Source organism: Oncorhynchus masou, chromosome 10 (genome assembly GCF_036934945.1).
Source record: "Oncorhynchus masou masou isolate Uvic2021 chromosome 10, UVic_Omas_1.1, whole genome shotgun sequence".
NCBI classification, from domain to species: Eukaryota; Metazoa; Chordata; class Actinopteri; order Salmoniformes; family Salmonidae; genus Oncorhynchus; species Oncorhynchus masou.
In genome coordinates, this window is record NC_088221.1 from 21567825 (window position 1) to 21840466 (window position 272642).

Sequence of the window (272642 nt, forward strand, 5' to 3'; positions counted from 1 at the left end):
CTTTGTGTTGTAGGTTATTGTCCTGCTGAATGGTGGATTCTTCTCCCAGTGTAGATTTGGCTTTGTGTTGTAGGTTATTGTCGTGCTGAATGGTGGATTCTTCTCCCAGTGTAGATTTGGCTTTGTGTTGTAGGTTATTGTCCTGCTGAATGGTGGATTCTTCTCCCAGTGTAGATTTGGCTTTGTGTTGTAGGTTACTGTCCTGCAGAATGGTGGATTCTTCTCCCAGTGTAGATTTGGCTTTGTGTTGTAGGTTATTGTCCTGCTGAATGGTGGATTCTTCTCCCAGTGTAGATTTGGCTTTGTGTTGTAGGTTATTGTCCTGCAGAATGGTGGATTCTTCTCCCAGTGTAGATTTGGCTTTGTGTTGTAGGTTACTGTCCTGCAGAATGGTGGATTCTTCTCCCAGTGTAGATTTGGCTTTGTGTTGTAGGTTATTGTCCTGCTGAATGGTGGATTCTTCTCCCAGTGTAAATTTGCTTTGTGTTGTAGGTTATTGTCCTGCTGAAAGATGGATTTCTCTCCCAGTGTCTGGTGTAAAGCAAACCGATTTTGCCTGTGCTTAGCTCATGTTTGTTTTCATCCTGAAAAACTTGTCTTTGCTGTCAAACATACCCATACCATGATGCAGCCACCACCATGCTTCATAATGAGGCAGTTACTCAGTGATGTTGGATTTGCCCCGAGCGTAAGGCTTGTATTTAGGCTAAAGTGTATTCCTTTGCAGTTTTTTTTCTTCAGTATTACTTGAATGCCTTGTTGCATACATATGCATGTTTAAGAATATTTGTATTTTTGCTATGCTAGGGTAAATGTGGAGTCACTACAATGTTGATCCATCCTCAGTTCTCCCATCACAGCCATTGAACTCCAGCCTTTTTAAAATCACCAATGGCTTCCCTAAGCAGTTTCCTTCCTGTCCTGCAGCTCAGTTCAGGGGGGCATCATCCACAGCCCAATTATTAACTTACTGCAACCATGCTTAAAGATATTCAATGTCTGATTTGTTACCCATCTACCAATCACTGCCCTTTGAGGGTTTCAAAAAGCTCCCTGGTCTTTAGTTGAATTTGTGCTTTAAAAGTGAAGGGAGAGGGGATGAATACTTGTGCAACAACTACATTTGTTTTATTTAATAAAAAGTGTAGAATTTGCTTTTCACCTTGACACTGTGTACTGTGTAGATCAATGACAAAATTACAATTAAGGCCATTTCAAGCCCACTTTGTCACAAAATGTGAAAATGTTCCAAGGGGGTGTTGACTTTCTATAGGCACTGTTTGTATTGGCCCTGTAGTCAAGGTCCTTGTCTCCTATTGGTTAGTTCTCAGTAATTGGGAGATGCATAATGTGTTAAATGTAACTAGTGTAGACGAGAACACATGCTATCAATCCTACACATTGGAAATAGTTATCCTCTGATAGACGATGCAATAACTGGCAAACTACATTGTCCATAATGCACACCTGTAATAACTGAACATGAACTTAGTGTATTTGTAATAGTATGCTCCTGTATTAACTATTTGGGGTGGCAGGGTAGCCTAGTGGTTAGAGCATTGCAGGTTCAAACCCCCGAGCTGCCAAGGAAAAAAACTGTCGTTCTGCCCCTGAACAGGCAGTTAAACCCACTGTTCCTAGGCCATCATTGAAAATAAGAATTTGTTCTTAACTGATTTGCCTAGTTAAATAAAGGTAAAAAATAAAAATAAACTATTTGAATTCAATCTTGGCATATTCTGCAGCAGTGTTATTCTTGCACAGATTGCATGGAGGGGGAGTATGCAGGCTCAGATTTCAAAACATGGTTTTGACCCATCTTGGCATTGACTATTGAGGTTTGGATAGTGCAACTTGGCACAAGGGTGGAACAAATGGCCATGCCTCTGAATAAATTACTGGTTTGACATGATCTTTATGTAGTCCCCATTGATTGGTCCACCTTCGTATGCACACTACATTTTTATTCAAGTCACTGAGTGCTTTACAGTAACCCATCTTAGACCCTTAAAGAGTAAGTAGAAGCAGTGGCAAGGGAAAAATCGCTAGGAGGAAGAAACCAGAATCCAAGGGGAGGCACATCTTCTGGTTGTACCAGGTGAAAGATTGGAGTCCTATGACCAACTAACCAGACTGTTGACCACTAGCAAGGAAGGACAGTTCAGGGTGCATGACCAAATCAGGTCAGACAATTGTCAATTACACAAATCCATAAAAGAAAAGCACTGACAAACACCAAACATCTTTGATTAGCAAGAATGTTTATTCACAATCAACAAAGCCAAAAGCTTTAGCGTTTGCCACCAACGCGAGGCGCATTGACCTTCATTTGCTTTGCCACCTTGGGTTTGGGTGCAGCCTTGGCAGGTGCCTACATAGGGAGACAAAGTACAGATTAGACAAAGTACTAATAACCCCTTTAAAACATATTTATTACCTGTAAAAACTATAAGGTAATGCTGATGACCCCCTTTTAAACAGCCCCTTTATCACTTCTTGCAGGTACACCCTTTTATATATAGTGGGTTACTGGCAAATTGGGAGGGGTGGTGTTAAACCATGGGGCTATTTGCACTTCAAATTTATTAAACAATGGAAGTGTTAATGAATTTATCTGAAAAAGCAGAAACATTCAGACCTGATATCTGTATTTTGGTTACAGGTATTATATAGTTGGTTTTGTATTTTAATATTATGTAAGTGTTTATTCTATTTACTTTATTTTGTAGTCTTATGTTTTGCTTTAATGTATAGATGCGGCTTATGCAATAGCTAATGGGGATCCAAATAAACTAAACTATTTTGGTTACAGAAAATGCAGGAATCATTAGGTCTTTAGGTGGCTTTTAATGTACCTTGTTTTTTACTCCCTACTAGAAAACGACATGGGTTTTTAAGTGCTAATGTCGATGTTGGGGGTCAAGGATGCTATTGTATGCTGATAATAAATATAATTACATTTGAACATTTTGATGAGACATTTTCTGATAACCGCTATGTATGCATTAAATCAATTACACAACCATACAATCAATTTGACTTTTAATAAACAGTAACAATTTTGGCATAGACCAACTCGCAATACAGGTGAATTCATATTCAATAGGACATTGTGAATGCACTGAGCAAATTTTTGGCTGATTTCATTAGTTTATGGGACTACAGATGACAAAATATGTTTCCCTTTCATTTGGGACCATGAGACCTACTGATCAACATTTTTATAGAAATAGCCCATTTTCTTTTATAAAAATGTGCACCATCTCTTTAAGAGAGACGACGCCACTTGTGTCAAGTAACCAGGCATTCTGGTAATGGAAAGACAAGTGATTTTGCCAACATTTGGTGACAATCATCTTTGAAATTAGCATATTTTGCATTATTGATTGCATATTAGCTATCACAAATAAAGTTCTAGGGTAGTGACCTGACGTTATTTTCACAGCTAGCTCTATGAATGGTGTTTAGCTAGCAAGCTACCAGTACGTTGCCTTATAAAGCCCTGCAGCCTGTACGGACATTGTTTTGCAGTAACAGTAAATACATTTCTACATTCCGTGTGGCATTATTAATCTGCAACATTTATATGCAGCAAGCAGCTCAGAGGTTCCTCGAGAACAGGCTAACTAATAATGAGTGGCGCCAGCTTGCAGGAGTTTCACACAAGGCAAGTACACTTGCTATTAAGGGAAAAGGCCGACACAAGGGCCGATACACTAGGAAAGGCTAATATCGGCCAAAGATAAATCGACCCGACCGATATCTCTCTACCCCCTATTGCTTTTAGACAAAAAAGCAGATATAAAAATGCAGGTATGGTAAAAAAATAGCAAGATTTCGGGTAATATGAATGGGATACAACTGACACACCTTTGGACTCTCCAATAGGAATCTAATGTAGTTCCTTACCACAGTGCTAGTTTTTTTCTTTACAGCTCTTGATAAACCACTTGGTGCCATTAAAATTCCAAGCATAAATAAACCATGCGAGACATTTCTGCCAGAGGCTGAGGTGACTAAAAGCAGCAATGTAAACTAAAGATATTGCAGAGCGATCCAAGAGGATGCAATTGTGAGTGGCCCCTTCACTCTCCTGCAAAATGATAGCTGAATGACAACTGCTGAGGATACTGCGGAGCATGTTGCTACATGCTTGCTTGCTGAAGTGGGCCCAAAACGGACAATTTTTACTTAGTGAGTCTACCTTCAGTGTGAAAATGTAGAGTCCACATTAAAACCTTGCTGTGTTTTATAAATGCAGGTCATAAAGGTTTTACTTTCTGACCAATCAGATTCACACATGGCTGTATTAATCTTACCTTAGCCCCGGCAGCAGAGGGTTTCTTGGTTGTCTGCTTTGCCTTCTTGGCCTCCTTGGCAGCTCTAGTGACAAAAGAATGATAGAAATTAGACCAATGCCACACATCCAAAAAACAACAAGACAGGTGTCCACAGACTGCAGAAATAACACATCGACTGACTAGAGTAATAAAACGCCATTATTGCATATGCGTTAACAAGGCTAAAAAACCAAGACTGACAATTCACTGTTGAATTTTAAAAATACAATACCTGCAGTACCACAGGAAAGTCAGTGTCACAGTGTGAACAGCTAGCTATTTGTTCTTCACAGAGCCAACTCTGACAACACTAAATTGTTAAACACTATACAATAGTTCACTATAGCAGTAAACAATTCAGTTTCTTTGGCACCAAAATGGCAGCTATTGACATCTAAAGCCAAGTTTCTGGTAAAGCATGGTTTTGGTGAGGTCCTCACCTGATGGCCTGCTCACGCTGGGCCTTGCGGACCTCAGGCTTCTGGTTCCTCTTGGCCATGATCTCTGCCAGGGAGGCGCCGGTGATGGCCCTCTGGAACTTCACGGCACGGCGTGTGCGCTTCTTTGTCACCTCTTCCTGTTGGGACAGGGAACAGCACGGCCACATTCAGGATCAAGTATGGGCAGTTTGGTAGTGTAAGGTTATTAGCAGGTACAACACAGGAGAAAACATAGCATTTTAAGTAGCCCTCATGTAGCTGAACATTACTGCAAACCCCTAACATCTTTCTCACATATAAGGTTTGTAGGAGAGTATGGAGGCTGGCCAGTGGTAAGGAGTCAGAGACGTCACAGAGCCAGTACTATGATCTCCAGTGGCTCTATGGCCGCAGGTATGTGGAGTGAGCACTGCCGTCCAAGCTATAGGACACAGCCTGGCAACAGCACATAACGCAGATGGCAACCACGCACACCTTCCTACCCGCAGCCAAAAACAAAGGCACACCAAAACACACCTTGTCAAAACTTAGGTTGTATAACTGAATCACAAGGTAAACACTCACAGTAGCCACCACTTGTCAGCATTTGAGGGGAAATTATGCACACGAGGTACTTACAGACTGGCCCTTCTTGTGCTTGCGCCTGTACAGCACAGTCCAGTTGATCTGTCTGGGGTTCCTCTTGGCCAGGAAGGCAGACTCACACTTAGCATTCAGGAACTGGAAAACCTGGGTGGGGGCGTAAACTATACATGAGTGAGATATTTGACAGTTATTTGGCATGTTGACATGCCCATGTCTAGTTGTAATATTGTTATAACTGCAGTGGAGAAAGGTTTTGACTAGGTGGTATACAGCTACGACCAGAAGTGATTTTTCGTAGTAAGTTATGAGAATTGCTGTAGAAGGTTATGAGAATTAAGTTAATGTTAGGAAAACGGTAACCTAAAATGCACTCAACCTACTACGAAAAGTCACTTCCGGTCGTAGTTTTACTCCTTGTCACAACAATGAATACATTGCATAGCAGCGTCTGTCCCAAGTGACAGGCCAAGAACCAAGTACACACTCAATGAACAGTTCTACCTTAACAATTTTAATAGAATGTCAGCCATGGCTTATTGCAACCAACCATGATAAAACAAACTTAACTAAGTGGCATTAGAGGAAGGAAAAGAGTAGACCTAGGGTGCAGTACCTTCCCATCTATTCTGGCGTATCGGACACCATGGCCGGGGTATATTTTGTACCCACTGAAACTGCACAGCTCGACCCTGTAGCGGAATAATATAAATCATTACAAGATAAACGTGTCATTCTATATACTAGCGCATTTTTAGCACTAAAACGTTTATTTTAAAGCTTTGATGGCAATAGATCTATTCCGTAAACTCACTTCATGATGGTTGAGGGGGGACACAAAACCGGAAAGAAAGATGTCGGAAACGGAAACGAAGTTACAGGGAGGATTTCTTCCTTATTATCTATTATTATTTTTACCCACTTATTTTTTTCTACACAGAATGTATTTTTTCCCTTACATTTCAGTCAGAAGCATTATTTGGATTTTCAAATATAAATGTTGTTCATGCAAAGTAGTTGACCAATAAGCAACTCGATCGGTTGATTGGCGTTGACACAAGCGGGAAGTGTGGCCTTGATTTTTTTTATTTGCATTATTATTTTTTGTTTGTTTTAGTGAAATCCTATACATTTTGAGGGATACAAATTAAAATGTGTTACAAAAATCTATACATCCTTCTTAAAAATGTTTTACATAAAACGTCACAAACAGATAAACACAAAATGTTACAGGGTTTTACGTTCAAAGAAATGAGAAAGCTTAATTAAGAGTTTCAATTGATTTCAGTAACTTCTTGTTCTTACAGAGCATTCCATTTAATGTGTCAAAGTAATTATTTAAGTCCAACTTAAAAAAAAAATGGAATTGCTATCAGCTGTAAATCTATTGAAGTCTATTTTCCCCCGCGGAATCGACAACAGTGACGCGCTGCGGTAAAGCATGTTTGTAGTCTTTTTGAAATCAAGCATAGTGGTCCTTTATGGCGAACGGATTTTTTTTTTTACTACATATTCTGGTAAATTCTCAATCGTTTTTTCTGTTGTACTGACTGACAAGACAGTTGTGCGCTGGGAACCAGGCTAGCGAATTTTGTGCATTATCGTATATTCATCGCAGAATGGGAATATCAGATGTAACATTTGACACAACTGGTGAGTGCATGACCGCTCCCTTTCTGATGTTCGATTTAGCGAACATAGCTATAACGTTTCTTTCAAACGATTGACTTTATCCTACGTTAGCTAGCTAACTAGCTGGAGCTACTTACTGTCTGTAACTACCTATCCTGTCCTCATTCCAGCTAATGTGGTCTCATCTCATAGTCCATAGTCATGCTTACAGGACTGAAGGACTAATGTAGAGCCAACAGATCACAATGGCCTAATTGATTAGTGTTTTCAGTTGGGCCATGCTGCATTGGATATGTGAAAAAATATTTTCATTGTCTGAACAAGAGTCCCAATATCATGCTCGATTTTCACGACCATCATGTCTCCAATCCCACTGCTTTATCAGCTACTTAATCAACAGAGTGAATATGAATGAATCATCATCCCTCAGACTATAGTAGACACAGTATGAATAAACTGCATAATGGTGATCAACAGAAATTCTCCAAGACTGCTTGCATGTTTCAGTTGGCTCCCTGTCTGTATCATGCTTAAAGATGTGTCCATGTGTATAGTAGATTCATAAGCTTGCCTCCCTAGTTGCTGTTGAGAGGCTGATATTGTTTCTATGCATCGTTCATGTTCATGGTGATACTATCAACATGTGCATAATAGATTATACATTAATCCATCCACTCCCATGTTTATGGTTCTCCCGGTTTCCCCTTCAGGTCCTGTGTTGGACTTGTCATCCCAGGGTCTGCAGAAGCTGGAGCCCAGTTTCACCTGCTCTGATGAAACGCACACGCTCATCCTGGACCGGAACCACATCATGAAACTAGACCATTTGGAGAGGAGCCAAGGCCTCCAACAGGTAGGCTCTCTGTAAGTGAGGTCTTGGTGGACTGTATATTCTTTAGATTAGGTTTTACGTTGTGTTTGCTCCCGTGTACTGGTAAGGACACAGATGACAGACAGGTAGGATTCCAGTTGAGGGGGTTTAATAATGCTGAAGAGGCACAGGCACAGAACAGCACCGCACAGTGTATGTAGTATGGATTGGATAAGGCACTTAGTGGTCTGTTAACTTTATTCAACCAAAGTGTGTGTGGAATATCAACAAGGACACACATGGGTCTTGGCTAACACAATGAAAGCTAACTGGTGGGAAAAAACATGGATGGCTGGAACTTTCTCTCGAGCTGATCTTCTTTGAGCTGAAGATTGCACAGCATGCACTACTCCACTTCACCGGTGGGCGGAGCTACAGCTCTTATATGATGAACTAACATTACTGATATGATTAACTACAAATACATCACAGCCTTTCACACACTCCCTCTTACTGGGTACTGTTACTTGATTGGTTGTGTGACTACATTTGCATTTCCACCAAGGCACATTAGATGGAATATGTTCAACTTAACTGTTGAACATGGTTGAATTCCTTATCTAATTTGTAAAATGGGCATTTACTACTTCTATATGTTGTTGCAAACTTGCAATGTACCACATTGGGTTGGATTAGTTCCATCTTTATTGTTTTGTTGTCTCATCCTGCCTTTCTTTCCTGTTTTCTTTGCTGTGCAGTTATCTGTTGTTGGAAACCGCCTGGTGCGAATGATGGGTGTGTGTCGTCTGACCGAGCTGAGAGTTCTGAACCTGCCCAATAACAGTATTGGCTATATTGAAGGGCTGCGAGACCTGCCACACCTGGAGTGGCTCAACTTGGCAGGCAACAACATCAAGGTGAGGTGAAAAAAGTGGACAAGGTACTCCCTCTATATTTGTGTACATTTTGTCTCCTGATCATGCAATCTGGATGTCCACTTTTCTCTCAGGTCATTGAGCAGCTCAACAACTGTGTGGCTCTCCAACACTTGGACCTGTCTGATAACAACATCTCCAACATTGGTGATGTTACCAAGCTGTTAGCCTTGAAGGTGAGAACAGGTCTTGCCTCTTGGCTTTTCAGAATTATGGGGATTCAGATAGAATTCTGGAGCAGTAAGTAGGAGAGTTTAAACCTGTCTAGGACTGGGGAACCCCTCGCCAACCCAACAGCCAATAAAATTGCAGGGAGCCAAATACAAATCAACAGAAATCTCATAAATCAAATTACAAGTATTAGGCACCATTTTTAAAGATACAATTCTCATTAATCCAGCCACAGTGTCTGATTTCAAAAATGCTTTACAGCGAAAGCTCCACAAACGATTGTTAGGTCACCTCCAACTCACAGAAAAACCCAGCCATTTTTCCAACCAAAGAGAGGAGTCACAACAAGCACAAATAGAGATAAAATTAATCACTAACCTTTGATGATCTTCATCAGATGACACTCATAGGACTTCATGTTACACAATACATGTATGTTTTGTTCGGTAAAGTTCATATTTATATCCAAAAATCGTATTTTACATTGGCATGTTAGATTCAGTAGTTCCAAAACATGCAGTGATATTGCAGAGAGCCATATGAATTCACATAAATACTCATAATAAATGTTGATGAAAATACAGCTATTATACATGAATCTTTAGATGCACTTCTCCTGAATGCAACCGCTGTGTCAGATTTGGAAAACTTTTTACGGAAAAAGCATAATCTGAGAACGGCACTCGGAGCCCAAACCAGCCAGAGAAATATCCGCCATGTTGGGTAGTCAACATTATTCATAAAAAGCATTTTCAAAAATCCCTTACCTTTGATGATCTTCATCAGAATGCACTCCCAGTAATCGCAGTTCCACAATAAATGCTTGTTTTGTTCGATAATGTCCATTTATGTCCAATAGCCTCTTTTGTTAGGGCGTTTGGTAAACAATCCAAAAGCGCGATCTGGTCCATTCGGACGAAACGTTCAAAAAGTTAGTGCCTTGCGAAAGTATTCTGCCCCCTTGAACTTTGCAACCTTTTGCCACATTTCAGGCTTCAAACATAAAGATATAAAACTGTATTTTTTTTGTGAAGAATCAACAAGTGGGACACAATCATGAAGTGGAACGACATTTATTGGATATTTCAAACTTTTTGTAACAAATCAAAAACTGAAAAATTGGGCGTGCAAAATTATTCAGCCCCCTTAAGTTAATACTTTGTAGCGCCACCTTTTGCTGCGATTACAGCTGTAAGTCGCTTGGGGTATGTCTCTCAGTTTTGCACATCGAGAGACTGAAATTTTTTCCCATTCCTCCTTGCAAAACAGCTCAAGCTCAGTGAGGTTGGATGGAGAGCATTTGTGAACAGCAGTTTTCAGTTCTTTCCACAGATTCTCGATTGGATTCAGGTCTGGACTTTGACTTGGCCATTGTAACACCTGGATATGTTTATTTTTGAACCATTCCATTGTAGATTTTGCTTTATGTTTTGGATCATTGTCTTGTTGGAAGACAAATCTCTGTCCCAGTCTCAGGTTATTTGCAGACTCCATCAGGTTTTCTTCCAGAATGGTCCTGTATTTGGCTCCATCCATCTTCCCATCAATTTTAACCATCTTCCCTGTCCCTGCTGAAGAAAAGCAGGCCCAAACCATGATGCTGCCACCACCATGTTTGACAGGGGGGCTGATGTGTTCAGGGTGATGAGCTGTGTTGCTTTTACGCCAAACATAACGTTTTGCATTGTTGCCAAAATGTTTAATTTTGGTTTCATCTGACCAGAGCACCTTCTTCCACATGTTTGGTGTGTCTCCCAGGTGGCTTGTGGCAAACTTTAAACGACACTTTTTATGGATATTTTTAAGAAATGGCTTTCTTCTTGCCACTCTTCCATAAAGGCCAGATTTGTACAATATACGACTGCTTGTTGTCCTATGGACAGAGTCTCCCACCTCAGCTGTAGATCTCTGCAGTTCATCCAGAGTGATCATGGGCCTCTTGGCTGCATTTCTGATCAGTCTTCTCCTTGTATGAGCTGAAAGTTTAGAGGGACGGCCAGGTCTTGGTAGATTTGCAGTGGTCTGATACTCCTTCCATTTCAATATTATTGCTTGCACAGTGCTCCTTGGGATGTTTAAAGCTTGGGAAATCTTTTTGTATCCAAATCCGGCTTTAAACTTCTTCACAACAGTATCTCGGACCTGCCTGGTGTGTTCCTTGTTCTTCATGATGCTCTCTGCGCTTTTAACGGACCTCTGAGACTATCACAGTGCAGGTGCATTTATACGGAGACTTGATTACACACAGGTGGATTGTATTTATCATTAGTCATTTAGGTCAACATTGGATCATTCAGAGATCCTCACTGAACTTCTGGAGAGAGTTTGCTGCACTGAAAGTAAAGGGGCTGAATAATTTTGCACGCCCAATTTTTCAGTTTTTGATTTGTTAAAAAAGTTTGAAATATCCAATAAATGTCGTTCCACTTCATGATTGTGTCCCACTTGTTGTTGATTCTTCACAAAAAAATACAGTTTTATATCTTTGTTTGAAGCCTGAAATGTGGCAAAAGGTCGCAAAGTTCAAGGGGGGCCGAATACTTTCGCAAGGCACTGTATATTACAGGTCAAAGAAACTTCTCAAACTAAGTATAGAATCAATCTTTAGGATGTTTTTATCATTAAAGTTCAATATTGTTCCAACCGGAGAATTCCATTGTCTGTAGAATTGCACTGGAATGAGTGCAACACCTCAAGTGAAAGCGTGTGACTGAGAACGAGGCTGTAGGCAGACCCCTTAGTAAAACATCTCTCATCTGGCTCCCCTTCACATGAGCAGCCTAAAACCACGTTCTAAAGATTGCTGACATCTCGTGGAAGCCTTAGGAAGTGAAAAATAACCCATATCCCACTGTGTATTCGATAGGGGTGAGTTTAAAAACTACAAACCTCAGATTTCCCACTTCCTGTTTGGATTTTTTTCTCAGGTTTTTGCCTGCCATATGAGTTCTGTTTATACTCAGACATCATTCCAACAGTTTTACGCTATTCACGCTATTCATCCAAAAGTGAAAATGCTGCCCCCTATCCCAAACAAGTTAAGTGATTGGTTGTGGTGTTGATTGACTGGCTGCCATTTCTCTTGCAGACCCTTCTCCTCCATGGAAATAGCATTACGACGCTGCAGACCGTTCCCACTCATTTGCCCATCCATCTGTCCATCCTCTCCCTGGCAGAGAATGAAATTCGAGACCTCAATGAGGTAAAGACCCTTCCTTTTTGTTCCTTTTGCACTCTCACCTGCTCAGCTTTTACAACCATCTCTCTCCTAGTTCTCTCTCACCTGCTTGTCTCTTTCTTTCTCTCTCTCTCTGCCTCTGACAGGTCTCCTACCTGGCACCCCTCCATGACCTGGAACAGCTCTCCATTATGACTAACCCCTGCGTCATGGTAACACACTCGTTGCCTGGATACGACTACCGGCCGTACATCATGAGCTGGTGTCTGAATCTCAAGATCCTGGATGGATATGTGGTGTCTCAGAAAGAAGGGTGAGACTAGTTCCAGAACTCTCAAATACCAGCTTGGCATGGGAAGGGGGGTAGGCAGGGATTGAGATTAAGGGTTTCCCTATTGCCCGAGGAAGTGACTTGAGGAGTTGCACAAGTTGAGCCTGCTCTAAGATAATAACCAAAATGCAAAGAATTCCAGTAGTCTGGTCTTTCTGGTTCCTCCTGTTTGTAGGTGAAAATAGCTACTTAACATTTTTGTGCAAGTGATCATAATCTTTGGGCAATCAAAAAATACTCCTGACTTGCCCAGAGGGGCGAGAGCCTTTCAGACCATAATGTCAATCCCTTGGTAGGGAAATGGACTTGTGACTCTGCCATGTCGTATTATCCAGTTATACCATCCAAGTGTTGAGTGATGATCACTCTTATTGCTGGTGATTAATGTCTCTAATGTCTGATCTCAGGTTGAAGGCAGAGTGGCTGTACAGCCAGGGCAAAGGTCGATCATACCGGCCAGGTCAGCACATGCAGCTGGTCCAGTACTTAGCCACCGTGTGCCCTTTGACCTCCACGACAGCCCTGGAGACCGCGGAGGATGCCAAGCTGGAGAAGATCCTCAGCAAGCAGAGGTAGGAGAATGCATTCACAAAAGGACTGTGATGCCAACAAACTATCACACAGGTAGTGGATGTGTTCTCCTCCCTGTGATCACATGGAAAAAGTGCCAAATATAAATCCTACCCATTGTCAGAATCCATTTGACATAAAACTGGATCCATCTGTGGCTTTTCTGCTTAGTTTTTGTCATTTACCTTGCGGTACCTTGAAGTTATCTTTTAACCAGATGAGAAATATGAAGTAGATGAGACAGCTTGCACAATCATTGAAATGACTGTTTAATTACTCTCTCCTTTGTATCACATTAGTTAACCAGGGGGCCTGTGTGTGTATATATACAGGTTCCACCAGAGGCAGCTCCTGCAGCAGACCCAGGGGGGCTTCACCAGCCCTCCCCGCCCCACCCAACTGGATGTGGAGACTCAAAGCCCCCGCCATGTGCCTCTGATAGAGGACGACAGAACCACAACGCCTGTGACTGCTCCATCAGCCAGACAGACAGGTGGAGGACATGAACTCTACCTGTGTTTCTCTCAATTCTGTAACTCGTCAATCAATCCCCATGTGTGTCTGGTGTGTAAATCTAATCTCTTCTTTGTGTGTGTGCATATGTTCAGAGCTAGCGACGGTGCAGGTGAACACCTGGCTAGGCTGCGACCACTCCCAGGCGGCCTCACCTCCTCTCCGTAGCCTCAGGGGTGTGGAGGAGCGCCTCTACCTGGAGGACGTCCAAAGCCAGACAGATGAGGACAAACTCAACGGCAGCCTGCTCTCCTCCGAGTCCACCTTCCTCCTCGTCACCTCTGAACCCCCCTGCTCTGACAGCGAGGATGAGACAGAGACGTTTGAGCATGACTCACTGGTGCCCGAACACCCCATTCATCCCAAAAAGACCCTTGCTGAAAAGACCCTACAGGCACCCTTGGGGAAAGGGAGTGAGAGCCAGAAGGAGAGAGAGATGGAGAGAGAAAGGGTGTCAGGTGACAGCCACCTCACCTGTACCTTAACCTCAACTGCCGGTCTACCTATGATGGGAGATGACCAATCACAGACCAATGACAGCACTCCGCTCCAGGGAGCATACTCAAACTGCAATGCTGTAGAGGTGAGGGCAGGGTCGAAGCAGGAAGATAAAGCATTAGTGAGATGTGATAGGGTGGGTCGCTGTGAGGCGGACAGGGCAGCCGTCAGGATCCAGGCATGGTGGAGGGGAATGTGGACTCGGCGCTGCCACCCGCTGGCCAAAGAGGTGCGGTGTGAGATCCGCCTGCGCAGGATGCAGGAGCACATAGTCTTCCTTTCTGGAGAGTTTGAGAGGTATGGAACAGACCCCAAGAAATCCAAGGGCTGCGTTCCTATTCTCTACTCTTTTCCAGAAGGTTGCTCTCATTCACTCCCCCTCATGCATTAAAAAGCATTGGATTGCTGCGTACATGCCTGATGGGAGTTTCCACCATATTCCTCTCACCAGTCCATTCCTTTCAAATTCATGAGGGGCAGTGTACGAGTGCACACTCAAGGAGAAGGGTAGAGAATTGGAGTTTAGACACTGTTCTCCAGTCCTGGTCCACAAAGTGTGCAGACTTCACCAGTTTCAATCAGTCCACTAGTAATAATGTATTAAATTTGTAAATTGATTTTAATTACAAAACAAATCTTAAAGCTCATAGAATAAAATATAAACTGCTACTAGTTATAAAGCCCTCAATTAGTTGGATCATGTCTGTTGGCACTAAGCTTGAACACAACCAGACAAGTTGTGATTGTGCATGAGGTATTACCAATGTCATATGAGCATGGTTCATTACTATGTCTGGATGGTGATGCCTAAAAGGCATGGTTCATTACTATGTCTGGATGGTGTTGCCTAAAAGGCATGGTTCATTACTATGTCTGGATGGTGTTGCCTAAAAGGCATGGTTCATTACTATGTCTGGATGATGTTGCCTAAAAGGCATGGTTCATTACTATGTCTGGATGGTGTTGCCTAAAAGGCATGGTTCATTACTATGTCTGGATGATGTTGCCTAAAAGGCATGGTTCATTACTATGTCTGGATGGTGTTGCCTAAAAGGCATGGTTCATTACTATGTCTGGATGGTGTTGCCTAAAAGGCATGGTTCATTACTATGTCTGGATGGTGTTGCCTAAAAGGCATGGTTCATTACTATGTCTGGATGGTGTTGCCTAAAAGGCATGGTTCATTACTATGTCTGGATGGTGTTGCCTAAAAGGCATGGTTCATTACTATGTCTGGATGGTGATGCCTAAAAGGCATGGTTCATTACTATGTCTGGATGGTGATGCCTAAAAGGCATGGTTCATTACTATGTCTGGATGGTGATGCCTAAAAGGCATGGTTCATTACTATGTCTGGATGGTGTTGCCTAAAAGGCATGGTTCATTACTATGTCTGGATGGTGTTGCCTAAAAGGCATTTGTTTATAGACTTGCTGGTGAGCTAGATAAGAAACTGGCAAGAATATTTCCATACAAAACTTCAATTCCCATTTAAAAATAGCAGACATTTAGCCTTTTGTAAGGAGTGCACAAAGCGTTGTCTTTGGCCAAGCTCCAGAATATAGCTATAGCCATTGGAATGTTGGAAGCCTTGTTCTCCTGCAACAGAGTGCCATTTTTTATGTACAGTTGAAGTCGGAAGTTTACATGCAAATGTATTTTATATAAGTTTAAATGAAACTTACGACTTCAACTGTATATACAGTGGGGCAAAAAAGTATTTAGTCAGCCACCAATTCTGCAAGTTCTCCCACTTAAAAAGATGAGGCCTGTAATTTTCATCATAGTTGAAGTGTACCTATGACAGACAAAATGAGAAAATAAATCCAGAAAATCACATTGTAGGAATTTTTTAATGAATTTATTTGCAAATCATGGTGGAAAATAAGTATTTGGTCACCTACAAACAAGCAAGATTTCTGGCTCTCACAGACCTGTAACTTCTTTAAGAGGCTCCTCTTTATTTTAAGAATGTGAAATGTCAGAATAATAGTAGAGAATGATTTATCAGCTTTTATTTCTTTCATCTCATTCCCAGTGGGTTAGAAGTTTACATACACTCAATTAGTATTTGGTAGCATTGCCTTTAAATTGTTTAACTTGGGTCTAACATTTCGGGTAGCCTTCCATAAGCTTCCCACAATAAGTTGGGTGCATTTTGTCCCATTTCAGGTTTGTAGGCCTCCTTGCTCGCACATGCTTTTTCAGTTCTGCCCACAAATTTTCTATAGGATTGAGGTCAGGGCTTTGTGATGGCCACTCCAATACCTTGACTTTGTTGTCCTTAAGCCATTTTGCCACAACTTTGGAGGTATGCTTGGTGTCATCGTCCATTTGGAAGACCCATTTGCGACCAAGCTTTAACTTCCTGACTGATGTCTAGAGATGTTGCTTCAATATATCCACATAATTTTCTGTCCTCATGATGCCATCTATTTTGTGAAGTGCACCAGTCCCTCCTGCAGCAAAGCACCCCCACAACATGATGCTGCCACCCCTGTGCTTCACGGCTGGGATAGTGTTCTTCGGCTTGCAAGCTTTCCCCCTTTTTCCTCCAAACATAACAATGGTGATTATGGCCAAACCGTTTTATTTCATCAGACCAGAGGACATTTCTCCAAGAAGTACAATCTTTGTCCCCATGTGCAGTTGCAAACCGTAGTCTGGATTTTTTATGGCGGTTTTGGAGCAGTGGCTTATTCCTTGCTAAGCGGCCTTTCAGGTTATGTCGATATAGGACTTGTTTTACTGTGGATATAGATACTTTTGTACCTGTTTCCTCCAGCATCTTCACAAGGTCCTTTGCTGTTGCTCTGGGATTGATTTGCACTTTTTGCACCAAAGTACGTTCAACTCTAGGAGACAGAACGCGTCTCCTTCCTGAGCGGTATGACGGCTGCGTGGTCCCATGGTGTTTATACTTGCGTACTATTGTTTGTACAATACCTTCAGGCGTTTGGAAATTGCTCCCAAGGATGAACCAGACCACAATTTTTATACTTGTGTACTATTGTTTGTACAGATGAACGTGGTACCGTCAGGCGTTTGGAAATTGCTCCCAAGGATGAACCAGACTTGTGGAGGTCTACAATTGTTTTTCTGAGGTCTTGTCTGATTTCTTTTGATTTTCCCATGATGTCAAGCAGAGAGGCACTAATTTTGAAGGTAGCCCTTGCAATACATCCACAGGTACACCTCCAAAAAAGCTATGACATCCTTTTTGGGAATTTTCCAAACTGTTTAAAGGCACAGTCAACTTAGTGTATGTAAACTTCTGACCCACTGGAATTGTGATACAGTGAATTATAAGTGAAATAATCTGTCTGTAAACAATTGTTGGAAAAATTACTTGTGTCTTCGTGCACATAGTAGATGTCCTAACCGACTTCCCAAAACTATAGTTTTAGTTTGTGTTGAAAAACAAGTTTTAATGACTCCAACCTAAGTGTATGTAAACTTTTGACTTCAACTGTAACTAGCTAGCTCTTTCAACACTTCTGATGGCACACCCAGATAAGTCTGAAGGATGAAGGTATCAAGCTCTTTCTGTTGAAGATCACATATCAGACAAATATGTCAAATTCTTCCAAAGAATACTCTGTTTGTGTTCAGAGTGAGGCAGCAGCATGAAGAGGAGAGATTGAAGAGACTGGTACAGGAGGAGGCTGTGAGGTTTCTATGGAGGCAGGTCAGTGATAAACAAGCTCATGCATCAAATGTAAATGCACATACACACACCCTTTCTCACTCCTTCTCCCCATCTCTCTGCAGCTTCAGTCCATGCAGCAGTGGCAGTGTTCTGTAGAGGGGCAGCTGGCCAGCGTGACTCAGGCCGGGTCATCTCTTGCTCCAGCCCTGACCTCCGGGCTCTGTGACCTCCCAGCTCTTCGACTCCCCCTACCTCTGGCCTCCAGCACTGCAAACCCAGCCTGTACAGTCCTCTCCTTCCCAGACTCGGGGTTCCAGTCAACAGATGAACTGCAGGTGGGGCAGGAAGACACCTTCCTGAGCTGTGGGACGGGCGACTTTCTGGAGACTGTGCGGCCGTTGGTCGTGGGGGGGTTCCTGGCTCCTTGTGGTGGGGGGAACAGTCAGGACTGCAGTCTGCTGGAGCAGTACCTGTCCTCCGTGCAACAGAGAGAGGAGGCAGAGGGGGGTGCCAGCGACAGAACAGGCACACCACAGCCGCCCTCATCTGCCGAAACGGCACAGCCTGACTCCCCCACTCAGAACACAGGAGACAGACTCAGAGCAGCAACACACACACTGGAAAGTCCAATTTGAAGTGCCTGTCCTGCTCCTAGTCTTCTGTGATTGGCTAAGAGACTGCCCATAAACTCAGTCAATCTGTGCTGATGAATGTTATTGATGGCTCTAACAGTGCCTCATAGACCTTACTGACTAACATCCATATAGCGAGTGGCATACGGACTCACAAATGTGTATACATTCATATAGCCTGGATGACTTAAATCTCTTGGACTGCTGCTAGCCTGGAGACCTGACTGTTCCTGCATTCAATAATGCTTTGTTGGTTGCCATGATTTGTCAGTCCAAGGACAATTAGGCTAATGCTTGATTTACATTCGGGCGACGTGGGAACGGTAGTCCCAGCAAACCTAACCTTAATTAATTTCGACCCCTGTGCCTAAGTCTTTTTTTCTGCTGGTTGAATCTACACTTCCTTTAAGTATTAAGTCCATCTACCCTCCAACTTTGGTCATCTGCAACTTCCCTGTTTGTCATGCTCATGCAGTGGTTGAAAAAGTACCCAGTTGTCATACTTGAGTAAAAGTAAAGATTTTTTAATAGAAAATGACTGGAGTGAAAGTCGCCAAGTAAAAGTCTAGAAGTATTTGGTTTTAAATATACTTAAGTATCAAAAGTACAATTATAAATTTCAAATTGCTTATATTAAGAAAACCAGATCACATAATTGTGTTTTCTCTTTACGGATAGCCAGGAGCATGCTCCAACACTTACACATCCTTTACAAACGAAGCATGTGTTTTGGTAGTCTGCCAGATCAGAGGCAGTAGGGATGACCAGGGATGTTCTCTTGAGAAGTGTGAGAATTAGACCACTTTCCTGTCCTGCTAAGTATTCAAAATATAACAAGTACTTTTGCGTGTCAAGGAATATGTATTGAGTAAAACGTACAACTTTCTTTAGGAATGTAGTGAAGTAAAGATGTAAAAATTATAAATAGTAAAGTATAGATAACCAAAAAAAAAGTAGTACTTTCAAGTATTTTTTACTTAAGTACTTAACATAACGTTAGCACAGGGCGTAATCTGTATTTATCCATCACATAATGGTATTTGTTATGTCATTTTCCTTCTTGTTCTCAGTTTCACAGACCACAACCCTCCTAAAGCCCATTCCAAACCCCTTAACCACCAAACCCTAAACCTTCATTACCCATCCTCGCTGCCTTTTCTGTATGAATAAATATCAAAGCGGGACCCTCGCTTTCTGGCGTTCATTATGCATTCTCACCGATAACCCACAGTGGCAATATAACCCAGCAGTCAGTAACGCTATACATCATTTATAGGGCTGTCAGTGTTTATCAGTTAACCTTTAGTCATATAAGTGCACTTTAAAAAAAATAAGTGTGCATTGTTGACCTGACGCATGAAAGAAAGTCATGACTGGGCTGATGGAAACATGAATTGCTCTTAAAATTGTATAAATGCCTACAGACAACTTGTTTGCTTGACATTTTGTGTCTGTAAAATTAATTATGCGAGAAATGGCATCACGAAACTTGGAGTCACGTGATATGTTTTGTGGTCCTCCCACGACAACTCGGGAAAGCTTGCAGTTTATTAGGCTACAAATTAAATAAATTATGAACTTCACAGAGTGGTGAATGTCCGAGGTGATGAGTTTGATACTCCTTTCCAATAAATATTGAGTCTTATTCTGGTGACATGATGATCGATGCTTGGCTGCCATTTAACAAATACAAATAATATCGCATGCGTCCATAATGATCTCAATGTATACTGAACAAAAATATAAACGCAACATGAAAAGAAATGTTCCATTCCCACAAAAACTGTATTTCTCTCAAATTTTGTGCACAAATTTGTTTACATCCGAGTTATTGAGCATTTGTCCTTTGCCAAAATATGCCACACCTGTCAGGTGGATGGATTATCAAGAAGCTGATTAAACAGCATGATCAATACACAGGTGCACCTTGTGCTGGAGACAATAAAATGCCACAGATGTCAAGTTTTGAAGAAGCGTGCAATTGGCATGCCGACTAGAGGAATGTCTACCAAAGCTGTTGCCAGATAATTGAATGTTCATTTCTCTACTATTTGCCGTCTCAAAACATAATTTTAGAGAATTTGGCAGTAAGTCCAACCGGACACACAACTGTAACCACACCAGCCCAGAACCTCCACATCCGGTTTCTTCACTTGCAGGATCGTCTGAGACCAGCCATCCAGACAGCTGATGAACTTGAGGAGTATTTCCATCAATAATAAAACCATTTTGTGGGGCAAACTCATTCTGATTGGCTGGGCCTGGCTCCCCAGTGGGTGGGTCTATGCTCTCCCAGGCCAGTGGGAGGGGGAACCTGAAAACCAGCTGTTGTTGGCAGAGGTTAGCAAATATTTTTGGTCTATTAACCAATTTCCCACAACTCCTGCCCTTGCAAACCTGCTAATTAGAAGGTCCTGTATAGATTATATTTTCAACCAGCAACTATCAGAAATAACATTGCTACATTTTTTCCACACTTTTATAGTGTTCGTTTCATCAGCTATTGTACAATATGACACCAAACAGAAAAAAATGACTTCACTGGGCCTTTAACTCTGCTTTTAGTTTTTGGATAACTGCAGTCCAAGTTCAAGCAGGTGTGTACCTCTTGCTGCTGCTTGTGTAGCTGTTCCAATCATTGCTAAGAAATTAACAATTCAAACCAATCATTGCCGGCGAGTCATTACAATGTCGTCCACGACAACAACACAATGTACAGGTACATATAGTGAATTCAAGCGTGCGCCTGTCATTCATTCATCATGGAATAAAGTAAGGAATATGGGCATGTGTGCTACTGATCTGTTGGGGAAATAATGAGCTAAATATCAACATAACTAATGTCCTCCTCAGTGGTGTTTGAAGCAGAGAGGAACGCTTTCCCAACGCCGTCCTTGCTCTAAAAGAATGGTCAGGACCAACTTATAAATAAGATGCCGTTGGAATAAGAGTGTGTAAGTAAATAGAGGCGAGATGTAACATAAGTGAATACAATTAATAGGTCATTGATGGCCTCTTCAGATGTTGAAAACATTTGGTCACGTGACCGAGGTCAGATATTTGCCTTTAGTTTTCCTTAAGTCCACCAACAGTAGTTAGGGACTGTCAACATAGTGACAAATCAAATTTCAATAGCTCTTTAACCATTACTCCTAAAAAACTTTCAAAACTGGTTCTACCTAATCCGATGGCATAGACACACATTGCACACACTTTTTTTTGTCGGTTTACACTACACACTAAAATTATTATTATTATTTTTTTATTCAATAGCGCCTTGGTCATGTGACCCACACACCTCAAACAAGGTTCATAATGTAAACTCAGTGGGCCTACACACTGGACAACCTTTTGTTGGTCCAATTTTTAAAAGATTCAAATTTCAATAGCTCTTTAGTCTTATGACCTACAAACTACTTTCAGAATATCCACTGATTAGCCTTATATGTAGCACAACCTTTTGTTTGTCCATTTTCATCTCACACGATTTTACATTAATTTGGTCAACTTTCTAATTTCAATAGCTCCTTGGTCATGTGACCTACTGGACTCAAACAAGGTTCAGAAAGTCCACTAACTACCCTTCTATATTGCACACCCTTTAGTTTGTCCATTTTCATCTCATGCGGTTTTACATGAAATTTTAAACGTTTTACATTTCAATAGTTCCCTGGTCATGTGACCTACACGCCTCAAACTACTTTCAGAATATCCACCGATTAGCCTTATACATGGCACACCCGTTTGTATGTCCTTTTTCATCTCACACGATTTTACATTAATTGCCTGCTCTGTTCCCCTGAAGGACAGTGTAACTCACACACCTATTCACTTGGGCCTTCCTGACCTCTAGGCAGGTTCCCATTGACCTGATGATCTCTGACTCCAGGCCTCTAGGCCTACACTCCCTGCCTGCCTGCCTACCCTCTCCCTGGGCCTGAGAGTGTATAGCATACTCCCTGCAACTCCACACCTACTCTCCCTACCCAGTCAACACCCCTCTCACTGCGCATCACCACGTCCTGGCCAGGGCTCAACCATCTCCATAACCTTGCCCACCAAGCGAACCGGGGCAACCACACTAAGACGTCTACATTTCCACTGTCAAGAACCATGTGCACCTGGTAACCCAAAACAGGCTCTGTGCACTTGGTGACCTGCCTGCTTTTTTTAGTCTCTGAGTGGGGCTCTCAGGGTTGCGCATTGGTCCTGATACCTGATTCGAATCCAGGCTGCATCACATCCGGCTGTGATTGGGCGGCGCACAATTGGCCCAGCGCCGTCTGGGTTTGGCCGGGGTAGGCCGTCATTGTAAATAAGAATTTGTTCTTAACTGACTTGCCTAGTTAAAAAGGTTAAATAAAAAAATAATAATTCAAGTCCCAACTCCAACCTCCACGGCCCCCGTGTCCGGCCGCCCCTGCTCGGACTCTTGAGTGCCTCCCGCCTTGATGGAGGCCTCCTCGTGCACCTGGGGACTCTTTGACTTCCACAGTGAGTCCAAACCTGACACAGTCCCACTAGAGGACGACCCGGGTGGTTGGGCAACCACCACCTAGCCCCCTACCTATCTAGAGCCCCATGTCAATGTCTTACGCCTTCTACCCACCTGCCTGGGCTCTGTCACACTCTGTGTCTGGCCTCTGGCCCTTCTGTGTCCACCTGGTAACCCGTAAGTAAAGGAGGAGGATGGTGGAGGAAAACGTCTTCCGTCCCCGACAAAAGCTTGGATCGAGGGTTGACTTTCAATAGATCGCAGCGAGTGAGCTGTTCTCCTACGTAAGAAACCCTGACCCAGAATCAGGTCGTCTATGAGTGATTTATCACCAGGTTCCCCACAAACATGCAGTTTGCATCAGGAGAGGGGCGACAACCCATTACTAACGGCTCTACTCACCTGCCAAAAGAAGCAGGCTATCCCGGGACAACTGAAGATCCGCGGCGCTACGATATCGTTACATTTAGGGGGGGATTCTGACTTAGAGGCGTTCAGTCATAATCCCACAGATAGCCTCGCACCATTGGCTCCTCAGCCAAGCACATAGACCAAATGTGCTTGGGTGATTTGAGTGCGACCGCAACAGGTGGGTATGCTCCTTTTGAATTTCATGAAGTTGACATTCGGTGATCCGTGCCCAGTGGGAACCTAAGGCTTCTTCCGTCCGATTTATGGGTCTGAAGCAAATCAATGGGTGTCGATGGTACTACCCACATCAGATGTAGGCCTCCCTCCCCAGACAAGCTGGAGATACCTCTCCCTACTTTGTAGGGCATGATCCAGATCCTTGCAATGCCCTACCACTCCAGGGCCAATGGGTTTAGTCTCCGCCTCAAGTCTAGGGAGCATAGAGGAGACCTCCCCACCTACAATGTGTGGTGTCCCGCACTCAGGTAAGCCTGAGGCCTGGTAGTGTCAGCTAATGGTAAGGCACATGCCATCTCCACTACATGCTCCAAAGAGAGTGGAGGAGAGCTCCCACAGAATGTCGGACACCACCCCGATGAACCCCCGCACGCAACCCCTTGCGAGACCACGCACGAGAGCCCCCGAGATGGGCCGCACAACGAACTTCCAACGGTGGCGAGAGGAGGGTGACGGAGCGACAGATGAAAATGGACAAACCAAAGGGTGTGCAATATAGAAGGGTAGTCAGTGGACATTCTAAACCATGTTTGATTCCAGTAGGTCACATCCTGTAATAATCTAATGATTGTGTCACGATATTAGGGTCAGCAGAAAATGGTCAAACACATCCTGATCCAGAGACCCATCTTCCAGCTGTCAGAGAGACTGGCCTACTCCCACAGCCTTAAGCAGGCCAAAGCCCTTCCAGCAGGTCTGTCTTTTGATCACACCTACTGTATGCTGTTTGGCCCCACCTCACATATTTCTTTAACTCCCTGCTCTCCTGTGTGGGTGTGTGAGAGTGTTTTACAGAACATACAGTGTACAGGTGTGTGTGTAAACCTAAAAGTAAGAGTCAGTGTCCTATTTGCACAGGTGAGGTTCCGGTGGTCTAACTGAAGTACACGTCCCTATCGTTGGAGAGCCCGTTTGATCACGACCAGGTGGAGGGGTATGTGAGGGAGACACTGCTCCTCTTGCGCCGGGCCATCTACACCCAGCGGTCCATCCTCTTCCTTCCACAACATTGGCCTCCTCTCCTTCCAACACCTATAGTCTAGAAATTATACAGTATAGACATTTGGGATCATTGTTTCTGGTGCTGGATAGCAAAACAAAAGTCTTATGGAAAAAGTAGATGTCCACAATTCTGATATGCACCCAAAACAGTGATTAGTTAATGAGACGCACAAGGCGTGGCACGTTTTGATCCCCATTGGGATCTCGTTGAAGTAGTGTTTGTGGCTACTACACTGCACAGACTAAGTTACTGACGCAGTATAGCTGTCAACAAGACTATAGCAATGGGTTAAGTTTGAAAGTGAAGAGAGATATTGAATTAGTTTGAGGTCCAGAGATCATCTGGAAATGTAACGTCTTTACTTTGTCTCATCACCAGGGTCAGGATGAAGTTCTAAAGGAACTTTGTCACTGCCAGGGTGCTCTGGACTCTCTCCAATGTGTGCAACTTGACTTACTCCTTATAAAGTCCTTTTGTAACTGGTTGGTTGTAACACTACTACACAATTGGTCATGCAACATCAGTAGACGATCCTAGAGAGGTTTGGATATCATAAGAGAGAACATTGGAGATTTTATGTGTTTTTTAATCTTGTAAAAGATTCTGAGATGAGCGCTGTGTGCATACTTCTGTTGCACCTTCAGCGTCTGTATGTGTGGGGGTGGGTGTGTCTATGTTCTGATCTGTGTCAATGTGTGTGTTTGTGGTTCCAGGGGCTGGACATCAGTAAATGTCTGGTGTCTGCCAGCCAGCAGAGAGACAAAGGGACGGGCTGCATTCATCAGGACCATTGAATGGCTTCAAACTGTTGCTGAAGCAATATATTTTTTGCACAATAACTTTGTGGAGGAGAGAGGAGCAGGTAGAGGGACATCAACTCTGAGAGGATCAGTGTCCAACAGATGAGCTAGAAGAGTGTGAGTCATCTGGCACAGCTGTTATCTTTGAAATATGTTACTAATCCTTGGGGAAGCTTGTTACATTACTGCTGTTGTGTGTTCTGTAGGAGTCGTGTTTCCTGTGCAAGCACCATGCTCAGCAGAATGTACCGGTGTACATGGGTGGAAATACTGAGAGAGAAGCAGGAGGAAAACATCCTACTGCACAACGAGCAGGAGAGAGATCAGCTAAACCTGCAGAGGGAACAGGCAAGCTCACATACACACACACACACACATCCTCAGCAATTATAGAAATACAACAATACAAAACCATGATTACTGGAGAATAATTACCCGAAGGGACCACCTCCAGATTTCAGAATAGACAGATGTTTTTCACCCTATTTTTACCTACTGAGTCAAGTAGTGAGGAAGCTGAGGAAGTCACAGAGGGACAGGAACAAGTGATGAACCTACTTTCTCTCTCTCAGGCTGAGCAGCAGCTGATTCGGGAGAACAGAGGGTGGCAGCATTTAACCTGGGTGTGGCTGAGGCAGCGAGGAAAACCTCTGCCTCAAGACCCATCAGGTTCTATGTGAGTCCCTGTGAATACTTCTATTTAATTTGATGTGTTTCTCCACTGAGATCTATAGTAACTTCACGGCCTCCTCCCCAGGGCTCGTTCAACTTCCGGGGCCGCCCGCTGATGACCCCGCGGCTGCCCAAGCAGAGGCAGTACCTGCAGGAGCAGGCTGACAGCAGACGGAGCAGACAGATACAGGCCCACCAAGCACAGGACCTCATACACCGCCTGCGACAGGTTCAGCTAGCAGCCGAGTGAGAGTGTGTGTGTGTGTGTGTGTGTGAGAGAGAGTGCAGTGTGTGAGGGGGAGCAAGTGCACAATTTCAGAGAGAGGTGTAAAGAAATAGAATTCAGCAAGGGTCTATATATCCTCTTTGCTTTGCAGCTGGAGGAGCTCAGCAGGACAGGCAGTCGGCCTCGGAGGGTACCCAGTTTGTCCTGTACGACTGTGCCCCCCAGGCGATAGCGGAGCAGAGGGCCAGGGAGCTGTATCTGCACCAGCTCCACAGCACCAACAAGAGGAAGAGGGGGGCACAGCTCCACCGGGCCGCCAAGCACAGGAGAGAGACGGACATGATCAACAGGACCAACAGAAAGTGAGAGAAAGAGGGAGGGAAGGGAACAGACTTTGGTAGAGGCTTTGAGAGGGAGTGGTACTCATCTGCTACTTCCATTCAACACAGTTTTGAAAATATCAGAACCAAATCGAGTAGATGACAAGCACATGCAAGATCTGGTTCTGGATTTGGAGATGAATGACATAGCAATATACTAAAGAATGGTTATGATTGATGGGGAGCAGCACCAATGATTGTTTCCCTCCCCTAGGATGATAACTCACCGGATCCTTCGCCATGATAGGCAAAGAGGAGACGTGGGAGTGGAGCATGGAAACGAAGAGACTCAGAGAACCGGATATAATGTGTATTATAAACTGGGTGGTACAAGCCCTGAATGCTGATTTGCTGACAGCAGTGGTATACCACAGATATGACAAAACATTTATTTTTACTGCTATAATTACGTTGGTAACCAGTTTATAATAGCAATAAAGCACCTCTGGGTTTTGTGCTATATGGCCAATATTCCACGGCTGAGGGCTGTATCCAGGCACTCTGCGTTGCGCTTAAGAACATCCCTTAGCCACGGTTATTCAAGTGATCCTGGAATAATAAGGCCTATATAAAATGTAAAGAGTTGCCCTTCTAGTTACTCTTCCTGTCTTTCAATGAATAAGGCCAATAAAAAGTGTTGTTCCTCTTGATTCAGGGCTGGCTGTTGCCTGCTGATAGACCAGTGCTCAGGGCTGCAGCGATGTCTGCAGTTTAAGAGATTCTCCAGCTGCAGTGGAGAAACCAACGTGTGGAAGGACACACGCTACATCTGCAGCATGACACAAAATGCGTTAATCAACAAAACACTCAGTAGTTTTGCTAACAATATTCACTTAGTGTCTTTTTATTCCCTTCAAAACATACATTTTTCCTTGAACCCCAAATAGAATTCCTTCTGTGGTGCATCACGCCTAAGCAGAGTATAATATTCTCTGGGGGAAAAGAATATAACATTTACCATGTCTGTCATTACTTTTTGCGAAACACCTAAACAGGCAACGCTTTATACAAAACTACACACAAAAAAGATGCAACCCCTCCATTATTAAAAAAAGCATACCCAAAGAGGCAATCACATATATAATTATTATAGGCGCTACTCTTGCTCTCGAGAACCCAAGGCATTCTCAGCTATAAGCACTGCTTATTGGTGGGAACATGTGAACTATAACTCGACGCTCTGTTTTAATGTTTAGAAATGTCAATCATCGTTGCGATACGGTTTTCGAAACATATGGAACTTATCTTTCATATTAGCGAGTAAGAATCTTACCAAATAAAAGATGAATTTACTGAAGCAGGTTTGCAGACATCCATACAACTGTATGCCTACCGTTGACGAACTACACTTTCTCTCCAGTTATGCTTACACAGGTGCTCGAGCACGATAGATAACTAATAAGCACAGGTGGTCTTCTGTAAACAAGCGCTGCAACATGGAGATATGGCCGTGTGGGAACACCAACCCTATAAAAGGTGTGTAGTAATTTAACCTTTTTGTTTTTATTAAAACATGTTTTTGCCGATATGAAAGCTACTTTCCTTATGTTTCCAAAATCATACCGCAAGCGATTTGTGTTAACGTTCAGAACAAGCGTCGGTGCTCTTAACAAAACTCCCCCGGCCAGAAGTTACCGCCATGAATAGATGCTAAAGGTAGTTAGCGTCTATGCATGGGCTAGTGGTACACTAGTGTTTATTAAAGCTTCCTCTATCATGTACACAAACGTCGGGCACCGCACAAACCTGAAGTCCCTTGCGGCTCAGTTGGTAGAGCCCGGCGCTTGCAACGCCAGGTTCGTGGGTTCAATGCCGACGAGTATGAAGAAAATATAAAATTGCTCTCACTACTGTAAGTGAGATAAGAGTGACTGCTAAATTACTCAAATGTAAAAGTCAGTTCCTAATGGTAATGATGTCGGGGATAAAAATGTAGCTAGTCATCTCGTTAAAACTCTGACACGCATCAACAGGGAAGTCTAGAATAAAAATACAAGATGAACAGGGTGTCCTATTTTAAATTCTGTAGGTTATCAAACTGGTCCTCTTGTAACCCAGGCTTTGGCAGGAGTGTAGCCTAAAGTATTAAGTGACAACAGGGAGCAATAAATTGTCAGTAAATAATATATTGGAGTTGTGCTTTAAAATCAATGATACTGCAGCGTGTACATATTCTTTGCTAATATCTGATAGAATCATCCAACTAAAGACAAGAATCTGCAGGATATTACATGTGAGGTCAGGAGGTCAAACGGAGGCCGGCACTATGAGGGTTTGCGTTTATGTCCGGACAAGAGGTCCAGCTTAACAGTCTAAAACTGGCAGTCTCCTCCTACGCTTGTCTCCTCTCTTTTATCGAGACTAATTTGAAAACAATGGACAGGTAAAGGCAATATGGGATTCACCCATCCACTTTTCCAAAGCAAAGGAAGCAAGGTAAAACTATTGAGATGCACCCTACAATAGATGACAGAGACCTTTTGGGAATATGCCATTTCTTCCTAAATTAGCCTATTAGTTATTAAAGCTAGTCCAAACATGCTCAACGGAGTGTGTTATTAGGGGTTTGGTGACACAGAACAGTCGGTCTTCAGATTCTGTATCAATCACAAATAAATAATCTCAAAATAGAATATATAGAACAGATAGCGTTCCCTCAAGTTACACATGAAACGTCATGGCACTAACCTGGCAATTTGATTATATGGACACAGAAATATGGTAAACAAAGCAATTACAAAAGTCAAGGGGGACATCAAATGAAATGACGGAACCTTCAGAAAAATACCCCTTAAATTATATTTCTGCTGGTTAACCATTTGTAATCTCCTACAGATGTACATCCTATGTATTACATTCTATGGGCACTGGGGAGTGTCTAGAGGCAATGGAGTGTCTCGTCTTGATGACCTATCTGAAGAAGGCTTTGGGCGCGTTTCTCTCCCCAGGCCTTGAGGACACATGCCAGATCTTACAACACCTGGATAGGTATTTTATGTATGAGTTAACCACATATGTTATAGCAATCTGGTGCCGAAAGGCACTGTCGATGCTGTGGAATGCAACCATTGGTTGATGCATGCAACGTCTGAGCAGGGGAACGCGACTGTGATTGGTGAAATTATGCGAAATCTGGAGAGGCGGCAGCGCATGTCTGATATGTGTAGCTCCCTTGTGCTGTACTGAGGGATCAAACGTTGGGGATAGAAAGAGAGGTGGCTGATGGAGTTCACACGTCCTGGACTTTCATGGCATCCTGGGGCCAGTCGTAGGTGTCCTGGACGAAGGAGTCATAGTCGGGGCTGTAGACATGGGAGAGCACAAACGCCTCCTTGTCCTTGGGCTCCGGGTACAGGGAGGCAATTTTGTGTCTGTATGCATAGTCAACCACCTGAGAGATGGGTAGAGAAAAATATAAATTAGTTACACAGAACACTAATGTATTGACATGGAGAAAGTGTCTCTCTGCAGTAACAAATCTGTGTTGATGGGGGAATGTAATGCTGGTATTGATGGTTTTGTGGGGTGGAGTCAGTCTCTAACCTTGACAGCGATCTTAAAGGACACTTCTCTGATGCCATTGAGTGGAGGGTAGAGTCTTCCCTCGGCCAGGTGCTCCTCCGTTACCATGTCAGCTATCGCCTGAGAGAGAAACAGAAAATGAAAAAGAGAAGTAAAGAAATGGGAGGGCTCTATGCTCTACCACTTTTGATTTGAAATACAATTTTAATTTTACCTTTATTTTACTAGGCAAGTCAGTTAAGAACAAATTCTTATTTTCAATGACAGCCTAGGAACAGTGGGTTAACTGCCTGTTCAGGGGCAGAACGACAGATTTGTACCTCGTCAGCTTGGGGATTCGAACTTGCAACCTTTTGGTTACTAGTCCAACGCTCTAACCACTAGGCTACCCTGCCGCACCTTAACCTCAATGACTGAGGTTAAAGTGCAGACTGTTTCTAAACACTTCTACATTAATGTGGATGCTACCATGATTATGGATAATCATGAGTGAGAAATTTTGACACACCTATCATGCCCCCAAGATGCTAACTTCTTTCCATTACAATAACAGGGGAGGTTGTGCTGGCACAAACTGAGCTCACTGGGGCGTGGCTACTGACTGGGCACAAGTTCAGATGAAAAACATTTCTCATTTAGATGGCTAAAATCACAATGCTATCTTCACAAAACTATTCTCATATTTCATTATATAATATTTACAAAATGTAGATGTAAACCTGATACATAAGATGTGTACACTTTGAGTTACCGTTACCTTGATATACCATCCTTAATGACATCACAGAATAAGAAACTTTAACCACATATTTAGAAATCGCCCAGTTTTCCTCACCACACCAATATTTCTACTTTGAATTTTCAAATGACACAAGGTGAATTGGAACAATAATATAAAAATATGTATTTTACAGGGTAGAATTTTTTTATTTTTTTTATTATATTTTACGAGTGGACAGAAAAATGTTGAAATTGAAACTAATATTATATTATTCAACTTGAACAATAGTATTAGATCATTGGATTGATAAGCATTACATACACTCTTTCCCTCTGCTGTTTGGGAATGTTTTTTGTTGAAAATGTCAAATTAAAAGGCAAACAGTTACCTCGGCTGTGGTGAGGAAGATGTCGTCAGAGATTTGGCGCACTCCGCACGCGATGACCCCCAATGCCACGCCAGGGAACACGTAGGCGTTGTTCCCCTGACCGGGGATGAAGGAGCGCCCGTCAGCCAGGGTCACCTTATTAAAGGGGCTGCCACTGGCAAAGATGCTCCGCCCCTGGGACAGAGGAAGAAAATGAGAAAGAGAGCAAGCGAGACAAAGTGAGAGAGAGAGCGCAAAAGAGAGAGCCTTAATTCTATTTCAGATCATTCTATTTCTATGACAGCAAGGATATTTAGTAAGCGTACATTGATTGGCACTCTAACATGGGAACAGTGAGTGAATGTCTATTCTCTAGGTTCGGATCAGAGTTTCAGCACCTCGGTGAGTTGGTAGCACTGCTCGGCGGTGCACTCTGCCTTGCTGGTGGGGTTACTCAGGGCGAAGATGATGGGCCTCTCGTTGAAGGACGCCATGTCCTTGATGATCTTCTCAGTAAACGCCCCTCCGATGGCCGCCACTCCTGCACACAGAAGAAAAAAAAAAAAAAAAAAAAAAAAAAAAAGAGTACAGAGTGTGAGAACAAAACACGCATATCTTCCTGAGATGCTCTGCAATGTTGAGTTTCTGTCCAGTGTCCATTACTGGTCTGTTTCTAAAGAAACATTCTGTACATGACAGATGAGCCTTAGTTACACTGGTGAGACAATATGTGATCATGGCAACTGACCGATGAGGGCGGTGGGCTTGACGGTGTGCACCACCTCCTCCAGGGTCTTGATGTGGGCGTGGTCGTGGGCAAACTCCTCCTTCTCATGGTTCAGGTTTCCTCTGCCCTGTGAGTCACACCATGGTAACATAAGTCAGTCTGACATACAACTGAATCCAGTTCAGGAGGCTGTAACGTTCTGAACGTTGCCCATAGAACTGACTGACATTATTCCCTATTCTACATGACAGTGCAGCATAACTGATCTACATGATCTTTCTATCTGAAAATTCTGTAACATTGCATCCTACTGAACACGACCAATGTCTTGGTGGACAGCTCAGGAGAAGGCTGATTAGATCAGCGTTTTGAATCTATTCAAGTGTATTAGGAGGTTAGCTATGATAACATAGTATTTCTGTTACCTTGACGATGAGGCCCCTGGAGTCGACCATCCAGATCTTCTTTGCGGCTTCCGTGGCCGACACCCCCTCCTTCGCCATGGCCATGATTAGCAAGTGGGCAATGCCCAGTGCAGCCTGGGTAATAAAAAAAAGCAGTGGTAAAGTCCTTAAATGAAAATACTTGAAAGTTCTCCTTATGTCGTTTTGGGGGTATTTATATTTTTGACGGCTTACTTCACTACATTCCTAAAGAAAATAATGTTCTTTTAACTCCATACATTTTCCCTGATACCCAAAAATACTTATTACATTTGTATTACTAAGCAGGACATGAAAATGGTCAAATTCACACATTTATCAAGAGAAATCCCTGGTCAGCTTCTGATCTGGCGGACTCACTAAACACACATGCTTCGTTTGTAAATTATGTCTGAGTGTTAGTGTGCCCCTGGCTATCAGTAAAAAAATATGTTTTTGTAAAAATGATGCCATGTGGTCTGCTTAACATAAGGAATTTGAAATAACATACTTTTGATACTTCCAAAAATATTTTTGCAACTTTTCTATTAAGGTATCTTTACTTTTACTCAAGTGTGACACCATTGTAAAAAAAAGACAGTTCCATGATGAATCCTGCTACTAAGCAATCTACCCAATCACTGCCATGCAACATGATGATTTTCAAGCCATTTCATCTGCATGCTTGTGTTATCTTTCAAGGCTTGATTCAAGAGTGAGGTTTCCAAAAAAAATCAACATGTTTTGGAGTTTATAATGAACAGAGATCAGCGCATTTGTCCTCTTACCTCCCCAGCCCCCTGGAATACAAAGGTGTGGTCTGACAGTTTGTTCTTGGTGATCTTCAGAGCAGCCAAGACCCCAGCTACTGCTACTGAGGCTGTGCCTGGGAGAGAGTGAGTGAGACAGGGACAGAAAGAGACAAGCACAGGAGAAATAAGAGAGAGGGTGAGAAACACAAGGGATGGGTTATACGGTTGTTCTCAGAAGTCAGAATGGTTTTGCACATCCATCTTTCAACAGTACACAAAACTCTATTATGTGTCTCTGACTAAGACCACAGGAGGGCTTCAGTCATCCATACAAACAGGAGGGTATCAGTCATCCACACAGCAAATAAGGCGTATGGAGAGCGAGTAGATTTGACAGGGAAAAAGAGAACAAGTTACCTTGGATGTCGTCGTTGAAGGTGCAGTAACGGTTGCGGTATTTGTTGAGGAGACGGAAGGCGTTGGAGTTGGCAAAGTCCTCAAACTGGATCAGGCAGTTCATTCCATACCTGCATTCCGTGGAGCAGTGAACAGTCAGTCAAATTACACACACACACACACACACACACACACACACACACACACACACACACACACACACACACACACACACACACAACCTACTTGTCAGTAACTGCCTGCATGAACTCATCGAGGAGGTCATCGTACTCCTTTCCTCTGATCCTCTTGTGCTTCAGGCCGATGTACAGGGGGTCTTCCAGGAGTGCCTGATCAAAAATAACATTTCACCCTCAAGCTCTATGACGAGGGCCTCCAGGAAATAAGGGAAGTAACTAAGTGATAGTGGAGCCCTGAATTCCAAATCATCATCTAGCACCTGTCCAACCCCTTCAGAGCTACAGGAGGGGGGAGGGGCTAGGGGTCCATTTGGAATTGAACAACACTGTTAGGCAATCTTGGTGAATCCTAAAATTATTGTATTCTTACCTTAACCCTACTTAGATCTCACTGCCATACAACTACCAGCAGCATATTTAGTTCACTAGGTAAGATATAAACTCAGCAAACTTAACATGTGTTAATATTTGTAAGAACATAAGATTCAATAACTGAGACATAAACTGAACAAGTTCCACAGACATGTGACTAACAGAAATGGAATAATGTGTCCCTGAACAAAGTGGGGGGGTCAAAAGTAACTTTCAGTATCTGGTGTGGCCACCAGCTGCATTAAGTACTGCAGTGCATCTCCTCCTCATGGAATGCACCAGATTTGCCCGTTATTGCTGTGAGATGTTATCCCAGTCTTCCACCAAGGCACCTGCAAGGTCCTGGACATTTCTGGAGGGGAATGGCCCTAGCCCTCACCCTCTGATCCAACAGGTCCCAGACATGCTCAATTGGATTGAGATCCGGGCTCTTTGCTGGCCATGGCAGAAGACTGACATTCCTGTCTTGCAGGAACTCACGCACAGAACGAGCAGTATGGCTGGTGGCATTGTCATGCTGGAGGGTCATGTCAGGATGAGCCTGCAGGAAGGGTAGCAAATGAGTGAGGAGGATGGCTTCCCTGTAATGCACAGCGTTGAGATTGCTTGCAATGACAACAAGCTCAGTCCAATGATGCTGTGACACACCGCCCCAGACCATGACGGACCCTCCACCTCCAAATCAATCCCGCTCCAGAGTACAGGCCTCAGTGTAAAGCTCATTCCTTCAACGATAAACGCAAATCTGACCATCACCCCTGGTGAGACAAAACTGCGACTTGTCAGTGAAGAGCACTTTTTGCCTGTTCTGTCTGGTCCAGTGACGGTGGGTTTGTGCCCATAGGCGACATTGTTGCCGGTGATGTCTGGTGAGGACCTGCCTTACAACAGGCCTCAGGACAGCCTAAGCACTGATGGAGTGATTGTGCGTTCCTGTTGTAACTCGGACAGTTGTTGTCATCCTGTACCTGTCCCGCCGGTGTGATGTTTGGATGTACCGATCCTGTGCAGGTGTTGTTACACGTGGTCTGCCACTGTGAGGACGATCAGCTGTCCTTCCTGTCTCCCTGCAGCGCTGTCTTAGGCGTCTCACAATACGGACATTGCATTTTATTGCCCTGGCCACATCTGCAGTCCTCATGCCTCCTTGCAGCATGCCTAAGGCACGTTCCCGCAGAAGCAGGGACACTGGGCATTTTTCTTTTGGTGTTTTCAGTAGAAAGGCCTCTTTAGTGTCCTGGGTTTTCATAGCTGTGACCTTAATTGCCTACCTGTTAATGTCTTAACGACCGTTCCACGGGTGCATATTCATTAATTGTTTATGGTTCATTGAACAAGCATGGGAAACCGTGTTTAAACCCTTTACAATGAAGATCTGTGAAGTAATTTGGATTTTTACAAATTATCTTTGAAAGACAGGGTCCTGAAAACTCCCGGTAGAAGTACCTGGTTGTCGGTGCCTACGTCCAGCAGGACTGGTAGACACTGCTGGGGTGGCACTCCTCCGCAGGCCGTGTACAGGGCCAGTTTACCCACTGGGATGCCCATGCCGTAACTGCCCAGGTCACCCAGACCCAGGATACGCTCTCCGTCTGTCACCACAATGGCCTGGGGATACACACACACGGTTTGGTTCACATGGTGAAAATTGTTTACACCCTAATGTCCATATCCTGTACCATGGAGTAAAGTGTGTGTGTTAGGCACTCCTTACCTTGATGTTCTCCTCAGGCCAGGAGTTGAGCATGGTGGCGATGTGGCCTTTATCATGGATGGTGATGAAGAGACCTCTGTGGGATACATACTAACACTTCAGAACCACTATCATCGATCAACACACAACAATTCACTGGGGGTGTGTCCGTGCGTGCATGTATGTGTGTGTGTGTGTTTCATGTCTACCGTGGTCTCCTGAAGGCCAGTCCGTACTGTTGGCAGGCCAGCCCTACAGTGGGGGTATAGACAATGGGCATGAACTCCTCTACATCAGATGTCAGCAGGCGGTAAAACAACTTCTCATTCCTGTCCTGCAGAGTCATCAGCAAGATGTACCTAAGATAGAGAAATGGAGAGAAAATGGGGGGAGAGAGAGACAGAGAAAGACAGAGACAGAGAGAGAGGGAAAGAGAGAGAGAGGGAGAGAAAGAAAAGAGAGAAAGAAAGAGACAGAGAGGACGAGAGAAAGAGTGAGAAACAGAAAGAGAGAGAAAAGGAGAAAGAAAATGGGGGGAGAAATAGAGAGAGAGAAGTGGGGAGAGAGAAAAAAAATGGGGGGAGAGAGAAAGAAAACAGAACCAGGTGAAACAAATACCAGTAAGTGATGAGGGAGATTAAAGCTACTGTATTTGTGTATTTTTAGCCATCATACAGTATGTGTGTTGTGTGTGTTTTATTTGCATCTGAGTGAGTGTGTGTGCGCTCTCACTTGTCGAGGGGGTTGCGGCCCTCATAGCTCTTCATGATACGGAGCACCTGGACGTCCTGGGAGAGGTAGACGGGGGGCAGCAGGCCGTGGATGCCCAGCTGCAGGCGCTCCTGTAGGGTGAAGGCCATGCCCTGCAGGGGGGTGGAGACGCACACATCCAACATAAAGGGTCAACGATAGCGCTGTGTAACAGACACCATCCAATGTTGTAGCATTGGTATAGCTAGCATTGATCTAGCTAGCTCTTGTTCACATAAACACCCAGTTATCAGGCCTTTACAATTATTGTCTTCAATAGAGAAGCTTTAGAGCTTTAGCTGTGTTGTGGTTCTGATCATGTCTTGAGCATTCCTTTTTTTTTTTAGGTCTATTGCATGTAGGGAAATTCATATAGTTGCTCAGAGGGCTGACCGGACCCCAACTTTGTGGTCTGGTTGTGCTTAGTGCCACTACTCTATCATGTCAGTATTCTGGCGTTCCCTCTTTCTCACACACTCGTTCGCTCTAGCTCTTCTTTCTTTCTTCAAATGGAAAGAATTCTTCAGAAAGCAAGAGGCTCGTCATGGAAATAAATCAAATTTTCAGGAACTTGCTACTGTAAATGTGCTACTATTGTAGTGTCAATATGTAAAGTTATGATAGCCTAATGTAACACTTGCACCTGGGGTTTGGTCCATTAATAATAAACAGCTGTTAATATGTCAATCACAGTGACATACGGGTTTCTGGATCAAAAAGGGGCTTAGTTGGTGGGCGTGGCAGGGGGTGTTGCAATCTGCGTCGTCGGCCCATCGGTGCAGCTGAATTTAAGAGAACATTTTAGAGGCCCCCCCCATCTTGGCGGTGTAGAGAAATTGACTAAGACAATTTTGTACATTGTACTAATTTATCCATAAAGTACAGATATTTTTTTTGCAGTTTTAAAGCAGATTTGCTGCAATTCTGTACATTTTGACATGGAGCTGAAAGAAAATGTTGCAATTTTAAAACAAATGTCCTGCTAGTCTACATATTCTGCCATGGAGCTGAGATAAAATGTTGTAGTTCTAAGGTTAATTTCCTGCAATTCCATGCATTTTGCCATGGCGAATGCAGTGTTCTTTTTGGAATTTTCAAATCACCCTGACTGCCTAGCTTTTATTTTGGTGATTGTTAGTACTCAAAGATTATATTATGAAAAAAGATATACTGTGCCTTAAGAGAGTATTCATACCCCTTGACTTATTCGTCATTTTGTTATGTTACAGCATTAATTCAAAATTGATTAAATATTTTTTCTCACCCATCTACACACAATACCCCATAATGACAAAGTGAAAAGATGTTTTTAGACATTTTTGTTAATTTATTGAAAATTGTGAAATATTTCATTTGCATAAGTATTCACACCCCCAAGTCAATACTTTGTCGAAACCCCTCCGGCAGCGATTACAGCTGTGAGTCTTTCTGGGTAAGTCTAACTGCTTTCCACACCTGGATTGTGTAACATTGGCACATTATTCTGGTCAAAATTCTTCAAGCTCTGTCAAATTGGTTGTCAATCATTGCAAGACAACCATTGTCAGGTCTTACTATAGATTTTCAAATAGATTTAAGTCTGCCACTCAGGAACATTCACTGTCTTCTTGGTAAGCAACTCCAGTGTAGATTTGGCCATGTGTTTTTGGTTAATGTCCTGCTGAATGGTGAATTCATCTCCCAGTGTCTGGTGAAAGCACAACCCCGGCGCCGACAAAAATGGCCGCCTCGCTTCACGTTCCTAGGAAACTATGCAGTATTTTTTTTTTTTACGTGTTATTTCTTACATTGGTACCCCGGGTAATCTTAGGTTTCATTACATACAGTCGGGAGGAACTACTGAATATAAAGAGCAACGTCAACTCACCATCATTACAACCAGGAATATGACTTTCCCGAAGCGGATCCTGTGTTCTGCCTTCCACCCAGGACAATGGATCTGATCCCAGCCGGCGACACAAAACAACGACTCCGTAAAAGGGGCAAACGAAGCGGTCTTCTGGTCAGGCTCCGGAGATGGGCACATCGCGCACCACTCCCTAGCATACTGCTCGCCAATGTCCAGTCTCTTGACAACAAGGTTGATGAAATCCGAGCAAGGGTAGCATTCCAGAGAGACATCAGAGACTAACGTTCTTTGCTTCACGGAAACATGGCTCACTCGAGAGACTATCGGAGTCGGTACAGCCAGCTGGTTTCTTCACGCATCGCACCAATAGAAACAAGCATATTTCTGGTAAGAAGAGGGGCGGGGGGGGTATGCCTTATGATTAAAGAGACGTGGTGTGATCATAACAACATACAGGAACTCAAGTCCTTCTGTTCACCTGACTTAGAATTCCTCACAATCAAATGTCAACCGCATTATCTACCAAGGGAATCCTCTTCGATTATAATCACAGCCGTATATATTCCCCCCCAAGCAGACACGTCGATGGCCCTGAACAAACTTTATTTGACTCTATGTAACCACATATCCTGAGGCTGCATTCATTGTAGCTAGGGATTTTAACCAGGCTAATCTGAAAACAAGACTCCCTAAATTCTATCAGCATATCGATTGCGCAACCAGGGCTGGTAAAACCCTGGATCATTGTTATTCTAACTTCCGCGACACATATAAGGCCCTCCCCCGCCCTCCTTTCGGAAAAGCTGACCACGACTCCATTTTTGTTGCTTACAGCCTACAGACAGAGACTAAAACAAGAAGCTCCCGCGCTCAGGTCTGTTCAACGCTGGTCTGACCAATCTGATTCCACGCTTCAAGACTGCTTCGATCACGTAGATTGCATCCAACAACAATATTGACGAATACGTTGATTCGGTGAGCGAGTTCATTAGAAAGTGCATCGACGATGTTATACCCACAGCAACGATTAAAACATTCCCAAACCAGAAACCGTGGATTGATGGCAGCATTCGCACGAAACTGAAAGCGCAAACCACTGCTTTTAACCAGGGCAAGGTGACCGGAAACATGACCGAATACAAACAGTGTAGCTATTCCCTCCACAAGGCAATCAAACAAGCTAAGCGTCAGTATAGAGACAAAGTAGAGTCGCAATTCAACGGCTCAGACACAAGAGGTATGTGGCAGGGTCTACAGTCAATCACGGATTACAAAAAGAAAACCAGCCCCGTCGCAGACCAGGATGTCTTGCTCCCAGACAGACTAAATAACTTTTTTTGCTCGCTTTGAGGACAATACAGTGCCACTGACACGGCCCGCTACCAAAACCTACGGACTATCCTTCACTGCAGCTGACGTGAGTAAAACATTTAAATGTGTTAACCCTTGCAAGGCTGCAGGCCCAGACGGCACCCCCAGCCGCGTCCTCAGAGCATGCGCAGACCAGCTGGCTTGTGTGTTTACGGACATATTCAATCAATCCTTATCCCAGTCTGCTGTTCCCACATGCTTCAAGAGGGCCACCATTGTTACTGTTCCCAAGAAAGCTAAAGTAACTGAGCTAAACGAATACCGCCCTGTAGCACTCACTTCCGCCATCATGAAATGCTTTGAGAGACTAGTCAAGGACCATATCACCTCCACCCTACCCGACCCCACTCCAATTTGCTTACTGCCCCAATAGGTCCACAGACGACACAATCGCAACCACACTTAACACTGCCCTAACCCATCTGGACAAGAGGAATACCTATGTGAGAATGCTGTTCATCGACTACAGCTCAGCATTTAACACCATAGTACCCTCCAAACTCGTCATCAAGCTTGAAACCCTGGGTCTCGACCCCGCCCTGTGCAACTGGGTACTGGACTTCCTGACGGGCCGCCCAGGTGGTGAGAGTAGGTAACAACATCTCCACCCCGCTGATCCTCAACACTGGGGCCCCACAAGGGTGCGTTCTGAGCCCTCTCAGGTACTCCCTGTTCACCCACGACTGTATGGCCATGCATGCCTCCAACTCAATCATCAAGTTTGCAGACGAAACTACAGTGGTAGGCTTGATTACAAACAACGATGAGACTGCCTACAGGGAGGAGGTGAGGGCCCTCGGAGTGTGATGTCAGGAAAATAACCTCACACTCAACGTCAACAAAACAAAGGAGATGATTGTGGACTTCAGGAAACAGCAGAGGGAGCACCCCCCTATCCACATCGATGGGACAGTAGTGGAGAGGGTAGTAAGTTAAGTTCCTCGGCGTACACATCACGGACAAACTGAATTGGTCCACCCACACAGACAGCGTTGTGAAGAAGGCACAGCAGCGCCTCTTCAACCTCAGAAGGCTGAAGAAATTTGGCTTGTCACCAAAAGCACTCACAAACTTCTACAGATGCACAATCTAGAACATCCTGTCGGGCTGTATCACCGCCTGGTACGGCAACTCCTCCGCCCACAACCGTAAGGCTCTCCAGAGGGTAGTGAGGTCTGCACAACGCATCACCAGGGGCAAACTACCTGCCCTCCAGGACACCAACACCCCCCGATGTCACAGGAAGGCCATAAAGATCATTAAGGACAACAACCACCCGAGCCACTGCCTGTTCACCCCGCTATCATCCAGAAGGTGAGGTCAGTACAGGTGCATCAAAGCAGGGACCGAGAGACTGAAGAACAGCTTCTATCTCAAGGCCATCAGACTGTTAAACAGCCACCACTAACATTGAGTGGCTGCTTCCAACATACTGACTCAACTCCAGCCACTTTAATAATGGAAATTGATGGGAATTGATGCAAAAAAAAAAAAAAAACAACCTCTAGCCACTTTAAACAATGCCACTTAATATAAATGTTTAATACCCTACATTACTCATCTCATATGTATATACTGTACTCTATACCATCTACTGCATCTTGCCTATGCTGTTCTGTACCATCACTCATTCATATATCTTTATGTACATATTCTTTATCCCTTTACACTTGGTAGTAGGTAGTAGTTGTTGAATTGTTAGGTTAGATTACTCGTTGGTTATTACTGCACTGTCGGAACTCGAAGCACAAGCATTTTGCTACACTCGCATTAACATCTGCTAACCATGTGTATGTGACAAATAAAATTTGATTTGACTGAACCAGGTTTTCCTCTAGGATTTTGCCTGTGCTTCGCTCCATTCCTTTTCTTTTTTTATCCTGAAAAACTCCCCAGTCCTTAACGATTACAAGCATACCCATAACATGATGCAGCCACCACTATGTTTGAAAATATGGAGAGTGGTACTCAGTAATGTGTTTTATTTGCCCTAAACACAACACTTTTTTATTTTACCTTTATTTAACTAGGCAAGTCAGTTAAGAACAAATTCTTATTTTCAATGACGGCCTAGAAACAGTGGGTTAACTGCCTTGTTCAGGGGCAGAATGGCAGATTTTTACCTTGTCAGTTCAGGGATTCGATCTTGCAACCTCTCAGTTACTAGCCCAATGCTCTAACCACTAGGCTGCCTGTGCTTTGCCACATGTTTTGCAGTATTACTTTAGTGCCTTTTAGGAAACAGGATGCATGGTTTTGAATATTTGTATTCTGTTCAAGCTTCCATCTTTTCACTCTGCCAGTTAGGTTAGTATTGTGGAGTAACTACAGTACAATGTTGTTGAACAATCCTCAGTTTTATCCTATCACAGCCATTATCGAAAATATATGTTTGTCTCTGTGGATGGTTTGTCCTCTGGCAATGTAAATGTCTGTGAGGCTTTGTTTTAGGACCACTAGTGTTTTAATTTACCTCTTGGTGATGTCATTCAGAAACATAATGTTAACTTTCACTGCTATGCGGACAACACACTGCTGTACATTTCGATGAAACACGGTGAAGCCCCAAAATTGCCCTCCCTGGAAGCCTGTGTTTCAGACGTAAGGTAGTGGATGGCGGCAAATGTTCTATTTTTAAACTCAGACAAAACAGAATGCTAGCTCTAGGTCCCAAGAAACAAAGATCTTATGTTGAATCTGACCATTAATCTTGATGGTTGTACAGTTGTCTCAAATAAAACTGTGAAGGACCTCTGCATTACTCTGGACCCTGATCTCTCTTTTATCAAGACTGTTTCAATGACAGCTTTTTTCCATCTACGTAACATTGCAAAAATCAGAAACTTTGTCCAAAAATGATGCAAAAAAATCTGTCCATGCTTTTGTCACTTTTAGGTTAGACTACTGCAATGCCCTACTTTCCGGCTACCAGGATAAAGCACTAAATAAACTTCAGTTAGTGCTAAAACACGGCTGCTCGAATCTTGACTCAAACCAAAAAAATGTATCATATTACTCCAATGCTAGCCTCTCTACACGGGCTTCATGTGAAGGCTAGGGCTGATTTCAAGGTTTTACTGCTAACCTACAAAGTATTACGTGGGCTTGCTCCTACTTATGTTTCCAATTTGGTCATGCCGTACATACCTACATGTACGCTATGGTCACAAGGCCTCCTTACTGTCCCTAGAATTTCTAAGCAAACAGCTGGAGGCAGGGCTTTCTCCTATAGAGCTCCATTTTAATGGAATGGTCTGCCTATCCATGTGAGAGACGTAGACAAGGTCTCGACCTTTAAGTGTTTATTGAAGACTCATCTCTTCAGTAGGTCCTATGATTGAGTGTAGTCTGGCCCAGGAGTGTGAAGGTGAACGGAAAGGCACTGGAGCCCTTGCTGTCTCTACCTGGCTGGTTCCCCTCTCTCCACTTGGATTCTCTGCCTCAAACCCTATTACAGGGGCTGAGTCACTGCCTTACTGGTGCACTTCCATGCTGTCCCTAGGAGGGGTGCGTCACTTGAGTGGGTTGAGTGACTGACGTGATCTTCCTGTCCAGGCTGGCGCCCCCCTCCCCCTTGGGTTTGTGCCGTGGGGGAGATCTTCGTGGGCGTATTATCCTCGGCCTTGTCTCAGGTTGTTAAGTTGGTGGTTGAAGGTATCCGTCTAGTGGTGTGGGAGCTGTGCTATGTCCAAGTTGGTGGAGTTCTATCCTGCCTGTTTGGCCCTGTCCGGTGGTATCGCCGGACGGGGCCACAGTGTCTCCCGACCCCTCCAGTATTTATGCTGCAATAGTTTATGTGTTGGGGGGGCTAGGATCAGTCTTATATCTGGAGTATTTCTCCTGTCTTATCTGGTGTCCTGTGTGAATTTAAGTATGCTCTCTAATTCTCTCTCTCTCTCTCTCCTTTCTCTCTCTCAGAGGACCTGAGCCCTAGGACCATGCCTCAGGACTACCTGGCCTGATGACTCCTTGCTGTCCCCAGTCCACCAGGTCATGCTGCTGCTCCAGTTTCAACTGTTCTGCCTGCGGCTATGGAACCCTGACCTGTTCACCGGACGTGCTACCTGTCCCAGACCTGCTGTTTTCAACTCTCTAGAGACAGCAGGAGCGGAAGAGATACTCTGAATGATCGGCTATTAAAAGCCAACTGACATTTACTCCTGAGGTGCTGACCTGTTGCACTCTCTACAACCACTGAGATTATTATGGTCATCTATGAACATTTGAACAGCTTGGCCATGTTCTGTTTTAATCTCCACCCAGCACAGCCAGAAGAGGACTGGCCACCCCTCATAGCCTGGTTCCTCTCGGTTTCTTCCTATGTTCTGGCCTTTCTAGGGAGTTTTTCCTAGCCAACGTGCTACTACACCTGCATTGATTGCTGTTTGGGGTTTTAGGCTGGGTTTCTGTACAGCACTTTGTGATGCCAGCTGACGTAAGAAGGGCTTTATAAATACATTTGATTGATTGATTATGTTTTAAAGTCACCATTGGCCTCATGCTGAAATCCCTGAGGTCTCCTAATTTACCAGCAACTGGGTTAGGAAGGACACCTGTAGTGAATGGGTGTATTGATACACTAACCAAAGTGTAATTAATAACTTCACCTTGCTCAAAGGGATATTCAATGTCTGATTTTTTTACGAATAGGTGTCCTTCTTTGCAAGGCATTGGAAAACCTCTCTGGTCTTTGTGGTTGAATCTGTGTTTGAAATTTACTGCTCGACTGAGGGAACTTACAGATAATTGTATGTGTGGGGTACAGAGATGAGGTAGTCATTCAAAAATCATGTTAAACACTATTATTGCACAGAGTGACTCCATGCAACTTATTATGTGACTTCTTAAGCATATTTTTTCTCCTGAACTTATTTAGGCTTGAAAAACATAATTCCACCTTGATATTATGGGGTATTGTGTGTAGGCCAATTACATAAAATATACATTTACTCCATTTTAAATTCAGACTATCACAGCAAAATGTGAAAAAAGTCAAGGGGTGTGAATACTTTCTGAAGACACTGTAGGTCCATTATCTTTTATACATTCATCATATGTGTTTTTTTTACACTGTTTGGATTTAGGCGTCCCAAAAAAATGCTTAGGTGGCCAGGCCAAGGACTTTAATGGCAGAAAAATCACTGCTTTCTCATGCTATGTGATGTTAATGGGGATTTTCCCCCTGAGTCAGATGAACTCGTGAGAACCTAAGAACTGTTTGATGGTGTGATTGTTAAAACGTTTTAATAACTGGTGATATAAAATGTCCTTCAATATGCTAAGGGGTGAATGGGACTGTGTTAGAGATTAATGGTCATAATTGAGAGCAGACTTTGGAACAGTAGTCTGGAGGATGAAAGGTCATGTATTGGTCCCTTTCTACAACTTACAAGTCTTTGCTAGGTAAAGCCCCGCCTTATCTCGGCTCACTGGTCACCATAGCAGCACCCACCCGTAACACGCTCTCCAGCAGGTATATTTCACTGGTCACCCCCAAAGCCAATTGCTACTTTGGCCGCCTTTCCTTCCAGTTCTCTGCTGACAATGACTGGAATGAACTGCAAAAATCACTGAAGCTGGAGACTCATATCTCCCTCACAAACTTCAAGCACCAGCTGTCAGAGCAGCTCACAGATCACTGCACATAGCCCATCTGTAAATAGCCCATCCAACTACCTCATCCCCATACTGTAATTTATTTTGCTCCTTTGCACCCCCGTATCTCTACTTGCACACTCATCTTCTGCACATCTAACACTCCAGTGTTTAATTGCTAAATTGTAATTATTTTGCCACTATGGTCTATTTATTGCCTTACCTCTTTTGCACACTGTATATAGACTTTTTCTATTGTATTATTGACTATGTTTGTTTATTCCATGTGTAACTCTGTGTTGTTGTTTGTGTCACACTGCTTTGCTTTATCTTGGCCAGGTCGCAGTTGTAAATGAGAACTTGTTAAATAAAGGTTAAATTAAATAACATTCACAAACATTTAAATTAAGTGCAACAAATACATAAGTAATTCAACCACAAAATGGAAATACATTATTCGCACACATACATAATTCGACACACACACACACACGTGAGAAAGAGCAGCAGTTAGAAGCCTGAAAGTAAAGCCATCAAGGAAGTACAGCTGACTAGCCACGGCAATTACACTTTCATAGATAGATAGAGAGAGTTGGGTAATGCAAAGAGCAGACAAAAAACACTTATACCCTATAATATGAAAATGTCTGGTGTACAAAAAAGGCCATCAGTGTTTTTCTTGTGTGTTTTTGAATCATATTTCCTCACATAGAAAGTGCAGAACAGCAGTTATAACAATGGACAATTCCTGTCCAGTTCAATCTCAACACGATGACCTAGAATAACCTGAAGAGGGGTGTAACATGGCTTGTTTTGGATCAGGCTATAGAGAGGTTATAGAGATCCCAAGGCCTAATTGAACCTACATCTGCAGGGGCAAACAATATCAGTATCAGAAACAGAACCATACTTGCATTTCACTCTTCACCCTTTATATCTATGTTACTATAATGTTCCAAACCAGACAGTCACACCCCCTTTACCGAAAGCTCTCTTATCAATGGGAACTTTGACTGACCGGATACTTATAGGTAGTTTTGCGAGCCAATGCTAACTAGCGTTTGCGCAATGACTGTACCCATAGACATCCAGTCATTGCACGAGCGCTAGTTAGCATTGGTTCGCAAGAATACCTCCAACTTCCTTCATACTGGAGACAGAGACATAGAAATGGTATCCACGAGTTCATCTGACACCGGGGGAGTACAGAAAGGGCCTAATTTACAAAATCCTAAAGTATCTAGCCACACACACTGTTTAACATCGCAACATATAATCTCAATTGTCTAAATGAGTGCAGTGGCTTTTCAACTGATGGCACTGCACTGTCTGTGGTGGTCTAGGGATTTACCTTGTTCAGGTGGGGGTTTCTGGTGATGTCATAGCCACGCTTCTTGGTGCTGACGCTGCCCTTGCGGCTCGAGCCCGAGTGGCACACTCTGACAGCCTCGAGGCAGGTCGCACGGGCCACGGTATCAGGATGGCCCGTTGTGCCCACGAGGACCCTCATAGCGCCCGCTGTCATGCGTCTGCACAGCGACACACTCCTGCCTGGTAGGGAGTTCATATTTCCTGTGAAGAGAGGGCGGGAGAGGAGGCGTTGACTTTTCCTAAATCACCTCTGTTTCAAAAGAGAAGGGTGCAACTGCAGCCTGAAATTCGGGGTGTTCCTGCACGTGGGCATTCCTGCATTTGCAGGAACCCTCTAAATACTTATATTGGTCCATTTTTAAGCTATGACTCTGGTATATAGGCGGGAGGCAGGGGCATTTCAGTTCAGTAGGTGGCGGTAATGCACCATAAAGTTGGGTGCCAACTGCTTATAAACCCCACAGAAGAAAACGTGGGGGCAACAACAGTTGCTAGCTTTTATTTATTTAACTAGGCAAGTCAGTTAAGAATAAAATATGATTTACAATAATGGCCTACCAAAAGGCAAAATACCTCCTGCGGTGATGGGGCTTGGGATTTTTTATAAATACAATATAAATATAGGACAAAACACACATCACAACAAGAGAGAAAGCATAGCTATATAGCTATCCATATGGGCACTGTTATCCTGCAGTTCATACAATGACGGCTGGGGTTTGGTAAGCGTGAACGATGACACTGTGTGCTAGTTTAGCTAGCTAGTCCAGGAGGGACTCCTGTACACGACAGGGGGGCGGGGGTGTTCATGCAGTAACCAATGGGATGCCCGAGGGCACATGCAGGAATGCCCCGAATTGCGGCCTGCAGTTACATACTATTTTATTTTTAATAAAAAATACAGAAGACCTAGAATTTCATGCACGCAACCTGCATACCACCCAATGTCAGCATACAGTTGGCCTCCACATACAGTAGCCTAAACAACGCTAGGCCCTGAATCTATCACGTATGGCTAAGCATTTAATTCAATAAGGAAGTTAATTCAACACTCGCAGTAGGTAAACAACAGGTGTCACGATGATGATGGCATTGTAAATACGGTGTTTTTCATTATCCATCCTAATCGACAAGTTAATTTTGCATCTTGTTGTGCAACTGTGAGCTATATATGGTCTCCAAATATAGGCAGCAGCACACACATTAGGTTATTTACAAAACAAACGAAGTACCTTTAGCTCGCTACCTGAAAACCGTTTGACGCTGCCCTTGAGTTCCTATCCGCAAAAGCCTTCAATCTTCATAGGGTTCGGTGGCAGACGACTGTTTTTCTCCGTCGCTGATGTTTTTATCAGTGGATGTTGAGATGAATAGTCTGAAACAGCTGATACAAGCTTATTTGACATTGAGGCTTTCACTTCCCAATGAATCTGCAGAAGAACCGCCCTTTTCGTCAAGACCGTCCAATCAGATAAAGCGAAATGTGGTTCATGTCCCTACTCTCCTCCTTCCTGTTTCTGTGTACTGTATGTTCCATTGTTATAATTTATAGCTCTTCCTGTATCATATCAAAGAGAGTACTTCGCACAGGCAGAAGGGATAACCCAGACACATCACAGGGGCTATAAAGCTGAAGCATCCGTTTACAACGGTTTCTCACCACCAAATATGGTAGTGAGAGGAAGTCTAGTCGCGGGTAGTGGGAAATGGAGCGAGGAGAAACTGGGCCGGGTCTGCTAATTTTCTTATTGATGGAACATCTGATCTCAATACATTTTATGTTCGCAAAAGTCAAATCTGTTACGAACACAGTGCAGTAAGATTTATAGACTTGACGCTTTGCCAAAGTAGAAAAAAATGCGTTTTTTGTGCACTCCAGAGAGGCGTTCCCTAAAATAAATATATGATACAATAGGATCTCGCAAGCTTGTGCTTGGCTTTGCCCACCTCCTTGCTTGTTCAACCCGCTATGCTTAATTTGCTCCCACTGTAAACGCCATAGATTTAACTATTTGTGGTACTCGTGTTGGAGTCTTTGATCATATCCACGTAACTGAATTAAACAGATGCTCTGTCCGGTATGCAGTTCTGAGTCAACCTCCAGATTCGGATACACTGTATACCAACAGAGACATTGCAGATGTTCAGAGGTGTGCGCCACCATGCAGAAAAGTATTTATTTTAATTTTATTTAACCTTTATTTAACTAGGCAAGTCAGTTAAGAACACATTCTTATTTTACAATGACGGCCTACCCTGGCCAAACCCTCCCCTAACCTGGACGACGCTGGGCCAATCGTGCGCTGCCCTATGGGACTCTGTACTACTGTACTACATTCTGTTCTGTACTGTACTGCAGCGTTAAGTCAATGTCTCCCTCTGCTGGACGAATATAACAACAATACCAGCATTTTAATCTAATGCATGTCTCAAGCAATTGTTAGTTAATAACGTCTGAGAACCAGTGTAGATGAAAACGTTGGTATTAAGAATTAAAAGGCACACATCAGTTCTCTTTACCTATTTATTTAAAAAGTGTTACATTTATAGTATATTCCCAATATAAAACAATATTTTTCTAACTTAATTGATTGCAAAACCTACATATACTGTACATAGGCAGAAGTAAACAGACACACACGTACACACAGCACTTTGTTTAACTAAAGCATCTCCATCTAATATATTTGATATTTGAAACTTCAGACAGGTTTGACATGTAAAAATGCAATGGACGTATAACAATTGTCACTGTACACTGGAACATGCCACACAAAGCATGGCCAATGCCACACACCATGCCACACAAAGCATGGCCAATGCCACACACCATGCCACACAAAGCATGGCCAATGCCACACACCATGTCACACAAAGCATGGCCAATGCCACACACCATGCCACACAAAGCATGGCTAATGCCACACACCATGCCACACAAAGCATGGCCAATGCCACACACCATGCCACACAAAGCATGGCTAATGCCACACACCATGCCACACAAAGCATGGCCAATGCCACACACCATGCCACACAAAGCATGGCCAATGCCACACACCATGCCACACAAAGCATGGCCAGTGATGATTTCACTTCACTTTCATCATACAACAGACAACTGTATAAACAACAGACAGAGAGAGGTAGGTCTACTTGGGCATACCTGAACAAGAAACAAAATACTCTATACAAAACTATAAAGTAAGAAAAGAGAGAAACACACTTGACAAAATGTACAATAAAAAATATATATTCCTTCAACTGATGATAAACATGCTATAAGTTCTTCATTGTCCTACAGGTAAATGTGGGTAAATTGTTTGTTTTTTTAATAAAAATAAATGTACATGATTTCAACAGGTAAAATATGTGCCTTCCAGTTTCGGTATTCTAAATCATGAATCAAAGTGTATTTAGGTTAAATGCGTGACACATTTCAGTTGAATACATTTAGTTGACTAGGAACCCCTTTTCCCTAACTTCCTCTAGCCACCCTCCCTCTGTCTTCTCTACCTTGCCCTTGGGGGCTCATGAGTAGAGCAGCGGTCTAAGGCACTGTATCTCAGTGCTAGAGGCGTCACTACAGACACCCTGGTTGGAATCCAGGCTGCATCACAACCAGGCCGTGATTGGGAGTCCCATAGGGCGGTGCACAATTGGCCCAGCGTCGTCCAGTGTAGTAAAGAACAAATAAGAACTTCCACATTAAGTTGGATGCTACCATAATTTTAGGTCTGTACAGGTATACATACAAATCATTAAAATCCAGACAGAAAATATTTACACAAGAAGCCATCTAATATCACACACTCAATTAGATGAGTCACCTAATTACAGCATATCCTTTTAATCATTTTGGTTTACGAACCCATTATCTTCACTTCTCTTCCAAAGACAGACAGACAGTTTGTGGAGACATACAAAATCAAATCAAACTTTTTCACATGCGCCAAATACAAGTGTAGACCTTACCATGAAATGCTTACTTACAAGCCCTTAACCAACAGCGCAGTTCAAGAAGAGTTAAGAAAATATTTACCAAATAAACTAAAGTAAAATATAATAAAAAGTAACACAATAACATAACAATAACGAGGCTATATAGAGGGGGTACAGGTACCCGCTTCTGGATGACGGGGCGAACAGTGCGCTGGCGGTCTGGACAGTCATTGGCTGGGTCCTGGCCCAGCTGCAGAGCAGCCTGATAGGCCACAGCAGGAGGATAATGGGAGCATTATTATCGCTAGACACACATAGCTCCCTTATAATGTTGTTGTCCCAATCTCCACAGCACCTCAATGACATCACAATCGCCACAGCACCATTATGACATCACAACCTCCACAGCAACACTATGACATCACAATCTCCATAGAACCACTATGACATCATACAATCTTCAAAGCCTTATTACGGCATCCCTATACAATTATGACATCACATTCCACCTCTGCTGTTCCATTATGGTCACAATTGTCATATTCCCATTATGACAGCACAATTTCCACATCATGATATTACAATTGCCACAGCCCCTTATTACATCACAAGCTACAGTTTCATTATTGCTTAATAATCTTCACTGCTCTATTACAATATGACATCAATCTCCACAGCCCCATTATAAGGCTTGCTTGCTACGTCTGAGCTCTTCTATCATTCCAGAACCGAACCCTATAAAAGACGACAAACTTTTAGTCAATCGATACAGAAATAAACTAACAATTTGATAAAACCATGACATTAGTCGACGCAAGGCTTCATAAGCGCACTTCATTTTATGTAAATAGTCCTTCAAATAAATTTATTTTGTGGTGAAACGATTACCCAAAACACAGGGGGTGTATTCATTACGCCGATTCTGTTGCTAAACGAATCAAACCATTTACACGAAATGGAACACGTTTTTGAAACGAAAACCAGAGTTTGTATTGGACAAATTCTAGTCGGCCCCTCACCGTTTCGTTCCGTTCGCTCTGTTTGGTTCTTAAACGGTAAACGATTTATGTTGCAAGACGTAATGAATACACACCAGGTGCCAAGGCAACTTTACCAGGAAAAATCCGTCGGCGCGTGCCCAATCCCAACCCCAGCGTCAGGTGACATCGTTGAACCCGCCTCGAGCCGTAACAGTTGCAACACAATGCAGGTGCGTATGGAAGACTCGTGCACATGGACAATAGTTTTGAAATACATGTAGGACTAAATGTATCAAATAGTTTGGGGAAATAGATCTAGGACTTTAAAATGAATTATCTTAACAAGATAACCCCTCTGGAAATTCCTTTTACATAGTGCCTTGAGAAAATCAGATATCTTTTTCTATAGGCCTATAGTAAAAGTGGTGATCTTTCCATATATCAATTTATATAGAAATATATGTTGGGTAGGCTCCAGTACAATGCAACCCTGACGTGACCATAACTTAATTTACATTACATTACATTTACACTAGATGGATGTATCAGCATAGTGTGCAGTAGTCGTGGACTGTCAGCTAGCCTATTCAACTCAGTAATATGATGTACTATAAAGGGGCCCCAGCTATCTCCTCTTCAGTGTCTGTCCTGCCCTGGATTTGTGTCTTAATGCCAAGCTTGTTTGTACTCTCGGCAGGGTGGGAATTCCATGTCAACAGTCCTTCGACACACAAAACAGGCAGGGAGAAAAGGGCCCAGGCCACAGCACTGTGGAGAGGTCACGGTTATGTTGCTCTGAAAGGAAGGAAGGTTGTTGGTGGGTGGTATTATTTGTAAGGCTCTATTCATACCGGTAGACAGTCACTCTATGAAGTTTGGCCAATCCCTAGCATTGAAGGATGGTAACGTTAAACAAGGGTGGGAGTGCTTTTGTGTTAATAGTTTTCCCCTTTCTCTCCAACATATAAGCATTCACCCGGGGCGGCAGGGTAGCCTAGTGGTTAGAGCGTTGGACTAGTAACCGGAAAGTTCAAACCCCCGAGCTGACAAGGTACAAATCTGTTGTTCTGCCCCTGAACAGGCAGTTAACCCACTGTTCCCAGGCCGTCATTGAAAATAAGAATTTGTTCTTAACTGACTTGCCTGGTTAATTAAAAATCAACACAACAACATGCCAACTTTAGTTCCACTCTCAAGAGCTCTTCTGGACTCAAAGTAAACCTTGTGAAAAACGTTTTATACAGTGCCTTGCGAAAGTATTCGGCCCCCTTGAACTTTGCGACCTTTTGCCACATTTCAGGCTTCAAACATAAAGATATAAAACTGAATTTTTTGTGAAGAATCAACAACAAGTGGGACACAATCATGAAGTGGAACGACATTTATTGGATATTTCAAACTTTTTTAACAAATCAAAAACTGAAAAATTGGGCGTGCAAAATTATTCAGCCCCCTTAAGTTAATACTTTGTAGTCCCACATTTTGCTGCGATTACAGCTGTAAGTCGCTTGGGGTATGTCTCTATCAGTTTTGCACATCGAGAGATTGAAATTTTTTCCCATTCCTCCTTGCAAAACAGCTCGAGCTCAGTGAGGTTGGATGGAGAGCATTTGTGAACAGCAGTTTTCTGTTCTTTCCACAGATTCTCGATTGGATTCAAGTCTGGACTTTGACTTGGCCATTCTAACACCTGGATATGTTTATTTTTGAACCATTCCATTGTAGATTTTGCTTTATGTTTTGGATCATTGTCTTGTTGGAAGACAAATCTCCATCCCAGTCTCAGGTGTTTTGCAGACTCCATCAGGTTTTCTTCCAGAATGGTCCTGTATTTGGCTCCATCCATCTTCCCATCAATTTTAACCATCTTCCCTGTCCCTGCTGAAGACAAGCAGGCCCAAACCATGATGCTGCCACCACCATGTTTGACAGGGGGATGATGTGTTCAGGGTGATGAGCTGCGTTGCTTTTACGCCAAACATAACGTTTTGCATTGTTGCCAAAAGGTTCAATATTGGTTTTATCTGACCAGAGCACCTTCTTCCACATGTTTGGTGTGTCTCCCAGGTGGCTTGTGGCAAACTTTAAATGACACTTTTTATGGATATCTTTAAGAAATGGCTTTCTTCTTGCCACTCTTCCATAAAGGCCAGATTTGTGCAATATACGACTGATTGTTGTCCTATGGACAGAGTCTCCCACCTCAGCTGTAGATCTCTGCAGTTCATCCAGAGTGATCATGGGCCTCTTGGCTGCATCTCTCTCCTTGTATGAGCTGAAAGTTTAGAGGGACGGCCAGGTCTTGGTAGATTTGCAGTGGTCTGATACTCCTTCCATTTCAATATTATCGCTTGCACAGTGCTCCTTGGGATGTTTAAAGCTTGGGAAATCTTTTTGTATCCAAATCCAGCTTTAAACTTCTTCACAACAGTATCTCGGACCTGCCTGGTGTGTTCCTTGTTCTTCATGATGCTCTCTGTGCTTTTAATGGACCTCTGAGACTATCACAGTGCTGGTGCATTTATACGGAGACTTGATTCCACACAGGTGGATTGTATTTATCATCATTAGTTATTTAGGTCAACATTGGATCATTCAGAGATCCTCACTGAACTTCTGGAGAGAGTTTGCTGCACTGAAAGTAAAGGGGCTGAATAATTTTGCACGCCCAATTTTTCAGTTATTGATTTGTTAAAAAAGTTTGAAATATCCAATAAATGTCGCTCCACTTCATGATTGTGTCCCACTTGTTGTTGATTCTTCACAAAAAAATACAGTTTTATATCTTTATGTTTGAAGCCTGAAATGTGGCAAAAGGTCGCAAAGTTCAAAGGGGGCGAATACTTTCGCAAGGCACTGTAAATGCAGAGCACTCAATTTTACATTGAAGAGGGATTCTGCATCTGTGAAGACCAGATAGTGAAGCGAAAGCTTCCTTCCTGGTATTGTGATGTCATCCTGGAAAGGATGCATCTTGGTCGGACTTGTGGAATCTAGAATCCTGTCATATTTCCTGCTACACTCCATTTCCCCGTGTCATGGTCAGCATATTGATCAATGTTCAGTGTTGTCCCACATTCAGAAGGGACAGATACAGTGAGCTCCAAAGTATTGAGACAGTTACATTTTTGGTTGTTGATTTGTCTCTGTACTCCAGCATTTTGGATTTGAAATGATACAATGACTATTAGGTTAAAGTGCAGACTGGCAGCTTTAATTTGAGGGTATTTTCAGGTAAACTGTTTAGAAATTACTGAGCTTTTTGTACATGATCCCCATATTTTAGGGGACTAAAAGTAATGGAACAAATTTACTTATGTCTATTAATTAAAGTAGTCAAATGTTTAGTATTTGGTCCCATATTCCTATCTATTATTATCAGATTATTATTATTATTATCCTGAATATATTGTGAATATTGATGAGTGAGAAAAGTACAGACCCACAGATATCATAGCCGCCCAAAAATGTTAATCTCACCTGTTATTGTAATGGTGGGGAGTTAGCATGTCTTGGTGGTATTTGTGCATCTAACTTTCATCATTATTCACAATTCATTCAGGACAATAAATAATGGTAGTGTCCACATTAATGTAGAAGTGTTTAGGAACATATGCTATTTTTATTTCCAATGAAAGTGACTCCAACATTTACCATTCATTTCTATTGGGCACAAAATAATTTGAGAAAAAACCCAAACAAACAAGCAAATGCATCCAACAAATATGTAGAGTCACAAGCTTGATGTAGTCATTGCGTGCTTTGAATATGGGACCAAATACTAAACTTGACTACTTTAATACACACAAGTGAATATGTCCCAATACCTTTTGTCCCCTAAAATGGGGGGGGGGGACCATGTACAAAAAGTGCTATAATTTCTAAACAGTTCACACCATAAGAATCAAAATGCACCCAAATTAAAACTGTCAGTCTGCATTTTGACCTCAGTCACAGTATCATTTCAAATCCAAATTGCTGAAGTACAGAGCAAAAAACAAAGAAAAATGTCACTGTCCCAATACTTTTGGAGATCACTGTATTTCAGCAGTATGTGTCTTGGGGAATAAGAGATATGGTATAAATTGTTCGCTGTTTCACCTGTGTATGTGTGAAAATGAATGGTCATTGTCAGAGAAGGGTGTTAAGAGTTGTGAATCTGTTGTGCTTGTGTGTGTGTGTGAAGAAAGTTGTTAGCAAGCGCTGTGTGTGTATTAAGCAGTTAACATAGATAAGCGATAAGATACACACACTCCATATCCAATGTACACACACATAACATGATGTAATAATCACACACAATGGCACAATCTAAGATAGGCTACAGGTGTTTATCAAAATCATCCATGTCAAACAAGTGATATACAAACGTCTGCTCTGGCTGAATGGCAATTTCAAACCACTGTTCAATACTGTGGGCTAATACAGAATAGCATTACAGTTCAGTTGCAAATCTGTAATACAAATTCAAGCTCAGTAGGTACAGTATATGACACACACAATGAAGACAGGTGAACCTGAGTTGCCATTTTATAGGCCCAATTGACACCTATTTTGTGTTTCCTAAAGCGTGATAACATTGTTGGCATGGGGGGGGGGGGGGGTATTGGAGGTATTAATTATAATGACCAATTGGTGAATATAGATAATTTCTGAAACAATCCAGCACTTTTACACACATAATGATCCTATTAAGTTTCTTTGATTACTTCTTTACCTACCTTTTTTCTAACCCCTTGTCCCAACTCTCCCCGACACCTAATGATACCTATCGATACATACAAATACCCCTAATTGCATCATTGTTATCTGGGTAACTTTATGGGAACTGTAACCATGTTGTGTAGGTGAGAGAGGGGGACTGCTCTGTAGAATGCTTGGTTTGAGATGACAGATTAACCTGAATATGGGCAAACGGTGCACATACACACACGCTGCACCCATACATACCCATTCAAATGGTATACATGCATGCACGCTAAACACACATACAATAATATTTTCCAAATGTTCCTCAATTCATGCATAAACAATGCACATTCCATTGTCTTTTCATGATCCCTGCAAGGTGCCTTCCACTCCTTCTGTGGAAAGAAGCCTTCTATTGGATACGCCTCTCTCCATGTGGTTGATGCCTGATGTGCAGTTCGTCTCTACCAAGCTGATGCATGATATTTTAAGTGATGCATGATGTTTTGAGTGAGTGACGTGTGATTCTCAATATTGGCAGTGCAGTGCTGTGCAGGCACGGGCTTGGGTTCTCTCTGGTGTATCAAACTACGAGAGTCTCTGCTCAGAGCAGGGGTCTGTTAAAGAAATACACCAAGAGCCACACACGTTAGATACCCTGCAATCATGTTGCTCATGCCCGATTAGTCAGGCCTGGTCAGTGAGGGGATCCACACCAATCATGCAGGTCATGGTTTGTTAGTAATGTCTGAGTTCCACAAGAACGATACAATCACATACAGTAACATACATTCTTGTTGGCATTAAGATTTGGCCTTTTTCCTCTAAAATAAAGCATTAAACATTACATTATTTACAAAATAGATCAAAATGACATCAAAATAGTGCTTTGACTCTTTTTTTCACATAACAATCAATCAACATGAAATACTTTTAAGAAAATTATGTACAACACCCACTGATATAAAATAAAGACACTAACCATGGCCAGTTGGTGTAATACTAAGACACTGGGATGGGTATACAGACTGTTAGAGTTGCTAGGCTTGCTACGTCTGAGCTCTTCTATCTGTGACAACCTGAGAGGGGGGTGGTTCTTCAACTTGATCCTCCTACAGGTAACTCACCATATTTCGGTTCTTGTCCCTATCCTCTCGGTACCCCTGTACGGTGTGTGCTAGTACTTTAGGGGGACGGGTGTAGGAGAACGGTTGCATGGATGGGTTAGTGGACCGGAACCGCTCTGAGGGCGGTTCGACCGTGCGGTTACGTTCAGCGGTTGGGTTGATAGTCTGATACCTTTCCACCTTCTGCTCTGAGTACGGAGGTAAAGAGTCCTCATCCTCGGGCCGGTTGCTAGACGACTGTCTGTAGAAACCATCACTGCCCTTGCCCTTCGAACTGCCCTTGGAAGGAGTGTCACTATCCTCGTCAGCCCGCCCCTTTCCTCTCTCGCCCCTCTCCCCTGCCCTCCCCCTCGCCTTATGCTCCAATAGGTCATTGAGAAAAGCGTAATCGTAACCCCTTTCCCCGTGGGTGTGCTGGTGGGGGCGATCGCGATCGCCATCCCACGTGTCCCTCCTCTTCTTCTGCGGTGAGGGAGGGGGGCTGCGGCGGGGGTGCCTGTTGTTGTCCCGGTCTCCATGAAAACGGCGAGGGGGTCTGTGGTCCCAGCAGGGAGGGTAGTGCTCTCGCACCCGTAGCGCCAGGTCGTAGTCCGTGTCCTGGTCCCGGGGCTCGCCCCTCCAGACACGGGGGCCGTAGGACATAGAAAACTCCTCCAACTCATCCAGAGAGCCGGTACGCCCCCTGGTGCCCAATGTCTTCCTCTCCAGGTGCACAGAGCGAGGGTTCCACCTGAAACACAGGGAAGACAGGGGATCAGAGTACATAACAGATGCACAGTGCTAACAACATGTTTAGTCCCTACACTAAATACAAGATAATCAGGAATACAATATACATATACAACATCCTCTTCTCTTTCTCTCTCACACACACAACGTATCTTGAGTACCGTTGTCACGACTTCTGCCGAAGTCGTTGCCTCTCCTTGTTCGGGCGGTGCTCGGCGTTTGACGTCACCGGTCTTCTAGCCATCATTGATCCTTTTTTCATTTTCCATTGGTTTTGTCTTGTCTTCCCACACACCTGTTTTCAATCCCATTCATTACCTGTTGTGTATATAACCCTCTGTTTCCCCTCATGTCTTTGTCAGAGATTGTTTTAGTGTGTTTGTTGTATAGGTGCGCGTCGGGTCCTTGTACCCATGTTTGTTTGTTATGTACTTTTAGTGTTATGGAGCATACTCCGTGGACTTTATTAAAAGACTCCATTTTACACTCCATTTGACTCTCCTGCGCCTGACTTCCCTGCCACCTATTACACCTATGCATGACAACTGTAGAGACAGTCCTCACACAGTCATAGAGTTACAGTCACACTCAGTGGTACCTGCTGTTTTGTTCGTCATCCGTGTCGTTACCACGGTAATGCCTGGGTCGACAACTGTTGTGCACGGGAGCTGCCATGAGTTCTGATTGGTCATCTAGGTCGGCGATGGGCGGGAGAGCTTTCATCTGGACTGTCCGATAGGTTTGCCGGAACTCCGTGTCCCCTCCCTCATGCAGAGAGCTGAGCTCTGATAGGCTACTGGCTGCTGGGACAACACATCACTATAGAGACTTTTACTGATTTCAAGAAAAGTTTTTACAATAGTATTTTGAATCTGAACTAATCTACGGCATATATAGTACACCACCATCATCACTATGCATCAAGACTCCTAATCGAGTCACAGACACATCATCAAATTTCACCAAAACTAATGCAAATAACATCTGATAGCCATAGTGTAAATACAGACTGCCAATTTTCAAAACAAATGCTTTTGCTGATGGCTCTCATGGTATGTTGCTCTTAGTTTACATCTTGGGAGAGACATTATAGAAGGAATCTGAGCCAATTATGAAATTACAACATGCCACCCATAGAAACAGAATACATAGAATGGGTATGCGTTCCACGGAACACATCAGCCAAAAAGGGCTGTCTTCCTCCGCCTTATTGGAATTTCCAATGACAAGATGCTTTCCCCTGCAATTCATAAATAAATGTGTGCTTACAAACAATTACTAAACCTTCTTACATTACTGGTATGGAAATTAACTTTCATGTGAAATAGAGAACCATGCCATCTAATAGTATCAGATTAAAATGCAACAGTCCAATCAATACAGAGCACTGATGTCTTTCATCTAGAGTAAAATCGCCACCCATGGTCAAATGTGTTTGAGTGACATCATCCCACCCCAATGGTCTGTGTATACTGATGGTATTACTATTTGATTATCTACATAAAAACCTTCTTATAAACATTATGATAATACAGATATCATCGTCCAAAAAATGTGCTGTACTTACTAATGTTGATAAGTTTACAAATGGATGATAAATAATTTAATAATGGTTTATACGTAGTTTATAAGTAGTCCTTAAAATGGTTACCAAACAACATTTGACTGATTCAACACAAATGGATTCTCTCAGTAGATGGAATTAATGACATTCAGTGTATTTAGGGTTAGTTTGTTATTAATGGCGAAATCAATAGTTAATGGAGAATGTAACTGAGGGTTTCTGATGAAGAGGACACAAACCTTTACACAAGCACTAACCAAGACACTTACATACAAACACACACATTAAACACAGACCGAGACAAATACACAGACATGTACGAGTGGCGATTATAGAGAAACTACTGATTCCATACAGGCTTACATTGTGGAGGAGCTATCTTGGCGCTGGGAAACTGTCCCAGCTCCTTCTCCACGTAGTACAGAACCTTCATAGAGTTCTGACTGTGACTGGGCGGGAGACGATAGCCACTGCGTACTGTAGACACAGACGCACACACCCACACACACTTATATCAAGGATAAAAGCAACTATGGGCACAGTAAAAACCTAATTACACAAACAAAAACACATAAAAACACACACGCACACACACCCCCACATGAGCGTATGAATGCACCCATGCACACACACCCAGTCACCCACCCACACACACACACGTCTGGTCATAGACAACTCCACCCAGTTTAGAGACAGAAAATGAAGAGTGACATAAGAAGAGGGTTAGTTGACTCATATGACCCTCTACAAATGGTAGTTCATGTTACTGTGATATATCATGCAAAACTACATTTCCCACAATGCAGAATGGCTTGTCCAGGTCCTGCAGCCTGAAAGGACGAGCGCAGGTGTGGGTCCGATCACTCACCCCCAGCTAGGTTCTTCTCCACTGAGGGGAAGGAGAGCATCTTAGGGTCCGCGAGGGACGGAGGGGCAAAGGGGACCATGGTGGGGACCCCAGGGATATAGTAGGGGGGATACACAGCAATCTGGGGGGGCTGGCCACTCTTTGCCATCTTCCCTGCCTCATAGACTGGAAAACAATGACAAATAATATTAAAATCCTAACCTTTTTAAAAGGTAAGCAAGTGAATGTAAGTCTGTGTGTGTTTGTAGTTATGTGTGTGTGTATGTTACTCACGGTGACGTGGGCAGCAGCAGGTGTCAGGGCAGCAGCAGCAGCGGAGGTAGCAGCAGCAGGAGTGAGGGCAGCACTGACACCAGCAGATCCCCATCAACAAAAGGAACAAGATACTGCCCAGGACTACAGATCCCACAAACGTCCACTCTGGAACACAAACACAGAGATGAATAAGACTAGAGATCCCACAAACAGTAGAGATACACATCTTGTTACTTGAGTTAGTAACTACATGTGACTCACTCAAGTTACATCTTCTGCATCTCTGTCTATAATAACCATTGACATAAAAGGTCAAATTAACCCCCCAACACTCTGGGTGTAGAGAGGCAGAGGTTGCTGGCTGCACGACAAGGCCCTCAACACTAATGATGAATTCGTCAGGGCGTAAGCAGAAATGAAAATGGCAATACTTCAGTGAGCCCCTTGTGAAAAAACACATCCCAAGTGGACCTCTTCAGAGAGATTTTCAAAAGAGATGGGGGGGGGGGTGGTTTCTTGTGAATAAATCTGCTCCATTGAGGAGAGGTATTAAATACACACCATGTATTTAGTACTGTAGTAAGAATATGATTGGGACAGTAAGGCTTCCATTTTATAAATGCCGACAGATCATTTGTTTGCTCGACATGGTGGGATCTTTTTGTGTCGGTAAAATTAATTATTGCGAGCAATGGCAGTGGAAACTATGCTCCTATGCGCAAATATTGATATAATAATCATTTAAATTTGAAGTCAGTTTTTCACACTTCCTGATTTAATCCTAGTAAACATTTCATGTTTTAGGCCAGTTAGGATCTCCACTTTATTTTAAGAATGTGAAATGTCAGATTAATAGTAGAGAGAATGATTTATTTCAGTTTTTATTTCTTTCATCACATTCCCAGTGGGTCAGAAATTTACATACACTCAATTAGTATTTGGTAGCATTGCCTTTAAATTGTTTAACTTGGGTCAAATGTTTGGTGTAGCTTTCCACAAGCTTCCCACTGTCACGACTCCGACCGAAGGTGGCTCCCCTTCCCGTTCGGGTGGCTCCCCTTCCCGTTCGGGTGGCGCTCGGCGGACGTCGTCGCCGGCCTACTAGCTGCCACTGATTCTTTTCTCCCCATTATTATGTGTTTATTGAGTACACCTGTTTTGAGTTGGTTATAATTAGTGAGGCTTTATTAGTTAGCCGGCCCGCCTGGTTCTTTGTGCGGGATTGATTATTGTAACCCTGGTGTTTGCATTAGGTGTACATGTTCGTGTATTTAGTGCTGGACTGTTTTCGGTTCCCTGTGTCTGGGGCATTTGGTTTGAGCACCCATAAGTGGGGTGACCGTAGTTCACCATGTGTGCATTTAAAAAAAAAGCACATTATTGAACTCTGCTTTCCTGCGCCTGATTTCACCCTCACGACACCCATGGCCTTACACCCACAATATATTTTGGGCCATTCCTCCTTACAGAGCTGGTGTAACTGAGTCAGGTTTGTAGGCCTCCTTGCTCGCACATGCTTTTTCAGTTCTGCCCACAAATGTTCTTTAGGATTGAGGTCAAGGCTATACCTTGACTTTGTTGTCCTTAAGCCATTTTGCCACAACTTTGGAAGTATGCTTGGGGTCATTGTCCATTTGGAAGACCCATTTGCGACCAATCTTTAACTTCCTGACTGATGTCTTGAGATGTTGCTTCAATATATCCACATAATTTTCCTTCCTCGTGATGCCATCTATTTTGTGAAGTGCACCAGTTCCTCCTGCAGCACAGCACCCCCACAACATGATTCTGCCACCCCCATGCTTCGCGTTTTGAATGGTGTTCTTCGGCTTGCAAGCCTCCCCCTTTTTCCTCCAAACGTAATGATGGTCATTATGGCCAAACAGTTCTATCTTTGTCCCCATATGCAGTTGCAAACCGTAATCTGGCTTTTTAATTGTGGTTTTGGAGCAGTGGCTTCTTCCTTGCTGAGCGACCTTTCAGGTTATGTCGATATAGGACTCGTTTTACTGTGGATATAGATACTTTTGTACCCGTTTCCTCCAGCATCTTCACAAGGTCCTTTGCTGTTGTTCTGGGATTGATTTGCACTTTCACACCAAAGTACGTTCATCTCTAGGAGACTGAACGTGTCTCCTTCCTGAGCGTTATGACAGCTGCGTGGTCCCATGGTGTTTATACTTGCGTACTATTGTTTGTACAGATGAACGTGGTACCTTCAGGCGTTTGGAAATTGCTCCCAAGGATGAACCAGACTGGTGGTCTACAATTTGTTTTCTGTGGTCTTGGCTGATTTTTTTTGATTTTCCCATGATGTCAAGCAAAGAGGCACAGAGTTTGAAGGTAGGCCTTGAAATACATCCACAGGTACACCTCCAATTGACTCAAATGATGTCAATTAGCACAAAGTAGATGTCATAACCAACTTGCCAACACTATAGTTTGTTAACAAGAAATTTGTGGAGTGGTTGAAAAATGAGTTTTAATGACTCCAACCTAAGTGTATGTAAACTTCCGACTTCAACTGTATTGAAGTAACATGGAGTCACAAGATATATTGTGTGGTCCTCCACTACAACTCGGGAAACCATGCAGTTTATTAGGCTACAGATGAAATCAATTACGATTAACTTCCCAGGCTGGTGCACGTGATGAGCTTGATGCTCCTTTCCAATAAATATGGAGGGTCTTATTCTGGTGACATGATGATCGATGCTTGGCTGTAGTTTGACAAATAAAATCATGTTGTTCTTATCAATAATAATCACATAATGTAGGTAGCTACTATGACTGTGGGATGTTGGCTATAGCACACGTGCCATGACCAGATGCAACAGGTTTTGTGACATGGGAATTTAAGTACGTTTGATGGAAAGACATCTCTCTCTCTCCCTCCCCTCCCGGAGGACCTAAGCCCTAGGACCATGCCTCAGTCCACCTGGTCGTGCTGCTGCTCCAGTTTCAACTGTTCTGCCTGCGGCTATGGAACCCTGACGTGCCACCTTGTCTCAAACCTGCCTGCTGTTTGGACCTGCCTGCTGTCTCTCGATCGACCTCTCGACCTCTGAATGCTCGACTATGAAAAGCCAACTGACATTTACTCCATAGGTATTGCATTGACCTGTTGCACCCTCTACAACCACTGTGATTATTATTTGGTTCTGCTGGTCATCTATGAATGTTTGAACGTCTTGAAGAATGATCTGGCCTTAATGGCCATGTACTGTTATAATCTCCACCCGGCACAGCCAGAAGGGGACTGGCCACCCCTCAGAGCCTGGTTCCTCTCTAGGTTTCTTCTTAGGCTCAAGCCTTTCTAGGGCGTTTTTCCTAGCCACTGTGCTTTTACATCTGCATTGCTTGCTGTTTGGGGTTTTCGGCTGGGTTTCTGTATAAGCACTTTGTGACATCTGCTGATGTAAAAAGGGCTTTATAAATAAATAAATATTCTTTTATGCAGATTTTTGAAGATTCGCATGAAAATATGTCGCAAATTGGACAGAAACCTAGCTAGTGAGAGTGAGTTAATGCATGACTGCGCAGAGGCAGAATATAAGATGAGGCCACATTGGTTCTTTCCTCTGCAGTTGTTAAAGCAATCAAGATTCCCAGGAGATGATTGGACAGTGAGAGAGCAGCATGGGGGGGTTGCGATGACAGGTAAGCAGAGCCAGAGCAGGGGATGTCACCGAGGGGAACAGGTAAGGAAGGGACAGGTGAGGTGAAAAGGCAGCCATTTTTGGCATAATCACACACAGATTAACAGAAAGACAGACAGACAGTGACAGACCGTGGCCAGCGAATGAGGAAGCAAGCAGCCGTACCTGGTATAATCTCCACATCAAACTCTGGTAGGAGATCGTCCAGCACACTTGTCCTACCTGCAGAGAGAGGGAGACCAGAGGTGAGGCGCAGCAGACAGGAAGTAGCAGAGGGCAGAGGTCAAAGGTGAGGCAAATCAGCCAATCAGGTGGAGTTATTGACTGAGGATCATGCATTGAGACTGGCAGAGATGAATAGACAGACACCAGAGGAAAACAGTACAATTCGTTAACACCTGATGCTGAAGCCAAAGTGATAATCATCATAAATAATTTCCCATTATTAAAAATGGTTTTGAGAGAACATGTTAATGGGTGTGAAAACAAAGTTCAAAGAGTGTCACTTAATGAACTTTATGTAGTAAAAACCATGAGCTGACGCAAACCCAACATTTTTTGTTGAGGTGCTGGCTAACAGAGGGTAAACTGTATAAAAAGAAAGTCGCACACTCTAAATATGCTCCAAACAATTCAATGGGTGCACCTAACCAACATTTCGGCACGCAGCGTCTTCTTTAGGGTTATTGATCTCCACACACACTAACCCAGTCTTAAAGGCCATGAGTTCTGAGATCAAGGGTCAAACTCTCAACTCTCATCTCACACTGAACCTAATTTTAGCAGGGTGCTATATTTATGTGATGTTACTGTACAAACACGCAACACACAAATACAAATCCAACATGCTCCACACGTCACATGATACTACAAGGCACGCTAAAAGATCTGTAATCAGTGTGAGAGATTTACAACATAACCCATAACTGAACTCAAAGGTATATTCAGCCCTGTCAACAGGTCCTGTACCCAATAAAATGCTCTACGGGACGTTGAGGTAAGGCCAGAGTGGAGGGGTAGGAGGGGTGTGTTTGTGTGTATGTGGGGGAGGGGGAGGAGGGGGTGTTCGGGGACAGACACTTCTGAAACATTCTGGGTCACCAATTAACTATTAGAGCTCATCAGGGAAAGAGGGTCAGACGAACACTATCACCATGGTAACAATGGTGGCTTTGTCTTTGCTAAACGTGAGAGAGACGGGAGAGGAAGGGAGAGAAAAGTTAATGGAGCTAGAGACAGAGAGAGAGAAGGATAAAGGGCAATGGAGATACAGAGAAAAATAATAGTGGGACCAGTCCGTGGCCTCACCCAAACGCCAAAATAAGCTAATTCTAATCTCTGTGTTTAACCCTCTAGATCGGTCCAACAGGGTTGCTAAAATACCTGGTTTACACTCATTAAGTGTGTGTGCATGTGCATGTGTCTCTACATATCAATCCCTAAAATAGTGTCTAAGGGTTATTTGATTCAACAGGCCTGCTAGCTGTCAGGGTAGACTGAACTCCCACAGCCAGACAGGCTCCAGTTGGCAGTAGTCATGGAGATAAGCACACTCCTCTCCTCTGATAAAAAAAACACGAACACACACACACACACACACACACAGATCCTACCAACCTGCTCTGGCACTGAGTCGTATAAACCCAGCTGAGCTCAGAAACCTGAAAGAGGGGAGAAACAATGTGCCTCAGAGGGGAGGGAACAATGATAATAAGACAGGGGTAATAAGGAGTAGAGGAAGATGAGGCCCTCCTGTCACGGTTTTCATATGGTGAAGGAGAGTCGGACCAAACTGCAGCATGTCTATTGTGATCCATGTTTAATAAAACAAACATAACACAAATCAATACAAAACACTACAAAAACAAATAAACGAAATGAAAACCAAAACAGCCTAAACTGGTGTCAACTAACACAGCACAAGGACATCAAGACACTAAGGACAATCACCCACGACAAACTCAAAGAATATAGCTGCTTAAATATGGTTCCCAATCAGAGACAACGATAAGCACCTGCCTCTGATTGAGAACCACTCCAGACAGCCATAGACTTTGCTAGATAACCCCACTAGCTACAATCCCAAATACATACACACCAAAACCCCAAGACAAAACACTCCACAATACAAAAACTCCATGCCACACCCTGGCCTGACCCAATACATGAAGAAAAACACAAAATACTTAGACCAGGGGCCTGTTGCACAAAAGTAGAATTAAGACATCCGGGATAAATGACTCAGCTGAGCTCAATGAAGCCAAAACATGTGCGTCCAGGCTTAATTGGTTGCACAAAGACCAAGCCAGGATGAGCAGACACGGATTCATTAAGCCAGGTGAAACCAATCCTGGATAGGTGCGCGCTCACGGCTCACTCAAATAGACCCCGCCACAGATCACAGATTAACTGATTTACCATGGCAACTAGAGCCGCGTACTTTTCCCCGTCGGAAGCACAAATCCTCATGGAGGCATACGAGGAGGTAAAAGATATAATTAAGAAGAAAGGCAACACCGCCACAGTGATAAAGCAAAGAGAAAAAGCGTGGCAAAGTATTGCAGACCGCCTGAATGCGTAAGTAGTGCACAATTACACACTCACCGCTCCGCTGAAATATCACAATTACAATTCAAATATTTAATTCACATCTCCAAAAATGCAGTTGTACTGTAATTATGAAACGGTTAAATTTTTAATTGAAATGCACTGCAGATATGAGTGAAATTGTGTAAAGTAACTCCATCACACTGTATAAAGCTACGATAAATTTTGATATTTTTACTGAAAACAAGACAAAAATACCAAGTAATTTTTTGCAGTGTGACTCCATTAAATGTGTGTGTGTGTGTGTGTGTGTGTGTGTAGATTAAACATGAACGGGCCAAAACGGACAAGGCAGCAGGTCAAAATCAAATACAAGAACATTCTGCAGAATGGTATGGTCCCTGACTAATATTTAACAAAGCACAAGCATATATTGTACCCAGAAGGTGCCTGCTCACACATTGTCTGTACTGTTTTAGCAGTGAAAAAGAATACCCACAGACAAGGCACGGGTGGTGGGTCACCAAAGGCTGACCTTACCCCAGCAGAGGACATGGCCTTGGAGCTAAATAAAGGCAGGCCCGTCTTAGAGGGGATCCCTGGGGGAAAGAGACGAGCATAGGTTCCTCCCAAGATGCCACCCGCTTCATTCAAGGTATGTCCTTCCATCTCTACATGGGATACAACCACATTCATATTGAATCAATTTGGACTGTCTGACTTTGGTTTACCTATTGCCTTGCAGTGTCTGGCAGCACTGTGTTCCTGTTAGAGCCACCAGCACAAGCACCAGACGATGCTGATCCAGTGAGTACTCCATCAAAGGCATACTGTAGGCCTGGCATGTCTTGTCTACTAGCTTCAATATGAATCCGATTAAATGTGATAGGGTGAAGGCCCCAGTGCAGCAGCAACAGCACATGATGGAGACGATGATGAGGAGGAGACCATCTCTCTGGATTCCAGAAGGCATGAGGTATCATGTTAAGACTGTGAAAGTACTATTTACTCTACAATGGTGAGGAGTCCTCATCAAAATCAAAAAATCTAATTTATTTTACAGGACCCAGATGCTATACAGTGGGAAAACCAGCCTGGCAACATAGTGCGTATTAATAAAAGGACACCACATCCTGCCAAATTCCAGCTGCGCTAATTGTATTGTGTTCACAGAGCTCACAAGCTATCAGAAAGTTGTATGGCAACCACCTCCGGCGCCAAATAGAACTGGCAGACATAGACATTCAGTACAAGAAGAAAAAGATGGAAAATCTTGCACTGGAGTCCGAAATAAAAAGAGGACAATTAGGAAACTGGACCTTGAAATAAAAAAACTTGAGAGGGAGGTGAGATATGCCTTCAATGTACACTGTATGCTAACTGTAACACAAATGTATTAATCATTATTTTCTTTCCTCCCCCAGCTCCAAGAAGATGACACAGCTCAAAATAAAAATTAGGTATATTCTCGTAAAGTCAAGTGAGCCATGACATATGAGCTCTTATTGTGAGCACACAGGACGGTGGCATCTTTCTAAGGTTTTTTATTTTCCCAGCAATCAGTACAACCAAGTCATCGTTATAAGGCATCGCCCTCTTTTGCCCACCCCCAGCACCAGGTGTGGCCACTAGCCTATATGAAGGCCCAAAATTGTGTGTTCCTTTCTGCTCTGACAATGGCATGCCCATTCGTGCGAGATGTGGTGGATGAAGAAGCACTTGTGCTGAGGAGAGCCTTCAGGCAAGAAAGGGTCTTCAGGGACCGGTTGGACCCACTGGCCTTCCCTGATGACCATCTATATGAAAGATACAGGTTTTCTGCAGATGGCATCAGGTATCTATGCAGACTACTGGGTCCCAGGATTAAGCACCGCACTGCACGGAGCCATGCACTGAGTGTGGAGCAAATGGTTTGTGTGGCCTTGCGCTTTTTTGCTAGTGGAGCCTTCCTGTACTCAGTGGGGGATGCTGAACAAGGCCACAATTTGCCGCACAATAAGGAGTGTGTGTCTGGCTATCAAAGCATTAGCAGATGTCTTCATCTCCTTCCCTGGCCACAGAAGACTCTGTGACATCAAAGAGGAGTTCTATAGGATTGCAGGTAAGAGGATCTACAAATTACAGGACAACTGTTAACACATAGTAGGATACTCATTACTTTGTGTGACAGGTTTCCCCAATGTCATTGGTGCAGTGGACTGCACACACATAAGGATAAAAGCCCCCTCAGGTGCCCATGAGGCCGATTTTGTGAATAGGAAATCCTTTCACAGCATTAATGTTCAGGTGAACATAACTTTTTGATATTGTCCATTGACGAACACTCTGCATTGCCAGTGATGTGCATTGATTGGTGTACTATTCCTCATCTTATGATTTCAGATGGTCTGCAATGCTGACTGTGTGATCAGCAATGTTGTGGCTAAATGGCCTGGCTCAGTCCATGACTCCAGAATCTTTCGGGCCTCTGAAATCTATCACAAGGTAAGCCACACAACCCCTATTTATAACCATCATGGCTGTGTCAAGAATATCACTGTGTTTATGAGGTAGTAATGATGAGATTTTGTGTTGACAGGTGAATTCTCTGGTGTGTTGCTGGGAGACGGGGTATGGCTGCCAGCCTTTTCTCCTGACACCTTTCACAGACCCCCAGGAAGCACAGCAGTCCTACAACCATGCCCATGCCAGGACCAGGGCCAGAGTTGAAATGACCTTTGGCCTCCTGAAGGCACGCTTTCACTGCCTTCACAAATTAAGGGTCAGCCCTGTTAGGGCATGTGATATTACTGTGGCTTGGTGCTGTCCTCCACAATGTGGCCTGCCTGAGGAAGGAGAGGGCCCCCAGAGTGCCACCAGCCATGGACTGGGACAATCCGGCAATCTTCCCTGATGACGACAGTGGTCGGCTGCTGAGGGACCAATATGTGTTGAATTATTTTAGTTAGTATGTGTGCTTTCAATTTTGGTTAAATATGTCCTGCGGTGGCAGAGGAATTTGGGTTTTTTTGGGTTCGTTTTTTGACGAATTTGGCCTCTTATGACGTTTGTGCGGTATACTGTGTGTAATACAAGGCTGCAGGGAGGCTACTGCATCCATTCATTTGTCTGTTCAGTTGATGTGTATGGATTTGTCCTGCATTTATTTTAGTGTGCAGACATGCAGGGTGTGTTATATACAGACCTTTGAATGTGTATGTATCATTTTGTATATGCTTGGATTCTGTGCTTTCCATCTTGTAGAGTCACTGTGACTTCAGTTTCGAAAGGAGCTGATGGTTTACCTGCTTTGTTTTGTCCTTATTCAATAAAGGAACATAATGTTACACATTGTGTTTTTATATTCATATGGAATGTGTATTTGTTTATATGACAGAGTACTAGGGCCACACTGAAGAAAAAGGATAAAGTCATACATTTATGAGGCTGGTTCTTTCTGCAGAAAAGCTACATATTGTTTTTACAGTTTTGATACTTATGACAATGTGATACTTAATATTCTGGCACATCAGCATGTCTTTGTTTATGAAACCATACTGAAGTACAATTTCACGAAATGCCCCACATCTGTCATTTTAACAACTGTCCTCCTTTAAAACAACTGGTTACAATATTATGACTTGTGTTTTTTTTTCCCCTCTGTGGCCCTAATATTCTATTTTATATATAGCCTTATAGTCTATGGGAAACTAAATTATCTAATGATAACATCATCTAAAAATCATTTTTTATCCAAAATCATTGAAATTAATGATCACAAACGTTTAAATAATAACAGTGGGTCTAGTTATATGTGATAACAATGTATAGTGAGCAGTGAAATAACTATTGGTTTCCATTTGTGCTGACTGACATTAGGGATGAGATTAAATAGATCCTGGAATTTAGCCTGGTCTGGAGCAGGCTAGCTCCACAGAATAAATCTCCATGGTAATTTATACCATAACATATCCTCCTGCCCCCTATCCATCTTTAGTGCAACCGGATTACGGATCAATTGAGCCAGGATCACCAAGATATCCTGGCTTAATCCCTTATCCTAGTTTTGTGCAACAGGCCCCAGGGCGTGACACCTCCAGGGGAGGAAAATCAAAAGCAGTGAGAGCAGTAGCGGTGTGTAGGTTAAATCACTGAGGAAGCCAAGCCAGTAAAAGAGCCATATTACAACCTATGTTGTGATATTTGCCTTGTTTTCTCTATAACACATTCCTTTATACGCCACTGTGACACACATTAAGGCTGTGACAACAAAAAGAAAACAATCACACAGTGGCGGAATAAATTCAACTACACATACGTTTGTTTCATCACAAAACCAGAGAGCAACATCTGTCCGGCCAATCCCACAAAGCAAATATTGCATGTTACAAACAGCTACAGTATATGGCCTGCAGCGTGGTCAAACAAGTTCATGTTTTTCAGTTTACTAAACAACTACTGATTTAGAACCACAGAGTTACCGCAAGTCAGCACAGAGACAACAGGAGCGCTGCCTCCGCTATTCCAGCACCATTTAACTTAAACATTTAAACATAATCAAATCAACAAGGCTATACATGCTTAGTTTAATACACTGAAAACAAACTTAATGTTGCTAAATATCATGTGGCTGTCCAGAGTACTTATTTGTGTGTGTGTGTGTGTGTGTGCGCAATAATTTTTTAAAAGTTGACTCATCCTACTTGTAGACTAGTTGAACTCCTCTTGTTCATGTTGGCAAAATCGTCCATGGCTCTGTCATACACTACACTTTTAGTTTTTGTTTTCATAGGCTACCTAGCTAAAATGCATGCTAACCTAACTTCCTCGCATGGGCAACAATGAACCAGCTAAGTTAGCTAGCTAGTTAATGTGAGCCTATACTAGCCTACATATTGAACTTCAATCAAATCAAATCGTATAATTTTATTGATCACATACACATGGATAGCAGATGTTATTGCGAGCGTAGCGAAATGCTTGTGCTTCTCGTTCCGACAGAGTAGCAATATCTATCAATTCATATCTAACATATAATCTAACAATTCCACAACAACTACCTAATACACACAAATCTAAGTAAAGGAATGGATTAAGAACATATACATATAAATATATGGATGAGCAATGACAGAGCGGCATAATCAAGATGCAATAGATGGTATAAAATACAGTATACACATATGAGATGAGTAATGCAAGATATGTAGATGTTATTAAAGTGGCATTATTAAAGTGACAGGTGATCCATTTATTAAAGTGGCCAATGATTTTAAGTCTGTATGTAGGCAGCAGCCTCAAAGGCCAGTGGCACAATATATTAATTTATGTTTACATCAGAATCGCCATCATAATCATCTAGCCTGTACATGGGATTAAGTTAAAACCACAAGTCCAGATCCTCCTCTCCATGCATGGCTGAGGAAAGGGCCGATTTAGCAAGCTCGCTACTGCAGGACATCAACACAAGCAAACCAGGAAGAGACAAGTGTACCAACAATGATGATGTTTTGCCGAAGATCCAAACTGGCCTCCCTTGGGAGGCGTTTGCTGTGCCAGGACAACCCACAGTTGAGCTCAGCTCAACGCTGATTGGCTAATCATTGTATTTATTTTTTATCAAGGGAAGCCAAATGCTTGCTGGCATCAATCAATCAAATGATATGGCGGCAACATGTCATTCTTTTGTTCCAGACAGCATCAGATATATGGGCTACATACAGTTGAAGTCGGAAGTTTACATACACTTAGGTTGGAGTCATTAAAACTAGTTTTTCAACCACTCCACAAATTTCTTGTTGACAAACTATAGTTTTGGCAAGTTGAGTAGGACATCTACTTTGTGCATGACACAAGTAATTTTTCCAACTATTGTTTACAGACAGATTATTTCACTTATAATTCACTGTATCACAATTCCAGTGGGTCAGAAGTTTACATACATTAAGTTGACTGTGCCTTTATACAGCTTGGAAAATTCCACAAAATTTTGTCATGGCTTTAGAAGCTTCTAATAGGGTAATTGACATCATTTGAGTCAATTGGAGGTGTACCTGTGGATGTATTTGAAGGCCTACCTTCAAACTCTGTGCCTCTTTGCTTGACATCATGGGAAAATCAAAAGAAATCAGCCAAGACATCAGAAAAAAAATTGTAGACCTCCACAAGTCTGGTTCATCCTTGGGAGCAATTTCCAAATGCCTGAAGGTACCATGTTCATCTGTACAAACAATAGTATGCAAGTATAAACACCATGGGACCACGCAGCCGTCATACCGCTCAGGACGGAGAGGCGTTCATCTCCTAGAGATGAAAACAGGTACAAAAGTATCTATATCGACATAATCTGAAAGGCCGCTCAGCAAGGAAGAAGCCACTGCTCCAAAACCACCATAAAAATGCCAGACTCCGTTTTTTAACTGCACATGGAGACAAAGATCGAACTTTTTTGAGAAATGTCCTCTGGTCTGATGAAATAAAAATAGAACTGTATGGCCTTAATAACCATCGTTATGTTTGGAGGAAAAAGGGGGAGGCTTGCAAGCCGAAGAACACCATCTCAACCGTGAAGCATGGGGGTGGCAGCATCATGTTGTGGGAGTGCTTTGCTGCAGGAGGGATTGGTGCACTTCACAAAATAGATGGCATCATGAGGCTGGAAAATGATGTGGATATATTGAAGCAACATATTAAGATATCAGTCAGAAAGTTAAAGCTTGGTCGCAAATGGGTCTTCTAAACGTTAAACAGCCACCACTAACATTGAGTGGCTGCTGCCAACACACTGACACTGACTCAACTCCAGCCACTTTAATAATGGGAATTGATGGGAAATGATGTAAATATATCACTAGCCACTTTAAACAACGCTACCTTATATAATGTTACTTACCCTACATTATTCATCTCATATGCATACGTATATACTGTACTCTATATCATCGACTGCATCCTTATGTAATACATGTATCACTAGTCACTTTAACTATGCCACTTTGTTTACATACTCATCTCATATGTATATACTGTACTCGATACCATCTACTGTATCTTGCCTATGCTGCTCTGTACCATCACTCATTCTTATATCCTTATGTACATATTCTTTATCCCCTTACACTGTGTATAAGACAGTAGTTTAGGAATTGTTAGTTAGATTACTTGTTGGTTATTACTGCATTGTCGGAACTAGAAGCACAAGCATTTCGCTACACTCGCATTAACATCTGCTAACCATGTGTATGTGACAAATAAAATTTGATTTGATTTGAATGGACAACGACCCCCAAGCATACTTCCAAAGTAGTGGCAAAATGGCTCAAGGATAACAAAGTCAAGGTATTGAAGTGGCCATCACAAAGCCCTGACCTCAATGAAAATTTGTGGGCAGAACTGAAAAAGCATGTGCGAGCAAGGAGGCCTACAAACCTGACTAAGTTACACCAGCTCTGTCAGGAGGAATGTGCCAAAATTCACCCAATTTATTGTGGGAAGCTTGTGGAAGGCTACACCAAATGTTCGACCCAAGTTAAACAATTTAAAGGCAATGCTACCAAATACTAATTGAGTGTATGTAAACTTCTGACCCACTTGGAATGAGATTAAAGAAATAAAAGCTGAAATAAATCATTCTCTCTACTATTATTCTGACATTTCACATTCTTAAAATAAAGTAGTGATCCTAACTGACCTCAAACAGGGAATTTTTACTTGGATTAAATGTCAGGAATTGTGAAAAACTGAGTTTAAATGTATTTGGCTAAGGTGTATGTAAACTTCCAACTTCAACTGTGTACTGAGACGGATGGGCATCATTTCCTTTTGATGAGATTAAGCCACTTGCGAACCTATGGAAAATTATGAAAACAGAGGGAGACGACTAACTCTGAAGGAATTACAAGACCAAAGTCAGCTCCTCTCCTGTGTCACAACATAACGCTCTCTTTCTCTCTCTCCTTTTACATCTACATCACTGACCCTTAACACACTTTAGTCTCATCCTCCCCAAATAAAGGAATGTTGCCATGGCAACAGCCTAAGAATTTGATAACATAGCTCACAATAATAACCTAGAACTACTCCCTGTAATATATGTTGTAAACTCCCTATTATGTAGTCTATGTTCAATGCTGTGGCACAAAAGTCTACCTGGCCTATATCTGCGGTTATAAGGGTTTATGTGTGGCTATGTCAAGGTTATGTCAGCTGGTCTACAAGGGTAAGCTCAGCCAAACAATGGGTCCTCTCAGAGAGGATCAGAACCGTGTGTAGGGCAGCGCACGCCATTCTGCCCGTCGTCATGGCAGCACTTGTAAGTACACTTTGGAATGTAGACGCCCTCGAGAGCAAGGATGTTTATATTAAGCACTCCATTATGAACCATACCAAACAAACAAATACACTTACCCTACACACTGACACACACACAAAAGTGAACGCACACACCACAGTCAGCATATGAGACTGGTGCAAAGGCACAAATCCGTTTGTTTTAGGGTGTGCATTGGTTTTACTGCTGTGGTAAGGTTCAGAAGGTGAGACACAAGACAATACATAAGAGTATACTTGTTTCCTACTTCCTTAACTCCCAAATCCTTTTAAACCAGAGAGGACCTCGAAATAAGAAAGCCCCAACAGAATGTTCAGATTCCTGTTAATTTCTGCTCTATCCCTTCCTCTTTGATGCTGAGGTTTTTGAAATCCTGTGTTTAATGTTTACTTCCTGTGTGCGGAGGGTTCCCTTCCTGTGGTCACTCACCCAGCACCAGTACCTCCACCTGGCCCTCGTTCTTCCCCTCCAGGTCGTCGGCGATGACGATCTTACAGAAGTACACTCCGCTGTCGCCCCACTGCAGCTTCCCGATCCGCAGGTCCGCCTCTGGACAGGGACAGGACACAGGGTCAGAAGTCAGGACAAGGGTCATAGGTGAGAGGTCAAATGATATGAGAGCATGGTCAGTATATCCTATGAAAAAAACTCTAAAAAATTATACATATGAAACACACTTAACAAATAATCAACAACTGCATACAGTAACAAAATGATATACTGCTAAGCCAGATGTACACTTCATGATTTTGGCACCGATTTAGCTGTCCCAAGTTTTTGAAGTCGGAGACAAAATCCCCATATCGTTGCCTACTCAGGGCGTGCGGCCGTCACTGGCACTCGTTTAATGTGAGCGGGTCAGAGACGCAATCTCAGGGCTACCGATCCCATCTTTGAGCAGTCCCAGGCGTCCCGATATTTTCAAACATGTTTGATTTCATCAGCACAAAATCTGCAATGCTCTGTAGTGTGAGATGTGCAACGACAACTTTTAAGGAAGGTGATCAGCAATAGCCAATGAGAGCTTGGCAGAAAAGAAGCCAGTGAAATGATGACGTTGTTTCGCATCACACAGAATGTGTGTTGGTACTTGCCTTTAACCACAGCCAAAGTATCAAATCGTTACACCTCTAAAGCTCACAGGCAATGTTACTTAATTCAAAATGTTGGCTAGATATTTCAACTCTGTATGGCAAGCGTGAATGTCTGACTGAAAACGTTTGAGGTTGTTTTGAACCACAGCTCGTTCTACAGTAGCTACGTTAACAATCTAATCACATCATTGCATCATTGTTTTCGAGAGACAAATTGGTGGTATTGAGAATCCTCAAGATCAAGTGAAGAATCTTGTTGTGTGTGACACCCCGTCTGTGCCAAACCTACAAATCTACAGGAAAGTTGGTTGTTTAATGTGAGAGGCTCAGTGATGTTAAGATTTTGAAAGTCATGTAGTGTACACCCGGCATTGGTCAAACAATACACTGAACAAACCTCAAAGATACATTCCATTGACATTGGACTCATTCATACATCCAACAGCTTTCTATATAAGAATTATGACAACAGGAGGGTGTTTTGTTAAAAAAGAGACACAAAAGTAGGTGGGTGCTCTCTATTGAAAGGCAGAAAAAGGTGGGTATTTCATTTGGATAAGAAACTCAATGGGGGTGGTTTATTGTGACTAGGATAAGAGAGGGCAGTGTGTGAAGAAGACCACTCCATTGTGAACAGGGGTCAGTGTCGTTAACAATGTGTGTGTGTGTGTGTGTGTGTGTGTGTGTGTGTGTGTGTGTGTGTGTGTGTGTGTGTGTGTGTGTGTGTGTGTGTGTGTGTGTGTGTGTGTGTGTGTGTGTGTAGCCTGGCCTATTGTGAAGCAGAGACAGAGAACTATTTAAGGAGCAGGAAAAGCAGAGCACAAGCAGCCATGTTTCCTGTTGGGAGATGGATCATAAACAGTAGACTGGGATAATAGACAGGCTATGATGGACAAGACCACCGCCTATAACACTGAAGCACTGACATACAGTAAACAGCATTATAACGTGTCTGCACATGTCGTATGTCTTCCCTGACAACATTTCCACAAGCACAACATTTCTAGTCATTGAAACTCATAAAACTACAAAACACCGCCACACACCACTTCCAATCACAACACAAATCTACTCATTAACCAATCTCCACAGTACTGTTGATGATGGCGATGTCTCGGCCCTTGTAGTGCTCAGCAAGAGTCATGGAGGTTCCCTGGCCGGACGCTATGATGCGGACGGTGCGGCTGCTGTCGGAGCACTCCAGGTGGGCTGCGGCACCCAACTCGGGCCCCTGGACCCCAAAGCTTTCGGGAAAAGTGAAGGAGTCTCGTGTGCGGTCGCGGCAGTAGGATTTGTACCACCATTGCACCACAGGGGTCTGGGAGGAAGGCGTGTGGTACTGACACTCGAGCACCACCGACTGGAAGAGCATGGCGAAACGCCTCTTCTCCCGAACCGTCACCTGCACCCCCGCACACACACAGACTGATACACACACAGACAAGGTGTGAGAAAATGAGGGAGAAAATAGACGGGAAGCGGTTATTTAATAATACAATAATCAAAACAATATTTAATGTTATATTATGACAATATAAAGTTAACACAGTCCTACGAATAGAGAAGTAGGTGTCACATTTTAAATATCTAAAGGAAGTCTGCACATAAGGCCTTTAACATACACTACATGACCAGAAGTATATGGACACCTCATCAAACATCTTATTCCAAAATCATGGCCATTAATATGGAGTTGGTCCCCACTTTGCTGCAGTAGCAGCCTCCACACTTCTGGGAAGGCTTGCCACTAGATTTTGGAACATTTATTCGATGCTTGCTTCCATTCAGCCACAGGAGCATTAGTGAGGTCGGGCACTGATGTTGGGTGATTAGGCCTGGCTCGCAGTCGGCATTCCAATTCACCCCAAAGGTGTTCGATGGGGTTGAGGTCAGGGCTCTGTGCAGGCCAGTCAAGTTCTTCCATACCAATCCCGACAAACCATTTCTTCTGTATTGACCTCTCTTTGTGCCTGTGGACATTGTCATGCTGAAACAGGAAAGGGCCTTCCCCAAACGGTTGCCACAAAGTTGGAAGCCCAGAATCGTCTAGAATGTCATTGTATGCTGTAGCGTTCCAGTTCTTCACTGGAACTAAGGGGCCTTGCAAGAACCATGACAAACAACCCCAGACCATTGTTCCTCCACCAAACTTTACAGTTGGCACTATGCATTGGTGCAGGTAGTGTTCTCCTGCCATCCGCCAAACCCAGATCCGCCTGTCGGACTGCTAGATGGTGAAGCGTGAATGATCACTCCAGAGAACACGTTTTCACCGCTCCAGAGTTCAATGGCGGTGAGCTTTACACTACTCCAGCCGACGCTTGGCATTGCGCATGGTGATTTTATTGTATGCGGCTGCTCGACCATGGAAACCCATTTCATGGAGCTACCGACGAACAGTTCTCGTGCTGACTTTGCTTCCAGAGGCAGTTTGGAACTCAGTAGTGAGTGTTGCAACCGAGTACAATTTTTACACGCTTCAGCACAGTTTTGTGAGCTTCTGTGGCCTACCACTTCGCGGCTGAGCCGTTGTTGCTCTGAGATGTTTCAACTTCACAATAACAGTACTTACAGTTGACCGGGGCAGCTCTAGCAGGGCAGAAATTTGACAAACTGACTTGTTGGAAAGGTGGCATCCTATGATGGTGCCACACTGAATGTCACTGAGCTTTTCAGTAAGGCCATTCTACTGCCAATGTTTGTCTATGGAGATCGCATGGCTGTGTGCTCGAGTTTATACACCTGTCAGCTATGGGTGTGGCTGAAGTTGCTAAATCCTCTCATTTGAAGAGGTGTCCACATACTTTTGGCCATGGATTGTATCTTTTGAATAGTCAGAGAAACATGCAAATGGTAAGGAGATTAGACTTTACAGTTGAACGCTCTCCAACACCAGCTTTGAGAAGCACCCAGTCCAACACCATTTAGCCTCTACCCAGAGTAGAGCCCACAGCAGTCCAACTCTCCCTTTCATACCCCCCGCACATCCAACAGGTTAAGGGGGATTCCAGAAGGATCCTCTCAGTTAACTAAATCACAAAACTCAGGAGCGGGTCTGTATCTGTTGTGGAAGTGATGACCTGATTTCACCAACGCCTAAAAACATCTGGTCTGACTCCACTGAGAACCGTTTGTGGGTGTGTGTGTATGCGTAATGATGACTCCAGCTGGGCTCTTGAGTGGCGCAGGTGTCTAAGGCACTGCATCTCAATGCAAGGGGTGACACCACAGTCCTTGGTTCAAATCCAGGTTGAATCACATCTGGCTGTGATTGGGAATCCCATAGGGCGGCGCACAATTGGCCCAGCGTCGTCTGGGTTTGCCGGGGTAGGCCGTCATTATAAATAAGAATTTGTTCTTACCTGACTTCCCTAGTTAAATAAAAAAATAAAAAACTCAATCCCCAACTGGGAGATTGCCAAGTGGTGACTTGCACATTATCTAGATGCGGGGGGCTTCTCTCTCCAGTACACGGGAGGTCACAGAGGTTACATTCCACTGTGTGTGGGGGGCAGGGGCAGGACTGTAGTAGGGAGGTAGGGGGTTGTCATGAAACATGGGAACAGTGAGGGGGTTGTAGCCAGAGCAGTATACTCTGCAGCCAGTCTAGGTGGGGCATGCAGCAGGAACTCACTCCAAACATTTCCAAGAAAAGAGAAAATCACAGCAAACGGTTCTACACAGTGGCCCTCTCCTTAGCAGCAGTTTTCAGTTTAGTGCAGATGAAGGGAATGAGACAAGGAGGGGAGGCAGTTTTACACAGATTGAGATTCACACTTTGTACTAAAGAGGAGCCATGGCGATTCATAATTATGGCATTCAAATTTCCTACAGAGCTCCAATTAGAAGTTGCGGCTAACAACAGATATAGGCTCAAACTAAATAAATATCTGACCCTGCACCAACGGTTCACCAACTCCTCCTACAGAGTCAGAGGTAGATGTCAGTTACCTCTGGTCAGTGCAAAACAAATGAGAGAGAGAGAAAAGTGGCAGTTCTGTTCTTTATATATATATATTTTTTTAATTTTAAATATGAGAGGGTTGGAGAAAAAGAAAGATGGAGGAGAGAGGGGCCATGCTTCTAAATTCCTCCCGTGGGGTAAATGTGTCCCTCCCTTAGTCTTTTTGTTCATGGTCCAGCGCATTGTTTGGAATTAGTATAATCCTACAGTGCCTTCAGAGAGTATTCATACCCCTTGACTTATTCCAAATGTTGTTGTGTTACAGCCGGAATTCAAACTGAATTCAATATTTTTTTCTCACCTGTCTAATCTACACACAATACCCTATAATAACAAAGTGAAAGGATGTTACTAGAATGTTTTGCAAATGTATTGAAAATGAAAGACAGAAATATTGCATTTACATAAGTATTCACAAATGAGTCAATACATTGTAGAAGCACCTTTGGCTGTGATTACAGCTTTGAGTCATCTGGGGTATTACTGTATCAGCTTTGCACATCTGGATTTGGGGATTCTCTCCCATTCTTCCTTGTTAAGTTAGATTGGGAGCGACGGTGAACAGCAATCTTCAAGTCTTTCCACAGATTTTCAATGGGATTCAAGTCTAGGCTTTGGCTGTGCCACTCAAGGACTTTCACATTCTTTTTCTGAAGCCATACAGTTTTTGCTGTATGCTTGGGGTCATTGTCCTGTTGGAATGTACATCTTCGCCCCCCTCAAAGCTCATTTGTACTCTGAACAGGTTCTCATCAAGGATTTGCCTGTATTTGGCTCCATTTATTGTTTCCTTCTATCCTTACCAGTTTCCCCGTCCCTGCTGCTGAAAAGCACCCCATAGCATGAAGCTGACATCACCATGCTTCACAGTAGGGATGTTGTTAGACGGATGAGGAGCTGTGTCTGGTTTCTCCAGACATAGAGCTTTGCATTCAGGCCAAATAGTTACATTTTTGTCTCATCAGACCACAGATTCTTTTGCCTAATAATCTGTCTTTCATGTGCCTTGTTGCAAACTCCAGGAGTGGGTTCTTTGGGTTCTGGTCACCGACCTGACCAAGGTTCCTCTTGCCCGGTTGCTCAGTTTGGTCGAACATTCAGCTCTAAGCAGAGTCTGGGTAGTTCCATATTTTTTCCATTTCCCAATGATAGAAACTGTGCTCTTGGAAACTTTCAACACACTAGAAGTAGTTTTATACCCTTCCACAGATATATGCCTCATCACAATTCTATCTTGGAGATCTACGGACTTGGACTTTATGGTATAGTTTCTGCTCTGACATTCTGAATTGTCAACTGTGGGATCTTATAGTGTATAGACAGGTGTTTCTTTCTAAATCATGTCCCAAAATGTTTTAATTGGCAACAGGACTCCAATCAAGTTGTAGAAATTGGATGCACCTGAGCTCAATTTGGAGTGTCAAAGCAAAGAGGTGTGAATCCTTCAGTACCAGTCAAAAGATTGGACAAACCTACTCATTCAAGGCTTTTTCTTAATTTTTTTACTATTTTCTACATTGTACAATAACTATCAAAACTATGAAATAACACATATGGAATAATGTAGAAAGCATTTCAATTAACAGGTGGGCCTTGTTAAAACTTAATTTGTGGAATTTCTTTCCTTCTTAATGCATTTGAGCCAATAAGTTGCGTTGTGTCAAGGTAGGGGTGGTATACAGAAGATAGCACTATTTGATAAAAGACCAAGTCTATATTATGGCAAGAACAGCTAAAATAAGCAAAGGGAAATGACAGTCCATCATTACTTTAAGACATGAAGGTCAGTCAATGTGGAACATTTCAAGAACTTTGAAAGTTTCTTCAAGTGCAGTCGCAAAAACCCTCAAGCGCTATGATGAAACTGGCTCTCATGAGGACCGCCATATGAATGGAAGACCCAGAGTTACCTCTGCTGCAGAGGATAAGTTCATTAGAGTTACCAGCCTTAGAAATTACAGCCCAAATACATGCTTCACAGAGTTCAAGTAACAGACACATCTCAACATCAACTGTTCAGAGGAGACTGTGTGAATCAGGCCTTCATGGTCGAATTGCTGCAAAGAAACCACTACTAAAGGACACTAATAAGAAGAAGAGACTTGCTTGGGCCAAGAAACACGAGCCATGGACATTAGACTGGTGGAAATCTGTCCTTTGGTCTGATGAGACCAAATTTGAGATTTTTGGTTCCAATCGCCGTGTCTGCATGTTGTTACACACGCCTGGTGCAAAAGAACGGCCAATAGCCAATAGCTCTCTTGATGAGGGGGCGGGGTCAGCTCTCCAATTAATCGTGGAGTCGACCAATCAGCTGCTGGGGGATTTCAGGAAGCCATCTCCTGAAACACACTCAATCACACAAACTACAACACAGAAACTGGGGAACGTAAGAATGTCTACCACAGCATTCTGCAGTGATACGCCAACCCATCTGGTTTACGCTTATTGGGATTATCATTTGTTTTGCAACAGCACAATGACCCAACACACCTCCAGGCTGTGTAAGGACTATTTGACCAAGAAGGAGAGTGATGGAGTGCTGCATCAAATGACCTGGCCTCTACAATCACCTGACCTCAACCCAATTGAGATGGTTTAGGGTGAGTTGGACCGCAGAGTGAAGAAAAAGCAGCCAACAAGTGCTCAGCATATGTGGGAACTCCAAGACTGTTGGAAAAGCATTCCAAGTGACTACCCCATGAAGCTGGTTGAGAGAATAACAAGAGTGTGCAAAGCTATTATCACGGCAAAGGGTGAAGAATATAAAATCTAAAATATTTTTTTGTTTAACACTTTACTACATGATTCCATATGTGTTAGTTCATAGTTGTGATGTTTTCACTATTATTCTACAATGTAGAAAATAGTTTTTAAAAATTCAGGCTGTAATACAACATAATGTGGAATAAGTCAAGGGGTATTATTAATTTATGAAGGCCCTGTATGTGGACAACAGAATGGAGGAGGGGGATGTGAGGACTCCAACCAATGAGATTATCTCATTAGGTCCAGTGAACAGCCAATTAGCGGTTAGAGATTTGAAGAAGAATTTATTATATTCTAGCGAGGAGGAGAAAGAAAGAGGGACAGAAAGAACAGACAGGGTGGGACACCTTGGTAACCTCATAATTCACACATCAAAAAATATTCTGGGACCTTTGATCCAAGGTGTCAGCCTGTCTCAGCATCTCTCTAACAGAGAACAACACAAAACTGTCCGTGCATGTAACTAGGCACTCCAAAACACATATTTATAAACCTCTAAAAATACCCACAAGTGTGACATAACAAAAATACATTTATACCTACAGTGCATTCAGAAAGTATTCAGGCCCCACATTTTGTGACCTTACAGCCTTATTCAAAGATGGATTTAATAAAAAGTGTCCCTCATCAATCTACACACAATACCCCATAATGACAAACGCTAAAACAGGTTTACAGAAATGTGTGCAAATGTATTAAAGATTAAAAACAGAAACACCTTGTTTACATAAGTAATCAGACCCTTTGCTATGAGATTTGAAATTGAGCTCAGGTGCATCTGGTTTCCATTGATCACCCTTGATGTTCCTACAACTTGATTGGAGTCCACCTGTGGTAAATTCATTTTATTGGATATGATTTTGAAGGGCACACACCTGTCTATATAAGGTCCCACATTTGACAGTGCATGTCAGAGCAAAAACTAAGCCATGAGGTAGAAGGAATTGTCTGTAGAGCTCTGAGACAGGATTGTGTCAAGGCATAGATCTGGTGAAGGGTACCAACAAATTTCTGCAGCTTTGAAGTGACTCCATCACTCTTAAAATGTTAGAAGTTTGGAACCACCAAGTCTCTTCCTAGTGCTGGCCGCCCGGCCAAACTGAGCAATTGGGGGAGAAGGACCTTGGTCAGGGAGATGACCGAGAACACAATGGTCACTCTGAAAGAGCTTCAGAGTACCTCTGTGGAGATGGGAGAACCTTCCAGAAGGACAACCATCCCTACAGCACTCCACCAATCAGGCCTTTATGGTAGAGTGGCCAGACAGAAGCCTCTCTTCAGTAAAAGGCACATGACAGCCTACTTTGAGTCTGACAAAAGGCACCTAAAGGACTCTCAGACCATGAGAAACAAGATGATCTGACTGATGAAACCAAGTTTGAGCTCTTTGGCCTGAATGCCAAGCGTCACGTCTGGAGAAAACCTGGAACCATCCCTACGGTGAAGAATCTCGAGGCTGTAATCGCTGCCAAAGGTATTTTTTTATATATACAGTGGGGAGAACAAGTATTTGATACACTGCCGATTTTGCAGGTTTTCCTACTTACAAAGCATGTAGAGGTCTGTATTTTTTTTTATCATAGGTACACTTCAACTGTGAGAGGAAATCACATTGTATGATTTTTAAGTAATTAATTTGCATTTTATTGCATGACATAAGTATTTGATCACCTACCAACCAGTAAGAATTCCGGCACTCACAGACCTGTTAGTTTTTCTTTAAGAAGCCCTCCTGTTCTCCACTCATTACCTGTATTAACTGCACCTGTTTGAACTCGTTACCTGTATAAAAAACACCTGTCCACACACTCAATCAAACAGACTCCAACCTCTCCACAATGGCCAAGACCAGAGAGCTGTGTAAGGACATCAGGGATACAATTGTAGACCTGCACAAGGCTGGGATGGGCTACAGGACAATAGGCAAGCAGCTTGGTGAGAAGGCAACAACTGTTGGAGCAATTATTAGAAAATGGAAGAAGTTCAAGATGACGGTCAATCACCCTCGGTCTGGGGCTCCATGCAAGATCTCATCTCGTGGGGCATCAATGATCATGAGGAAGGTGAGGGATCAGCCCAGAACTACACGGCAGGACCTGGTCAATGACCTGAAGAGAGCTGGGACCACAGTCTCAAAGAAAACCATTAGTAACACACTACGCCGTCATGGATTAAAATCCTGCAGCGCACGCAAGGTCCCTCTGCTCAAGCCAGCGCATGTCCAGGCCCGTCTGAAGTTTGGCAATGACCATCTGGATGATCCAGAGGAATTAATGGGAGAAGGTCATGTGGTCTGATGAGACAAAAATAGAGCTTTTTGGTCTAAACTCCACTTGCCGTGTTTAGAGGAAGAAGAAGGATGAGTACAACCCCCAAAACACCATCCCAACCGTGAAGCATGGAGGTGGAAACATCATTCTTTGGGGAAGCTTTTCTGCAAAGGGGACAGGACAACTGCACCGTATTGAGGGGAGGATGGATGGGGCCATGTATTGCGAGATCTTGGCCAACAACCTCCTTCCCTCGGTAAGAGCATTGAAGATGGGTCGTGGCTGGGTCTTCCAGCATGAAAACGACCCGAAAGACACAGCCAGGGAAACTAAGGAGTGGCTCCGTCAGAAGCATCTCAAGGTCCTGGAGTGGCCTAGCCAGTCTCCAGACCTAAACCTAATAGAAAATCTTTGGAAGGAGCTGAAAGTCCGTATTGCCCAGCGACAGCCCCGAAACCTGAAGGATCTGGAGAAGGTCTGTATGGAGGAGTGGGCCAAAATCCCTGTTGCAGTGTGTGCAAACCTGGTCAAGAACTAGAGGAAACGTATGATCTCTGTAATTGCAAACAAAGGTTTCCGTACCAAATATTAAGTTCTGCTCTTCTGATGTATCAAATACTTATGTCACGCAATAAAATGCTAATTTATTACTTAAAAATCATACAATGTGATTTTCTGGATTTTTGTTTTAGATACTGTCTCTCACAGTTGAAGTGTACCTATGAAAAAGAATTACAGACCTCTACATGCTTTGTAAGTGGGAAAACCTGCAAAATAGGCAGCGTATCAAATACTTGTTCTCCCCACTGTATATATAGATATATATATATATATATATATAAGTTTTTTTAACTAGGCAAGTAAGTTAACTTCTATTTACAATGATGGCCTAGGAACAGTCGGTTAACTTCCTTGTTCAGGGGCAAAACGACAGATATTTACCTTGTCAGCTCGGGGATTCGATCTAGCAACCTTTCAGTTACTGGCTCAACGCTCTAACCACTTTACCCTTTACGCAACAAAGTATGTGAATAAAGGTACTGAATACTTGTGATATTTTTTATATATATTTTTTTAGCAAAAAAATACCAACCTGTTTTTGCTTTTTCATTATGAGGTATTGTGTGTAGATTGATTACCGAAAAAAACAACATTTGAATCAATTTTAGAACAAGGCTGTAACTTAACAATGTGGAGAAGGTCAAGGGTCTGAATACTTACTGAATGTACTGTATGATCCTGATTCAACTCAAAACATACATTTCCTAATCCATATTCACAACAAATTACCAGAAACACTTAACTATACTGAACAAAAATATAAATGCAATATGCATTTATGCAAGTGTTGGTTCCATGTTTCATGAGCAGAAATAAAATGTTAAAAAAAGCACAAAAAACATATTTTTCTAAACTGTTGTGCACAAATTTGTTTATATCCCCGTTAGTGATCTTTTCTCCTTTGCCAAGATAATCCATCCACCTGACAGGTGTGGCATATCAGTGAGCTGATTAAACAGCATGATCATAACACAGGTGGACCTTGTGCTTGGGACAATAAAAGTCAACTCTAAAATGTGCAGTTTTGTCACACAACACAATGACACAGATGTCTCAAGTTGAGAGCTTGTGCATTTGCCATGCTGACTTGAGGGATTGTCCACCAGAGCTATTGCCAGAGAATTTTATGTTAATTTCCCTACCATAAGCTACCTCCAATGTTGTTTTCGACAACTTGGCCAGTTTGTCCAACCGGCTTCACAATACGCAGACCACACCAGTCCAGGACCTCCACATCTGGCTTCTTCACCTGTGTGACTGTCTGTGACCAGCCACCCGGACAGCTGTTGAAACTGTGGGTTTGCACAACCAGATTGTTTCTGACAGTCTATGCATAAATTGTCTCATGGAAGCTCATCTGCGTTCTCGTCATCCTCACCAGGGTCTTGACCTAACTGCAGTTCACCGTCGTAACCAACTTCAGTGGGCAAATTCTCACCTTCGATGGCCACTGGTACGCTGGAGAAGTGTGATCTAAACGGATGAATCCCGGTTTCAACTGTACCGGGCAGATGGCAGACAGTGTGTATGGCATCACGTGGGCAAACGCTTTGCTGATGTCAATGTTGTGAACAGAGTGACCCATGGTGACGGTGGGGTTATGGTTTGGGCAGACATAAGTTACGGACAACAAACACAATTGCATTTTATCAATGGCATTTTGAATGCAGCAATACCTTGACAAGATAGTGAGGCCCATTGTTGTGCCATTCATCCGCCGCCATCACGTCATGTTTCAGCATGATAATGCACAGCTCCATTTTGCAAAGATCTGTTCACATTTCCTGGAAGCTGAAACCATCCCAGTTCATCCATAACCTGCATACTCATCAGACATGTCACCCATTGAACATGTTTAGGATGCTCTGGATCGACGTGTACGACAGCGTGTTTCAGTTCCCGCCAATATCCAGCAACTTCACACAGTCATTGAAGAGGGATGGGACAACATTCCACAGGCCACAATCAACAGCCTGATCAACTATATATGAAGGAGATGTGTCACGATGCATGAGGCAAATGGTGGTCACACCAGATACTGACTGGTTTTCGGCTCCACACCCCTACTTTTTTTTGGAAGGTATCTGTGACCAACAGAAGCATATCTGTTATCCATAGATTAGGGCCTAGTGAATGTATTTAAATGAACTAATTTCCTTATGAACGGTAATTTAATAAATCTTTGAATTTGTTTCATGTTGCATTTTTGTTCAGTGTATTTAGTGCCTTGCAAAGGTATTCATCCCCCTTGGTGTTTTTCCTATTTTTTTGCATTATAACCTGTAATTTTTAATTGATTTTTATTTGGATTTCATGTAATGGACATACACAAAATAGTCCAAATTGGTGAAGTGAAATTAAAAAAATAACGTATTTTTTCTTTTCACTTGAATATTTTGGACTAATTCAAAAAAATTAACTGAATGGTGCATGTGGTGAAAAGTGGTGTATTCACTCCCTTTGCTATGAAGTCCCTAAATAAGATCTGGTGCAACCAATTACCTTCAGAAGTCACATAATTAGTTAGATTGCACACAGGTGGACTTTATTTAAGTGTCACATGATCTCAGTGTATTTATACACCTGTTCTGAAAGTCCCCAGAGTATGCAACACCACTAAGCAAGGGGCACTAACAAGCAAGCGGCACCATGAAGACCAAGGAGCTATCCAAACAGGTCACGGACAAAGTTGTGGAGAAGTACAGATCAGGGTTGGGTTATAAAAAAATATCTGCAACTTTGAACATCCCATGGAGCACCATTAAATCCATTATTAAAATATTTTAATAATATGGCACCACAACAAACCCGCCAAGAGAGGGCTGCCCACCAAGGAGGAAATTAATCCGAGGCAACAAAGAGACCAAAGATAACCCTGAAGGAGCTGCAAAGCTCCACAGTGGAGATTGGAGTATATGTTCATAGGACCAGTTTAAGCTGTACAAGCTGTAATTGCTGCAAAAGGTGGCTCTACAATGTATTGAATTTGAGGAGGGTGAATAGTTATGCACACTCAAGTTCTGTTTTTTGGTCTTATTTCTTGTTTGTTTCACCCAAAAAATATTTTGTATCTTCAGTGGTAGGCATGTTGTGTAAATCAAATGATACAACCCCCCCCCAAAAAATAAAGTTTTATTCCAGGTTGAAAGGCAAAAAAATAGGAAAAATGCCAAGGGGGTGAATACTTTCGTAAGCCACTGTACCATACACCATCAAATAGTGTTCTTTTTTTACACAATCAAATAATGTTCTCTTTTATAGAAGAGTAGACAACACAAACTGGTTATAGTTTAACCAGTCTACTAGGCTCTTCTTGGTCAAAGTTCTGAGTCACAGCATGCTTCCTGACCACAGCAGGTCCTTTCCTTGCAAACAACTGACACGTTTTCTTGCCAGGCATTCCAACACACAGATTTGACTCCCTAGAGGACTTTTTTTGTTCTTGTATAGGTCTACAGAAAAACCTCTTCAAAATACAGAATTAAATAATGGTTACATTTATATTAAATTACAAAATCAAAGGTGGGAAATTGGGCTCTCAGAATGAGAGTTATATGTGTGTTATAATAGAGGACCAGCATATCTCGGCCTATTAAATGTGTATGTGAGTCATTGGGGTGCAGGCATAACGGGACCTTCTATTTTCTATTTCATCTTTATTTTGAAGGGAACTCATACTGAGACTAGAGTATTGTTTACAGATAAGCCCTGCATACAAACCAACCCACAATTACAAAATATATTAAGAATAAACGTGTTTTCACTAGCGTCCTCATTCCACACATTCCTCCTGTAATTTAGGACAAAAAACAATAGAGGAAAAACAAGAGTAGACTACCTAAAGCCTATCACTGCACAGGTTCAAAAAATAAAGCAAATCAGACTAATCCCCCAACACAACAAGTGGGCAAACAAAAGTATGTTTATCAAAATGAAGGGAATCCAAAAGTCATGTTGACTTTTGAGGTCGTAGCCTACTGTAAAGGTAGACCCGTTAGCTGCTGGAATAAAGTGAAGGGGTCAAACTGTTGCTGGCTGCATCCACGGCTTTCGCAGACAGATGACAAAACAACATGCTGAGTGAGTAAAGAAAAAAACATTTACCTGTTATGCAAAAAATAATCCATCGACCTAACAGCCAGCTCATTTTTCGAAAAAAAAGTTTCGCATTCAGATATAATTAATCCAAATGTTCGTCCTGCCCATTGTTCGCCGCATTCTTTGGTCCGTTGAGTGCGCACAAGAATAAACCGGGAGAGCCGAAGTGTCAATCCGAGACCAGGGGGAGTGTACCACTTCACCAGCGGGTGAGTTCCAACTGCACTCCAAAAAATAAATGTTTTTAAATGTTTTACCACCCTTTTACCTAGAATAATCGTACAAGCACGTGTTTAAATAGATTTGTGATTAAAAATATTACGTCTAAACTGGTCTCCAAAAACGATAATTGAAAATATTGTATTTTTCATATAAAATCAGGTTATACTAACTCCGGTGTGATCCTTTAAAATGTAAAAAAAATAAACAAAAATAATCCTTTAGTTCAGTTTTTCCTTCACTTTATTATCAGTAAATGCTCTATAATAAAAACAAAATTAGTTATTAAATTACATAAATATTTTCATTACATTTCCATTAATCATTCATAACAAGACTTAATTTATTGATTGGCATAATTACTAGCAAATATTAATACAAATTCATTAATAAATCAGTGCTTTATCAAATAAAAAGGATGTAGGCCTACTTTCATCACAAACAAATAATTAAAAGATAGCACAGAGTCAAAACCATTCCATAATTACACACATACTTCTAACAGTTAATGACCACATGGGGTCGCAACCATTGAGATATATATATATATATATATATATATATATACACACACACACACACCAGTTGACTGACAGGGGGCTCTGTTTTGAAGCCACAGCTCCTCCATCTTGGCTTGGCACTCCACCACCATTGTAAAAAAATATATATTTTTATTAACTGTACATTTGTTTTTGCCACGTTTATTCTGTAACAGACACCTTAATAAATACTTTTAAATTATATTATGTGAGCTAAACATAACTATTTTTTTAAATCCTTAAAGTATAATTTTTTTAAAGTTCTAATGTTACTGTCCACACTACAACAAAAAATACATAAATACATGTAATTTTGTCCTTGAAATATTTCATTGAAATACTGTAGAATTCCAGTCATTGCTATGGAGGACTGCTTCTACTGGGGTATGTCAATATGGCCGACCAATGGCTACAGTGGAATACTCGTTTCTGATTGGCTTGAAGAGCATTCTAGAGCGTACATTATGTAAAGGATAATCAACGAGGGGCTATGCGTTCTATGGAAAATAATGAACGACGTGGAAGGTGTGTTCCAGAGAAGGCATAGAGCTCCAAGTTGATTATCTCTTTTATACCATGGTTATAAATGTGTTCATTTGCTGGTAGAAATTTGTTCAACATCCACTGAAGTAGCTAGAAAGTTTACACTACATAGCTATAGTAGTTACCATGGTAACCAAGCAAACATACATCCTATCTAGCTAACCAAATCATCAGTCCTAGTTTGCCAGTTCGATTGGGCACAGCAAGAGTTCAGTATGTTTCCACCAATAGCAAGCGTGAGGGGGAGAAGACCGGGCTAGTTTTGAAGTTAAAGTAGGTAACTGTGATTCTAAGGTGATTTTGATCCCTGGTTAATGGCGAACAGTGAAGAGACCAGATAGTAACTCTAGATACCGGCAATTCTAGAGTTTCCTCTGGGTTTCTGAAGATACGTGACGCTACTAGCTAGCTTCTATTAATGTTAGCCGCTAGTTAGCCAACTCAAGTTAGCTAGTGTCGTGGAAATATTGGTCCAAATATTTCTCAGATACCGGAACTCGTGAATTCAAATAGACTTTATTACAAAAGTAACAGAAGCCGAGCAATTCAATGGAACAACTGACCTCTCCAGTCTCAGCACTCTGCTTTTATACAGTTTTGCCCTTACATAACATATATGGACACTCCTCTCTTTGTAAATGATTAACACCCCTTGGCATTTCACCACTATTATCTTCCTGTCCCGCTTCTGGCTTGTTCACTCACTTCTGACTTATTTATGCTCATCTTAGATTATATTGGTGGCGTCACCATGGTACTAATGCAAAAAAATAATACATGTATTACATACAGTTATGTTGGGAACATGTATATGTCAAATATTATTTGATTAGTACAAACCTATTCTTATTGCAGATACATGGCTTGTGGTGCCTATACTGATTTCTGTTGATCCAGCCCTGTACATTCACCTGGGCTCAGCCCTTATTCTGCTTACACATGTCTGCTAATTAACCCTATGTTGATTATGCTCACTACTTCTGGGAGAACAGTCTAGGTACTGGGAAATCTGGAAATTCTCCAACACTAGTAGCCAGCAGATCTTACACTTTCTGACAGCTGCACTACAGGATCGGACAGGCCGTTAGCTTAAAGGGGAAATCTGCAATTGCACATATATTTTTTGACTTCTAAATGAATGATATTTCATTCTTAAAGAATATAAAGTATAAATGCCTCATTTCACCTTTATTTAACCAGGTAAGCTAGTTGAGAACAAGTTCTCATTTGCAACTACCACCTGGCCACGATAAAGCAAAGCAGTTCGTAGCAAAATCTATATACAGCATGTGCAAATGAGGTAGGATACAGCATGTGCAAATGAGGTAGGATAAGAGAGGTAAGGCAATAAATAGGCTATGGTGGAAATTATTTACAATATAGCAATTAAACACTGGAATGTTTGAATGTGCAAGTTGCGATACTGGGGTGCAAAGGAGCAAGATAAATAAATCAATAAATACAGTATGGAGATGAGGTAGATTGGATGGGCTATTTACAGATGAGCTATGTACAGTAAATACAATATAGCAAGTAAAACACTGGAATGGTGGATTTGCAGTGGAAGAATGTGCAAAGTAGAAATAAAAATAATGGGGTGCTGTTACAAATCCCTTTTGGCCCGACAGTCTAGGGGGGATGGTAATGAGACCCGTAACATAACTCAGGCAAATTATAATAGTGACAAAGTAAAAGTGTGAACGAAATAACCAGGACAACTGAAATCTACCGTCAAACTCAAGATTTATTTGAAAACACATGGTAATGGGGGGGCAGGAAAAGGGGCTGAGCTGGACCCAAGGAAAGAAACAATAAGTATTCAAAAACACCCCTAAGCTAGACTAGCCTACTTTAACAACAGCTAACTAACTAACCAAAAATACAGTGGGTGGTCCGCCCAGTTCTAACTAGTGTATTTAACAAAGTCTACCTACGGGTATTGTATGCCCATGGGCGACTTGTCTTTCCCCTTTTCCCACCAGCAAACAAACACAAACACCATAACCAAAAACAATACTCACAGGTGAGGACAAAGTGCTATGGAGGTGCTCAAACAAAAGATAGCTCAATACATAAAGAGAGTGAAACAGAGAGATCTACAGACATGGCATTTACAGAGAGATTGAGCTTTAGAGCAAACAACTGACAGGGTTTTTAAACCAAGGGAAAGGAACTGTGATAGGGTAGGAAACAGGAGATGTGTCTTCTGATTGATGATTGGATTGGTGACTGATTGGGGAGTGATGATTTTCACCTGTGGGGGGAGAAGGAGAGAAAAGAACACAGGATACACACACACAGGATACACACACAGGATACTGATATCCGTAACAGTTGCAAAGGAGCAAAATAAATAAATAAATAAAATAAATACAGTAGGGAAAGAGGTAGTTGTTTGGGCTAAATTATAGGTGGGCTATGTACAGGTGCAGTGATCTGTGAGCTGCTCTGAGAGCTGGTGCTTAAAGCTAGTGAGGGAGGTAAGAGTCTCCAGCTTCAGAGATTTTTGCAGTTCGTTCCAGAGAACTGGAAGAAGAGGTGGCCAAAGGAAGAATTGGCTTTCGGGGTGACCAGTGAGATACACCTGCTGGAGCACGTGCTACGGATGGGTGCTGAGAAGATGTGGCTTTACCTAGCATAGACTTGTAGATGACCTGGAGCCAGTGGATTTGGCGACGAGTATGAAGCAAGGGCCAGCCAACGAGAGAATATAGGTTGCAGTGGTGGGTAGTATATGGGGCTTTGGTAACAAAACGGATGGCACTGTGATAGACTGCATCCAATTTGTTGAGTAGAGTGTTGGAGGCTATTTTGTAAATGACATCGCCGAAGTCGAGGATCGGTAGGATAGTCAGTTTAAATAATATATATATATATTTTACATTTTACTCCCTAATTTCATAGTATCCAATTGTTAGTAGTTTCTATTTTGTCTCATCGCTACAACTCCTGTACGGGCTCGGGAGAGACGAAGGTCCAAAGTTATGTGTCCTCCGAAACACAACCCAACCAAGCCGCACTGCTTCTTAACACAGTGCGCAACCAACCCGGAAGCCAGCCGCACCAACTATGATTTTGATATCATGGACAGCCGGTCCTTGCATCCATAGCCCTGTCTATGAATTTGAGTGGTTACATTTCCCTCAGCTTTTAAGTGAAAGGAGCAGCTTTATTGCTTCAACTGCTGATTTTCTTTTTTTTTATTTAACCAAGCAAGTCAGTTAAGAACAAATTCTTATTTACAATGACAGCCTAGAAACAGTGGGTTAACTGCTTTGTTCGGTGGCAGAATGACAGATATTTTGCTGGTCAGCTCAGGGATTCGATCTGGCAACCTTTCAGTTACTGGTCCAACACTCTAACCATTAGGGTACAATTGGAGTCGGAAGTTTACATACACTTAGGTCGGAGTCATTAAAACTAGTTTTGTAGACCTCCACAACTCTGGTTCATCCTTGGGAGCAATTTCGAAATGCCTGAAGGTACCACGTTCATCTGTACAAACAATAGTACGCAAATATAAACACCATGGGACCACAAAGCCGTCATACTGCTACGTACTTTGATGCGAAAAGTGCATATCAATCCCAGAACAACAGCAAAGGACCTTGTGAAGATGCTGGAGAAAACGGATACAAAAGTGTCTATATCCACAGTAAAACCAGACCTATATCGACATAACCTGAAGGGATGCTCAGCAAGGAAGAAGCCACTGCTCCAAAACCGCCATAAAAAAAGCTGAACTACGGTTTGCAACTGCACATGCGGACAACGTTCGTAATTTTTGGAGAAATGTCCTCTGGTCTGATTAAATAAAAATAGAACTGTTTGGCCATAATGACCATCATTATGTTTGGAGGAAAAAGGGGGGAAGCTTGCAAGCCGAAGAACACATCCCAAACGTGAAGCATGGGGGTGGCAGCATCATGTTGTGGGGGTGCTTTGCTGTGGGAGGGACTGGTGCACTACACAAAATAGATGGCATCATGAGGTGCACTACACAAAATAGATGGCATCATGAGGCTGGAAAATGATGTGGATATATTGAAGCAACATCTCAAGACATCAGTCAGGAAGTTAAAGCTTGGTCGCAAATGGGTCTTGCAAATGGACAATGACCCCAAGCATACTTCCAAAGTTGTGGCAAAATGGCTTAAGGACAACAAAGTCAAGGTATTGGAGTGGCCATCACAAAGCCCTGACCTCAATCTCATAGAAGATTTGTGTGCAGAACTGAACAAGCGTGTGCGAGCAAGGAGGCCTACAAACCTGACTCAGTTACACCAGCTCTGTCAGGAGGAATGGGCCAAAATTCACCCAACTTATTGTGGGAAGCTTGTGGAAGGCTACACCAAACATTTGACCCAAGTTAAACAATTTTAAAGGCAATGCTACCAAATACTAATTGAGTTTATGTAAACTTCTGACCACCTGGAACGGGATGAAAGAAAGAAAAGCTGAAATAAATCATTCTCTACTATTATTCTGACATTTCACATTCTTAAAATAAAGTAGTGATCCTAACTGACCTAAGACAGGGAATTTTTACTAGGATTAAATGTCAGGAATTGTGGAAAACTGAGTTTAAATGTAGTTGGTTAAGGTGTACGTAAACTTCCAACCTCAACTGTGTGTTCCCCCCTTATATCTTAATGTAATGCCATAAACATTTTATGCAGATTAGTATCAATGATTTATCAACAGCTGTGACAAGTTGTCCAGCATAGGAAATCCTCACTGGTACCCTAGTTTATAGAAAGACACATATATACACTGAGTGTACAAAACATTAGGAACACCTACTCTTTCCGTGACATAGACTATCCAGGTGAGAGCTACAGTATGATCCCTTATTGATGCCACCTGTTAAATCCACTTAAATCAGTGTAGATTTAGGGGAGGAGACAGGTTAAAGAATGATTTGTAAGCCTTGAGACATGGATTGTGTATGTGTACCATTCGGAGGGTGAATGGGCAAGACAAAAGATTGAAGTGCCTTTGAAGGGGTATGATAGTAGGTGACAGGCACACTGGTTTGAGTGTATCAAGAACTGTAACACTGCTGGGTTTTTCATGCTCAAAAGTTTCCTGTGTTTATCAAGAATGGTCCACCACCCAAAGAACATCCAATTTGTGGGAAGGAAGCATTGGAGTCAACATGTATGGAGAATCAAAGCTGCCAGAATTAGAATTATGTGAATGCAAACAAATAGATAAATACATGGATGAATTATTGCACACATAAATAATGAATCCCACCTTTTCATTTTATTTCTGTATTTCTTCCTCCAATATGATAATGAAGGGGTGTCAAACAATCTTATGTGGGTGGTATCTAACTCACCATTGGTTGATCAATGCCACGGCGCGATGATCGATTGTATTTGTCTGGTCTGCATTAAGACCAGAAGTTTAAAGGCCATGTTTCACATTTTCGTCCGTAAAACAGCCACTTTTTGGGGGAAATTGGAAATAAAATATATTATATGCCGCACATGCACCATAATAACACACACACATAAAATGTTCCTTGCTTGACGTAGAAACCGGTGAATAGTTATGGAACACTGAGCCGTTGACTGCACCAGGTGGCTGTGTTATGAGTCAGTTGCTTTGGCAATAAGGCACCAGACTACAGCCATAGTTTTGAACCTAGAATACCAAGAGATGAGAGTAGGCAAGGAGTCGAACGAGAGGGGCGAGAGGAATGTCAAGTTGTCCAGAAAGTATGGTAAGCTAACGTTACTGAGTATCAAGCTAGTTAGCTTGGCTAAAATTTTACAGCAAGACTCAGTTTTTCCACTTAAAGCTAGCTAGCTAGATAATGAACTAAACCATTATCTAGGTAGCAAAAAGATTTGTCAGATGTAAAGCAGGATCATGGCAGGTCAGAAGCAATGCATTTTGGTTAGCTCACATTAACTGCACTGAACAAAAATATAAACACAACATGTAAAAGTGTTGGTATCGTGAGCTGAAATAAAAGATCCCAGAAATGTGTCACTCACAAAAAGCTTATTTCGATCAAATGTTGTGCATACATTTGTTTACATCCCTGTTAGTGAGCATTTCTCCTTTGCCAAAATAATCTATCCATCTGACAGTTGTGGCATATTAAGAAGCTGATTGAACAGCATAATTACATAGGCGCACTATTGTGCAGGGGACAATAAAAGGCCACTCTAAAATGTGCAGTTTTGTCACACAACACAATGCCACAGATGTCTCAAATTGAGGCAGCGTGCAATTGGCATGCTGCCTGGAGGGCACTTACAGGAATCTAAACCTGTGTGGAACCACAGGGTATGGGAAAGCAGGTCCTCCGGCATCCTGGTACCCAGGCAATGATTTTCAGGATGACTTTGTGTATGAGGAAGGGAAGGCTTTCCTGGTGTATGGGTCCCACGGTGAGGGTGAGGGGTGCTGTAATGTGCTTGATTGTGCTGGATCCCAATGGTTGCTTATCCAGGGCTTGGACCGGAAAAGTATAGGAGAGAAGGTATGAGGGAATGTTCAGGGAGGAGGCAAGGGCCTTGTCAATTAAATACCCCACGGCACTGGAGTCCACGAGCTGGAGAGACAACACGAGGGACAGCCAGTCGGTGAAATTGAAACGAGAAAGGATTTGGCGGAAAGAGATGATAAAATACTCACGCCAACCCCGGGAGACGGATGATAACAGGGCGGTCCCTCTGCCCTCGTGGATCCCTGGTCCCTTGAAGTGGTTGTTCCCCTTGTTCTGCAAGGGCTGCAACTTTTGTGGAGCGATGGGTAACGATGCTTCGTGGGAGGCAGTTGTAGATGTGTGCAGAGGGTCCCTGGTTCGAGCCCAGGTAGGGGTGAGGAGAGGGACGGAAGCTATACTGTTACACAGAGCGCCGGCTCATTCCATCTGCTGGAAGCTGCCACGGTCCGGAAGGTGAGGGCACACTCCGCTGAAGTATGGGCACCCTGCAAGAGTCAGAGTAGGTGCTCACCTCCCTCTCTGCCCTCCGGTAGCTGATCGAAGACCGCCCTGAACAGAGCCATCAACCTCTCATAGGAACCCAACTCCTCATCTCTTCTCTCCCAGATGCCCGTGACCCACTCCAATGCCCCTCCGGTCAGCAAGGAAATGATCGTGGCAACCTCTGACCTCTCAGTGGTAAGGGCTCCCATCTGATGGGCGATTTAATTAGGGCTGATTTCAAGTTTTCATAGCAATCGGTAATCAGCCGTTTTCATCATGGATTGCAATGTAATCGGCCATAATCGGTGTCCAAACTGTGGCAAGCTGACCACCTGTTACGCAAGTGCAGTGTCAAAATAACCTTGTGGCTGCAAGGAGCCAAGGTAAGTTGCTAGCTAGCATTAAACTTATCTTATAAAAACAATCAATCAAGTTGCCCTGGATAAGAGAGCGTCTGCAAAATGTATATCGTTGTATAGGCCTATTAGTTTTTTAAATATGACATTGTGGCATAAATAATGAATTACATGCACTAAACAAGGATATACTGAACTCACAAAATATGACATGATAAACTGTTTGAAACCACCAAGGGGCCAGGGTTCCGGTGCATAGATCTTTGTACTGGTCCTCCATGGGAATCGATTCCACAGCTCTGGCGTTGCAAGCACCATGCTCCACCAACCAAACCACACAGAATCAGGCAACACATTTGAAAGTGATTTGTGATGAAGAGAATGACTAATTTCCATTTCAGCATTATCTGCTTGGGACCTACAGGTGACAATTCCACAACCTGAACAAATATATAAACGCAACAATTTCAAAGATGTTACAGTAACATAAGGATATCAGTCAACTGAGAGAAATTCATTAGGCCCTTAATCTCTGGATTTCACATGACTGGGAATACAGACATGCATCTGTTGGTCACAGATACCTTAAAAAAAATGTAAGGGCGTGAATTAGAAATCCTGTCAGTATCTGCTGTGACCACCATTTGCCTCATGCAGCGCGACACATTCTCATCCTCTATCCTTCGCATAAAGTTGATCCGGCTGTTGATTGTCACCTGTGGAATGTTGTCCCACTACTCTTCCATGGCTGTGCGAAGTGGCTGGATATTGGCAGGAACTAGAACACACTGTCATACACGTCAATCCAGAGCATTCCAAACATGATCAATGGGTGACATGGCTGGTGAGTATGCAGGCCATGGAAGAACTGGGACATTTTCAGCTTCCAGGAATTGTGTAGAGATCCTTGCGACATGGGGTTGTGCATTAACAGGTTGAAACATGACGCGATAGCGGCGGATGAATGGCACGAAAATGGGCCTCAGGATCTCGTCACGGTATCTCTGTGCAATCAAATTGCCATTGATAAAATGAAATTGTGTTCGTTGTGTGTAGCTTATGCCTGCCCATGCCATAACCCCACCGGCACGATGGGATGTAAACAGAAATAGAGAAATAAGCTTTTTGTGTGTATGAAAAATGTCTGGGATCTTTTATTTCAGCTCATGAAACATGGGACCAACACTTTACATGTTGTGTTTATATTTTTGTTGGGTGTAAATACGAAGCTGTGTGAGGCGATGATCAGTGGTGGAGAAAGTACTTAATTGTCAAAATTGAGTAAAAGTAAAGATACCTTAATAGAAAATGACTCAAGTAAAACTGAGTAAAAGTCTAAAAGTATCTGGTTTAAAAGGAACTTAAGTGCAGTGGTAGAAAAAATAATCAATTGTCATACTTGAGTAAAAGTATATGTTGTACATCAAATTACTTGCATTAAGCAAACAAGAAGGCACAATTTTCTTATTAAAACAATATATACGGACAGACGGGCACACTCCAACACTCGGGAATCATGGGAAAATGTAATGGAGTAAAAAGTACATACTTTCTTGAGGAATGTAGTGGAGTAAAAGTTGTCAGAAATATAAATTGTAAAGTACAGATACCCCAAAAGACTGCTTAAGTAGTACTTCAATGTAGTTTTACTTAAGTACTATACACCACTGGCAATGATGTCACCCTGACATGTAGTTTCATACCTGCCAGACAACTCAATTGGTCATAACCTCATGGTCCACGGAGGCTGATTTACTCTGATGTTGATCCAAAGGTCAATCAGAAGACAAGAGAAGGGATTGCACCATTTGCTTAATGTCAAAATGGAAATTAAGATCAATAGAAGGAGTACAGTTGGATCAAGTGAAGATCATTTCTCTTAATTACGTAGATGGATTTTTTTTCTCCCAGTTGGACATGCTAAGGCTTAATTACTAAGAGCACTAGATGCAGTGTACTTATTTCACCACTGAGTGTGTGCACTGTAGTGTGTGTATAGGCAGAATGTGTATTATTTTGTCTCCCTGGTTCGTGCAGATCATTATTGCCTCGTTGTACTTTAACAACGGTCAACTAGACATTAATCCCTCCTATGAGGGCTGAGCAGAGTTGAACCATGACGTCCCTGGAGGGCAGAACACCCTGCGCCAGGTGACCATACATGAGAACCAGCTGTGGCAGTGCAGGGTCCAGATCCCTGGAGACGACAAGGGGAGGCTGTCCGCCATATCCAACTGGTGGTCCTGGGTGAGAACAGTAGCCATGTAGGGAAATAGTATGATAGATGAAGTCTGGATGAAAAGGCTAAATCTGTTTAAAGATGGAATAGATACTTCAATTCGGTCTTGTCATGTAAAGGGAGGAGTAAAATACCTGCCACTGGTTAGGTCAGAGTTTCCCAAACTCGGTCCTGGGGACCACAAGCTGTGCACGTTTGGATTTTTGCCATAGGACTACACAGCTGATTCAAATTATGAAACAATCATCAAGCTTTGATTATTTGAATCAGCTGTGTAGTGCTTGCGTAACAACCTAAATGTGCACTCCTTGGGGTCCCCAGGACCGAATTTGGGAAACGCTGGTTTAGCTGTTCTCAAAGTTTACTTCAGCAAATTGGTTCTAATAGGATATTCAACAGGACTCCACTGCCCTCTACTGGACTACTTATCAAATGACATTATATGATGTGACGTTTCCTTCCCTTCCCAGTGGCTCCCTCCGTAAATGTAGGACAGTGCATGGTGAAGCAGAGTACTGGACCAACAACACCCCCAGAGCAATCCCACCTAGGACCACTGAGAGTATGTACTGTGTGTGTTCAGATTTACTTTTAACAAGCAATAGAATAATGGCAGAGTTTTGTATGTAAAACATCCATTTGTTTATCAGTGTGTACTTGCAACAGTGGAGGCTGCTGAGAGGAGAATGGCTCATAATAATGGCTGGAATGGAGTGAATATAATCAAACATGTTCGACACCATTCCATTTACTCCATTCCAGCCAGTATGAGTTGTCCTCCCCTCAGCAGTCTCCACTGATGTGCAGCTATCCTCTCTGAAATTCTACTTCCTAATTTCCTTGTTGTTCTTTCAGAGGTTTCCATGCAGTTCTCTTTGCAATATCTCTATGGCGACTTCTGGTTTCTACATCTACTTGGCAACCAATCAGATCCACTCTGCCAGCTCAAACTTTACTGTCATGCCCCATGAGTATGCAGTATACTCTTTTTAAAATATTTTTTTAAATCAAATGTTTGTATTATTTTTAATAAGGTACACAAAACAGGTACACATGGACAGAAAGAGGTGATAAGACCAAGAGAAGACAAACAGTTCCTGTCCCACGCCCCAACTACAGGACTTCCCCAACCCAAATGTAGATTAGTGGTTCACAATAGCAGTCTTTTACAGTCATTCAAATCAAATCAAATGTTATTTGTCACATACGCCTTACAGTGAAATGCCTACTTACAAGCCCTTAACCAACAATGCAGTTTTAAGAAAATACCCCCCCAAAAAGTATGAGATAAGAAAAACAAATGATTAGTGATGCAACCAGGCAGTGATGCAACCCAGTCAGGATGTTCTCGATGGTGCAACAGTAAAACCTTTTGAGGATCTGAGGAACCATGTCAAATCTTTTCAGTCTCCTGGGGGGGAATAGGTTTGGTGGTGCCCACTTCATGACTGTCTTGGTGTGCTTGGACTATGTTAGTTTCTTGGTGATGTGGACGCCAAGCAACTTGAAGCTCTGCTCCACTACAGTCCTGTCGATGAGAATGGCGGTGTGCTCGGTCCTCCTTTTCCTGTAGTCTACAATCATCTTCGTCATGATCACGTTGAGGAAGAGATTGTTGTCCTTGCACCACACGGTCAGGTCTCTGACCTCCTCCCTATAGGCTGTCTCATCATTGTCGGTGATCAGGCCTACCACTGTTGTGTCATCAGCAATTTGTTAATGAAAGAGCAAATATGTCTCTTTCACTCGCCCCATGTATGTGTCTTACAGATATTTCCATGTTTATAATGTCCTTGAATGATAGCAGCCACTGCTGTCTGCTTAAAGAACGAGGAGCCTGCCAATGTGAGGCTATCATTTTTTGGGCTGCTGTTAATCCAGCAAGCCAAATACCTTGCTGTTTGACAGATAGAAAATAGTGTAATCATTTAACAACAAAATGTGAACATGGTACATTTCTACCTATTATGACAGAAAGACAGGATGAAACACAACTCCAGAAACGTAAAACCCCTCAAACCATATGAAAAAATGCCCCAGGAGGCCCCTGAGGGCACAGTGAGCAATTTGGGGATTGTCTAGCTTTTATTTGAAATAGTTTGCATGTTGTGCAGTAAGTTCTATGGGCCAAATTGAAATGTATCATTTGGTGGTTGGGGTTTCTTGATGAAATTGATATGTTGGACCCAACTCTGGTTCAATTAGTTACAGTACTACGTACGGAAATGTCTTTCTTCCATGATGCGTGGGAAAGGATTGGATTATGAGTAATTTTACGTAGCAGAGAATGTAATTTAGAGACCAGTCCCTGTGTACTACTATGCATAAATCATTTGTGGATAGGAAGGATAGACCATTCTTGCACCCAAGGGACTCCATAAGCTTCCAAAGCAGAACGGATAAAAAGGAAGTTAAATTGCTTCTGTGAGTATTGCAGTTGCTATTTGTTTGGAGGTGTAAGGGGAGAGGGGGGTTGGATGCAGTTTTAGGTTAGGATTGGTATCGTGATGACTGCATCAAGGCATCTGCAACTCAGGCACCAAGTCCCATTTATCAACGAGACTCGGTCTTTCCATTAAACTTATTTTCTTATCCCTCTCTTCTTCTCCTCATTCTATCATTCTTCCTATTCCCTCTTCAGCCTTCATGATGAACTTGTCTACCCCAACCATAGCTACCATTGGAGGGGTCCTAGTTTGGGTCCTGGTCCTGATAATTGTCATCTAATAATGCTGGAAGAAGAGGAACAAAGCTAAGCAGGAGAATGTTCAAGGGTAACTAGCTGTTCTGCTCTCCACTCTGGGTCAGGATGTTGTGGTGGACAATTGGGCAACGAGTGTGTTGGAGTGGTGTGGGTGATAGAATGAGGTTGGCCTGTTCTTGTTTCTATCTTTTTGTTGTTGTGCGTTTCTTTGTCTCCCTGTCTCTCAACTCCAGATGCAGTGGAGTTCCATGACATGCCCACTCTCAAAGTTGGGGTAGGTTACCGGGATGACATACCGTAGCGATGGTTGGACCTCTAGGCGTAATGGTTAAGGTGGTAATCTGTAGCTCAGTTGGTAGTGCATGGCTCTTGCAATGACAGTATAGTGGTTTTGATTCCCAGGAAAGAAATGTCTGCTAAATGGCATACAGTGCATTAAACTATTCCGACCCCTTGACTTTTTGCACCTTTTGTTATGTTACAGCCTTATTCTAAAATCAATTATATCGTTTCTTCCCCCTCACCAATTTACACACAATACTCCATAATGACAAAGCAAAAACAGGTTTTTATAAATGTTTGCAAACGCTACAAGCTTGGCAGTCCTGTATTTGGGAGGTTTCTCCCATTCTTCTCTGCAGATCCTCTCAAGCTCTGTCAGTTTGGATGGGGAGAGTTGCTGCACAGCTATTTTCAGGTCTTTCCATGGATGTTCGATCGTGTTCAAGTAGGGGCTCTGGCCGGGCCACTCAAAGACATTCAGAGACTTGTCCCGAAGCCACTCCTGCGTTGTCTTGGCTGTGTGTTTGGGTCGTTGCCCTGTTGGAAGGTGCCCCTTTGCCCCAGTCCGAGGTCCAGAGCGCTCTGGAGCAGGTTTTCATCAAAGATCGCTCTGTACTTTACTCCGTTCATCTTTCCCTCGATCCTGACTAGTCTTCCAGTCCCTACCGCTGAAAAACATCCCCACTGCATGATGCTGCCACCACAATGCTTCACCGTGGGGCTGGTGCCAGGTTTCCTCCAGACGTGACGCTCAGCATTCAGGCTAGAGAATTTAATTTTGTTTCTCATGGTCTGAGAGTCCTTTAGGGGCCTTTTGGCAACCTGTCAAGTGGGCTGTCATGCCTTTTTACTGAGGAGTGGCTTCCATCTGGCCACTCTACCATAAAGGCCTGGTTGATGGAGTTCTGCAGAGATGGTTGTCCTTCTGGAAGTTTCTCCCATCTCCACAGAGGAACTCTGGAGCTCTGTCAGAGTGACCATCGGGCTCTTTGTCACCTCCCTGACCAAGGCCCTTCTCCCCTGATTGCTCAGTTTGGCCGGCCGGCCGGTCATCTCTATTAAGAGTCTTGGTGGTTCCAAACTTCTTCCATTTAAGAATGATGGAGGCCACTGTGTTCTTGGGGACCTTCAATGCTGCAGAAACGTTTTGGTTCCCTTCCCCAGATCTGTGCCTCGACACACTTCTGTTTTGGAGCTCTACGGACAATTCCATCAACCTCATGGCTTGGTTTTTGCTCTGACTTGCACTGTCAACTGTGGGACCTTATATAGACAAGTGTTGGCCTTTCCAAATCATGTCCAATCAATTTAATTTACCACAGGGGACTCCAATCAAGTTGTAGAATCATCACAAGGATGATCAATGGAAACAGGATGCACCTCAGCTCAATTTCGAGTCTCATAGCAAAGAGTCTGAATACTTACGTAAATAAAGTATTTCTGTTTTAAAATGTTATACATTGTCATTATGGGGTATTATGTGTAGATTGATGAGGAAATGTTTATATTTAATACATTTTAGAATATGTCTAACATAACAAATTGTGGAAAAAGTCAAGGGGTCTGAATACTTTCCGAATGCACTGTATATTATATTAGGTGTTGGCTTGACCATCACTGTCCCGAGTTCGAGTCCAGGTGGAGCTCCCCCACAAATTTTCTACAATATACTTCCATGGTTGGTTTCATTGACCTTTTCCTTTAACTGCTAGTTTGAGCAAAGTGAGGTGTTGAATCACTGATCTACAAATAGTATTTCTTGACAAATAATAGGTTTCGTGCTATTTAAGATTCGCAGAGCTACGCTTCCCCTATCTCAGGCAATACCAACAAACATGCACAACCAGCAAGACAAAGGAGCTGATCACGGACTACAGGAAATGGAGGGCCCTCAAATCCACAAAAAGTTCTACAGCAGCGCCATTGAGAGCATATTGACTGGTTGCATCACGGCCTGCTATGGCAACTGCTTGGAATCCAACTGCAAGGCACTCAGAGGGTAGTGCATATGACCCAGTATGTCACTGGGGCCAAACTCCCTGCCATCCAGGACATTCCAGGACCTTATACCAGGCAGTGTCAGAGGAAGCCCTAAATATTGTCAAAGACTCCAGCCACCCAGGTCACTAACTGTTTCTCTGCTACCACACGACAAGCGGTAACGATGCACAAAGTTTGGAACTGACAGGACCATGAACGGCTTCTACACCCAAGCCATAAGACTACTAAATAGTTAATCAAATAGCTACCTGGACTATCTGCGTTGACCCTCTTTGCACTAACTCTTTTGACTCATCATATATGCTGCTGCTACTGTTTATTATCTATCTTGTTGCCTAACCCTACCTAAATTGTATGTATTGTACATACAGTATCTACCTCAATTACCTTGTACCGCTGCACATCGACTTGATACTGCTACCCTGTGTATGCAGTGGTGTAAAGTACTTAAGTAGTGCTTTGAAGTATTTTTACTCAAGTCATTTTGGGGTTATCTGTACTTTAGAATTTATATTTTTAACAACTAACTTTTACTTCACTATATTCCTAAAGAAAATAAAGTACTTTTTACTTATTTGTTGTGTTTATAATTTGTTCAATATTTTTTCTTGCATTGTTGGGAAGGGGCCGTAAGTAAGCATTTCACTGTGGGTCTACACCTGGTATTTTTACGAAGCGTGTGACAAATAAAATATTATTTGATTGTTAGGTTGGATACAGCTTGTGTCAATTATGGAACATTTTTAAGGATTTCTACCTTTAGAAACTGTGAGGACAGATGCTTGGAGACGAAAAGCAAGTAAAGGGAGTGAACATTTTAATGAATAAACTGACATGTAACAAGACAGGACAGCGTCTGGACATGAAAAACATAATGATATTAATGCTTACACGGGGATGAAACAGAGGAACAGACCAATATAGGGAAGGCAATCAAAATGTGAAGGAGTACAGGTGAAGCCAATGAAGTGCTGATGCGCGTAACGAAGGTGACAGTTGCGTGTAATGATGTGCAGCCTGGCGCCCTCGAGTGCTAGGGAGGGGGAGCGGGAGCAGGCGTGACAGAAACACTAGTGGATAATTCTAGAAATAACGATAAAAGCACAATTTCTGCTCCAAATAGCATGGCCCTAGTAACCTACTTATAACATATACCTACAGTTAAGGTGAGAAATGACTATCTTACTCAACTTCAATTCGTCATTACAGAGTTATGTCAATAGGATCCTTAGATGTTTCAACTTGATTGCCTGAAGATTAAAATAAAGTTCAAAGGGAGATGGAGTTTAGAGGAAAACCTCAGGATACCACGCTTGCTGTTATTCTATTGATATAAAAAAACAATCTGAACACACATATAGGCTAGGCTATTAGGCCTGCAGGCTGCAGTAGCATACTCTATGTACTACGCGGGCACAAAAGCACAGGTTACAACAAGACTATACAAATTCACATACACCTAAAGACACAAACAAAGCATTATGGATAATACTATTCAAGTAAGGTGTAATCAATGAGTGGCTATGCTTTCTATGGAAAATAAAGAACGATGTGTAAGGTGTGTGCCATAAAGTGCTTGTGGAGTGGAATTGGCTATAAATTAACACAGAATTTAACACACTTGCCATGGCTATAATTTGTATATTTCTCACTAGAAATGTGTTGCCGGTAGAAGTGTGTTCAACATCCCCTGAAATAACTAGCAAGTTTACTCGATAGCTACAGTAGTTGCTGTGGTAACCAAAAAAACAGACGTGCTAGTTTAGCTAACCAAACCATCAGTCCTAGCTTGCTATTATGAAAATGTTAGTAATATTCATATTAGCCTACTAGACTAAAGTAAATTGAACTAAATGCATCATCAAATATGCTTAATGCTGTCAGCTGCAAATATGTTAGAATATTGCATATTATAAACTGTGTGGTTCGAGCCCTGAATGCTGATTGGCTGACAGCTGTGGTATTTTTCAACCTAATACAATGGATTCTAATTCCTGACTGCTGATTGGTTAAAACCGTGTTCAAGCCAGTGTCTATTTCACAAGTTACCACAGGCTAAATCTATTACGTTAAAATGCCTATTTACTCTGTTCCATCTGACTGTCTCATCAGCCCAGCCAGGCAATTTCTAAACTTGATTTCCACTATAAAAAGCATCTAGACCTTATTTCACATTTCCTTTAGACAAACATTTAGTTTTGAGTTGATGAGACAGTAGGATTGCACAGTCGGACGGAACAGAGTAAATCATAGATTTAGCTGGTGGTAACTTGAGGAATAGACACACCTGCTGGAATGCGGTTTTAACCAATCAGCATCCAGGATTAGACCCACCTGTTGTATAATGAAGCAATACGGCCTGAGGGGGTGTGGTATATGGCCAATATACCAAGGCTAAGAGCTGTTCTTAAGCACGAAGCAACGCGGAGTGCCTGGATACAGCTCTTAGGTGTGGTATGTTGGCCATCTACCACAAACCCCAGAGGTGACTTATTGCTATTATAAACTGGTTACCAACGTAAATGGAGCAGTAAAAAAGAATTGCATACCTTCGGTATATGGTCTAATATACCACCGCTGTCAGCCAATCAGAATTCAGGGCTTGACACACACATTTTATAATTCCCTATAAAACACTGTATATAGGCACGGTAGAATTCAATGGCTATAGTTCATTCTTACATGTTTTGTTTAAGCTTCTTTTAAATGCAAAAGTCTAATTGAAAACATTAATGGCTTTGTTGAATTTGAGTTTCATAATAGCAATCTAGGACTAATGGTTTGATTACTGGATATTGAACACATTTCAAGTGGCAAATGTGTTGAATTATAGCCATGGTCAGTGGCGATTTTAGCATGTAAATCTTGGTGGGACAGAAAAAATGTGTTGCATGCCAGCAAAGCCACTACACAACACAACAAAACAACACTAAACAATACATTAATTGCACTATAACGTTTACATTACATTTACATTTAAGTCATTTAGCAGACGCTCTTATCCAGAGCGACTTACAAATTGGTGAATTCACCTTCTGACATCCAGTGGAACAGCCACTTTACAATAGTGCATCTAAATCATTAAGGGGGGTGGTGAGAAGGATTACTTATCCTATCCTAGGTATTCCTTGAAGAGGTGGGGTTTCAGGTGTCTCCGGAAGGTGGTGATTGACTCCGCTGTCCTGGCGTCGTGAGGGAGTTTGTTCCACCATTGGGGGGCCAGAGCAGCGAACAGTTTTGACTGGGCTGAGCGGGAACTGTACTTCCTCAATGGTAGGGAGGCGAGCAGGCCAGAGGTGGATGAACGCAGTGCCCTTGCTTGGGTGTAGGGCCTGATCAGAGCCTGGAGGTACTGCGGTGCCGTTCCCCTCACAGCTCCGTAGGCAAGCACCATGGTCTTGTAGCGGATGCGAGCTTCAACTGGAAGCCAGTGGAGAGAGCGGAGGAGCGGGGTGACGTGAGAGAACTTGGGAAGGTTGAACACCAGACGGGCTGCGGCGTTCTGGATGAGTTGTAGGGGTTTAATGGCACAGGCAGGGAGCCCAGCCAACAGCGAGTTGCAGTAATCCAGACGGGAGATGACAAGTGCCTGGACGGTGACAAACGGTGACAAACGGTACCCACAAAATGTTAAGGCCTACATAAAGCTGTCCCAACAGCAGTCCTAACACTGCTACACCTGGCTGTCAGCGGAGCCTTGTCTGGCAGCGAAACAGATCATTCAGCCTCATTTACTGCCTTAAAAAACATAGCTGATATGGCTGACTTGCTTTAACAGATGTGGTTTCTAATGACAATTGAGATGTACAAACGAGGGCATAAGGGGACGACAAGCAGATAAGAGGCCAGCCATAATTTCGATTAAGACATTAATGAGCGAGCTAGGACGGACGTAGTCAGTATAACTATTTGTTTAGCACTTTTAAAATGTACAACGACAGAATTTAGAACATGGACCGTTCTTACAGTGTTCTCCCTGTACACCAAGTCAGAACCGTAGGAACCACACTCTACTGAAAAGCAGGACAGTGATTGCTTTGCGATGCTTGCAGTCACTGATTCCTTCCAAACTACTTGTTGAATTTGCGATTTCTAACTTGTTGTGTAATGTCTATGTCCAATGGCCGATGAGCACCGATACGTTGTAGCTATAATTTCTTTCATTATTTCTCTTCATATGACAAAGATTAAAAAGGATTTGCCAGTAGATTGTCAACTTGATTCATGATGATGACTGCTAGCTAAGATTTTGAAAGTATGATGTTGACATGATCAGTCCAATAAACGTGATTTGACATAATTTTATCTGTGGCCAACGACCTTCTAATGTAACTCTATGGTAGCACCCAAGGGGCTTGAATTTTTGAGGTCTACCCTTAGACTTGGCGGTGACATACTGTCCCCACGAGTGACAGAAACTGAGATAATCAAGGGGCAACTAGAGAACATTACCAACACGTACACCCCCGTATTTTCCGCAGGCTGGCCCACCACCACAGAAAGCACTGAGCTACTCAAGAAAGCAAAAAAGAGACCATGTTTGTATGCGGCTTTATTAACTCAATGAATTCTTTATTTATTTATTTATTTACATTTTTTGCAAACTGATATGTGACACAGATAACCCCCCCCCCCCTAAAAAAACATGGATTTTTCTGTATATATATATATATTATTTAAGCTAAATGCCCAGAATGACGGGTCCCCACGGCCATGGTCTAAAATGAAAAATCAACTAGGGGCTCTATGCGTTTCCTGGAAAACAATGCATCTCTCTGGAAGGTCAGTTACGCCAGCGCGTCGTGGAACATACCTTCCACGTCGTTCATTATTTTCCATAGAACACCTAATAGCCCCCCAATAATGATTCCTTATTATACCGTATTTGCAGCAGACAACATTAAGGATATTTGAAGATTAATTTAGTTCCAATTTAACATAGTAGGACAATATGAATATTGCTAACATGGGTTACATAAACACATGCAAACATAATACAATTATAAAATAAAATAAACATAATTTATGCATACTTTCTCCAACTGTATTTATCTAGTAAATACAGTGCACTTGCACATGAGTCGCGCAGGGTGTGTAGTTTTCTCTCTTTCCTCCTACCAGGGATGGGATTTCGGGCTAAATATTCAAAATGGCGGATGGAGGAGCAGCGAGTCAAGATGAGAGTTCAGGACCAGGTAATCATTACAGAATTTTACATATTCATACTCATATTCAAACACTCTTTCTCTCAACCCATGTAGCACGGAAGAAACGCGACAACAAAATGGGTTAGCCCAATGTTGCTGTTGTACGCGTAATTTTAGTTAATTCACAGCTAGCGGATATTTGACAGAGGGGTAAACGGGCTATTGCAGTGCGATGACAAATTAAAGGCAAAAAACATGCCTCCCTTCTTTGTGTGATTAGAGCACTGTACGCCGCTACATATTCATACCCCTGTCTACACATGCGATTTAGCATATTTTATTAGTAATTGGCGACGTGTCTGTGGTTTTTATACATGCCATATTCAGATATTGCTCAAATACTGTACTAGCTTGATAAGATGGCTAGCTTGGCTGCTAAAACTAGGCAGATCGGCTTTGTGTTTATGCTTATTGTGGCGTTAACCTATCTGCTTCTTGGAAGAGGTTTGCATATTCATTTTTCCAACAACAGCCAGCTGCTGTGCATATTACATTATAATCATATTTACAGTAGCATAATAGAAAGCCGAGAAGCTAACTTGCTTGATGTCGGAGGGCCGCAGCGTGTTTTTATATCTTCCCAGCCTTTGTGCTCGGTACAGACGTTGTAGCCTGTTTTGTGTTATTCATGTGGGCCTGTCGGAGCATAATAACGTAGTCATAGAGAATGCAGGGTTCAGCATATACCATTAACTATTCGACATTATCTCGCGTTCGCCGCAAAATATGTCAAAACCTTTAGTTTGGCGGTTATAGACCATGCCTATTGTCTCCACTAAGTTTATATGCCTATTGATCATGTTTTTAGATTAACTGTAGGCTATTCCATCTTTTTTCCATCCATGGTGGCAGCTACAATCTGCCCATTTTCAGCACCTAGCCCGTGAGCTAGTTTATTTTCCAGAAGCGTGATATCAACAATAGTACTGCTCTCTTTAGCAGATAAAAGCCTAAACGCTTTAAGAAATGTATAGCCTAACTAGTATTGTTTAGTATTGTTTATGTTTAGGACGTATTGGTGCTGCCTACCTCCTGGATGTGTTTTAAGAAATAAACGATTTTCAATTTATTTTATTTAGATTATTTAATTTGACCACATTCCCCAAAATATAGCAATGACAGTTATATAAATGCTGCTCCTGCCGCCATAAATCCACTAAAAACATTCACGGTCGAAAGGGAAAAAATAGTTGCCGCCATTGTCTCGCCATTCGCTAGTCTGAGTTTGGGTGAGAGCTTTGAAGTTTCGCCCCACACAACCGAGTCCCTCTTGTCTTGAGTTCTGTGTGTGCGTCGGTATCGGTGGCGTTTGTTTACGCAGACAGAATATATTAAAAACTTCAGTAGAATGCCTAATTTTGGGACGTTTCCGATATTTAAAAACGATGCCTTGGATTTCCCCACCTCTTGTGGAGAGCGATTTCCGTGATCAGCATCAGTTTTGAATGCTGTTTCTTTACAATCCATGTCGGCGAGGCCCATTCTACCTGTGCCATTTTTTCCCGGGGAGGGGTGATGCCTACTTCCGTGACAGCCAGGGGCACAAGAGAGGCCAGCATCCAATGAATGTCTTCGGTCTCAGTTTGATGAAAGGGCAGACAAAGGCTCCCACCCATTTTATTTTCTAATAAACACTTAAGACAAACATACAGATTTGCTGAAGTAGTTCAAATATTTTTGCTCTAATGTGATGTCATATTATAGGTCAATTGTCGCCCTTCTTCAACTTTTATGAACATTCTAGCCAGCAAGCACATTTTCCAAAAGATATGACAACTACACAATTTGCTTGCCTGATGACTCAAACTGAATTCTTCCTCTGCCCTATGTTCACTACATACTGTACTTCAGTCTAAGACTGCTATTGTTGAAGTAATTTCTGGTTATGTTATACAAAACAAAGTCATCAGCGATTTGATCATCACTAACCAATCAGATTATCAAAGCCGATGACACATTTTTTTAAACGCTGCTTTATCCAGGTGTGTTATAGTTCTGGCCCAACCCATCGGTTAATGGGACCAAACAGAACTGTTAGAGTGTGTATGCATTCTAGAAATCAGTGGGGAGGTACTCAGATCCAGATTTATAAACTAACCTCCGTGGGCGTGGCGTAGCGTTTGGCCGGATTAAGGAGTTTGGGTAGCCAGGCAAACTATTTGCTGCTTAGGCTAGGCGTTTGTGTGTGTTTGTGTCCATATTTTAGTTGTAGGCTACATCCCTGTTACTTATTAAAGATAATCTTATTCATGTTCCTGTGTTGTGTCTTGTGATTTTTGCAAAGTGTGAAATCAGGTTATCCTTGTCACTGTAGCACAGCATTCACTTATTTTGTTGGGTTCCTGTCTTGTTGTGGGAAGCATTCAGTAAGTCCTTTGTAAAAAAAAAAAAGGGGGGGGGGGCCTTTTAGAACAAAATTGGGTCGATTATGAACTAAGCTACTTTGTGGTGAGAAATTATTTTCTAATTTTCACACTCACCCTCCTCACTTCCTCACAGTTTTATATTTTCATCCCATTCCATCCCGAGAGTTCCGTCTATGAATATTCATAGTTGTAAACATGGTTTTCATGAATAATGCATTATGTTCAGTAATAGATGCAAGGCATCTGAAAAGTATGCATGAAGTACGTACAGACAAGCTGTTCTATAGTGGGAGTTCGAGAGGAGTATGTCATGTGCACATAGTGATATACTATACAGTATGTGACTAGATGGATAGTAGGTAGGCTTGGTACTAGATTACCATGGTAAAGTTAACCTGGTAAGATAAGGGACCAGACAGCTGTGTGGGATGTAGCCTAGGCTAGGACAAGAGGAAGGCCAAAAAGATTCTCAAAGGGGCAAAAGACAAATGAAAATATATAGTGTTGTTCAGGTATAATTTTTTGGAATGTACTATAATCTGGTTTGCCAGTAGCCCTGCTAACACTGGGCTAGGCCATTCACATAGGATTCACAGTGTTTTGCCTTTAAAAACAATTGGGAAATGTTTATATGATCGTGGTTTGTGACTAGAGGGAGTACAGCTATGACCGGAAGTTACATTTCGTAGCAGGTTAGGAGAGCATTCGAATTAACTCTAACCCTTTTCCTAACCTTAACCTAAGTCTCCTAACCTGCCACGTTAATTATCCTAACCTGATGCGTAAGTTCTCCTAACTTCCGGTTGAAGCTGTACTCCCTCTAGTGAGAGCCACTATTTTGGCGGGAACTGAGCAAAGAGACATTCAACTTTGACCCTGTTGCTGCAACAGTTGTCATGCTTACCTGAAGCAGCAAACAGCATTGATCAAGTTCTATATTTCTCAGATAGGACAGAATGCAAATGAACTACTTTAATTTCTTCACATCCACAAACAGTAAGTTAGCAGTTTGCCATACTTGTAAATCTTTTGTAAATAATTACCTTCTACTGTGTTAATTTTCCTGTTATGGTGAATAAAAATGTGGCCAAAACTTTACAGTTAGCATTATGCGTTCGGGCAGGTAGTCTCCTGGCATCTGCTAAACCCAGATTCGTCTGTCGGACTGCCAGATGGCGAAGCGTGATTCATCACTCTAGAGAATGCGTTTCCACTGCTCCAGAGTCCATTGGCGGCAAGCTTTACACCACTCAAGCCGGCTCTTGGCGATGCGCATGGCGATCTTAGGCCTGTGTGCGGCTGCTCGGCCATTTCATAAAGCTCCCCACAAGCAGTTATTGTGCTGACGTTGCTTCCAGAGGCAGTTTGGAACTCGGTAGTGAGTGTTGCAACCGAGGACAGACAATTTTTATGCGCTTCAGCACTCGGGGGTCCCGTTGTGTGTGCTTGTCTGGCTTAACAAATAATTTAAAAGGTATTGCCAGCAGGTATCTCACTGGTCATCCCCAAAGCCAACATCTCCTTTGGCTGCCTTTCCTCCCAGTTCTCTGCTGCCAATGACTGGAACGAATTGCAAAAATTGCTGAAGTTGGAGACTTATATTTCCCTCACTAAATTTAAACATCAGCTATCTGAGCAGATAACCAATCGTTGCAGCTGTACATAGCCCATCTGTAAATAGCCCTTCCAATCTACTTACCTCATCCCCATATTCTTTTTAAATGTACTTTTCTGCTCTTTTGCACACCTGTATTTCTACTTGCACATCATCATCTGCACATCGATCACTCCAGTGTTAATTTGCTAAATTGTAATTACTTCGCTGCTATGGCCTATTTATTGCCTTCCCTCCTCACGCCATTTACACACACCGTATATAGACTTAATTTTTTTTCTATTGTGTTATTGAGGGTACGCTTTTTTATTCCATGTGTAACTCTGTTGTTGTTTGTTTCGCACTGCTTTGCTTTATCTTGGCCAGGTCGCAACTGGCCTACCTGGTTAAATGAAGGTGAAATTAAATGTAAAAAAATAATACAGATTAGTTGAAAAATCTGTTGCGGTGGTTTGTATGGGGCTTTCCTGTAACGACCAGTAATGGACAAAAATCTTTGTACACTAGATAATGTGATATAACCTGTCTGTAGCTAGGTAATTACAGTGATTATACAAAATGCTCTTTCCATGACATAGGTGAATCCAGGTGAAAGCTATGATCCCTTATTGATGTCACTTGTTAAATCCACTTCAATCATTGTAGATGAAAGGGGGCGAGAGGTTAAAGTGATTTGTAAGCCTCGAGATAATTGAGACATAGATTGTGTATGTGTGCCATTCAGAGGGTGAATGGTCAAAACAAAATATTTTAAGCGCCTTTGAACGGGGTATGGTAGTAGTTGCCAGGTGCACCGGTTTTGAGTGTGTCAAGAAGTGCAGCGCTGCTGGGTTTTTCACACTCAACAGTTTCCTGTGTGTATCAAGAATGGTCCACCACCCAAAGGACATCCAGACAACTTGACACAACTGCAGGAAGCATTGGCGTCAACATAGGCCAGCATCCCTGTGGAACACTTTCGACACCTTCTAGAGTTCATGCCTTCATACCTTCATATTAGGAAGGTGTTCCTAATATTTTGTACACTCAGTGTATATGAGCTGGCTAGCTAGATAGCTGTTAGCTAAATATAAAAAAAACTGCAACAACCCAAAACATTGTATAGAAAGTGTCTTTTAGTTGCCTGGCTTGCTAGATTTACATATCCTAAATACAATTTAAAACATTTTTTTTTTTGTGCAAAATTTTTTTGCAGGTAATGCTGCTATTTGGACTTGGATGCTTCAATGTCAAGCAGACTGCCGTTTTTGTGTTTATACCAGGTTTATACTTTTTCTTAATAACAAAAACAAGTTTGATGTCGGAGAACAACAATAGAATGTTCATAATTGAAAGCGTGCCAAGCCGCTATATGATGATAGGGGACATTTATACTGAGGGTCTGGCGGGACATTTTACACATATTACCACAATCATGACTAGGTTGGTTGGCGGAAAATAAAAGTACAGGCTATGTTGCCGGCAATACCTTTCAGATATAAATGCAAGTTGCCAAAAAGTGTTAAAGTTGGTGGCAAAACGTCTTGTTTTAAAAGGTCTATAATAGTAGGAGAGAGACATGCATGATCAATAGGACAAATGGAGAAAGATTTGGTCACCATAATTGTAGAACAGTGAAATGCCTTATGCACACACAGTTACATGCTAAGTACTGTATTAACAAACTAGTTTAGGCCTATAGGCTTAACTCAGCTACATGATATTAATGGGAACTTAGTTTGAAGTGTTTGCCGTGACTTACATACCATGGGTGAAGTTAAATGTCAGTGGAATTTGAATATGCTTATTATTCTACACTCGCTATGCCTCACGTTGAATGTCTCCCTTCACATTAGCTGTTCCGCTATATTCACTCAGCCTTTCCATAAAAAAGTGCTAATGACTTACCTATTAAATATTCTCTGCTAAAATATTTGCATAATGAATTGTTCGATCCACAGTTGGATTTTGCGAGCCACACTAGCAAGTGTGGTTTAAATAAAGTGCCTTTCTCCTTACTTCTCTTTGCCTCTGAACCCTTCTGTTTTCTCTTTTTGTTTTGCATTAAGAGGGTATAGTGGGTGGTTGTGGTTTGGAAGGAAGGAAGATGGGGTGTCTGTTTTTTGGGTATCTCTGTCCTTGTTTCATGGGAGGGAACCTTATTTTTTCCATCAACAAATTCACACTTGGAGAGTTAGTGGTTGAAACATTTGCCGTGGCTTTGATAACGTGAGTTTAAGTGTCCATAAGGGCTCAGGGCCAGACCTAGATGCAGACACGAGAGGCAGGTGGTTTGAGTGTTTGATATATATTAGTTCCAAAAGGGGTAAACAAGAGAATAGTCATGGACAGGCAAAAGGTCAAAACCAGATCAGAGTCCAGGAGGTACAGATTGGCAGGCAGGTTCGAGGTCAGGGCAGGCAGACTGGTCAGGCAGGTGGGTACAGAGTCCAGAAAACAGGCAAGGGACAAAACCAGGAGGACTAGCAAAAGAGAGAATAGCAAAAGCAGGAGCACGGGAAAAACACGCTGGTTGACTTGAAACAGACGAGATGAACTGGCACAGAGAGACAGGAAACACAGGGAGAAATCCACCGGGGAAAATAAGTTACACCTGAAGGGGGTGGAGACAAAAACAAGGACAGATGAACAGATCAGGGCGTGACAGTGTCGTAACCTGGCCTAAATCGGCCTTCTGAAGAAAATGGTTAGCCGTTAGCTCCCTTGGCTGAAAAAGTACTACAAACTAGTCTAATAATGCCCCACACTGCAACTGCAAAAACACTGTTTTTAGGCTATTGTTTGATTACTGTCCATACTGTTGATTACTGTCCCTACTGCTTTGTCATGCCCTTTCTTCAGTCTCTGTTTGTCTTGATCACTAGTGTGATAAGGGAGCCAAGAAAAGAGACAAATTCGGTTTATTTTTTATTGAGAATTTTTTGAGCAAGGCAAAACCACACGTTCTTCCCCTTCTTTTTCAGAGGTCTACCCCACAAAACAGTCAGATTTAATTTTAACATTGCTTTGACACCCCACTCTGTCAGTCGGCGCCTGCCTGCTCGCTACATTAACTTACAAGGCATGTTCTTCTACACTAGATTAAAAAGAGTGAAATAGGAAAAAAGCCGTCTGAATGAGAACAACTAGCCTAATGGAATTTAAAGCTAATCTAAATATGCTAATCTTCACACGCTTCATAAACATAGCTGATAGTACCCCCCCCCCCATTTCTGTTTCTCTCTCTCTGTCTCAGTAGTTGTGCAGGGTGGAATGCCATAGCCACAGGGGGTCTGGTAGTAATGACAGGCTCGTGGTGGAGTTATTTATTCCCCCCACCTCCAAACCCTCATTAATAACCAGGCCTGGTCTCTGTGACTCCTGGCGGACTTTGGGACCAGCAGTCCGAGACATTCTATTAGCACCCGCCACCTTTCAACGCCAACGTGCCCAGACCACTGCCGACGGGCCTCGCACTGAATTCTGGGCAGTTGTTTGCCCTGTTTTTTTACCTGGCTCTCTCAGCTAATTACTCTGCTGCCTGCATTCTGCCGGTAATTGGGCTTAGTTTGAGCCCGGACATCTTTAAAAAAATAAATAATATTCCCCTGTTTTTTATTGTTCTCCAAAAAGCCATCCAATTAATATGCTAATGAAATGATACATATTTATGGATTTTAAATTATGCAGAAAGCTTTCAGAGCCCGGTGTGAAATGAATTGCTTACAGGACTTCAAAGCCTTGAATCGCTAACGAGGTAGGGCCTGATTTGCATACAGCTTTAATCAGCTGAATACTGATTATACTCCATTATAGAATGGGGTGGGTGGAGGGAGAGAGAGAGGAGCCAGCTGCACTAGTTGTTTCTGTTTTCTTCCAGAAAGAGAGGGAGAGAGAACTTTTTCAGTAGTTGCGAAAATCCTGCCACGCATCGGAGAGAGGAAGGGAAAAGGAGGGAGACTGTTGAGAAGAAAGGAAAGGTAGAGAAAGATCGATTGAGAGTGAGGGAGAGCTGTTAGTCTAAAACCCATTGGCTTAAGTGGAGTGCTGAGGCTGTGTCTCAGTGTTGTTCAGTGGACTGTGCCAGTCTGTCTGTGTCTTGTGTGTAGCTGTAGTCTGACTGGACTCTGCACTGACCAGTGGATAGTGAAGAGAGGGAGTAGGGAGAGGAGGGGCAGTGTGCTGTCCGGCGGAACCAAGCCTATCTGCTGCCACCAGCTTTTGCAAGCATGCTGGAAAATACAGGTTCAACAGAAGTGGGTGAGTCATGTGGTCCGGTGTTGTGTGTTTGTGATGTTGATGATGATGGGGTACCAAATACACCAGATATTGTTGTTGTGGGGGTAGGCCAGGGAGAGGTGCTCATTTTGGAAGTGGGCTACTCATTTGCCGAGAAGGTGCTTAAATACCAGCTCCTGGTGGCAGGCTTGGACATCCTCGGGTAGAGGTGCAAGCTGGTGGTGCGGATATTTGGCACAGCCTTGCAGTGCGTGTCCTCCAGATTGCGGGCCTGATAAAAACTAGGGCAAAGCAATTGGCTAGGTACTGCTCTGTTTCAGCTGTCGTGGGCAGCCTAGCTGTTTGGAGAGGGAGGTGCTTTCTGTACCCTTACAAGCCATGCATAAAGGGACCTTTTGAAATGTTTGGATCTTTTCATTGTCAATTTGATTGGTAGATTCAAATAAAGTATTTCAAATGTGTGTGTGCGAGTGAGAGAGAGAGAAATCGTCAAGGAACAAGTCAAAAGGGGATGAAACATTGTCCTGCTGGGCTTTTATGAATGTAAAGGCATGCTTCAAAGTGTATCCCCTAATTGCCATTGTTGAAGATGTTGATTTCCACTGTATTAAATGGGGCGTTTTCTAATTGTAAAATTTTCACCTGGCGCTATTTTTTTAACCTGGTTTTGTATGGAAACAATACTCTGCATGTAGGCTAGAGGTAGTTGTGGGTGTGTAGCCCATCAGAAAACATTATTATCAGACTCTGTTGGAAGGAGTGGGAGTTGTCTAGTGTTATTGTATTAACTGCGGCATACGACATCAGATATTTAAAAGATGTGGGCTTTAGGCGCTGGTTTGGGATGGGATGGTGGGGCGTTACTTTTAGATGACAGTTGAGTGAAAGTCTCTGTCTGTCTGTTTTGTCTGTCTGCCTCTTTCAGATTCTAGAATGAGTAATCCATCAGAAACTAGTAAATGTGCAATGGAGAGTCAGAGTGGGGACGGAAACACAGGTGAGTTACCTGCTGTGACCTGCTGCTGCATTGCTCTGGCTGCCCGCACCTGGAGTGTCGTTCAGGAGGCACAAACGGTTTCAAATAGTCACAAACGGACAGAGAAAATGTCCTTGGTTATTAGACTCTTAAGTTCAGGTAATGGTCTTCTGTTTAAAAACCTGTGGTCCTGTTTGGTGCCCTCTGAACACCCCCCGGGTCTGCACTCTGCTCACTTCAATGTCCTACAGAGTGTGTGTTTTTATTGTGTTGATTGAGAAACCTAATAGAGAGAGGTTCAGTGAAAGTTAATTGGGTTGTTGTGCTGTTGCTGTAATTAGAAGCTACTGTGTGCGTATTATGTTCACACGTGTCGATTTGTGTGTGCCGTGTGTGTGCATATGTGAAAGTGTGTGTGTGTGTATGTGAAAGTTTTTTTTCTGATGACTTAATTGCTTTTCTTTTCTCAGGAGTCCAAACGAATGGACTGGACTTTCAGAGGCAGACGGTGCAGGCCACAAACGCAATCACCAATGCACATGCACAGGCTCTGCTCCAACAGGTAACTCACTCAGACCAAAACACACACAGGTTTGCTGGTTTTACCAGAGAGTGTGTGTCTGTGTGTGTGTGTCTGTGTGATCTGAGTATATGTGGGTGTATTTTTTTGCACGTGACCAGGTTGGCAGAAGTGTAGTTGAAATGAGGAGAGGGGACAGAGGCATGCCAACAGAACAGAGCCACACACACTAGAGCCCAACGATATGGACAGAAAATCCATAGCGTGATAAATCTAACCATTTTACTCGTAAATCTAACCATTTTACTCGTAAACAGTAAATATGAAACGTTTATTTTTATTACTTTACATTAGCGGCAGGGCACTATAATTTTTTATTTTCAGTGCAAAGTAAGAAAACTGAGATGGTAGCCATGATTCAAAAAGTCAGCTATTGGATCTAACATATCCAGGGAATGCATGGTTGATATGTTGATGTGCGACCTGTCAAATAGGATCCAGAAGGATCAGATTTATTTTTGGTTCTTCAGAGAATCTGCCGACATCTTTGTGCATATTGGACTATAAGCTGTATTATTCACAACCTGAGGAAGTGGGAACTCAAAACACTTGGCTGGATTGCTTACTCGAAATATGATATTGTTGCTATATAGCCATGTAGGCTAATTGATTAAGCTATCAGTGAATGTAGGCTAATGCCCTACAAAAACCTTTCAGGACTAGGTCTAGGCTAATTTATATAAATGGCACACTCTGCTTTGCGCACCATACTAACTACAGTCTACTCTGGTTGTAAAGTTGTGCCATGAATTCAAGAGGTGAGAAATACATGATATACTCCCAGAAAGCTGTGACTCTCCTCCGTAACTACAACAACAGTAGTTGCTTTGAAAACTGTATGTTTCCCACAATTACATTTTGAGCAACTGTCATATGCTTGTGCTTCACAGTAGGATGAGGGAGTGAGAGTGGCTCGCTCACACAAAATACGACAGCGAAATGGGGCAGATACTTTCATAGCAGGAATCAACATAATGCATAGGCTATTACTGTTGACCAAATATTGGTTTTACAACAATCTACAGGAATGTCGTGTAGCAAAATCACAGAAAATTACCGTCGTAGGTAAAATGTTTTGGTAAGAGGAAGGAAGACAATATCCGTCATTTTCGGTTTACCATCCCAGCTCTAACACACACACACACACACACACACACACACACACACACACACACACACACACACACACACACACACACACACACACACACACACTACATGTAAATGAGCCAGGCTCTCTCGGTATCGCCTGGCAACAAGGCAGATTAATCAACCCTGTATGCTAATTAGCTGCTCTGCGGTTGCTCGGAAACAGATGGCGAAAAATATGCAAATCTCTGCAGAATTTACATGCACTGCATAACAGTTTTTTAAATTAACTTCTCCACTCACCCCTCCCTCTTTCCTCTCTGTGTTCTCTGTGGGCTGCAGTACATTCCTCGCCTGCTTTCCTTATGTCGATCATTTTCTATTTAGAGAATACCTTCAGTGTGCTACCTATTATTGAAACCCTGTTTTTGTGTTTATGTGGCAGTGTGTGTGGGATTGTGTTTTGTCTTGCTGTGTATATGTTTTTCCTCTTCTTCTCCACTTCTCCACTCCAATGTTGAACAGTAAAAATATGGGTCTTGCTCCTTATCTCTAGTCAAGAATTAGGGCATCTGAGTACAATAAGTATCAGTCAACATCATTATTCAAAAACAGATAACAGACATAATGTACAGACGACTCGTGATAAATGCAACGGCTTGAGAATGGACTTAACAGGAACATGTCGTTATCAGGAGCAATGTAAAATAATGCAGTTGAACTGGGACTGGAAAAGTGTATTGCAGTCATCGAGTTTACAGTTATCAGGAGTCACCTGTGTCTATATGACATGTATCTGGGAAGGTTATACTATATAAGGTTATCCTATGTACTCTGCTCCTAGTCCAAGTCTGAAGACTCGGGTGCAATTCCGACCTCCGTCCAGCAGGGGGTGCTGCCTCAGGCCCAGCTCATGCTGGCTGGGGGACAGATAGCTGGAGTAAGTGTCTTGCTGTCTGCCTGCCTGCTTGTCGGTTCATCTGTCTGTCTGTAATGTGCTGGATCTCTATGGCTTCCTCATCTGCACTGATCTAAAAGAACAGCAAATGCTCAGGAGGTAACGTCGGTATATTGGTTTCACTGTTCTCAGATCAGTGCATATGAACGGAAGGAGACTATTGAGATACACCCAGAGAGAGGGTGGGGTTATGTCCAAATACTATTTTCCTTGTTTCCTCTCCTTAGTGACCGGTGATTCGATATAAAGATTGAATGGGAATTGATCTACCTACCTTATTCATTCTGCCAATTCCTGCTATGATCAGTGTTGGTGGGAGGAACTGAGAGAAGAGTATTGGGACGTAGCCTGTGTGTGCTTGTGCACATGTGCAATCATGCCAACCCCACGACAAACATCACCCTGGTACCATCTTTTGGTTTGTGTGTGAGCGACCGGGAGCCCAGGCGTCATACTCATCCATGATTATTCTGTCGCATGGCCAGAAAGCCCTCACATGTGATAGAGTCATGTGACCTAAAGATCAGACAGCCAGTGGCTGCGATGAGAAACCTCTCCAAACACCAACATCATCTCCCGTCCAAATGCATGAGTCCTCTCCTCTCTCCGTCTGTTGGGCCCTAAGGCACTCAGTCACTGCATCACATGTACTGCTAGTTTTGTAGTCCTTTGCAACTTGAAAGACCTTTGACATTTGGAAATGAATGGTGAGGGGCATTTGTCTTGACATACTATTGTTTCTCTTCCAACCGCTCACTCCATTTACATTATTCTCTCTCTTAATCTCTGCGCCCCCTCTACCTTTCTCTCTGCCCTCTCTCCACAATATCTGTCATCTCTGCCTTTCTATCTCCCTCTTTCTCTCTGCCCCGCCTCTCGCTGTCTCCCCGTCTCTTTCGCTTTGACCCCCCCACCGTCTCGCTTTCCCTCTCCAGTTGACCCTGTCTCCAGCGCAGCAGCAGATGTTTTTGCAGCAGGCCCAGGCCCAGCTCTTGGCAGCAGCCATGCAGCAGCAATCAGCCAGCCAGCAGAGCAGCACCACGGGGGCCAGCATCTCTGCCTCCGCAGCCACCCCCATCACACAGCTGCCCCTGTCCCAGCCCGTCCAGATCACCTCTGTAAGAGAGATACACACACACAAATACATGAGAATGTGTATATAGACACACACACACACACACACACACACACACACACACACACACACACACACACACACACACACACACACACCCATCACTAGGGCTAGACGGAATCTGCAGGGGGCAGAGTATCCTGCTACCTGCTCTAGAAAGGGGTGTAAAATAAAATCCTGAAGTCAAACCCAATACTACCTCAAAACATATAACAGCCACAGTGTCATCAATTGAATATGCAGGAAACACAGAGCTGTAATGTTCACATCATTCCCCCTCAGATTCCCTCTGTCTCTACTCATCTCCCAGGCCAGCTAAGCCAGCTGGGATACCCGTATGAGATGGCGACCTTCAGCAGTTACCTACCTGTAGTACACCTTTATATCACTGTTATATGAATGACTGGACCTGTAAAATCTACCTAGTAGTACTCATGTATAACACTGCTATATGAATGATTATACGTATGCTCTTACCTGTAGTACGTTGTAACCTTTTCTCCCTGTGGAAGCTTAATGAAAACTTTCCTCTGTTGATCTCTGTTGTATGAATGAGTGTACCTATAGAATGAAGCTAGAATAAAGGCCAGCAGGCAGCAGCTACAGTATCACCTCTAGTAGACCTGTACCCCCCTTACCTGGAGGACTAGACTGGCTTCCCTGTAGTTATGAGGGTTCCTCACTTCCTGTATTTGTGTGTGTGTGTGTGTGCGTGTGTGTGTGTGAGATGACCAACATCAGCATGAGTGGTGTGTGACTATACGTGTCTGTGTGTGCCTGTAGTAATGTGGGCTCCTTTCTCCCGGTGGGTGTGTGCGTGAGGACTTTCAGCAGTTACAGCAGCTGCAGCAGCAGAACCTAACCATGCCCCAGTTTGTCCTGGTTCAACCTGGCCACCACATCGCCACCCAGCTGCAGCCTGGTCAGTTCATCATCTCACAGACGCCGCAGGGCCAGCAGAGTATGTACACAACGCAGAGTATGTACTACACACACTCACACACACACATGGACACACACACACAGACACATGGACACAGGCACGCACACACACGTGCACAAACATACACACTCGCCCTTCCTCGCTCTCACCCTCCTTTCGTACCTCTTAAATGGTCTCCATAATTCTCTCAACAGGTTTCCTGCAAGCCCATAATCTTTTAACTCAACTACCTCAAAGCCAAGCCAACCTCCTGCAGACTCAGCCAAGCATCAACCTTGCCTCACAGGTCAGACACTAAAACTACGACTATCACTACCATGTTTAGTTTGTCATTTCCTTTCAGCCCTAACCCCATACTTCCGTCCTGTAGCCAGCGACTCCATCCCACACGATAGCAGCCACGCCCATCCAGCCCCTGTCCCACAGTCAGACCCCGCCCAAACGCCTGGACACACCCAGTCTGGAGGAGCCCAGCGACCTGGAGGAGCTGGAACAGTTCGCTAAGACCTTCAAACAGAGACGCATCAAACTGGGCTTCACACAGGTGGGTGTATGGTTGGTGTTGTGAGGGAGCTGTATGAAGGTGTGTGTACGTGTGCAAATTCTGTGTGTGTGGTTTGGGGTATTAGCGAACTGCAGGAAGGTGTGTGTATGCTTGCATGAGTGTGCATACGTGTGTTTGTGTTAACAGCAGAGCTCTACCTAACCCTCTCTGTCTCCCCCAGGGGGATGTTGGCCTGGCCATGGGCAAGCTGTATGGTAACGACTTCAGCCAGACCACCATTTCCCGCTTCGAGGCCTTGAACCTCAGCTTTAAGAACATGTGCAAGCTGAAGCCACTTCTGGAGAAGTGGCTCAACGATGCAGGTATGTCTCTGAGCTGACCGACAGCTGTGTGTGTTTGTACTCTATTGTGTACCGTATTAAGCACTGCAGAGTACCTGGTCTTTACCTCCGTCCCTGTCCCTTGTCGCGGTGCTGTTTGCGCAGAGAATCTGTCGTCTGACCTGGCCCTGTCCAGCCCTTGCGGCCTGGGGTCCCCCGGTCTGGGCATGGAGGGGCTCAACCGCCGACGCAAGAAGAGGACCAGCATCGAGACCAACATCCGCGTGGCCTTAGAAAAGAGCTTTCTGGAGGTGAGTGAAGTGTTACAGTCTAGATTAGCGCTCACTTGTCTTCACTAACTTACCTCATCAACCAATTTTAGCACTTAAACCATTAGGAAGGGAATCAATGTAATGGACAGACTTCATTCAGCGTGTCTGGTAAACTGCCCTACTGAAAATAACTGCCCCATGCTGAAAATAACTGCCCCATGCTGAAAATAACTGCCCCATGCTGAAAATAACTTCCCCATGCTGAAAATAACTGCCACATGCTGAAAATAACTGCCACATGCTGAAAATAACTGCCACATGCTGAAAATAACTGCCCCATGCTGAAAATAACTGCCCTATGCTGAAAGGAACTGCCCCATGCTGAAAGAAACTGCCCCATGCTGAAAGTAACTGCCCCATATTGAAAGGAACTGCCCCATACTGAAAGGAACTGCCCCATACTGAAAGGAACTGCCCCATACTGAAAGAAACTGCCCCATACTGAAAGGAACTGCCCCATACTGAAAGTAACTGCCCCATACTGAAAGGAACTGCCCCATACTGAAAGGAACTGCCCCATACTGAAAGGAACTGCCCCATACTGAAAGGAACTGCCCCATACTGAAAGTAACTGCCCCATACTGAAAGGAACTGCCCCATACTGAAAGGAACTGCCCCATACTGAAAGGAACTGCCCCATACTGAAAGTATCTGCCCCATACTGAAAGGAACTGCCCCATATTGAAAGGAACTGCCCCATATTGAAAGGAACTGCCCCATACCGAAAGTAACTGCCCCATACTGAAAGGAACTGCCCCATACTGAAAGGAACTGCCCCATACTGAAAGAAACTGCCCCATACTGAAAGGAACTGCCCCATACTGAAAGGAACTGCCCCATATTGAAAGGAACTGCCCCATACTGAAAGGAACTGCCCCATACTGAAAGGAACTGCCCCATACTGAAAGGAACTGCCCCATACTGAAAGGAACTGCCCCATATTGAAAGGAACTGCCCCATACTGAAAGGAACTGCCCCATACTGAAAGGAACTGCCCCATACTGAAAGGAACTGCCCCATACTGAAAGGAACTGCCCCATACTGAAAGGAACTGCCCCATACTGAAAGAAACTGCCCCATACTGAAAGGAACTGCCCCATACTGAAATAGAATACCTGGTCTTTTGCCCACTTCAAGCAGAACCAAAAACCTACCTCTGAGGAGATCACCATAATTGCTGACCAGCTCAACATGGAGAAGGAGGTGATCCGGGTGTGGTTCTGTAACCGTCGGCAAAAAGAGAAGCGGATCAACCCCCCCAGCAGCGGACACAGCATCACAGGGACAGGCAGCACCCCCATCAAAACCATCTTCACCCCCAATAGCCCCTTGGTATTGACAAAACACACTGGCATGTACATGTACCACACACACTTGCACTTGCATGCATGGACACATACACAGTGTAAGCATGCATTACACACACACACACAAGTAAAATGTATTTTTTTCTATTCCATGTTCAAGCCTTTTTCTTCTCCTTCCCTGGTGCAGGTGGCCAGTACGGCGAGCCTTGTGACCAGTAACACACCAACCACACTCACTTTAAACCCAGTGATGCCTCTCACCAGCACCAGCGTCTCCGGCCTGACCTTGACAGGTACACGGGGAAAGGGGAGGGACAGGATCATATTTGAAGAAAGAAATCGCAAATTAGGATTCAGGCATAATTCCCTTCCCGTTTCCCACCTGGTACTTAAAAACTAAACACCACCCTCCGGGTTCCGTCTCAGGCACGACGATCGGAGCGACCACAAACACGGCATCGGTCATCTCTACGGCACCCATGGTTACCGCGGTGACCAGCTCCACCTCGCTAAGCCCCTCCCCCACGGCCCTCCAGGCCACGGCAGCGGAGACGGATGGAACCCAGGAGCACACGGTGGTCATGCAGGCACCATCGTCACTAGCAACCAATCTGGGGACAGGTCAGGTGATGGTGGCTGGACCGGGGTTGTCAGCGGCCCTGCAAGGAGCTGCCCAGTTACCCACCAGTTCTAGTTACGCCTCCATGGCTGGCCTTAACCCAGGACTGATGGCATCCTCACAGTTCACTCCTGGGTGAGTAGGACGGGAAAGGGTTTCAGAGCAGGATCACAACACACGTCAAACTACATGAAGATATTTCCAGTGCCCATGTATATCTACAATATGATATAAGCCATGTTGAAACTATTTTGAATAGTCATAGTAGTAATAGTTGCAGTTGAACGCTCATTGCTATGATCATCATAATCTCAGGGATTGAGGGAGGAATAAGGAATTCAGGGTAATCTCTACTGGAATCACTGTGTCTCTGTCTGTCTGACTATACTTGTCTCTGTGTGTAGGGGGGCCTTGCTGAGCTTAGCTCCGGGTGGGCTTGGAGGGGCTATAAACCCCGCCATGTTGAGCAACAGCACCCTGGCCACCATCCAAGGTCTATGGAGCGGCAAGTACACCTGTTTAATTACTCTGCATCTCACACATATGCAGTGTCTTCAGAAAGTATTCCTGGACTTTTTCCATTTTGTTGTTACAAAATTTGTTGTTAAAATGAATTGAATTGTCATTTTTTGCCATCAATCTATACAAAGTGGAAGATTTAAAAAAAAATATATATATATATATATTTTAATGGAAAATAGTACACTAGTACAGTGGGGCAAAAAAGTATTTAGTCAGCCACCAATTGTGCAAGTTCTCCCACTTAAAAAGATGAGAGGCCAATTAATTTTCATCATAGGTACACTTCAACTATGACAGACAAAATGAGAAAAAAAAATCCAGAAAATCACATTGTAGGATTTTTTATGAATTTATTTGCAAATTATGGTGGAAAATAAGTATTTGGTCAATAACAAAAGTTTCTCAATACTTTGTTATATACCCTTTGTTGGCAATGACAGAGGACAAACGTTTTCTGTAAGTCTTCACAAGGTTTTCACACACTGTTGCTGATTTTTTGGCCCATTCCTCCATGCAGATCTCCTCCAGAGCAGTGATGTTTTTGGACTTTCAACTCCCTCCAAAGATTTTCTATGGGGTTGAAATCTGGAGACTGTCTAGGCCACTCCAGGACCTTGAAATGCTTCTTACGAAGCCACTCCTTCGTTGCCCGGGCGGTGTGTTTGGGATCATTGTCATGCTGAAAGACCCAATCACGTTTCATCTTCAATGCCCTTGCTGATGGAAGGAGGTTTTCACTCAAAATCTCACGATACAGGGCCCCATTCATTCTTTCCTTTACACGGATCAGTCGTCCTGGTCCCTTTGCAGAAAAACAGCCCCAAAGCATGATGTTTCCACCCCCATGCTTCACTGTAGGTATGGTGTTCTTTGGATGCAACTCAGCATTCTTTGTCCTCCAAACACGACGAGTTGAGTTTTTACCAAAAAGTTCTAGTTTGGTTTCATCTGACCAAATGACATTCTCCCAATCTTCTTCTGGATCATCCAAATGCTCTCTAGCAAACTTCAGACGGGCCTGGGCATGTACTGGCTTAAGCAGGGGGACACGTCTGGCACTGCAGGATTTGAGTCCCTGGCGGCGTAGTGTGTTACTGATGGTAGGCTTTGTTACTTTGGTCCCAGCTCTCTGCAGGTCATTCACTAGGTCCCCCCGTGTGGTTCTGGGATTTTTGCTCACCGTTCTTGTGATCATTTTGACCCCACGGTGTGAGATCTTGCATGGAGTCCCAGATCGAGGGAGATTATCAGTGGTCTTGTATGTCTTCCATTTCCTAATAATTGCTCCCACAGTTGATTTCTTCAAACCAAGCTGCTTACCTATTGCAGATTCAGTCTTCCCAGCCTGGTGCAGGTCTACAATTTGTTTTCTGGTGTCCATTGACAGCTCTTTGGTCTTGGCCATATGGGAGTTTGGAGTGTGACTTTTTGAGGTTGTGGACAGGTCTCTTTTATACTAATAACAAGTTCAAACAGGTGCCATTAATACAGGTAACGAGTGGAGGACAGAGGAGCCTCTTAAAGAAGAAGTTACAGGTCTGTGAGAGCCAGAAATCTTGCTTGTTTGTTGGTGACCAAATACTTATTTTCCACCATAATTTGCAAATAAATTCATAAAAAATCCTACAATGTGATTTTCTGGATTTTTTTCTTCTCTTTTTGTCTGTCATAGTTGATGTGTACCTATGATGAAAATTACAGGCATCTCTCATCTTTTTAAGTGGGTGAACTTGTACAATTGGTGGCTGACTAAATACTTTTTTGCCCCACTGTATATTGTGATTATATAAGTATTCAACCCCCGGAGTACAATACAGCAGCAATTACAGCTGTGAGTCTTTCTTTTTTTTACCCCATTTTCTCCCCAATTTCGTGGTATCCAATTGTTAGTAGTTACTATCTTGATACATCACTACAACTCCCGTACGGACTCGGGAGAGACGAAGGTTGAAAGCCATGCGTCCTCCGAAACACAACCCAACCAAGCCTCACTGCTTCTTAACACAGCGTTGCTCCAACCCGGAAGCCAGCCGCACCAATGTGTTGGAGGAAACACCGTGCACCTAGCGACCTGGTTAGCGTGCACTGCGCCCGGACCTGCTAGTGTGCGATGAGACAAGGATATCCCTACCTGCCAAACCCTCCCTAACCTGGACGACGCGTGTCCAGAAAACAGGCAAGGGTCAAAACCGGGAGGACTAGTAAAAGAGAATAGAAAAGGCAGGAGCATGGGAAAAAAACACACTAGTTGACTTGGAACATACAAGACGAACAGGCACAGAGAGACAGGAAACACAGTGATATAAACACCATGGATAACAAGCGACTCCTGGAGGGGGTGGAGACAATAACAAGGACAGGTGAAACTGATCAGGGTGTGACAGATACAGCTACCACCATTCTTGAAAATACAAAGAATGGTACTCATTGTGTTGTGTTGGATTTGCCCCAAACAAAACGCTTTGTAGTCAGGACAAAAAGTACATTTCTTTGCCACATTTTTGGCTGTATTACTTTAGTGCCTTACTGCAAACAGGATGCATTTTTTGAATATTTTTATTCTGTACAGGCTGCCTTGTGGTCGAATCTGCTTGAAATTGTGAAGTGAATTTCACTGCTCGACTGAGGGACCTTCCAGATAATTGTATGTGTGTGGTACAGGGATGGGGTAGTTATTTAAAAATCCTGTTAAACACTCTTATTGCACACAGAGTCCATGCAACTTATGTGACTTTTTAAGCACATTTTTACTCTTGAACTTATTTAGGCTTTACATAACAAAAGGGTTGAATACTTTTGAAGACATTTCAGCTTTTCATTTTTAATTAATTTGTAAACATTTCTAAAAACATAATTACACTTTGACATTTGACATTATGGGGTATTGTGTGTAGATCAGTGACACAAAATCTAAACTTCATACATTTAAAATTCAGGCTATAACACAACAAAATGTTGAACAGTCAAAGGGTTTGAATACTTTCTGAAAGTACTGTATATACATATGCTATTTTCATGTTATATAGCTGGAACTTATACTGTCTATCCATCCTCAATATATATAAGTACTTTTTCTCTTTGCTCGGTACTTTACAGCAGCAGTTCCTAACCTATGCGTAAAAAATGTGAAAACCATAGGTTGAAAACCACTGCCTTACATTTATTTACCTGTATAACTAGTCTATACCTGACACTCGTGCACCTGTCCTTGTCTTCACCACACGTTGGTCTCGTCACTGACATCGTTGTGTCTGAGACGTAATCAGAACTCTTCACAGCTCCGGCAGCTAGCTAGCTACACTACCCATCCCCATTAATCCACAGTTACTGTAACTCTCCTCCAACTGACGATGGCTAAATGGCTAGCTAACCCCCTCTGTCCCTCCTTTCCTCCACCTGTAGCTCTGGCATCGGGTGGCACTCTCCCCATCACCTCGCTGGACGGGAGTGGTAACCTGCTGTTCGCTAACACCTCGGCCGGCAGCACCCCCAACCTGGTGCAGCCCCTCTTCCTGAACCCCCAGAACCTGTCCCTGCTCACCAGCAACCCCGTCAGCCTGGTGTCGGCCGGAGCCGCCGGGGGAGGGGCCCTGCAGGTCACAGCCAACCACCAGGTCACCACGGCGACCGTCCCAGTGCCCGCCTCCACCATCACCACTGCCTCCAAGGCCCAGTGAAGCTGAAGGCTCAAATTGCCTTGAATGACACCCTATGCTCTATTTAGTGCACTACTTTTGGTTAAATGTTGCGTACGATATGGATGGCTTTGGCCATAGTAAGACACTACATGGGGAATAGGGCTGTTGTTTAAGATTTGCCCATAGGCTATTTGCTCAATCCACTTCTTCATCCTCTTCCTCCTTGTCCTTCTGCCTGTCATCTATCATTATTTAATCCTTTTGCTGCCACCAAAAAGAAACCCTCTGTGAAGAGGGTTGGAATTTATATTTTACGTTTTTATTTCATTATTCATTCTCTCTTTTCCCTTGTACTCCAAAAACGATGTGCGACTCCCTGGATGTTTTTGTCGGTGTACGCAGCGGGTCACACAGGAGGACTGGGGCTGCCATTTTCTGAGGCAGGATCATCTTGAACTCTATGGTCTGTGCTCCTTGTGACCCCTGAGGGACCACCGAGCTTTCCCTCTTTCCTCTCTGTCACCTTTTTCAAAAGTATATATCTTCCTCTTCCCTGTTCAGAACATCTTCTGAAATACTTCTAACCAAAAATTTGATTTAACTTTTTTGACGTTTTTTCTTCTAACAAAAATGATTTACTACTAAAGTTCACAATCTACATCATCACTAAAAGGGGGGTTTGCGTGTTTCCCCGTCTATAGTTTGAATTTATTTTGTGTCGGTCTCTGTTGGACAGGCCTCAGCACAAATCATATCAAAGTTATATTTTAGAGGCGCTTAGTTTGTTTTCTCTTATTTTAGTGTGTGTGAGTGGACATTTTCAGAACTTTGTACGTCTAACATTAATTTAAGCTTTAACTCTGATATACAGTACCAGTCAAAAGTTTGGACACACCTTCTCATTCAACAGTTTTTCTTTATTATTACTATTTTCTACATTGTAGTAAAATAGTAAAGACATCAATACTATGAAATTACACATGGAAACATGTAGTAACCAAAAACGTGTTAAACAAATCAAAATACATTTTATATTTTAGGTTCTTCAAAGTAGCCACCCTTTGCCAGACTGCATCACATCCGGCCGTGATTGAGAGTCCCATAGGGCCACGCACAATTGGCCCAGCGTCGTCCGGGTTTGGCCGGGGTAGGCCGTCATTGTAAATAAGAATTTGTTCTTAACTGACTTGCCTAGTTAAATAAAGGTTAAATACTTTAAAAAAAAATCCTTGATGACAGCTTTGCACACTCTTGGCATTCTCTCAACCAGCTTCACCTGGAATGCTTTTCCAACCGTCTTGATGCTGAGTACTTGTTGGCTGCTTTTCCTTCACTCTGCGGTCTTACTCATCCCAAACCATCTCAATTGGGTTAAGGTCGGGTGACTGTGGGGGCCTGGTCATCTGATGCAGCACTCCATCACTCTCCTTCTTGGTCAAATAGCCCTAACACAGCTTGGACGTGTGTTTGGGGTCATTGTCCTGTTGAAAAACAAATGATAGTCCCACTAAGCGCAAACCAGATGGGATGGTATTATTGCTGCAGAATGCTGTGATAGCCATGCTTGTTAAGTGTGCTTTGAATTCTAAATAAATCACTGACTGTGTCACCAGCAAAGCACCCCCACGACATCACACCTCCTCCATGCTTCACGGTGGTAACCACCAATGCGGAGATCATCCGTTCACCTACTCTGCGTCTCGCAAAGACACGGTGGTTGGAAACCAAAATCTCAAATTTGGACTCATCTGACCAAATGACAGATTTCCACTGTTCTAATGTCCATTGCTCGTGTTTCTTGGCCCAAGCAAGTCTCTTCTTTGTATTGGTGTCCTTTAGTAGTGGTTTCTAATGCAGCAATTTGATTATGAAGGCCTGATTCACACAGTCTCCTCTGAACAGTTGATATTGAGATGTGTCTGTTACTTGAACTCTGTGAAGCATTTATTTGGGCTGCAATCTGAGGTGCAGTTAATTGCTGATTTCTGGGGCTGGTAACTGTAATGAACTTTTCCTCTGCAGTAGAGGTAACTCTGGGTCTTCCTTTGCTGTGGCGGTCCTCATGAGAGCCAGTTTCATCAAAGTGCTGTATGGTTTTTGCGACTGCACTTGATAAACTTTCAAAGTTCTTGAAATGTTCCGCATTGACTTACCTTCATGTCTTAAAGTAATGATGGGCTGTCGTTTCTCTTTGCTTATTTGAGCTGTTCTTGCCATAATATGGACTTGGTCTTTTACCAAATAGGTCTTTCCTCTGTATACCACCCCTACCTTGTCACAAAACAACTGATAAGAGTAAGAAATTCCACAAATTAACTTTTAACAAGGAACACCTGTTAATTGAAATGCATTCCAGGTGACTACCTCATGATGCTGGTTGAGAGAATGCCAAGAGTGGCAAAGCTGTCATCAAGGCAAAGGGTGGCTACTTTGAAGAATCTCAAATATAAAATATATTTTGATTTGTTTAACACTTTTTTTGGTTACTACATGATTCCCCATATGTTATTTCATAGTTTTGATGTCTTCACTATTATTCTACAACATAGAAAATAGTAGAAAATGAAGACAAACCCTGGAATGAGGAGGTGTGTCCACAAAGTTTTGACTGGTACTGTCTATCAATTTCTAATTGTGGTTATAAGGCTTTAAAACCGAATAATAATAAATGGCCGATATAACGGTTATTGTTGCTTTAAGGAGCGGGGTTGACCATGTGTTCTCTCTCCGGTCTTCTGTCTGGTAACACTGAGTTTGTTTATATAAAAAAATATATTTTGCCTGCCACTATTTTGTAAATCGTAGTCTAGGTGTGGACCGTAGACACTGATATGAAATGACTGAAATGATAACGCTTAGAGCTTTAACTATTTTGGGGGCAGGGGGTTAGCTGTATGATCCATGAAGTTCTATGCCTGAGTGTTCTCTGACTGCTATGTCGGTTGGTGTCTATGGTTTTCATGCCAACTGGATGGTGTTGGTGTGAGGTAGATGGGGTCGTTGTCTGTTTTTGCTCTGATAGATTTTTTAATGCCGCTTTATCTACTTGTGCACAGTATCTGTACCAAAAAAAACTGGATTTATGAACTGTAGTCTGCCTGTTTTAGAGAAGTTAAACATTCTGTCCCAACATTCTGTCCTTTATTTCTGCAGTCTTTTGACTGGCTTACTTCAAGTTGTACCAAAAATATTTGTTGCTGTGTATTGTCAGTGTAGCTTAGCCTAGTCCAATATTTGAGTACAAGCTCTCCCTCTAGACAACAGGAGATAAAAATGCAATATTTTGATGATCACTTTCCAAAGACAGACTTATTTTTTAATTTGACTAAGGCTCTCCCTGCTCAGCTTTAAAGTGGCAGCGCAAATATCCAAATAGAAAGGGATGGGAAGAAGGGAGATCAGGGGTATTGTCCCCCTGTATAAAGTTAATATATTTGAGTGGTGTTTAGGTTTGAATGGTAGTGGTTATATGATATCAGTGGGTGCTTGCCCTCAATAATCTTTCCTGTTTCTCTACGTTTCCCCCTATGATGATATGGCGGACTGTGTTGTGATCCTTTCTAGACTGGCGTATCTGCTTTGGCAGCAGTTTGGGCTGTAGTCAGGCATTCAGTAGTCGGGTAGGGGCTGTCCATTTAGGTTTTCTACCAATCTTTAGCCATGAAATAAAAAGCTTGAACCAAAGTTGTTTTCTCACTAGCTGCTGTGCCTGTGTGCTCGCGCAAGTTGCTGTTCACACGATCACTATCCTACACATTACTACTGACAAGTTTTCTTCTCTTATACCCACCTATTTGAATCCTTTTGGCATCCCCCACCTCTAACCCACTTCTAAGGAACAAGGACCTGCATGTTTTCTTCTACTAGCTTTCTAACCACATCCTGTTAGCAGCTCTCAGGTCACGTGGTTGAAGCCCTCTCTCCTTCCTCTCATCGCCCAACTAACTTTACTATGGGGGCTCATCCCCTGTCAGCACCAGTAAAGATGTTAGCCCTGTGCCGCCCTTATCGAGCTGCCCCTTTCGTAAACAACAACCACACACAACAATAGTGTTCTTCTATCGGCCCTAACGTAACCAGATTAATGACTGCCTAGTTTGAAAAAGCAGAGACATCTCTCTACGCTAATACATTTTTATGTGCTCCTTTTCTAATCGTGAATTACTTTGACGGAATACCTCAGCATCACTTAAACATTAGGTTCACTTTAAGAAATCTCACACCCGTAGAATATTGTAGAATGTACAAGTCAGTGGAGGCTGGTGGGGTGAGCTATAGGAGGATGGGTTCATTGTAATGTCTGGAATGGAATCAATGGAACAGTATCAAACATATAAATAATATGGAAACGGCGTGTTTGACTCCGGTCCATCGAAGCCATTCCAGCCATTACAATGAGGCCGTCCTCCTATAGCTCCTCCCACCAGCCTCCACTGGTACAAGTACTGAATGGCTTTGCCATTTAAAAATAAACAAAAGAGTAATCATTAACTAAAACTAGGACAAACTACTACTGCTATTTTTTAGTACTACTACTTATGGGGTATTTCCAGGTTTGAACAGGTTTGACATTATTTTGTGATCCTTGCCAAAGCAAAGCGAAAGCCTTTCTCTCTGCGGCTTGGTTGATGTCTCAATGCTGCTCACTTCACTGGTTTTCTGTCCTTGAGGTCATGGCAGGCCGAATGGGACTTGTAGTCCTATTTGTAGTGCTGTTTGTAGTCGTGAACCATTGGCCATCAGCAACATGGGAAGTTACTGAAATATTTATCTGAGGGACGACTAAAGGATTAGAGATAAATATATATATATACAACTTATGTAAGATATTCATATTTTATATTTGAACTAGTATGTTATCAAGACTGAATGTAATGTTTTGTCATGCTTATACAAAAAAAACTTACAAAAAAAACATTTTTATTAATGTCGAGACCAAAAACCTTGACCGCACCCCCTTGGTGCGTGATTTGCGGACACCTGTGCCCATTACATGTGTGGGTGTGGTCTCTTGAGTGAGAGAGGCTGTGGTGCTTCAATCGGACAGTCCCTGCTTGTGCAGTTGCTAGGGGAACAAACAGACTGATGCGCCTGATCTTAATCTTTCATTTTTTTGTCTGGTTGTTTGGTTTACTATGGATTTGATTTGATGTGCTGTTTTTAACAATCATTTGAATGTTTTTTTTTTAATTACTTATGCCTTTAATTGTTTTGTATAGCATGAGAGGGCAAGATCACTGTCTTTTTAGGTTTGACAAAAGATTAACATTGACATTTATGCCTTATTGTTATTTAGAAGACAAGCATTGTAGCATATTGTTGTTTGTGCGACAGTGTATGACAGTGTATGTATCTAGTGAGAGAGGCTACCTCCTCGCTAGCTTTTGTGTTTAGCTAGCTCACTCAGTGCATAGGTCTTTGCTGAAAATCTACAGTGTATTTTAGGCATAAATTTGGGAGAGTGCTGTTCTGTCGCGGTTATGTTGCTACCTATGATTTTAGGGGTGATACAGGTCGGAATACCTATAGAAAAGCTTTACTAATAACAACTCCAGCAGAGGTGTGTGTGCGTGTGTGTGTGTGCGCGCGTGTGCGTGCGTGCGTGCGTGTGTGTGTGTGTGTGTGAGTGTGTGATTGAGAGAAGGGAGTGCTGACTGCAGACCATGATGGTGCGTTTGTTTTCAGTTTACAGAGAGAGATGAGATTATGATAATATCATTCAATGGAAGAAGGGGATGATAATATTGAATAGGTGTTTCCTCTGAGTATAAGACTTGTGAAGTTGTGGATCTCTCTGGTTCATCTGATGCTCTAGAAGTGGATCTGTGTTGATGCATGTGGTCTACCCCCCTGTGTGGTGGGTGTAAAGGGAAAGTACAGAACGGCACCAGTAAGTCTGGGGTAACTAGCTGGGTTAAGGGAGCTGTTGTATACCTCATTTTTAACTCGAGACTAAGTGAAACCTGCTTTAATCTACTTTAGAAAAAAAAAAAAAAATGCAAAGCTGAATATTATAATAAACATAAACATCAAGGTCCTGTCAGAGAAGCCTACAGATGTCCGTTTTTAGCGTCCAGTGTCAATTGCAGCCACCGGGGGGAGACACGCACCAGTACCAGAATGTCTGCTTATTTTTTTATAATATTTTTTTTACAAGAGCATAACCATCAGTCTCCCTAAACACACTGGCCTCTCAGACCTCAACCTCCAATTGTCTCATAAGGCTGAAAGTATTATCCACATTTTTCTTTGGTTTTCCATTTGAAATATTTACCACTAGTATGTACTTGATTTACCCCTCCATTCTGTTTTCTATGATTTGACAATCCTGCCCTATTTTATTCTAATTTAGATTCTGAATGTAGATGTTGGTGTGTGTGTGTCTGTTCACCTGGTGGCACTCTGTCTCGCTGTGCTCTCTTTCTTTCCTGTGGGAACGTTAACCAAAGACTTCTAAAGTGATTGTATATGGACTACACCATCTCTCAACCCTCTCTGCCTCACTATCCCATGAGACACACATTCAGCACATTCAAACACACAGCTGTGCACACCTGTAAAGTCAATACACCTATATGGCAGAGCTGTGTGTGCACCGTGGACACAACTGGTACCTGTAGCAGTGCCTGTGGATGGGGATAGGTTGAGTGTGGAGGGGCAAAGTGGGCTTCTCTGATGGACAGGTCAATTAACCAATCCCGTGGTGGCTGGGTGATGTTTGTTAATACACACTGAGGGTTGATCCTGTGCACACTGTTTATGCTCAGGACTCACTGTCTGTCTGTCTGTCTGTCTGTCTGTCTGAAGAACTGTTGCTAGGACACACATGTTCAAAGACTGTCACGAAAATACACTGTTTCTGCCTCTTGGGTACAGTGTGTCTGTTTGGCTCCAAGTCAGTGCATTGTAGTTGCCAGGACACATTGTCTCTAGGATACACTTTCTCTGGTTCTAGGGTACTGTTTCTGTCTCTGTCTCATCACCATTTTCTTTCTTACATTCCCTCCCTCATTTCTTATTGTTTCTTGATTCTCTCTGATCAGCTTTGACACTATGCATCATGGTCCTTCACTCTGCATGGCCTGTGTCCGATTGGCTAAACTGTTTGGCCAATGGGGTCCCAGGGAAGCTTTTTTTGATGCTTTATTCCAAGTGGGGAGTTGTAGGATCTCACAAGCATTATCCCAATGCAAAAATATCCAAATATTTAATGTTTTACAAACGCAGATACCAAAGATAACTCTCTGTCCTGTCACTCGCTCTCTCTCCCTTCCTCTCACCCTGCAGCTTGTGTATTAAGAGACAACCCCAGCACTGGCTTTAGTTCTAGCCTCAGTAATTCCAAAGCATAGATGTATATTTTGGTATATTTCTGAGAAACCTAAATGAAAAACTTCTCGTTTGTTTGGTGTATCGCTCTTTTTCTGTCACAGCATGGAATTAATTGCAGAACTGTCTTACACTTGGTAGGTTAAAGATATAGTATTTTTGTATGTTTTGGGTGTGTCAAATTATGTGTGTGATCATATCAGTCAACACGGCCCAAGTGACCATGGTTTTAAAAAAAATATATAAAAAACAAAATAAGGTAAACCTGTACATATTACTTCTGTTTGTGGATTTTTGAGAAATGCATTCTGTAAAATAAGTTTGGGCTAAACTAAAGGAATGTGTCCACTGTATCGTCCCAGACTGTAGTCTTTCCTCTGAATAGTCTCCGTCTTGTCACTCTAGAACTCTGGGAGCCACGCTGTCGTTGTGACGCGCGGTTCCACCGTTCCAGTTTGGACTAGAACACTGCTCACTATGGACACATGCCTCAGATCCGACGAGGAAACGCTCCCCTCCAGACATGGCGGGTGGTGGCATATAGAACTGAAAGATTGTGGAGAACATTTTAAAGTATGTGAATCAGGACACATGGTAGATTTGATGCATTTGTCTGCTGTATTTTATTTGTTTATATATATATATATATATATATAAACAATATTTTACTGTAACTGTACAGTTCTCTTTAGTTGTAAACATCATTAAACCATTTTCCAAGTGTTTTAACATTGGAATGTGTACTGTGTCTTTTATTATGTTCAAAATATCAACATTACCACATACAGCCATAAAGGGCACAGAAAGCAGTCAATAAACTTAACAAATGACATGATAATACACATAGATAAGACATGCACACTTTTCTGCTGATTTGTAACATGCAATAACAGAGCAGGGAGTTGAGCTGAGGAGTAGAACACTGCTACAGCTCGAAAGCAGATAACCTATGCTGTTATCTTCAGAAAGCTGACTGGGGGATCAGTGCAGGAGAGATCTGCCAATGGAGTAAACAGCTGCCTCCGTGCCGAGGGCTGACAGGGTCAGATCAGTTTGGAGGTGGTGGCGGGGCGGAGGGCCGGGTCTGAGTCGGGGTGTTTGCACTGAGAGGCTGGGGGACCTTGGCTTTCTTGTCCTTCTTGCGAGTCTGTGAGAAGAGAGAACCCACAGGAAGAATGTGTAGGTTAATAGCCTTCAGGAGCTTTTCTACAGATTAAGTTGGACAACAACATTTCACTTGTGTTGCCCTAGTTTTGTCATGTAAGTTTGATAGCAGTTTTATGACACGCTGATGACTATCCACAGTATAGGGTATGGATGGCAGAGTAGAGATTTCATCTTTCCCATCTCTCAAATGTACATAACCTATAGATTTTCAATGTTCTATGTCACAATACCAGTAAATGCAGATATGTAGTTCACATGACTCAGCACAGGGGGCTGAGTCATGTGTTTTGTTCACTACATGTGACTCTTACCCTCCCCTTGGACTCGATCACCTGGTAGGCCTCACTCCCATCATCTTTTATCTGGAGAGCCTAGAAAACAAAACAAGTTTTATGGTATTGGTCAATTAATGAATAAAGCGCCCCTGGAATGGAAGTCTTGCAGAAGTGGATGAACCTGCATTTAGGATCACAGTGTTCTGCAACATCTCAGAATTGGAACACGGTTATAAGCCTGTGGTATATAAGGAGTAGTCCTTACCTGGTATGTGTCGCTACTAGCTTCCTGTCTGCGCTTCTAAGAGGGACAACCACAAACATGAACGCATTAAAAAGACTGCTCAGAATTATAACACGGCCTCTCTCACACTCTAGTCATAATAGCCCTCACACTCACCCGTCTAGTAGCTGCAGTCTGGTCAGTCCTTAGATCCTCATAGTCGTCATCAATAGTACCCGTCAGGAGTTCCTTTACAAAAACATACAGTACCAGTCAGACTTTGGACATACCGACTCGTTCAAGGGTTTAATTTATTTTTTCTATTTTCTACATTGCAGAATAATAGTGAAGACATCCAAACTATGATATAACACATATGGAATCATGTAGTAACCAAAAAAGTGTTAAAACAAATCAAAATATATTTTATATTTGAGATTCTTCAAAGTAGCCACCCTTTGCCTTGATGACAGCTTTGCACACTCTCATTTCAAGAACTTCGAAAGTTTCTCAAGTGCAGTCGCAAAAACCATCAAGCACGGATGAATCTGGCTCTCATGAGGACCGCTACAGGAAAGGAAGACCCAGAGTTACCTCTGCCGCAGAGGATAAGTTCATTAGAGGTACCAGCCTCAGAAATTGCAGGCCAAATAAATGCTTCACAGAGTTCAAGTAACAGACACATCAACTGTTCAGAGGAGACTGTGTGAATCAGGCCTTCATGGTCGAATTGCTGCATTAGAAACCACTACTAAAGGACACCAATAATAATAAGAGATTTGCTTGGGCCAAGAAACACGAGCAATGGACATTAGAATGGTGGAAATCTGTCCTTTGGTCTGATGAGTCCAAATTTGAGATTTTTGGCTCCAACCACCGTGTCTTTGTGAAACGCAGAGGAGGTGAATAGATGATCTCTGCATGTGTGGTTCCCACCGTGAAACATGGAGGTAGTGTGGGGGTGCTTTGCTGGTGACACTGTTAGTGATTTATTTAGAATTCACGGCACACTTAACCAGCATGGCTACAACAGCGATACGCCATCCCATCTGGTTTGTGCTTAGTGGACTATCATTTGTTTTTCAACAGGATAATGACCAAACACACCTCCAGGCTGTGCAAGGGCTATTTGACCAAGGTGGAGAGTGATGGAATGTTGCATCAGATGACCTGGCCTCCACAATCACCCGACCTCTACCCAATTGAGATAGTTTGGGATGAGTTGGGCCGCAGAGTGAAGGAAATCCAGTCAATAAGTGCTCAACATATGTGGGAACTCCTTCAAGACTGTTGGAAAGGCATTCCAGGTGAAGCTGGTTGAGAGAATACTACGGAGAGAGTTTGCAAAGCTGTCATCAAGGCAAAGTGTGGCTACTTTGAAGAATCTAAAATATAAACTATATTTAGATTTGTTTAACACGTTTTTGGTTACTACATGATTCCATGTGTTATTTCATAGTTTTGATGTCTTCACTATTATTCTACAAAGTAGAAACAGTAAAAATAAAGAAAAACCCTTGAATGAGAATTTGTGTCCAAACTTTTGACTGGTACTGTACATTCAGCATGTCAGTACCATGTCATGTCCATGATGCCACTACACACACACACACACACACACACACACACACACACACACACACACACACACACACACACACACACACACACACACACACACACACACACACACACACACACACACACACACACACACACACACACACACACACGGTATGGGACATTGTAGCTCACTGCATATGTGGAGTCCTCCACAGGTGCAGTTACAGACTTGCCCCACTGTAGACAGAGAGAAGAGGGGAGGAGCAGAAACAAGGAGTGGATAACACTGTTCTACATCCATTTCTATGTATTCAATTGAACGATAACACACCTCTGTAGCATGTGCACTAACTCATCCTCACTGTATACACTTAAATAACTAGTACCTCATCATTGGTAGACAATGGAAGGCATTGCCCACCTGTATTGTGACTCACCTTCACTTTGAAGAATAGAACGGTGGTGATGATGGAGTAGAGAATCAGGACTCCGTCCAGTATGTAGCAGATGACCGGTTCATTCAATGAAGCCTCTACAGGGCACACAGAAGATGAAGAGTCTTTAAAACACAGACACACACGAGCGCAGAGAAGGGGGAGGTATAATAATACAGTTGAAGTTGGAAGTTTACATACACCTCAGCCAAATACATTTAAACTCAGTTGTTCACAATTCCTGACATTTAATCCTCGTAAAAATTCCCTGTCTTAGGTCAGTTAGGATCACCACTTTATTTTAAGAATGTTAAATGTCAGAATAATAGTAGAGCGAATTATTTATTTCAGCTGTTATTCATTTCATCACATTCAAAGTGGGTCAGAAGTTAACATACACTCAATCAGTATTTGGTAGCATTGCCTTTAAATTGTTTAACTTGGGTCAAAGGTTTTAGGGTAGCCTTCCACAAGCTTCCCACAATAAGTTGCGTGAATTTTGGCCCATTCCTCCTGACAGAGCTGGTGTAACTGAGTCAGGTTTGTAGGCCTCCTTGCTCGCACACGCTTTTTCACTTCTGCCCACAAATTATCTATAGGATTGAGGTCAAGGCTTTGTGAAGGCCACTCCAATACCTTGACTTTGTTGTCCTTAAGCCATTTTGACAAAACTTTGGAAGTATGCTTGGGGTTATTGTCCATTTGGAAGTCCCATTTGTAACCAAGCTTTAACTTCCTGACTGATGTCTTGAGATGTTGCTTCAATATATCCACATAATTGTCCTCCCTCATGACGCCATCTATTTTGTGAAGTGCACCAGTCCCTCCTGCAGCAAAGCACCCCCACAACATGATGCTGCTGTTCTTCGGCTTGCAAGCATCCCCCTTTATCCTCCAAACATAACAATGGTCATTATGGCCAAACAGTTCTATTTTTGTTTCATCAGACCAGAGGACATTTCTCCAAAAAGTACGATCTTTGTCCCCATGTGCAGTTGCAAACCGTGTTCTGGATTTTTTATGGCGGTTTTGGAGCAGTGGCTTCTTTCTTGATGAGCGGCCTTTCAGGTTTTGTTGATATAGGACTGTGGATAGATACTTTTGTACCCGTTTCCTCCAGCATCTTCACAAGGTCCTTTGTTGTTGTTCTGAGATTGATTTGCATTTTTCGCACCAAAGTACGTTAATCTCTAAGAGACAGAACACATCTCCTTCCTGAGAGGTATGACGGCTGCGTAGTCCCATGGTGTTTATACTTGCATACTATTGTTTGTACAGATAAACGTGGCACCTTCAGGCGTTTGGAAATTGCTCCCAAGGATGAACCAGACTGATGGTCTACAATTTTTTGTCTGATGTCTTGGCTGATTTATTTAGATTTTCCCATGATGTCAAGCAAAGAGGCACTGAGTTCGAAGGTGGGCCTTGAAATACATCCACAGGTACACCTCCAATTGACTCAAATTGTGTCAATTAGCCTATAATAAGCTTTTAAAGCCATGACATAATTTTCTGGAATTTTCCAAGCTGTTTAAAGGCACAGTCAACTTAGTCTATGTAAACTTCTGACCCACTGGAATTGTGATACAATGAATTATACGTGAAATAATCTGTCTGCAAACAATTGTTGGAAAGATTACGTGTGTCATGCACAAAGTAGATGTCCTAATCGACTTGCCAAAACTATAGTTTGTTAACAAGAAATTTGTGGAGTGGTTGAAAAACGACTTTTAATGACTTCAACCTAAGTGTATGTAAACTTCCGACTATAAGCAAACCAGCCATTGTATTGAATAGATGGAATTAGATTATGATAGTACCGATGAATGAATGTGCCTATTTCATCAGGAATATCTGATGTGTATGAAATTTTGGGGTGAAATTTGCATTAAAAAACAGAATAATTGCCCATAATTCTGCACCGTTGGATAGTTGTTCTTCCAATTTTGATCATCATGATTTAGTGACGGCAAAGAAAATGTTTTGATCAACTGGAATTTTTTAACTTTCTGTTTGTGTGCTTGGACTCAAGATACAGTATAAGTATATGAGGTTGGGTTAATCTTTTGCAGGCAGTACTGTTCTTTTGATGGATGTATTTGCAATTTGCATGGTATAATATAGTTCTGATGAATGTATTTATGTTTTGAGAAGGCAACTACATTTTGAAAACATATTTACTGTTTTGCAAAATGCCACAGTGTTGTATGTCTTGTGGACCCTGTTTTTGAAAATCAACATTGTTACAAAAAAAATGGTTGTACTCGATTGAGAAAAACTGTAAAAAGGTGAATGGATACTTAACTGGAAAGGAGAATGGGGTATTACTGAGCACAGAGCTGTACCTATATTTACATAGGTGGAATTTGGAGACATTTTACTACAGTACACTAATGTAAGAGAAAGTCTGCATGTAATCGAAAATATAGATAACAGTCTCCCTGTCACTAAAAGGTGGGAGCTCTATATCTCTCTCAATCTTTCTGTGGTTTGCCTCCACACTATGTAGTTCAGTGGTTTCTAGAGAAGCTGTTGCTTGGGTAATTTCTTGCACTTATTAGTGTAAGAAAGGTGTGGGGGGAAAATGTATGAGACCATTTAGCGGGGGCCAGCTGGTGATCATCTACATTTCTACAAGATGTAGGATCTTAATCAGAGACAGTTTGCTACAGCAAGAAAATAATCCTGCAGCAACAGGAAATGTGAATTATTATGTGGGTTATAATAAATATACATTTTTTTAGGGGTTGATTCATTTTTCGTTAGGGCAAATCAAGTCTGTTTAATTCCCACTTTTTTAAAACTCAAATACACTACAAGTTTGATTTTCCTTCTTTGCAGGGAAATTCTTAGCAACAAAATAGTGATCAAATAAGATCCTACATATGTACAGGTGTACGCATGCAGACACACACACACACACACACACACACACACACACACACACACACCTAATTGAGGATATTGACCTGCACACGTGAATGTATGGTATGTTAGGATTACTGAATTGGAAAGATTCACTTTTTGGAGTTTTGATTTTGCATCAAGGACTTTATTTCAAATTCACTATTGAGTCACCCTCTTTATTCAGCAGCAACATTGTCTCAGAATAATCACTCTCTAGTTCAGTTATCAAACACCAACAGGTGCTACTCTTTCGCATATGTGTATGTCTGTGACTTTGCCATTCTGGTAATGCGGAAACGAACAAGGCCACGTCTAAGCTTTCATGTTCTTCGCAGACTCTAAAAATAGATGCGTAGAAAGGTAGCCACTCAATCACAAACATGAACAGATAGGTAGGGTACAGAGCACTACATCTCCTGGAACCTGCCTCTCTCCTGACCAGGGGGAGGACACTCTCCGTACTCAGGATTGAGCAACTCTGAGTGGGTAAGGAGGTGAAGGCGGTGAGGGTGGGAGAGGAACGCCATTGAAGGGCTTTGGACAGAGCATATACACAGTAGCACAGGAAACATACTATCTAGCCACACTAGAAAGCATTAAAGTCCATTTCTAACCAAACGAACAACTTTAATGTACCATTTTCCTAACCTTAGCCCTCACACATAAATTCAGAACCAACAGCTCATATACTTGCTGAACAGTTTTGATGGTATCGCCACTTCTGTGCAGTCGACCATGGCTATTTAGTGACTACCGTAATACATCTAGGTTGGCACTTACCTGCAGAAGAAAAAAACATCAGCATGACACCTGTCCTCCATGTAATGGTCATCCTCTTTTCTCTATTTCTCTGCAAGGACACGGGTGATGATCCCTCTCTTTTGGTACTGGGCTGAATGATGGGCGCTAGCTCTAGAGGGCTCTCTTCATTTTTTTTTCTCTCTCTCTCTCTCTCTCTCTCTGATCACAGGAAGTGGCTGCACTGACACCAATGTATTTGCTCCCCCTCTCTCTCCTACATTCTCTCCATCTATCTAAGGTTCTTATTTTTACCTCCCTAAGCATATATACTTGTCTTTTTCTGTCTTAGTTTTCTTGCTGTCTCTTCCTCTCTCTAACCTCCACTCTTTTTCTATTTTATGCCCTTATCCCTTTCTCTTAGCATTTGTTTTTCCATAGTGTAAGTTCAGCTCCTCAGTATCTCCATTTGTAACAGATTTCAGGCTTTATCAACAGACAGCCTATGAATGTAAAAATCAACTTCATTTCCTAAAGGTACTGTGTGCTTCCTCCGGCTGTCAAATAAAGCAATAATAAACAAGAGGGTAAGCATTACTGTGATTATTGGCACGACTGGATTGTTAAACCTGCAAGAGCCTAAATTCAGTTGCTGTTGTTACAGCCCACAGGGACACATCACAAAAACGTGCAATCTACCCCACCATGGCAAGGTGCCAGCTCCAGTACTGTACACAGCGAGCAAGGATATCAAATTATCATTTCAAAGCTATGGTACAGAATAACTTGATCTCTAATGGTGTACCATTGATATCAACAGGTGTTTTATTTTTGTGTGCTTATATAAACTCAGCAAAAAAAAGAAACGTCCCCTTTTCAGGACACTGTCTTTCAAAGATACTTCGTAAAAATCCAAATAACTTCACAGATCTTCATTGTAAAGGGTTTAAACACCGTTTCCCATGCTTGTTCAATGAACCATAAACAATTAATGAACATGCACCTGTGGAACGGTCGTTAAGATACTAACAGCTTACAGACGGTAGGTCAGTTAGGTCCTCACCAGACATCACCGGCAACAACGTTGCCTATGGGCACGAACCCGCCGGACCAGGCAGGACTGGCAATAAGTGCTCTTCACTGACGAGTTGCGGTTTTGTCTCACCAGGGGTGATGGTCGGATTCGCGTTTATCGTTGAAGGAATGAGTGTTACACCGAACCCTGTACTCTGGAGCGGGATCGATTTGGAGGTGAAGGGTCCGTCATGGTCTGGGGCGGTGTGTCACAGCATCATCGGACTGAGCTTGTTGTCATTGCAGGCAATCTCAACGCTGTGAGTTACAGGGAAGACATGCTCCTCCCTCATGTGGTACCCTTCCTGCTGGCTCATCTTGACATGACCCTCCAGCATGACAATGCCATCAGCCATACTGCTCGTTTTGTGCGTGAGTTCCTGCAAGACAGGAATGTCAGTGTTCTGCCATGGCCAGCAAAGAGCCCGGATCTAATAAAATTTGATTTGATTGATTTGATCTCAATCCCAATGAGCACATCTGGGACCTGCTGGATCGGAGGGTGAGAGCTAGGGCCATTCCCCCAGAAATGTCTGGGAACTTGCATGTGCCTTGGTGGAAGAGTGGGGTAACATCCCACAGCAAGAACTTGCAAATCTGGTGCAGTCCGTGAGGAGGAGATGCACTGCTGTACTTAATGCAGTTGGTGGCCACACCATTAACTTTTGATTTTGACCCCCCCCCTTTGTTCAGGGACACATTATTCCATTTCTGTTTGGCACATGTCTGTGGAACTTGTTCAGTTTATGTCTCAGTTGTTAAATCTTATGTTAATACAAATATTTACACATGTTAAGTTTGCTGAAAATAAACGCAGTTGACAGTGAGAGGATGTTTCTTTTTTTGCTGAGTTTATGTTGTAGCTTAGACCCTATTTTAAATATTCGGAAGTTGTAGTTGAGGACTTGGTGGACTGGATATTCTTTAGGGTTAGGTTTTACTTAGCACTGCATTCTCTTCCAGGTGCTGGTAAGGGCACAGATGACAGACCGGTAGGATTCCAGTTGAGGTTGTTTAATGACGCTGATTCACATAGAGCAGTAACGGCACAGCACAGTGTATTGCTTGACAATTGTGTTTTAACCAAGAGTGTGTGGTTCTGAAAAGGGGGAAATTAAGTACAATAGTAAATGGCAGGTATAGGCTTAATACAACCTCCAATTACATTACATATTGTAGCAATATTATTTATAGTTTATCTGCTGTACATGCCAATACAACCTAATGACATGGCTGTGACTTCACTAATGAATGATCAGAGGTGTGCAACTACAGTACACAGTACTACTGAGCAGCACCATCATCCTTACACAACTGCATGAACTTGAATGTATTATGCATCCACAAGGCTCATTGCAAACAAAATACCCACATAATCTATACAGTATACATCCATATAACCAATGGGCATAAGACTAGACACTGAAATGCTAAATGTCTGAAATTAAGATGACAGAAACAACAGGGTTAGAAAGTTTACAGTTACTAGCTCGCGGTAAAAACGCGATTTAGCATAACAAAGGATTGCGTCCACAACACATAATTGTAAGAAATATGAAATCACATTTCTGAAGGACGCACACTGGCTTTGGCTAAAACAAAGAACACGAACTAAAGGTAATCACAGGAGATGGCTGGAACTTATCGCGACACCCAGCCTCATATAAATAAGAATTTGTTCTCAACTGACTTGCCTAGTTAAATAAAAAATAAAAAAATGTATGCATATACTGTACCTTATACCATCTATTGCACCTTGACTATGCCGCTCGGCAATCGCTCATCCATATGTACATTTTCGTATTCCATCCCTTTAAATGTGTGTATTAGGTTGGAGAATTGTTAGATTACTTGTTAATTGTTAGATTACTTGTTATTACTGCACTGTCGGAACCAGCAACACAAGCATTTCGCTACACTCGCATTAACATCTGCTAACCATGTGTACGTGACCAATAAAATTAGATTTGATTTGACTTATCACGGCTTCTGTACTTTCTCTCCTTACTACCTTCTCCTCAGTTAGAGATCACCCAGCATGCTCTGCTCCGGGTGGGCGGGAGTCTCAATAGTCTTTCATACTGAGGTGTTTGTTCTGTTTTCGCAGTCGGTTGAGACATATAATACTCTTGAATACAGACTGGGTGTCATGTTTTGGCTGATAAATGTAATAAAATGTGAATAAAATGTACATTTCAACTTTCAAATGATACCACAAAGATGGTTGGAGGTCCACACATCAGAGAATGTTGACTTGAGTGGGAATATCCATTGTTATACACTTAGCTGTCAATCTTTCATAGTTAACCTATTGAAATCATAGAAATATAGATAATATAATAGACCTTCCTATTCAAGTTGACTTTCCATGTTGGGACCAGCAGCCATATTTCTGGTAGTACTCGACAGTTAAAAATTAAATTTACATTTGAATGGTGTACCAGCTAAATTGCAGTGGTCTGAAGGGATAGGTTCATTCTATTCATATTTGTATTATTATTATTGAAATGACACCTAGCCTGTATTCGAGAGTATGCTGTGTCTCAACCGATGACTGGCATAACACAGACACATCAGATAATGTAAAATAGTGTCTAAACTACAACATGTGAAAATTATAAAAATCGTAATCTATGCGTTTTTAGATAATTGACGTTAAAGGTTTAAAAAAAAGAACATTTTATATTTAAAAACTTTTCCCCCCAAGAAATCATATAATAGTTTGATAACCCTGTTTATAGGCTTCCAAATTATATCCACCTCAACCATTTACCCTTTCAGTCATTAAGACATGTCTTTACACAATTACTGTTGCTGTTTACGCAATCCAATAACAGTCCATTATACATTGCAATCTGGGTCAGATGGGAATAATTTTAAAGGTTGTTCTATTGCCAACATGACTAGCTAAATTATAAAATACGATTTTACAGTATTAGGCTTTCACAAGGAAATTCAGCGAATTTTGGAGAACATAGACTGGAATCATGAGTGCATGAAGATTCGACCTGGCCTTATTAAGAATCTAATTATTTCACTCATCCCCGTTTAAGACATTAGAGACTTGAAGAAGACCAGAACGGAGGTTGGAGGTTGCAGCTTGAGTGTCAATAGACCTAATTGAGGTGAAGAAGGGGGTAAATAGCAAGTGGATGACAAAGCATTTTGACATCCCTGTGTGAAATGCTCGCCCGGCATCATCTGACTATGGAAGATGGACCACAACTGGTCTGAATGATGAGCAAAAATCCTCTTCAATATGAACATTTAATGAGTGAAGAGAGTGATGGTGTAGGTCTATTGGGACACATTTTTGGATGAGCTGGTTTCAAAACGAATATGCTCTTCTTTTTTTCCTTATTTTCTTTTCAGAAAATAAACTATGGAGAAAACGGTAGCATTGTAATTTACGAGGCAAACTACCGCGACCAAAATACAGAACACGTCACTTCCAACATTAAATCTCCATGGCAACATCGCAACCAACGTCACATCTGTAACTCCACAGCTGTCGAACGTCAACACTAATCACTACTCATGTCACGTGTTTATCCTGGGCGGTTCTTAAACTCTCCGTTACATGACCGTTGTCATTTCTTCTTGGTGCAGAGCATAAGTCATCCGTGGTATGTGACGGTCTAAACACAACGATCATCAATTTAATCGGCACGAGGTAAAGCAGAAAGAGCAAAGTAATCAAAGGGAAAGGAAATATTTCCGAAGATTTGTTTCCAGAGGACTCTTGCTCGCGGTAGCAAAGAGAGAGCACGAACAGTGGGTTTGCGTTGTTTCTAGCAAAGCTAGCTCACAGACCGTCCTGCATTCCAGTCTCTGGGTCGTGTGCATGCTGTTGTGATTCGCATTGGCAAACAACCGAATACATTGGCAAACAACCGAATAAAAAATATGAAACAACACAACCGCAAACAACCCTTGTTCCTGGCGTTCATCACGTTTTTAGGTGAGTATAGATGCGAGATGGGCACAATAAATACAATGAATATAACGCGAATACACCAGAATTCGGTCCTCTAACCTATTTTAACCTCGTTTGCTGGTTTATGTAAACGTGTAAAGCTGGTTCTTTGTTTGCCCTTTGACTTGAATTGCCCTATGTTACAGGTCGATGCGGGTCCAGACTGAGTTGTTTGTCTTGCTTAGTGGCTGTCGTGCATGACGAAGTCAAGCGGTGCATGTGCGCTTTTGTGGCAATGGGCCCCTCACGTGATTCCAAAAGTGCTGTGACAGTGATAAAAAAACTGGATTCATTATGACCTGTATCATTATTGATGTCACTGCACTCGGTTGTTTTGTTTATTACATTCTATGCTTGTTTCTTGGCAAGTAACCGATGTAGTGCTTTGGGCAATAAGCTGGTAGTCATGTGCTGTAGAAGGCCATGCTATTAGATCGCAGTAACATGTGTACAGCCTGTCCTTTGTAATCTTCTCTTTGTAGGAGAAACTGGGCCTAAATGTAATCTAAATGGGTACAGGCAACTAAGATAATGTCAAGATATTGTGGAAATTGATTGTCTATTTGTCTGAGGTAATAAGTGAGACAGAAAAAATGAAAATTATCGATACAGACGAACCAATGATTTACCGGGGACATTTTACAGATCAATAATAACTATAAATGAGTTGTTTTCTTCGGGAGTAGGTCTGCTTTAATATTGCAGCTTGTGGCTTCTATCAATGTAATTGTCCATTTCCAATCCCCCCTATTTTATTGTTAAGTGTAGGGTAAATTATATTTTTTTTAATAAATATATTTTACTAATTTATTATTCTCCCTATCCCTACCACCCCTCCCCTAATTGGAGTAAACTAATGGCCAACAATACTTAGGCTTCTAATTCCAGCTGATACATACTGTATACATTTTTACTGACAGTATATTTTACACTTCTGTTTTCTTTAGTTGCCCTCAACCCCTCCTCTCTATATCTGAAAACCATCCAGCTTTGATTTCTAGTGGCCATATATTTTTCTAACTGTTTCACAAAAGTTCTGAACCTTTCTATGCTCATAGTTTCTACATATTTTAAATTAAAGATGAACATTTTTGTTAAGAGTATTATTTCAGTGATTGATTTATGGCTTTAAGTCAAGCAGCATAAATATTTGCAGAGTTAACTCCAGGTAAATGTTGCAATTCTTCAGCCATTCATGAATGTGCATCCATAAACAAGCTACATAAGGCCAGTACCAAAACAAGTGATCTAATGCAAGCTGTATGGTGCAGCGGTCTATTTTTGGGGGGCTTAAATTAAACGGGTATACTTTAATCACTATTTTCTTTAATCAGTTTTGGTCTTTAATGCAGGGCCGACAGACAAGTTCCTTACCTTCTACCCCTTCCACTTGCCGCCTCCATTTTTGCGGTAATGCTGCAATTTTGGATAGAGCAGACATTTCCATATATTTTTGTTAACCGCATGTGACAACTCCACCAGTTCTATTTATTACAGAATTTAAAGATATCTTTTATTGTAGATTTTGTTTTATTATCAATTAGTTTGTTTAATAATATTTATTGTAATATTTTTTTATTTTCTGGTGGATTATACTAAAATTGCAATCAGCTTGTTTTAAATATAGCAATATTTTTTGATTTAATTTAAGTAACCGAAAGTGAGATGTAAACAACAATGAAGGGAAAAAGGCCATTCTGGAACACTGGGTGAGCCATTCTTACAAATCTAGAGAACCAGTTCAGATTTAAGTATAGCTTTTGTATGACTGAAGTCTTTAGTAAGCGGTCCAATGCTTTAATATTTTCTGCCCTCCAAATCCATATTCATTACATAAATAGGCCTGTTCAATTTTCTGGCTTGGCGTTCCAAATAAAGTGGAATATCCTTTGCTCATATAATAAATAAATAAAATATTTAGGTGTAGGCAAAGCCATAAGTAAATAGTTAATCAGGGTGATGTTTTCCACAAATAGACTTTTACTAGAGGAATGTGGAGTTTGAAATTAAATAAGTCTGCTAATATGGGCTATTGCCAACAGGACAATTGATAGCCACAACATTCAAAGTAGTAGTAGTTTTAAGGGCAATATAAAAATAATTACTGTTGTGTTACTGTGATTGTCAATTTATAGTGATATGGATTTGTCTATATTGCCCAGCTCTGTAAACTTAATTGTCCTCAAGTTGCTGAATATATATTTTACACTTTAGCCTAAGGTTTCCTCCTCTATTCCTACAAAAGCGAGGTAGTGGTGTGTTCACTAGTATTTTCTTCTGCACAGGGAGATAGATGGACATTGGCCAAAGAGAATGTGAGCGATGACATCAACAATGATGTAGCCTTGGAAGCCACATGAAGCTAATAGTGATGAATGTGACTATTGTAGAATTTTATTTATTTAATTTTATTTTTCAAATGAACCAAGTAGAACAGAAATGCTTCTTCATTCCAATGGTTCTTAAAAAAACACTTGTGTGAATCAAGGGTTTCACATTTTGGGGAATATTCAGAGGTGGAAACTTTCTGTGGGAATTAACAGGAATATATGCATATGAATATAATTTAAAATGTAGATCTTTTTTGTATAGGATATATTTACCATATATGGAGACAATTAACCTTTTACCTTGTCATAAGTAGACAACTTCAAATTATTTAAATCCTTCCAATAGAAATAAAAAAACCTTTAGTTAAGAATTGAGTTGACTCTTCACATGGAATGATTTCTCTGAACAAAAGATGGGGAATATTGAATGATCCCCAATGATCCATCGCATCTCCCAAAAACGTTTAACATCTGTAAATGAAAATAAAGCTTTGGTTGTCTTCCTCAGGCTTCTCCCTGGACTTCCTCAATGTCCACCTCTTGAACATCAGACTCTGGGGTCTCATCTTCATTGTCACTTTCCAACCTTGAGGATGGATCGTTGTCAGGCTCAAAAAGCCTCAAGTTTGCCCGGATGGCCACCAATATTTCAACCCTTGTATTGGTCAGCCTGTTGCGTGCTTTGGTGTGTGTTCCCAAACAAGGACCAGTTGTGCTCTGAGGCGGCTGATGTTGGTGGGATTTGGAGGATGATGGAGGCAACAGGGGAAAGCGACTCAGATCCACAAAGTCCCTTCCACCAGGTGACTGATGAGATGTTGGCCCCACTGCCATATTGCATCTCCATCCCAAAGCCCTTGCTTGGAAGTGCACTTCGCCAGACTGCCGAGAACCTTGCCCTCATCCAGGCCAAGGTGGCGAGACACGGAAGTGTTGACACCACAGGCCTAGTTTCTCTGCACCAGAGAGGGTGCTCTTGCTAGCATACTTGGGGTCCCACATGTCTGCTGTGGTGTCTATGGGCTTCAGGCAGAAGTCTTCACGCTTTTTGATGTATTTCAGAACTGCAGTTTCCTCTGCTTGGAGCAACAGTGAAGTGGGCAGAGCAGTACAGATTTCTTCTCTTACATCTGCAAGCAGAGTCTGAACATCAGACAGGATGGCATTGTCGCCCTCAATCGCTGCAATGGCCACTGCTATAGGTTTCAGGCTGCTTACCACTCTCTCCCAAAATACATAATCCAGAAGGATCCTCTTGATGGAGCTGTCCATATCGGCAGACTGCGATATGGCCATTTCTTGGAGACACCTTCTCCTTCCCCACCCAAACAGGTGTTGCTGGGCAGCATCAATGTGGTGCTCTTATTCTTCTCACTTTGCTTGGTGAGGTAGATTGCTGGAATAACTTGACCCTTCACATACCTAACCATTTCCTTGGCTGTCTTGTAGATTGTATCCATTGTTTTCAGTGCCATGATGTCCTTTAGGAGCACCTTCAATGCAGGAGCAGCAGAGCCAATGGGAATGATGTGAGGGTAGCACTCCTCCAAGCAGCCTTCATGTTAGCAGCATTGTCTGTCACCAGTGCAAATACCTTCTGTGGTCCAAGGTCATTGACTGCCTAAAGCTCATCTGCAATGTAGAGACCAGTGTGTCTGTCCCTTCTCTGTGCTCTTGTAGATTACTGGTTGAGGGGTGGCGATTATGTAGTTAATTATTCCTTGCCCAAGAACATTCGACCACCCATAAGATGATTGCAATAAAGTTTGCTTTCTCTGATTTGCTTGACCTTCACTTGAACTCTGCATCCAGCAAATTACTAGATAAAGCATGTCTGATTGGAGGGGTGTATGGAGGGGTCTCTTCCAATACACATTGCCTGTGAGCATCGGGTGAACCAGTTGCATACACAGCTCGAGCAAGACCTTAATCAGCATTTCTCTGACTACGTTTCTCCATTGAGTCAACTTCTGATTCCAGGAGGACCACGAGCTGTTGCTATCGATAAGGTGTCTGATTCCCAATTTTCACCTTGAATAGAAGTAGAGGGACTTTTGTCAGAGGTTGCTTGTTGTGAGTGCTGAGGGAACTTTATGCACTCGGTCAGATTATTCTGCATCTTTGTTGCATTCTTCACATATGATTTGGCACAGTATTTGCAAATGTACACAGCGTTACCTTCTACATTAGCTGCAGTGAAATGTCTCCACACATCAGATCGTGCCCGTGTCATTTTCCTGTAAAGATTAGTTTAAAAAAAAACAATTCCATGTATAGATAAATGGTTAAGCAGTTAGATTATACAACTCCTTTTGTAAGATACGTTTTAAAATGAAACATGTATGGAAAGAGGTGAATTAACACTCCTCAGGGGGCTCAAGCAAGCGAAAAACCACATGGTAGCAAAAACTAGCTAGCAGAAATTAACAAGTTAGAAATGATTGAAACACACTTTCCTGTAGGCTACTATTTACTAGTTAACAAAATCATGCATGTCATAAAATATATTCACCCCACCCAGTATTGTAATCAAAACCTACCAGAAGGCATGTAGTCCTTGGCTCAGGCAGTGTAGTAGTATGGGCTCAATAGCATCTCATAAGTGTGCAAGAATGCATGCAGAGCGTTGCAATTGCATTGAATTGGGGATAGTGTTACCAAAATATGCCACAAGAACTAGAATCCCTGTTAAGCCAACTTTTAAAAAAGAAAGAAAAAAATGAAATTTAAGCAAAATTCCCTTCAATGGAAATTTACTGTAAAGTTTCTGACCCTTTGCAACCCGAGGTGTGACCCACTAAAGCTCTTGGAATTTGACTGCAAAGTAAATGGAACCAGAGTTTTGTTACCACCCAGTTTTAAGCCAACCATTAAAGGAATTAGCCACAATATTACCCCAAGGTTACTGACCTACTCAATGGGTTCATCTCAAGTGTCTCACTTCATCTCCTCATCTGATAACGCATGATGGGTGAAAGCAACATTATGGTGTTGAATGCCTGCAGAGGTTGCTTGTCTAGTTCTTTCACATCTATACAGATAGAGGAGAACACTCAAGACTATTGAGATGTACCCTGTGCGACCTAACCACCAGCTAGCTAAGGATCGGACCGAGCTGTATCTTTTTTTTCTATCCATGCATGTAGACTGGCATTGGCTGTTTGACTTTATTGACTTATTGTTACATTACAGCGGTCACGTTGCAACAGAGCTTTGCTGCCACTGACGTCCCGCCCACTGCTGCTGCCCCTCAAACCACGGCTCCGCCTCCTGCGCCCCCAGCCCGGCCTGAGAGGGGCAACTACACTGTAACCAACGGCAATGGGACCGTCTGTCTGATGGCCCGCATGGGACTGCAGCTCAACATCCGCTTCAGCTCTGCCTCTCTCAATAATGTACACACGCGGACACAGACTTGCACATACTTGCAGCCCAGGCACTCTCTCACACCCTCACACTAACTTGTGTCTTGTCCTGTGTGTGCAGACTGTGCAAGACGTGTTGAACCTCCAGCCCAACGTGACTAAGAGCTCAGGGTCATGTGACTCGGACAGTGCCACCCTGCTGCTGATGGCTGAGGAGAGAACCAACCTCACCTTCGTTTTCTCCCTGGTCAGAGCGCTCTTTACCTTTTTTTTTTTTTTTTTTTTTTTTTTTAAGCTTCTCTACTTTGTTTTTCTCATCTTTGGCTGTACCATTCACCTCTTACCAGACACACACACTCACTAACACGTGAACACACACAGAGCGAGGCAGAGTAAACCCACAGAATAGATATGCCCTGGTGTTACTAGCAGGGATGTTGTGTGTCTGAGGAATGGAGGTGATGGACGACAGACAACTGATCTCTACATGACCTGATTAACCTGCACACACACTTTAACATAGGAATATACACACATTGAAACGACACGCAAATATCAACACAGGAAAACATTATCTGGGAGAAGATTTGTTTACTCTCTCTCATACCAGTACATGCTTAAGGTAGTCTTCTGTATCAGTAGTACAAACCTTTCTGCACTAACACCTGACTGCCACAAGATGGAGCCTAATGAACAAGCAGAGAACAGGCACTCGTGATTTAGTTTATTCCATCCTGGTTTAAATGGAGTGGGTTTGGCTCTGTAATCCTGTGTATGTGTTTGATGTACATACCGTGTCTCGTCATTGGTTCTCTTGTGTCTGCAGAATGCCACGTCCAGTAAGTACCACCTGAGTGGAGTGACTCTGTCTGCAGCCTGGCCGGACATGAGTGGTGAGTCTGGATCCATAGTTCACCAATCAATGGATCATCTCTGCAGCATATAATTTAGTGAATAATACATGATTCATCTATCCTCTTATAACCTCCATCTGTTTTGTATGCAGTTTTTCCAGTGTTGAACCCTTCTCTAATCCTCCCTTTCTCACAATCCATCCCCCACCTGGTCCTAATGTAACTTCTTGTCCTTATTTCCCCCCTTCCATCCTTTCCACATCCCTCTCTTCTTCTTTTCCATTCTGCCTGTTTTCTCTTCCCTTTCTCACCCCACCTATAACCTCGCTGTTGTCTCTCCAGAGCCCTTCTCAGCCAGTAACAGTAGTCTGGACTACCTGCGTGGTACCCTGGGGCGTAGTTACATGTGTCGTGAGGAGCAGACTCTGGCTGTGGCTGTGAACTTCTCTCTCAACACCTTCCAGCTGCAGGTGCAGCCCTTCGGCCTAACCGGGGACCAGTTTGGAGCAGGTACTATACTGGGTGTTACTATGGGACTTATTTCAGGAAAGTGGTTATCCAGAGTTCTGAGATTAGAGTAATAGATGGTCACTAATTCAACTCCTGCTCTTTGTCTTTCCATTTTTTCCACCTGTCTCTCACCTGCTCTTTTCTTTCTCTCTCCATTGGGGTCTCTCCTCTCTCAATCCCTCCATCTCTCCAGCGGAGGAGTGTCAGCTGGATGAGGATGACATGTTGATCCCCATCATCGTGGGCACTGCGCTGGCCAGCCTGGTCCTCATCGTCCTTGTGGCATACCTTATCGGCAGGAAGAGGAGCCACGCCGGGTACCAGACTATCTGAGATTACTTCCTGTCAATTGACCCACCCCCCACCCGATTGACTGAACCTCACTCCGACCCTCAACTGAACTTCCCCAACCCCGTTCAGTTGGTCTTACTGTAGAATCCTTGCTGCCACCTCCTCCCCTTTGTACTCACTTACTCCACGTTGGGTCTCCATGGGGTTGATTTGCACTTTCAGAACTGAACTGCTCCTTTGTAATGCTGACAGGTTGTAATGACATAACGAAACATTCGACACAGTCACTCGACACTGCAGGAGGGGATGGTGTGGTGGCGTGCTCATAACCATATGCTGAATAATAATCCACACTCTGCGTAGCGTAAGGTATTTTTATCATGCTTCCGTTTTACTGGTGTCTGACATGGGAATTCTGAGGGATTGTTTGTTTACAAGCATTGCTGCTGCTGTTTTCAATGGCTTTTTCTGTTTTTGATGGTGGCCATTGTCAGTCACATAGGTCACTGTTACTTGTGTGAAGGGAATATGACTGTAGCTGGCTGCTCCCCTCTCTCAACCAATGAAAGTTAACTTGTTGCATAATGTTTGCAACATCATTGAATATAATATGGAGTTGATGGAAGTTGCCTCTAACCACTGGTCCAGGGTCAGATATTTTTGTATCCTGTTTAAGAGCCGAATAATCTGATCTTAGATCTGTGGCAGATTGGGAATGGTAATGTTTGTCAATCCATAGGGGTTCACTTTGGGTTCCCCTCGGAATGGATTGAGGAACAAGGATGAAGGTAATTTGATGGTAAAGCAGTTGTCTGCAGAGAGAGGGACTCATTAATTTATGGTGATCAAAGTCCACAAACCACCCTATAACCCCTAAATAACTTGGAATCTCCACTTTGTCTGATTTAGTACATTTGTGGGGCTAGAGGTTGTTTCTGGACCAGGCCTCAGATTTTTTTCAATGATTCTAAGAGGGAATGTGAAACTGAATTGACAGAACGAGCATCACACGCTACACTAGAATGAAGGGACGTGGTGGGCGTGTGCTCCCCTTAGACATTGGTATTACAGCGCACTATACCATGGCTGTTATGAAACATGACTACCATGTTACTACCTAATTGATTATGTGCCAATTCTTTCCCTGTAGCAGTGACTTAAACCTGGTTTTATGAATACTGGTACTACCAATTATAGTTACATTAAGACTGATTTTTCTTGCTACTTTTTTGTTGGTACTTCCAGTGATAATATAAAGGGGAGTTAAGTAAAGTTACATGGTGCTCAAAGGCCGAATGCTAATTTAAAATGTAACTGGACATTAAGTGAATAGTTATAGGTTCTCTCAAATTAGGATTCAGGCTATTATAGTTAGAACAATTTAAGGGAGTTGGAGTTACTGTCCATAGTACAACACCATTTTAGAGAGGAATACTACATCTTAAATGCTCGTGCCAAATGGAATCTTTGCCTCCCCACTTACAAGAAGGATGGGATCTATGCCAATGTTATAGTTTCAGTTATGATTCAAATTACACCCTATTCCCCATGTAGAGCACATCTTCGTTGTCATTTGGGACATACCCTTTCTATCTACACAGCATGTTACCTTGTTAGGGACATTCCCTTTGTTGTTGATTTGCCTGGCCTATTGAATGATCAGATGATGCATTGTTTAGTGAAACGGGGAAGTGAAAAGGATGTGAACTTTCACTCTACCCCTCATTTAGAAGTGTTAATATCCATATGTAGTGATTCCAGGCTGGATTCAATCAGTATCAGCGATGTTCCCACGTTTGGAGACTGCATTAACGTAAGCGCTACATGTCAACTCAATCAGCAATTACCTGAATTTTAATGCAGATGTTCCGCCATACAGATTGGATCTGGCCCTTAAGGTTTAAGAGTGTTTTAATTGTTTTCTAAAAGCGGAGCAAATAAAATGAGGTGAGGAATGAGCTATGTACAGTTTGTCTTGGTGTTTGACAGAACCCTTGGTTCTATTCGAGATTGCTTGTATTAGAACACAAATCGCTAAGCAATACATTTTGCTTAAATGTAAATCGACAGTAACTTCCAATTGAAGTTTACAGTGAGAGAGCAGGCCTTTGAAGAGTCAACTTTGGACCAATTAAACCAGTCAAATTCCAACTTGAGGTATGATCGCACAGACATGGCGTAAATCATACGTTGAGTCAATGCAAGATTGCATGAACTTATATGCACATTTCAAGTTAGGATTTAGGATTCAGGCCTAAGTGTGCACTTGTTCACTCTCCCTCATGGATTTTAAAGCATTGGGATGGTGTAAGTATGGTCTAGAGTTATCACATTTTCCTCCCCAGGCGATTCCTGGGTTGGACTGGAATCTGGTACCCTTTGGGGAGAAGGGTGGAAATTTAACTACATCCCCTGACTTCATTTTAGAGTTGACATCTCATTATTTACAATGCTTCTCCACTCTGTCAAACCACAACTTGTCATTCCCATGATCCTACCACAGGAAAAGTGCAAAAAGTACAAGATTACAGTTTAATGCTTTTTACAATACGAATTTGGCTAGATGGGGGTACTACAATCACGCAGCTCAATTCAGCATCTGAGTGATTGCCATGTCATGTGGTTCCTGGTTATTTCTCCAAATGTGAAATCTAACCATCTGTAGCTCAAAGACAATGAAGAGGACCTGGAACAAGCCCAGGATAGCCACAGGGTGATTGCCTTGAGGTTATTAGTGGTGGAGGAGTGGTCAAGGGCGGAGTCTGGACATCTCAGTCACTATGTGTTCTCGGCATGTCTCCCTTAGCTTAGTGATGGTTGCCATGGAGAGACTTCCTGGTTCCCTGAAGATTTCCTGTCAATATCAAGAAAAGGAGAAAGGCCAGAGTTCACCGGTGAAGTTGTCAATAGATGCTGATCTAAAGTCTCTCGCATTTCCTTACTCATGGTTAAAGATGCACTTCAGCTATTTTTGACCTTTTCCTGTTGAAATGAAATCCCAAGTATAAATCGTAATGTACACAGACTTAAGGGTAAAACAATTTTTTTTAAACTAGTGGTTCCCTGGGAATGCACAAGGTGCAATTTCAAAATTGCATAGTGCATCATCAGTTTTCCTCGTCATGTCAGTCATTGCATACATGTCAGTCATTGCGATTTATAACTCACCAGATCAACTAGCCCATGTCAACTAACATTTGAGCTAGGTTTTTTAGCCCATAGATTGTAGTGGGATGGTTTGTCAGGAACAGTGCTTGTGCCCATAGAAATAGACGTGGCGGGCATGAGATGTTCCCCAATTCTGGAAGGGGGCCCGAGTGAAAATGTTTGAGAACCCCTGTTTTAGACCAACTTCAGGAGTTGGTCGAGAACCCCTGTTTTAGACCAACTTCAGGAGTTGGTCTGATGCATTAACTCCTCCCCCTTGCTCATGGGAACAATAGACAAGCAATTCAGGTCAAAAGAGGAAAAGCTTTTTGACCATGTTAATTGAAAACAATCACAGTAGGGTACCTAATTGTCACCCGGCTGCATTTGACATTAAGGTTAGGAACAGACCCTAGACCTTTGTCTAAGGTTACTTCTCTTCTGGAGTAGCTTACCTGCATGAAGGTGTGGCAATCGTATGTGAAGGCTCCCTGGGTGATCAGTTTGAAGCGCTCACACACCTCGACCATGGAGCGGGCCTGCAGGATCTCAGCCTGGTGGTGGAGGATCAGAGTCAGGGCCACGCGGAACAGGATCTTGGAGCCCTCGTAAAACAGGCAGTCCCAGATCCGTAAAACCGTCTAAGAGAAGAAAAAAGACAAGAGAATAATTATCATACAGAGGGTGATGATAGACCCAGACTTTACCAAAACATCCACACACTACCCCAATCCCCTTCACCTCTACAGGCAGGACATCGATGTAGAGGCAGATGAACCATCGGGAGACCACCAGGGTCCACATGACGTTGTGTTGGGCCATGGCCTGCCACACAGCCGGGGCTTTGACCCTCACCAGCTCACCCAACACCTCCTGGTCCGTCTTCAACCCCAGCATGGCCGGGCTGTAGTAGTCTACAACAAGAACGTGTCAGGTTAATTCAGTCCAGTGTTTGACAAGAGGTTGTGTGTGTGTGTACATAGATGGCATATATCCTGAAACCTGAGATACATCCTGTGTTTGCTCATGTCGTAATGAGAGCTCGACATAACACAGTCTTACCACAAGCCTCGTGACCATGGCGCTATTCCACATTAGCAGCTCCCAAAATACACAGAAGGGAAAACCTTCAAACAAACAAGTGGGTCTACTACTATGACTATGCAAACCTCACCACGCGTATCCTCTCACACAACCAGACAGACACAACAGGAGCGTGTGGGACTAACCAGAGAGTATTCTTCCCAACAAAGAGTCCATGAGCCAGAAGGACTTCTCTTCATCCTTAGTGATGATGATGAGGTAGCCTGCAATGAAGTTCATACCCTAGAGTAGAGAAATACAATAACTTCACACACACACAAACAGAAACTTATGCACACACTTTAGAGGACAGGTGAGGTATAGGCAGTTATTACAGCCACAGAGGACAGAACAGGTACACATTGAAGAGGCAGGGTGGACATATTGTACACACGTTAGGTAAACAAAGGTAAGCAAGACTGACACAGGAGACCGGTGAGATCCATCCAACAGATGATTTAGAGTATCTATAAGGCCCAGTACCTGGCAGTATCCCACTGCCTGGTTGTGGTGTCCATACGCCAGCAGCACGTTGTACAGGGCCTTCTGCAGACAGGGCTCTGAGCTGTTCCGGAACTGCACGTTGTCAGGGAACGTTCTGTGCATGTCTGGCGAGACAGGGCACTCCGTCATCAGCCAATCATAGTAAAGGAACAATCAGGGTCTTGTTCATTAGACAGCAATTCTGTTTTCTGTTGCAAGATGCTATAGAGCGATTACACGCCAGCAGGAGCGGAAAATATCTTCGGTATCTCAGATTGTTCTGGAAATTCTCACATAGAAACTCCATTGGGAAGAAGGATGTTTGAAATGCTTTTTACATTTATCACTTTTTTTAGATCATGATACAAGTGGCCATTTTTTAACATATACATGTCTCCTGTAAGACCCTATGATCTGTGAACCGTATTTGATATAGACATCTTGGTGTCATCACTCCTTATAATGTGCTCTGAAATATAGAGTAGGTCTTGATTCTGAAATATACATTTACACATTAAACTAATATCTCAAAACTACCATTTTTGACTTTGTTCATTTTAAGACAGATTGTTAGGAACAATATACTCTACAAGTACATCACAATTCTCTGCTAATTCTGAAGGTATGATACATTTTATGAGCGCCACCAACACAGTGAATGGGAAAATGGATTCAAAGGGAACTCCATTTGCTGATGGCTGAAATTGCAATCCTGAAGGAGGGTTGTGACCTTTGTTAAATGACCTATAATGTCAATTGCAATGAATAAAATAGGGAATATCATTAAAAGTACCATGTTGAATAAATGTGAAAATGTGTATTTCATAATGAAGACATAATCCATATTTCAGAGCACATTATAAGGAGTATAAATGCCTGTATCATTTATGGTTCACAGAACATAGGGTCTCAGGAGTGTATAGGTCTAAAAAGAGCCTAAAATGGCCCAATTTCATCATCAAATTTGTCATACAAATGTAAAAAGCATGGTAAACATCCTTCCTAGAAAACAGAAAGGAAAATGCAGCTCACTGCTGCTCATGCTTTCTACCAATTTAGTTCCGATTTAACAATTGCCAGAACAATCTGAAATTCCAAAAATATTTTCCACCCCTGCTGGCGTGGAATTGCCCATAAAACATTTTATATTGCTTACAGTACCTATCCTGACGGTCTCCTCCAGCTTGGCATTGTGCTGCTGCTCGGTACCCAGCAGAGAGTGGTAGTACCCTGGGTTCTTTTCCAGCTGCTCCTGGGCCCCGCTGGCTGCCATCCAGATCTGGGCTCGGTGCTCGTTGGGCACACCCTTACGCACGTACCGCTTCACTAAGAGAACCGAAACCATGACTACAGTCAAAACTCAGAATGCAAATATAGAAGAATGAAAATTCTTATTCAATATATGTATGTGTTGTGTGTTTATTTCCCTGTCTGTGTGTGTTATATATATATGTGTGCATCACACCCTTCAGGTTCTTCTCCACGTGGACTTTCCCCTGTAGGAGTTTAGACCACTTGATGGACCTTCTGGTGAGCACGGCTACATACTCAGCCATCATCTTCTCATAGGACTCATAACCCTCAGGCATCTCAAACCCATACGAGTCCACCCTATAGAGAGATAAAGCAGGGTCAGTCTGAGAATACACACACAGAAAAAAAAACTATGGATCTATATGACCCACATTCTAGACCCAGTAAACTGCATTATCACAGAGGGATGTCAGTGTGGGTTGAAAGCCTGGAACTGTTATAGCATAGTGACAGTCAGGTGACATGACATTGGCCAAGCTTTAGCTACAATAACCTGAGCTAGGTGGTTGGGATTACTGTGACAGGTAGCTGGGATCAGATGACATGCTGTTCAATCAACCCGTGTGAAATTACAACCCTAGAGGTTGAAACTGCATATCAAAAACCAAGCCAAAAGAAGGAAGATGAAGACAAGTTCAAACATCACAAACAAACATAACATGCAATAAAACAAAAAGGTAGAGGTTTCACAATTGTGTACTTAATGGCAATTCAGCTGGTAAATGCAAACTTTGTGACATACTGTAGACAGCAAAGTAAAAGCCAGATGATTGGCCCTACACTAAAAGCCCACCTGGTTAATTATTGTCATGCCATGACGTTGTCACCTGATATACAACTTCATGACAGATGCTGTATAACTTTTTATTGCTTGTAATAATCCATTGTTTGATTATTACATGCTTTCATTACGGATAAGTCGGAGACAAATAAATGTATGATACTCATCATTGCAACAACACAAAAATCACACAAGCAAATGTCAAAACTGTTAGGGCCCTACCTGTCATTCGCATTGGTGCTGTTGTTCAGGTGAAGCTGGGAAGTGATCGAGATGTTACCGTTCGTTTCACTCTCCATAGCTTGTAGCCTACTCCTCCGAATTGTCGGTAAAATGTGACACCCACTCTCGAACTTAAGTTTCTGATCCACCAACTCCAATAGTTGCAGTCACATCAGAAAGTCGTAGACTACTAGCATACATTGCCAGCTGCCAGTCAGCGGGAGCAAAAAAAAACGACGGACTTGTAACGACACGGATGCTCAAAGGTTAATCAGGAGCAATCCATGTCACGAAACAACTTGCAGGCTAATGTGAAATTAAATATCTTAAAATGTTGAAACAAAAACATGGAAAAGTCCATTAATCTACTACCGCTCTTCAGCCCATATATGAATACGATTCCTCTCACCTATCTCGCCAATGATTAATCAGGAGGCGGGACTTGTTTTGTAAACTTCCCCCACCTCAGGTATATCCATTCAGTAAACTCTACATTCAGCCCACTTGGCTTATAGTCCAATAGCGTGCAACTGCAGGCCGCAAATTCATGTCTAAATAGTGCTTGTTTCGCTTTCCATCCTCAATGGTCTCCTTGGTTTTATCAAGCCATGGCAGCAACAGATGCCACTTTTGTGCCTTCATGTCAGTGTTGTGTATTTATTTACTCACAAAAGACAAACCTACTTTCCACTCTCCAGTAGCCTAGACTAATGTTCAACAGTTGATCAACAAAATAAACATTGCATTCTGGGTGTATAAGAGTTGTGGTTTCCCCTAATGGTTAAGCTTAGGGTTTGTAAAAGGTAGGCTAAGCAGATCATAGATATGTGCCTAAGAGCAACATTGGGATGGTGACAACATCCATAGCAAATGTAATATGTTGGTTAAACATTACACAAGTAATGATGCCAACAATACAGTATATGTTCATTCCCTCCATCAGTATAGTAACCTGCCATTAGTCCAACTTCTAGTCTTGTCCTACAACATAGAGAATGTATGTTCTAATCTACACAATACAGTAGGTTATATTGGAGTGTTCTGTGACATTTTCAACCTGCATACAGCCCTTGTGTGATGTGTAAATGAAGCTCAGGTGCTTGTGGAGGAGGAAGACAGTACTAGAGGGCAACAGCTAATTGGACTGGGTCTTAAATACTCATGATGCAGTGTGTGTGGTGCGTAACTTGAGTCTGCTGGGGTGGATGAGTTCAGTAGGTGAAACATTTTGCAAATAGCAAGAGAGACACTTAAAACATGAGAATGAATCATCACATTACAGCAGAACAGCCTCTTAATTTCTGATAAAAACATGCTTTATTCAATATTCCTTTCCAAACTAACAATACCTGTGTGATTAGTGAATGACAAAGTGTAAATAAATGCATGTCACAAAGGCATTAATACTAAAATGGATGGGCAGCAGGGACCTTTTCAACACAGGTAAGCACTGTCCAAAGCGCTCCCTCTCGCACACACATGCATGACAAACAGTGCCCCCCAGTGACTGCTTGGTGGTTCCGTTTTTGGGGTGTTTAAATTACGTAATGCAGAAGCGCACAATTCACAGTCATTGAGGTCCACAGTCCTGCTGGTCTTTTGTGCCTACACTTAATTGACAAATTAGTGTCATTAATTGGCCTGCAGACACGGCATTACATTTGTTTTATCCAAACCTCCAAAACAACCAGGAAGAAATTAACAGTATTTCAGTCTTTGTGGGCAAGAATGAACAGCCTTTCCCTAATATACAGATGTCGAATGGGACAAACATTTAGAGTCATGGTCCATTTACTTAAAATGGCTGAAATGTATTTGTTTATAACAAATATAACATAGTGAACCAAAAGAAGATTCTAAAACACAGAATGTTGGAATTTTTCCAACCCAAACGTTGAAATAAAATAATGACTTGGTACACACCAGACCTAAAATTCTATCAAATGTTGAGGCATCATATACCAGATCTTTTATTTTATTTTTAATTTACACAAAAAGATGAATCTCTTATATTCATGAATGTAACTTATATTATTCTTTATATAATTCTCTGTACATACTGTTTTAAAAGACAGTATAATATATACAGTATATAACTAACAGTTTTGTTGACGCTGGTGTTGTGAGCAAACGTTGCAAGCAGCTCGGTCTGTCCCAAAGTGTTTGCATTAGAAACAAGGCCTGTTCTGAACAGTCCCCTCAGAGCCCTGCGTGCCACACACAAAGCTAACTAACAAGGATCAACCCCAAAAACACACAACATTTTTTCACACTTGTAAATCCGAATTCTCAGAGCTGCGAGAGAGAGAGAGCGAGACTGTGCCAGGGGAGGAATCTCTCCTTTTCTCCTCTTCACTGGAATACTGAGATTCCAAAGGGAGCATTGCCTGGAACACTGATATCCCCAAGGCCTCTTCCCAGCTGGCCCTCAGGCTGGGACATGTACTGCCAGCTGGCAATGTACACGTGGCGACTCCCATCAAACAAGGATAGAAATAAAACCTTGCTTCCTGTGTTTTCCTCTTACTCTTCCCTCATAGGTTGGTTACCTGATAGTTGTGCAGTGTCACGGATTCAAGTGTTTCTCTGTTTCCTCTTAAAAAGTATATAATTTTTTTAATCCAACAAAGTTAAAGAGGAACCAAAGTTCAGGCCCACTTTCAAGAGCTGGGTTGTTAGTAGTGGGTTTTGCGTTTGGATCCTGTTACGATCGGCCGGGCGAATTCCACAAAATCGTCTATGAGAACTGGCCACGCCCCTGACAGGAAGGAGACGTATGATTAGCGGTCACTTTATTGACTCTCTTAATCCATCGCTTGGATGGAAGTTACCCTTAGCCCAGACCTCAAAACAGCTGACTCCCTCTACATCCTAACTGTAGGCATTGGGGGGGGGGGACAAAACTGACCTTAAATCAGTGTCTCATCTAAAGCAGTGGTCACTGGTCACCAAACCTGGTCCAGGAGAGCTACAGGGTCTACGGGCTTTTGTTTCAGCCTAGTACTGAATCACCTGATTCAACTCATTTACGGCTCATCACAAACTTGATTAGCTGAATCAGGTGTGTTGGTGCTGAGCTGGAACAAAAGCCTGCCCACTCAGTAGCTTTCCAGGACCAGGTTTGATGACTACTGCAGTCTGTCATTGTGTATATTCAGTTGAGAGCAACATTCAGTGTATTGCACTTTTGCAAACAGCAATGAACCATGACTACTCTGTACCCTACTAAATACACTCCAGGTAACCACGGGTTTTAAACTCACCCTCCTCGTCGTAATTTGACATGTCGTCTGCGATTATGTTGCCAAAATCCAAGAGTAGGTTCCATGTGTCTTTGGGAATCGACCGTTTGTGGTGTTCCTATATAAAACACGAGAAAACAAAAGTGGGAAAAGCGCACAAGCAGAAAACAAGACACAGGATGTACATAGCAAGCAAGGAGTCCAGCTCAAAATGTAGTGTAAGATTGGGATGCATAACATTACCCACTCACCAATAAGAACCTGTTCCAGAGGTCCAGGAACTTAAAGCGGCCTGTCAGTACCAGGTTCCAGTAGGCCACAGCCATCTCTAGATCTAAAACACAGCCAGAGTTACACCTTGTTATCTCACTATAGTTTAATCAGAGGTGTTCACACTGGGTTGAAACAAAAGCCTGCACACCCTCAGGTGTCCTCCGGACTGGAGTTAAGAAACACTGATGTAACTACAATAACTCTTGTGAACACTAATGTAACTAACTTTCATCTGTGCTTACCTAAACCCTTCTGTCCAGGGTTCTTGGCGAAGTTGAATGTGAACTGGTAGAAGTCCTTGAACTTGCCACTGTCTTTAAGCTCCTGTTCTAACCTGGGAAGAAGAGCCTTCAACTTCTCTGGGCTGTCGCACCTTGAGAGAAGATAAATACAGTGGGCAAGTAAATGGATCTCAATCAAAAAACACACACCTCTTCTAATCCAGTGGTTCCTAAACTGTTCTTGTGCTATGATCTGTTACCCATCCATTGGGTTCCCCAGGGCAGTGTTTGGTAGGCACAAAACAGGATAACCTTTAGTAGCAAACCTTGTCCAATAAGAACACTTATTTTCAATTTCCATTTAAAAATATGTTCCTGTTCTGTACCTACTAAATAAGACCCAGAGCTAACCTACCTGACTTGGCATCACACAAAACATAAGACACACAGTATTAATGCCAAAGTTCAGAGTCTAAATACAGAACTTCTCCCCACCATGTGAGCACACTAACAACAAAACACCACAATAACATGTACTGGCATTAACCAACAACACACTGTCATGCCACCAAACGAAGCTGCGTCGCAGAGTGATGACTTCACCCCTCGCTCACCCCAGTTCAGACATGCCATCCAGGAACTCCTTCTTGCTGAACTCGCACTGGGTGGCGGCCCGGAACTTCCACGCCACCACCAAGACACTGATGCTGGCCGGGTCCAGGGTGAGGTCATCGCAGAACTGCTGGATGCCATCGATGCCTATCTTATTCTCATCCTGGGGATCTATGGAAATGACATGTATATACAATCATCTTAGGGATTTGAGAGAAACAAATTACAAATTTCCTCTTTCAAGAAACAGGATAACCAATACAATGCATACACCACAAATACATACTACACACTTACTAACCCATAACAGATACATAAACTTTGACACAATCTCCACGGGCTGTATTCCTCTACAACTTCCCCCACTTGCCTTTGTAGCGGTTGTAGAGCTGTTCCAGCTTCTTCTTTTCCACAGGGCTTTTCATTGATTCCTTGTAGTAGAGGTCTGGGTTCTGGAAGTAGTTGTCTGTGGCCACTTCTAGTTTCCAGTCATTCTGGGTCAGGCAGTAAGCAGCAGTCTTCTCCCCAGCCTGCGTGAAGGACATGAACTGCCGGACCTTGTCCCTCTGCGAAGACTTCAGCTTATGCTGCACGGAGACAGGACACGGGCTGTCAGATACCGAGAGACCGTGCAGCACCGACAGCAAGACGCACACACACACTGAGACGCACACCAGGATACACAGGGGCACACACACATCCACAGACATTCAGGCCGAGGTCAGGTGGACACCAGACATAAGGGTAGGTGGTCACAGACAGACACTCACTTCATATGATGATGAGATACAAGTCGACAAACAGACAGCAGTAGACAGACAAGCAAACAAGCTTTGGGCGTCCAGTCAACAAGCAAGGCAGACCTAGAACTATTCTGAGAGTGGAGAACGTTGGGTAAGCTCAGAGCACGTGCACCCCAGAAGGCCCCCAGTATATGGGGCGTCTAGTGGAATGTAATGTAACACGAGTAGGGGGATGCCATCAATGGGACCTCACTGCTCAACTGTTCCAGGGCGTCCCATGGTCCCAAACACACCATGCCACTGCCAGATATACAGGGGTTATTTCCAACTTTGCAGAGTAAGCATTAAGCAGATTGTGTAATGAAGTGACCAGGTGTGTTCATTTCAAACTGAGTGCATGCACAATTAAACATGTAATGCAGTCCTGCTTGCGTGTTAAAAGTTAAGCATATTTCCATAACTTCGAGACATGCATCTATTTTAATAGACAGTCAACAACTGTAAACGATGATCACGGGTGTTGGATAACTCTAGACTGATAACTACTTAACTGCCTTCACCATAGAGTGAATTTTAGTTCGTTTATAACTACTCTGTTGAGCGTGTGCGTGAAAAGCGACAACTATGATGTTGTTGAGCAAACAAAACAACTACCTCGGACGGAAACGTAATCATCAAAAACATGCAACAACAGATCGGGCGTCCATAGGATATTTCACGGGTGTGCGAGAAAACACTATCCGTCCTGCGCGCTCACTGGTCCGGCTTGGCCACCGCCGTCAACCACGACCAACTTCTCAACTTGGAGTGTCTGACTAGCTCGCATTTCCAGACTACCAAAAAGGGAGTCGTAACCAGCTAGCTGCGCGCTGGACGAATGCGGTTCTAGGTCTCAAAATACCACCAACTGACCTTCCTTTCCTTTCCCTGGTAAATACGTTAAGTCAAGTGAAACAGCTCAACAATGGCAACACAGAAAGACAGGAGACAGTCCGTGAGCCGCGACGGAACAATTTCTACCTTGCGCAACATGTTATAATCCCGGGGTTCAACATCACAGCAGCGGTTTATGTTTGAGAATCTGTTTATTAATGCCCTCCTTACCTACCATTTTCACACGGCTTTTTACCAATTTGATAGCCAGTCGCTCATTATGCGCTTGCGCGGAAGCACTGACAGCCCTTGCCTTGTAGAGTTGCACGTCGAGGTCATTTGAGTAAATATCCTACAGATATCACGGGATAACAATGAAACTTTGACAAGTAACACTTGTCGAGTGGACTCGAGTTATGCACAAACATAGATATGGATGCCACTGTATCAATCAAAAATCTACAAAAGAGAAGGATGACAACTGATCTGGCTACCGATCAGTCACGAAGACTACATATCCCGAAATGCAACGTATGTTTGTTTCGGAAGTAGCTAGCAAGCAAGTCTAAGATCAACAAGTATTTTTCTTATGTGTGCTAAAAACATATTATTAATTTTAAATGTATGTTAGACCCCTTAATACCTATTATTGCTATCATATTAATAAACTTGTCTCGGAGTCAGCATTCAATTTAGCTGAACCACAGTCGTTTATTGGATTAACGTTAGCAATCGAAAAGTTGGAAGTTGAAGGAGCCCTTCTTTATGTACAAGCTCATTAGCAGACTGTTCGATTAAAGTACATACCTCAGGTAGGCCTACCGTCGAGGTTGGGGAAATATTGGTCTTTGGGCCAGGGGAAATTGTGTGGGGCTGCAAACCAGACACATTTCCCAATATCCAAGTAAAGCAGACGTCATGAAAGGAGTTGCTTCATGCCTTGACATCTGATAAGTGAGAAGATCTGATGTGATTGGTGAAAAGACCAATTCGTGGAAAAAAAATATCAGAAATTGGCTGCATGTTTAAAAGCAGAGGTCCCTAGTGGTGCAGTGGTCTAAGGTACTGCATCTTAGTGCAAGAAGTGTCCCTGGTTTGATTCCAGGTTGTATCACATCCGGCTGTGATTGGGAGTCCCATAGGGCGGCGCACAATTGGCCTGGGGTAGGCCGTTATTGTAATACTAATTTGTTCTTAACTGACTTGCCTAGTTAAATAAAGGTTCAATTAAAAATAGATGTATTCAGATTGGCGCTAGCAGTCAAAATTTAGCCTACATGCATCTCTCAACAGAAATCTCCCACATAATCTTCTTCTGCAACATTTTATCACAACTGACATCCATCCACACTATTAAGCATCACTAAATGTGGTTTAGGGCCTATGTTACATGTGTTGCATGTTGTACATGTTTGTTTTTGTGTGTGTGACTAGCAGGTGAGGTTGGGAGGACACAACTCACATATCTTTCTCTCTATGATTAGGGGTTAGGTTGGAGGGGGTCATGAATGACTGAGCTGGGACTGGGAGGCTAAGTTGAGAAGGGCGTTCTATCTATCACTTAATGAATCAGGGAAAGGGGGATACCTAGTCAGTTGTATAACTGAATGCATTCAACTGAAATGTGTCTTCCACATTTAATACAACTCTGAAACAGAGAGGTGCGGGAGGCTCCCTTAACTCAACATCCACATCTTCGGTGGAACTGCCTTGCTCAGGGGTAGAACGACAGATTTTTACCTTGTCAGCTCAGGGATTCAATCCAGCAATCTTTCTGTTACTGGCTCAACGCTCTAACCACTAGGCTGGTTGCGCTGCCATTCTGCTATATATGGTTGTCAGACTGTGTGTTAAAAAAAATGTCTGTGGTTGTTGAGGTGTACGTGGTTATGCTCATAGGATGACTTTTAAAGGTGAGACCTCACCTTCAAAATCAACTTCAACATACAGACCATAGGTACAACACTCACATTCAGATGTAATCAAGAAAATATTTAACTGGTATCAACATGGCATTCAGATAAAAACGTAATGTATTGAGCAGAGCATAAGTTATTCTCAACAGAAAACCAAGAAAGTTCCATAAGTTATTTTCAACACAAACACCACATGCTTATTTTTTAACTAAGTATTTTGCTGAACAGTCTCATTCTCTCCTCTAAATAGATGTGTTGAATGTTGTGGTTGTAATAAACAATAGACAATTCACAGTTGACTCCCCAATCAACACAGTTCATCATCTGTCACAAGAAAAAATAAAGGATTGGTATGTAAGGTGCTGGATGAGGACACTGACGGTGCTGGATGAGGTTTTCTGTGAACACTGATCTAAAGTCAGTGCTGCAACTACCCCCAAAGGTTAAGGTACATATTCAGGGAATATGAGCAGTTCCTAGATCAGTGTGTTTAAAACAGTTGAGACAGCTAGGCCCATATATAACTGAACAGATTACTTATTATGACATTTATCTCTGATTTGCGATGTTTTCGAATGGCTTCTCACTGTTACTAGCTGTTACTATTTTTACTCAGTTTTAAATCCCGGAAAAGGCTTCTGAAACGCTGAAAAGCTGGAGACCAATGGGTGAACCCGGGATAGGAGGTCCTAGTGCGCGAAGCAATCAGAACGCGCCAAAGGCGTGGCTTTAGCGGCATGGATTGCCTGCGTCATATTGGAGCTATCCAATCCGAAACTTCAGATGTTCGACACCGCCAAGATTGGTTTTCAGACTAGGACGGTGGAAGGTAACAGCTGAACACGAATCTCCAGCTAACGGCTAGCAAAGGCAATAGACTTGGGTGTTTTTTGATTGAAAGGGGGGAATTTATACATTTGACATTCGAAAGGGATATTTGTCTATCTAGCGATCTCTCCAAAAGATAGGCTATCTGCTTTGTAACTTGGAGGTAACTTGTTATGTTAGCAAGTTAGCTAACCACTTGCTACTGCTAACTAGTGCGTTGACCGCGTTGGCTAGCCAGTTTGCTAACGTTGGCTAATTTACCCATCCGGCTAGAATTGCAAGACTGGTGTACCTAGCTATCCATTATGGTTATCAAGCCCACCAGTTGACCATCAAAATATGAATCGCGTTATTGTAGTTAGCCAGTCATAGCTAATATAACTTAGTTACTTTCTCTTGCGCGTTAGTGTCAAGTTATTTTTATGAAATATTTCGTTGTCATTGATGGTTGCACATTTATTCCTACAATATATCGTTAGTAGGCAAAGTTTTGTCCTAGCTTGCTAGCTAACAGTAATCTTCTAGTCTTTGCCTACCGACCAATTACTACACGTACGACAGCTAGATTACAGCTAGCAAACTAGACCATTTCGTTATTGTTTTACCATTTACGCCTGAGGCATCCGAGCGATATTAATGTAATTCATAGTTATTAACTCGGTGGCTAGCGATGTTACTTGGAAAAGCATCCATTTTGAGATTGAGACATGATGGACCAGAAAGCTGCCTAACTAATTCGTTAAGGTCAAACTATGCATGTAGGCACACCTCAGGCGTGGAGTGTTGAATTGCTTTGAAGCTTAAATTCATTATTTCAGAATCAAGATAATTTGACGTATAGTTTTGTTTCCTGTTTGGCGATAGGGATTTAGACCTCCTCTTCCTCTGTCCTCGATGCCAACAAAACAGCCGTCGAAGAAGCAGACGAAAAGAGTGCACTCGTAAGTGCATATCAAATTAAACCTTTAAATTGTTTGGTAATTTCTTATTGCAAATGCATGTGTTGGCTTTTATTATTATAATGCACGCAGGATATATTTGAATCCGTTTTCTTATAGTTACACAATCTCAATTGCATTTGGAATAGTCTCAATGTGCCTCTAAACTAGCTGGCCTGTAATATCACTAACGCTAACGTTAGGTGGGTAGCTTGCTAGCTAGTTAGCATCAGTTTGCCCCTTGAGTTAGCTGTCGCAGAGTGCTGGATAGAAACAAATTCCCATGTAAAAAGTAATTAGCCAGCCAGACAACGTGCATTGTTGTAGATGGCTAGCAATTTCTGCTCTGCCTCGTAAACTTCGTGGGGAATCTCGGGTCTAGGACGTGGTCAACAACACCTACTAGGCCTTACAGTTTGCATGATAAAAGTTATGATAAGATATCAGAAATATAAAAAGGAGGACGTTTGATAGATATCACATGTGATCGAACTCATCACTTTGAAATGTGCAATCGAAATTGCTTTCCAAAGACAATTTAGTCGGCGAGCAATGTTTTTGTTCAGGCTATAGCGATGTAGCCAGCTAGTGCTTTTGTGCAATATATTGCTTGCATACTAGCGGCCTTCATTTTTGATCAATAATGCAATCTGCTGCCTACCTTTGCAAACATTTCATGTACAATATGCAGTTCGTATACATGTGCAATAGTTCACCTGTGTGACATTCTCATGACACCCGAGGCCTAACCAACTCGGGAGGGGAGGAATTTCCTGGGTAATGTTTTATTTATGCTCATGTATGTTGATCATTTTCTGCTCAATTGCTCCCCATACCAAAGTCGTCCTGCTTTGTCCAATGCATTCTTGGAATTATTCAGGTTAAAGCCAACTTTAAATGCGTAGTTTCCACAGTGTACTTTTATGCACGGACAGCTAAAAATCCAGCTCTAGTCATTGCATTACACACTCCCCTGCTGTATCATGGTTCTGTTTCAGGGAACTCGTTGGTGACATCAGAGCTTCCCTTTCTTCAGACAGAGCCTTACTTTGTTCCGACAGGATGATGGCCAAAGATGTGAGTCTGATCAGAGACAACCAGATGCAGTATTCTTCCACCTTGGTCCTGGGGGACTTAGACATTTGAGAGATTCAATAGAGACCAGCTGTTGAAATTTTACTGGAGTAGATGTTGATGGTGTCTTCCCCACAGGTTGGTCTGATGGAAACCAACGGAGAACTGAAGGTTTTTATTGACCAGAATCTGAGTCCTAGTAAAGGTGAGCAAAGCACAGTGTTGTGCTCTAGAAAACAGATCAGTGTCATTCAAACCTTGTCTATGTCCGGTATATGTCCTCAACTCAACAGCAGGGGGCAATAAGACTACACAGAAGTTTCTCATTTTACTCCCCTCCCAACTTCTGCTTGTCTTATTACTGGTTTCCATATCAGACAGTGCAGGTGTTCTAAATATCTGTGTACCCGCAAATAAATGTTTTCCCTTACTTTGGCCAGTAAGTTTGCATCCCATAGGGCCTCCTGCCTGTTCTCTGTAACCATCTACCTGGGGGAACTGGATATGAAGAGGCAGCCATTTTGTTGACAGTGGTGTGCTCCTTCCTAGGTGTCTTGTCTCTGGTTGCTGTACATCCTGCATCCATCCCTGTGGCCAAACAACTACTGCCCAAAACACTGGGGCTCTCCAATGTCAACATTGCGCCACACATGGTGAGTGGGTCTGTCTACCTTCACTATTTACCCGAATGGACAGAAATATACTGCACTACGGCAGGGGGGGCGATAGGCTAGTGGATAGAGCATTGGACTAGTAACCGGAAGGTTGCAAGTTCAAACCCTTGAGCTGACAAGTTACAAATTTGTCGTTCTGCCCCTGAACAGGCAGTTAACCCACTGTTCCTAGGCCGTCATTGAAAATAAGAATGTGTTCTTAACTGACTTGCCTAGTTAAATAAAGGTTTAAACATAAAATTTAAAAAAATGCAAGCTCGCCACTTGCGTACACTTACTTGCGTACACTTGGCCAAAGCGCTTCACAGCTACAATCTATCAGTTTATAGACAAGCACACACATACTTCATGGTCTCTAAGCCAAAACCATTAGCCTTGTGAGGTGACCGGGGATGAGCTTAAGCTGATCAACCTCTGCAGTCAGCAGGATTACACACCATCCCATTACATACATGAGAATATATACATGGAGGGAATCAGTTTAGGTATCACCTGATGGCCGGCCAGCAGACAATGGAATAGATCACTTACCTGGCCTGCCTCCCGTACTTCATTTGAGCAGGAAGTTCTCTTCACCTCAGAGAAGACTCACTCCACCACAGGCACTTGGTATATTATGAGTCAGCGGCATAATGCGCTTTCCATTTCTTATGGTCTTGTGGGAGATACACCCACCCATTAAACATTGATATACAAGCGGACACCGTGATATCCAGGGGAACACTCCAACTCTCAGACATGATTTACAAAAGATGCGTTTGTGTTTAGTCGGATGCTCGGGCCGAGGTTTCAAGCGTTGTGGGCTAACAACGGCAGTAGCGAACATTGGTTCGCTACTTCCGGACACAAATGAGAGAACACCTCACTCTGACCATTTTACTCGCCATAGCAGAGCTGTTTAGGCAGTTATCATGTTATCCAGAGCTTTGGTGACTAATTGTGCTGCTGGCAACAATTTAATTACGTGTTTTTGCTATCATTTACTGACACCGGCCATATTCAATGGGTGTTGAGCACTTGTAAATTCATCAGTTATTCTGCGCTCTTGTACTCCGAGGAGAGTGCTCTGAAATCAGAGTAGATAGCCAAAGCGAATTTACGAATGCACCCGAATGTCCATTGAGAAAGCCCAATGACCATACCACTTAGTTAAGCTAAGAATGATGGGAATAATAGTCAATTATTGTTGTGTAGTTAATTAGTTAGCATATAGTTAATATACTGGCAAGTTTGATGTATTAGTAGGCCAACTAACTTTAGTTAGCTAGCTAACATACCGGTAGATACTTCTGTAGTGATATGCTATGTGGTTCATAAGGATAGCTATAAAATTGTCAGACAGAACATGTAAGATAACCCATTTGAAAAGTCATTACTTTAATACATTGCTTAACATTTGTCGTAATTAGTTAAAGCAATGAATTTGTTTCCGCCCTCGTTGGACTTCGGCTGCATATATTCTTCAAATCTGAAAACGTTGTGAAGCCATACCCATTTCCAGAATTGCATTATGGGCCCTAAAAGCACTGAAAAAGTGTCCACTGCTTGTACACTTCGTATTTTGACGAATGTGGTAACGACATCCGGGAACTTTTGGCACACTAACTGTATCCATACTATCACCAATAAGCATACTATATACTCAATTTACATCGCAAATAGTATAGTTAGTGCAGTTAGTATGAGTATTTGAACACAGCTCATGTGTTCTCTTTTTAAGTGTGTGAGTTTGACAGTTTTTTTCCCCTGTCCTGCTAAGCATTCAAAATGTAACGAGTACTTTTGGTTTTCAGGGAAAATGAATGGATTGAAGTAGAAGTTGTCAGAAATATAAATTGTTAAGTACAGATACTCCCAAAAAATGACTTGAGTAGTAGTTTACACTGCTGTTTGTGAGGGGCCACAGTGGCTCACCGGTCCCCATCTTGACAGAGGAGAGAACAAATTTAAGTTTAAGTTCATTTCTGGCAATGCTACACATTTTGGCATCAGGTGGAGAGAAATGTTTGAATATGTTATCAGTGTGAGCAACAAAATCAATTGGGCTAAACCACAGGTATCAAACTCCTTCCATGGAGGGCCAAGTGTCTTCAGGTTTTAGCTCCTCCCCTTGTACTTGATTGACGAATTTAAGGTGACTAATTAGTAAGGAATTCAAAGGAAAACATGACAACCTTCAGACACTTGGTCCTCTGTGGAATGAGTTTGACATCCCTGGTCTAAGCCATCGCATTTCAAATCATGATTAGGGCTGTGACGGTCATGACTTTTTGGATAACGGTTATTGGCCAGCCAAATGACAGTGATCACTGTAATGACCATTCAAATGAGAAAATATATGACATTAAGACACATTTTCTCCTTCTGCTCCTGACAGCATGTGCTGCAATAGAAATAGATTGAAAGAACAGGTGTCCATTAGTCTTTTTTTTTTTTAACGGTTAAGGCTTTTATTTTCATCAAATCAAATGTTATTGCGAGTGTAGCGAAATGCTTGTGCTTCTAGTTCCGACAGTCCAGCAATATCTAACAAGTAATCAATTTCACAACTACCTAATACACGCACATCCTAGGTAATGGAATAGAAATATATACATATAAATATATCGATGCAAATGAGCAGCGTAGGCAAGATGCAAAAGATAGTATAAAATACAGTATATACTATGAGATGAGTAATGCAAGATTTGTAAACATTAAAGTGACTAGTGATCCATTTATTTAAGTGGCCAATGATTTCAATGTATCTTCACTGTTCGTGATGGCTGTTTAACAGTCTGGTGGCCTTGAGATGGAAGCTATTTTTCAGTCTCTTGGTCCCAGCTTTGATGCACCTGTACTGACCCCACCTTCTGGATGGTCGCGGGGTGAACAGGCAGTGGCTCGGGTGTTTCTTGTCCTTGATGATCTTTTTGGCCTTCCGGTGACATCGGGTGCTGTTGGTGTCCTGGAGGGCAGGTGGTTTGCCCCCGGTGCTGTGCAGACCCGCACCACCCTCTGGAGAGCCCTGCTGTTGTGGGCAGTGCAGTTGCCGTACCAGGCATGCTCTTAATTGTGCATCTGTACAAATGTGTAAGGGTTTTAGGTGACAAGCCGAATGAAGATCTTCATCTGGTTACACTTATATATGCCAGCCCCAATCACAATGTCGTCACCGTTGACGATGGCTGTCAATCATCGTTGATACACAATGCAATCGTAATGTCGCCCAACCCCACACTAACCTTTTCAATGATGCATGACTATGATGGTCTGTTCATATTGATGTGTTGTAGGTGTATGTAAAAAAAAAAAAAAAATACAGCTTGCTGCAAAACAAATTCCTCCTTTGGATTATAAAGCTTCTAGTACTCAAACTGAATTGGTTGAGCTCCCCCCCCCCCCCCCCGTAGGTTATTGGTACGCCCCAGAGGCCCAGTGTTTCCAGTGCCATACTGGTGAACAGCCCTCACACACCCAGCTCCCAGTTCCTCACACAGAGCCAGCCGGCCGACGCGTCGCCTTGGTCATCGGGGTGAGTTTAGTTGATTTATTCTGTGTGATATGCCAGTGTAGTCTAGAAGTATATAGCTGTGTTTAACCACCTTTGTCCACAGGAAGCGTGGTAAGAAGGGGGAGAAGAATGGCAAGGGCCTGAGGCATTTCTCCATGAAGGTGTGTGAGAAGGTGCAAAAGAAGGGTGTCACCTCGTACAATGAGGTGGCAGACGAGCTGGTGGCGGAGTTCAGCGCTGCAGACAACCACATCTCCCCCAATGACTCTGTGAGTTTTGCAGCTGTATGCACAATGCACAGGGCTCTTCCTCAAAACAGCCTGGGGAAGTCTTTGACTTCACGTTCTCTGAGACATAATTCTCTGTGACATCAGACATTGTCTGAATTCCTAATTATGCCATCACACTGTCAGACAGAATTCTCCGTTGTTGCATCACTCTTAAAACTCCTCTGACAGAACTCCTCGTTATGACATCACTCTCTGACAACCATCACGTTTTTCAGCTTTACTCTTAGACAAAACAAATATCTATATGACATCACAATTTCAGATACAACAAACCTACTTAGGAAATGAAGTTATGACGTGGAGGTCTTCCTCGAGCCTAATTTATGTCCGCTGCTTTTGGTGTTCAGACTTCAAACATCAGCTGCCATCCTCAGTGTTCCGCTTCATCCACCTCCTTGTAAAGTCCGAAAGAGTTTTTGGAGTGCGGACTGAAGCGGATGTTTTCGCTCATGCTAAAACGGAAGTAGTAAATTAGGCTTTAGCACACTGGTTTCATTATGACAAATCCACATGATCATTATGACACCAAACCCAATGGAAGCGTTCTGCACACACAGGAGTCAGAGATTAACCCCTTCCCCCTCTCCTTGTAGCATGTGTATGACCAGAAGAACATCCGTAGGCGTGTGTACGACGCGCTCAATGTGCTTATGGCCATGAACATAATCTCGAAAGAGAAGAAAGAGATCAAGTGGATTGGTCTGCCCACCAACTCGGCCCAGGAATGCCAGAACCTAGAGGTGAGTCTAATATATACACTGAACAAAAATATAAACTAAACATGTAAAGTGTTGGTCCCATAATTCACCAGCTGAAATAAAATATCCCCCAAATTTTCCATACACACAAAGTTTATTTCTCTCAAATGTTGTGCACAAATTGTACATCCCTGTTAGTATTTCTTATTTGCCAAAATAATCCATCTACCTAATAGTTGTTGCAAATCAAGAAGCTGATTAAACAGTATGATCATTACACAGGTGCACCTTGTGCTGGCTACAATAAAAGCCCACTCTTAAATGTGCAATGTCACAGAAGTCTCAAGTTTTGAGAGACCGTGCATTTGGCATGCTGATTGCAGGAATATGCAAAGCTGTTGCCAGATAATTGAATGTTCGTTTCTCTACAATAAGCCTCCAAAGTTGTTCTAGAGAATTTGGCATTACGACCAACTGGCCTTACAACCGCAGACCACGTGTATGGCGTTGTGGGAGAGCTGTTTGCTGATGTCAATGTTGTGAACAGAGTGCCCCATGGTGGCAGTGAGGTTATAGTTTAAGCTACGGACAACAAACGCAATTGCATTTTATCGATGGCAATTTGAATGCACAAAGATACAGTGATGAGATCCTGAGGCCAATTTTCCTGCCATTCATCTGCCACTATCACCTCATGTTTCAGCATGATAATGCACAGCTCCATGTCACAAAGATCTGAACGTAATTTCTGGAAGCTGAAAATGTTCCAGTTCTTCTATGGCCTGCATACTCACCAGACATGTCACCCGTTGAGCATGTTTGGAATGCTCTGGATTGACTTGTACGACAGCGTGTTCCAGTTCCCGTCAATATCCAACAGCTTTGCACAGCCGTTGAAGTGGGACAACATTTTACAGGCCACACTCAGCAGCCTGATCAACTGTAGGATGTGTCACGCTGCATGAGGCAAATGGTGGTCACACCAGATACTAACTGGTTTTCTGATCCACTCACCCTACCTTTTTATTAATTGACCAAAAGATGCATATCTGTATTCCCAGTCATGTGGAATCCATAGATTAGGGTCTAATTTATTTAAGTGGATTGATTTCCTCATGAACTGTAACTCAGTAAAATCTTTTTAATTGCATGTTGCTTTTTTATTTTTGTTCAGTGTATATGCACAGTGCATTCAGAAAGCATTCAGACCCGTTAACTTTTTCCACATTTTGTTACTTAACAGCTTTATTTACAATGAATGCCTACCGGGGAACAGTGAGTTAACTGCCTTGTTCTGGACAGAACAACAGATTATTTAATTGTCAGCTCGGGGATTAAATCCAGCAACCTTTCAGTTACTGGCCCAACGCTCTAACCACTAGGCAACCTCCCACCCCTCTTCTTGGGTTTGATGCCACAAGCTTGGCAAACCTGTATTTAGGTAGTTTATCCAGTTCTCTGCAGACCCTCTCAAGCTCTGTCGGGTTGGATGGGGAAGACTCGATGCTGTAACTCAATACTGTAATCACTGCCAAATGTGCTAAAACAAAATACTGAGTAAAGGGTCTGAATACTTATGCAAATGTAATATTTCAGCTAATTCTTTTAATAGAAATGTGCAAAAATGTCTAAACCAGTTTTTTTTCTTTGTCATTATGGGGTATTGTGTGTAGATTGAGGAGAGGAAAAAAACAATTTAATCAATTTTAGAATATGGCTGTTACGTAACAAATGTGGAATAAGTCAAGGGGTCTGAGTACTTTCTGAAGCCACTGTGTATATACACACACCTGGTACACCATGAACTCTCTTCTCCCTCACCCCCTCTTTTCTAATACGCTCTCACACCCTGGCTGTGTTCTGCTCTTCTGTAGGTGGAGAGACAAAGGCGACTGGAGAGAATCAAGCAGAAGCAGTCACAACTCCAAGAGCTTATATTACAGGTGATCAGCTTCCCTCCTGTTACAGGTGATCAGCTTGCCTCCTGTTACAGGACTAGCTTGCCTCCTGTTACAGGACTAGCTTCCCTCCTGTTACAGGTGATCAGCTTGCCTCCTGTTACAGGACTAGCTTGCCTCCTGTTACAGGACTAGCTTGCCTCCTGTTACAGGACTAGCTTGCCTCCTGTTACAGAACTAGCTTGCCTCCTGTTACAGGACTAGCTTGCCTCCTGTTACAGGACTAGCTTGCCTCCTGTTACAGGACTAGCTTGCCTCCTGTTACAGGACTAGCTTGCCTCCTGTTACAGGACTAGCTTGCCTCCTGTTACAGGACTAGCTTGCTTCAATCAACAACAATACCATCACTGATAAAGGCAAGCATATACAAGACCACAGGTTATCTTAAAGGGGAGATCAGCAGTTGCTACATACATTTTTTTTTTAGACTTGTACTGTGTACCCATTGATTCTTTAAGACTATAACTTAGGAATGCCCCAATAGCTTAGCTGAACTGCCGTACCCCATCAGAATCCAAAATATAAGCTTGTTTTACTGGTTAAAAAAACTATAATTTTGATATGTCCATGCATCCATAGCTTTGTCTGAATTTGAGTTTTATTTCTCGAGCCCCATCCCTCAGCTTTCTACCGACACAACAGTGGTGGTGACGATGCTTTATTGTTTCAACTGCCGATTGGCACTTTAACATTGTTCTAATGTTCTATCCATGATCCTCTCCTGTAGCAAATAGCCTTTAAGAACCTGGTGCAGCGGAACCGACAGACGGAACAGCAGACCAACAGACCTCCACCCCCCAACTCTCTCATCCACCTCCCCTTCATCATTGTCAACACTAGCAAGAAGACTGTCATCGACTGCAGCATCTCCAACGACAAGTGAGTGACTGTAATATTTTAGTGTCTGTGTAAATTGATCATCTTAATTCATGTAGACATTTTTATTTCGTTCCACAGAATTTTCACCATATAGATTTTCATGTAAATGGTATATTTAAAATGTAAATTTATCAGACTCTTATCCAGTGTGACTGGAGGTAGGGGAGAAATTAGCGTTAAGTGCCTTACTCAAGGGCACATTGACAGATTTTTCACCTAGTCAGCTCAGGGATTCGAACCAACTACCTTTCGGTTACTGCGCCAATGCTCCTAAACAGTAGGCTACCTGCCGCCCCCCAATAAAGTATCGCATTGAGGCAATGGCAACACCCCGCTCAAGTTTTTCCAGGATTGAATGTTTTCATTCAAGTTCTAACCATGCCATTATATTCACCTCTTTACTTTCCTTCTCTTCAGGTTTGAGTACCTGTTCAACTTTGACAGCATGTTTGAGATCCACGACGACATTGAGGTGCTGAAGCGCATGGGCATGGCCTGTGGCCTGGAGGTGGGCAAGTGTTCCCCGGAGGACCTGAAGGTGGCACGTAGCCTGGTGCCCAAAGCCCTGGAGCCCTACGTCACAGGTCAGAGACCACAGGGGTCAGGGTTCATAGTGCATGCTTACATTTCAGCCATAGGTCAAGTCATTGAGCTACGCATGATCCTTATCAAAGTGAGTGAGATTAATTTGCATGAAATACTCATATGTTGCTAATTTGGTGTAGATTGGTCCTGTTTGGTTTTCTCTAAGGTCTATATGTGAACGTGTGTACTACTGTCTCAAACAGAGATGGCCCAGGGCCCCATCAGTAACGTCTACATCACTGGAGGATCCTCCACCAACGGGGGGCGCCATCACGGCCAGGGCAGGTGAGTCTCTCTCCTCTACTGTTGCCCTCGTCAGGGTGTTCTATAGCACATTCACATAGAGGGAGAGGAAGAGTTACCATATTTCTATCTCTCTCTCTCTGTAGTGACAGTGGTGCAGATGGTACCCTGGCCTCCAGCTCTAATGACTCTCACTACAGCGGCTCCCGTGTTGAGACTCCTGTGTCGTACATGGGGGATGATGACGAGGAGGATGACTATGATGAGAATGACGATGAAGATTAACCTCCTGCCACTCCACGCATTTCTCATCTCCAACATGCAGTCTGTCTCTGCATCTCTCTCTGTATCGCTTTCTCTCAAGGGCGTTGAAGAATGTTTGAGTATGGAGGCTGTGCAACCCTCTTCTCAGAGCTGGGTCCGGAATCACATGATAGCCAATGGCACTCTGGGAAGTGTAGTGTATGGCTTTGGCACTGTGCTGCGTCCTTTCTGTGTATTATCACCCTCTTCTTGGCAAGCCATCCCACCCGAGAATAAAGCTACAACAAAAAATCTTCCAGCCAACTCATTGCTGTTGGAGAATGTATAGTGTTCCTTGTGTGTGAAATAGTTATCTTTATTATGTTTTGATTACGTTGGAGAGACTCAATGGTGAACCACTGTTTCAAGATGGCTGCCAGTGTAACTGCACCAGACCGCTGGCTCAGAGACATTCACTGGATCCAAAATGGCTGATTTAGTTGCCACAGCGCCCTAAGAAAGATTGAGACTGCCCTTTTGAAAGTGTGGACACTATTTTGTTACACCTCCCCTCCCCTGCTATTTGTGGCATTGATTTCAAGCAGAGAAATTGTATCTGCTCCCCACAGTTCTGTAGGCAGCTGCTTTTCTGGTCCTTGTTTTTGGAGCGTTTTAGCAGCGACTCAATCCCTCAGACCCTGTCACACCGTGGTAGTGTTTACAAATGACTGGCACCAGCGAAGAAAATAACTCCTACCCACGCTAACTATAGGACAATGTTAGGCTTTGTTTTGAAATGTAAACGGATCCTGTGAAGGTTGTAGTTCATAGCATCCTTTACAGGTCATTGGCGAAGGAAGGCCTGGACATGATCGACGTATCAAATATGTGGGTTGTGTAGGTCTCTATGGACTCACTTCGAAGATCTCCTTTTTCAAACTGAACAACCCATGTACTGATTCTTCCAAAATACCTTTTCTGTAATCTAATATAAGTTTGAAAATTAAATATAGAGAATGTTTTAACAAGTTGACTTCAGTGAGCGTTTGTGCGGTTTTATAACTTCTAATCTGAAAAGCAGTTGGGTGATGTTTTCTCAATTGTCTTCAATAGCTGAACTAGGACGTTAACCTCAAATGTGTCAAACATATTAAATCTAATGGGAAATCTGTGTTAATTGACTGCGTTATGATAATGGTGCCCAGGGTGACTATCCTGAGCGAAATGGCAAGTGTCTTCACTGACATTTTCAACCTCTCCTTGTCCTGGTCTGTAATACCAACATGTTTTAAGCAGACCACCATAGTGCCTGTGCCCAAGAACACGAAGGTAACCTGCCTAAATGACTACCGACCTGTAGGACTCTCGTCTTTAGCCATGAAGTGCTTTGAAAGGCTGGTCATGGCTCACATCAACATCCCAGAATCCCTAGACCCACTCCCAATTTGCATACTGCCCCAACAGATGATGCGATCTCTATTGCACTCCGCACTGCCCTTTCCCACCTGGACTAAATGAACACCTATGTGAGAGTACTATTCATTGACTACAGCTCAGCATTCAACACCATAGTGCCCTCCAAGCGCATCACTAAGCTAAGGACACTGGGACTCAACACCTCCCTCTGCAACTGGATCCTGGACTTCCAGACGGACCGCCCCCAGGTGGTGAGGGTAAGCAACAACACTTTTGCCACACTGACCTTCAACACGGGCCCCTCGGGTGCGTGCTCAGTCGCCTCCTGTACTCCATGTTCACTCATGACTGCACGGCCAGGCACGACTCCAACACCATTAAATTTGCAGTTGACACAACAGTGGTAGGCCTGATCACCGACGACGAGACAGCCTATAGGGAGGTCAGAGACCTGGCCATGTGGTGCCAAGACAACCTCTCCCTCAATGTGATCAAGACAAAGGAGATGATTGTGGACGACATGAAAAAGAGGACCGAGCGCTCCCCCATTCTCATCGACAGGGCTGCAGTGGAGCAGGTTGAGAGCTTGAAGTTCCTTGGTGTCCATATTACCAACAAACAAACATGGTCCAAGCACCCCAAGACAGTCGTGAAGAGGGAACAACAACACCTATTCCCCCTCAGGAGACTGAAAAGATTTGGCATGGGTCCTCAGATCCTCGAAAGTTTCTACAGCTGCAACATCGAGAGCATGGTTGCATCACTGCCTTGTCAATTGCTCCGCCTCCAACCGCTGAGCACTGCAGAGGGTAGTGAGTACGGCCCAGTACATCACTGGGGCCAAGCTTCCTGCCATCTAGGACCTCTACCAGGCAGTGTCAGAGAGTCCTAAAAATTGTCAGACTCCAGCCATCCTAGTCATAGACTGTTCTCTCTACTACCGCACGGCAAGAGGTACTGGAGCTTCAAGTCTTGGTCAGAGAGGCTTCTAACCCCAAGCCATAAGACTCCTGAACACCTAATCAAATGGCTACCCAGACTATTTGCATTGTCCCCCCTCCCCCTTTTACACCACTGATACTCATCTATGCATAGTCACTTTAATGACTTTACATGTACATATTACCTCAACTAACCCGTGCCCCACACGTTCACTCTGTACCAGTACCTCCCTGTATATAGTCTCGCTATTGTTATTTTACTGCTGCTCTTTAATTACTGTAATTTCTTATTCTTAGGCATATTTTTTTTAACTGCGTTGTTGGTTAGGGGCTTGTAAGTAAGCATTTCACTGTAAGGTATTCGGCGCATGTGAATAATAAAATGGTATTTTATTTGAATGTGTGAGCGATATGATGGAAGAATTGAGGGCTAGAAGGAGCCATAACCGTGTTGCATTCACCTGGCTGAACCTTTCATTTCCGAGGGCTAGGGGCCTTTCCGAAGGGTCCAGAGTTATCCATTTTAGACTGTGCATGTCCCCCCCTATACTGTGCGTGTCCCCCCCTATACTGTGCGTGTCCCCCCCTATACTGTGCGTGTCCCCCCCTATACTGTGCGTGTCCCCCCTATACTGTGCGTGTCCCCCTATACTGTGCGTGTCCCCCCTATACTGTGCGTGTCCCCCCTATACTGTGCGTGTCCCCCCCCTATACTGTGCGTGTCCCCCCTATACTGTGCGTGTCCCCCTATACTGTGCGTGTCCCCCTATACTATGCTGTGCGTGTCCCCCTATACTGTGCGTGTCCCCCTATACTGTGCGTGTCCCCCTATACTGTGCGTGTCCCCCCTATACTGTGCGTGTCCCCCTATACTGTGCGTGTCCCCCCTATACTGTGCGTGTCCCCCCTATACTGTGCGTGTCCCCCCTATACTGTGCGTGTCCCCCTATACTGTGCGTGTCCCCCTATACTGTGCGTGTCCCCCTATACTGTGCGTGTCCCCCTATACTGTGCGTGTCCCCCCCTATACTGTGCGTGTCCCCCCCCATACTGTGCGTGTCCCCCCTATACTGTGCGTGTCCCCCCTATACTGTGCGTGTCCCCCCTATACTGTGCGTGTCCCCCCCCCTATACTGTGCGTGTCCCCCCTATACTGTGCGTGTCCCCCCTATACTGTGCGTGTCCCCCCTATACTGTGCGTGTCCCCCCTATACTGTGCGTGTCCCCCCTATACTGTGCGTGTCCCCCCTATACTGTGCGTGTCCCCCCTATACTGTGCGTGTCCCCCCTATACTGTGCGTGTCCCCCTTATACTGTGCGTGTCCCCCTATACTGTGCGTGTCCCCCTATACTGTGCGTGTCCCCCCTATACTGTGCGTGTCCCCCCTATACTGTGCGTGTCCCCCTATACTGTGCGTGTCCCCCCTATACTGTGCGTGTCCCCCCTATACTGTGCGTGTCCCCCTATACTGTGCGTGTCCCCCCTATACTGTGCGTGTCCCCCCTATACTGTGCGTGTCCCCCCTATACTGTGCGTGTCCCCCCTATACTGTGCGTGTCCCCCCTATACTGTGCGTGTCCCCCCTATACTGTGCGTGTCCCCCCTATACTGTGCGTGTCCCCCTATACTGTGCGTGTCCCCCCTATACTGTGCGTGTCCCCCCTATACTGTGCGTGTCCCCCCTATACTGTGCGTGTCCCCCCTATACTGTGCGTGTCCCCCCTATACTGTGCGTGTCCCCCCTATACTGTGCGTGTCCCCCCTATACTGTGCGTGTCCCCCCTATACTGTGCGTGTCCCCCCTATACTGTGCGTGTCCCCCCTATACTGTGCGTGTCCCCCTATACTGTGCGTGTCCCCCCTATACTGTGCGTGTCCCCCCCCTATACTGTGCGTGTCCCCCCTATACTGTGCGTGTCCCCCCTATACTGTGCGTGTCCCCCCTATACTGTGCGTGTCCCCCCTATACTGTGCGTGTCCCCCCTATACTGTGCGTGTCCCCCTATACTGTGCGTGTCCCCCCCTATACTGTGCGTGTCCCCCCTATACTGTGCGTGTCCCCCCTATACTGTGCGTGTCCCCCCTATACTGTGCGTGTCCCCCCTATACTGTGCGTGTCCCCCCTATACTGTGCGTGTCCCCCCCTATACTGTGCGTGTCCCCCCTATACTGTGCGTGTCCCCCCTATACTGTGCGTGTCCCCCCTATACTGTGCGTGTCCCCCCTATACTGTGCGTGTCCCCCCTATACTGTGCGTGTCCCCCCTATACTGTGCGTGTCCCCCCTATACTGTGCGTGTCCCCCCTATACTGTGCGTGTCCCCCCTATACTGTGCGTGTCCCCCCCTATACTGTGCATGTCCCCCCCCTATACTGTGCTTCACCACTGCTTCTTGTTCTTTAGATAACAGGTGCTACTCCAGCCACAGTGACTGAAAACATTATCAGCTTGGGCTCACTCTCAGCCTGTGGTATTAGGGAGTTAGTGGATAAAGGCATTACTGTCTGAAGGGTGTTGAGTCAGGTGTGTGTGTGTGTGTGTGAGAGACCGATAAAGCGCTCAGGAAGTATGCCTTGGGACATGAGGATCTTGTGTCCTCTGTCCTGCTGAAGGCACTGATCTTTCTCCTTCCTGTCGCTCCCTCTGTTCATCTTACCCTTCTCTAATCCTCCCTTTCTCTAACACCTTTTACTCTCACATTTGAACTTCTTTATCTCACTCTTCTCACCCTATCTCTCCTTCACCATGCTCTCTGAGTGCTGCAGGCAGCCCCTCTCCCTCCATTGCCATGGATTTGGGCAGCCTGACCACGGTGGTTGCCAACTCAACCTACATCAATGCCCGTAGCAGCTTCGATGGCTCAAACCTGGCGGCTTTGTCTGACAAGTACCCCACCTGCCTCAAGCTGCCCCACATCAGTGTGTGAGGGCATCCAGGAAACCCTGGACCTGGCCTTCTAGTCAGTCTGCGTGGAGCAGCCCATTGGCAAACACCTCTTCCGAGTGTTTCTTGAGGCTGCTCCCGAATCCATGGTCCTTGCCGCCTGTGGTTGGACATGGAGGAGTACGACTTAGCAGAAGGCTCAGACCGGGCCCAGAAGGCGTTCAGTATCGTCCAACACTACCTGGAGGCTCTACTGGAGATGGTGAACTAGGTGGAGGGCCTCTTTGCCCAAACACTGACCGAAGTACTGGGCTACCTCTAGGATGCTCCCTCCACCTTGTTCCTGAAGAGGTTCCTTCAGTGGAGGGGGGGTTCAGAGAGGTGTCTGCCTGTCAGATGAAGGCCACAGGGAATCTGTACGCCTGCATGAAGCTCAACAAGAAGAGGAAAGGCTATGAGGTGTGAGTGAGTGTCTTTGGTATGCCCCACCTGAACTGTAGTCTAGTCTCCTGATGTTTACTGTAGTTGTGGTCCCCAACCTTTTGAGTCAAGATCACTTATGCAGTCAAAAAGCAAGCTGAGATCTACAGCTAAACATTTTTTGTTAACAAACTAATAAAAACAGTTATGTAAGAATGAGGTTTATGCAGTAGCCCTAATACCTTATCACAGCATATTGGCTATATGCCTGGCCTGACGATATTGTTCTTCTATACAGACCATATTTCAAAACTCGAGCTTTGATAACAAAATGTATCAGTTGGTGCAGCACTTGCGAGGCAAAGCTGAGCATAAATTGAAATAATTTTCTAATTTAATTTTATTGGACTAATTGCGCCTGATGGTCATGGTGCGTTCAAGACAACTGGGAACTCCAGGAAAAAAAGAGTTAAAATCATGATGTTAGTGAACTTCAGGTCGGTTGTCATTAACGCTCGGAAGTTGGAGATTTCTGAGTTTCCAGTTGTTTTGAACACGGCATTAGTCTCAACGGAGAGAGCAGCTGAGGTTACGCATCTCACGGGCCCTGGAAGCTGTAGGTACGGTGATTTGAGCTGTCTGATTGGCCAGCGCTGTAGCCCCAGTTCTCGTCCGTCAGGTAGGCTGAGTTAATCTTTTCAGATACAATAAATGGTTCACAATGGGAACACTTTGCTTCCCCTGTTCACAGGGCTTCCGAATCAAGAGCACCAGCAACTCGGGGGGGGGGGGGGAAAGGGTCGCAAGCCTTTGTGCCTTTTATCATTGGCTTTTCTACAGAAATGTTTGGTGATCGACCAGGAAGGAGTGCCTTGAAGGTTGTCCAGTCAATCGGTGACCACTGCTGTAGTTGATGTGTGAGAGAGAAGATACTATCTAAAGGGGGAACTTGGCTAATTACAGTACAGTATGCTTCTGTAGACTATTAATGCTCGATCAGAATAGGATTGTAAACACAATGACTAATGACATACAGGGAAGTGCGACAGTGTCTCTGCCTCTGTGACTGTTAGAACCCCCTTATCTGGAGTGGAAATGGTTATGTTCATGGAAGCAGTTTTGATGTAGGCTACAGTACCTGTTTTCCAGTAAGTGATGAGGAGATAATGGTCTTAATCACTTTAGCCTCTGTCTTGGCCCTCTGTATTATACATTGTCATGTTTGTCCCCCTCCTCTGCTTTAGGGGGCGATGGTGGAGAAGAGGATCCTTGCCAGGGTTCAGTCACTTCATCGTTTTGCTGGCCTCTGTCTGGTTATGACCATCATGAATGGAGGTGACCTGAAGTAAACGCATGCACAAAGCACATACCCACACACACTGCAGGAACTATCCTGTTTCTTGTAATAGATCTGTAACATGTTTGTTCTCATACTGGCCCAGATACTACATCTACCTGATAGATGAGAACAACCCAGGGTTTGAGGAGTCCAGAACCTGTTTCTATTCTGCTCCGATCATCCAGGGCATGGAGCACCTCCACCAGAAGAGCATCCTCTACAGAGACATCAAACCTGAGAAAGTCCTCCTGGATAATGAAGCTACACACTGATACAGTTATGTACACACACACACGTTGACGTGATGCGATGTTGTCTTTAGGTAATGTGCGTTTCTCTGACCTGGGTCTGGTGGTTGAACTAAAAGTGGAACAGACAAAAAGCGAAGGCTATGCCGGAACTCCAGGTCAGTCTCACCTGCCCAACCTCATTATCTCACAATGGGTCTCACGTTTAGTGTCTCCAAGAAGCGCCACTCTCTCTTGTGACTGACCTTTGACCTCTGCCCCAAGGGTTTAATCTCCCCGGAGCTGCTGAAGGGGGAGAAGTATGACACCTCAGTAGACTATTTCACCCCGAGGGTCACGCTGTTTGAGTTCATGGCCGCCAAGAACCCGTTTAGGGAACAAGGGTAGAAGGTAACCCACTCAATCCAGCCTCCCTTTCATGTCTTAACTCTTCAAACTGATGAGTGTGAAGGCTAATCCGTTTTAATTCAGAGGTCTCCAATTCTGGTCATGTTGTAAAGCCACTGGAGACTGAAGGCTTTTGTTCCATCTCGGCACTATCACACCTGTTTATCATTCTTCATTCATAGACAATGATTATTTGAGCCAGGTGTGTTAGTGCAGGGCTGGAACAAAATCCTGTACACCCAGTAGCTCTCTTGGTCCAGAGTTGGTCTATGACTTTGATGTAATGTCTTTTAACCTGCAGTCGTCTTCTGGTCAGGTTGGAAGGAAGAGCTGAAGGAGCGTATCATGACTGGGACGGTGGTCTACCCAGAGACATTCAGTGAGAACGGCAAGTCCATCTGCTCCGGGCTGCTGGAGAAACGGGTTGACCAGAGACTATGCTTCAAGAACGGCGCCTGTGACGAGATCAGGGCTCACCCTATTGAAAACCTGTGTGGTGAGCTGAAGAGGAGAGTCCACAAGCGAGGACCAAGGATCTGAAGAGTTTCTGTATGGAGGAATGGTCTTAATTCTGTCTTATCAAACATTATAGGAGACTCAGAGCTGTTATCGTGGCAAAGGGAGGGTGCACAAAGTACTAAGTGCAGGGGTGCCAATAATTGTGACTAATTTTTTTCATAACATACTTATTTCATGATTATTTTATTTTATTTGAAAATGTTTAACTAAAAGGATAGATTCATATGATATTTTCAGTGTAAGATCAAGCTGATAAACGACAATGACATTTTTCACAGCCATTTTTGTTCATATTTGGGGCGGCAGGGTAACCTAGTGGTTAGAGCGTTGGACTAGTAACCGAAAGGTTGCAAGTTCGAATTCCCGAGCTGACAAGGTACAAATCTGTCGTTCTGCCCCTGAACAGGCAGTTAACCCACTGTTCCTAGGCCATCATTGAAAATAAGAATTTGTTCTTAACTGACTTGCCTAGTAAAATAAAGGTAAAAAAATATATATATATATTTACCTAGGATGCAGTGTATATAATAATGAGTGTTTAGCTTCTTATTAAACTAGTCTGTGTTCACGTTTAGTGGCAAAGTGTTTGACCATTGTCGTATATGGAGGTGATACTGTCTTGTAGATTTTTGACATTAACTTTATACAGTAACTTTCAATATACATGTATCTGCGGTGATGCCAATGCAGACTATGGAGAAAGGAACTTATGTTTCACACTGTATTGCAAAGCAAATTTATTAACAAAACATTTGTCACTATCAAATATATGAAGAAAAAAAACACTGGTAGATAAAATAGTTTTTTGAAAAGTCACATGGAGTTTCTGCATGACACATTGTAAATATAATGAAGCTCACAGAAATGTCATTGAAACACAGAATCAGCTTTTGTTGTCTGTCTAATATGCTGATGAGGTGAATGTACCCATCCCGAGGATGACTTAGCACCACAGAATGGGCTCCAGGCAGTCCGTTCTCTGTAGTGAGCTCCTGTTTCATCCACGGTGAAGAACAACTTCCATCCCTTCTTTCTATTTCTCACCTCTTTTCCTTGAGTCTAGCTCCTATCCTCCCTGGTCTCTCCATCCCTCTTTCTCCTTAATTTCTCACTATCCCCTCCACGTCTATCCTCTCTCCCTCCTTTCCTCCCTCTCACTCCCGTGCAGTTGCCTTATAGATCCTCACGTCCCCCTCCTTCAGCTCTGTCAGCAGCGTCGTACTAAAACAACTCTCAAAGCTCTCCTTGAACCTCAGGTCTGACTGAAACCTCACCTTATTGGCCCACAGGAGCGTGGTGCCACTTGCTGGTCTGCAGAAGTGGCGCATGGTCGCCAGCAGCTCCTCCAGGTAGTCGTGGTGATATACCACATCGGCTGCCAGAACATAGTCGTAGCGACAGGAAGTGCAGGGGAAGTCTCTCTCGAGGTCTTGACCCCAGGTGAGGGCCCTCACCTGGGGTGTGTAGCGGCAGCGGCTCTTGGAGTTACGAGAGAGGTTAAAGGTCAGGTTGGGAAGGATTTCGGGCAGGTCGGTGGCCGTTACCCAGGCTCCTGGAAAACAGGACACAAGGGAACAGTCAGTCAATCAGTCTATCAAACCATGTTACCAACTGACAGACTCACCCAGTAGACTGGCCAGTGGCCACTATACAGTTAGGCAGACTGACTAAGAGACTGAAGGACAGACTCACCCAGTAGACTCGCCACAATAGACAGTAAGCCTGTGCCTGCCCCGATCTCCAGAACTGCTTTATCCAGGAGATTCACCTGCTGCCGGTTATTCTCCAGGAACTGACTTAGAGCTACCGCCTACACACACACACACACAATCATCATCATCACTACGATCAACAATCGCACAATGATTGTTAGTAAATCCAGATCAGTCAATATGAATTAAGTGCACTGCGTTTACATTTTTCCTTGTAAAAATGGGTTTCTATCATCATATTCCAGTCGGTGTGCATATGTAGAACTCACCCCCGGCCAGATGAGGGCGCCGTAGGAGTCCAGAGACTCTCGGATGCAGATTTCATGACCAGCGATGAAGAAGGACTCTTTTCCCAGGGTGTAGTAAACACTGGGCTCCCAGATGTTCAGTCTGTCCATAGCCTCCCTGGCCATCTGCTTACAGTCAGACACCACTGTAGAGAACAGGACCACAATACAACCAGGAATCTACACCACACTGGATGGCCAACATTTTAATAATCGCTACTTCAGTACACAGGGTCACAAAATAAGACTGACCATTACACACAACCACAGATCGAACAATGAGACAGATGTTTCACAGGATGTTTAAATCTGAAGCATCCAAGTGGCATTTCCACTCACCACCAAATTTGGTGATGAGAGGAAGCCAAGTGGCTGGCAGTGGGAGAAGAAATAGTCATCAGCAAAGTCCGTGCTAGTAGCAAAAGTGTGAGTCTTAGTTCGCATTTTTTTCTACAGTAGATCACAGTCACCATTCCTTACTGTTAAGGTTAGGAAACCACTGCTTGCCTTCACCTGCTGTTCCATTTTCTGTTGTCTCTTCTTCTTCCCTGTTCTCACCAGGCTCTCCATCTGTCCTTTCTTTCTTGGGAACCTCCTGGTCAGACTGTTTGGCTGTAGAGGAGGTCTCCATTGCCACCTTGTGCTTGGACTGGGCAATGGTGAGTCCGCTGCTCCCCTATCTCCCCTGGGTCTGGTTGTCTGGGTTCTGGCCCAGAGAAATACTTATTTATAACCAACCGTCAGCAGCATGCCACTCACGCTCTGAAAGGGAATACATCACCGACCTCCCTCCGCTCCATGCTCTTACAGTTTATCTTCTCCACACATACAATCACCAGACTACACATCAAAACATTGTTCGCTAAGACGGTGTTTGTAAGTATCAGAATGGAGCATCATTAATACATGGAAGCTATAATGTAACAAGGCTTTTACAGACACGTTAATCTCCACATACTAATGTCCAGGAGGCTTGCAGATTCATAGACTCATGCTCCAGAGAAATTAATAAAGCTGAATGAAATTGAACAGAATGCGTGAGATAAGATGGGATGATGTACGATATGTAATACAGACCTGTGTGAGGTGGTGGTCTCTTTCTCTGTCTTTGTGACTGACCTTCTGCATCCTGTGTTTATAGCTGGCCAGCATCCCTTTAAATATGTCCCCAAAACACGGAGCTATAATTACGGAAGGGAGGGAACGTCAGACTAAGCTAGTATGATAGAGTGACAGTCAGAGAGAACGGGAGACAGATATGTTGCCTAAAGCCAGACCCCCACTTTGACTAAAGCCCTCTCCACTGTTCACTGATCCCACTGACATGGAGCCAAGTGAAGTCACCATTTTCAGAGATGTTTATGTGTGTGTTCCACAGGAGGTTGATGGCACCTTAATTGGGGAATGGGATCAAATACATGTTCCACAGGAGGTTGATGCCACCTTAATCAGTGGAATGGGATCAAATACATGTTCCACAGGAGGTTGATGCCACCTTAATCAGTGGAATGGGATCAAATACATGTTCCACAGGAGGTTGATGCCACCTTAATCAGTGGAATGGGATCAAATACATGGATTCCAGGTGTTTGATGCCATTCTATTTGTGCCGTTCCAGCCATTATTATGAGCCGTCCTCCCCTCAGCAGCCTCCACTGGTGTGTGCGTCCAGGTTAGTGTAGAACCTAAGCGGAGGATAACTTTCTGCTCGTCTAAATGAAACAGCGGACTTGGCAACACAGTGCCCATACCAGGGAATGGCCAGGGCACTCTGGTTCGGAGGGCACGGCGGGAACTGGTGTCCGATATCAGAGGGTCACTCTTCATGTATATGTTGAGACTTCGTTGTTCTCACCTGTGTGTGTGTGCTTGCATGTGCGTGTGGTTAGCTGTAATGAAATGAAATCCAGTAGTATCTTGCATTGCAATACCCTCCTCCACTGAGTTTGGAAAGCATGGTTTGATCCCATATCGACCATCTGCAGCCCGTTGAAACCAGACTTATGAGGGTATGACAATAATATGAGATATGGAGCAAGGGCACACTTAAGGCATACCTGTTGTGGTTACTGCCTATGGCTCAGATTACACTATACACTTTGTGGAAGTCTTATGAAGTTAGTGTACTTTGACATTAGTTTGCGGGGTCAAGTATCACTGACCCGGACTTGACCCCCTCTCCTCCCTGTCAGCACTGACCAGGGAATTAGTTGGCTCTCCTCTCCTGTTTCTCTCACCACAATTGACTCACTTTCTCTCTCTCTGTCTCTGTCATTCATCTCCCCGGCCTGTATTCTCTCTCTTCCACCATCCCTCTCTCGCCTGCACGGATAACGACACACAGACTAGAGCCAGCTGACACTAACAGATGAGAGGATTTCTGAGTGTGTAAATCTATAAGCCAGGCTCGTTGTCATGTAAATGATATTGCTCAATATCAAAACACTCATACCAGTCTAAGCACAGGATCACTCAAATAGTTTGATTTATGTTAGACAATAAGAGGGTTGTTTGATTGGTGATTATGTACAGGAGAACAGAACAGCCTGTTTCAATGGCTTCCCTCTTTTATGAGCAGATTCCTCCAAAAATGGATCAGAGGATTCTGATTTCCTGTCACTCCGCTGGATAATAGCTGATCTGGAGAGGCTTGGAATACCATGTGAGTTCATACCATTCCCAGTTGTATCCAAGAGAGACAGGTGAGTAGAATAGATCATGGGACTGTACTATGTGGGAGATGTAGTTGTAATTTTTATGATCAGGCTTGTTTGACTTACAGTAAACAGTTGGTTTGGGGTGAGTGAGACTATGGCAATGGATGTCTGGTGAACAGTTGAGAGGCTAGAGTATGCCAAATATGGATGGGCCTATAGCTCATGTAGTTTATGATTGAGCGTTGATGGAGTGGAGTCTAATCCAGCCTGTGTGTGTGTTAGTCAGGCAGGCTGCAGGCTTATTCATTCTCATAGCCTCTGGAGAAACAGGTGTGTCTGGGCTTAAAGAGTGCGCACACGTCCACAGTAGCAACAGCTGCAGAAGAAGTTTCATCTTAATGGAATAAAAAAAAATACTGGTTTAATACAGAGGGACTGTTTCCCAGACAAAGATTAAACCATAGGAGAAAAAATAAAGACATTTAAATATATTTAACGTCACATAAAATGTATTTCATTTCCCTGCCTTATAAATCTACACACAATACCCCATAATGACAAAGCAATAACAAGGTATTCTAATTTTTTGGAAATGTATATAAAAAAAACTTGAAGTTGGAAGTTTACATACACTTTAGCCAAATAAATTTAAACTCAGTTTTCCACAATTCCTGACATTTAATTCTAGTAACAATTCCATGTCTTAGGTCAGTTAGAATCACCACTTTATTTGAAGAATGTGAAATGTCAGAATATTAGTAGAGAGAATAATTTCTTTCAGCTTTTATTTCTTTCATAACATTCCCAGTAAGTCAGAAGTTTACATACACTCAATTAGTATTTGGTAGCATTGCCTTTAAATTGTTTAACTTGGGTCAAATGTTTCAGATAGCCTTCATCAAGCTTCCCACAATAATTTGGGTGAATTTTGTCCCATTCCTCCTGACAGAGCTGGTGTAACTGAGTCAGGTTTGTAGGCCTCCTTGTTTGCACTCGCTTTTTCAGTTCTGTCCACAAATTGTCTATAGGATTGAGGTCAGGGCTTTGTGATGGACACTCCAATACATTGACTTTGTTGTCCTTAAACCATTTTGCCACAACTTTGGAAGTACAGTGCTTTGCGAAAGTATTCGGCCCCCTTGAACTTTGCAACCTTTTGCCACATTTCAGGCTTCAAACATAAAGATATAAAACTGTATTTTTTTGTGAAGAATCAACAACAAGTGGGACACAATCATGAAGTGGAACGACATTTATTGGATATTTCAAACATTTTTAACAAATCAAAAACTGAAAAATTGGGCGTGCAAAATTATTCAGCCCCTTTACTTTCAGTGCAGCAAACTCTCTCCAGAAGTTCAGTGAGGATCTCTGAATGATCCAATGTTGACCTAAATGACTAATGATGATAAATACAATCCACCTGTGTGTAATCAAGTCTCCGTATAAATGCACCTGCACTGTGATAGTCTCAGAGGTCCGTTAAAAGCGCAGAGAGCATCATGAAGAACAAGGAACACACCAGGCAGGTCCGAGATACTGTTGTGAAGAAGTTTAAAGCCGGATTTGGATACAAAAAGATTTCCCAAGCTTTAAACATCCCAAGGAGCACTGTGCAAGCGATAATATTGAAATGGAAGGAGTATCAGACCACTGCAAATCTACCAAGACCTGGCCGTCCCTCTAAACTTTCAGCTCATACAAGGAGAAGACTAATCAGAGATGCAGCCAAGAGGTCCATGATCACTCTGGATGAACTGCAGAGATCTACAGCTGAGGTGGGAGACTCTGTCCATAGGACAACAATCAGTCGTATATTGCACAAATCTGGCCTTTATGGAAGAGTGGCAAGAAGAAAGCCATTTCTTAAAGATATCCATAAAAAGTGTTGTTTAAAGTTTGCCACAAGCAACCTGGGAGACACACCAAACATGTGGAAGAAGGTGCTCTGGTCAGATTAAACCAAAATGGAACTTTTTGGCAACAATGCAAAACGTTATTTTTGTTGTAAAAGCAACACAGCTCATCACCCTGAACACACCATCTCCACTGTCAAACATGGTGGTGGCAGCATCATGGTTTGGGCCTGCTTTTCTTCAGCAGGGACAGGGAAGATGGTTAAAATTGATGGGAAGATGGATGGAGCCAAATACAGGACCATTCTGGAAGAAAACCTGATGGAGTCTGCAAAAGACCTGAGACTGGGACGGAGATTTGTCTTCCAACAAGACAATGATCCAAAACATAAAGCAAAATCTACAATGGAATGGTTCAAAAATAAACATATCCAGGTGTTAGAATGGCCAAGTCAAAGTCCAGACCTGAATCCAATCGAGAATCTGTGGAAAGAACTGAAAACTGCTGTTCACAAATGCTCTCCATCCAACCTCACTGAGCTCGAGCTGTTTTGCAAGGAGGAATGGGAAAAAATTTCAGTCTCTCGATGTGCAAAACTGATAGAGACATACCCCAAGCGACTTACAGCTGTAATCACAGCAAAAGGTGGCGCTACAAAGTATTAACTTAAGGGGGCTGAATAATTTTGCACGCCCAATTTTTCAGTTTTTGATTTGTTAAAAAAGTTTGAAATATCCAATAAATGTCGTTCCACTTCATGATTGTGTCCCACTTGTTGTTGATTCTTCACAAAAAATACAGTTTTATATCTTTGTTTGAAGCCTGAAATGTGGCAAAAGGTCGCAAAGTTCAAGGGGGCCGAATACTTTCGCAAGGCACTGTATGCTTGGGGTCATTGTCCATTTGGAAGACCCATTTACGACCAAGCTTTAACTCCCTTCTTGATGTCTTGAGATGTTGCCTCAATATATCCACATAATTTCCCCTCCTCATGACGCCATCTATTTTGTGTAGTGCACCAGTCCATCCCTTAGCAAAGCACCCCCACAACATGATGCTGCCACCCCCGTGCTTCACAGTTGGGAGGGTGTTCTTCGGCTTGCAAGCATCCCCCTTTCTCCTCCAAACATAACGAGGGTCATTATGGCCAAACAGTTCTATTTTTGTTTCATCAGACCAGAGGACATTTCTCCAAAAAGTACGATCTTTGTCCCCATGTGCAGTTGCAAACCGTAGTCTGTCTTTTTAATGGCGGTTTTGAAGCAGTGGCTTCCTCCTTGCTGAGCGGCCTTTCAGGTTATGTCGATATAGGACTTGTTTTACTGTGGATATAAATACTTTTGTACCTGTTTCCTCCAGCATCTTCACAAGATCCTTTGCTGTTGTTCTGGAATTGATTTGCACTTTTCACACCAAAGTACTTTCATCTCTAGGAGACAGAACGCGTCTCCTTCCTGAGCGATATGACGGCTGCGTGGTGCCCATGGTGTTTATACTTGCGTACTATTGTTTGTACTATTGTTTGACTGACCTTCATGTCTTAAAGTAATGATGGACTGTTTTTGCCATAATAAGGACTTGGTATTTTACCAAATAGGGCTATCTTCTGTATACCATCACTACGCATTAAGAAGGAAAGAAGTCCCGCTATTTAACTTTTAATAAGGCACACCTGTTAATTGAAATATATTCCAGGTGACAACCTCATGAAGCTGGCTGAGAGAATGCAAACAGTGTGTAAAACTGTTATCAAGGCAAAAGGTGGCTACTTGTAGAATCTCAAATATAAAATATACTTTTTGTTTAACACTTTTTGGTTACTACATGATTCCATATGTGTTATTTCATAGTTTTTAAGTCTTCACTATTATTCTACAAGGTAGAAAATAGTAAAAAATAAAGGAAAACCCTGTAATGAGTAGGTGTGTCCAAACATTTGACTGGTACTTCATATACTGAACAAAAATATAAATGCAACATAAAGTAAAGTGTTGGTCACTTGTTTCATGAGCTGAAATAAAAAATCCCAGAAATGTTCCATACGCACAAAAAGCTTCCTTCTCTTAAATTTTGTGCACAAATTTGTTTACATCCCTGTTAGTGAGCATTTCTCCTTTGCAAAGATAATCCAATGCCACAGATGTCTCAAGTTTTGTGGGATTGTGCAATTTGCATGCTGACTGCAGGAATGCCCACCAGGGCCGTTTCCAGATAATTGAATGATAATTTCTCTTCCGTAAGCTGCCTCCAATGTTATTTTAGAGAATTTGGCAGTACATCCAACTGGCCTCATAACCTCAGACCACGTGTAACCACGCCAGACCAGGACCTCCACATCCGGCTTCTTCACTTGCTAGATCGTCTGAGAACAGCCACCCGGACAGCTGATGAAACTGAGAAGTCTTTCTGTCTGTAGTAAAGCCCTTTAGTGGGGAAAACATATTCTGATTCGCTGGGCCTGGCTCCCCAGTGGGTGGGCATATGCCCTCCCAGGCCCACCCATGGCTGCGCCAATGCCCAGTCATGTAAAATCCATATATTAGGATGTAATGAATTTATTTAAATTGACTGATTGATTTCCTTATGTGAACTGTAACTCTGTAAAATGTTGAACTTGTTGCATGTCGTGTTTGTATTTTTGTTTGGTATACATTTTAAATACATTCTGTAATATGTTTGAATGTATTAAACATGTATTAAATATATATTTCTGAAATTCATTATTTAGACAATTTTAAATATTACACATGCATCCTAGAAAAGGTATCAATAGGAACCCTCTCTTTGATGGAATGCACATATTACAGTATGGCTTCATGTTTTTATCAAACTTCTGTGGGTCAAAATTGTTCTTGATTGTAAATGTTTTTATGTCTGCAAAATACAGCATTACAGTCATCAAGTGGTGAAAGGGTTCAACAGTATAACATTCTTCAGAGGAACACTGTTGAGTGACTGTGACTAACCTGTCCTGAATGTGTTTAATCTCCAGATATGATTGAATAAGGTTGCCATTTTCATGTAATGTGATGCAAAGCTGGTCTAGATTTCAACGCCAGTAATAGATTGGAGTTGTATTGTGAGGGCTGATCTCCTAAACCCTGCCAAAGGCCGGGTTCCCGGTACATGAACAATGACCTTGTTTCTGATCATCACCCAAACAGGCCTCAATTGTCTCACAGTGAAAGGTTGCCTTTCTCAACCACTGGCTGGAATTAGACAGAGAGAGAAAGAGGGATGGAGGGGGAAAGAGAGCATGGGTACCCATTTCAGTTTGTGTTTGTACGTGAGAGAATTTGTATTATGAGTTTGCATGTGATATCTCTGTGTGCGTGGTAATTAGTGATTCAAATGATTAGACAGGGTTGATTGTCACCTGAGAGCTGCTAATGCTGCCTCTTTCTCAGAAGCTCATTAACAGCCTCTGTAGTCCAATGGAAAATTAGTCACACTCATACACAACTATGTAGGAGTCCCAGCAGGCTTTATTTGTGTGTGTGTGTGTGTGTGTGTGTGTGTGTGTGTATGTGTGTGTGTGTGAAAGGGTGCTAAGCTCCTCTAATTCTGATGGAGATCTGTGGATGGGCGTACAGTAGTTCAGTCTATTCTCTCAACTTCTCAAAAACACTGGTGCATATTCACACACAGATACACTATTTAGCATCCCAGTGGACAATGAGACAGAGTTAAAATAATAGAGCTAGATGTGTGCAGCCTTCGTCGCCATGGGAGACTGTTGGCTCTGGAACTAACACTCGCTTGGACAGAGTGGCTATTCCCTGATCCAACAGACGACATGCAGGAAACACTGGAATGTTTGGAATTGTGAGTCTGATGAAGAGAAAGCTGTATATGGGCTGTGTAGTGTATGGGTCTAATATGGGCTGAATGTGAGTCATATATGGGTCTAATATGGGTTGCATACACTGAGGGTACAAAACATTAGGAACAGCTCCCTAATATTGAATTTTACCGCCTTTTCCTCTTAGAACAGCTTCAATTCATTGGGTCATGGACTCTAAAAGGTGTCAAAAGTGTTCCACAGGGTTGCTGGCTTATGTTGACTCCAATGCTTCCCACAGTTGTGTCAGGTTGGCTGGCCATCCTTTGGGTGGTGGACCATTCTTGATACACATGGGAAACTGTTTGAGTGTGAAAAACCCAGAAGCATTGCAGTTCTTGACACACTCAAACTGGTGTGCCTGGTACCTACTATCATACCCCGTTCAAAGGCACTTACATATTTTGACTTGCCCATCACTTCACCCTCTGAATGGCACACATACACAATTAATGTCTCAAGGCTTCAAATTCCTTCTTTAACTTGTCCCCTCCCTTTCATCTACATTGATTGAAGTAGATTTAACAGGTGACATCAATCGGGGTTCATAGCTTTCACCTGGTCAGTCTATGTCATGGAAAGAGCAATGTTTTGTACACTCAGTGTATGTGCTGTGTAGTGTATGGGTTGTATGTTGTCAGTAAACAGTGCTCAGCCAAAGCTTCCCCCAGACTGCCCTTTGCTATGACCCTAAAGCTCAGCTATAATGGAGTCATATCAAAAAGGAGACCAATGAGCAAAACCCACACTAGAGAAGTTAGTCGTACTATTTACATAATTAATTAGTCACTTATATAACCTTTGCACTAACATATGAACATAGTTCTCCCGTCTTCAAAATATAACAAGTGCCTTCCTATAGCCCTAAAAGTAAACAAAATAAATAATATTTTTGAAATAACATCTTACAGTGTGAATGCAGTGACATGTTTAAGAATGGCTTTCACCAAGTCAGGGAACTGAATCCCAAGTTGCTCAAACTAGAAACTTCCTGAGATTCAGAGTGGAACTGACAGTTGAGAGGCCATAGGTTCAAGAGGGGCCACAGGTTCAAAGTGCAAGGGTCACAGAAACTAAGACCGCTGTATTCCTAGAGCTCGGGATAAGAGGATGAACTTAGGTACAGATCTAGGATCAGCTTACCCTCCTCAAATCATCAACATTGGGTTGAAGAATGCAATCTGACCTTAGATCAGTGTCTACTAGGGGCAACGTTGTCCTACTCCGTTTCTAGACAGGGTAAGTGCAGATGAACACTTGCAGATCACAGCATGGCATATTATTGAACTTCCCTTTTCCTGAACAGCAAACAAACAAATGAATAATAGCAGAAGAACAAAGTATTATTTAATTGTATACGTCATTATATTATCCATAGCTATCCTTCCATTCCCCATACGCAATATGGATATACAGTATTTAAGAAAACACTGCATGATTAGTTGGCTTTCAGTCATACGTACCACCTACCAAAAGCTCCAGACAGTCCTCCACTGGCTCTTCAGGCAGCCAATCCCCAGGGCAGTGGGCACCAGTCTGACAGAGCAAAGAATAGAAAATAGTGTCGACACAAATATGAAAAAAAAACAGGATGCGCACAAACTCACATCCAGGTAGTGCATCCCTCACACCCAGGAGTGTGTGTATTCCCAATTCTGCTGAAGCATTAGGTCCATGACCTGTCTGTGGATGGTCTGACTGGTGATAGATGCCAGGTGGCCACGAAGAAAGTTAGCCTGGTTAGAACTGCAGAGGAGCAGAGAAAACACTGATTAAATGGTTACATGTTTGTTGAATTAGAGATGGTGAATGATTCAAAAAGCGACAAGCTGGAGAGATTGAGAAAACTAAATACAACATGAAACAGGAGGAATGAGTTTCCACTCACCTCTGCATCAGCAGCATTTTTTGTGCCTCTAAAGAGAATTAGTAGCATTTACCCTCCAGGACCACACCACTGCAGGAGCTCCTCCCTATGGTAGAAAGCAGAATTGCAACATGATTTTACATGTAATGTGTGGACCTCCCCCCTCCCACCCCTCTAACCCGTGGGTTCAATTTGGACCATGTTCTTCATTAGCTCCCCCCCCCTTCCCTATTTAAAGACCACCTCTGAGGGCCCTGGCTCCACCACTATGTACCCTGCTCTGACCATCATGGGGCCCTCGCCATGCTTGGCTGCTCCATGAGAGGCCTCTCTCTTACTCAAAAGCCCTCCACCAATAGCAAACTCTCTTCCCTAAGAGGCGTCTCCCCTTCTAAAGCAGTTGTTCCCAAACTGTAGGGCGAGGGTCCACCCCCACCCCAAAAAGTGTTTTTGTTAATTATTTTTTAAAGGAACTCAATCTTACTCTTGAAAGTTGTAATAGTAGAATGCACAAGGTGCAATTTCGAAATTGGACAGTGCATCATCAGTTCCTTTTGCCACATTAGTCATCACATACCTTAGAGGGCTATTTCTATTTTGTTTTTTTAGCCAATAAATATTGTCATTTTTTAGTCACTTGAATATCACATGAATACACATTAGACATGGCAAAATTATATAGAATTGCAAGAAAATGTGCTTTAAACATGCAAAATTCTCTCCATCAAAAAGAGAGGTGTGATTAGTTTGTGCCATGAACAGTGCTTTTGCCTATAGAAATAGACGTGGCACGTGGGCGCACGCGCAAGGGGGGGATGTTCCCCAATGCTGGAAAGGGGGACCTGGGTGAAAAAGTTTGAGAACCCTTTTCTAGTGGATCCATCTCCATCATTGGTTATTCTATCGCCACAGCCTTAGTCTGTCCTTGGATAATGCTGAGTGAAAGGCGCCTCCCTCATTCCAGGCTCCAGCTCCATGATGGGTTTCTCAGTCAGCAAGTACTTCCCCTCTATCTTAAGCCCCATGTCTTGCATCAGTTCCATCACTGGCTCCTCCCCTGTGATGGTGTAATCTGTCATGATTGGATCCTCTCCAAAGGCTATCTCCCTAATCCCAGGCTCCAGCTCCATGATTTGGTTGTTCCGCCATTAAATACTCATCGTCTTCCTCCAAACCAGGCCCCTCCCCTAGCAATGGCTCCAGTTCTGACATTGGCTCATCTTCCAGATCAAATTGATACATAATCTCTGGAGCCATCTTGTTGTCATCCATAGGCCTGCCTCCTCTCCCATACTCTTAAATCAGACCGTCCTCTGGTAGTGTTTTTTAAATATATTTTTTACCTTTATTTAACTAGGCAAGTCAGTTAAGAACAAATTCTTATTTTCAATGACGGTCTAGGAACAGTGGGTTAACTGCCTGTTCAGGGGCAGAACGACAGATTTGTACCTTGTCAGCTCTATCCACTAGGCTACCCTGCCGCCCCAAATGGTTCCAACTCCATGATTGGCTCTTCAGCCATCACATATTCACCCTTCATAAGAGGGCCCTTCTCTTGTTGTGTTAGCCCCTTGTCCATTGCAAGTGCCATCTCCACCTCTGGCTCCATTTCTAATTCAGCTGCCATTTATACCCTTGTTTCCATCTGTACTTCTGGTTTCTCCATCTCTGGCTCCTCCATTGCCATCTTTGGTTCTTCCATCTCTAGTTTTCCCATCTCCATCTCTGGTTTTTCATATCTAACCCCTGCTCTGGATCTTGTATCTTCTTTGTCTCTACTTCTTCCATCTCTAGTTTCCCCATCTCTGGATCTTCCATCTCCATCCTCAGTAGGTTTCCCTCCATCTCAGCCTCCATCTCCTGCTCAGGCTGAGCCTCCTCTGCTGACAGGGCTCACAGGGATACGTTATTCTGGTTTCTCCTGCTTGACAAGGCTCACAGGGCTCAGTTCTTCTGGTTTCTCTTGCCCATCAGGTTTCACAAGTCTCAGTTCTTCTAGTTTCTCCTGCTCGACAGGGCTCAGTTCCACTATATCCTCCTGGGTCTCCAGCCCCACAGTGTCTTCTGGCTCTGGTTTCTCCTGTACCACTGGCATCCATTCAGTTGACTTTTCATGACTTACTGGAATCACCTGCACATCCAGGCTGGGATCCCCTAGATTATCCTGCACTGGAAGGCTCAGTTCTTCTGGTTTCTCCTGCACTGGATGGTTCAGTTCAGCAGGTTTCAGCTGGATTCTCCTCACAATTGCCTCAGGGTTCCAGCCAGCTGGTTTTTGCTCTGCAGTGGGGCCTTGTCTGGCTAGGGGAAAATGGTCAGCCTCCACCACGTGTCCCTGCACTGGGATCACAGTCAAGCCCCTAAAATACATCAGTAACATTTTGTGTCCCTTTGATGTTTTAAGTCGATATTGTGCACCAATATTTGCCAGCAGCATACCACTCTGCATACCACTGCTGGCTTGCTTCTGAAGCTAAGCAGGGTTGGTCCTGGTCAGTTCCTGGATGGGAGACCAGATGCTGCTGGAAGTGGTGTTGGAGGGCCAGTAGGAGGCACTCTTTCTTCTGGTCTAAAAGAATATCCCAATTCCCCAGGGCAGTGACATTTTTGGGGCTTCCAGCCGCGCTGCTGCCTCCAGCTCAGCCTTGGGGCGGCGATATTCTCCCGGCTGAACCCAGGGTCCTTTGCCGTCCAGGAGTCCTGAGATCACTGCTGCTGCCCGTTACCACGCTGCTTGGTCCTTTGGTGGTGGGTGATTCTGTAACGTTCGTCGTCTTCCTCTGATGAGGAGTAAGAGAGGTCGGACCAATATGCAGCGTGGTAAGTGTCCATTTTAATAAGACAAACTGAACACTACAAAAATACAAAATAACAAAGTGAAACAAATGAAACGGTCCCGTGTGGTAACAAACACTAACACGGAAAATAACAAAAAGAACAAAGAGAAACAACCGAAAACAGTTCTGGCTGGTGCAGACACACCACAGAAAACAATCACCCACGAAACACAATAGATAACCGGCTACCTAAATATGGTTCTCAATCAGGGACAACGATAGACAGCTGCCTCTGGTCAAGAACCATACCAGGCCAAACATAGAAATAGCAAATCATAGAAAAACTAACATAGACAACCCACCCAACTCACGCCCTAACCATACTAAAACAAAGACAAAACAAAAGAACTAAGGTCAGAACATGACATTATCAAACATCATGGAGGAGGTATAGTATTATACGTCTTTCTCTGAGGCCAGGCTGCTTTTTTCATTGTAATGACAAAGTTTAGGAGAATTTACATAAAATGTTAGAAGAAGGATTAGCTCAACTGCTACAGTTGTCCCTGAAGAGATTCAAACATGCAACCCTTGGATTGCTAGGCGACCGACCTCCCTACATTCGTTTATGTCTAACGTAACAAGACCATTAGTGCATATCATATGTCTTGGAGGTGCGTAAATATACGTATAATATCCCTCATATCACTCTGAAGTCAGTCTGAACTGAACAAATCAACAATCTTGCTCTTTGTGAAGAAAAAAAGTATAATTTCATGCTTTGTTGTTATTGCCTTACCTGTGAATGTAGTCAAGGTAACGGCTCCAATTGTCTGCTTTGTGATCTGTGTCTCTGTATGATCTTGTTTTGAGCTCTCCTGGCCCTATAAAGAGCTGGTCCTTTATTACCACCCTCCCCTAAATCCCCCCTCCACTCCTATCATGTGCAGGTAAATTCCTAAACACATTTGTCCCCTATCTCAGTATCTCTTCAGCAGCCCTCTATTTCTCTCCCTCTGCTTCCTGGTTTCCCAGACTTTACAGTAAAAACAACAATATCCCTATCTCAATATGTAATAATTATCATGTTATACATCAACAACAGTCGCTGGCAGACTGTAACAGCGCATTTTGGTCACGTGTGTGGGGCCTTTCAGAATGAGTCTATAAAATGTACATAAAATGAAATAGTGAATGTAGATCCTGCTTGTCACAGCGGCAGATGTATAACACCAGGCTACAGAATGGCAATTTAACTGTAAAGTGGTCATTGTTTTGTAATCCTGCAATTGCTTTTGAATGTGATTAAATATTTAATGACAATGGACTTAGCCAAACCTGTTTTCTGAAATGAAAATGTATGTCAGACAGAAGTACAGTATTGGTTAGTATGATCCAATCCCACTAGGGATCAACCTCCTGATTCAGGTCACTACACAACACCCGGACACTTGTCCAGTGTCTGATAGGACACTGGACAAGAGACTGAGGTCCAGTCTTAAAACAACCCAGTAGTCCCTCCCCTTCAGTGTTTATTAGTTTAGTTTACAGATAATTTAGCTCCTAAAGAAATTGCTAGCAAAAACAAGGAATTATGCTGCATGTACAGTGCCTTGCGAAAGTATTCAGCCCCCTTGAACTTTGCGACCTTTTGCCACATTTCAGGCTTCAAACATAAACATATAAAACTGTATTTTTTTGTGAAGAATCAACAACAAGTGGGACACAATCATGAAGTGGAACGACATTTATTGGATATTTCAAACTTTTTTAACAAATCAAAAACTGAAAAATTGGGCGTGCAAAATTATTCAGCCCCCTTAAGTTAATACTTTGTAGCGCCACCTTTTTCTGCGATTACAGCTGTAAGTCGCTTGGGGTATGTCTCTATCAGTTTTGCACATCGAGAGACTGAAATTTTTTCCCATTCCTCCTTGCAAAACAGCTCGAGCTCAGTGAGGTTGGATGGAGAGCATTTGTGAACAGCAGTTTTCAGTTCTTTCCACAGATTCTCGATTGCACGCCAAATTTTTCAGTTTTTGATTTGTTAAAAAAGTTTGAAATATCCAATAAATGTTGTTCCACTTCATGATTGTGTCCCACTTGTTGTTGATTCTTCACAAAAAAATACAGTTTTATATCTTTATGTTTGAAGCCTGAAATGTGGCAAAAGGTCGCAAAGTTCAAGGGGGCCGAATACTTTCGCAAGGCACTGTATATCTTTATCTATCAGCCTGTCATGAATCTATCACGTTTTGTTTCGTGAGCTTTGATCTGCTACTTTATTTATTGCAGCTTTACATTTTTGTAATCAGTCTCTTATCCATTTTAGTGGCCTTACATGAAAAGGTAGTAAATATGGTAAAAAATACTGGTATAGCTGTTGATTAATGTTTCACTGTGGTCAGAGGGAATGGTTGTGGGTAATGGCAATGGGGTTTCCTGTCAACCCCTCCATCATGTGTGTGTGTTGAGCTAACAGCAGCAGGGTCCTCTCTCAACACAGCAGCTGCACAGACAGTGGCTTGGAAGCAGGTGCCACAGCAATGTGTGTGTATGAATGCACCTACATGTTAAATGTATGACTGTATGTACTTGTCTGTGTGAATGTGAATAGTGAGACACATAATACCCATGATCTAGGGGAGCAGAGACACAGTAGCCCATCCAGCTGTCCCTCTCTGATCCCCTTTGTGTGTGTGTGTGTGTGTGTGTGTGTGTGTGTGTGTGTGTGTGTGTGTGTGTGTGTGTGTGTGTGTGTGTGTGTGTGTGTGTGTGTGTGTGTGTGTGTGCGTGTGTGTGGAACCTATTGACCTCCCCAAAGCCACCTCTGTCTATAGGACAGAACAATGGCAGTGTGTTTTCTTGACTCCATCTGTGTGTGTGAATGCGCCAGCAGAGGAGGTTGGTGGCATGTTCATTTGGGAGGACGGGCTTGTGGTATTGGCTGGAGAAGAATTTGTGGAATGGTATCAAACACATGTTTTCCGTGTGGTTGATGTCATTCCATTTGCGCCGTTCCGGCCATTATCAAGAGCCATCCGCAACTCAGCAGCCTCCTGTAATGTCCAGTGACTGTCACGACATCCGCCGAAGTTGGTCCCTCTCCTTGTTCGGGCGGCGTTCGGCGATTGACGTCACCGACCTTCTAGCCATCGCAGATCCACTTTTCATTTTCCATTGGTTTTGTCTTGGCTTCCATCACACCTGGTTCCAATTCCATCAATTCCATGTTGTGTATTTAACCCTCTGTTCCCCCCCATGTCCTTGTCGGTAATTGTTTGTTGTAGTGGTTATGCAACGGTATGCTGGTATGTATCGGGTTTTGTTTGACCCATTTATTGTATTGTTCTGTTGATGGTGGTTTATGGTTATTAAACACAACTGTTGTAAATCAGTTTCTGCTCTCCTGCGCCTGACTTCTCTGCCGCCAGTAGCATCGCATTACAGCGACAGTCAAACCAACACCTTAACTGTTACGCCAATAGGTCCAAACCCCCCACCTAGACCTTGGTTCAAGTCCCGGTCGGGGCTACACCTGAATTCGCTACAATATACTTGATTGATTTCATTGACTCTCCCCTTTAACTGCCCCTAATTGACACATTTCTAGCTACAACTTCCGAGTCCGTTGGAGAGCATCAGCTTGAGTAAAGTGAGGTGTAGTAGAATTACTGATCTACAAATAGCATTCCCTGCCAAATAATAGTTTTTGTGCGAAGAACATTCTCAGAGCTACGTCTACCCTGGTTCAGGCCTGCACACATGCACAACCAGACATTGATTGGTTGATTGGAGTCAGCTTGTCTCAATTAAATAACATTTCCTAGGATTTTCTACCTGCAGCAACACTAGTGGATAATGCTGGAAATATCGGTAAAGGAAAGTGGCTCAAAAAGTACCTAAAAAGCATGGCCCTACTTATAACTACCACACATTTTTAAATAAAAACATAAAAATATCTACATTTGCAAAAACAGTGCTGTAGCCTAGATTGTACAATGAGCATAAACAGAAATATGAATGTCATCATAACTTAGAACTTGTTACTTCAACAAGACAACAAGTACACGTTTGTCACAAATTGATAGAGAAAAGATGTTTGCTACAAATTGGTAGAAAATTACAAATTGATCATCACTATTTTGGCTACTGTAGGCTATATCTAACATACATGATAGTAGCAATGACACATTAAAGCTGCAATATGTCACTTTTTGGGCGACCCAACCAAATTCACATAGAAATGTGTGTTATAGTTCTGGCATTCATATTGAAAGAAAGTCTAAGAAGCAGTAGTTCTGTACTGTGTGCTATTTCTATACCTTCCATTCTTACGTTTTGTTTTGCATCTTTTAATTTCGGTTTTGTACACCAGCTTCAAACAGCTGAAAATACTATATTTTTGGTTATGGAAAATATATTTCACAGCAGTTTAGTAGATCGTACAGTGATTCTCTACACTATGCTTGCTTGTTTTGTCACATAAACTGAATTAGGCTATTAGAATTTTTGCAACCAGGAAATGGTGGATTTCTGCATAGTGAATCTTTAAGTCCCACAACTTTTAGAGAACGTTGTGTGTTTGCTGGGTGGTGTATTTGACGGTATATACATTGGCCCATTATTAGTTAATAACGTTGTACGTAACCGTTTACTGGCTACACACACTGAAGAGGTAAAATCCTCTTCGAGGACAAAACGTTTGTCTACTATAGCCAAAATCACAGACGCGTGTGTCGTGGTGAGCGCGCGCTTGAGTATCTCCGCTCGATGAAATGGTCTCCATCGGGAGCGCGCACATAGAAAACTTCAAGAACTTCTGAACGTCTGGAAGTGTTTCAGTCTTGTCTGGAGCGAACGTTCTCAGACACTCAAATATCTTTATAGGTTATTTAAATTCACTGGACACTGTTTACTCGTTTGGAAGAACTATGGACAGCATGGGGATTTTGTCTCTTATCTTCCTCGTCTTGTTGCAGAGTGAGTAGATGGAGATGCAGACTTTTATTTCTTTTATCTTGGCCCAATGTATATTTTGTCTGAAAATACAGTGGTGGAAAAAGTACCCAATTCTCATATTTGAGTAAAAGTCAAGATACCTTAATATAAATTTATTCAAGTAAAAGTGTAAGTCATCCAGTAAAATACTAATTGAGTAAAAATCTAAAAGTATTTGTTGTTAAATATACTTAAGTATCTAAAGTAAATGTAATTGCTAAAATATTCTTAAGTATCAAAAGTAAAAGTATAAATCATTATATAAAGCAAACCAGACCACACAATACATTTTTTTTAAATGGATTGCCAGGGGCACACAATTTACAAACGAAGCATGTGTGTTTAGTGAGTCCACCAGATAGGGATGACCGAGATGTTCTCTTGATAAATGTGTGAATGGACCATTTTCCTGTCCTACTATGCATTCAAAATGTAACAAGTACTTTTGGGTGTCAGGGAAAATGTAACAAGTAAAATGTACATTCTTTTCTTTAGGAATGTAGTGAAGTAAAAATAAAAGTTGTAAAAACTATAAATAGTAAAGTAAAGTACAGAGACCCCCCACAACTACTTAAGTATTTTTACTTAAGTACTTTATACCACTGTGAAAATATGATTTCAAGGGGAGTCAATGAGCTATCATGCACACTGCAACCTTCTAACATATGACTAATACAGGATAGTTGTATTCAATACCATACAGGCTATATGGTATTGATGATTTTCAATCTATTTGACCTTTATTTTAACAGGTTAGTCTCATTGAGATGAACAGTCTCTTTTACAAGAGAGACCTGGTCAAAATAGGAACACACAAAGTTTCAGACACATTTACAACACAGAGCACTACAGTTTAAACACATACGTTTACACATTAAGCAGCAAGAGGGTTTGGGGAACTGGGGTGCAAATGTGGGTCAAAACATTGACAGCCTCCCACTTCATTTTCCATCATAGTGTTTACCATAGCTTTGCCTCTCACGCTGTATGTGTGTGTGTAAGCTATATATATATGCATTGCGTGCATTGTATGTTCTTGTGTATGTGTCCCTGAGACGAAGCACACTTTAAACAGTTCGATTTGGTGAAGTGTGTGTAATGTGTTTCGGGATTGCACCTGCATGTTTGACGTTTTAGGCTGGGTTTCTGTACAGCACTTTGAGATATCAGCTGATGTAAGAATGGCTTTATACATACATTTGATTTGATTTGATTTGATTGGGCTGGGAGTGGGAAGAGTGGGACGGGAATCATACAGATCTTCTATTTACCTTAGACCCTCTGATGCTGTCCAAGCCCAGAGACTGATGAAAGGCCAGATCTCTGAGGGGCTCCAGGGTTCTGGAGAGCCAACCTCTCTGATGCCTGGTATAGGCAGGCAATGGTCCTGTTTAATGTTGTCAATAGCCCCTCCATGACCCAGCTGCTAATTGGCCAGAGATGCAATCAGTTGCTATCTGGAAGGGTTACAGACTGTCTGTAGTGTTTGAGGTTGTTCTTCCAAACAGCCATGGGAATCGTTATCACTGTTCACTGGTCCAAAGAAATCTGATGTAATATCAGCAATTACAGTTAGGTTAGATGACTGATGTGTGTGTGTGTGAGGTAGAGAGAGAGAGAGAGAGAGAGAGAGAGAGAGTTAAAAACCCTATGTTGGTGTAGAGTTACTGTGATACAGAGGGGCTTTGTATAGAGGGGACCCCCCCACACACAAACACAGAGTCAAAAATATTAAGGACAGTGATAGTGGATGACCAGCAGCCATCTCCATCTACTGTCTGCGTGTGTATGCACTCACTACTGTAAGTCACTCTGGATGAGAGCATCTGCTGAATTACTCAAATGTAAAATGTGTGTGTCTGAAAGAGAGAGAGTAAACAAATAATCTCCCAGAAAATGTTTTCCTGTGTTGATATTTGCGTGTTGTTTCAGTATGTGTATATTCCTATGTTAGTTTAAGTGTGTGTGCAGGTTAATCAGGTCATGTAGAGATCAGTGGTCTGCCATCCATCACCTCCATTCCTCCTACACACGACATTCCTACTGGTAACACCAGGCACCAGGGCATATCTATTCTGTGGGTTTACACCTCCTCGCTCTGTGTGTGTGTACATGTGTTAGTGAGTGTGTATAGTAAGTGAATGAGTGTTTTCATTGTGTGTGTGTGCATGTCTCTTTGTCTGTCTGTGTCTGGATTTGTGTCTGCTCTTTCTCAAACAAATACCTTCTGAAATACCCCCCTCAGCCCAATCTGGACTGTGTAGTACAACATCTCAGTTCAGTTCATGTTTACGTAAAGTTTTTGTATTTAAGAAAGAAAGTTAGTAGATAGAAACATTGCTACAAATAGTTAATCTTGAGTGCTGCTGTGTGTATTATTTACTCTTGAATCACCTCTCTCTCTTTCTCTCTCTCTCTCTCTCTCTCTCTCTCTCAGGTCCTGCCTCCCTCTTTCTGACAGTGAGCACCAGTAAGGCCAAGGTAGTGGTCCATGAGAACACAGGTATGAGAGGAGGAGTTAGATGACGAAGAGAAGGGGAGGGGATGAATTGTGAGAGTTCATGAATTGTGTGAGTTCATGAACTGTTTGTTCACTGTTTTTGTCTCTCTCTCTGAATTTCTCGGTCTCTGTCAGACGCTGTGCTGTCCTGTCAGTTCAAGACAGAGAAGGAGACTAACCCTCGTATCGAGTGGAAGAAGAAAGGGAAGGACATCACCTTTGTTTATTTTGATGGCAAATTCAGCGGTGACCACTAGACCTCCCTCTCTCTCTTCCTCCTCGCCTCTCTTTCTTCAACCTTTTCCTGATTCTACTCTACTGCACCGCTCCACCTCTCCTCCATCTCTCTTATCTCTTCCCCTCTAACAACATCTCTTACTACATTCCTCCCCCTCTTGTTGTTTTTTCTTCATTCCTCTCTCTACACTTTTTCTCTCATCTTTGTAACCCTTGACACCTGTGGTATCCCAGGATCCTTTGCAGGTCGGGCCAACATCGAGGGTGCGACAGTGACGCTGCACGCCGTTACCCAGAAGGACTCTGGGCTGTACCGCTGTGAGGTCAGTGCTCCAGCAGACCACACCAACCTGGGAGAGATTAACGTCACCCTCAACGTACTGGGTGAGAGTGTGCATGTGGATGTGTGTCTGACAGAGAGATTGAGGGTGTCTGTGTATTTGTGCTGAGGAGCCTTTGTGCTGTCGTTGGTAATCCTATCCTCCTCCCCCAGTGCCCCCCCACACCCCGTCCTGTGAGGTGCCCAGCTCAGTTTTGTCTGGGGCAGGGGTAGAGCTCCACTGTAAGGATAAACTCAGTGTACCCCCTCCTACATACATCTGGTACAAAGACAACAAGGCACTGAGCACCACACACACAACTGACACCTCCTTTAGCATGGACACTGACAAGGGAACACTGGTGAGTAACATGTAATGGAGGTGGTTCACGTGCCTGATCAAAGGCACGGTAATGACGTTTTCTCACACTGCATACTCTCTTTCTGTCCTCACCGATTCTCTACTCTCTCTGTGTGTCTCTGGAGCAGAAGTTCAAGAGTGTGTCCAAGGCTGACTCAGGCCAGTATCGTTGCGAGGCATCCAACAGTGTGGGGGCGCCAAAGAGCTGTGTGGCCCATCACATGAAGGTCATAGAATGTATGTACAATCCAGTGTGTGTGTGTGTGTGTGTGTGTGTGTGTGTGTGTTTTAGAATGTTTGTGGAAATTTGAACCCTTTGTCTTTTTTCTTCCTTTTTTTCACCCTCTCTCTCTTTTCCAATCATCAATCATGCTTATCTTTCTTGCATTCCTCTGTTCACTCTCGGCCCCTATCCCATCTCTTCGTCTTCGCCTCTGTGCCCCCTCTTTCAGATCAGTTGAGTATGACGACACTGATAGCCGGAGCTGTAGGTCTCTTCCTGCTCGTTGTCATGTGCTGCCTGGGTGTGTGCCTCTGTCATCGACGGGGCTGCTGCAAAAAGCGTGAGCACTTACCACTACTGACTGAGCTTGTGACTGACATTAATAACATTAACAATATGTTCTAACTGTCCTGTTCTTCATGTTTGCCAACAGAGGAGCAGAAAGGAAGAAGGTTCGTGTTTCAGACAACCATTCTGGCAACTTATCATTGTGTTTTTCATTACTTCATTTCATTAGCTCTTTACAAGGAAAAAAAAAAGAAAAATAATTCATAGTGGTGTTTGTATTTTTTCTTTTAGCACCAACTCCTACAATCCACCTCCTCCTCCCACCAGAAACGTGAGTGTGTTCCCAACCCTAGTTCTTCTATTATCAGTATAGGCTTGATAGAGAAGTTGTCATGTTTTACATTGGACTGGTCTTTGAGCAGTTGTTGACCACACCACCGTGTTGATAAGACTGAGTTGTTGATAATACCAACAGGTCTAGTGAACTGATGGATACTCTTTCCCTTTCTGCAGCCCAAGAACTACAAGCACACCCAGTCCTTCATGATTTGAGGGTTTCCTTTGTGAAACTCAAATCAAAGCTTAAAGCAGTGAAATCACAAAAAGTCCCCCTCCAACACACACACACACACACACACACACTCGGTGGATGGATGAGATTGTTCAACATACATATTTTAGCTTGTTTACACCGCCTAGTGGCCAAAGGATGATGCACAATGATATATTTGTCACACAAAAACTGTCACTTGCTGTGTGTACTCTTCTCTTTTTGTGCTTTATAGAACATTCTGCTGTTTATGGCTGTATTGAGAAGCAACGATGTGTATTATTATTGTTGTTTTACAGAGATGCTTTTATAATTATGTTTTTAAAGTATTTGTTCGCGGCTTTGGATGTAGCCTACAAGGTCTTTGTGTGATGAAGGATATGTGATGTTTGAACAGGTGTCTGTATGCACTGACCATTTTTAGATAGCTAGTTTTTAATTAAAGTTATTTTACCACATGATGCCTATTTGACAAAATGATAAGTTTGGCCATGAACCTCATACTGATTCTATTCAGTTTTTAAATGTTGTATAATTTACAATGAACAAAGAGGTAGATAGGTACTTGGTAGTCAGCTGAAAAAATTAACATTTGTTTGAATATTCAAGCTGTTATCAGGCACAGATTTTCCTCCAGTTGTTTTTTACATGATTGAACCACCAGGTGGCGGTACAGTGTAGGATATTTATCTGGGGCAGACTGCACAAAGACCTTAGCAAAGATTGTCAACTTGTATACAGTATAATAGTATCTATTAGTGATCTACAAACTACGGCACTATTGTTCATTTTGTTATTTTATTGTTGTTCTGCTGCCTCTACATGTGGGGGTCTTGAATTGTTTTTCTGAGCATTAATTCAAATATTTGGAATAGTTTGTGTGTGTCTCCGCTGCCGTAATCTTGTTGGTGCACATGCACTTGTGTGTGAATGTGGTCTTGCCACAGTGTGTGTGAGCCTGGTTTTGCCACCGAATGTGTGAATGTGGTCTTGCTACTGTGTATGGAAGATGATTGCTGACAGCCAGAAGCCTGAAACAAAGTCTCCTTAAAGATGTGCCCTTGCCCTGTCTCTCTGTGCTTGCCTCTTGTCACCTAGCCTTTAGCCATGCATCACATCACACTGAGAAAACAGACTTTGACTGAGGACAAAAACCAGGAAGCATCACAATAGAGTGGGGCTCCAGGCTCCTGGGACATCACATCTGGAATGTATTCAGCAAGGTGAAGCATTGCATCTAGAAATGTAATGAATAGCGCTGACATGATATCATATCAGGGCCCAGATTCACAAAACACTTTTTAAGCAAAAATGTAAGGAGCTTCTTAAGAAAAAAGAAGTTCATAAGATAGTTCGTAAGTGCAATTCCTCAACAATATCTTAATATTGAATGATTTTCTTACGAACTTCTCAAATATCTTCATACAAATCTTCTTAAGAGGTTTGTTGCTAGGCAACCGTTTTATCTAGCTAGCAATGGCAATCATGTTAGCATATTTCTTGAGATTGCTGTTCTAAAACATGTTCTTGGGTTCAAAATAATCAATACTGAAACTTTCAGATGAAGTTTGGGAGTGAATTAAACAATCGCTTTCATGAGCTTTATCTCTCACTGCCCTCAGTTTAAGACAAGGGTTTAGCTGTCTTGGAATTAACAACATTTCCAAGAACTTTATTTTCAAGGATCTAATTTCTTCTTAACTTTTTGCTTAAGGAGAAACCTTTTTTGAGGAATAGACACTTTGCTTAAGTCTCTACTTGTCTATAGTTAAGGAAAAAAATGGCAGTTTAGAATACATTTCTTCTTAAGAAGGTTTTGTGAATCTGGGCCCTGCTCTACAAAACGTTGCTCCCTTCTGAACAGGCAGGTGGCATAAGACAACTTCTGACACACCCCTCTGGGGAAATATCACAGTTCCTCCTTTCATTTTCATGCCTAACACACACACACACACACACACACACACACACACACACACACACACACACGGTTTATGACCGTATGCAATGCAATGAATTGTTTCCAATATGAGTTTCTCCACTTACGGTATTGCATGATGTTTCCACAGAGCACACTAGAGTCTCTAGGCAGCTGGAGTTTGGCATAGACGAGGTGATGGAATGGAGGTGTGTTTGTACTGGCAGGGGATCACAGGTTGTCCTCAAACACGTGCATGTGTGTCCATACGAATGCATGCAGGGGTTCAATCAGGCTGTGTTCCGGCAGTTCCAAAACCAGGCACCTACACTCTTAGAAAAAAGGGTTCCAAAAGGGTTATTCGTCCCCATAGGAGAACCCCTTTTGGTTCCAGGGAGAACGTCCAAAAGGATTCTACCTGGAACTACAGGTGATAATGCTCATTGATAAATTGCACAGTTGCCTGATAATATGGACCAATATGTTATTGGGCTCATTTCTGCAGGGAAATGATGTTCTAGATGTCAGCATCATTTTTTTTCTCACTAATTTTGGAGTAGAATGTCTTTTTAAATAGTCACCAGACCTGACCTCACAGTTATTCTCCACACACACACATATTATGTGTCTCACTCACTCACTCACTCACTCACTCACTCACTCACTCACTCACTCACTCACTCACTCACTCACTCACTCACTCACTCACTCACACACACCACTCATTTAACATGTAGGTACATACACACACACACACACACACACACACACACACACACACACACACACACACACACACACACACACACACACACACACACACACACACACACACACACACACACACACACTCTTGGCCGTACTTATAAATACACTCATAATTACTGTACTCTTCATTAGAGCTGTGGTCCTTCAGTGCTGAGTGTGTTCTTGGGTTTCTCAACTCGTAACCCCCCCCTCCTCTCTCACCCCCACTCTCCCTCTCTCAGGGGTAGCTATGGGAATGTTTCCCTGTGTATGAGGGTACAATGAAAGACCCTCTGTGTTCCTCTCAGAAACATGACTGCCCCCCCCATCATTCACCTCTCCCTCACCCCCGTACCCTCACCTTCTCATCATCACCTGGAGCGGCAGGGTAGCCTAGTGGTTAGAGCATTGGACTAGTAACCGAAAGGTTGCAAGTTCAAATCCCCGAGCTGACAAGGTAAAAGTCTGTCATTCCGCCCCTGAACAAGGCAGTTAACCCATTGTTCCTAGACCGTCATTGAAAATAATAATTTGTTCTTAACTGACTTGCCTAGTTAAATAAGTCGCTCTGGATAAGAGCGTCTGCTAAATGACTTAAATGTAAATGTAAAGGTAAAATCTTGATTACCCCATACTCTCAGCTTTACTTCCTCATGCCTTAAAGGGATTCTTAGGGATTTTACTTCTCCAGAGACAGATCAACTTGTGGATACCATTTTTATGTCTCTGTGTCCAGTATGAAGGAAGTTAGAGAGAGGTAGTTTCACAAACTAGTGTTAGCGCAATGCCTGGAAGTCTATGGGTATCTGCTAGCATGCTATACCCATCGACTTCCAGGCATTGCGCTATCTGCTAGCATGCTATACCCATCGACTTCCAGTCATTGCGCTATCTGCTAGCATGCTATACCCATCGACTTCCAGTCATTGCGCTATCTGCTAGCATGCTATACCCATCGACTTCCAGTCATTGCGCTATCTGCTAGCATGCTATACCCATCAACTTCCAGTCATTGCGCTTACGCAACTTCCTTCAAACTGCACACAGAGACATAAAAATGGTATCCACAAGTTAATCTGCCTCTGGAGAAGTACTGTAGGTAAAGGCCCTCATTGCCAAAATCCCATAGTATCCCTTTAAGCCAGTTCTAAGCATTTTTGGAAAGGAATGGATAGCTATAATAGCTCATAGTTCCAGTTAGAGCTCTTTAACCCCAAGGCTGTTCCCTGGTCCCACTCCTCCCAGGCTGAAAGTAGTGGAGTGAGAAATAGCAACATTAAAACATTTAAACCCTGCTAGACGACAGGCCATCAGAGCCCCATTAAAACTGCATTAACAGGACCTCTCATACTGCCAGGGGAGGTCCTACTCCTACACTGTGTGTGTGTGTGTGTGTGTGCGCGCGTGCGTTTGTGTGTGTCAAATCAAATCTGCGTTTTTTTTTCTCACGTGAACAGGATACAGCCGGTATCCTTGGTAAAAGTCGAGGTAGCTACAGTGCCTTTAGAAAGTATTCAGACCCCTTGACTTTTTCCAAATATTGTTACATTACAGCCTTATTCTAAAATTTATTAAAATAGTTTTTCCCCTCATCAATACCCCATAATTACAAAGCAAAAACAGGGTTTTAGATGTTTTGCTAATTTATAAAATAAAAATATCACATTTACTTCTTGGGTATTTGGGGAGTTTCTCCTATTCTTCTTTGCAGATCCTCTCAAGCTCTGTCAGTTCGGATGGAGAGCGTTGCTGCACAGCTATTTTCAGGTCTCTCCATAGATGTTCGATCGGGTTCAAGTCCAGGCTCTGGCTGAGCCACTCAAGGACATTCAGAGACTTGTCCCGAAGCCACTCTTGCATGGTCTTGGCTATGTGCTTAGGGTCGTTGTCCTGTTGGAAGGGGAACATTCGCCACAGTCTGAGGTCCTGGGCGCTCTGGAGCAGGTTTTCATCAAGGATCTCTGTGCTTTGCTCTGTTCATTTTCCCCTCGATCCTGACTAGTCTCCCAGTCCCTGCCGCTGAAAAACACCCCCACAGTATTATGCTGCCGCCACCATGCTTCACCGTAGGGATGATGCCAGGTTTCCTCCAAACGTGACGCTTAGCATTCAGGCCAAAGAGTTCAATCTTGGTTTCATCAGACCAGAGAATCTTGTTTCTCATGGTCTGAGAGTCTTAAGGTGCCTTTTGGCAAACTCCAAGCGGGTTGTCATGTGCCTTTTAGTCAGGAGTGGCTTCCGTCAGGACACTCTACCATAAAGGCCTGATTGGTGGAGTGCTGCAGAGATGGTTGTCCTTATGGAAGTTTCTTCCATCTCCACAGAGGAACTCTCGAGTTCTGTCAGAGTGACCATCAGGTTCTTGGCCACCTCCCTGACCAAGGCCCTTCTCCTCCGATTGCTCAGTTTGGCAGGGTGGCCAGCTCTATGAAGAGTCTTGGTGGTTCCAAACATCTTCCATTTAAGAATGATGGAGGCCACTGTGTTCTTGGGGACCTTCAATGCTGCAGACATTTTTTGGCTTTGTGATTATGGGGTATTGTTTGTAGATTGCTGAGTTTGTTTTGTATTTAATACATTTTAGAATAAGGCTGTAATGTAACAAAATGTGTAAAAAGTTAAGGGGTCTGAATACTTTCCGAAGGCACTGTATGTGCGTGTAATCAGGGTTTAAAGTGACTCTGCAGCTTCCAATTGGCTCATTTTTCTCCCCTCTCCTCTCCCATGTAACTATTCCCCAGTTTGTTGCTGTAAATGAGAGCATGTTCTCAGTCAACTTGCCTGGTAAAATAAGGGTTAAATAAATATAATAAATAGTAGCAGCAACGTACATGGTGATAGCGTGTGAGCGTCAGTATGTGAGTATGCCAGTGTGTCTGGGTGCGACAGTGTCTGGGTGTTTGGACAGAGTTTATGAGTGTGCATAGTCAGTGCAGATAGTCTGTGGTTGTAGGTAGTCAGCCAGTGATAAGCGTTTCTGATTCCATTTGTGTCAGTGGGTGTATAAGAGGTGAAGTCAGGTGCAGGAGAGTAGAGTGATGTAAACAGGCACACTTTTATTTTAGTTCCAAAACGAGAGCACTACATAAATCAAATGCGCTCAGAACACGGAACATAACAAAAGTAAAGTGCGTAATAAGACACCACAACAACATTTACACACAAAACACGATGGGAAACAGAGGGTTAAATACAAGTAGATTGATTGGGGAAATGAAAACCAGGTGTGTATGGAAACAAGACAAGACAAATGGAGATATGAAAAATGGAGCGGCGATGGCTAGAAAGCCGGTGACGTCGACCGCAGAACGCCGCCTGAACAAGGAGAGGAGCCCACTTCGGTGGAAGTCGTGACAATTTGACCGTTTCACTAACCTGCTTGGCAATTTTTTCTCAGTATCTGTTCTCAGCTTTGGTTTCGATTACCATTTAGAAAGCAGACGCTTTCTATCCAAAACAACTTGCAGTCATGCATGCATACATTTTGCACATGTGGGTAATCAAACCCACTATCCTGGCATTGCAAGCTTCATGCTCTACCACCCGAGCTACCACTGTACAGTATCAGTCTAAAAGAGCCACTGAACACACTGATTGGCACGTGTTTCTCTATTGTTCATTCGAGAATTTAGATTTCAGTCTTAGAGGTCTGTTTCCTGACTGATTTCGCATTTGGTTATTTAGTTCATGTTGTTATTCCCACGAGAAGCCTATTTCAGTTCCTCAAAATCCCCAGAACGAATCTAAGAAAACTCAAGAAATCTGTAATACATTTTGACGTTTTGGCCGAGGATGTTTTAGTTGCACAATTATACATCTAACTAAGGCGTAAAAGAATTTGCAACGTTTTGTCTTATGTGAACAGTCAGAGCTGCTGGAATAGAGAGCAATCACTGCAGCTGTTCACCCCATGTTAGTGGGCAAACTTGGACATCGTTAAATCAAAGCCCAACCTCCACATGTACCCAGTGTGACGCATGGATGATCCAAACTCCATTTTATATGAGACTGACTTTATGACCAAAATGATACTATTTACACTTTGTAGTCAATTTTGACACTAGAATAACTGTTTCTGGCGCATATCGGTGCCACATAGGACGTTTTCAAAGGGATTTGTTGCTTTGTTGCTTTTTAAAGGCAGTCGCTCTTTAAAGGACAAATGCATGCTAGCCAGTTACAATGGGAACAGAGAGTTTGTCTGTCACTTTCTAATGACTGTAATATAATCTTCTGAGAGGGGCCTTTTTTCTGAAACTTTATCAATAGGACCAGGCGGAACAAAGACCAGGAAAAACTATATTTTGTTGTTCAAAAGAGAACAATGTTATTCTGGCCTCTGACTCAGCACTGTGGACCATGTTTGAGTTCAGTTCAGGGGAGTGGGGAGTGTGTGCGTGTGTGCGTGTGTGCGTGTGTGCGTGTGTGTGTGTGTGTACAGGGTATTTAATGCTGCAGTGCATCTGAGTCATAACTCCTGCTCCGTTGCGCCTGATCAGAAAACACACACAAACCATCTCCCCAGCTGCCGATATGGAGCTCAGCTAACATATTGATCCAGGCGTCCCAAACGAATCATTACAAGCTTCACCCACGGCTGGGCCTGTATATGAAGACTTACAACACAGTCGGATTTGAGATGAAAAACCAAGTGGTGAGACAGTGTGTGCGCACGTGTGTTGTAACGTGTTAAAAATGAATTCCCCTTCATTTGGAATAATATTTTAAAAGCTAATCTTGAAAATAAAGTTGAACAGATGACAGAAATGCCTATGCCAACCTCTGACCAGCAGTGTCTAGGGCCCTGGGATGTCATGCGGAGTGCCATTTGATAAGATGTTTAACATTCCGCAAGAATCCTCAGCTCTCAGGTAGCCCCAGTAATGTGCTTTTAACTTATCCTCCCGAGAGAGAGAAGAGACTGAGCAAGAAAGTGATAGGATAGAGAGAGAGAGCCAGGATAGAGAAATATTATACAATCATGGTCAAAAGTTTTGAGAATGACACAAATATGAATTTCCACAACATCTCATGAAACCTCAAGGAACCATGAAACCTTGTCGGTGTCAAGGTGTAAACAATATGGAGAAGATTCCACCCAGCTAATCAGAAGGCAAGGTGTAGCAATTACCATATTGCTTAAACCCAATCTTGTCAAGTCTTCAGAAGTGGAAGATTTAGCCTGCTGAAGCAGTTGGTAACAGAGGTCTCTGAATCCTTGCCAGCAACTTATCAGGCATAAGTGTCCAATAACACACACACGCTGACCAATAGAAGAAGAGCCAAGCTTACGTTGTCCCTACTCTGAATGACGTCACCCAGCTGCGGGGGTGGTGCAGGAGGGTGATGGGCTGCTGCTGCCATTCAAGACCCCAGAACTAGGGGAGTTCACGGCAATGGGAGGAAAGGTGCATCCCCGAAAGGCTGCTGGCGGTCTCTATATAAGCTGCCAATTGATAAACCGACAGCTGACCTCCAATGGAGGATAATACATGGGGTGATAGCCACCAACTGACATCTGGTGCACCTAGATCCTAGCGTTGGGGAGGGTTGTCCATTCTGTCCCGAGTCAGCGCATCTTTTTGTACAATGTCCCAGAGTGGAGGGGCTGTTTAGACCATTAACCAGCTGGTTTTCTGCCTTGGAAGAGGTCTTCTCTTCCTGGCTGTTCTCTTTTAGACCGAAGTATAGTTTTAGGCTCAGGGGAGTGGTAGTCCTACTCAACTTCATATCAGGGGCAGCCAAGCTAGCTATCTGGAAGACCAAGTAAAATTGCATACAGGGACAGGGGTCTGTGGATGTGGTGGGCATGCCCAAGGGGATGCTGGTATCAAGGCTGAGGGTTAAGTATGCATTTTAGAGGCTGGTGGGGAACCGTCATTGGTACAAGGGGCCTTCGGGGGGCATTGTGCTCTGTCGATGAGGGAGATCTGGAGTTTTAAAAAATCCTCTTTACCATGTGTTTTCATATTTGAGCATAACAAATGAGTGCTGAATGGTGATGTACTGTAGTGTGGAGTCTTGATCCAATAAAGGGGATGAAAAAAATATACATATACACTACCGTTCAAAAGTTTGGGGACACTTAAAAATTCTTGTTTTTGAAAGAAAATCACATTTTTTGTCCATTACTGTAACGCTCGTCGTCTTCCTCTGATGAGGAGTAAGAGAGGTCAGACCAATTTTCAGCGTGGTAAGTGTTCATTTTAATAAGACAAACTAAACACTACAAAAATACAAAACAACAAAGTGAAACAAACGAAACGGTCCCGTGTGGTAACAAACACTAACACGGAAAATAATCACCCACAACTCAAAAGTGAAACCAGGCTACCTAAATATGGTTCTCAATCACAGACAACGATAAACAGCTGCCTCTGAGAACCATGCCAGGCCAAACACAGAAATCCCAAAACATAGAAAAAGGAACATAGACAACCCACAACCAAATCATGCCCTAACCATACTAAAACAAAGACATAATAAAAGAACTAAGGTCAGAACGTGACAGTACCCCCCCTAAAGGTGCGGACTCCGGCCGCAAAACCTAAGTGGGTGGGTGTCCGTCCGCGGTGGCGGCTCTGGCATGGGACGTGGACCCCACTCCACCATAGTCCTTCTCCGCCTCTTTACCCGCCTCCGTGGCCTCTTTAACACGGCGATCCTCGCCACAACCTCGGACTGGGGACACAAGCCATGGGTCCCGAATGGACGGAAGATTCCGGTAGCAGCGGACATACGGGAGACTCCGGCAGCTCCGGAGTGAAGGGCGATTCCGGCGGCTCCGGAGTGAAGGGCGGCTCCGGCGGCTCAGGACAGACGGGCGGCTCCGGCGGCTCAGGACAGACGGGCGGCTCCGGCGGCTCAGGACAGACGGGCGGCTCCGGCGGCTCAGGACAGACGGGCGGCTCCGGCGGCTCAGGACAGACGGGCGGCTCCGGCGGCTCAGGACAGACGGGCGGCTCCGGCGGCTCAGGACAGACGGGTGGCTCCAGCCAGACGGGCGGCTCCGGCGGCTCAGGACAGACGGGAGACTCCGGCGGCTCAGGACAGACGGGAGACTCCGGCAGCTCAGGACAGACGGGAGACTCCGGCAGCTCAGGACAGACGTGAGACTCCGGCAGCTCAGGACAGACGTGAGACTCCGGCAGCTCAGGACAGACGGGAGACTCCGGCAGCTCAGGACAGACGGGAGACTCTGCAGCTCAGGACAGACGGGAGACTCCGGCAGCTCAGGACAGACGGGAGACTCTGGCAGCGCTGAGCAGGCGGGAGCGCCTGTAAGAAGGAGGCGGGGAGATAGCCTGGTGCGGGGGGCTGCCACCGGAGGGCTGGTGCGTGGAGGTGGCACCGGATAGACCAGACCATGAAGGTGCACTGGAGCACTCGAGCCTGCCCAACCTTACCTGGTTGAATGCTCCCCATAGCCAGGCCCTTGTGGCGAGGTGGAATAGCCCGCACTGGGCTGTGCTGGCGAACCGGGGACACCATGCGTAAGGCTGGTGCCATGTCCCCCGCCTGAGGAGATACACTGGAGACCAGATGCACTGAGCCGGCTTCATGGAACCTGGCTCGATGCCCACTCTAGCCCGGACGATATGAGGCGCTGCTATGTATCGCACCGGGCTATGGCTGCACACCGGGGACAACGTGCGCCTCACGGCATAACATGGTGCCTGCCCGGTCCCTCTCTCTCCACGGTAAGCACGGGGAGTTGGCGCAGGTCTCCTACCTGACTTCGCCACACTCCCCGTGTGCCCCCCCTGAAGAATTTTTTGGGGCTGCCTCTCGGGCTTCCAGCCGCGCTGCCGCGCGGCCTCCTCATGCCACCGCCTCCGCCTCTCGGCTTTTGCTGCCTCCAGCTCAGCCTTGGGGCGGCGATATTTTCCAGCCTGTGCCCAGGGTCCCTTTCCGTCCGTCCCTTTCCGTCCAGAATCTCCTCCCATGTCCAGGAGTCCTGCGATCGCTGCTGCTGCCCTTTAACACGCTGCTTGGTCCTTTGGTGGTGGGTGATTCTTTAACGTTCGTCGTCTTCCTCTGATGAGGAGTAAGAGAGGTCGGACCAATATGCAGCGTGGTAAGTGTCCATTTTAATAAGACAAACTGAACACTACAAAAATACAAAATAACAAAGTGAAACAAACAAAATGGTCCCGTGTGGTAACAAACAATAACACTGAAAATAATCACCCACAACTCAAAAGTATAACCAGGCTACCTAAATATGGTTCTCAATCAGGTACAATGATAAACAGCTGCCTCTGATTAAGAACCATACTAGGCCAAACACAGAAATCCCAAAACATAGAAAAGGGAACATAGACAACCCACCCAACTCACGCCCTGACCATACTAAAACAAAGACATAATAAAAGAACTAAGGTAAAAGGTAAGAACGTAACAATTACAATAACATCAAATTTATCAGAAATACAGTGTAGACATTGTTAATGTTGTAAATGACTATTGTAGCTAGAAACGGCTGATTTTTTATGGAATTTCTACATAGGAGTACAGAGGCCAATTATCAGCAACCATCACTTCTGTGTTCCAATGGCACATTGTGTTAGCTAATCCAAGTTTATCATTTTAAAAGGCTAATTGATCATTAGAAAACCCTTTTGCAATTATGTTAGCACAGCTGAAAAGTTATTCTGATTAAAGAAGGAATAAAACTGGCCTCCTTCAGACTAGTTGAGTATCTGGAGCATCAGCATTTGTGGGTTCGATTACAGGCTCAAGATGGCCAGAAACAAAGAACTTTCTACTGAAACTCTGCAGTCTATTCTTGTTCTGAGAAATGAAGGCTATTCCATGCGAGAAATTGCCAAGAAACTGAAGATCTATTACAACGCTGTGTACTACTCCCTTCACAGAACAGCGCATAACAAAAATAGAAAAGGTGGGAGGCCCCAGTGCACAACTGAGCAAGAGAACAAGTACATTACAGTGTCTAGTTTGAGAAACAGATGCCTCACAAGTCCTCAACTGGCAGCTTCATTAAATAGTACTCACAAAACACCAGGCTCAATGTCAACAGTGAAGAGGCGACTCTGGAATGCTGGCCTTCAAGGTAGAGTTGCAAAGAAAAAGCCATATCTCAATAAAAAGAAAAGATTAAGATGGGCAAAATAACACAGACACTGGACAGAGGAACTCTGCCTAGAAGACCATCATCCCAAAGTTGCTGTTACATCTGCTCCTGCCACGCTCCCCTCCACTTCTCAGGTTGTGGATAGACTTCCGTGGGCTGAATAACATCACTGTGAAGAACAAGTACCCCTTGCCACTCAACAGTTCTGCTTTTGCCCCCCTCCATGGTGCCACGGTATTCACCAAACTCGACCTTCCTACCATCTGGTCCGCATCAGAGAGGGGGACGAGTGGAAAACGACATTCAAAACACATCCTCCGAGAGCAACTTCTCCCAACCATCCAGGAACAGTTTGGTGACGAACAATACCTTTTCCAGCATAGTGTACCTTTATTTAACTAGGCAAGTCAGTTAAGAACAAATTCTTATTTTCAATGACGGCCTAGGAACAGTGGGTTTACTGCCTGTTCAGGGGCAGAACGACAGATTTTGTACCTTGTCAGCTCAGGGATTTGAACTTGCAACCTTTCGGTTACTAGTCCAATGCTCTAACCACTAGGCTACACTGCCGCATGATGGAGCACCTTGCCATAAGGCAAAAGTGGCTAAGTGGCTCAGGGAGCATAACATTGATATTTTGGGTCCATGGCCAGGACATTCCCCAGGCCTTAATGCCGTTGAGAACTTGTGGTCAATCCTCAAGGCGGGGTGACAAACAAAAACCCACAAATTCTGACAAACTCCAAGCATTGATTTTGCAAGAATGGGCTGCCATCAGTCAGGGCGGCAGGATAGCCTAGTGGTTAGAGCGTTGGACGTTGGACTAGTAACCGAAAGGTTGCAGGTTCAATTCCCCGAGGACTTGTGAGGCATCTGTTTCCCCTGAACAAGGCAGTTAACCCACTGTTCCTAAGCCTTCATTGAAAATAAGAATTTGTTCTTAACTGACTTGCCTAGTTCAATAAAGGTAAAAAAGAAAAAAATGTGGCCCAGAAGTTAATTGACAGCATGCCAGGGCGGATTGCAGAGGCCTTGAAAAAGAAGGGTCAACACTGCAAATATTGACTCTCTGCATCAACTGTAATTGTCAATAGAAGCCTTTGACACGTATGAAATGCTTGTGATTATACTTCAGTATTCCATAGTAACATCTGACAAACATATCTAAAAGACACAAAAGATGTGTATAGGTTGTAAGATGTGTATGCCAGCCATTTAGTTGTGGATACAAATCTTTCATTAAGGAGAAAACCCATCTCACCGAATGAGGGTCTGCCGTTCATTCAGCGCAGTTTGTTCTAGACTGTTTCTACATGTTGAATCAGTTTGCACTCTGTTCTGAAATTACGTCCGGCACTGTATTCAGAGGGGCTAAGTACTCGCGGGCGGCAAACGCTACCAGTGTGTCCGTGCCTCATGCCATTCACTTGTATTTCTATTTGAGGAATTGGGTTTATGACATGTGCTGCTAACTGTAGACTTGAGAGGCAGATCTCCCCTGCAGCTGCTTGCATTACAGGTTTTTCTATTATATAATTAAATAGTCTCCGCCTTAATCTTTGGATCAAATTTTCCACAACAAACCAGATGAATATTCATCAAGTGAATAAACAGGCCAGTCTCACAGACAAACAGACAAAGAGGCTTACACTCAGCCAGCCACATAATGGTACTTTAACCAAACAATGATGAATCCATAAAACTGTCAGGGATATCATAGTAAGATAAACACAATTTTTAATTTTTACATATCCAGTTTCTTCAGCAGTTCTACCTCAATTATGTAATGCACAAGGATCACGAGGTAGCAACAGATCTGCCGTTTTAGGAAATTAAAAGAGCCATGACATCAAACAGGGAAGTTTTGGTGTGTTCGGCAGATTACACAATTCTGGTGTATTATTGGAGATGGCCCCCCTAATCCTTCCAAATGCTCGGTTGGGAGAAATAGATTTTTAGGTAACAAATGGTTGGGAGTTGGGCGACGGAGAGAGCTGTGAGGATGTCAGAACATATCCTGCTTATACCTGACTGCGATGAACAGATACGACTACAGATGATCAGATTACAATCATAACTGGGCAAGTCGTAGTTACACCTGGCATTAAAATGTGTCACTAGTTCACGGCCATGTGCCCCATTCAAAGACAGTAGAGGAAACACAAGGAGAAGTTGAGAGTAGTGGAGAAGAGAGAGAAGTTTTGTCTAACCTTGATGGCTAACTGCCCCTCTCTCTCTTTCTCTCTCTCCTCCCCCTCTGTCTGACTCTGTGATTAAAGGAGAGGGTGGGTCTACCTCAGGGCATCTGATGAGAGAGAGCGCTTTCCCTGATTACAGGAAGTAAAGAAATTCACAACTCGACTCTAAACTTCTCTTTTTGATTTTTCATCTCTCTCTCTCCTCCTCCTCCTCCATCCATCTCTCCTTTTGATTGTAACCTCCCTCATGACTGCATTCTTCTCTTTCTCTCCATCCCCCTCCTCATCCCTCTTTCCCATTGATTACGACTGTGGTCCCAGTGGAGGGTCTCTCCCTCTCTCACCCCCTCTCCAACCTCTCTTCCCTCCTTCATCACTCTGAGTGTGACCTCTGTGTCTGTGAAAAGTGTTGTCTCCATGGCACTCTCTCTCTCTATCAGTCACTCATTCAGTTACACAGTCAGTCACACTGTGACCTTTGCATGCGTGTGTACGTGTGTGTATGTGCCCTGAGTGTTGAGATCGTCCTGGCTGTGTGTCCTCTGTCCCCAGAGTTGTCTGGTCAGATTGGATCAGAGCTGCACCACCAGCCTTTGTGTAGGGAGGAGGGTGAGGAGGGAGGGGGGGGGGGGATAAGAGGGGGATGGATGAGGGAAAGGGGGAGGAGGCGGCATAGTTTTCTAGTAGATGATTCACTGGCACTCTAACCCCTCCACTACATCCCACTGTGTCTCAAGCCCAGTGGGAGAAAAGGAGAGTGACATTGGGTTGAAAACACTAGTTACTTTAATAATGTTTACATGCTGCTTTACTCATTTCATATGTACTGTATATACTGTATACTATTCTACTGTAGTCAAAGCCATTCCGACATTGCTCATCCTAATATTTATATTTTTCTTAATTCCATTCTTTTACTTTTAGATTTGTGTGTATTGTTGTGAATTGTTAGATATTACTGTATTGTTGGAGCTAGGAACACAAGAATGTCGCTACACCGTGTATGTGACCAATACGATTTGATTTGAACAAGCAAGTATAGTGTAGAGCAGGGGTATTCAACTCTTACCCCATGAGGCCTGCTGGCTTTCTGTTCTACATGATAATTAATTGACCCACCTGGTGTCCCAGGTCTAAATCATTCAATGTTAGAGGGTAACAATGAAAAAACGCAGTGAAACTGGCTTCGAGGTCCAGGGTTGAGTTTGAAGGGTGTAGAGAATCATTCACAGGAGGTTGGTGGCACCTTAATTGGGGATGATGGGCAGGTATAAATGGTAGAAAATACATCAAAAACACATGATTCCCATATGTTTAATGCCATTCCCTTTGATCCGTTCCAATCATTATTATGAGCAGCCTCCACTGGAATCATTGTACCATCTAAACCGCTGTGAAATATATTTTACATAACCAAAAATACTGTATTTTCAGCTGTTTGAAGCTGGTGTACAAAACCAAAAGTAAAAGACCAAAAACTTAAAAATGGAAAGCATAGAAATAGCACACAAACTGTAGAACAGATCTACCACTTCTTAGACTTGCTTTCAATGAGAATGACAAATCTATAAATTACATTTCTCTGACATCCAAAAGTACTTGTTACATTTTGATGCAGGTCAGGAAACTTGTCCAATTCACACACTTATCAATAAAATATCCCTGGTCGTCCCTGCTGCATATGCTCTGGCTGACTCACTGAACACGAACGCAGCGTTTGTAAATTATGTCTGAGTGTTGTAGTGTGCCCCTGGCTATCCGTGAATAAAATTAAATAATGAAAACCGTGCTGTCTGGTTTGGCTAATATAAGGAATTTGATACTTAAGTATATTTTAGCAATTACATTTACTTTTGATACTTAAGGATTTTTAAAACCAAATACTTGTTGACTTTTACTCAAGTAATATTTTACTGGGTGACTTTCACTTTTACTTGAGTTATTTTCTACAAAAGGTATCTTACGTTTTACTCAAGTATGAACATTTTGTACTTTTTCCACCACTGGTTAGGTCGCCCAAAAAGTGACATAGTGCAGCTTTAGGTGTTTGAGCTAGTAATGTATCGTTTACAATTTAGCTTTGACATAGCCAATGAATATGGAGCACAAATTCAGATTTCACACCCATCTCAAAATCAAATGGTTTTTGAGCGTTTGGAAGTTTCGAGGGAACTTCTTTTCTCCTACAGCTTTGGCCATGCAGTGCGCCACGCAATATGATTGCTGTCCTCGTTATGAAATTATCCAATTTACCCTGTATATCTAAAAATGCCCATACACCCTGATTGTTTGAAGCAAATCTACGTCTGATGGTGAACCTGAACAATCGAAATAAAATCCAACGTAAACCTAGTTCAGCAGGTGTAGCCAGATGAGAGTTGCGTCTCTGGTAGCTTACTTTTATTCCAGTAAAACACTATTTTCAACAGTGCATAGATAACAATAACCGAGGAAATTACATAGGTTGTCACTCAACTAATAAAGCCTAAAATCGTGCAAGTCATTTTAGCAACTGAATGCTGAAGGTGCTGCGCAGATGAGCAAAATGAGAACAAGGCAGGCTACCTCGGGTTGGTTAGCGTGCGAAGGCTGGGCACAGTGTGCATGTGAAAACGTGTTTTTGGAACACTTCACGTGACATTTCACATGTGAAAGCATGTTTTTGGAACACTTCACCTTTCACATGTGAAAATCTGGGGTTTTTGAAACACTTCACATATGATCACATGTTTTAAAATGTATCTGTTCAGCTAAATTATGACCTCACAACATTTGGATATGGGGTACGCTAATCTTTCTGCATGCCAGAGGGTCGGTAGCATTTCCCTACACATGAATTACCCATAATCTCTGCACAAAAAGAGTGCCATCTGCACTGCTATCACTAGTTATCAGTTATTCTGATTATTCTCTCATCATTGATTTAATGTAATTATTTAAGCAATTTCAGTTATTTCTGTATAGTTGTCTAATGTTGGTGGTGCATATTATTATTTTTTAATGATATTTATTAAATAATCGTTTTTCTTGAGTGTATTTTTATCAAAGCTGAGATTTACTTTGAAGTCCAAAGTGTAGGGATACAGGTGAAATCAACTTTGAAGTCCAAAGTGTAGGGACACAGGTGAAATCAGTTTCTGACACCGACATGGTGGTGTAGCAGAAAGATCAGAATGTCGTGAACTAAGAGGTTATGAGTTCAAATCCCAGGCTAGAACATGTAGAATAATAATTACTGTGTATTTAAACATACACAATGTAGTCATGTCTGTCAAATAGGTATGTTGAAAGCACTGTGTGTGTATCAGAATGACACATTTTTGTTTGCATGTGTATAATATAGTTTTGAGGAATGTATTTATGTTTTGAGAAGGCAACTACATGTTGAAAACGCATTCACAGTTTTTCAAAATGCCAGTTTTATGTGTCTTGCTTAGAAAATCAACAACATTGTTCCAAAAAATGCTTGTGCGCAATTAAGATAAACTGTAAAAAAAAAAGACCATTTAAAAAAAGCACATTGTGCACCGGATTCATATCATCAGAATCCTGTTTCATGTATTCAATACATTTGCAGGTTTGCTCATTGTTTTGTAGATTTTCTATAGCCACACAGAAACAAAATCCACAATTGAAAGAAGGAAACTGATATGAATGTATAGGCCTCAATCCACACCAAAGCAAAGCTCTAAAATGTAAGGTCACAATGTTTGAGTTGATGACTTAGGAGTAGCCCAGAAACTGATTTAGAAGTAACCCAACTTCATTCTCTGCAAATCCACAATATTTTTTTAAAATCATATAAATTTGAGAATCCCCACTGCCTATCCACTGGGCATAGACGTCTATTCCACGTTGGTTCAATGTAATTTCATTGAAATTATGTGGAAAAAACGTTGATTCAACCATTGTGTGCCCAGTGGGTAGATCTTTGGCTATATTGTACATGGCATGACACTGATGTAGTGATTTAGACTTTTGTGCACTAGTATTTAGTTATTCAGTGATTGCTGGAAACAGTGAATACAATTGCACACATTTCTCTTCTGATGAAAACAATATGTTAATACGTGGTTAAAGATATGCTCTAGAACTCATGCGACTACTAAGTATTTTTTAAACCTTCCGCTTTGGGCTGGATGTGTTAGTTCAAACATTCAAAAATACATGCATTACCTACGAGCAAAATTACTGTTTTACTTCAATTGGCCACGAAATCCCTAGTTTGAAAGCGACAATTTTTGGGAATACTTTCAGAACTACTGGCTAAAAAGTATTACAAAATTACCGGAGAATCTCTTTAATATTCTGTGAACAAAATACTTTGATTTCACTGACGACATATGCATTTAAAGTTTTGCAAAAGGTGGTCTAAGATATGCAAGTCAGGTACAAAGGCAATAAAGTTCTATAAATGTATTTGAGCATTTGATGATTGCTGTTCTGCTATAGATACGTTTCAACACACAGAGGGTTGGGGAGTGAGGTGATTTTGGTCTTCTCTTTGTCAAATAAAGCATATTTAAATGTAATTCTGGAGAATTGTTAGAGCGGGAGACGATAGACATTCCGATTAACAGAAGACAGAGTGAGTGAGTGAGTGAGTGAGTCCACTGGAATATACTCAGCTAACAATTCTGGGGAGAGAGAATGTTTTTGTAATGTTAATGATGTTTGAGTGTCCAGTTTTCCGTTAGTTAGGGGAACATTCTATCTATGTTAGCAAAAACCTTCTGCAAACCTTTTTCGGTATTAAAGTTAGGAGAACGTTCCTTTAAATGTCAAACAGAACTTATCTAGAACGTGGTTACAGTGTTCACAGAATATACATTAATGTTCCAGACGTGTTTTTAGAGACGTTGCAAGAACATTAATGTGCCCAGTTTTCTGAGGGTTAGGAGAATATTTCATCAACGTCCCACCAAACATACATAGAACATGGCTGCCATGTTCTCAGAGTATAACATATTAATTTTCTAGACACGTTTCATAAGAATGCTGCAAGAAGATTTCTGTGTATCATTTGTCAGGATGGTCTCAAAAAAAACATTATCCCCTCAAAAAGTTGAATTACACATCACGTCTTGTTACTGCGGCTAAGCCCATGGAGGCCCTGATTGGTGAACCACTGATCCAATCACAGTTCCTTTTGTCTGTTGGCAAGGTTAGGGATACTCACACAAACAGGGTCACACACTCAGTATCTGGATGATATGTGTATGTGATATCAACAGAGAGGTATATTTTCTTGGTTACCTAAATACTGACAGGCTTAAATCAAGCTGCCCACTCAAGAAAAAGCTTCAAACTAACCAGTGATTGCAACCTGGTTCAGGTTACCAGTCAACCTACCAGGGTATTTACAATCAGCACAGGAATGAACTCATCCACATGTATTGATCACATCTTTAATAATGCTGCAGAAATCTGCTATAACTCATTATCCAAATCCATTGGATGTAGTGATCATAATATAGTAACCATATATACTTTGGGGTGGCAGGTAGCCTAGTGGTTAGAGCATTGGGCTAGTAACCGAAAGGTTGCTCGATCAAATTCCTGAGCTGACAAGGTAAAAATATGTTGTTCTGCCCCTGAACAAGGCAGTTAACCCACTGTTCCTGTAATGAGGTGCGTACTGGCAGGAGAGAAGTCAGGCGCAGGAGAGCGAAAACTAATTTACAACGGTATCGTTTAATAAACATAAACCACCATCAACAGAGTAATACATGAAATGGGTCAAACGAAACCCGGTAATCACCAGCATACCGTGCACAAGCACTACAAGAAACCATTACGGACAAGGACATGGGGGGGGACAGAGGGTTAAATACACAACATGTAATTGATGGAATTGGAACCAGGTGTGATGGAAGACAAGACAAAACCAATGGAAAATGAAAAGTGGATCGGCGATGGCTAGAAGGTCGGCGACGTCGACTGCCGAACGCCGCCCGAACAAGGAGAGGGAACAAATCAGTGGAATAATTTGTTCTTATCTGACTTGCCTAGTTAAATAAAGGTTACATAAAAAAAAATACAATAAAATAAATATAGGAATACCAGAGTTCCAAAGGCGGAGCCTAATATAGTGTATAAGATGTCATACAATTAGTTTTGTAGTGATTGCTATGTTGAAGATGTAAAGAATATTTGCTGGTCTGTGGTGTGTAATTAGGATCATCCCGACGCTGACACATTTATGAAATTGCTCATTCCAGTTACTTATAATCATGCACCCATTAAGAAAATGACTATAAAAACTGTTAAATAGATGTGGATTGATGAGGAATTGAAAAAATGTTTGGTTGAGAGGGATGATGCAAAAGGAATGGCAGATAAGTCTGGCTGCACAGCCGATTGGCAAACGTACTGTAAATTGAGAAATCATCTGACTAAAACGAACAAAAAGCAGAAGAAACTGTATTATGATCCAAATAGAAATTATATAAAGAATGATAGAGAAAAGCTTTGGACCACCTTAAATGACATTTTGGGCAAAAAGGCAAACTGTGAAAAAAATATTGTTGACTATCAACAATGACACACCACCTGGGTCTGACAACTTGGATGGAAAATGACTGAGGTTGATAGCGGACGATATTGCCACTCCTATTTGTCATCTCCTCTATGTCTACAGGAAAATGTGTGCCCTCAGGCCTGGAGGGAGGCTAAAGGAATTCCACTACCCAAGAATAGCAAAGCACCCATTACTGGCTCAAACAGATGTCCAATCAGCCGGTTACCAACCCTTAGTAAACTTGTAGGAAGAAATGGTGTTTGACCAGATACATTTCTATTTCACAGTAAACAAATTAACAACAGATTTTCAGCACACTTCTAGGAAAGGGCATTCAACATATGCAGCACTTACACAAATTAGTGATGATTGGCTGAGAGAAATTGATAATAAAAGATTGTGGGAGCTGTTTTGTTAGACTTCAGTGCAGCTTTTGACATTATCGATCATAATCTGCTGCTGGAAAAATATGTGTTATAGATTTACATCCCTTGCTATATAGGCCCCTTACTTTCTTCAATATTTACTAATGACCTGCCACTGGCTCTGAGTAAAGCCTGTGTGATGACTCTATCACACTATACACATCAGCTACCACAGCATGTGAAATCACTGTAACACTTAACATATATAGCTGCAGTCAGTTTCAGAAAGGGTGGCAAGAAATACAGTGCCTTGCGAAAGTATTCGGCCCCCTTGAACTTTGCGACCTTTTGCCACATTTCAGGCTTCAAACATAAAGATATAAAACTGTATTTTTTTTGTGAAGAATCAACAAGTGGGACACAATCATGAAGTGGAACGACATTTATTGGATATTTTAAACTTTTTAACAAATGGAAAAATACTGGCAGCTGCCAATTTTGCGCACCAATTTCAATGATCTGCGTCACAAGCAGACACCTTGGGGGACGGACATTCCTCTGATTAAATATAAGGAGACACCTGAAAAAAATTGGTGATTATTCAGCCCCCAGTATTAATACTTTGTAGCACCACCTTTTCACTTGGGGTATGTCTCTATCAGTTTTGCACATCGAGAGACTGAAATTTTTTCCCATTCCTCCTTGCAAAACAGCTCTGGTAAAGCTCAGTGAGGTTGGATGGATGGAGAGCATTTGTGAACAGCAGTTTTCAGTTCTTTCCACAGATTCTCTGGATTGGATTCAGGTCTGGACTTTGACTTGGCCATTCTAACACCTGGATATGTTTAGTTTTTTTAACCATTCCATTGTAGATTTTGCTTTATGTTTTGGATCATTGTCTTGTTGGAAGACAAATCTCCATCCCAGTCTCAGGTCTTTTGCAGACTCCATCAGGTTTTCTTCCAGAATGGTCCTGTATTTGGCTCCATCCATCTTCCCATCAATTTTAACCATCTTCCCTGTCCCTGCTGAAGAAAAGCAGGCCCAAACCATGATGCTGCCACCACCATGTTTGACAGTGGGTATGGTGTGTTCAGGGTGATGAGCTGTGTTGCTTTTACGCCAAACATAACGTTTTGCATTGTTGCCAAAAAGTTCAATTTTGGTTTCATCTGACCAGAGCACCTTCTTCCACATGTTTGGTGTGTCTCCCAGGTGGCTTGTGGCAAACTTTAAACGACACTTTTTATGGATATCTTTAAGAAATGGCTTTCTTCTTGCCACTCTTCCATAAAGGCCAGATTTGTGCAATATATTTGACTGATTGTTGTCCAATGGAAAGAGTCTCCCACCTCAGCTTTAGATATCTGCAGTTCATCCAGAGTGATCATGGGCCTCTTGGCTGCATCTCTGATCAGTCTTCTCCTTGTATGAGCTGAGAGTTTAGAGGGAAGGCCAGGTCTTGGTAGATTTGCAGTGGTCTGATACTCCTTCCATTTCAATATTATCGCTTGCACAGGGCTCCTTGGGATGTTTAAAGCTTGGAAAATCTTTTTATATCCAAATCTGGCTTTAAACTTCTTCACAACAGTATCTCGGACCTGCCTGGTGTGTTCCTTGTTCTTCATGATGCTCTCTGCGCTTTTAACGGACCTCTGAGACTATCACAGTGCAGGTGCATTTATACGGAGACTTGATTACACACAGGTGGAGTGTATTTATCATCATTAGTCATTTAGGTCAACATTGGATCATTCAGAGATCCTCACTGAACTTCTGGAGAGAGTTTGCTGCACTGAAAGTAAAGGGGCTGAATAATTTTGCATGCCCAATTTTTCAGTTTTTGATTTGTTAAAAAAGTTTGAAATATCCAATAAATGTCGATCCACTTCATGATTGTGTCCCACTTGTTGTTGATTCTTCACAAAAAAATACAGTTTTATATCTTTATGTTTGAAGCCTGAAATGTGGCAAAAGGTCGCAAAGTTCAAGGGGGCCGAATACTTTCGCAAGGCACTGTACATTTGTCCTAAATATTTCAAAAACTAAAAGCATTGTATTTGGGACAACTCATTCACTAAACCCTAAACCTCAATGAAATATTGGAATGAATCATGTGGAAATTGAGCAAGTTGAGGAGACTGAACTGCTTGAAGTAACCCTGGATTGTAAACTGTCATGGTCAAAGCATATTGAAGCAACAATAGCTAAGATGGGGAGAGGTCTGTCCATAATAAAGTGGCACTCTGCCATCTTATCAACGCTATCAACAAGGCAGGTCCTACAAGCCCATGACTGGTCTGGTGCCACAAAGAGTGACTAGAAAATTACAATTGGCCCAAGAACAAGGCAGCACGGCTGGCCCTTAAATGTACACGGTGAGCTAACATTAATAATATTCATGTCAATCTCTCCTGACTCAAAGTAGAGGCGTTATGAACTTCATTCCTACTTGTATTTGTGAAAGGTATTGACATGTTGAATGCACCGAGCTGTCTGTTTAAACTACTAGCACACAGGACGACTGTGTGATCACGCTCTCCGCAGGCGATGTTAGTCAAATCTTTAGACAGGTCAACAATCACAAGGCCGCAGGGCCAGACGGATTACCAGGACGTGTACTGCGAGCATGCGCTGACCAACTAGCAAGTGTCTTCACTGACATTTTCAACATCTCCCTGTCCGAGTCTGTAATAACAATATGTTTTAAGCAGACCACCATAGCGCCTGTGCCCAAGAACACTAAGGTAACCTGCCTAAATGACTACCGACTCGTAGCACTCACGTCTGTAGTCATGAAGTGTTTTGAAAGGCTCACATCTACACCATCATCCCAGAAACCCTAGACCCACTCCAATTTGCCTACTGCCCCAACAGATCCACAGATGATGCAGTCTCTATTGCACTCCACACTGCCCTTTCCCACTTGGACAAGATGAACACCTACGTGAAAATGCTATTCATTGACTAGAGCTCAGCGTTCAACACCATAGTGCCCTCAAAGCTCATCACTAAGCTAAGGACCCTGGGACTAAACACCCCCCTCTGCAACTGGATCCTGGACTTCCTGACGGGCCTCCCCCAGGTGGTAAGGGTAGGTAACAACACATCCGCCACACTTCTCCTCAACAGAGGGGACCCTCAGGGGTGCGTGCTCAGCCCCCTCCTGTACTCCCTGTTCACTCAACTCCAACACCATCATTCAATTTTCCAATGACACATCAGTGATAGGCCTAATCACTGACAACAAGGAAACTGCCTATAGGGAGGTCAGAAACCTGGCCGTGTGGTGCCAGGACAACAACCTCTCCCTCAACGTGATCAAGACAAAGGAGATGATTGTGGACTACATGAAAAGGAGGACCGAGCGCTCCCCCATTCTCATCGACAGGGCTGCAGCGGAGCAGGTTGAGAGCTTGAAGTTCCTGTTCTCTCTGCTACTTTTTTATTTTACCTTAATTTTACTAGGCAAGTCAGTTAAAAACAAATTCTGATTTGCAATGACAGCCTAGGAACAGTGGGTTAACTGCCTGTTCAGGGGCAGAATGACAGATTTTGTACCTTGTCAGCTCGGGGATTTAAACTTGCAACCTTTCGGTTACTAGTCCAACGCTCTAACCGCTAGGCTACCCTGCCGCCCCAGGGCAAGCGGTACCGGAGCGCCAAATCTAGGTCCAAGAGGATTCTAAACAGCTTCTACCCCCAAGCCATAAGACTCCTGAACATCAAGTCAAATGACTACCCAGACTACTCACATTGCTCCCCCTCCCCTCCCCTCTCCACACCACTGCCACTCTCTGTTGTCATCTATGCATAGTCACTTTAATTAACTCTACCTACATGTACATACAACCTCAATTAGCCGGTGCCCCTGCACATTGACTCTGTACAGACACCACCTCTTATTTTTTACAGCTCCTCTTTAATTACTTGTCACTTTTATCTCTTATTCTTATCCATATTTTTTTAAACTGCACTGTCGGTTAGGGGCTAGTAAGTAAGCATTTCACTGTTGTGTTCTGCACATGTGACTAATAAAATGTGATTTGATTTGATGCCACCTAGAGGTCTCTTCACAGTCCCCAAGTCCAGAACAAACTATGGGAGGTGCATAATACTACATAGAGCCGTGACTACATGGAAATCTATTCCACATCAGGTAACTGATGCAAGCAGTAGAATCAGATTATAAAAAACAGATAAAAATACACCTTATGGAACAGCGGGGACTGTGAAGAGACAAACACACAGGCACAGACACACACACACATGATTGGCGACACACTATACACACATGTACACATGGATTTTGTGTTGTAGATATGTAGTAGTACAATAGTGGACTGAGGGCACACACTTAATGTGTTGTGAAATCTGTTTTGAAATGTATTGTAATGTTTTAAAAATTGGATAACTGCCTTAATTTTGCGGCCCCTTGGAAGAGTAGCTGCCCCTCCCCCCAAAAAAAGGTTTGTAACATCATGAGCCAAAAAGGTGACTGGAAATTGTATTGTGTGATACAAGGAACCACTTCAAAATGGAAGGCTGCTGGTCTCTGAACCCATGAATTATGTCTCCTGCCATTGTGGCCTTGAGCAATGCCCCCCCAAAGTAAAATACTGCACTGATGGGCTACTGTATAAAACACATGTGGTCCATCAATCCTTCATTTGGAGAGCTACTGGGTGTGCAGGCTTTTGATCCTACCCTGCTCAAACACACCAGACAGCTTATCAAGGTCCTGTTGAGCAGCTGAGTTTTTCTTACAATGTGGTGTGTTAGTGTGTTAGAGCAGGGCTGGAGCAAAAGCCTGCACCCTCAGTAGTTCTCCTGGACTCTCCAGGAGGAGGTTGGCCACTCTGCAACATTACAATTACAACCAAATATCTTTAGAAAATAATTCCCTAGTTCAATGAACCAGGGATCAACTGGGCTAAGGTGGGCGAGGTAGATAACTAAATTGTTTGTAAGGTTGAAATATTCAGTGTTCCGGGGAGATCTTGACTGCATAGGAGTCAATTAGGCTATTCTAAGAATGCATATTTACTTTATCAGAATTACATGGCCAGTATTGAATAGAGGAGGGAAAGGTCTATTAAGCTAGCATATGGAATTGTTTTAAGATGGTCATACCATTGATTATTTAGCTATTTGATTTTGATTGTGAGTATATATTTGTGATATTTTTGGCCTTACTACTTACTATAACCCATAGAACATAATCCTAACCTTAGCCACACGACTACCCTAATGCGTAACCCTAACCCTAAATTAAAATAAAACATTTAAAAATGTCTTCGTACATTTTTTATGATATTGCCAATTTTGACTTGTGGCTGTGGAACTAGTGGAAATCGTTGTGCCTGTTGTTCACACTCGTATCTGCTCTCTTATTGGCTAGAATGGATCCAGACTGCCTTCCAATTTTGAATACTTTACTTTTCATTGTTAAAGCGGCCACTAGAGTATCTGGTCAATATAATAGATAATCTGTGGATTTACTTCAAAGTGCATTCACCCTATTGCTTACATCTATCAAGTTATTTCAGATCTGTGCCTAGGGAGGTGGGGTTAGGGTTTCTTCTGTAAAGGGCCTAACTGCTGGCCCTTTCCAGGAAACTATGCAGTATTTTGTTGAAATTGTTAGGTTAGATTACTCGTTGGTTATTACTGCATTGTCGGAACTAGAAGCACAAGCATTTCGCTACACTCGCATTAACATCTGCTAAACATGTGTATGTGACAAATACAATCTGATTTGAATAAGCACATATCCTCGAACAGCATTTCCCAAACTTGGTCCTTTGGACCCCAAGGGGTACAGGTTTTGGTTTTTGCCCTAACACTACACAGCTGATTCCAATAATCAACTGATCATCAAGCTTTGAATATTTGAATCAGCTGTGTAATGTTAGGGCAAAAACCTAAACATGCACCGCTTGGGGTCCCGAAGACCGAGTTTGGGGAAATGCTGCAAGCTATCCCTTATTGTGACAAAGGTTAGAGTGTTCATCGTTGGTGCTGGTGGCTTGTGTTCGACACCTGCTAGGGGAGTCACCTTACTCTCATGTTCTGTGTATGTTTGGTGGGACGTTGATGGAATATTCTCCTAGCCTACAGAAAACTGGACACATGAATGTCCTTGCAACGATCCCATGAAACGTGTCTAGAACATGAATATCTTAAGATCCGAGACCATGTTAACCACATTTTGGGAAAGTTCTATTTTGCCACGATTCTGACCCGATTTAAGCGTAAACTGAACTTAATGACCTTTTTATGCATTTTCTTCTCTATGCATATTCTGACCTTAAACATAACATTGCAATCTACTGTAGAGATAGTCTGCAGAGTTCTGTCATACTATCCAGGTCTATGCCCAAACAGTTCGAGCTTATACTTTTAAAGCGCCATCTCTCCAGAAATGAGTCCTTCACTGTTGCCGCTTGTTATAGACCCCCCTCTCCTCCCAGCTGTGCCCTGGACACCATATGTGAATTGATTGCCCCCCCATCTATCGTCAGAGTTCCTACTGCTAGTGACCTAAACTGGGATATGCTTAACACCCCGGCCGTCCTACAATCTAAACTAGATGCCCTCAATCTCACACAAATTATCAAGGAACCCGCCAGGTACAACCCCAAATCCGTAAACATGGGAACCGTGATAGATATCATCCTGACCAACTTACTCTCTAAATACACCTCTGCTGTTTTCAACCAGGATCGCAGCGATCACTGCCTCATTGTCTGTGTCCGTTATGGGTCCGCGGTCAAATGACCACCCCTCATCACTGTCAAACTCTCCCTAAAACACTTCTGCGAGCAAGCCTTTCTAATCGACCTGGAAGGATATTGACCTCATCCCATCAGCAGAGGTCAGTCAGTAGAGGATGCCTGGTTGTTCTTTAAAAAGTGCTTTCCTCACCATCTTAAATAAGCATGCCCCATTCAAAAAAATCAAGAACTAAGAACAGATATAGCCCTTGGTTCACTCCAGACATGACTGACCTTGACCAGCACAAAAAGACTCTGTGGCGTAATGCGCGAGCTTCAAATAGTCCCTGCGATATGCAACTTTTCAGGGAAGTCAGGAACCAATACACACAGTCAGTTAGGAAAGCTAAGGCTAGCTTTTTCAAACAGAAATTTGCGTCCTGCAGCACTAATTCCAAAACGTTTTGGGACACTGTAAAGTCCATGGAGAATAAAAACACTTCCTCCCAGTTGTCCACTGCACTGAGACTAGGAATCACTGTCACCACTGATAAATCAACTATAATTGAGAATTTCAAGAAGCATTTCTCTACGGCTGGCCATGCATTTCACCTGGCTACCACAATCCAGGCCAACAGCTCTGCACCCCCGCAGCAACTAGCCCAAGCACCCCCCCTCTTCGGTGCCCAGGGAACAAATCAAATCAAATTTTATTTGTCACAAACACATGGTTAGCAGATGTTAATGCGAGTGTAGCAAAATGCTTGTGCTTCTAGTTCCGACAATGCAGTAATAACCAACAAGTAATCTAACTAACAATTCCTAAACTACTGTCTTATACACAGTGTAAGGGGATAAAGAATATGTACATAAGGATATATGAATGAGTGATGGTACAGAGCAGCATAGGCAAGATACAGTAGATGGTATCGAGTACAGTATATACATATGAGATGAGTATGTAAACAAAGTGGCATAGTTAAAGTGGCTAGTGATACATGTATTACATAAGGATGCAGTCGATGATATAGAGTACAGTGTATACGTATGCATATGAGATGAATAATGTAGGGTAAGTAACATTATATAAGGTAGCATTGTTTAAAGTGGCTAGTGATATATTTACATCATTTCCCATCAATTCCCATTATTAAAGTGGCTGGAGTTGAGTCAGTGTCAGTGTGTTGGCAGCAGCCACTCAATGTTAGTGGTTGCTGTTTAACAGTCTGATGGCCTTGAGATAGAAGCTGTTTTTCAGTCTCTCGGTCCCAGCTTTGATGCACCTGTACTGACCTCGCCTTCTGGATGATAGCGGGGTGAACAGGCAGTGGCTCGGGTGGTTGATGTCCTTGATGATCTTTATGGCCTTCCTGTAACATCGGGTGGTGTAGGTGTCCTGGAGGGCAGGTAGTTTGCCCCCGGTGATGCATTGTGCAGACCTCACTACCCTCTGGAGAGCCTTACGGTTGAGGGCGGAGCAGTTGCCGTACCAGGCGGTGATACAGCCCGCCAGGATGCTCTCGATTGTGCATCTGTAGAAGTTTGTGAGTGCTTTTGGTGACAAGCCGAATTTCTTCAGCCTCCTGAGGTTGAAGAGGCGCTGCTGCGCCTTCTTCACGATGCTGTTTGTGTGAGTGGACCAATTCAGTTTGTCTGTGATGTGTATGCCGAGGAACTTAAAACTTGCTACTCTCTCCACTACTGTTCCATCGATGTGGATAGGGGGTGTTCCCTCTGCTGTTTCCTGAAGTCCACAATCATCTCCTTAGTTTTGTTGACGTTGAGTGTGAGGTTATTTTCCTGACACCACACTCCGAGGGCCCTCACCTCCTCCCTGTAGGCCGTCTCGTCGTTGTTGGTAATCAAGCCTACCACTGTTGTGTTGTCCGCAAACTTGATGATTGAGTTGGAGGCGTGCGTGGCCACGCAGTCGTGGGTGAACAGGGAGTACAGGAGAGGGCTCAGAACGCACCCTTGTGGGGCCCCAGTGTTGAGGATCAGCGGGGAGGAGATGTTACCTACCCTCACCACCTGGGGGCGGCCCGTCAGGAAGTCCAGTACCCAGTTGCACAGGGCGGGGTCAAGACCCAGGGTCTCGAGCTTGATGACGAGCTTGGAGGGTACTATGGTGTTGAATGCCGAGCTGTAGTCGATGAACAGCATTCTCACATAGGTATTCCTCTTGTCCAGATGGGTTAGGGCGGTGTGCAGTGTGGTTCAGAGTGCCTTGCCCACTTCACACCTGCTTTGCTCAGGAGCAGAATGACAGATTTTTACCTTGTCAGCTCTGGGATTTGATCTAGCAACCTTTTGGTTACTGGCCCAACACTCTAACTATTTACATGTACTATGTTACGTCTAGTCTATGAGATCAGGCTGTTTAATTGGCCTATGCCCAGGCTTTTCTCTGATTTATTTTACAATTTGTTAAATATTGGGAGCCACCATCAGTAACACCCACATACATTTATAACGGTCACTTTAGTGTTAGTTCTCTTCAATGTGTAACTTACATTTTGCATCATTCCATTCCATTTCCCTTTCTGTCCTCTGTCAAGTCTGTTTAGGTGTTCCTGAAGGTCTCAAGCATTAGTGGATCATATTAGGCTAATGTTGTGCAATAATTTGGGACATGTAGCCTATTTGAATGATTATGGAACTCAGACCACACATAGCAGGTTAAACCTGGAGCCTGGCACAACACAGGTTAAACCTGGAGCCTGGTTCACGATGACTGGACCGTTGCCATACATTTACATGATTAGTGAGGTTTAGGGTAGATTTATAGGACTATTGTTCAACCACTATTTTTACCCCTACTTTTCTCCACCTTCCAATATTTCATGGATTGAACATGAAATTGACATCTTTCAGGATGAATCAAACCACTGTATTTTTTATTCACCATTATTGTTTTTTCACTTAAAAACTCTCATTTTTATTGATTCGTACATACTTCCCTAGCCCTAAAATGTGCCTAAACAATATACAAGATCAGAGTATTTTTAAATCTACCAGTTGGTGCTGAAACGGAGACTAAGATATATAGACGGCATTCTTTCCATGAACCCATATATCCTGAACCCTTTCTCTCTTTGTATGTTATTGAGTCTGTTCACACAATTCTAATTAAACGTACACTGTATTTAAAGGGATGGTTTAAGATACATGTACTGAAAAGCCTATTGAATGAAAACTCCATGAGTAAATCTGTTGGCCAGCAAGTGGATGGGTTTTCAGCGATTTAATTAAATGTATTCAGAGAGCACAAGGTAGCCACACCTGCAGAGCGCATTACACAACTGAATACGTTAAGTCTGAATACCAAATACTGACAAGTGAGTTGGACAGGTTTGAAGTCAGAATAGGCCCCTTTGACATTAAAGGAATGGTCTCTTGGAAATATTCCTTGCACATCACGGGGACATTCCTATGAAAACAAAGGTAATGACCTAATGAGACTCTTAACTGAAGGTTCTCTGCAGAGGCATTTCCTGTGTGACTTCCTGTCCATCTGGACCAATGAGACAGGTGATAAATTTGTTGTTTGCTGGGTATCTGTCTCACACCGTAAATCAATGGAAGTCATTAATAATTCCCCTAGCAGTGGATATATTGCTTTCATTGGGGATGGACAGATATCATCCGTCTTTCTCTCCTTTTTATCCATCATATTCATCCGCCGGCATCCCTCAATTACTGTCACTGCCTGTCTGTCCCTCTCGCAATCCCTGTGTCTGTGTGTCTACCTTTCTTTGTGAAAATGGTCTTTTTTCTCTTCCTCTTGCTGTCCTCTCTCTCTCCCTCTCTCGCTCTGTTATTCCCATGCATGGAGAGTCTGAGAACTGTGTCCTCTTGCCCTCCTGTCACGTCTGTATTCAGATGTAAAAAAAGCAGGCAGAGTGCTCTCTGATTTATCACAGGATGAAGCTGTCTAATGACCCCTCTGCTCCACCCCTTTCACCCCCCTGAACACCTCAACCCCCACCATATCCCTAACCCTGACTGATCCCCCACCACTTGTCATGCTCTTCCCTTCTTTCTGACACATTTCTTCTCCTATTTCTACTCCTCCCTCTCTCTGCCCTTCTGTCTTAACCTCCCTTCCTCCTGCTCCCCCCTCAACACACATTTCTTCCCTGTTGGAGATTTATCACCTTTCTCATTGGTCCAGACGGACAGGAAGTCACATAGGAAATGCCTCTGCAGATACCTCAAACAGCTGAGGGGAAGATTGGCTGTTTTTTTGATTGGCAGAGATGACACGCACACACACGCACGCTCTCTCTCTTGCTCTCTCTTGATCTCACTTTAATGTCATCTAACAAGACACAGCAGTTTTTCCCCCAACTAGTGGGACATGGAAACATTTAGCTGACTATTCTGTCCCTAACCGGAAGTTTCAAATCTGGGGATATGAAAAACATACTTCCTCTCTGATGTAAGAGTGCATAATAAGGACTATAGAGAGGACAGAGCTGTGTTCCTACAGAGAGGACAGAGCTGTGGTTCTACAGAGAGGACAGAGCTGTGGTTCTACAGAGAGGACAGAGCTGTGTTCTACAGAGAGGACAGAGCTGTGTTCCTACAGAGAGGACAGAGCTGTGTTCCTACAGAGAGGACCGAGCTGTGTTTCTACAGAGAGGACTGAGCTGTGATCCTACAGAGAGGACCGAGCTGTGGTCCTACAGAGAGGACCGAGCTGTGGAATATTAAGGAAAATATGAGTAGCTCCCTTGTAATATATTCTAGCAAAGGACATCCGACATCATAAACACATATGGTACAGAACAGAGGAAGAGAGACAGAGCTGGAGAGAAAGAAGAAGAAGACAGACACAAAGATAGGGGGAGAGTACTAAAGAGAGAAGGGAAGAAATACAAAGGGAGAGAGGAGGAGAGGAAGATAGAGACAGACAGAGAAAGAGATAGCAAGAGTGTTGAGTTGACGTGAGGCAGGAAGAGCTGAGGGAAGCCCTGCAAATTGGTTGACCCCCGGGGTAGTCTGGAAAACAGTTATTCTCTCTCAGCCCTCCAGTATCTGTCACAGACTTTAGGAGGGAGTAGTGGGTTACGGAGGGAAACCCAGAGAGGGCCATTCACAACATCACACTGTTATTCTAAACCGCTGAATCTGCCTCAGTGACTCACATCACAGTATTGCAAGAGATTTTATTTCAATAAAACTATTGCAAATTAGATTTTTATATTAATGAGAGTATCGTAAACAAGATTGACACTTGACAAAAGAGACTTGATCTCAATAAGACTTTGCAAAGTCTTATTATCTCAATTAAACATTTGATAAATACAGTCGGAAGTCGGAAGCTTACCTACACTTAGGTTGGAGTCATTAAAACTCGTTTTTCAACCACTCCACACATTTCTTGTTAACAAACTATAGTTTTGGCAAGTCAGTTAGGACATCTACTTTGTGCATGACACAAGTAATTTTTCCAACAATTGTTTAGAGACTGATTATTTCACTTATAATTCACTGTATCACAATTCCAGTCGGTCAGAAGTTTACATACACTAAGTTGACTGTGCCTTTAAACAGCTTGGAAAATTCCTAAAATGATGTCATGGTTTTAGAAGCTTCTGATAGGCTAATTGACATACTTTGAGTCAATTGTAGGTTTACCTGTGGATGAAGGCCTACCTTCAAACTCAGTGTTACGGCAAATGAGGGAGGAGGTGTGGAGTCAGGCACAGAGAGCAAAAGATGTGGGAAAAAACACGCTTTAATGTCCCGGAAAAATAACATGAACAAAAGTAGGAAAACAAATGATCAGAAATATTAACGGACAGCGCGAAACCCAAAATACAAACAAAATACACTCAAACATAGAACAGACGAACAAGGACAATCACCCACGAAACACACAAAGAATATGGCTGCCTAAATATGGTTCCCAATCAGAGACAACGATAATCACCTGACTCTGATTGAGAACCGCCTCAGGCAGCCATAGACTAACGCTAGACATCCCACAAAACCCCAAGACAAAAACACACCACAATAACCCATGTCACACCCTGGCCGGACCGAATAAATGAAGAATAAACATAATATATTTCGACCAGGGCGTGACACTCAGTGCCTCTTTGCTTGACATTATGAGAAAATCAAAAGAAATCAGCCAAGACCTCAGTAAAAAAATTGTAGACCTCCACAAGTCTGGTTCATCCTTGGGAGCAATTTCCAAACACCTGAAGGTACCATGTTCATCTGTACAAACAATAGTAAGCAAGTATAAACACCATGGGACCACGCAGCCGTCATACCTCTCAGAATGGAGATGTGTTCTGTCTCCTAGAGATGAACGTACTTTGGTGCGAAAAGTGCAAATCAATCCCAGAACAAAAGCAAAGGACCTTGTGAAGATGCTGGAGAAAACAGGTACAAAATATCGATATCCACAGTAAAACGAGTCCTATATCGGCATAACCTGAAAGGCTACTCACCATAATGACCATCGTTATGCTTGGAGGAAAAGGGGGGAGGCTTGCAAACCAAAGAACACCATCCCAACTGTGAAGCATGGGGGTGGCAGCATCACGTTGTGGGGGTGCTTTGCTGCAGGAGGGACTGGTGCACTTCACAAAATAGATGGCATCATGAGGGAGGACAATTCTGGGCATATAATGAAGCAACATCTCAAGACATCAGTTGGGAAGTTAAAGCTTGGTCGCAAATGGGTCTTCCAAATGGACAATGACCCCAAGCATACTTCCAAAGTTGTGGCAAAATGGCTGAAGGACAATAAAGTCACAAAGCCCTGACCTCAATCCTATAGAACATTTGTGGGCAGAACTGAAAAAGTGTGTGCGAGCAAGGAGGCCTACAAACCTGACTCAGTTACACTAGCTCTGTCTCGAAGAATGGGCCAAAATTTACCCAAATTATTGTGGGAAGCTTGTGGAAGGCTACCCGTAACGTTTGACCCAAGTTAAACAATTTAATGGCAATGCTACCGAAAACTAATTGAGTGTATGTAAACTTCTGACCCACTGGGAATGTGATGAAAGAAATAAAAGCTGAAATAAATCATTTTCTCTACTATTATTTTGACATTTCACATTCTTAATATAAAGTGGTGATCCTAACTGACCTAAGACAGGGAATTTTTACTTAGGATCAAATGTTAGGAATTGTGACAAACTGAGTTTATATGTACTTGGCTAAGGTGCAAGTAAACTTCCAACTTCAATTGTACATTTCACCAGGGCACCACAAATTGATTCATTCTTATGTACAGGATCAAAATGACATTTCTGTTCTGTGATGCAATCTTCATTTATGATGAAGGACAGGAAATGGAACCCTGTGCAGTCAGGGCTCAACGAGTGCGACACATATGTGATGATTGTTTTTTTGTGTTCTGTGTTTGTGTGATACATCCATGTAGATTTGATGTTGTGTGCACAATGTTCTTCTGTGTGACGTCAATGAGATGATTATAGAGGCTGTTCGTGGACGGACATTCTAAACGTATCGTTATCTACCTTTGTCCCAGACTCACACTGTACACAGTCATCATCCTCAGGCACATGCCCTCTTCATCTACTGATAAAAACTACAGTTGGTTGCGTACAGTATCTGTTTGTGTGATATGTACAGTGCCTTGCGAAAGTATTCGGCCCCCTTGAACTTTGCGACCTTTTGCCACATTTCAGGCTTCAAACATAAAGATATAAAACTGTATTTTTTTGTGAAGAATCAACAACAAGTGGGACACAATCATGAAGTGGAACAACATTTATTGGATATTTCAAACTTTAACAAATCAAAAACTGAAAAATTGGGCGTGCAAAATTATTCAGCCCCTTTACTTTCAGTGCAGCAAACTCTCTCCAGAAGTTCAGTGAGGATCTCTGAATGATCCAATGTTGACCTAAATGACTAATGATGATAAATACACTCCACCTGTGTGTAATCAAGTCTCCGTATAAATGCACCTGCACTGTGATAGTCTCAGAGGTCCGTTAAAAGCGCAGAGAGCATCATGAAGAACAAGGAACACACCAGGCAGGTCCGAGATACTGTTGTGAAGAAGTTTAAAGCCGGATTTGGATACAAAAAGATTTCCCAAGCTTTAAACATCCCAAGGAGCACTGTGCAAGCGATAATATTGAAATGGAAGGAGTATCAGACCACTGCAAATCTACCAAGACCTGGCCGTCCCTCTAAACTTTCAGCTCATACAAGGAGAAGACTGATCAGAGATGCAGCCAAGAGGCCCATGATCACTCTGGATGAACTGCAGATATCTACAGCTGAGGTGGGAGACTCTGTCCATAGGACAACAATCAGTCGTATATTGCACAAATCTGGCCTTTATGGAAGAGTGGCAAGAAGAAAGCCATTTCTTAAAGATATCCATAAAGTGTCGTTTAAAGTTTGCCACAAGCCACCTGGGAGACACACCAAACATGTGGAAGAAGGTGCTCTGGTCAGATGAAACCAAAATTGAACTTTTTGGCAACAATGCAAAACGTTATGTTTGGCGTAAAAGCAACACAGCTCATCACCCTGAACACACCATACCCACTGTCAAACATGGTGGTGGCAGCATCATGGTTTGGGCCTGCTTTTCTTCAGCAGGGACAGGGAAGATGGTTAAAATTGATGGGAAGATGGATGGAGCCAAATACAGGACCATTCTGGAAGAAAACCTGATGGAGTCTGCAAAAGACCTGAGACTGGGACGGAGATTTGTCTTCCAACAAGACAATGATCCAAAACATAAAGCAAAATCTACAATGGAATGGTTAAAAAATAAACATATCCAGGTGTTAGAATGGCCAAGTCAAAGTCCAGACCTGAATCCAATCGAGAATCTGTGGAAAGAACTGAAAACTGCTGTTCACAAATGCTCTCCATCCATCCAACCTCACTGAGCTTGAGCTGTTTTGCAAGGAGGAATGGGAAAAAATGTCAGTCTCTCGATGTGCAAAACTGATAGAGACATACTCCAAGCAACTTACAGCTGTAATTGCAGCAAATTGTTGGCGCTACAAAGTATTAACTTAAGGGGGCTGAATAATTTTGCACGCCCAATTTTTCAGTTTTTGATTTGTTAAAAAATATTTAAAATATTTTTTTTATTTTTTTTAAATCCAATAAATGTCGTTCCACTTCATGATTGTGTCCCACTTGTTGATTCTTCACAAAAAAATACAGTTTTATATCTTTATGTTTGAAGACTGAAATGTGGCAAAAGGTCGCAAAGTTCAAGGGGGCCGAATACTTTCGCAAGGCACTGTATGTGTACAGAGGCTCATTATCAGCATCCATCACTCGTGTGTTCCAATGACACGTTGTGTTAGCTAATCCAAGTTTATCATCTTAAAAGGCTAATTGATCATTTGAAAACCCCTTTACAACTATGTTAGCACAGCTGAAAACTGTTCTGGTTAAAGAAACAATAAAACTGGCCTTTAGACTGGTTGAGTATCTGGAGCTTCAGCATTTGTAGGTTCGATTACAGGCTCAAAATGGCCAGAAACAAATCGCTTTCTTCTGAAACTTGTCAGTCTATTCTTGTTCTGAGAAACGAAGGCTGTGCACAACTCCCTTCACATAACAGTGTAAACTGGCTCTAACCAGAATAGAAAGAGGAGTAGGAGGCCCGGGTACACAACTGAGCAAGAGGACAAGTAAATTAGTGTCTAGTTTGAGAAAAAGACGCCTCACATGCCATCAACTGGTAGCTTCATTAAATAGTACCTGCAAAACATGAGTCTTAACATCAACAGTGAAGAGGCGACTCCAGTATACTGGCCTTCTAGGCAGAGTTGCAAAGAAAAAAAAACATATCTCAGACTGGCAAATAAAAGTAAAAGATTAAGATGTGCAAAATAACACAGACACTGGACTGATGAACTCTGCCTAGAAGGCCAGCATCCTAGAGTCGCCTCATCTCAGTAACGGGGGCTATGAAGTTACTTTACTAACAGATTGGATTATTTTCGAAAAATGTATGTTATTTATGTTTGTGTAGCATAAGATTAATCAACCAATCAATGTACATGCAAAAACATAGCTATTGAAACAAACAATTCTGAAAGTCAACCTGCAATAGAGCATGCTGGGAAATCTGATAATGATTTTGAGTGGTTTTGAGCAAACATGAATTAGTAATTTTACTCAACAAGCGTATTCAAATTCAGCTCACTTCGAGCACATTAACACATTAGCTCTCATTCTTGTCCTTTTGAAGTCCACTCAAATCACAGACTGATGCTGATTAAGCAATTGTGCGCGTGCATGTGCGCATCTGTGATTTGCATGCTAAAGTGTGTGGAACGCATATGACTACGGGGCCCATATGATTCTTTGAACTCTGTGAATCTCACAATATTCCTATATTAAGACAAGAACGAGGAAGTGACAGTTCAGGAAAATATGCCTGGAGTCTCTGTCCTGTTTTTATTGTTTTGTGCTCCTGATGTTTTTAATGGCCTAAATATGAATACTCTATATCTGGATTCAGATGGTTTTGCTGGTGTGGTTAGGTTAGGTAGAGAATTAATTCATCTCAATTAAGATCAGTTCACAGATGAGTCCATTACGCTAATGGATGAGTCAGCACAGTTTCATGTCTTTCAATGAGGAGTCATTTCAGTCTGTTCAGTGGGGAATCAGTTAACTTCAGTGCTTTTAAACTGCATACCTGATAAACAAATACATGTCCCACTGCTGGAACAATCAATATAACTTGAACTTGAACTCAATTCATTATGGAGTCAATTCAGTTAAGTGTGGAGTCAGTTGAATCCAGTTTGGAGTCAGATAATTTCAATAAACTCATTCAGTTCACTTGAGCTGATCCAGTCAGTCCCTCGTGTCTCTGCATATTTAGTTGATGTCTCATTAATGACTCTGTGTGATAAACACGAGGAGACACACAGATAACATCGCAGACAGGAAGCATCTAGTTGAGTTTGCGTCCTCATTCTGGTGGACATGTTATTCTACCACAGACTGCCAGGATGAATCATTCATGTGTGTTAATACTGACTTGCCTAGTTAAATGAAGGTTCAAGAAAAAAAAAAGAAGAAAAAAATACTCAAGTCTTCTTGAGGCGCAGTACTGTGACACATCTTGCTATTTCCTGTCATAACACATGGACCGCGTGACAGGAGAAGAACCAACACCTGGTCATACTTATTAACTTGGTGTCTGTTTGTTGTCCTGTATTGGCTAACGTGCTGTCAGTCATTAAAGGGATAGGTCAACCAAATTACAAAATGACACATTGGTTTCCTCCCACTGGGCACAAGGTGGTTGAATCAACGTTGTTCCAATGTCATTTGCCAACGTATTGTGATATGGTCATCAACGTAAACTGTTGTTTTGAGGGTGGAATTTAAACCGCAGGATTATGTCATCATTGTAACACATTTCCTTGTTTAAAATACGTTGAATTTGTTCCTTTGAAACAACGTCAGATCTTCAACATTATATTCACTATCAGAAAAAAACAGTAGGCTGGGCAGCACCTCCTACTGCAGAGTTGATCTATTTACAGCTGTTAATTTGGTCTCCCATCAAGGGTTTTAACCAAGCCCAGCTTTGATATTTGACACTGACTTCTACCAATGTGCTATCATGAGAATGATTGTTGAAAGATCTCTTAATAAGTTATATAAATTGACTGTTGCTACTGACATCATTCCAAAGGGTAGGTTTAACAGAGCAAATGAAATGTAACCATACTTTATAAGTCATACATCATCAATGAGACTATTTAGGCTTATATAAGGCTATCCCGGTAACCCCCCACTATCCTCCTACAGTCTCCCCATCCCATGAATCTGTACCATGTAGTCCAGTCAGGTGTGGGGTGGGTTGTAAAAATGTTATCTCAAGGTCTGCCAGTCTTTTAAAGGCATGCTGCCAGGGCAACACCATGGTTGCCAGTTCTGAATGTGTCTGTGCTGACCCCCATTCTCCTGCCGTCACACTCAGGCGAATGCACAGAAAGACCATCTCATTCCACAGCCTTAATGGCAGCCCCTGGGCAGCCCTCGACAGGAAGTCACAGAGGTGCACTATGGGTAGATAGAATTAAAGGAGCAAGAGTGGAGGAGCAAGGCAGAAGGCAGAAGGCATGTTTCAGTGGTTTGGATATATGTTCTGGATGTGTGTGTGTGTGTGTGTGTGTGTGTGTGTGTGTGTGTGTGTGTGTGTGTGTGTGTGTGTGTACTACATCTAGAGAAATGGTGGTTCCATTGTCCTTCCCAGTTTTAGGGCTTGTATGCACATACGCACGCACACATGCACACACAGTTGAAAGGGTTACGATCTGTAAAGGGATGTATGGGGATTTCTTACAATGACATCATCACTGACATGGATTATAGGTTGATCTGAGATGTGCTTCATATGGGAATCCTTTCCATTCTATAGTGGTTGTATCTATCGTCTTTATCTTAGTATACTGCAGTATGCCCACACAGTTTCTTTCTATAGCACCTCACAGTGTAAAAGGATCTGTGCTGAACACACACTTTCTAACCACATGCAGAGCAGGGAGGAGAGCATAGTGATGAAGCTGTGTGTGTGTGTGAGTTTGTGTGTGTACAGTTTGTGTGTTTAAAAGTGTGTGTGTGTGTGTCTAAACACCTCTAAGTGCTCCAGAGAGTCATAAGGCCACCGTAACTAATGGTCTGGACATGAATTTTTTATGCCTCTAGCTCAAGTGAGTTTGTCCAGACAGTAGGGGACATTCAGCATACAGCCTCCATTCCCTCCATCGTCAGCCTGTGGTGAAGTGAGCTGTTTAGCTACAGATAATTCTTGGTTATTGCTGTGTAAATACCATCTCACCATGTATTTTCATAGTAAATACATGGTAATTTATTTCCCTTAAAATGAAGTACAACCTTATTATTAAATGCATTATTTTCCAAGATGGCATAAATAGCAACAAATCGGCATGGCTACCATTGTGCTTAAAATACGAGATAACTACCTGTATTATGATTTGTGTTTCTAGATTCCTAGTCTCCGTGTGTGTGTGTGTGTGTGGTTTGTGACAGAGAGCATTATCTGTGTTTTAGTATAAACTCAATCTTTATAGAGACTTTCCCCGGTGTTGTGGTGTTGCTGTTTTCTGAGTAGGTGTAGTGATATTCTGGTTTGTATCAGGTGTCAATGTCCTCATATACACTGTATGTGTGCTTATGTTCATATACAGCATGTGGTGTATTGTTGCCTTGAATTGTGCTGAGTATTGTGATGGTGATGGTGGAGAGTGGTGGAAAAAGTACCCAATTGTCATACTTGAGTAAAAGTATAGATACCCTAATGGGAAGTTATTCAAGTAAAATTAAAGTCACCCAGTAAAATAGTACTTGAGTAACAGTCTAAAAGTATTTGGCTTTAAATATACTTAAGTATCAAAAGTAGAAGTCAAAGTATAAATAATTTCAAATTCCTTATATTAAGCAAAGCAGACGGCACTATTTTCTTGTTTTTAAAATGTATGAATAGCCAGGGGCACACTCCAACACTCAGACATCATTTACAAAGATGCATGTGTGTTTAGTGAGTCTGCCAGACCATAAGCAGTAGGGATAACCACGTGTCAATTTCACAATTTTCCTGTCCTGCTAAGTATTTTGGGTTGTCAGGGAAAATGTAGGGAGTTAAAAGTGCAATAAAAGTACAATTTCCTTTAAGAATGTAGTGAAGTAAAAGTAAAAGTAATCAAAATCTAAATAATAAAGTACAGACACCCAAAAAAACTACTTAAGTAGTACTTTAAAGTATTTTTTACTTAAGTACTTTACACCACTGATGGTGGGTTTACAATGCTCTCCTATCATTCCAAATACAACCATTCATACTATTTCCAGCTTACCTATACTAACCCAAGCAGTGCATTTGAATGCTATATATTTAAGCTAACCTTGGTTTCCAGAAAGGTGTCCAAAATGTATTGTGGTCATAATCTGGCATATTTCATTGATCTTGGTTGAGGTTATCAACAGTATTGAATGAATTAACTGTGCACCGATTTGAATGCTGCCTCTAACAGTATAATAACTTGGCCCAAACTCTACATGCTTTCAGCTGTGTGGAATTTAAGGCCGAATTGTTGTCCTCTCAAGAGATTTTCTCCTCCATCCTCCATCCCTCTGTTGATGTCTGTAAATCTTATCATTGTGCTTTTTGCATACCGGTAGATGCCCTAATCCACAGCATTTCTGACAGAAAGTCATATTTCTATGTGTCCGTGCTGCATTCTGAATTGATCTTCGTAATGCTTTCTGCTCACATCTAAGTGTTAAACTCCACTGCTTCTTCCCCTCCCATCGTTACCTAAACCAATACAGTGAAAATATTTGGATGGATGTCTCTAGCTCAACTATATGATTCAGTATGTGTATGCTTGTTTTCAAAGAGAAGTGTGTTGGAGAACATGTTTAATGACGCTGGGTTGTTGTTGTTTTGGAGAAGTGTCATCCACGTCTTTGGATGGTACTGTAGCAGGTTTGCTGTGTTCTAGCGTGTGTGTTGGGAGCTGACCACGGTGTGTTTCATCCTGGAGGGTTTATTGGGAGCTGGCGTGTGTGTTTGGCTCTGAGGAGTATCTTTTCCTGTCATGCGTGGGCTTCCACACGCCCTCCGCTTCTCTGCAATCAGCCTCCATTGTTTTTATGACCTGCAGGTGCCGATAAGCTCTGAGGGGAGCTAGGCATGACGAGTGGCACAGCGCCCACCAAGGGAAGTAATGCCAGGCACAGCGAGTTGCAAAATGAAAATTCATATTTTCATGAGCGGGTGCTAAAAATGCTCACACCACATTCTAACACTTAGGACTTCCATCAATCCATGTGAAATAACAGCATTAACTGTTATGTGTGCCTCAGGAGAAATAGCTGGGGCGTGGTCATTTTTCATGGTCAGCCTGCTCTTCTATTCTATCATAACCTAGTGAACAGAAGAGAGGTTGCAGGTGGCTTCTCTATTCCCTGTCTGTATTTATGGATGTTAGGCAAGACAAAATGTGAGAGGGCCGCAGTCTTCCCACAGCTGTGTATTTCTGTTTGAGGCTGGAAGAGGAAAAAGAGAGGGATACGAACAGAATGGAAAGCGAAAAAATGACTGGAAAAAGGGATGAAAAAAATAAGTGAAATATTAGGGTAGAGACTTGGATGGGAGAGAGAAAGAGAGAAAGGTATGAGAATTGTAATCATTTTACGCCGTCCTAGCTTTGTCATTATAAAACAGCTGGAAGCGGTCTCACTGACACTGAAACGGATTTTCATCTAGAAAACCATTACACTTGGCAGAAAATTTCATCTGACTTGGAGAAGACAGATTAATGTATCACGAAGGCTAATTTTGAATTGTAAAGCTTCATTTGAAGTCACAAAGGCTGCGGTGAGAATAACATCCTGTGTCACAACTAGTGACAGGTGATGCAATGTTATGACAAATGAGACCGAAAGCAACTTGGGTCAAACTTTTACTTTTAGTCATAAGAGGATGTTGTTGTTACAAGTTCACTATGTGCGATGCTATATAATTCATTTGACAATGTCGTATTTACTTCATGATAGTCCCTCTCTGTAAAGTGTAACTGCTAATGTTCTTGCTGATGGTGTTATAATCACTTTGATGTGTTGCTCTGAGGGAAAGTTCTGCTGTTTTCTGATTTGCGGCCACAGTAGGAGTTCTGGGGGAGGAAGAATGAGAGCAGCCAGACTACAGGACCGTGGTTCAACCAAACCTGATTTAGTAATGCTGAAGCAACAGCGCTCATTGTGCCAAAAGATCAAGGTTGTCTGTAACCGCTTCTTGAATAATATATAGCCGACTAGAATCATTTCAACTCTCTTGTTTTGAGTGTGGACCAGTGATGTAACTATTGTACTATAAATAAGAAGGCAGACTTCATGCATAAACAACATTGCCTGCATATGCAAGATTAGGCCTGCAGAGCGATGACAACTGTGTGACAACAGCGGAGAGAGTACAGTGTGTTATATATACACTGTAAAAAACGTTCTGCCATTTTAACAGTAGCACAGGCAGCATAGTAGCAAGTAGGTTACTGTAAATGTACAGTAAATTATTGGCAGCAGCCAAAAAGAAGCCAAGACATTACCTTAGATTTATAGGACCTTTACTGTAACACAAATTTACAGCATGTTACTGGAACACCTGACTACAGTAACATGCTGTATTTCTAGAATCTACAGTGCATTACTGGAAGCACAGTGCTTAGTAAACTGCTTCAGATGTACAGTGCTGTTAGCTAGTACCAACGACAGGCAGTATTTATGTCACATGTATTTGACATACTGTAGGTACTTCAATGCCTATTTTGTTGTTTATATCTTGCTGGACCGACCTACAATTCATGTTGCCTATTTCGTAACAGTTGAATTAGAATACATGTATTTTAGTATTTTCTAGAAAGATATACTTGCAGAAAGATAGAAAGATATACTTGCAAGTAACACGCTTAACTACAACATTCTCGATAATGGTAACATCATCTTTTTACTTGCTATGACTGTGGTATATTCTTATTTAATTTAATACACAGTTTGTAAGTCTCTCAATAAGAGTCTCTGTTAAATGAGCAAAATGTAAATGTAAAAATGAATACTTCCAAAGCACACTGCTGGGTATTATTCTAATGAAGACCGCCTCCAAACAAGGACATATTTGATCAAAATACAAGTAGTTTAAGGGCGGAGCTCATTAGAATGATATCCAGCAGTGTGCTCGGCAAATGTTTATTTTTAACATTGACATTTTGGTCATTTAGCAGACGCTCTTGTCCAGAGCAACTTAGAGTCAGTGCATTCATCTAAGGTTGATAAAAACCTACATATAAAAATTAGGTAACAAGCTTGCAGTATCCCTTTGTCATCCAACACAATGAAGAAAACAAAAGAACTGGCAGTTCAAAATTGACAGATGGTTGTAGACCTTCATGAATCTGGTAATGGCTACAAGAAGATACACAAACAATTAAATATACCACTGAGCACTGTCAGGACAATTGTTCATTTTTTTAAAAGATATGGAACAGTTGAAAACCTCACGGGTAGAGGACGCAAATGCATTTTGCCCAACCAGGATAGGGAGGAGGATGGTGAGAGAAGCAACAAAATCCCCAAGAATCACTGTGAAAGAATTGCCGTCCTTGGTGGCATCTTGGGATCACCAGGTTTCAAAAAGCAACATCAGACGCCACCTCCACAACCACATGCTCTTTGGAAGAGTTGCCAGAAGAAAGCCCTTTCTGACTCCAAGACACAGACGCAAGCGCTTGGAGTTTTTTGCCAAACGTCATTTAAATTATGACTGGAAGAAGGTGCTCTGGTCAGATGAGACCAAAATTGAATGTTTGGTCAGATACAGCATCGGCATGTTTGGAGTCGAAACAGAGATGCATACAAGGAGAGGCACCTCGTACTCACGGTGAAATATGGTGGTGGGTCAGTGATGTTTTGGGGCTGTTTTAATTCCAGAGGTCCAGGGGCACTGGTTAAGATTGATGGCATAATTCCACCAAGTATCAGGCAATTCTGGCTGACAATCTGGTTGCCTCTGCCAGAAGTCTGGGACTTGGCCTTAGGTGGACGTTCCAACAAGACAATGACCCAAAACAGACCTCAAGATCCACACAGAAATAGTTGTGGCAACAAAAGCAATGTTCTGCCATGGCCCTCTCAGTGGCCGGACCTCAATCCAATGGAAAACCTGTGGGCTGAGTGGAAGAGGGCAGTTGATAAGCGCAAACCCAAGAATGTGAAGGATCTTGAAAGGATCTGCATAGAGGAATGGTCCAAAATCCCTCCAAATGTGTTCCTTAATCTTGTCAAACATTACAGGTAAAGACTCCATGCTGTTATCCTTGCCAGAGTTGTTTGCATTAGTACTAAATGAGGAGTGCCAATAATTATGAAACCTTGATTTTGGTGAAATGTATGTTGTATTAAATAATTGTATGATTTTGGTTGGTTCCACTGAAACATTAATAAAGTACAGTATTTCTCACATGTTGGTATTTTGAGCTTATCTCTATAATGATATTGTTTATATTTTTTAAAGTATTGTTTGCGCATTGCCAGTCAGGGGTGCCAGTAATTTTGGAGCCAACTGTAAATATGTGTGTATGTGTGTGTGTGTGTGTGTGTGTGTGTGTGTGTGTGTGTGTGTGTGTGTGTAGAGTAGTGGAGCTGCTAATTGCAGGTAATGGGGACGTTCCTCACTGAGCGCCAGTACACATACACAAACCTGTCCGTCAAGTGCACTGTCACCATGGCAACAACCTACTTCCCAGCGAGCTAGTGGCGGGTGAGCGTAAGGGAGCCGCTGTCGGAGGAGGACAAGGAGACAGAGCTCCACCAGAGGAAGGTGTCGTGGTTATTACTGTCCCCACTCCATGTTTGGTTGTGTTAAAAGGAGTGAGGGGGAGGACAAGAGAAAGAAACATATGGGTCTCATATGTGGAGCTGTGAGAGAGGCATCAGTGACTGAAACAACTAGAAGTGAACCAGAGGAGAAATAGACATTTCCCCATTACTGGGTATAGGTTTATTATGCTTGTGTGTGAGCATTACAGGCAACTTGTTTGTGTTGATAGAAGTGGACAGCTCCCTGTGTGTGTATTCGCGAATGTTGCCATGTGTTTTCAGCAATCAGTTTGAGTATGCCTGCATTATGCAGCTGTATACATTTACAGTATGTACACATCTGATGCTCATAGTTCACTATCATATTTTATATCCTTCTTTCTCCTGTTACTTTTTGGTTCTCTCTGTTAACAGATTGGACTGATTCCGACAGCCCTGACAATGAGCTTGAAGCCTTTGTCAAATCTGTCAAACACCATGTAACCATTACAGACTTAACATCCAGCTTACATCACCACCAGCCTGATAATGAGCAGATTACTGAGTATGAGCAAGGGACAGTGTGTTGGTGATAGATCTGACACACTGTGTGTGTGTGTGTGTGTGTGTGTGTGTGTGTGTGTGTGTGTGTGTGTGTGTGTGTGTGTGTGTGTGTGTGTGTGTGTGTGTGTGTGTGTGTGTGTGTGTGTGTGTGTGTGTGTACAAAAGAAAACATCAATGACTTTAGTCAACGGTTATCACTATATCACACCAATGAAGTCGCTCTGGATAAGAGCGTCTGCTAAATGAATTAAATGTAAATGTAATGTAATGTGTTAACATTAGACATTACTTGTGTAAGACATTAAGATTAGAATATGTTTGCTATCGTAGTGACATCAGAGTCAAAATTGTTCTATTATCGTCTCCTATTGTATATGGAGTAGGAGACTGTTTTGTTGGATGGGGCAAGATGAGTATATGTTTGTGTGTGTGTTTGTGTCAGTGTGTGTTGTAAGGTGTGAAGAAAAGAGAGAGAACGTCATGGATGAGAGAGAGAAGGTGACAGAGAAAATGAGAGGTGGTGATAGGGGAAGGTCCCTGTCTTTCTGGGAATTGAGAAGAGATTATCTTTAAAAGATTCAGAGAAAGACAGATGGTGTGAAGGATGCTGGGAAAGACCAAAGATTTCAAACTTCTTGTGTGAAAATTCTGAGCAAGTTAAAAAAGGAAGGAGAGGAAAAAGAGGGGAAAGAGGGAAAGAAGGGGGAGTTGTAGATAAGAGAGAAAAGAAAAAGGGGGACTACTAATTGGCCTTCAGAGAGAGGTGAGTCACAGCTGGCTGCATGCACACACACAGAGGTGAAGCGGTGTGTTTACAATCACAGTTGACCTGAAGGTAGATGTGTGTTTCAGTCTAATTAACAGCAAACAATTTGGTTCTTCACACAAAAACTCTCTCTCTCATCTCGGACGACAACATAAAGTCCATACAACCAGCATATGGTTTCTCTACAGTTCCCTCAACTCACTGGCCACCTGCACTGTCAATGCTCCGTTCCTTTATGTGTTTTGACTTAAATCGTCTTGAAAATCTATGGCAAGACTTCAACATCACTGTCTAGCAATGATCATCAACCAACTTAACAGAGCTTGAAGAATTTTAGAATAATGTGAAAATACTGCATAATCCAGGTTTGCAAAGCTCTTAGAGACTTACCCAGAAAGACTCACAGCTGTAATCACTGTCAAAGGTGATTCTAACATGTCTTGACTCAGGGGTTTAAAAACTTTTCCAATCAAGATATATTAGTGTTTGATTTTTATACAAATGTTAGAATTGTTCTTCCACTTGGACATTACAGAGTACTTTGTGTAGATCGTAACAATTAAATCCCACTTTGTAACACAACAAAATGTAGAAAAAGTCAAGGGGTGTGAATACTTTCTGAAGGCACTGTACATGCGAAAGTGTTTGTAGTCAAGTCACATGCTGCATGTGCCACAGACCATGTCTACTGATCCACATCACTCACGGTATCTTATTCAGTTGAGACAATCTTCATTGGAAAGCCTTGACACCTCTCCAGCAGTGGCCAAATGACAATGCTAGATGATTGGCTATATCATCAGAACTGTTGAACAAGAACAACTGCAACTTTAGAGGTTAATGATGGAGAAACCTCTCAATGTACAGAGGTACCCATGAACAACATGATGAACACTGTAAAGACATGTAGTGAATTCAGGGGGTAGATCTGACCGTGACTCGAACCCAGGTCCGACGACTGTAACGCCGACACCTTAACTGCTACACCAAAAGGTCCGAACCACTTCACGAGGTTGTTATGTGTTGTATAAACGTCGCTACATTACCCCATTTCTTCATGAAAGCCTGTCCCCACGCTCCTCTATACCAAGACCCTCACGTGTGCACACCTCTCTGACGGCCTCACTGGCACATCCCACTCCATCAGCAATGTAGCAAACGGCAGGGTGGGGAGGTGACCCTAATTCACTCCCACTTGGTGATAATTGTAACGTGGCTCATATAGCGAGGATCACTACAGAAAGTTGCTACCATCACTTTGCTGTTCCTGTTGCCCCTGCCTTCATCCCATCTTCTAAGAACCAGTTGGATCCAGAGGGGCGTTGTGTCAGCACTGCTTTGTGACGTATTGACTCATATTCAATCAGTGGCTGCACGCTAATCAGTGGAAACAGATGGGATGAAATGAGCAGAGCTTTAAACCATGGGACGACCGCCAAGATAGGACGGTTCCATTGCTATGGAAACGGCTACGCTCGTTTGCTGTGGTAACGGCCCTGATTACTGTCGCGGGAAACAGCATTCTGGGATGGATCTGAGCGGTGACCAGCTGTTCAGAGGATGCTTAGAGACTAAAGATGATATGCTCCCTAACTCCATGGTCATCACATGGTCCTAGTACTGAACGGAAAAGGAGGAGGATGATGATGATGATGATGATGATGATGGACAAACGCAAATAGAGGACGTCACAGTGATGACATCCATGATGATGACCACAAGGACAAGAAAGACAGTAGGAAAAAGTGGAAGACAAAAACAGTGATGAAATACAGTGGATAATAATGATCATGATGATGATGATGATACTAATTAAGTTGAGAGTAATTAAGTGGGAGATTAAAAGCGAAACCATAGAGGTTTCAAAACATCACAGACAGGAAGTTAACTAACTATAGTACCAACGGCTTCTATGGGTGGAAGAGTGAAGGAGCTCACCGACTAACGAGAGAGGTGATTTCATTGAAAATGGGGAGATGGGGGAGGGGGAGGAGTGTGTCTTTGAGAGTAGCCTGACTCATAGCGCTGAGAGAGAGCAGGAAGCCAGATGCAGGTTCCTACAGTATTTAGAGCAGCAAGCCTGATCGTTGGCCATGTTCAAAGAGACTGCTCAGAGGAGGTATGTTGAAAGGTGAGCTACGCAGGCATGCTCGCACACACACACACACACACGTGTCTCATACACAATGCTCTCTCTTTCTCACACTGACAAACATGCACACACACACAGTCAGTCACTATGTAATCCAAGCAAAGGAGAAAGGCAGGGATATAAACTGTTGGTGATTGACACTATGTACTGTACATATATGGCATACATGGATAAGAGGATAAGCACCTGGCTCATGTGTTCAGCTACTGTACCTGATCTGGGGGAGAGGAGAGGGTGGGACTAGGAGGAAAAGAAAGAGGTGAGGTGGAGAGGATATAAGTCATAATTTGTCTAGGGCCTAAGGCAACTTACTATGACTTACATCCGACAACTACTTAGGCCATACAGACTGTTTACAGTTCACACACACACACACACACACACACACACACACACACACACACACACACACACACACACACACACACACACACACACACACACACACACACACACACACACACACACACACAACATTTTTATATTATGTAACTTGAGGTGAATTCAGAGACAGCTCACCTGTGAGTGTGGTAGTCATCTGCTCTGGAGTGGTCTGTGTGTGTGTGTGTGTTAACAGTCACTGTCTTGAGAAGTCTCTGAGTGAGTGTGTGTAATCACTCATCCATTTGCAATAGATAGATCTGTAAGTATGTGTATGAATGGACGTTTCTGTGTAAAGGCTGTGAGTACTGGTGTGTGTGTGTGTGTGTGTGTGTGTGTGTGTGTGTGTGTGTGTGTGTGTGTGTGTGTGTGTGTCTCACTGTGACTGTGTGTATGTTAGTCCACTCTGCAAAGGCCTTTGAGTGTCTTTCAGTGCTACACATCCTCTGTTCGTCTATACTGTATTGATCATCTATGCTGCTCTATCTACTGAAATCTCTCTTCTGCAACATGTTTTTCCTACACTGAAAAATTGTGTTATTCCTCAGCTCGTAAGGTTCCTTGGAGATCTCTTGCCCTATAAAGAACCTCTGATGTTGCATCTAAAGGTTCTTGAAATGTTTAGAAGCATGCAGACGTGTCGCTTTCATAGCACACAGCACATTAGCCAGTGTTAACTAGTGTTGATTCAGGAATTTAATAAACACTGTAAAGAGTTAAACTAACACACATTGGTGTGAAAGAATCCCAGTGTTAATGTTAATAACCAGAGTTGAACCAAAACCACGCCCATCAATATCATAATTGCCAGCAAGCTCTCTTGCAGGTTGATTTTTGAAATAGTTTGTTTCGATATATATGTTTCTACATGTACATTGATTGATGAGTTAATCTTATGCTACTCAACCATAAATAAAATAACAATTGTGAACTTTTCCACTCGTTACTGAAATGGTTGTTCCCTATTAAAGGTATTTTCACATTTTTGTCTTCTCAACCCTGTTCATTCCGAATGCAGGTTTTGGGGAGAATACAAATTCAAAATGTTTGATATCCCCCTTCTGCCTGGATTCCAATAGGAATTACACATCACTTTGCAAACCAGCATAATGTGACTTGCAGGCCTGATGTGGCCTCAAAACTACGGGGTTCAGACCACCGTATTATGCATTTATGCATTGTCTTAATTAATTAAATTTGAATGACAACGTACAGTATATTCATTCAGAATCTCACTTGGTGAAGTCCACAGGACTGAAAATGAATCAATGCAACAACCATTTCTCTGTCACTACAAAATACCGTCATGGATGGGACCAAAGGCAGTACAATATGAAGATGTACAGAAAGTGCTTATCCAATAGAAATCCCCGATCACACTTGTCATGACGACATTGGCTAGCTAAGCTCATGCTCAGAAACATGTCATCAGGTCTAACGGTTGTCTCTCGCTGAACTGCTCATGTGCAAGCCGTCAAATCAAAGGCACTCCTTTGTTATAAAGTAGTTTTTGACAAAAATGAATATGTATCGGTTTGTCACTTTCATGAGGTTGGAGTAATAACATGTTCAACTACTTAGGACATTGGCTCTAATCTAGGTTGTGCCTTTATATTTTGTGAAAATTAACAGCTAAGGAGTCATTTTCACTTCTCTCATTGACTACTCAAACCCCGGCCTGGTCCATTTGCTCTGTTTTGCAAGCGTTCCCGGAAGACTCGCAATGTTGCGCCTCTGGGTTTAGAAACTCTTTGGTGGTACTGGTAATTCTAAAATTAACTTGAAAGGTACTCTGGGAAATATGCAAATAAGGTTTAAAACCCTAAAACAGGGCTATTCAAAACCGGTCCTGGAGGGCCGAAACATTCTGGGTTTTACATTTTTGTTTGTTTTGTCAAAGAACAAACCCATTTAGGATTCTTCAAAGACACTAAAATGGTTCCCCCATGTCATCGCTCTCAACAACCTTATTTGGTTCCAACTTTTTAAAAGTGTAGGTCATTGCTGTAAGACAATATGCTCTCAGCAAATATATCTAGTATACCTGCTAAAGCCATGGTAAAATGAAATAAAAAATATTGCTCTATTTATGTTGATTCTCTCTGTGCAACTGTGACTGTACATGGCCATCCGGCTGGCCAGCTCTAGTTGTGTAGTGATTTATTATTCATGGACATATTTCTGTGCTCTGCTGTAATTGCAGCGTGCCGCAGCAGTGGCTGCATCTGATGGAGTACAAATGAATAAATAAATCTGGACCGAGGAGCCATTTGGACGTTTGACATTTACTGATGAGACAATTAAGAAAGCAGCGCACAAACACACAGGCAAAGGGCCAGGAAAACACATGCCCACACTTCCATAAACAGTATAAACACACACATGCTTGAGCACAAATGAAAGACTAACACACACGAACCAATAGTGGAGCTCAAACATCCACACACTTGCCAACTCACAACAAAGCACACAAACATACACACATGACTGCATGCAAACTAACACAAGTGCACACGCGTTATGTCTCCTACCTAATTTGGAACTTTCTTTTTTTCCCAGGGTCCCGTTCTATCCTAGAAGACACATGGACTAAAGGAAATAGGAGCACCAGATGAGGTAAGTCTTGGAAAAGACAAGATAAACACAAATGCAAACACACACACGCATGCAGCGGCCATGGGACAACATAGATGTGATGCTACTATATAGGCAGCATCCTAGAGATAATATGACTCCATGCCTTCATCAGGGAATTGTAGTTCTGCATAAGGATTTTAAGGATTTAGCAGTCCAGCACATTAGGCTGCAATTCTTTCATTAGGTCTCCATTTGGACTTGACATGATCACCCCTGGTCTATGAGGTAAAGTCTCTCACCTTATGAACCATTCTTACATTGAAATGGATAATTGTAGGCTCTATAGATGGGTTAGCTGACAACGTCACGAAAACAATGTGCACGGCTTAACGGGGCAGAAGTCTCTGAGTTGTTGTGATTATGGATGGCCAGATGGCTAACAATGACAAGAAACTGCCATGTGGGGAATCGTGTCTCATTTCAGCTAGTTTCATCTTGTTCTTGATACCATTTTCTTGTTTTGAGGTGTTTTGACTGATTTCATGTCAATGCTTATATGGCAAAAAATGTGCTATCTAGTTTACCAACAATTGTTACGAGGTATGAGACACAAGTGCTCATTGTGCATTGTTGCTAAGCAACCAACCATCTATTGGTAGCTAAAATAGGAAATTAGCCCGTTTTACTTTTTTACAATTTACCTCTTTAAATTGCAGTTCTTTGCTTCAAGTCAACTCGTGGCTGATGATCCCCCACACTTAAAGGCACTATATTTCAAATAGGTTACAAACTGGTAACAACCAATGATGTAGGCCTATATAAACCCCGGGTTGATAATGCTATCTATTGGCCAATGAGAGGCTTTGAAGCCACCGGTCAGACATTTTAGAGGACAAAATTACATATATTTAAGTATTTTTGTTGTTGTAGTGGGGCTAGTAACATTAGTACTTTATTTTTAAGTTTAGCTCACATTATATCATTTAATGTGGTTGATTGGTCGAGGAATGTGTCAATTTGTTGGTAGGCAAACAGAAGAGTGTCCTCCTCTCCTCGATAGCCACCTTTCATGGAGGATACTCTTGGCCTTTTATCAATTAGATTTGCTCACCTTCTGCATCCTCGCTCGCCTCCTTTTGAAAAAGGTCAAAGTTAATTGAGGAGACATGCTGAGGAGAGTGAACGTGGATGGAAATGCACTTGCTTGAAACGAGATGGTCCTTCTCTACTTGTATATCATTAGGCAAACGTTTACAGGGGTGGATCGCAAAATAAATGTGTAAAGTGCTCAAAACAAATAAAGTTAGTTGAGCAAGACATTTCATATATAAAACAATAAATAACATAGGGGTGTGGCAGATTTAAAAATGCTCGACCACTTATTGGTTTCCCCAAAACATCAAAGGATTAAAGTACCATGTGTATCCTAACTGAAAGAGTTTTGAAATCAGCTTTTGTTTTGTCAGAGGACAAAAACATGCACACGTTTAAAAACAATATGATCCTTATTATTTCATCTATACAATGTCTTGCACAGCTAACAATTTGTTTTGAGCACTTTACGCATTTATTTTCGGATCCACCCCTGTGTA

At 42.8% G+C, this 272642-nt stretch overlaps 12 protein-coding genes, 1 long non-coding RNA gene, 1 other non-coding gene and 1 pseudogene across 44 annotated transcripts; 7 read left to right on the forward strand and 8 right to left on the reverse strand.

Moving 5' to 3' along the window:
- Positions 1 to 2244: 2244 nt before the first annotated feature.
- LOC135547321 (large ribosomal subunit protein eL24) lies at positions 2245 to 6265 on the reverse strand. The gene is made up of 6 exons (XM_064976209.1): positions 6177 to 6265; positions 5979 to 6054; positions 5399 to 5509; positions 4781 to 4917; positions 4320 to 4383; positions 2245 to 2371 (listed from the first exon to the last, which is right to left on the reverse strand). Exons 1-6 carry the CDS (start codon positions 6179 to 6181, stop codon positions 2291 to 2293), a joined length of 474 nt encoding a protein of 157 aa, XP_064832281.1. The 5' UTR covers positions 6182 to 6265; the 3' UTR covers positions 2245 to 2290.
- Positions 5082 to 5262, reverse strand: LOC135547789 (small nucleolar RNA SNORA23). Its single transcript, XR_010456738.1, has one exon. It is a non-coding gene; the product is annotated as a small nucleolar RNA SNORA23 (small nucleolar RNA).
- A 535-nt stretch (positions 6266 to 6800) lies between the features above and the next one.
- Positions 6801 to 19710, forward strand: LOC135547323 (centrosomal protein of 97 kDa-like). 2 transcript variants are annotated; one of them, XM_064976210.1, is made up of 11 exons: positions 6801 to 7015; positions 7705 to 7847; positions 8564 to 8722; positions 8815 to 8916; positions 12000 to 12113; positions 12236 to 12402; positions 12828 to 12992; positions 13323 to 13483; positions 13599 to 14298; positions 17614 to 17689; positions 17773 to 19710. In XM_064976210.1, the coding sequence occupies exons 1-11, from the start codon at positions 6982 to 6984 to the stop codon at positions 18283 to 18285; spliced, it is 2334 nt and encodes a 777-aa protein (XP_064832282.1). In that variant the 5' UTR covers positions 6801 to 6981; the 3' UTR covers positions 18286 to 19710. The 2 variants fall into 2 exon arrangements, with proteins under 2 accessions (XP_064832282.1, XP_064832283.1); XM_064976211.1 differs by lacking the exon at positions 6801 to 7015 and having other exon boundaries at positions 7780 to 7858.
- A 7624-nt stretch (positions 19711 to 27334) lies between these two features.
- me3 (malic enzyme 3, NADP(+)-dependent, mitochondrial) lies at positions 27335 to 48075 on the reverse strand. 2 transcript variants are annotated; one of them, XM_064976214.1, is made up of 15 exons: positions 47861 to 48075; positions 46595 to 46815; positions 36411 to 36541; positions 35888 to 36037; positions 35700 to 35775; positions 35432 to 35593; positions 33660 to 33763; positions 33435 to 33544; positions 33054 to 33151; positions 32269 to 32382; positions 31865 to 31970; positions 31515 to 31657; positions 31138 to 31311; positions 30050 to 30148; positions 27335 to 29897 (listed from the first exon to the last, which is right to left on the reverse strand). In XM_064976214.1, the coding sequence occupies exons 2-15, from the start codon at positions 46808 to 46810 to the stop codon at positions 29736 to 29738; spliced, it is 1845 nt and encodes a 614-aa protein (XP_064832286.1). In that variant the 5' UTR covers positions 46811 to 46815; positions 47861 to 48075; the 3' UTR covers positions 27335 to 29735. The 2 variants fall into 2 exon arrangements, with proteins under 2 accessions (XP_064832286.1, XP_064832284.1); XM_064976212.1 differs by having other exon boundaries at positions 47847 to 48075.
- Positions 48076 to 55848: 7773 nt separating this feature from the next.
- On the reverse strand, positions 55849 to 90200 carry LOC135547326 (immunoglobulin-like domain-containing receptor 2). Of its 4 annotated transcripts, XM_064976215.1 has the most exons (9): positions 90045 to 90200; positions 77472 to 77801; positions 75712 to 75831; positions 64593 to 64649; positions 60787 to 60933; positions 60514 to 60678; positions 60009 to 60122; positions 58680 to 58881; positions 55849 to 58082 (listed from the first exon to the last, which is right to left on the reverse strand). In XM_064976215.1, exons 1-9 carry the CDS (start codon positions 90085 to 90087, stop codon positions 57338 to 57340), a joined length of 1923 nt encoding a protein of 640 aa, XP_064832287.1. In that variant the 5' UTR covers positions 90088 to 90200; the 3' UTR covers positions 55849 to 57337. The 4 variants fall into 4 exon arrangements, with proteins under 4 accessions (XP_064832287.1, XP_064832290.1, XP_064832288.1 ...); XM_064976218.1 differs by lacking the exon at positions 77472 to 77801; XM_064976216.1 differs by lacking the exon at positions 64593 to 64649.
- LOC135547327 (uncharacterized) lies at positions 68543 to 69746 on the forward strand. Its single transcript, XR_010456688.1, has 3 exons — positions 68543 to 69075; positions 69357 to 69458; positions 69553 to 69746. It is a non-coding gene; the product is annotated as an uncharacterized LOC135547327 (long non-coding RNA).
- Positions 90201 to 110976: 20776 nt separating the features above from the next.
- On the forward strand, positions 110977 to 140266 carry LOC135547328 (POU domain, class 2, transcription factor 1-like). 16 transcript variants are annotated; one of them, XM_064976227.1, is made up of 16 exons: positions 110980 to 111065; positions 120202 to 120273; positions 120723 to 120814; positions 122766 to 122861; positions 123815 to 123997; positions 124297 to 124383; positions 124846 to 124975; positions 125152 to 125243; positions 125328 to 125501; positions 125683 to 125824; positions 125948 to 126093; positions 127255 to 127446; positions 127609 to 127714; positions 127848 to 128175; positions 128445 to 128545; positions 131965 to 140266. In XM_064976227.1, exons 1-16 carry the CDS (start codon positions 111020 to 111022, stop codon positions 132237 to 132239), a joined length of 2262 nt encoding a protein of 753 aa, XP_064832299.1. In that variant the 5' UTR covers positions 110980 to 111019; the 3' UTR covers positions 132240 to 140266. The 16 variants fall into 16 exon arrangements, with proteins under 16 accessions (XP_064832300.1, XP_064832306.1, XP_064832299.1 ...); XM_064976223.1 differs by having other exon boundaries at positions 110981 to 111065; positions 124846 to 124993; XM_064976220.1 differs by having other exon boundaries at positions 110981 to 111065; positions 124846 to 124993; positions 125683 to 125823; positions 125938 to 126093.
- LOC135547329 (T-cell surface glycoprotein CD3 zeta chain-like) lies at positions 140166 to 147460 on the reverse strand. Its single transcript, XM_064976237.1, has 7 exons — positions 146879 to 147460; positions 143195 to 143289; positions 142950 to 142994; positions 141372 to 141443; positions 141237 to 141272; positions 141008 to 141067; positions 140166 to 140676 (listed from the first exon to the last, which is right to left on the reverse strand). The coding sequence occupies exons 1-7, from the start codon at positions 146928 to 146930 to the stop codon at positions 140578 to 140580; spliced, it is 459 nt and encodes a 152-aa protein (XP_064832309.1). The 5' UTR covers positions 146931 to 147460; the 3' UTR covers positions 140166 to 140577.
- A 4001-nt stretch (positions 147461 to 151461) lies between these two features.
- On the forward strand, positions 151462 to 161194 carry LOC135547332 (lysosome-associated membrane glycoprotein 1-like). Its single transcript, XM_064976246.1, has 6 exons — positions 151462 to 151871; positions 157409 to 157611; positions 157703 to 157828; positions 158408 to 158474; positions 158778 to 158945; positions 159139 to 161194. Exons 1-6 carry the CDS (start codon positions 151817 to 151819, stop codon positions 159276 to 159278), a joined length of 759 nt encoding a protein of 252 aa, XP_064832318.1. The 5' UTR covers positions 151462 to 151816; the 3' UTR covers positions 159279 to 161194.
- Positions 161195 to 161754: 560 nt separating this feature from the next.
- LOC135547330 (growth hormone-regulated TBC protein 1-A-like) lies at positions 161755 to 166694 on the reverse strand. Its single transcript, XM_064976238.1, has 8 exons — positions 166267 to 166694; positions 165415 to 165560; positions 165111 to 165275; positions 163950 to 164074; positions 163613 to 163709; positions 163125 to 163297; positions 162839 to 163024; positions 161755 to 162090 (listed from the first exon to the last, which is right to left on the reverse strand). Exons 1-8 carry the CDS (start codon positions 166341 to 166343, stop codon positions 161986 to 161988), a joined length of 1074 nt encoding a protein of 357 aa, XP_064832310.1. The 5' UTR covers positions 166344 to 166694; the 3' UTR covers positions 161755 to 161985.
- An 870-nt stretch (positions 166695 to 167564) lies between these two features.
- Positions 167565 to 173188, reverse strand: LOC135547331 (DCN1-like protein 2). 6 transcript variants are annotated; one of them, XM_064976244.1, is made up of 7 exons: positions 173038 to 173188; positions 170985 to 171201; positions 170617 to 170785; positions 170024 to 170154; positions 169760 to 169842; positions 169530 to 169626; positions 167565 to 169024 (listed from the first exon to the last, which is right to left on the reverse strand). In XM_064976244.1, exons 2-7 carry the CDS (start codon positions 171157 to 171159, stop codon positions 168942 to 168944), a joined length of 738 nt encoding a protein of 245 aa, XP_064832316.1. In that variant the 5' UTR covers positions 171160 to 171201; positions 173038 to 173188; the 3' UTR covers positions 167565 to 168941. The 6 variants fall into 6 exon arrangements, with proteins under 6 accessions (XP_064832316.1, XP_064832314.1, XP_064832317.1 ...); XM_064976242.1 differs by lacking the exon at positions 173038 to 173188 and adding an exon at positions 172466 to 172548; XM_064976245.1 differs by lacking the exon at positions 173038 to 173188 and adding an exon at positions 172462 to 172538.
- Positions 173189 to 174948: 1760 nt separating this feature from the next.
- On the forward strand, positions 174949 to 187224 carry LOC135547333 (transcription factor Dp-1-like). 4 transcript variants are annotated; one of them, XM_064976248.1, is made up of 13 exons: positions 174949 to 174975; positions 175839 to 175915; positions 176911 to 176989; positions 177125 to 177191; positions 177536 to 177639; positions 181053 to 181174; positions 181257 to 181422; positions 182037 to 182183; positions 184016 to 184084; positions 184827 to 184978; positions 185396 to 185562; positions 185767 to 185848; positions 185953 to 187223. In XM_064976248.1, exons 2-13 carry the CDS (start codon positions 175869 to 175871, stop codon positions 186089 to 186091), a joined length of 1341 nt encoding a protein of 446 aa, XP_064832320.1. In that variant the 5' UTR covers positions 174949 to 174975; positions 175839 to 175868; the 3' UTR covers positions 186092 to 187223. The 4 variants fall into 4 exon arrangements, with proteins under 4 accessions (XP_064832320.1, XP_064832319.1, XP_064832321.1 ...); XM_064976247.1 differs by having other exon boundaries at positions 174951 to 175016; XM_064976249.1 differs by lacking the exons at positions 174949 to 174975; positions 184016 to 184084 and having other exon boundaries at positions 175038 to 175915; positions 185953 to 187224.
- Positions 187225 to 191195: 3971 nt separating this feature from the next.
- LOC135546828 (rhodopsin kinase GRK1-like) lies at positions 191196 to 194224 on the forward strand (annotated as a pseudogene).
- Positions 194225 to 194923: 699 nt separating this feature from the next.
- mettl21cb (methyltransferase 21C, AARS1 lysine b) lies at positions 194924 to 197376 on the reverse strand. Of its 3 annotated transcripts, none has more exons than XM_064975502.1 (5): positions 197280 to 197376; positions 196716 to 196908; positions 196185 to 196348; positions 195896 to 196013; positions 194924 to 195755 (listed from the first exon to the last, which is right to left on the reverse strand). In XM_064975502.1, the coding sequence occupies exons 2-5, from the start codon at positions 196831 to 196833 to the stop codon at positions 195358 to 195360; spliced, it is 798 nt and encodes a 265-aa protein (XP_064831574.1). In that variant the 5' UTR covers positions 196834 to 196908; positions 197280 to 197376; the 3' UTR covers positions 194924 to 195357. The 3 variants fall into 3 exon arrangements, with proteins under 3 accessions (XP_064831574.1, XP_064831573.1, XP_064831571.1); XM_064975501.1 differs by having other exon boundaries at positions 196710 to 196908; XM_064975499.1 differs by having other exon boundaries at positions 196683 to 196908.
- A 16686-nt stretch (positions 197377 to 214062) lies between these two features.
- Positions 214063 to 219175, forward strand: LOC135546945 (junctional adhesion molecule 2A-like). Its single transcript, XM_064975503.1, has 10 exons — positions 214063 to 214184; positions 216640 to 216705; positions 216838 to 216948; positions 217174 to 217323; positions 217433 to 217620; positions 217748 to 217856; positions 218072 to 218182; positions 218276 to 218294; positions 218422 to 218461; positions 218644 to 219175. The coding sequence occupies exons 1-10, from the start codon at positions 214136 to 214138 to the stop codon at positions 218680 to 218682; spliced, it is 882 nt and encodes a 293-aa protein (XP_064831575.1). The 5' UTR covers positions 214063 to 214135; the 3' UTR covers positions 218683 to 219175.
- Positions 219176 to 272642: the final 53467 nt, after the last annotated feature.

What these genes read in the sequence shown, in the direction of transcription:
- me3 (XM_064976214.1), bottom strand. Translation starts at nt 46,810, where the DNA reads ATGAACTCCCTACCAGGCAGGAGTGTGTCGCTGTGCAGACGCATGACA. An exon ending in GGCCTGAGGAGAACATCAAG is followed by an intron (nt 35,594 to 35,699) that starts GTAAGGAGTGCC and finishes GTGTATCCCCAG; the next exon opens with GCCATTGTGGTGACAGACGG. An exon ending in AGTGCTACCAACTCACCGAG is followed by an intron (nt 31,312 to 31,514) that starts GTGCTGAAACTC and finishes CCTCTGTCCCAG; the next exon opens with GGGCGGAGCATCTTTGCCAG.
- LOC135547333 (XM_064976248.1), top strand. Translation starts at nt 175,869, where the DNA reads ATGCCAACAAAACAGCCGTCGAAGAAGCAGACGAAAAGAGTGCACTC. An exon ending in TCAACATTGCGCCACACATG is followed by an intron (nt 177,640 to 181,052) that starts GTGAGTGGGTCT and finishes CCCCCCCCGTAG; the next exon opens with GTTATTGGTACGCCCCAGAG. An exon ending in CCTGGAGCCCTACGTCACAG is followed by an intron (nt 185,563 to 185,766) that starts GTCAGAGACCAC and finishes TGTCTCAAACAG; the next exon opens with AGATGGCCCAGGGCCCCATC.
- LOC135547331 (XM_064976239.1), bottom strand. Translation starts at nt 171,324, where the DNA reads ATGTCTGTGGATGTGTGTGTGCCCCTGTGTATCCTGGTGTGCGTCTCA. An exon ending in GATGGCATGTCTGAACTGGG is followed by an intron (nt 170,155 to 170,616) that starts GTGAGCGAGGGG and finishes TCTTCTCTCAAG; the next exon opens with GTGCGACAGCCCAGAGAAGT. An exon ending in TCTGGAACAGGTTCTTATTG is followed by an intron (nt 169,627 to 169,759) that starts GTGAGTGGGTAA and finishes TGTTTTATATAG; the next exon opens with GAACACCACAAACGGTCGAT.
- LOC135547326 (XM_064976215.1), bottom strand. Translation starts at nt 90,087, where the DNA reads ATGAGCTGGCTGTTAGGTCGATGGATTATTTTTTGCATAACAG. An exon ending in AGACATCGCCATCATCAACA is followed by an intron (nt 75,832 to 77,471) that starts GTACTGTGGAGA and finishes GTCCCTGTCCAG; the next exon opens with AGGCGGACCTGCGGATCGGG. An exon ending in CAAGATAGCTCCTCCACAAT is followed by an intron (nt 58,882 to 60,008) that starts GTAAGCCTGTAT and finishes TTGTCCCAGCAG; the next exon opens with CCAGTAGCCTATCAGAGCTC.
- LOC135547323 (XM_064976210.1), top strand. Translation starts at nt 6,982, where the DNA reads ATGGGAATATCAGATGTAACATTTGACACAACTG. An exon ending in GTGGTGTCTCAGAAAGAAGG is followed by an intron (nt 12,403 to 12,827) that starts GTGAGACTAGTT and finishes GTCTGATCTCAG; the next exon opens with GTTGAAGGCAGAGTGGCTGT. An exon ending in AAGATCCTCAGCAAGCAGAG is followed by an intron (nt 12,993 to 13,322) that starts GTAGGAGAATGC and finishes GTATATATACAG; the next exon opens with GTTCCACCAGAGGCAGCTCC.
- mettl21cb (XM_064975499.1), bottom strand. Translation starts at nt 196,833, where the DNA reads ATGGAGACCTCCTCTACAGCCAAACAGTCTGACCAGGAGGTTCCCAAG. An exon ending in GTGGTTTCCTAACCTTAACA is followed by an intron (nt 196,349 to 196,682) that starts GTAAGGAATGGT and finishes TGTTCTCTACAG; the next exon opens with TGGTGTCTGACTGTAAGCAG. An exon ending in TATTGTGGCGAGTCTACTGG is followed by an intron (nt 195,756 to 195,895) that starts GTGAGTCTGTCC and finishes CCTGTTTTCCAG; the next exon opens with GAGCCTGGGTAACGGCCACC.
- LOC135547330 (XM_064976238.1), bottom strand. Translation starts at nt 166,343, where the DNA reads ATGGAGAGTGAAACGAACGGTAACATCTCGATCACTTCCCAGCTTCAC. An exon ending in GTTGGGAAGAATACTCTCTG is followed by an intron (nt 163,298 to 163,612) that starts GTTAGTCCCACA and finishes TTCTTGTTGTAG; the next exon opens with ACTACTACAGCCCGGCCATG. An exon ending in ATTGCCACACCTTCATGCAG is followed by an intron (nt 162,091 to 162,838) that starts GTAAGCTACTCC and finishes TGATATTGACAG; the next exon opens with GAAATCTTCAGGGAACCAGG.
- LOC135547332 (XM_064976246.1), top strand. Translation starts at nt 151,817, where the DNA reads ATGAAACAACACAACCGCAAACAACCCTTGTTCCTGGCGTTCATCACG. An exon ending in GCTCTGCCTCTCTCAATAAT is followed by an intron (nt 157,612 to 157,702) that starts GTACACACGCGG and finishes CTGTGTGTGCAG; the next exon opens with ACTGTGCAAGACGTGTTGAA. An exon ending in AGCCTGGCCGGACATGAGTG is followed by an intron (nt 158,475 to 158,777) that starts GTGAGTCTGGAT and finishes TTGTCTCTCCAG; the next exon opens with AGCCCTTCTCAGCCAGTAAC.
- LOC135547328 (XM_064976219.1), top strand. Translation starts at nt 111,020, where the DNA reads ATGGCGGATGGAGGAGCAGCGAGTCAAGATGAGAGTTCAGGACCAG. An exon ending in CTGGGGGACAGATAGCTGGA is followed by an intron (nt 122,862 to 123,814) that starts GTAAGTGTCTTG and finishes TTCCCTCTCCAG; the next exon opens with TTGACCCTGTCTCCAGCGCA. An exon ending in CATCCAAGGTCTATGGAGCG is followed by an intron (nt 128,546 to 131,964) that starts GCAAGTACACCT and finishes CTCCACCTGTAG; the next exon opens with CTCTGGCATCGGGTGGCACT.
- LOC135547329 (XM_064976237.1), bottom strand. Translation starts at nt 146,930, where the DNA reads ATGACCATTACATGGAGGACAGGTGTCATGCTGATGTTTTTTTCTTCT. An exon ending in AGACTGCAGCTACTAGACGG is followed by an intron (nt 141,273 to 141,371) that starts GTGAGTGTGAGG and finishes TGTCCCTCTTAG; the next exon opens with AAGCGCAGACAGGAAGCTAG. An exon ending in TGATCGAGTCCAAGGGGAGG is followed by an intron (nt 140,677 to 141,007) that starts GTAAGAGTCACA and finishes CTCTTCTCACAG; the next exon opens with ACTCGCAAGAAGGACAAGAA.
- LOC135547321 (XM_064976209.1), bottom strand. An exon ending in ACGCCAGAATAGATGGGAAG is followed by an intron (nt 5,510 to 5,978) that starts GTACTGCACCCT and finishes GCCCCCACCCAG; the next exon opens with GTTTTCCAGTTCCTGAATGC. An exon ending in AGCACAAGAAGGGCCAGTCT is followed by an intron (nt 4,918 to 5,398) that starts GTAAGTACCTCG and finishes CTGTCCCAACAG; the next exon opens with GAAGAGGTGACAAAGAAGCG.
- LOC135546945 (XM_064975503.1), top strand. Translation starts at nt 214,136, where the DNA reads ATGGACAGCATGGGGATTTTGTCTCTTATCTTCCTCGTCTTGTTGCAG. An exon ending in TTTTGATGGCAAATTCAGCG is followed by an intron (nt 216,949 to 217,173) that starts GTGACCACTAGA and finishes GTGGTATCCCAG; the next exon opens with GATCCTTTGCAGGTCGGGCC. An exon ending in TCACATGAAGGTCATAGAAT is followed by an intron (nt 217,857 to 218,071) that starts GTATGTACAATC and finishes CCCCTCTTTCAG; the next exon opens with ATCAGTTGAGTATGACGACA.